At 44.1% G+C, this 255218-nt stretch overlaps 1 protein-coding gene across 1 annotated transcript; it reads left to right on the forward strand.

Annotated features, from left to right (window-relative positions):
- Window positions 1–51740: 51740 nt before the first annotated feature.
- Window positions 51741–185112, forward strand: LRRC1 (leucine rich repeat containing 1). The gene is given in 17 exon segments (XM_030555619.1): window positions 51741–52083; window positions 75421–75538; window positions 101947–101958; window positions 120982–121048; window positions 127076–127092; window positions 127095–127130; window positions 127133–127166; window positions 150917–150973; window positions 152716–152779; window positions 155250–155324; window positions 157135–157279; window positions 160953–161071; window positions 164969–165052; window positions 176154–176269; window positions 177141–177313; window positions 180059–180195; window positions 183897–185112. Coding segments are annotated over 17 exon segments (1572 nt in total). The 5' UTR covers window positions 51741–51924; the 3' UTR covers window positions 184056–185112.
- The last annotated feature ends 70106 nt before the right edge of the window (window positions 185113–255218 follow it).

A 255218-nucleotide genomic window follows, 5' to 3' on the forward strand; every position in this document is an offset into this window, starting at 1 on the left:
CAGCAGCATAGGCGGAACATATTCGTGCCGAGTACATACCCACACTAGCTCTCACAGAGAGCACTGGCTTAGCTATGCTGAATACAAACCTGCCTGAAAGTGGTGGGTATGTGCATGCAAGCAGGGGAAATCATACACCTAGCTTATAGTGCAGACAACCTATTTCTAAACCTGTTTCTAATCCATTACAGAACTCTACATGTCAATGTATAGCCATTCAATTTCCATATTTCTTCCCCGGAGGCTAATCACTCAAAAGCTTTCTGAAACTGAGTGAATTACATCAACCAATTCTCCTTTTAATGACACTTTGATATGGTCAGGCATAAATAATTAATGAGGAATGGTTTGTGGTGTGTGGTTTTTTGTTTTTAAGCAGAAACTATGCTGATAAAATTCTGTTAGTTATCTGGATGTCTTAGAATTCTAATTATAAATAACATTTAAATCAGGGTCGCTCATGACTTAAATTTTTTTATTCATTTACATTTTTTTTTTCAATTTGATTTTTATTTTATATGTTGCCAGCTCTTCACTTGTCCTGTTTTGCACTTTGTTAAAATGAATGTTTTGGACTTGTTTCTTTACTGTCCTAATTGTTAGTAAATTTCAGATTTTACACAGATTTTTTTATCTTAAGAAGCTTCACACTTAAAATGCCCATGTATGGTGAAAGGTCCAGGGCCTCATTAACATCCTTACTGTGAGACAACATAAATTCAAGCACAAAATTGATAAGCAAATAGGCCTATAATAGTTGCAACCAACTGCACCTTCCAATATGTTGAACTACCAGAAATAAAGAAAAGCTGAAATTCTTTGGCCAGGCAAAACGAGATTTGACCAAACCTCCCTTATGGTTTTGCAGTTTGAAGTCAATGAGACTTGTGTTCCTAACTCTCACAGGAGCTTTGGAAAATGTGACCTCTGTGCCTTATCTCCTAGCCAGTGGCAGTAGTAGACTTAGGCCTTGTCTACACTACAGAGTTTTGTCAACAAAAGGTTACTTTTCCCAACAAAACAGTGGAGGAGTACACTACAATGCTGCTTTTGAAAGCAAAACTCTCCTGTTTTGGCAACAAAATAATTCCTTTTCCCCTTGACAAGAGGCATTGAGCTTTCTATTTGTGGAAAAGTTATATCGACAGTGACAATGTAGACACCACACTTGGTTTTGTCACTATAAATGGATTGTGGGAACCTCCCATGTCACCATGCTGACTACTCTGATCAGCAGTTCGAACTTGGCTGCCCTGCAGCCAGGTAAACAAGCATCCACTTCGCCTCCTTCAAAGGCCCTGGAATTTTTGAAATTCCACTTCTTGTTTGCTCATGGTGAAGAGCTCACATCACATCTTCCCAGGTGGCTGTGATGATGCCACGTGGCAAACACTTTTCTGCTTCTGCGAAGCTGTTGGGTCTGTTGAATATATGCGGGGAGGAGGCTATCCAGGCCCAGTTTCACTCCGGCCTTAGGAACTTCGATACCTACAGGCAGACTTCTCGTGTCTCATGTGATAAGGGCTACTAATGGGACACTGTGCAGTGCCAAGCAAAGATAAAGGGGCTGATGCAGGCATACCAGATGGCAGGGAAGGCAAACTGTCACTCTGGTGCTGCTCTCAACCCCACCTCCACCACCAAGAGCCCCATGGATCCTTCAGCAGGGCTGGAGGCAGCAGACAGAGGACCTGACCTCCAGGACAAAGTCATGTATGAGGAGATAGTTCTCCAACTCTATGTGGAGCCTGTGGCAGGGTCATCCGGTGGTGTGGCAAGTCAGCAACTTTTCCCCACTCCAGAGGTGTCTAGCCAGTCCCACAATCCCGCTCCAGCTAGCAAGAAGCAGGAGAGGAGACTCATGGTAAGTAATCCATTTGGAGTTACTGCAGCTCAGTTAAATGACATTCAGCTTTACATTTGCTTTGTAAACTGTACAAGCGGGTTAAGGGATAGAAATGTGCAAGACTATCTGTTTGAGTGTGCTCCAAATTCCCCATTGCAGCTAAACTGTGCGGCAGGACACTGTTGCACATCAAAATTTCATGGGAATTCTCTTGAGCTCTCTAGCAAACTTTCCTGGAGGTACTTGCCAATCCTCTGTTGAAAGTTCCTTGACTAAGCTGCTTTGTTCCTTCCACCATTGTAGGAAACTATCCTGTGCCACTAGGCAATCACTTGTTCAGGGACTAAAGCAGTGCACAGGCAAGCAGCATGGGGACCAGGTCTGAACCTGCATGTCTGCAGTAAATACTCTCTTGCATCCTTGCTAACCCTCAGGAGTGAGATCTGCTTCAGTGACCCCCTTACCCATGGAAACTGGTGGTAGAGTTTACGATGTTGTCCCTAGTAGCCTGCACCAATCGCCTTGAAACATCAGCAACACTCTTTGCCCCAGCTTGACTTAACTAGGTGTCTCAGGGAGGTAGATTTTTCTAACCCCTGAGGGTAGGTCTTCACTACTGGCTGGCTCAGTGGGGATCGATTATCATGTCTGGTCTAGATGCGATAAATCGATCCCTGAGCACTCCTGTCAACTCATATACTCCAGCTCATCGAGAGGTGCAGACAGAGTCAACAAGGGCTGTAAATCTTTTGTTTGTACTTTTTGACTGAAGAATAAATCTAGGGAAAGATGTTACCTCTTGAAAATAGTAGTGGGCTAGATTGAAGAGAGTATGTAGGATCTCACTTGGAAAATTTTTTTTACCAATGGTAGGATTATCTGTTGAAAATCTTTTTTCTTCTTCGAGTGCTTGCTCATATCCATTCCAACTAGGTGTGCGCGCGCCGCGTGCATGTTCGTCGGAGACTTTTTACCCTAGCAACACTTGGTGGGCCCCCTGGAGTGGTCCCAGGTCGCCCCCTGGAGTGGCGCCAGTATGGCTCCTGATATATACCCCTGCTGACCCACCTGCTCCTCAGTTCCTTCTTACCGCCCGTGTCGGTCGTTGGAACTGTGGAGCACGGCTAGCCGTTCTCCACCTCCCTAGCGTTTCACTCTTCTGCAGTTTAGTGTATATAGTTCAGTTATCATAGCAATAGTTGTAGTTATAAAGTTAATTTTAGTGTAGTTGTAAATAGTTATACTGAGGATCGGGGGTTCGCCCCTTTTTCCTCCCCGCGGTGCCGGGGCCCATGCCCGGTTCACCTGGCTTTAAGCCTTGTGCGGCCTGTCATAGGCCAATGCCAACAGGAGATCCGCACGACTCCTGCCTGAGATGCCTAGGCGAGTCCCACCTTGTGGACAAGTGTCAGATCTGCAAGGCGTTCAAGCCCCGAACGAAGAAGGAGCAGGAGAGTCGCCTGAAGCAGATCCTGATGGAGGCAGCGCTGACTCCCCCACCGTCGGCACCGACTCCGGCACCGGGACCAAGTGTCGCCTCCGCTCCGGACCGCCCGGTGCCGGCGAAGGCTCCAACTTCCCGCTCGGCACTGGCCCGGCACCCTAGCTGGCACCGCTCCCTCTCCCTGAGGAGCAAAAAGCACAGGGCTCCTGCGGTGCCTGCAACTGCACCACAGTCAGAGCGTGCCTCAAAACCTGACCGCCCGGCACCGTCATCCGCCGCGGCACCGAGCGTCGTCGCACCGTCGACTCCGGCCCCTCAGAGACCGTTGAGTCCGGTGCCTTTCAGCTCCCCAGTGAGGACAGGGGTCGAGCTTGTCGCGCCCTCCACGCCGGAGGCCTTCTCAGCGGCACGCGACCTCATCGCACTGACAGAGCCCGAGCTGCCCCAACTCCCAGCACTGCCGGTGCGGGTTATCCAATCGATGGGCAAGCCCACCATGGTACGGCCGCATTCGCTGGGTACTACCGGGCATCGGTCCCGTTCCAAATTGAGGGACCACTCACAGCGTCGCCACTCGAGATCTAGACACCGCTCGCAGTCCCGGGACCGCTACCTGCGGCACCGGTCGTACTCGCGACACCGTTCAAGATCCCGGTCGCCGTCGTACTACTCTCAGCACTGGTCTAGATCACGGCACCGACGTTCCTACCACAGCCGGTCCCGGCACGGCAGTGGACGGCACCGGTCGACCTCCCGGCACCGAGCTGGTAGCAGGTCCCGGTCTAGATTGTGGTACCGCCATGAGTCCCGGTACTGTTCACCGGCACCGCACAGCGACGTCGGGATGCGCAGGGGCCTGCCACAGTCATCAACGGCTCCTCCATGGCCTTCGAGCACTCGTCTGCTTCTTCCCATATGGACAGCGCCTCTTACGGGGGTTTGGATGTTCACGCCCGCACGGACCAGGGTCCACCTCAATGGTCCTTTTGGACGCCCTGGGCGTACCACCAAGCCCAGGGCGAACCTTCGGGACAAGCTTGCTTCAATCCATCGGAGCGTCGTGCACCAGAAGCCACAGTCAGTCTCCCCCCCCCCCTCAGGTATGGAGGAAGACCCCACGGATCCCCTGGTGCAGCAGGATGCCCGGGAAATGGGGGCCCCTCTGGACGAGGCTTCCGTGCAAGAACCACTCCTCCCTGAGGTGTCTTTGTCCTCGTCCCCGGATGAGGCGGTAGTGGGCACATCTTCATCAGGGCCCCCGCTGATTGATCTCCGAGCGCATCAGGACCTGCTGAGGCGAGTTGTCCAGAACATAAACCTTCCTGTAGAGGAAGTCCCGGAAGTAGAGGACCCGGTAGTAAGCATCCTCTCGGCGGAGGCACCGACCAGGGTCGCCCTCCCCTTCATTAAGTCGATCCAGGCGAAGGCAGACACCATCTGGCAGTCTCCGGCCTCCATTCCACCCACTGCCCACGGCGTGGAAAGGAAGTATATGGTACTATCCAAGGGGTATGAGAACCTCTACGTACCTGCTCCCTGCTCCTTGGTGGTACAATCAGTCAACGAGCGGGAACGCCACGGCCAACAGGTTCCTGCACCAAAATCCAGGGAAGCCAGACGCATGGACTTGCTGGGCCGTAAAATTTATTCTGCTGGAGACCTTCAGCTCCGTGTGGTGAACCAGCAGGCCCTCCTGAGCCGTTACAGCCACAACACCTGGGAGGCTGTCGGCAAATTTACAGAGCTGCTCCCCCAGGACTCACGCCAGGAATTTTCATCTCTCCTGGAAGAGGGCAGGAGGGTCGCCAGGACCTCGCTACAGGCGTCCTTAGATGCCGCAGATTCAGCGGCGAGGACTCTGGCGTCGGGCGTAGCCATGCGCTGTATATCATGGCTGCAGTCTTCCGGACTACCGCCGGAGCTACAATACACGATCCAGGACCTGCCATTCGACGGGCAGGGCCTCTTCTCTGAAAAGACGAATCCCAGGCTACAGAGCCTGAAGGATAACCGGGTCATCATGCGTTCCCTGGGAATGCACACGCCCCAGACTCAGAGAAGGCCATTCCGCCCCTACCATCAGCGCACTTACCCCCCGCCTCGCTCCAGACAAGATTTCAACTGGAGGCGAGGCCAGCCAAACCATAGACGGCAGTCAGGTCCTCAAAGGGGTAACACGTCCGGGTCCGAAAAGCCACCGCAGGGACCCAAGACGAACTTTTGAAGATGCGCCCGAGAGCAGCTTACCAATCCCCCCTCTGGATCCACTTCATTTCCTCAACCGCCTCCGCCACTTCCTACCGTCATGGTCCCAGCTGATTTCGGATCGTTGGGTCCTGAGCACGGTGCAGTTTGGTTACCATCTTCAGTTTGTTTCTCCACCCCCCCTCCCATCCTCCTTCCTCGTCCCTCTTCAGGGACCCCTCTCACGAGCAACTTATTGTCCAGGAGGTTCGCAAGCTCCTGTCCGTTGGGGCTATAGAAAAGGTGCCAAGGGAGCTAAGGGGCAAGGGGTTTTATTACCGGTACTTCTTAATCCCCAAGTCAAAAGGGGGCCTACGACCCATCCTGAACCTGCGAGGCCTGAACAAATTCATCAAAAAGTTCAAGTTCCGCATGGTAACCTTAGGAACCATCATCCCTTCTCTGGATCCTGGAGATTGGTACGCCGCTCTCGACATGAAGGATGCGTACTTCCACATTGCGATCTTCCCCCCGCACAGACGGTATCTCCGCTTTGTGGTGAATCAGGACCACTACCAGTTCACGGTCCTCCCCTTTGGGCTCTCCTTGGCCCCCCGGGTATTCACCAAGTGTATGGCGGTCGTCGCGGCTGCCCTGCGACGGCGTCGTATCCATGTCTTCCCTTACCTCGATGACTGGCTCGTTCGAGGCACGTCGGAAGCGCAGGTGACCGGGCACATCACCATCATCACGGAGCTGTTTACGAGCCTAGGTCTGACCATCAATCCGGAGAAGTCCACTCTGATGCCTACGCGGAGCATAGAATTCATAGGGGCAGTGCTGAACTCCAACCTCGTGATGGCCAGCCTCCCCTGGCACCGATTCCAAGCCATAGTGTCCATGGTCACAAGCCTGTGGGCCTTCCCGACCACATCTGCTCGAACGTGCCTCGCTCTCCTGGGGCACATGGCCGCATGCACCTTCGTCACCAGACATGCAAGACTCCGCATGCGCCCGTTGCAGACCTGGCTCGCGTTGGTCTATCGACCAGGCAGGGATGCCACAGACACAATCGTAACGATTCCACCGAATGTTCTAGGCTCCCTAGGCTGGTGGACAACGCCCTCCCAAGTGTGTGCGGGCCTACCGTTTCATGCCCCACAGCCGTCAGTGTCCCTGACAACAGACGCATCATCGCTGGGCTGGGGTGCGCACCTCGGGACCCTGCGTACACAGGGTCTGTGGTCGCAGAGAGAGTTGACTCTTCACATCAATGTGCGGGAGCTACGGGCCGTTCGCCTAGCATGCCAGACATTCCAACGCCATTTGCACGGCCATTGTGTTGCGGTATTCACGGACAACACAACGGCCATGTATTAGATCAACAAGCAGGGCGGGACCCGGTCCTCCCCGCTGTGTCAGGAAGCAATACGTCTGTGGGACTTTTGCATAGCCCACTCTATTCATCTAGTGGCCTCCTTTCTCCCGGGAGTGTGGAACACCCTTGCGGATCACCTGAGCAGATCCTTTCTGTCCCACGAATGGTCCATCCGTCTGGACATCCTCTGTCATTTTCCAGAGGTGGGGGTTTCCCCAGATAGACCTGTTTGCCTCCAGATCGAACAGGAAATGCCAGGTGTTCTGCTCCCTACAAGGTCGCTCCCCGGGCTCCCTGTTGGACGCGTTCCTCATACCGTGGAAGGGTCGTCTTTGCTACGCCTTTCCACCCTTCCCTCTCGTCCATCGAGTCCTGATCAAGGTCCGGAGAGACAAGGCCCGCCTCCTCCTGAATTGCTCTGGCGTGGCCGTGGCAGCCTTGGTACACCATGCTGCTCGATCTGTCCCTGGCGAATCAGATTGCCCTACCTCTTTGGCCAGACCTGATCACGCAGGACTTCGGCAGGATGCGCCATCCAGATCTACAGTCCCTCTATCTGTCTGCATGGCTCCTGGCTGGTTAAGCCAGTCAGAGTTGCGCTGTTCTGATGCAGTACAACAAGTGTTGTTGGGCAGCAGGAAGCCTTCCACGCGTTCAGCCTACCTAGCGAAATGGAAACGCTTCTGCTGCTGGTGCAGTCAGCACGGCCACGACCCACTCGCCGTGCTAGTCCCCACCATCTTGGACTACGTGTGTTCTCTCAAACAGCAGGGCTTGGCGATCTCCTCTCTACGCCTCCACCTCGCGGCTATATCCACCTTCCACCCAGGTGAGGCTGGCAAGTCGGTATTTTCTCACCCAATGGTGTCAAGATTTATCAAGGGTCTGGAGCGACTCTACCCTCAGGTCAAACGGCCTACCCCTACTTGGGACCTGAACCTGGTTCTAATCAGGCTCATGGTGCCCCCCTTCGAACCCTTAGCCACATGCTCGCTGCTGTACCTATCCTGGAAGGTGGCCTTCCTAGTCGCTATTATGTCGGCCCGGCGAGTCTCGGAGCTTCGGGCTCTGACCGTGGACCCTCCGTATACGATGTTCCGTAAGGACAAGGTACAGCTGCGACCGCACCCGGCGTTCCTCCCTAAGGTCGTCTCCGCCTTTCATATTAACCAAGACGTCTTCCTGCCAGTCTTTTACCCAAAGCCGCATTCATCCCGAAGAGAGCAACAGCTCCACTCCTTGGATGTCCGAAGGGCTCTCGCATTCTACATTGAGAGAACTAAACCCTTCCGGCATTCACCACAATTGTTCGTGGCAGTAGCGGAACGCATGAGAGGCATGGCAATCTCCTCCCAGCGTATCGCATCCTGGGTCACGTCCTGCATCAGGACATGTTACGACTTGGCCAGTGTGCCAACGGGACCCCTTACCGCCTATTCTACCAGGGCTCAGGCTTCCTCGGCCGCGTTTTTGGCTCATGTCCCCATACAAGAAATCTGCCGTGTGGCCACATGGTCTTCTGTACACACCTTCGCATCACACAATGCGCTGGTACAGCAAGCTAGAGACAATGCCGCTTTTGGCGCAGCGGTTTTACAGTCCGCAACGTCTCACTCCGACCCCACTGCCTAGGTAAGGCTTGGGAATCACCTAATTGGAATGGATATGAGCAAGCACTCGAAGAAGAAAAGACGGTTACTCACCTTTGTAACTGTTGTTCTTCGAGATGTTGCTCATATCCATTCCATACCCGCCCTCCTCTCCACTGTCGGAGTAGCCGGCAAGAAGGAACTGAGGAGCGGGCGGGCCAGCAGGGGTATATATCAGGCGCCATACCGGCGCCACTCCAGGGGGCGACCTGCTGGCCCACCGAGTGTTGCTAGGGTAAAAAGTCTCCGACGAAGGTGCAAGCGGCGCGCGCACACCTAATTGGAATGGATATGAGCAACACATCTCGAAGAACAACAGTTACAAAGGTGAGTAACCGTCTTTTCTGAACAGTGTGCCAAGGATACCCTTTCTGTATTAACATCTGCTGTACTTGTTGTCTGAATGGGATGTATATTATCAGTGCTTGTATTCCTGACAGTGTCATAACATTTTTTCCCAGATCTGGACCTTAGTGTCCAAAATATGGGTGTTAGCATGAAAACCTCCAAGCTTAGTTACCAGCTTGGACCTGATAACGCTGCTACCAGCCAGGGATTTATACAGTGCCTAGCTCACTGTGGTCTCCCCAAAACCTTCCCTGGGGAACCCCCAGACTCAGATGCCTTGAGTCTTACAACAAAGGGAAATAACCCCCTCCCCTTGTTTCCTTGTTACTTCCTCCCAGGCTCCCCTCCCTGGACGACCCTAGGAGATTCCCTGCTTCCACTCCTGGAAACACAAGTACCGAGAGGTCTAATCTCTCCCCCCCTCCCTTCACCCAGAGGGTATGCAAAGTCAGGCTAGTAAATCTAACACAAAGAGATTTCCCTCTCCCTTCGTCCCTTAGCCTTAACCAGTGAAAAAACTCAAACAGGTCTTAAAAAGAAAGCTTTATATAAAAAGAAAGAAAAGGACATAAAAATGGTCTCTCTGTATTAAGGTGACAAATACAGGGTCATTTGCTTAAAAGAAAAAAAATGAATAAACAGCCTTATCCAAAAAGAATAGAATTGAAACATTCCAGCAACTACACACATGTAAATACAAAAAACAATATAAACCTATTGTCTTACTATTCTTGTACTTAGAACTTGGAAACAGAAGATTAGAAAGCTGGAGATAGAGAGATCACTCAGAGCCGAAAGGGTCAGACCCAAGACAAAGAACTCACACCCAAAACTTCCCTCCACCCTGATTTGAAAAAAGTCTTGTTTCCTGATTGGTCCTCTGGTCCAGTGTTTCAGGTTACTGGTGTTACTCCTTTACAGGTAAAAGAACATTAACCCTTAGCTATCTGTTTATGACAGGGGAGAGATTAGACCTCTCGGTACTTGTGTTTCCAGGAGTGGAAGCAGGGAATCTCCTAGGGTCATCCAGGGAGGGGAGCCTGGGAGGAAGTAACAAGGAAACAAGAGGAGGGGGTTATTTCCCTTTGTTGTAAGACTCAAAGCATCTGAGTCTGGGGGTCCCCCAGGGAAGGTGTTGGGGAGACCACAGTGAGCTAGGTACTGTATAAATCCCTGGCTGGTGGCAGTGGTTCCAGGTCCAAGCTGGTAACTAAGCTTAGAGGTTTTCATGCTAACACCCATATTTTGGACACTAAGGTCCAGATCTGGGAAAAAATGTTATGACATGGTGTGCAGCGTTGTGGGATAGATAGAATCCAGAAGCCAGTAGGAATATTATATTTTTCCTTTCTCTGCTAGGGGCTTTTAAGCAAAGAGGGCTTGGTTTTAAAAGGAACCAGAGAGAATTTTTTTTCTGTTCTTTCCTGGCAGTAGCTTGCATATTAAGCAAGGAAACATTAAGGAACTATTAAGGGTCTTTTGTTATACTATAGCACTCCCATTGTGAGTCAATTACCCAGCACAATACACATGCAAATAAAGTGGTTTTTCTGGTTTACTTTACATTTAAAAGATTAGCTAGAGGGAAAAAAAGGCACTGTTGCTAGGCAGACCTCAGGAGGCAACAGAACCTGCAGTTCAGACAATAAACACCAGAGGGCACCCCAACACAAGAAAACAGGAACCATGACTTCTAAGGCAAAAATGGAGTTGAGGAACAAATCAAAGACACCGAGCACAGGCAAGATATGGAAAAAAAACTACAAGAGATGGAGCTGAGAGAAAGGGAGGCAGCCTACAAAAGAGAGCAAGCAGCCAAAGATGCAGACCACCAAAAACAGCTGGAACTCCAGAGGGAAGCCCATCGGCAGGCCCTGGAATTAGAAAAGGCTAAGCAACAGAACCCAGCCAATCCTAACAACCCTTCGCCAATTATGGTTCCACAGCACAAGAAATTTCCCACCTACAAGGCAGGTGATGACCCTGAGGCCTTCTTAGAGAATTTTGAAAGAGCCTGTCTTGGGTACAGCATCTCTGAAGACCAGTACATGGTAGAATTGAGGCCACACCTCAGTGGACCTTTAGCAGAGGTGGCAACTTAAATGCCTAAGGAGAAAATGAATGACTATAAACTTTTTCAAACCAAGGCCAGATACAGAATGGGGATAACCCCAGATCATGCTCGTCGGCGTTTCAGAACCCAAAAGTGGAAACCAGATGTGTCATTTCCCAAACACGCCTACTACGTTGGGAAAAATTATGAGGCCTGGATATCAGGACACAATGTTAAGTCCTTGGACGAACTGCACCTCCTCATACAAATGGAGCAGTTCTTGGATGGTGTTCCTGAGGACATAACACGGTACATACAAGATGGAAAACCCAAAAATCTCACCGAGGCGGGGGAGATTGGAGCCAGATGGATGGAAGTGGCAGAAAGCAAGAAAGCTACTGTCAAGGGGAACGAATACCCCAGAGGACACACCGACAATAAACCCTACAACCGAGGGCAGCCAAAGACCCCACCTACAACCCAAGTAAAGCCACAGACGCCCTATTCTTCCACCTCACCAGTCTCCAGGAACCCACCTCGACCCAGTGACCAGTCAGCTGGAAGATGCTTTAAGTGTAATGAACTGGGACATATAAAGGTCAACTGCCCAAAGAACGCCAACCGAGTGCAGTTCATTACACTACCATCACACCAAAGATCCCCAGGCCCAGATGCCTCTCAAATACCCTTGGAGTGAAGGGAAGATTTGAGAGTGGGCGGAAATAAGGTTACTGTGTGGAGAGACACGGGGGCACAAGTGTTAGCTATCCACCAATCCTTTGTAGACTCCAAATTCATCAACCCAAAGGCCCAAGTGACAATTTACCCCTTCATGTCACAAGCTGTAGACTTGCCTACAGCTGAACTGCCTGTCCAGTACAAAGGCTGGTCAGGAATGTGGACTTATGCAGTCTATGACAATTATTCCATCCCCATGCTACTGGGGGAAGACTTGGCCAACCAGGTGAAGCGGGCCAAGAGTGGGAATGGTTACACACAGCCAAACCAGGCAAGCTTCCAGACCCATTCCTGTTCCTGAGCCGTCCACAGACACCCCGTCTGTGTTACCAGAGACCCAGACAGAGGTAGTGGCCCGAATTCCATGCCAACCACTGAAACAGCCACAGCATCTCCAGTCCCAGGCCTGGAACTGGAACAGCAACCAGCACCAGCAATTGCAACCACATCTTCAAACTCAATGCCAGAGGGCGCCAGTGAGCCAGAACTGGCAGAAGCAACACAGCCATACCCAAAAGGCTCAGCCAGAGCCTGAAATACTCTCAGGTGCACCAGCAGAGAGCAGTTCACCAGCAACGGAAACAACCCCATCACCTACATCGCTTCCAGAGGGACCAAGCCAAGTCCAAAGTCTGAGGAAGAACTGGTGACCCCAGCCTCAAGGGAACAGTTCCAGACTGAGCAGGAAGCAGATGACAGCCTTCAGAAAGCTTGGGCGGCGGCACGGAGCACCCCACCGCCTCTCAGCTCTTCTCACCAATCCCGGTTTGTCATAGACCAAGGACTTTTATACAAGGAGATTCTTTCTGGTGGACACCGGGAAGAATGGCAGCCGCAAAAACAGTTGGTGGTTCCAACTAAGTACCGGGGGAAGCTGTTGAGCTTAGCCCATGATCACCCCAGTGGCCATGCTGGGGTGAACAGAACCAAGGACCGGTTGGGGAAGTCCTTCCACTGGGAGGGGATGGGCAAGGACGTTGCCAAGTATGTCCGGTCTTGTGAGGTATGCCAAAGAGTGGGAAAGCCCCAAGACCAGGTCAAGGCCCCTCTCCAGCCACTCCCCATAATTGAGGTCCAATTTCAGCGAGTAGCTGTGGATATTCTGGGTCCTTTCCCAAAAAAGATGCCCAGAGGAAAGCAGTACGTACTGACTTTCGTGGACTTTGCTACCCGATGGCCGGAAGCAGTAGCTCTAGGCAACACCAGGGCTAACGCTGTGTGCCAGGCCCTAACAGACATTTTTGCCAGGGTAGGTTGGCCCTCTGACATCCTTATAGATTCAGGATCTAATTTCCTGGCAGGGACCATGCAAAAACTGTGGGAAACTCATGGGGTGAACCACTTGGTTGCCACCCCGTACCACCATCAAACCAGTGGCCTGGTGGAAAGGTTTAATGGAACTTTGGGGGCCATGATACGTCAATTCGTCAATGAACACTCCAATAATTGGGACCTAGTGTTGCAGCAGTTGCTGTTTGCCTACAGGGCTGTACCATGTCCCAGTTTAGAGTTTTTACCATTTGAACTTGTGTATGGCCTCGAGGTTAAGGGGCCATTACAGTTGGTGAAGCAGCAATGGGAGAGGTTTACACCTTCTCCAGGAACTAACATTCTGGACTTTGTAAGCAAACCTGCAAAGCATCCTCCGACACTCTTTAGCCCTTGCTAAAGAAAAACTAAAGGATGCTCAGGAAGAGCAAAAGGCCTGGTATGACAAACATACCAGAGAACATTCCTTCAAGGTAGGAGACCAGGTTATGGTCTTGAAGGTGCAACAGGCCATAAAAAGGAAGCATCATGGGAAGGGCCATTCACGGTCCAAGAGCGCCTGGGAACTGTGAACTACCTCATAGCATTTCCCAATTCCTCACTAAAGCCCAGAGTGTACCATGTTAATTCTCTCAAGCCTTTCTATTCCAGAGACTTACAGGTTTGCCAGTTTACAGTCCAGGGAGATGACGCTGAGTGGCCTGAAGGTGTCTACTACGAAGGGAAAAGACAGTGGCGTGGAAGAAGTGAACCTCTCAACCACCTTGGAACGTCTGCAGCGGCGACAAATCAAGGAGCTGTGCACTAGCTTCGCCCCATTGTTCTCAGCCACCCCAGGACGGACTGACCGGGCATACCACTCCATTGACACAGGTAATGCTCACTCCATTAGAACCCCACCCTACCGGGTGTCTCCTCACGCCCAAGCTGCTATAGAACGGGAGATCCAGAGCATGCTACAGATGGGTATAATCCACTCATCTACCAGTGCATGGGCATCTCCAGTGGTTCTGGTACCCAAACCAGATGGGGAAATACGCTTTTGCATGGACTACCGTAAGCTAAATGCGGTAACTCGTCCGGACAACTATCCAATGCCACGCACCGATGAGCTATTGGAGAAGTTGGGATGTGCCCAGTTCATTTCTGCAATAGACTTAACCAAGGGGTACTGGCAAGTACTGCTAGACGAACCTGCCAAGGAAAGGTCAGCATTCGTCACCCATGCGAGAATGTATGAATTCAGTGTCCTTCCTTTCGGGCTTCGAAATGCACCCACCACCTTCCAGAGGCTGGTAGATGGTCTACTAGCAGGACTGAGTGAATATGCAGTTGCCTACCTCGATGATGTGGCCATTTTTTCCAGACTCCTGGCCCGAACACCTGCTACACCTGGAAAAGGTCTTTGAGCGCATCAGGCAGGCCAGACTAACTGTTAAGGCCAAGAAGTGTCAAATAGGCCAAAACAGAGTAACTTACCTGGGACACCAGGTGTGTCGAGGAACCATAAACCTCCTACAGGCCAAGGTGGATGCTATCCAAAAGTGGCCTGTCCCAAAGTCAAAGAAATAGGTTCAATCCTTCTTAGGCTTGGCCGGGTACTACAGGCGATTTGTACCACACTACAGCAAAATTGCTGCCCCACTGACCAACCTGACCAAAAAGACCCAGCTGAATGCAGTTAAGTGGACTGATGAGTGTCAAAAGGCCTGTACCCAACTTAAGGCGACGCTCATGTCTGACCTTGTGCTCAGGGCCCCGGACTTTGACAAGCCATTCCTAGTAACCACAGATGCATCTGAGCGTGGTATAGGAGCAGTTCTCATGCAGGAAGCAATAGATCACAACTTCCATCCTGTCGTGTTTCTCAGCAAGAAACTGTCTGAGAGGGAAAGTCACTGGTCAGTCAGTGAAAAGGAATGCTACGCCATTATGTACGCCCTGGAAAAGCTACGCCTATATGTTTGGGGATGGCTACAAACTTACCATGCTGCACTAAAGTGGCTTTATACTGCCAAGGGGAACAACAAGAAACTTCTTCGTTGGAGTTTAGCTCTCCAAGATTTTGATTTTGAAATTCAGCACATTTCAGGAGCTTCTAACAAAGTAGCTGATGCTCTCTCCTGTGAGTTTCCCAGAATCCAGTAGTTAAAAAGTGTTCTTAAAATGTACAAGTCTGTTAGTTATATACTTAGTGGTATATGTAAAGGTGCATGTGTTGTATTAATCTGTTTATTTTAAAGTTCTAGGAAGAAATCGCCACCAGTGAGGTTCCCCACTGTCTGCAATTTGGGGGGGGCGTGTCATAAACAGATAGCTAAGGGTTAATATTCTTTTACCTGTAAAGGGGTAACACCAGTAACCTGAAACACCTGACCAGAGGACCAATCAGGAAACAAGACTCTTTCAAATCTGGGTGGAGGGAAGTTTTGGGTGTGAGTTCTTTGTTCTTTGTCTTGGGTCTGACCCTCTCGGCTCTGAGAGTGATCTCTCTCTATCTCCAGCTTTCTAATCTTCTGTTTCCAAGTTCTAAGTACAAGAATAGTAAGACAATAGGTTTATATTGTTTTTTTGTATTTACATGTGTGTAGTTGCTGGAATGTTTCAATTCTATTCTTTTTGGATAAGGCTGTTTATTCATTTTTTTCTTTTAAGCAAATGACCCTGTATTTGTCACCTTAATACAGAGAGACTATTTTTATGTCCTTTTCTTTCTTTTTATATAAAGCCTTCTTTTTAAGACCTGTTTGAGCTTTTTCACTGGTTAAGGCTAAGGGACGAAGGGAGAGGGAAATCTCTTTGTGTTAGATTTACTAGCCTGACTTTGCATACCCTCTAGATGAAGGCGGGGGGAGAGATTAGACCTCTCGGTACTTGTGTTTCCAGGAGTGGAAGCAGGGAATCTCCTAGGGTCGTCCAGGGAGGGGAGCCTGGGAGGAATTAACAAGGAAACAAGCGGAGGGTGTTATTTCCCTTTGTTGTAAGACTCAAGGCATCTGAGTCTGGGAGTCCCCCAGGGAAGGTTTTGGGGAGACCACAGTGAGCTAGGCACTGTATAAATCCATGGCTGGTAGCAGTGTTATCAGGTCCAAGCTGGTAACTAAGCTTGGAGGTTTTCATGCTAACACCCATATTTTGGACGCTAAGGTCCGGATCTGGGAAAAAATGTTATGACAGACACATGACAGAAGTCTTGATGTAATGGAAAGTAAACTACAGATTGTCTTAATATTCATGCAGCCACTTGGTTTTGGTAATTGTGAGCTAGGAGAGTTAGACCTGTTACCTTTCAGCATTTAGGATTTATCCGTTTAAATTATTTAAACAGCCTATGGTCTGACAATGGCCAATGCTTCACAGGAAAGTTCAAGAAATCTCCTAGTGAACAATTCTGGAACAGTAATCATTCCTGATTTGTTTTCCATTCTTTAATAATATTACATAACAGATCAAATGGCAAAATCCAAATTGGCTACTCTAGAGCTGTGGTCTACAAGCAAAGCTATTTTAACACTATTTTTGTTAAAATATTGATTAATGAATGGCCTTGATGCAGTAGGCAAAACCAGCACAGCTGCAAACAAGCAAAAGTGAAGTGTTAACTATCAACGTTTATCAAAGAAAATATATTAGCACCCGGATCACACTGAAAATCAGGAAAAAGCTTATAGTAAATGTAGATTTCAAGGGGAAGAGGGTCTATTCTAATCTGTGAGGGAAAAAGTCTACTCACTTTCCCTAGAACACTACAGATGAGTATCTGGAGAAAGAGAAGGCAGGTGCCAAAGCTTTGCACAGCTCTAATTATTTACTAGAGCTGAATGATAAAGAATAATTTTTTTTACAAACTGCCATCATATTGAAAATTATAAAGTAGCTGTCATGGTATAATTCCCAAGTCTGAACCTTAGTGTCCAAAAGATGGGGTACCAGCATGAATTCCTCTAAGCTCGATTACCAGCTTAGTACGTGTAGCGCTGCCACCAACCAGGAATTCCAGTGCGTGGTACACTCTGGTCCCCCCAAAACCTTGCCCAGGGACCCCCAAGACCCAGACCCTCTGGATCTTAACACAAGGATAGTAAACCCTTTCCCTTACCGTTGCCTCTCCCAGGCTTCCTCTCCCTGGGTTACCCTGGAAGATTACTGTGATTCAAACTCCTTGAATCTTAAAACAGAGGAAAATTCACCTTCCCCCCCCTCCTTCTCTCTCTCTCTCTCCCTCCCAGACTCTCCCTGAGAGAGAAGGTTAATTTCTCTCTGTTAGGATTACTTTTCTCCCCACTAATTCCCTGGTGAATCCGGACCCAGTCCACTGGGGTCTCACCAGAATAAAAAAGACAATTAGGTTCTTAAACAAGAAAAGCTTCTAACTAAAGAAAGAAAAAACAGTAAAAATTATCTTTGTAAATTTAAGATGGAATATGTTACAGGGTCTTTCAGCTATAGCGGCTGGGAGGGTATTCCCAGTGTCTAAGTATACAAGTACAAATTAAAATCCTTTCAGCCAAATACACATTTGCAAATAAAGAAAACAACCATAAGCCTGACTCACCTTATCTACCTAGTACTCACTATTCTGGACATGTGAGAGCCTGTATCAAAGAGATTGGAGAGAAACCTGGTTGCACATCTGGTCCCTCTGGGCCCTTAGGGTGAACAACACCCAAAATCTAACAGCACATACAAACATCCCTCCCTCAAGATCTGAAAGTATCCCTGTCCTCTGATTGGTCCTCTGGTCAGGTGACAGCCAGGCTTACTGATCTTGTTAACCCTTTACAGGCAAAAGAGATATGAAGTACTTCTGTTCTATTAACTCTGCTACTGTCATAAACATAAGTAAAACTAAACCTTCTTCCTAAACCTCGATCCAATGTAAAATACTTTACAGAGGATGAAATTCACATGTGTACAGAGGACCGCTGCAAGGCCCCTGCACAACCTGAATCCCATTTAAACTCTTGTTTCTAGTCTTCAGTAGGACTTATGCTGACTCTGTGCCTATGTGTGAATTTCACTCATAATGCTATCTTGGAAGGGTGCCCCAAATCCTCTATCCCTATTGTAAGACACAGTCTTCAGTCACTGAACTGAATAAACACACCTTAGATTAGATTTAGAAAAGTGCCAACCTGTACCTTCTGCAGACTATCACTAGGGACAGTGTTTCACCAATGAGGGGTTTCTTTAAAAAAAAAACAAACCAACCACTTTACTGCCAGTCTTGGAAAGTTCAATTTGAAGCTCTGACAGCTCTCACTGAATCTGACCTGTTGTGATAAGAGAAACATCCAGAAGGGAGGCCATCGAGATGGTAGCTTCTGAGTGATCTTATTGGTATTCCTAAACAGAGCACATTGCAGTAGTTTAGGCTGGATAAAAGTATGAATGACTGCAATTGGGTTCTTATGACTGTTCCTCCTTATAAATCCATGGCCAGCCAATGAAAGTTAAAAATGGCATTACAGACCAACACATCTGTCTGGAAATTGGGGGTGATTTAAAAAAAAAAATTGGATCCAAACATCTAGGTGAAAATTAGGCAAACCTCCTCACTACATACAGTGGAGTGAGGCAGTGTACACTTTCTAATGCTTCCATCAACTGTCAACATTACTTTGGTCTTATTGTAGCCAGCTGGCTTTGAGCCAGGTACCTAGCTTAGTCAGGCACTGAGAAATAATGAGATTGTAGTATTTAATGTAAAAGGACACATGGGTCTGATATCTTATGAAGATACAGCTCTGCATGCTATACAGATTTTTATTGTGAACCTGCCAGAGCACATTTAAATGTCTTGCAGAAGGATTGCTTGATCACCTGCTATACAGTGGTGGCAATGATGCCTACGTAAATTCCAGATTATTCAGAAATAAGCATTTGCTATTGTTCGCTCTTACTTTTTGCTTACATTGTTTAATGATATAACATTTTTTGTTCTTGGTGAACAGTAGGAGGATTTCTTCCTCCCTCTCTTCTCCGCCCCTGCCCCCGCATTTGCATCTCGGAGCTGAGGATAGCCATTTAACAATGAATATTGCATACACAATTAAATCTCCCACTAGCAGGAACTAATGATGATTGTCTTGCTGTTTCCATGGTGGGGTGGGCAAGTCCTGCAACCTTTTATTCCCTTTGACGTGAAAAGGATGGTAGGGAGAATTACCTGGCTGTCATACCATCTGAGACAATCTCTTCAAGAATGAGTACAAGTTTCTTAGCTGTGTTTATAGTCAGTTCAACCAATTTAGATCCTCCAGTGCCACACTGCTAGTGTAATCTGTCCATAATGCTATTTTAAGAGTTAACATCTGCTCTCAGAATGATCCCCTGGTGGCATAGAGTCTATGTCAGGACTCTTATACCGATCACCCATCTTCTTGCTGGTGGAGCAAGGGAAAAGGGATGAGGATGGGAGAGGGGTCATGTCCATGACATTCCTCTGCATTGTCAGTCCTCAATGGCTTTGTCATTACCCTGTGGCTTTTGCGGCACAGCAAAGGTTAGAGAGGCTGCTCTAATATGGTACCAGAGAATCAGCAATAGGGCTTTGTCCTGCAAAAGGCTGAGTACCCTCAACTCCCCATGATATCTGGCCACATGCACCCACATTCCAAACTATCAAATCAAATGTGCTCCAGTTGATTTTTTGTCAGTTGCACATTGTTGTGAGTGATTTTACCCAAGCTCCCAGGGGAGCTAAGTAAGGGCACTGTAAAATTGTGTTCTTTAACATGAACATGTTGGATATTGTTTACATGCCTGATGGATACAGTTCCAGAATGCAGTATGGCAACAGCAGTTATGAGAACCAGCACTGGAGGCTCTTGCAGATGAGGAGAAGGAAGAGCAAGAACAGCAACAACAGTTGGAAAAAAATTCTCATCCTTGTTACTTGCCTCTAAATCGCAATATAGAGACACAGGAGTATAAATTCAATGGGCAAGCAGAGATTACCATTCCAAATACCCACAGTACAACTCCAGAAATAGTTTCCATAGGAGACTGGAGATTCCACTTATAGTGGGAACCTCGGGCTTAGTAGACCTGGGTTCAGTTCTCTGCTCTGTCACAGACTTGTGTGACCTTGAGCGAGTCATTTAGCCTTAATTGTGCCTCAGTTCCCCATCTGTAAAATGGGGATAATAATAGTTCCCTGCCTCATGGTTGAGGAGAAACACATTAAAGACTGAAGCACTTTGAAATACTGATGCAAAATGCTATATAAGAGTGTGTCCCTAAGTGCACATCAGTGCCAGCTGGCACACTGTGGTCATGATATATACATCACTGAAAAACTAATAACTGTGATACAGCATGGCCAGAGGACAGCAGGAGAGGATTAGAAGGGAGCTTTTTCCCTGTAAGGGGAAGAAAGTTTGCTATAGATTAACTAGAGCACCTGATGCCAATTAGAGCACCTGGAGTCAGTCACATGATAAAAACCCCCTGCTTCAATCAGACAGTGTGGGAGTTGGTGCAGAAAGGATTGGTATTGGAGCAGAGAACAGTTTGAAGGAAAGCAGAGGAAAGTTTGGAGAAGTGCTGCGGTGGGCTAAGAAGTCCAAGACCCTAGGCAAAGGAGCACCTGGCTTGTGCAGAGGGAGGGCAGGAAGCCCCCCACAAGCTGAAGGGCAGGAGAGGGAAGTAGCCCAGGGGAAGGAACCATCAGTTCAAGTGGTTCACCACTATCCTCAGGGCCCCTGGGCTGGGACCTGGAGTAGAGGGCGGGTCCCTCCCTCTCCACTGCCCTCCTCCAAGACACTAGTGGGCAATTATTATTCCAATTCAGGGGCAAGAAATGGTGCCCTGAAAATCCCCCCCCCCCAAAAGAAGAGAGAGCGTGAGACCCATCATAATAGTGCCAGCAATTTGCCACACATGGTGTCGGGTAGGATTTGCGCACTGGGGACTTAAACCAGGGTTAGCCAAAACCTCCTGTCCTTAAGAGGGACAACGTGGTCAAGGCCCTAATACGTGCCACCGTGACCCAGCAAGAGGCTACCCAGGTCCAAGCAACCGCCCAACAGGAGGCAACTCGGATGCAGCAGGAGACTAATCATCTGTTGATGAGTCAGGCTGCCTGGGAATGAGCCCTGCTGAAAGACCTGGTGTACCCGATGAAGGCCCTTATGGAACGGAATCGCAACTGTGAAGGGACCCGGACCATACGGCTCAGCCATTACCTACAGAAAATGACATGGGAGGATGATGTGGAGGCCTACCTCCTGGCTTTTGAAAGAGCAGCCCTGTGGAGACCTGGCCCCGAGATCAGTGGTCTGGTATCCTTGCCCCATTCCTGTGTGGGGAGGCTCAGAAGGTCTACTACGATATGGCCGCAGAGACTGCAGCAGATTACCACCAGCTGAAGGCAGAGATCCTGGCCAGATCCAGAGTAACGATGGCATTGCGAGCTCAGAGGTTCCAAAAGTGGCAGTATACGGAGGACAAGATACCCCGATCACAGTTGTTTGACCTGACCTGGAAATGGCTGCGCCCTGAGGCCCTCAGCTCTGAGAAGATGATGGAGGTCCTGGCACTGGACTGGTATATGAGGGGGCTACCACCAGGCCTCTGGGCTTGGGTTGGCCAGAATGACCCCTCCACCTATGATGAGGTGGTCTCCCTTGTGCATAGACAGCTGGCAGCCCACGAACTGTTCCAGAGCCCAGATGAGGAGACACAGCAATCCAGGAAGCCAGTCCCAAACCCAAGGCAGGAAGCCCCCGACAAGCTGAAGGGCAGGAGAGGGAAGTAGCTCAGGAGAAGGAACAGTCAGTTCAAGTGGTTCACCGCTATCCTCAGGGCCCCTGGGCTGGGATCTGGAGTAGAAGGCAGGCCCAGGCCCCTCCCTCTCCACTCCCCTCCTCTAGGACGCTAGTGGGGCAATTAATAATCCAATTCAGGGGCAAAAAATGGCACCCTGAACCCCCCGCCACTCCAAAGAAGAGAGTACGAGACCCATCATAATAGTGCCAGCAATTTGCCACAAACGTACTGATAACTAATATTCTTGTGTGATAAACCCACAAAGGACTTTATAAATATATCTGGAAAGATGTTCTTTAAATGTATCGGGCAAGCAGTGCCTAAGCCATGCCTGTTCCGGACAAAGGACTGTCTCTTTAATGTAAATTAAGCCAGGTATGACCAAAGATTGAGAAAAGCACATACTTATTTGGTTGGTTTGGCTTTTTTCATTTTAGAGCTTTTTGTTTTAGGGTATGGTGCTCTTGGATCTGCTAGTATCCTTTTGTCAAGTCCAAAGTGGTCAAGTATCAGGCCTTGCCTAACTGATCCACCAGCTCATCAATATGTGGTATCGGGTAGGCATCGAACTGGGATACCTCGTTTAACTTCCAGAAGTCATTACAAAGCCTCAAGGTGCCATCAAGCTTGGGGAACAAGACAAAAGGGCTGGACCAGTGGCTGTGTGATTCTTCAATCACCCCAAGTTCCAGCATCTTCCTTACTTCTACTCTAATTTCTTCTCTTTTTGCCTCTGGTACATCCTATGGTTTTATCATCACCTTTGCTCCAGGACAGGTGGTGATGTGGTGTTGGATGAGTGTCATATGGCCTGGTTGTGGGGAGAACATATCTTGGTTCTTCTTTGAGTGATTGCTCATATGCATTCCAGGTAGGTGTGTGCGCGCCGCATGCACGTTCGTTGGAGAAACTTTTACCCTAGCAACCCAGGCGGGTCGGCTGGGCGCCCCCTGGAGTGGCGCCGCTATGGCGCCCAATATATATCCCAGCCGACCCGGCCACCCTTCAGTTCCTTCTTACCGCCCGTGTCGGTCGTTGGAACTGTGGAGCGCGGCTTCGCTGACCTCCACACTCCCTAGCAGCTCTTTTCGCTACCGTTGTATATAGTAGTTGTAGTTGTTATTGTACATATATAGTTGTTAGTTAGTTAGTAAGTTATCTAGTGTTGTTAGTATAGTTATTAGTAGTAGCGAGGGGATCGGGGTACCCCCCCGTCCCCCGCACCGGGAGCCGGACCCCATGCCCGGCTCATCGGGCTTCAAGCAGTGCTCGGCTTGTCACAAGCCCATGCCCGTGGGAGACCCCCACGACTCCTGCTTGAAGTGCCTAGGGGAGTCGCACTTATCGGCCAAGTGCGCTATCTGTAAGTCCTTCAAGCCCAGGACCAAGAAGGAGCGGGACATTAGATTGCGACAGCTCCTCATGGAAGCGGCCCTGACACCTTTGCCCTCGGCACCGACCGCAAGTCAGCCGCTGAGCAAGGGCACCGCGGCACCGAGTGTCACCAAGAAGCCAGCACCGGAACCAGCCCACAGCTGCTCCATCTCCCCGAAGCCAAAGGCAGCGAAGGCGCAGACCATCTCGCCATCAACCGCCCCGCAGTCAGATCCTGCGCAGAAGGTGGATCGCCCGGCACCGATACCTGCCGTGGCACCACCCAAGCCGGTACCGTTGACTCCGACCCCGCGAGGGCTGTCGAGTCCGGCACCTGGCAGCTCCCCGGTACACACCGTGGTAGAGCTCGCCTGTCCCTCGACCCCGGAAACGTTCGCCGCGGCGAGAGAGCTAATTGCCATCACCGAGGCGCCAATGCCCTTACCCCCGGCACCGCCGGTGCGGGTTCTCTGTTCTATGGGCAAACCGACCCTGACCAGACCAGCTTCGGTCAGTGTAGCAGGCCGGCACCGCTCCAGCTCGCGGTCCCACGGTCGCTCGACATCAAGGCGCCACTCAGGCTCACGACGTCAATCACGATCCCGGCACCGATCGCCTCGGCACCGGTTGAGCTCCAGGCACCGATCAGACTCCCGGCACCGGTCGAGCTCCCGGCACCGATCACCCCGGTACCGCTCACGCTCTCGGCACCAGTCGAGCTCCCGGCACCGGTCACCCCGGTACCGCTCACGCTTTAGGCACCGGTCGGGCTCCCGGCGCCGGTCTACGTCCCGAGCATCTACTCGAGACTCCCGGCATCGCTCCAGCTCTCAGCACCGAGGTGGACGCCGCACCTCCAGGAGCAGATCCAGGCAACGGTGCTCGCAATCCCGGTCGACCTCCCGGCACCGAGCCGGTCGCAGGTCCCGGTCTCGATCTCAGCACCGATACCAGCACCAGTCACCATCCTCCAGAGGTGTGAGGTCGGTCGGTACCTCGGCACCGACTTTTGCAGCGCCACCATCGCCATCAAGGGGCACGTCGGCATCCTCCCAGGCAGGCAGCTACTGTGGGGACCAGGACCCCGAAGTACCACTGGGGGTGTTCCAAGACCCCCGCCCACAGGACTCGGGTGCCCAACAGTGGGGTTTTTGGACACCCTGGGCTTACCATCAGGCCCAGGGTGCCCCCGTGCCTCAGACACATCCCACCGCCTCAGAGCATCGGGTACCAGAGGCCACTGTTTCCCGCCCCCCGGTGGTTGAGTCGGACAAACAGTCACCCACGCACTCCCTGGGACACCAAGAGCAGGAACCAGGTCATGAGCAAGAGACCGTACTGGATACCCTCATCCCTGGGGTATCCTCCTCTTCCTCCTCGCCAGATGAGGCAGTGGCTGGGTCATCGGCATCGGGACCTCCACCGATAGACCTCAGGGCCCACCAGGACCTCCTCCGTAGAGTGGCCCTTAATATCAACCTCCTGGTGGAGGAGGTCGCAGAGGTGGAGGACCCGGTAGTGAGCATCCTCTCGGCTGATGTGCCTACCCGGGTAGCCCTCCCGTTCATAAAGACCATTCAGTCCACCACCGAGAACCTCTGGCAATCACCAGCCTCCATCCCGCCGACAGCTAAGGGAGTGGAGAGGAAGTACATGGTACCCTCTCGGGGGTACGAGTACCTGTATGTCCACCCTCCTCCCTGGTGGCTCGGTCGGTTAACAACAGGGAACGGCATGGCCAACAGGCACCGGCCCCCAAGTCCAAGGAGGCAAAATGGATGGATCTCATGGGGCGTAAGGTATACTCAGCGGGGGCTTTGCAGCTCCGGGTGGCCAACCAGCAGGCCCTGCTGGGACGCTATAACCACAACATCTGGACGGAGGTGGGTAAGTTCGCCGAACTGCTTCCCCAGGACTCACGCCCGGAATTCAACGCGTTCCTGGAGGAGGGTAAGAAGGTGGCCAGGACCTCCCTCCAGGCCTCCCTTGATGCGGCTGACTCGGCAGCCAGAACCCTGGCATCCGGAATAACCATGAGACGCATCTCATGGCTTCAAGCCTCCACACTACCCCCGGAACTGCAATATACAATCCAAGACCTACCCTTTGACGGGAAAGGGTTGTTCTCGGAGAAGACGGACTCCAAACTACAAAATTTAAAAGACAATCGAGTCATTATTCGCTCGCTGGGGATGCATACCCCTTCCACCCAGCGTAGACCCTTCAGGCCCCAAGCACGGCGCCCATACTTCCCACCCCGTCAGAGGCAGGACCGCAATAGACGGTGTGGTCGGGGAGGACGCAGACGCCAACCCAGTGCCCAGGGAGGCCAGAACCAAGGGCCTTCCAAGGCACAGCCGGGCCCCAAGTCCGGTTTTTGAAGGTGCGCCCGGGGACGGCTTACCAGTCTCAACGCAGGATCCTTCCCCTACCTTCTCCAACCGCCTCTCCCACTTCCTCCCGGCGTGGTCCCAATTAACGTCAGACCGTTTGGGTGTTTACGCACAGTGAAGCATGGATACCATCTGCAATTGGCTTCTTTACCCCCTTCCCGCCCCCCTTCCCGGTCCCTCTTCAGGGACCCCTCTCACGAGCAAACCCTCCTACAGGAGGTTCGCTCCCTCCTGACGGCGGGGGCTATAGAGGAAGTACCGATAGCCGAGAGAGGCAAGGGATTCTATTCCCGTTATTTTCTGATTCCCAAATCCAAGGGAGGTCTCAGGCCCATCCTAGACCTACAGGGCCTCAACAAGTGGATGCTCAAGTTGAAGTTCCGCATGATCTCCCTGGGAACCATTATCCCATCCCTGGATCCTGGAGACTGGTACGCCGCCCTCGACATGAAGGACGCGTACTTCCATATCGCCATCTTTCCACCGCACAGGAAGTACCTCCGCTTCACAGTCAGACATCAGCACTTCCAGTTCGCAGTTCTATCCTTCGGCCTCTCTACAGCCCCCAGGGTGTTCACCAAGTGCATGGCCGTCGTAGCTGCCCACCTCCGTCGGCGGAAAATCCACGTCTTCCCATACCTCGACGACTGGCTCCTGAAAGGGTCCTCTCAGTCGCAGGTGCAACGGCATGTCGAGGCCGTTACGGACCTTTTTTCCCAGCTGGGCCTGCTTATCAATGCCGAGAAGTCCAGCCTGGTACCCACACAACTCGACTCGACTCAAGCCAGGGCCTTCTTACCTCAACTTCGCTTCCAAGCGATCGGTGTGATCATCCAGAGCTTGCAAGCCTTCCCACTCACCTTGGCTCGAACCTGCCTCACACTGCTCGGCCATATGGCCTCTTGCACTTATGTGACAAAGCATGCCAGGCTCAGAATGAGGCCCCTCCAAACGTGGCTTCATTCAGTATTCCGACCGAGCAGGGACCACCCGGATGTATTGCTGACGGTCCCCCCCGATCCTCTCCGCTCCCTCGACTGGTGGCTAACCCCATCTCTAATATGTGTGGGCATGCCGTTCCATCCACAGCAGCCATCGGTAACTCTAACAACCGATGCGTCATCCCTGGGATGGGGAGCCCACTTAGGGGACCTGCGCACCCAGGGCCTCTGGTCGTCCCACGAGCTGTCACTCCACATAAATGTCTGGGAGCTGAGGGCAGTCCGCCTCGCCTGCCAGGCGTTTCAACGACACCTACAAGGCCGTTGCGTTTCCATGCTTACTGACAACACAACGGCCATGTATTATATCAACAAACGGGGGGAACCCGTTCGTCTCCCCTATGTCAGGAGGCCATTCGACTCTGGGACTTCTGTATAGCCCAGTCGATAGACCTGGTGGCATCCTTCCTCCCTGGGGTCGAGAACACGCTGGCGGACAACCTTAGCCGATCCTTCCTCTGCCACAAATGGCCGATCAGACCGGATGTCATCCATTCCATCTTCTGGAGGTGGGGATTTCCCCGCATAGACCTCTTCGCAACCAAGTCCAACAGGAAGTGCCAGGAGTTTTGCTCCTTTCAAGGTCTCGCTCCGGTGTCGATCACGGACGCGTTTCTCCTGCCGTGGACCCACCACCTCCTGTATGCCTTCCCTCCGTTCCCTCTGGTGCACAAGGTCCTGTTGAAGCTGCGCAGGGACAAAGCGCATCTGATCCTGATCGCACCTGCGTGGCCCAGACAGCACTGGTTCACCGCCTTACTGGACCTATCTGTGGACCCCCCGATTCCCCTTCCTCTCTACCCAGACCTGATTACCCAGGACCACGGCGCGCTTTGCCACCCGGATCTATGAGCTCTACACCTCACGGCGTGGCTCCTGCATGGCGGAGCACAGCGGAGCTTAGCTGCTCCGCACCGGTCCAGCATATACTCCTTAACAGCAGGAAGCCCTCCACTCGCTCAACGTACAGGGCCAAGTGGAAGCGTTTCTCTTGCTGGTGCGCTTCTCAAGGGGTGAACCCTACGCAGGCCCCAATGTCCACGGTCCTGGACTACCTCTGGTACCTTAAGCAGCAGGGCCTGGCAATTTCCTCCTTAAAGGTACACTTAGCGGCCATCTCCGCCTTCCGGCCAGGGGAAGGTGGCCGCTCTGTATTCTCCCATCCCTTAGTCGCCAGATTTCTTAAGGGCCTGGAGCATCTATACCCCCCTGTACGCCGCCCTGCGGTCCTGAACAGGCTCACGCTCCCACCATTCGAGCCACTGGCGACTTGCTCGCTCACGTACCTGTCATGGAAGACGGCCTTTCTGGTGGCTATTACATCGGCCAGACGGGTTTCAGAGCTGAGAGCTCTCACAGTGGACCCACCCTACACCGTCTTCCATAAGGACAAGGTGCACTTGCGACCCCACCCGGCGTTCCTCCCTAAGGTTGTTTCCACCTTCCGTATGGACCAGGACATCTTCCTCCCTGTCTTCTTCCCGAAACCACACTCTTCTCGGCGGGAGCAACAGCTGCACTCCTTAGATGTACGTAGAGCACTTGCTTTCTACATCGAGAGAACAAAGCCATTTCGGAAGTCCCCTCAGCTGTTTGTGGCGATCGCGGAACGAATGAGAGGGCAGCCTATATCCTCACAGAGGATTTCCTCCTGGGTAACTGCATGCATTCACGCATGCTACGACTTAGCTCGCGCCCCCTCTGGCCATCTCACGGCTCATTCCACGAGAGCTCAGGCGACGTCGGCGGCCTTCCTTGCGCACATGCCTATGCAGGAGATATGCCGTGCTGCAACTTGGTCATCGGTCCACACATTCGCTGCACACTATGCGCTGATCAGACAATCAAGAGAGGATGCAGCCTTCGGCGTAGCAGTCTTAAATACCGCCACATCTCGCTCCGACCCCACCGCCTAGGTAAGGCTTGGGAATCACCTACCTGGAATGCATATGAGCAATCACTCGAAGAAGAAAAGACGGTTACTTACCTTTGTAACTGTTGTTCTTCGAGATGTGTTGCTCATATCCATTCCAAACCCACCCTCCTTCCCCACTGTCGGAGTAGCCGGCAAGAAGGAACTGAAGGGTGGTCGGGTCGGCTGGGATATATATTGGGCGCCATAGCGGCGCCACTCCAGGGGGCGCCCAGCTGACCCGCCTGGGTTGCTAGGGTAAAAATTTCTCCGACGAATGTGCATGCGGCGCGCACACACCTACCTGGAATGGATATGAGCAACACATCTCGAAGAACAACAGTTACAAAGGTAAGTAACCGTCTTTTCCGCTGGATCATTTTGACTATCTCTGTTCGTTGTTCTGGGGCTAATTCGAGGGATATCTTTACCTGCCCTTCTGCGTCATCTGCCTTGGATGGAGCCAGCAGGATAGCCAGGCAAGTCTCCCAATCAAACCAGAGTTTCAGTAAGTTGACATGTGTATATCTGCTCTGGCCTACAGTGGTCTGGCTGCTTTACCTTATAATTCACCTCTGCAATGGCTTCCACAATCTCATAGGGTCCACGCCAACTGGCTAGGAGCTTGCTTTCTGTTATTGGTACCAGCACTCGTTCTCCTGATTGAAATTTCAGTGTTTTTGCCTGACAATTGCAGTAGGGTTGCTGGGCGTCTTGTGCTTTCTCCAAATGCTCTTGTACCATGGGAGTCACTGGGGCTATTCGTTCTCTCAGCTGGGCCACGTGTGCAATGATGTTCTTCCCCGGGTTGGGTTGTTCCTCTCATTCCTCCTTTGTGATGTCTAATATGCCACATGGGTGGCATCCATACAGTAGCTCAAAGGGGGAGAATCCAGTAGGTGCTTGAGGAACTTCTCGTATTGCAAACATCAGGTATGGTAGGAGGGTATCCCAGCCTTTTCTGTCCTGGGCCACTACCTTTCGGATCATGCTCTTGAGAGTGCAGTTAAATTGCTCAACCAGACCATCAGTTTGGGGATGATAGACCGAAGTCTGGAAGGCTTGAATGCGGAGCAGGGTCCACAAGTCTTTCATTACTCTTGACATGAAGGCAGTGCCTTGGTCTGTCAGGATCTCCTTAAGGATGCCTACCCTAGCAAAAACCTGCACCAGTTCTTTTGCAATTGCCTTGGACATGGGGTTTCTTAAAGGAATGGCTTTGGGGTACCATGTAGTGTAGTCCAAATTCTATTAGCTTCTATAAATAGCACTTAAATGCTATAATAATAAGGGCTTTATAAATAATAAGTGAAAATATTTGAACCTGGATACCTACAATTAAACACCTAAGTCCGTACTGGAACACCGAAATACAAGCAGCCTGAGTTTCAAAGGTGTGGAACACTTGCAGATCTCATTCACTTCAGTAGGATTTGTTAGGTACCCCTCATTTCTGCAAATCACACTTGTATTTTACTATGGGTGCTTAAAAATGTGTGTAGAGCCAAATGTTAGATTCCTGGCTTTGAAAATGTTGACCTACGTTTGTTCACCTGCAGCATCTGAAAGTTAAAAAGCACAGAAAGAGAAGAAAAGACAAAAACAATATGAGTGTAAATAAACTGCAGTGCACATGGGCTCAAAGGAAATGTAGTACTTTGGAAGATTTTACCAGTGATATTTAATCAGGACACCAGGTCACATCTGGTAAAGCAGCTAAGTCTTCACTGATAATTCACTCTGGGTGAAATTCACCCCAGTGCACAGGGCCTGTACAAAGCCTCTGCTGTCACTCATGCCTAATTTAAGCCCAATGTTAAGTATTTCAGGGTGGTGTAAATGGTACACTGGCTTTTTGGAGAGTCCTTGGCACTGGGGTGTATTTAATCCACTGTGAACTCCTTCACAGAGTCTGCTGCTACGACTTTCAGCCACTGGATGTCCTCCTTCTCAAAGGCTGCTAGCGAAGGAGCCTCCACACAGCAATGCCTCTTTGCCCAGAGTTACACAGAGCATGCATAAAATATCACTCAGACTGTATACCACCAAGCCCCAGGGTTAATATACATACGACAATGGAAAGCAGTTTCATTTCCTAATATTATTAAATTCCCTATTGTATGTGGAACACATTTATACTGTGCTTCTCTTCACTTTCTCTCCCTAATCTCTCTGATGATTGAACTGTTATTTCCGCAAGTCTGTTCTTTATGAATTCTCACTGCCTTTTCCTTTCAAGTTCCTGTTCCTTCCCAAGGGCAGATCCTTTTGGTCTCAGAATTTAAACACACCACAGAAGTTACCTGTTGCTGACAATAGGTGTCAGCAACAGGTGCTGCTGAGCAAGTGCTGAACACAGGTTAGCAACAATGTAGACAAAGGCAAGCCATGCTAAGCACTGCTTCAGTTGCATCCATGGAGTCAGAGACAGGTAATCCTGATAGTGCAGTCAAGTCATGGGGCTCCTGTCATACTTTCCTAGAGAGCTGTCTTGCTCCTGCTCTAAAAACCTCGTTTCTTCTGCTGTTTCTGGGACATCATCACCTGCTTTTGTTTGCCACAAGTTTACATGATGCCCACACCATCCTATAGGGTATTTCCCATCCAAAGCTGCCTCTGGGGCACAGGCCGCTCGCCAAACCTGCTGTTTCTCCTTCTCAGCAACTGTTTTCCCAGCTGTGGATTATTAAAGGGACATCACCAATCAAATCTTTTATTTCAATATAACTTGAGAAAAGACTTAGCCAGAGAAATGGGGGAAAGTGTATTTGATGTGGAAATCTTAGGCCTCTTTAATTAGGCATGCAAGAACATTTGAGTTCAGACCTTCTCTTAAAAAAAAAAAAGGTTTTGGGTTTCATGAAACATGTGTTTCTCTTAATTCTCTTTCTTTTAATTTAAACCACTATTTTCCAAGGGAAATTTAATTTCAGATCTTGTTTTTCCAATTATGGGGAAGCTTGTGCTATGTAAATACTAAAAATTCTTGTTTGTCAGCAAGGGGCATTTTGCCTGAAGAACTCAATGAAAACTGAAAATAAAATTTTCTCTCTACACAGGAAAATCCTCATTATGAGGAGTGGAGTCCAGAAAAATATTACAGATTAAACTGTACTACCTTTCTGTAGGGCTCCACAGGACTGTGGGGTGGGGGATTGGGGAGAGGGGATAAGGAACAGCTCACCTCACACTGATATACACATGCACCCTGTGCAGGAGGAGCAGATGTGTATATGAGTGTTCCCTCTGAACACAGATCAAGGGCACATGCCTGGACCTTGGGTATGGACCTCAGGAGTTAGACCAAGTCAAATAATGTTTCTGAGTTTGAAAACTCACAACCCAGGTACAAAACATTTCATCAGAGAGTCACCCCAGTCTTAGGTGTTTCACATGCAGCAAATAATATCAGATTTACTGTAAATCCAAAACCCTTTCTTCCTTGGCAAAGGACTTCACTGCAGCTAGAGGGAAAAATCAGTCGGTAACTTACAGTGTTTGTAAAGCTGAAATCAAAATCAACTCTGCTTTTTGGCGACGGGTATAATAGGTCAGGGAAGCTAAGCCTCCCCTGTAGCGCAGCCACCAACCCACTGCCTTTGAGATCACAGATGCCTGGGCCATGGTGGCCCCTCCCTCTTATCTCCTGTGGCCCTGCCCATGCTCCACCTCTTCCTGTCCCTGCTCCGTACCTCCCCAGAGGCACTCACCACTTGCCAAGTCCCTCCTCTCTTCCATCCCCTCCAAGCTGCCCACCACTCACTGAGTTCCTCCCTTCCTCCACGGGATTGAGCAGAGGAGGGACATGGTGAGTGGTAGGGGAGTAGGGGGAGGGAGGTGGAGGAGAGGAGGGATGCAGCAACTGGCAGGTGGTGGGTAGGGCCGCCCCAAGCCCGGTGGCACGCCGCGGGGGGCGCTCTGCCGCGTGCCGGTCCTGTGGCTCTGGTGGACCTCCCGCAGGTGTGCCTGTGGATGCTCCACTGGAGCTGTGGGACCAGTGGACCCTCTGCAGGCACGCCTGCGGGAGGTCCACTGGAGCTGCCTGCCACCCTCCCGGCAACCGGCAGAGCACCCCCCGCGGCATGCTGCCCCAAGCACGCGCTTGGCGCGCCGTGGCCTGGAGCTGGCCCTGGTGGTGGGAGTCTCGGGGGAGATGGGTGGAGCGACTCAGCAACGAACAGGCGGACAGGGAGGCCTTTAGGGGAGAAGAGGGTGGAGGAGAGGAGGGATGCAGCAGGCGACAGGCATGTCAGGGATGGGACTCAGCAACGAACAGGTGGACAGGGAAGCCTGTAGGGAGAAGAGGGTGGAGGAGAGGAGGGATGCAGCAGACGGCAGGCATGTCAGGGATGGGACTCAGCAACGAACAGGTGGACAGGGAGGCCTTTAGGGGAGAAGAGGGTGGAGGAGAGGAGGGATGCAGCAGGCGGCAGGCATGTCAGGGATGGGGGTTGGAGGAGAGGAACTCAGCAGGCACCTCGGGGGAGAGGGAGTGGAGGAAGGGAGAGGCGGTGGGTAGCGAGGGTCTTGGGGGAGGGGAGGTGGAATAACTCAGCGAGAGGCAGACAAGGATGCTGAGTGTTAGTGGGGCCTGGGACAGAGCGGAAGTGAAGTATGGGTGGGGCCTCATGGGGAGGAGGCCAGATGAGGGGGGCCAGGGACCAAGGGAATTTCCAGTGCTCAGGCCAGCCTCCTCAAATGCTGGAGCCACACGCTGCCCATGGCTATGGCCACTTGTAGCAGGATAGTTATCCCACTTCTGTCCTGAGGGTTTAAAACAGCCCTGGGAGAGGGCTGTGGCAGGGAAAACAGCTAATAGGCTGATGTGTGGCCCAGCTGCAGCTGCTTCTCCACCCAATCAGGCCTCAGCTGGCCCTATATAAAAGGCTAGGAGCCAGGCACTTAACAGTCTCTCTCTCTCTCTCTCTCGCTGTAGAGAGAAATGGGCTTGGTTGTAGGGAGCTAGAGACTGGGTACCTGAGTGGAGCAGGGCTGGGGAAAGGCAGAGGAGCTGGGGTGGGGTGCTCCAGCCTGGAAAGCCCCAGGCTACAGCCTAGCAGAAGGACAGCAAGTATTGGGGGTTGCAGAGGGCAGCCCTGGGGTAGGCAAAGGCAGTAGGTTCAAATCCAACCTTGCTGGTGATGAGTAGGCTGATACTGCAATCTGCCCCAGGGCGCGGGGGCTAGAGGATAACTGGCAGTAGCCTTATACTGATGCAAGGTGGTAATAGTGGGTGGAGGTTCCCTGGGGAGGGGAGACCCTGAGACTGAGGGGTGTATTGGCAGGGGGCAGCACCCCAGAAAATGGGGCACCAAGTCTGGGCAGGACACGGGGGGGGGGCAAGCAGCAGTGGGACACCAGCCTGTGAGGGAGCTCCGGAGGCTGGACAAGCTAATTCCTGGAAGACACCAGCAGGAGGCGCCACAGGGGTGAGTCCCGCATGCTTGTACTACTGTAGTATGTAATGAGATTGAGCTTTTTCTGATACTCATCTATGCTGCACACTTTGTTAGTCTATCTTTGTGCTACCTTATCAGGCTGCAGTTTGCAGGCCCTTACTCTCAGTATAAGTTGAATATTTTTTACATTACAACAGATTTAAGAGTAATTTCATTTTGCTCCTGCTGACCAACGAATAAGAATTTTCTTTTGACCTGGTCACAGGGAAATAATTGAGGGTAGTATTTGCATTGAATACATTCCAAGGGCATGCTTCACTTTAGGATCTGAATTGGTCAAAAGTGAAGTGCTCCAGCAGCAGAAACTCCTCAGTGGGTGGGGGAGATCACAGCTACACAAACCTGCTGAAACTCCTGGCTTATATGGGAACCCCCCCCCCCCCGGGTAGTGTTGATGCCTGCAAGCTGTGCTGACCTAACACATGCTCCGGGCAGTCTAACTTTAAAGCCTTGCTGCACCTCACCCCAAGGATTTTGCTGTGTGATGCAGTAGGCCCATTGTCACAGAAGCCTGCAAGTTACATCCATTATATTAACAGTGATAGAGCAAGCCTTACCATAAATGCATTAGATTTCATGTTGTATTTCTTATAGTTGAAAAATTTGCTCCAAAATTTCAAAAGGCAATTTCTCCCTTTGTTACAAATAACATGCAAAATTAGAACTTTAAATTCTGAGAATGGCCAAGAATAGCGAAGTCCCTGCAATGCAGATGATTTGCAAGGTGCTAACTGATGCAATTATTTTGCAAACATTGGGCCTGAGCCAGAACATAATGTCCACCATCTATTTTAGTGCAAACAATGAGCAAAGCATCTACTGTTTTGCAGTCAGCACATGGAGACACTGATTGTCTTTGTTCCAACCTTGCATCTCAGTAGTTTGAACTGGCTTCTGCAGAACTCAGTATAGCCCTGGAGAGGTTGGCTTTTATGTTTAAACATCAGGTTAGAAATATCAGCATGGACTTGAAAAAACCATATTTGAATCCTAGTAGGGTAAATTCAACCCTTCATCTCTTTCTAAGTAGATTGACTTTTAAAAACTGAGGTCCTCCTTTTTTTTTTTTTTTTTTGTATAGTCGTTAAAGATCTCTTGGCACTTCTTGTTACTCATGGGTTAGCTAATATTTCCAGACCAGATAGTGTTTTCCAGTGTGCTTCTTATTGCTATCTCACTGGCTGCAATTCTCCACCCCAGAGATGGCTGCATGTCAGTAGCACAGTTTGTAAGTACTTTGCAGTCTTGCTAGATTAAAGGTTGTATATACATATGAAATATCGAAAGAATGTGAAGGTTGCAAAATTAAACACTAAAAGGTTAGGAATGTCAGAATTTGGCACAAGGGGGAGGAATTAAGATTGCACAGTCAGCCTTGATTCTGGCATTTCCAGACTTTTGAGTGCTTGACTTTGCAACTTGTTGTGCTTTTAACAGTCTTTTTAATGTAATGTCCCAATTAAAAAAAAAATGGAGAAGCATATTGACCGCCAGCTTGGGTCATCAGCCATGTTCAGACCTTTAGATCCACTGGACAGATGTCTACTACTGGAGCTAGGAGAGTAATTGGTAGCAGTAGTAAACTGTTGTCTAGTGATGGATCCACTTAGAAGCTAGGAGATGCACACTTTGCCAGTGAGTTTCACAGCAGTTTACTAACAACAGAGTAATGTAGAGACTGTGGTCTCCTGGATTCAGTTTGAGGTTCTGTAGGGGGTGTTCTCTAGTAGTTATAGTCTCTTCTGTCCCTAGCCTGTCTCTGTCCTCCTCTCCTCCTACCAATCCCCACCCTCCCCACAATCCTTTCTTCTGCCCCTTGGTATCTATCCACTCTCATATTCCTTGGTTCCTGCTTACTTTCTGCTCTCTTCCTATCCATTCCTACCACCGTCCAGCTCTGGCTCTCCTGCCTCCCTCCCCTTGAGCTCATGGACAATCCTTCTGCCCTTCCGATGCGCGGCCCCCTCCCCCCACCGACTTCCTCTTCATTCAGATCAGATAACTTTTTCCTTCTCTTCTTCTTTGTCTTGGCTCAGGAGGGGCTCACTAAAATCAGAGAAGAGATAGACAGTCTTCATGCTCTCACTTCTGGTGCTGATGCTGCAGCTGCCCCCAGATGCTGGGAAGAGCGATTACTGAGAAAATCCTTCTCAGCCCCTGTAGCCCTGGAATGGAGTATGTTCAATTGCTCTATGGGGATGATGCATGCACTATTCGATTGCCATGTAGGACCTATGTTGTGGAGATGAAGCATGCTAAATGCATGTAGAATCTTTGGAAGTTTAGGTTCAAGACAACAAACTTCTACTGAGCATGTACAAATGGAGAGCTTTTTCAGAGGCTTGTAACTTGGCCAAATTTGCCTTTTTCCCCCCCTCCCCCACCAGAACAAAGGACGCATCCCTGACAGTGGGGAGACTACCCCACTAAATTTCAAGTCCCTGCCTCAAAGTAGGGAGCACTAGATTTTCTCAGTAAAACAACTGTAAGAATGTTTTCAACATGGGCAACACAACATAATTTTCTCTGACCTTGTTCTCAGAAATAGCTGGACTGTTTTAGCTAAAACTTAAATAAATGAAATAAATAAATCAGTGGGAAGCATGGAAAAAGTTCAGTCCAAATGATTTAGTTTGGCAAAATTATAAGCAACTGGAATCAGGATCTTGTAATGGGAAGTGTTTAACATTATTAACTAGAGGCATCATTACCACCTTTGCTTATAATTATTGGCGGTGAAAGGAGGAAAGCTGCCTCTCTTTTTCACCGTGTCACTTCAAAATGTTAAGGGGGGTTGTTTTTAGTAAGGAAATTTGAAGCTCTGGAAGGGTTGGAAGGAAAAATTCAAAGAAAGAAAAATGACAAGATTTAAGAGATTGTACGAGTATAGATTTTACCCAGTGTGTCTCCCTGCAGTTATAAAGTGCATAGGATTGGCTTGATCTGTAGTTGTCTCATCCTCTCCCTTTCTTTTCTCTTTGGTCTTGAGGATTAATTGAGATTATAAAAGAGCGTCTCATCTTTCACAGAAATTGTTTTATAATAAACGTTATTTTGCTCTTAGAGAAATGGGGGAGGGGAGCAAAGGAAATGACACAAGGGAAGAGTGAAAAAAGTGTGGGGGCTGGGTGAAGAGGACTGTTGAATCTCAGCAACATGCTAAACATGCACTTACCTTTCCTATGAAGTTATAACTGTTCATGCTTATGGGCTGTATCCTGAGATCATTACTGAGATCTCACTGGGACAAATCCAGCCCCCTTATCTATAGCTGTGGAGGGGCCTTTGTGGCAGGATTGGTGTGGTTCTGGTGTGACAAGTCAGAGAAGTCAAGAAGATGGTGGGAGGAGAAGACCACATAGGGCGTGCCCAATAGCTGCAGGAGGTGGAGTCTCACTCTGCAGGATCTCTCTTCATAGCAGTACAGAAAGAACTTGCCATATTTGCAGGTCTATGGACCTGATGCTGCATATGCATACAGCTAAGCCTAAATCATGCAAGTAAATCCACTAGTGAATAGGACTACTCAAGGTAAGTCCTACTGCCGGACTGGAACTAATGAATTTGAATTCTGTTCCTCAGTTGGACACTGACCTTCCCTTTGGCCCTAGGCAAGTCACTGTATCTAACTTTTCCCCTTCCACCCTTTGTCTGTTGTATCAATTTGGACTCTAAAATCTTTAGAGATGGGAATGTCTCTCTCACCGGACCTCTTCCAAAGACCATTGAAGTTAATGGAAAGACTTCGAATAAGATGCTGTGTCTGTACAGTGCCTAGCTAAGACAGCTAAGTATTGTTGGAATAAAAATATATAATTTTAACATGAATGAGGGTTTGCTTGATCACATCCCCTGTTTGCACAATAGCTGTATAACTACAGAGCATTTGAAAAGATTACTGACCCAAATAACCGGGCTATAGTTAATGGCAATTCCATGTGAAAAGCATATGTATGCAAGTCCTTTGGTTATATATTTTACCACATCTGGTATATGGAAAAGATCCACATTGTATTCTCCAGATGTATGTAGAGTATAATTATGCAATTACCTTTTCAGATTTTTTTCGCAAATATTTGCTCTCATTTCAAAGCTCTATAGAGAAGCAAATGAATTTCAGCACATTTACAGAGGAAAAAGAGCATTTTTAACAGAACAGGTTTATATCGGGGAAAATCTGTTTCCCAACTGAAGGGGCTAAAGTCTGGTTGGTAAAAGTATCTGCCCTTTTGGAGCTCATTAAACATGTCATAATATTTGCCTATGTGCCAGTACCAAGCTTGAAAATATCCATCTGTCAGTTCTGCTTCCCATTTACTCTTTCCACTGGTCTGGAGCACTTTGTGGTGCCTATGAAAAATTTTTGATCTCTCTCAGTAAGCCTGGTTAGGAAATGTTTACTTTATTTGACCTACATACTTTTAAAAACAATTGCTTATGACAGTTGTGACACAGGTTTTATAGAAATGGACAGCTGTTTGATTGATGTTGTGACCAAACAGATTAGCTCTGACATTTTATTGTGAATTTAATAATTTTATTTTTGCCAAGACTTTCTTTTTAATTTGCTTATAATGGTTAATATTTTCTTTTCTCTTGCCATATTTTTTACGTGACTTCTTGAAATTGGAGCAGTCCTGCATATGCCTTAAAACTATACGTTTTTGCTTTTGGTGTTCTGAGTAATCTCTCCCTTGAAGAATCATGTCTAATTCCACAGAAATTCCCCTTGCTAAACTGTCATGTACAGTAAGCCACTCAACAAATTCACGTCTCTGCTTTCATCTTGAATAGTCACTATGAATAGGCAATTTCAAGGCAGATAAAAAAAAATCTTTTACCTACTGCAGCCGCTTCCAGTAATTTCTTTGATTCATTTTCCATTGAGTGTTGCAAATAAATTTCAGATAAGATTCCTTTTTGTCCTGGCTCTCAGATTTTATCAGCTCAACAAATTTCACAACATGTCAATTCCTCTTTTCAAATCGGGAAATATCTTTTTTTTTTTTTTGTAATGCTACTCTTCTACCAGGATATTTTGATATTTGAAAGACAAACAGCAAAATAATTTTTTCTTACTATAAAAGCCATTAAAATGTAATAATCTAATTACCATGCATTATATCAGAAAAGTACCACAACAGGAAACTGGTGTGAAAAATGCAAGTTTTAATATTGATTCTATCAGTAACAAAATGTAAAAGTGTGTGTATGTAAGATCCTATTTCATTATACTAAGGGCAGTAAACTTCCCTTCCAGTTAAGATGAAAGAGGGAACTAAGAAGTTAGGAACCACAATAAAAATTAGATTTGGGGAGGGGGGGAAAATGAGTCAGTTAAAACATTTCTCACCATCACCTAGCCTGCTGGAGCCTCAATGCTGATTTACTTTTATTTGATTTTAGATGGACTGACAAAATATTCTCCAGCCTTACGAAAAATGGTGCACTGGATGAACTTGTATTTTGGTGCCCTTGGCCCCCTGTGGGTGCCCCCTATTGCCTCTGGCCCCTGTGGGCTCCTGACAACCCCCCTTTGCCCCTAATCCCTGCACTGTTTCCCCTTCAACCCTAACCCTGCACTTCCCTTCTGCATCCCTAATCCCTGTACTCCCTCCTTTGTCCCAACCCTTGCACCCTTCCTCCTGCACCCCAACCCCTGCACTGTGCCCCTTTCACCGTTAATCCATGCACCCCCTCCTGCAACCCAACCTCTGCATTGTCCCTTTTGCCCCAATCCCTGTACTTCCCTCCTGCCTCCCAACCCCTGAACCCCTCATGCTGCACCCCTAATCCCCACACTGTGCCCCCCTTTGCTCCTAACCCCTGCCCACTCCTGCACCTCCAACCCCTGCACTGTGCCTCCTTCACCGCTACTCCTGCACCTCCCTCCTGTGCCCATACAGGGAAACTGACTTGGATGGATGGAGCAGCTGGCAATTGCTGCTCTCCCCTCCTTGAATGCTGCTCCTCTGTGCACCCCTAGGGGGCTGTGGGGGGGGGGGGCGCAGGGCAAGGAGCAATATCGGTGTCCCCTGCATCCAGGTCACTTTTCCCACCTGGGCTATGCATGGGGAGGGTAGGCGACTAGCAGCTCCTGATACTCAGCTCACAGCACAGCATGGGTGGGGAAAGTGGATAAGAGTGCTTAGTTTTGCTCCTTGCTTCCCTCCCCCCAGTCACAGCCACCTAGGGGGCCATGGAGGAATGTGAAGAGGTGAGGGGAGGGACAAGCAGTATCTGTGTGTTACCGCTTGCCAACCCCACAGGAGGAAGCAGGAAGAAATTGGGGCACCCTTCCACATGGCATTCCCCTGCCAAGCAGGAGCAGTTTCTGACAATACACCGGCCGCGCACACCTCTGCACTGCTGCACAGCACACCCTTGGCTATAGTGCCCTGGGCGGTCATCCAGGTGGCCCACCCCTAAGACCATCCCTGTCTCCAGATATACCACCCAGCATTGGAAACAATGTGGCAGAGGACTGCCTCTGATGTCTACCTACTTGTTAGTCCTCATCTCACTCCAAGTCAGCAAAGCATTAGATTGTGAGGTCTTCAGAGCAGGGACTGTCTTCCTGTGTTTTTGTACAGGACCTAGAACAATGGGCCTCTGATCCTGATTGGGGCCTGTGGGTTCTAATTCAGTACAGATGATGATGATGATGATAATGAATAATGTTCAACAGCATGAGCTGAAGTGTTGGTCATTGTCTACAGAGTCCCGGAGTCCTGAGCAAAGGCTGCAGGTGGAGTTTAATAGATTATACTGTGTGTCCAGATCGGGAATGTGTGTGGGCAGCTTGGCTGAGGCTGTTCAAGTCTAGCCAAATCCAGGACAGGACCAGACCACAAGCGATTAAGGGACTGCAGAGCCAAAACTGCTGTGGTTTGTTACACTACGCTGACGCCTATAAAAGGAAAAAAAGGATGCTGGACTCAACCTGCTAAGAGACATTGGTGCCTGCCTATACCCTGGCAAGGGGAGGACTTTTGTTTGGGACAAACCCCTGGACAGAGAAGAATGCTTTGCTTTGTGGGCTGGTAAGGGAGAGCCCGCCTTGTGACACTGGCCCTTAGTAGGGGCCTTCTTTTAAAGGTGTCAAGTCAGCATCTGATTTTGCTTCTGCAGTTAATTGTGGGTGCAATATTTGAGGCTGTTTTTAAAAACAGACCTGAATGCTTGTCTCTGCCTGCTTGCCCTCATGATGGTCATGACAGCAAAGGGGAAAGCATAGAATCCCTCTCCAGAAATAACTCTCATATCCTCACTTGCCAGAATCCCAGCTGTATTTGCTCTACTTTCTGGCTTCACGAATGCAGTAATCAGAGGGGTTTAGCCCTTGAAGATGGGTGCAGTGTAACAAACCAGGGTTTTGTAAAGCAACAGGCTTATTGCTAGCCCTTCCTGCAAATCAAATTTAAGTAAATCAGATTAAATCAGAGGACTGCTGCCTGATGTGATTTACAGCTAATTATTTTTAAGCAAAGGCAGAGGTTAGTGTACAATCAACCCCTTTTTTAGAGGTAGGAGAGGAGAAGAGATGCTGTACAATGGCTCAAAAGTATTACTATTTATACCAGCCTATAAATACACTGAGTGCATTAAATGCATTGTAATCAGCACACGCCACCAGAGCTTTGCTCAAGAGGTTTATTATGTCACCAGAATTCCTAGAATTTTTTTTTTTTTTTTTTTTTTTTTTTTTTTTTAAGACTGAGGCCTTGTCTACACTGGCAAGTTTCTGCGCAGTAAAGCAGCTTTCTGCAGTGTAACTTCCGAGGTGTACACACTGCCAAGCCACTTAGTGCACAGACACTGCACAGTTGCAGCACTGTTTAAAAAACAAAACAAAAAAACCCACCTGGATGAGAGGCGTACAGCTTTCTGCACCGGGGCTACAGTGCCAGTGTAGACACCCTGGTCAATTACAGCACTGCAATTGGCTTCCAGCAGATGTCCCACCCCACAATGCCTATTCTCACCTTTCTGATCATCAGTTCGAACTCTACTCCCTCAGGTGACCAACCGTCATCCCCGCCTGTTAAATTCCTTGGGAATTTTGAAAGGCCCCGTCCTGTTTGCTCAGTGACACGTGCAGTGGTCTCAGCTTATCTTTCCAGGTAATCACCTAATGCATGGACGCGGCATGATCCCCTGCTTGGAGCAATGCTGAGCTGCTGGACCTCATCAGCATTTGGGGAGAGGAGGCTGTCCAGTCCCAGCTGCGCTCCAGCTGTAGGAATTATGATACCTACGGACAGATTTCACGATGCATGACAGGAAGGGGCCATGACCGGGACACACTGCAATGCAGGGTCAAAGTGAAGGAGCTGCGGAATGCCTACCACAAGGCACAGGAGGCAAATCGCCGCTCTGGTGCTTCACCCACAAGTTGCTGGCTCTACAAAGAGCTGGATGCAATACTCAGCGGCAACCTCACCTCCACTGTGAAGACCACTGTGGATACTTTAGTGACTCACGTGCCAGTCGAGAGTGGACCAAGCCAGCTGGAGGAAATCTAGGATGAGGATGTGGAGGAGAAGGAGGGACCCAGAGGCAGAGGATGACTCGAAGGTCCGAGATGCATGCAGGCAGGAACTCTTCTCTGCCCCGGAGGAGGCTAGCCAGTCACAGCTGTTGGAGCTTGGTGAAGTGCAAACAGAAGAGGAGGCCCTGGTAAGTAGCTTTGATTTTTGGGAATCTCTGAAGTGAGTTCTTGGGGGCAGGAGGGTTGCAGAAAGGAGGCTCATGTCTGTATGTGTACCACCACATGTCTAATCTGAGCGGTGGAACAGGGTGTTTGACTCCCTCACTTCATGGGAATCTGCCTCAATCTCCACAAAACTCTCATGGAGATACTAGGCAATCCGCTGCTGCAGGTTTTTTGGCAGAGCTGCTTTATTTCTTGCCCCGTTAAGGGTAACTTTCCCGCACCACTGTGCTGTCAGTGGGAGTGTTTGGGGGGGCGGGGGGAGTGGCATAAGGGCCAGGGAAGAAGCCATAGTCATGGAGAAGACCCTCCCTTGAGTCCCTGCTCACACTCAGCAGCAAGATATCTTCCATAATGAACAGAGCCTGTGGAAAATGTGGGGACAATAATGATTATAAGGACATCCCTGCAGTGCTGGCTCTCCCCAAGAGCCGTGTGCCCAGTGTACAGTATGGTCCTCAAACACTGATTTCCCCTGTGGTTACTCACCATTTTGAGGGTCTTGTGGCTTGTGTGCTTGCCTGAGGTCAGCCAGTTAGTTACATGTATGTGAATAGTGGCTGTGTTTTTAAATCACTGAATCAGTGGTCCATGTGTTTCAAACAATATTGCTTCTGTAAAATGTTCCATTTTGGCTTCACAGATATGACCTTGGGAGCCTAGCCTCCCTATTTATCAAGGGCTGCGCAGAATTAGAAAGTGGCCATGAAGAACTAAAGAGGACTTTCTGTGTGATGTCATGATGCACTCCATGGCCGAAAAACAATAATTGAAGGAGTGACGGGACAGGGAGAAGAGGGACCGAAAGTAGAACGCGGCGTGCCAGAATGAAGCCATGGAGTGGCTCTTAAACGTTATGGAGCGCCAAGTGGACACGGTCCAGGCACTACTAGCACTGCAAACTGAGCAGCTTTGTGCCTGTCCTCCCCTGCAGCCACTGTCACAAACCTCTTTTTCCATACATCCCCCAGACACCGTCAACAAACTCTTATCTACCTCCTTGCTCCAGTCTGTACCCGCTGCATTCTACTCCCTACCCCGTCACAGTCCAGTCCTGTGGACTCCCAGTACCCACTGCACTTAACACCTGTCCCTCTGCAAGTTAGCTCTGCTGAAGTACAGTACCCACTGCACTGTACTCCAAAGGACAAGGTTGCACATGATACCTGAACATAAACAAATCTTTAACTTTCCTGAGACCTCACCTCCTCCTCAGACCCTCCCTCACTCCCCCTCCCCCTGGTGCTGATGTGTTGTTGTTTTTTTTTCCTCTCTCCTCTGGTTGTTGTTTATTTGTTCAATAAAAGAATTGTTTTGCTTTGAAAGCAATCTTTATTCCAGTAATTGAAAGCAAACTGAGCCCTTCAAAGCAACCGGCAATTTTCTTAAACCTTCATGGTGCATCATCTGCACTAATCACAGTCACCTCCTAGCATTACAAGCACTGCAAGGCAGAGCATAGCAACACATATAGTGGCTTTCAGCTTCAAATTGCTGCCTCAAGGCGTCCCTGATCCTTATGGTCCCATGCTGCGGCCTTCTAATATCCCTGGTCTCTGTCTGGCTGTTAAAATTCAGCCTCCAGGTCCTGAGTCTCAGCAGTCCAGCCCTCAGTGAATCTTTCACCCTTCCCTTCACAAATATTATGGAGCAAACAGCATACAACTACAAGCATAGGAATATTGTCATTGGTCTGGTCCAGTCTGCCATATAGGCAGTGCCAGCGGGTCTTTAAATGGCCAAAAGCACACTCAGTAGTCACTCTGCACTTGCTCAGCATGTTGAACTGCTCCTTGCTGCTGTCAGGGTTCCCCGTGTCTGGCTTCATAAGCCATGGCATTAAGGGGTAGGCAGCGTCTCCCAGGATCACAATGGGCATTTCAACTTCCTCTACAATGAGCTTCTGGTCTGGGAAGAAAGTCCCTGCTTGCAGCTTCCTGAACAGGCCGGTGTTCTGAAAGATGTGTGCATCATGCACCTTTCTGGACCAGCCTGTGTTAATGTCCGTGGAATGCCCACAGTGATCCACAAGCTCTTGGAGAACCATAGAGACATACTCCTGGTGATTAATGTACTCAGTGGCTAGGTGGTCTGGTGCCAGAATTGGAATATGTGTGTCATCTAACGCCCCTCCACAGTTAGGGAAACCCATTTGTGCAAAGCCATCCATAATGTTATGCACATTGCCTAGTGTCATGGTTTTTTGGAGCATGATGCAATTAACAACCCTGCACACTTCTGTCAACATGAGTCCAACGGTCGACTTTCCCACTCCAGACAAGCAACCGATCGGTAGCAGTCTGGCATAGCTTGCTTCCACAGTGCAATCATCACATGCTTCTCCAAAGACAGGGCAGCTCTCATTCTTGTTTCCTTATGCTGTAGGGCTGGGGCGAGCTCATCAGCCAGGGCCATGAATGTGGCTTTCCTCATCCAAAAGTTCTGCAGCCCCTGCTCATCATCCCAGACATGCATGATGATGTGATCCTGGCACTCAGTGCTTGTTTCCCAAACCGAAAAGCAGCGTTCCACTGTGGTCAGCACCTCCGTGAATGCCACAAGCAATCTCATGTCATAGCTACTATGCGTGGCAAGATCAATGTTGCACTCCTCTTGCCTTTGTAGTTTAAGGAATAACTCCACTGCCACTCGTGACATATTCATGGGAGGCAAGTTTGTAGAAATTTTGGTAGTGCCCAGAACCCACCCCCCCAACTCCGCCCCCTCAAACTCTGCCTCCACCTGCCTAAGGCTCTGGGCAGGGTTTCAGGGGGGAGGTCTGGGGTGCAGGTCCTGGGCTGGGGATTAGGGTGCAGGAGGGGTGCAGGCTTTGGGAAGGAGTTTGGGTGCTGGGTGCAGGCTCCGGGCTGGGGCACGGAGTGGGTGTGCAGGAGGGGGTGAGGGCTGCAGGCTTTGGGTTGGAGTTTGGGTACAGGCTCTGGGCTGGTGGTGGGGTGTAGGAAGGGGTGAGGGGTGCAGGCTATGGGAGGGAGTTAGGAGTTTGGGTGCTGGGTGCAGGCTCCGGGCTGGGGCATGGAGTGGGTGTGCAGGAGGGGGTGAGGGGTGCAGGCTTTGGGACGGAGTTTGGGTGCAGGCTTGGCTGGGGGGGTGTAGGAAGGGGGAGGTGGTGCATGCTGGGACAGAGGATCAGGCTGCAGGGGAAAGGGTTGGGGCTGAGGATGAGGGGTTCATGATGCAGGGGGGGCTCAAAGCTGGGACAGAGGATTAGGGAGCAGGGAGATGAGGGCTCTGGCTGGGAATGAGGATTCAGGTGCAGGGGGATGAGGGTTGGGGCTGAGGATGACGGTTTGGGGCATTGGAGTGGCTCAGGGCTAGGGCAGAAGAGCAGGTTAAGAGTAGCCTGCCTTGCCATTAGTGTGTGGCAGGCGCTAGGACCCTGGGGCAGCAGACAGCAGTTCTGCTGGGAGCCGATCTGCGAGCAGGCAGGGACGCGGTGGAGGGGGGATACAGGGGGAGGGGTGGAAGGCGGAGACCGGGACCCGCTCTAGGCAGGGATGTGGTGGGGTGGGGTGGTGGGAGGAGACCTGCCGGGGTCGGGGCCTGATCCAGGCAGGGCCAGGGGGGAGAGACACAGCTCCAAATATTGCTGGAGCAGGGCACCCAGCCCTGAATATTCCTGGAGCCCAGGCACCTCGAGCCTATATAACTCGCCTCCTATGGACATGTTAGTGAGAACGAGCAGCATATTGGACAACAGTGAGGGATCCATTCCTGCAGCCTGAAGAGGCAGAGCGCGCAGTACAGAAACAGTTGAAAGATGGCACCAAATGCGGACAGAAACGCAGGGATTTCTGGGGTGTGAAGCAATACATCATGGGGCATAGGGACAGGAGTCAGGATGCCCAGCGACCCCCTCCGCCTTCCCACAACTCTTAGCAGCAGAAGAGGAAGAGAGACGCTATGGAATAGCTGCCCAGAATACACTGCTCTGAACACCACTGCAAGTGTGAACATGCTATTGCACAGGCAGCTGACAGTATGAACACACACCAGTGGTTTCCCGTCAGCGCTCTGTAAGTGGCAATGTAACTGTCGGCAATGAGTGTTATTTCACACGTCTGTTTATTAAGTGACATCTGAATTGTGCACATGAAGGTAGGGTGACCAGACAGCAAATGTGAAAAATCGGGACAGAGGCTGGGGGGCAATAGGAGCCTATATAAGAAAAAAAAACCCAAAATGGAGACTGTCCCTATAAAATCGGGACATCTGGTCACCCTACATGAAGGTGTGACACTTTAAGAGTCTGGCATGATTACACAATAGTGAATTATAACAGTTTATGGTGTTCTGTGATAAAAAGGAGATAATTTACAATTGCACCTGCCTGCTGTTTTAAAAACTCCTTATTTAATGATTTCAATAAAAAATAAGGGTTAGAAGCGGTTGCAGTGATCATCAGACTGACTTGAGAAAGGAGAAGCATTGTCTCTCATTGTGAATTTACTCTAGTAGTCTGCCCAGTTTGATTTTCAGCAACTCTGAAGACTTTACTGTTTGTTTGGTAGTATGTTGATGTAATTTGTTTAAATGGGGTTGGTAATTCCTCTCGCAGGCAGAATCAAAAATTTAAGATTGAGAGTTTTACTCAGATTATTTTTTAAAGTAGCTAAATCCAATATACCTTGTAGCACTTTGGCCTCTAGTTCCTTTTATTTTTTTTCTGTTTTGCCCTGCCTTCTCTGTTTTTCTGCCTTGTGCTCTGTTTGTGTCTCTCTTTCTCTTTCCTTTTCCTTGTATATATAAGGGGAATTCAGAGGGGGGCGGGGAACAGTCTCTTAGGGCAGGTCTACATTATGTGGTTAAGTTGACCTAAGTTACGCAACTCCAGCTACGTGAATAACGTAGCTGGAATCGATGTACCTTAGATCCACTTACTGTAGTAATTACTCTGTGCTGGGTCGACGAGAACATAAAAACATAAGAACGGCCATACTGGGTCAGACCAAGGTCCATCTAGCCCAGTATCCTGTCTTCCGACAGTGGCCAATGCCAGGTTCCCCAGAGGGAAAACTCTCCCATTGACTTACCTTATGCTTCTTGTTCCGGTGGAGTACCAGAATTGATGGGAGAGTGATCGGCGGTTGATTTAGTGAAGACCCGCTAAATTGACCCCCGGTGGATCGATTGCCGCAGCGTCAATCCACCAGTAAGAGGAAACATGCCCCTAGTGTGGTTAAAGTGCTGGAGCCCTGTCCTATTTTTACTGCATTAATTAAACCTGTCTTCCAGCAGTTTAATACAGTGCTAAAAATGCCAGGAGCCACCAGAGTATCCATCACCATTGAATCTTTGTTTCCTTCTCCCCTCTTCTTTCTCACCAAAGCACCAACAACAAATGGGAAAATGAAAGCATATTACTCTTCTGGATCTGCCCCGGCTGTACACTAGTGTTTTCCCTATGGCAGTGCCAAAAATAACTCCAAAATTCACAATTAATTGGTGAATAACACAAAACATTTTGAAATAGTTGGACTTAATTATTTACCTGGGAGGAGCAGGTTCAATGCATTTGCACACATAACTATGGGTTTCCTTGATGTATTGCCTTTTATGCCATTCTTCATTTTCTTTACATTGTTTGTTCTACAGAGCAAACAAATGAGGCATTCCTCACATTCCTTTTGAAAGAGTAGAAAGCTGTTCTGTCAAATCTCTGGCACTGAGCAAGTGACACCCACAATTTGAACTCTCACACACTAATTTCAAATAATAACCCTGTGGACTGGTAGTGAGATCAGTCTAATAATCTACCTAGGTATTTACATGAGGTATCTGACTGCTTTGAAAAAAATCAGAAAAAAACAAGATGATTTTTCATTTCTTTTGTGCAAAAGCATGTAATATGGAAACTATTTAGAAAGGGAGATGGAGACTTTTAGATTTGATGGTCCTGGTATGAATCCAACCCAATTTGGTAGCGATACCAGTCTGTGACTCTTTCGTGGTTTATGTGAAATGAGTTTGACTGCCTCAGTCCATTCCCAGAGGACAGCGGTCCATATCAGAAAAACTGACACTAATTGAGACCCTTGTTGGTCTTTCCCAGCAGAGATGCTAAGGAGGTCAAGATGGAACTACCATTTAACACTTTTAAAGCTGATCCCTGCATTACAGATAGAAGCACATCGGTGGGACTATTTGGGGAAATCTTGCACTATCGTTGCCATGCTGTATATATTTTCTGAATAAATGTAGATGCCAATTTCCTGGGTTGTCAGTCTGGCACTGAATATTAAATGTGCATACAAAATGGAAAAAGATCATCCAGATCATGGGTTTGGTTTTTTTTACTATATAATGTAAATAAATGGTCTGCATGCTCAAGATGGACTAAGATTAGCTTGTAAACCTGATTATGGTTTTCTGGAGTGAAATACTGATCCAGTTGTGTGAATAGGAATTTTGCAAATTACTTCAGCAGGGCCAAGATTTCAACCTTGATGTATTAGTATTTGTATTACTCATGACTTGTTTGAAAGCCAACCTAGCTGCTATATTTTATTGTTTTCTAAACGTTTCTTGTGTGCTAAATTTAATCTAGTCGGTGTTAGATCAGCAATCATTACAATTATTTGATCTACTCAGTCTATCAGCCGTTTCCATATGCAGTTTCTTCAGATATATTCAGGGCCTGCATTTTTTTTTTAAACACTGGATACATGTAAAAACAAATTACATTTCTGGTTCCAGACCGATGTGTCTTGAGGTGTTTGTAACAAAGCAGGAAACATTTCAGGTATTTACTTAATATTTTGTAGGCTAGTTAACTGTTAGTAACGTACAAAATCCTAAAATGTCAGGGCCCATTTAAAAAAAAATCATCAGATAATTGCAAACTTAGAAATCAGACAAATTGAACTTGTGAGATTTAGCAGTTGATCTAACCTGAGAAATAATACATTAGATTTTAAAAAGACTTTCAATATTCTTACTATCAAATAGGAATTATTCAAGATTTTAGAAAGGGGGAAAGAAAAAAAGACAATATTGGATTCAGCCCCCTCCCAAAAATATATTTTTCATTTTCCAACTTTAATAATAATTATTAACAACATATTAGCAAGTTCTAATGTTAAATAGTTATTTTCCTAATCAAGTTATACACAGTTATGTAGAGTCCAAGAATGGGATAAGGAAACCCAAGAAACAAGATCTTTGAGACTGAGTTATCTCAGTAAAGCTCTGTAGCCATCCCACTCTCAAAGGCATGAAGGAATGAAGTTTGTAGTAACAGATGGAGTATTGTTTGTATGTTTGCCTCCGCTAACCCTCTTGACCTTAGAATTAGCACGCTTGGCTTGCTGGGGCCTGGAGCCGCCCTTGTTTGCCAGAAGCTGGGAATGGGTGACAGGGTATGGATCACTTGATGATTACCTGTTCTGTTCATTCCCTCTAGGGCACCTGGCATTGGCCAGTTGGAAGAGAGGATACTGGGCTAGATGGACCTTTGGTCTGACCCAGAATAGCCGTCCTTATGTTCTTATGAGTAATAAAGTTAAGCATGTTGCAAAAGTGTTAGCAAGGTTGAGGCCTAAGTGAGCCTTATTATGGACTGTGTGCAACATGGAGCTACTATTTATTTATTATTTTGTTATATGTATAAGGCATTGGCTAGTGTAGTATGACAAGATTTGTTATAAAGCAGTGTTGCATGTGCTGAGGTACACAGGAAGACAAGGTTTTGCCTAACTGAGGCATGATCCTGCAAAAAGCTATGAACGTAACTTTCCTCACATGGCAATATACAAAAACCTGTAGGAGAACACTTCAACCTCCCTGGCCACACTATAGCAGACCTTAAGGTGGCCATCCTGCAGCAAAAAAAACTTCAGGACCAGACTTCAAAGAGAAACTGCTGAGCTTCCGTTCATCTGCAAATTTGACACCATCAGTTCAGGATTAAACAAAGACTGTGAATGGTTAACCAACTACAGAACCAGTTTCTCCTCCCTTGGTTTTCACATCTCAACTGCTAGAATAGGGCCTCATCCTCCCTGATTGAACTAACCTCATTATCTCTAACTTGCTTGCATATATATACCTGCCCGTTGAAATTTCCACTACATGCGTCTGATGAAGTGGGTATTCACCCAGGAACGCTCATGCACCAAAACGTCTGTTAGTCTATAAGGTGCCACAGGATTCTTTGCTGCTTTTACAGATCCAGGTTAACACGGCTACCCCTCTGATACTTTCCTCACATGAATAGTTCCATGTGTGTAAGTGTTTGAAAGACTAGCCCTTTGTGACAAGAGCTGTGATTACACTCTTTCCACTTTCTGACAATATCAAATGGTGTAGTGACCATGCTCCTTTTTATGGACAAGGTTTCAGACACTGAAGAGCACAGACTCCATCACCTATTAAAAGTAAGAGAGAGTGTGGAAAAAATACAGTTTCAAAGCAATATTAGTGTTTGTACAAACTTCTGTTTATGGGATTTTACTGTCTATATTTACAGAACCCTTCATTTTAATCATCCAATCAATAATTGAATCAATAATACACACCGGGGGTGTGTAATCCCACCTTCAAATTGTTGTGTTTTGCTGGTAGGGTGGGAAAGTTTATCCCGTTTCTTAATGGATAGGAAACTTTGAAGGGTACAGTACTCCCGTGGCCTCTTGCCTCATGTTGTTGCTGCAGCAAGGAGCAGCAGAAGAGGTGCACTGGATTGGTGTCCCAGAGCCTCGAGGTCAGATACTAGACTCAGGAAGGGAGAGGGGGAGGGATCAGGGAGTGATGATGTCAGCCTGGAACGAGAGGGAGGGGGAGAGCGAGTGTTCCGGGTCAGGAAGAGGAATGAAAGGAGGGAGAGAAGAGCAGAGCAGAGCGCCCAGGGACCCGTGCTAACGAGATACAAGTGATTGGAGAGCAGGGTTCCCACAGGAGGCCATAAGAAGGGCTTCCCCCGCTGCTCCTGCTCCTTGGGCTCTCTGGGACTGGTCTGGGGGAAGAGTTGCCTCCTTCTCCAGCAGCGTGTTGGATGCTGGTTCCTGTTGCGGTCTTGCTGCCTCTGCTGGGACTTGCAGTGGGAAGAGGAGCAGCAGGAGGGAGGAAGCTTTGGAACCCGTAGTGGGTTGCTGGCGACGGGGGCGCTTTGGAACCCGGCGGAGGTTGCTAGGAGGGAGGGGGGCGGACGCTTTGGAACCAGGCGCCGGCGGGCGGTGCTAGGGGGGGCTCGCAGCCCGGCGCGGGCTGCTGAGGAAGGAGCGTCGAACCCGGCCGGGCTGCTGGGTGCGCTCCCAGACCCGCTCTTGGCGCGGCCGGTAGTAGCCGGGGAAGGCGGCGGCGGCGGCGGCAGGGAGAGGCGATCCTGCCAGCCCTGCAGCGGCCGGACCCCTCGTGGGCGGCGCTGGCTGCTGCTATGTTTCATTGCATCCCCCTGTGGCGGTGCAACCGTCATGTGGAGTCCATCGATAAGCGGCACTGCTCGCTGCTCTCGGTGCCCGAGGAGATCTACCGCTACAGCCGCAGCCTGGAAGAGCTCCTGCTGGACGCCAATCAGCTCCGCGAGCTGCCTAAGGTGAGCGGGGGAGCAAGGCAAGGTCCAGGGATTAAATTGCCCAGCCGGGTTTATCTGCCTGGGCTGGGGCTCCTCCCCCTCCTCCGCTATTGTTACAGCCTGCTCCAGTCTAGGGTTACAGGTGTCGGCTTCGTGGCGTGGGGCCGCACCAGGTGAGCAGCCCCGGCAGGAGCCCGGGGGCCGGATAACCTCCCTCGGCACCTGTTGAGGCTGAGCGGGGAGAAGTGCTAGTGCTTTGGCTGCTCTCCATGAGCTGTCACAAGCCAGGCTCCCAGGAGGTGTTTGGAAAGGGGCGTGCGTGGGGGCGGCAGCTCAAGAAAGGCCAGTTAAGTCCCCCTTGCCCCCAAGGCTGTGCCCAGGGCCAGCTCTTCTGAAAACCTGCTGCTGCATCCATTCGAGAGCCAGCTGCCTGCTGAAGCAGGCAAGCCGTAAGGCAGAAGCGGATGTACTGGACTCTACCTTGAATCTAAAGCCACTCGCACAGCTGGTGTTTCAAGTACAGCGTGTCCCCCTCCAGGCTTGCAGCAGCGTGCGAGCCATGCGGCTCGGTGGTGGTGGTGGTGGTTGGGTTCCCCTCCCTCCTCACATTAGCGAGATCCACCTGAAACAGTGCAGCGCCTCCCCTATCAGTCCCCCAAGGAGAAACCGCTCGGGGTGGGGAAAGAAGGGTAGCTGCTGCTGCCTTAGCTTGGTGTTCACCCTCCTAGAGTATTTGCTGAGGCTCTTAGTACTAATGACCTAATAAACGTGTTTAACCTCTGGTGTGACTTGGTGCAGTTCACCAATTAAACAAGAACAAACTTGTGATAGCAATGTTTGCCTAGCGAGGGTGTCATCTAAAAAACAAACAACTCCCTTTCCCCTCCATTAAAAATAAAACTGCAATAGAGCATAAGATCCGCTCAACTTTCTTTGGCCTAGAAGAGGAAAGCTTGTAGGAATTAATATAGTCTTAAATCAACAGCACTGCCTGCAATCAACTATTATCTGTCTAATTAAAGGGACATAATAAAGTTTTATTTTTTAAAAGTTAATTACTATTATTGATAGCACCCTAGATAATTGCAAGTGTAGGGGAAATTAAAAAAATGGATTAGTTTACATCACCAGTGTGTGTTTACTTCTGGTACTTTTCTCAGGTCTGCTGTAAATAAACCAAGCAGTTTGGATCTTTCATTCACATTCTGTAACAAATGTCTAAAGTGGCACTCCATTTCGGATCTTGTTAGTGTCAGAACGTGAGTTAAGTGATTTTCAGATACTACATGCTAATATTATGGGTTTAAGTAACACTCTACTCTATCTGAAAAGAAGTGACCAATCCAGATAAACCAAAGGAGTAACTTGATTTATACTTGAATTACTCAAAGCAGCAAAGAGTCTTGTGGCACCTTATAGACTAACAGACGTTTTGGAGCCTGAGCTTTCGTGGGTGAATACCCACTTCGTCGGATGCATGTCTGTGTACACTACAAAGTAAACAGACTGCATTTTACAGCTATGAGGCGGTTAGGTGTTACATAAAAAACTCTTAAATGAGTTGTTGCTGTCCATTTATGTTTAAGCCAACTATCTTCGTTTAAGCTTTTTAAACCAATAGCAATATTTTGATTGATGTTGGTTCTAAATTCTGGGCCTAGGCTTGCTTGATAATGCCCTTTTAGTGTATTATAATGCAACTGGATTATCAAACTATATACTGATTTTGGTAACACTAGTAGCAGAAGAAAATCATAATGTTGGATTAGTTTTTAGTGTTTCACCATGGCTCAGAGTGGTGTGGCCTTTAAGAAAGAATATTTCAAACTCGTAGTGGTGTGGCAGTAGTACAGTACTTGCTGTGGGAGAACTGGGGGGATTAAAGGCCTGAAGCTTGCTGATGTGAATGTCAATGACAACATCTATTCACATCTGTCTTTGTGCTGCGGAGTTATAAGTACACTTTAGCATATTAAAAAAACCTGGCTGGATACAATCTGTAGGGCTGACAAATTCTCTTTTTTTCCCATGATGATGATCTTTCCTTTCTTTTATTCTGCTCCTGGAAACTGAATATGCTTGATTCTTATTTTGTTACACTATGGATTTGCTCCTCCTGTTGGTATGAACTCTGCTAGGTCATCAGTGTTCTGCTTCATTTACAGAAAGTATTCACCAGAACTTTCTGCGTAGTACTTTGCTGGCATAGTTTGTCATGTTTGACAACATTTCTTGTACAACTTCTAACACATTAAAACTTGCTACTAATCTGTTGTGAAACATTAGGTGTTGCTACCATGAGTGTCACAGGAGCATTTTATGATTTTGAAAAAGCTACAGTCCAGAGTAATTTAAATGAGTAACTGTGAAAAAACTTTTTGTGAAAGGTTTAAGGATGGGAAGAGGATTAGCCAGTTGGTAAATTGTGGGTGTGTTTAGTTGTTTGTGGGTGATTGTGTGCTACTTTTTAAGCATTTCAGATGCAAACTTTGGATCCTAGTGAATTGCAGTGGTGAAAATCTAACACTGGAAATGAAATATGCTTAACTGGAAACTGAATTTAATACAGGACAGGATTCTTTGCTGCTTTTACAGATCCAGACTAACACGGTTACCCTTCCGATACTTGAATTTAAGAGGTGGCTGAACTTCGGTTAACTCAGAATTCAGTTAAAACAGCCTATGTAGCTGAACAGAAGCAGATAAACCAGAAAGGTGGAACTTTCAGAGGTGTCCAATATTATTTTTCTGGGATCAGGGGAGTATAATTCATTCTCTGAAAAACAAATGATGATTTTTTAAAAACAAGTTTTGTTACAGGAGCTATGATTGTTTTTTGACTCTTTAGTAATAAGAGTAATTATGAAATGGTAAGGCGTGACTTTGCATAGTGAAACTAGAAGAAGTGTTTCTAACTGAAGGGAATGCCTTATTGGTCCAAGTATCATCTTTTGAAATAATTAGACTCCCTGGAACAACAGGTTTGAATCTTGGCATGCCTGACTCAACTCTCCATCTTTATGAGGTAGATTAATCTAGTTCCACATAACTCAAGCTTGTGTGAGGCCTTTCAGGTATGCAGTGTTTGTTGTAGCTGTGTCGATCCCAGGATATTAGAAAGACAAGATGGATGAGGTAATATCTTTTATTGGACCAACTTCTGATGGTGAGAGAGGCAAGCTTTTGAGCTCAGAAGAGCTCTGTTTAGCACTAAAACTTGTCCCTCTCACCCAGAAGTTGGTCCAACAAAACATTACCTCACTCACCTTGCCTTTTGGATAGGACCTCTCTTAAAGTGTCATCTGCTCTGTGTGGACTGAACACCCTATGACTCTTTGTCAGAGTATGGCTATCTGACCAAAATTTTCTCCCTCTCGACTCCTTCCTTATGCAGTGTACTGTGCTCTCACTGCTTACTGTAACTGCTGTTACTGTGCCTCAGACAGGGCCTTATTTCAGGGATGCAGTGAGAGTGCATGATGGAGTAGTAGATCCTGTTGAGACCTAAGGCTCTGTATAAATGTAAAATCTCTTGGTGCTATAAATGATAGAGGCGGAATGGTCTATGCACTTCTTCTTTCCTGAACAGTGTTGTTGATGTCTGTCAGGTGATTCATACAATATTTTTTCTGTCTGTTCCCTATGAGATCTTCTGCATTCAGCCTGCTTAATGATGGCGTATAAATCCTTCTCTACTCAGTTTATTGGGAGTCCCCCAGGTATAGAAAATAGCTGATGAATAAGAACAGGTATGCTGGGGTTGCAATACAGCAAGAATCGGAGTTAAAAATAAATCTTGGTAGGTAAAAAGATGAATGTGAGAGATTGCATTCTTGTCTGAAGTTTGTGTATGGGTTTTTAGAGGTACTGTATGTGTGTCCAATTCATACAGTTTATGGAAACTGTCATGATATCTATCCTTATGCTGCTTGGCTTTTCAGAAGCATATAAACACATTTTATTAGACTGCCTTTTGTAGTGTCCTATAGACTTTTTTCTCCATTGTTCTACTGTGTGTCATTAACAACTTCTGATAAATGGACTCAGCTAGGGGTAGTGTCTGAATAGATATAAGAAATAACAACGAAGTGTGTGTTATTGTGCTCTTCTAATCTGTTGAGATCAGAGACCAAGTCTCTAAAATTTTCATTACAGCAAATGTTTTTACGGTTGTGCTGTTTGGAATAAAACTGCCTTGGAAGGGTAATGTAAGAACTTAAGTGTGTGTGTGTGTGTATGTATGTATATATATAATAATAGTGGAACTTTACATCGCACACAAGATGCTGTAGTCATCGCTTTATATTAAGAGAAGAGCAAGGCACAAATTTTGCAAAGAATTGGTAAAGGAGCATGTTGTAACTGTCTCTGGCCACGTCCAGACTAGGAATTAAAATCGATTTTAGATACGCAACTTCAGCTACGAGAATAACGTAGCTGAAGTCGAATTTCTAAAATCGAGGTACTCACCAGTCTGGACGGCGCTGCATCGATGTCCGCGGCTCTCCGTGTCGATTCCGGAACTCCGTTCGGATTGATGGAGTTCCGGAATCGATGTAAGCGCGCTCGGGGATCGATACACCGCGTCCAGACTAGATCCCCGATGCCACGGGTTAGTCTGGACGAGGGCTCTGTGCAGTAGATATCATTGAAATTATTGGTGAGGTCTGTTTATGAACTGATGGGACAATATGGACCTAATAGTCACAAATCTTATTTTTATATTGTGCCCTAAACAGATTACAATACTTTTATAAACAAATTCTCATTTTAACACACAAAGCAAAAACTCTTAAACAAGGCTCCCAAAGACCTCCTGAATTCAGCAAAACCCTCCTTAGTCCACTTGAAACTCCTCTTGCTCAGTTCTTGCATTCACTATGACTGCCCAGGAAAAGCTGTTGGAAGTAAGGGGGTCTTGCGACATGCGTTAAAAGTTCATTATGTGAAATGTGCAAGTGAAATCATTGCAGACCACAGAGTGAACTGATGCTGTGACTTACTCTGCAACAACAACACACAAACATTTATGTCCTGGTTAAAATGTCTGTATTTCGGATTGGTTAAAGGGATTTCTTAGGGCAGTTCTCAAGGAACTAAGTAAATGACATACTTGACAGAAATGATTTTGATTGTGCTGCTCAGAGTTGTAGAGGTTGTCAGTAGAGTAAGAAGTTACACTTCTGTAGACAGAATCGTCATGCCACCTGCTACTTCCTTATTAGAGGGCAAAGTCTGCAACTTAGCTTTTGAGGCCTTTTGCTGCCATGCATTAGAGCTGATGTAATTCTGTTGTGCTGAAGGACTGACTGTGGAGAGGCTAGGAAGAGAGCCTTAAGAAGCAGTTTAGTCCGGTGGCTATAACACTGGACTGGACGTCCAGCAGTTTTGAGTGAGTGCTATTCCTAGCTCTGCCACGGACCTGTTGTGTGGTTCTGGGCAAGTAATTTCCTGTCTATTTTCCATCCCGTTCATTGCCAGTCCTGTCTGTTTAAATATTCAGTTCTGTGGGACACATTTTGCACATTACTGTGTTTGTCCAGTGCCTGGAACGATGAGGTCCTGATCTTGGAGCCTGTAGGTGTTTCTGTAACATTGCTATTGATAATACAGGCGGGAAGGAAGCAGTGTTTAGGGAGTGAGATGTAGCCATAGGCTCTCATAAATACGTGGACACACTGGCCAAAATCTCAGTGTCATGCACTGCTATGGTCTAGAGGCTGTGCTGAAAGGCTGGTCCATGCTTTGGCTGAAGGTTGGTGGAATAATTCACACTCACCGTATACAAACTTTTTGTCATTTTGCTTCAGGCAAGGCTGAGAATTTGGCCTCTGTAAGCTTTGCTCTAAGGTGACAGTCACTTTCATAATCTGCCTAAGTGAAATCACAGTAGGACATTCTTAAGTTGAAATGTGTCCACACAGAGACTTACATAGAAATAACAAAAAGATGTGAATTAAACTAGATTTTAGTTAGTTCAGCTCCAGTTTGTGCGTAGGCAAGCTCTGAATGTGTTGCAAGGATTTCTATAGAAAATCATAGATTACGGGGCGCGCGCTCTCTCTCTCTGTCCTACAGCCCATCATGCTGCATTTCCCCGGCAAAACACCTACCCATTCCTGAGTCAGAGCAGTGTCAGGTGGTGAATGCTAGGAATATAAATCAGTGGTGGCAACTTGATGGTTGGTCGTGGTAGCCTTCCATTACTCCACTGAAATTATTTAAAACACAAAAATAGTCATGGAATTTATTTCCCAATGGTCACTGGCTTATTTATAGGTTCTTTGTTTCTAACATGCACTCTACTGTATCTTCTGGTAACTGGTTGCCTAAGAAATCCTTGTAGTGTTGTATAGCATCTTATCTTGATTGGAGAAGACTTTCTTGAGAACCAGCTGAACAGCATAACTTCCCTGTGTGTAAACGAAGATATCTGCTCTTTGTTCACCCAGTCCTTATGTAGTTCAGTCTCGCATAACTCATAGGCTTAAGATTAAAAAGTAAAAGTTGATTTGGTTGATCAAAATCTAAGAGTTAAGAAAAAGAATTTAAAGTCCTCACTGAGTTCCTCTTTTTAACATACAGTATTTGACTGACTATATTTAGTTTTGACTGGAAAAGGACAATGCATGGCCACAACAGTGTTCTTAGTCACTTACAACCTTTTCTTTATAAACCAGGTTTCATTAAACGTATTCCTTCTTTCCTCACCTGCTGGAGGGAGTGGAAATAGTTCTTTATTCTTTCAACTTAATTTATAGTTAGCTATCACTTGCTGTGGTAAAGAAACTAACCCTCACTGAAGAGGAGGGACTTTTTAGAATTATTTTCATTTTTTTTCTTAAATTCTTCTTTCACTCCACATCTGAAGATGCTAGTGGGGTAAGAGACAAATTGAGTAAGCCCACAAAGCTTTTCTGAAAGGAAGCAAATACACATGCTGTGTGATTCACTTCATAAATATATCTATGTTCCTCAAACATGAAAAGGCACACACCAAAAGTTAAAAGCTTTCAAGTCTGAACAGAAGTCTCCAGTCAACTAATGAGTTGCATTTCCCAATCTTGTGTATTGGCCCTTAACTACCGATACACACTTTTATGAACTTGTTTACTTTCCAGCACTTGACCTATTTCAAAGTTTCATTCAAACCAGTCTGAATGTTTAAAAACACATCCTATCAGTGCTGAACTGGTTGGACAGAAGTGCAGGTCCTTCAGAATTTTAGCAAATTTTCAGTTCAGCAGTCATGCCTTGTCATTTTACTTCCAACATTTAATGCAATGAACTGTGACACAAATGCTTCTGTATAGATTTGGGGTAGAAAACTGGGTCGTCTTTTCTAGCTTTTAAAACTGAAGGAGTGAATAGAGGATTACATTTCAGCTTTTCTTCCTGTTTTGCAGACAACCTGTGACCTTTGTATTTGGGATCAGTTATGTTGGCAAGTAACGGAAAGATTCCATAACTTCTCTGAATGGCTTTTCAGTTTTTGTGCTTGTGATGTTCCAGTTTTTCATTAGATCAAGAGAGTTTTCCACAGAGACTGGAACAGGCCTTGTTTACACAGAAAATTAGAATGGCTTAAACCAATGCAAACCTGTGTGTGGATACACTTCATTCATTTTAGAGTGGCTTATTTCAGTTTATCCTGTTGAGAGCAGGTTTAAGCTAAATCGAAATAGCCACTCCTAAAATGAAATGTGTATCCGCATAGGTGTGTGCATTACATTAAATTCACACTTTTAAACTGGTGCAATTCTCTGTGTAGACAAACTCACAGTGGTGTGTGTTCTCCCTTTGTAATCTGTAAAGTCCCACTGAAATGTTTTGTAATTTCTATAGTATATTTAGTACCTCTTTGTAGAGTCCCTGTAAACTGAATGAGTAACTTTTTTTCTTTCCTCCCCTGAAACTGGTGGGTGAACTAAAAACCCCAAATATTCAAATTTCTTGGATCAAATTGGACATTTGCCACAAAATGAGTTTTTGTTTTTGTTTTTTTTTAGTTTTGACTTGGTTTTAGACATTTTTACCTTCTTTCTTTTTTAAATTTGAGCTAAATTAAAAATAAATTATGGTTTCTAAATGAAATTCCAAAGTATTACATTTTGAAAGTATCATAACACATTTCGAAACGTTTTTTGAAAAAATGTTTTCTCTTTTGTTTGTGTTGAATTTGGTGAATGGTTTTTGCCAAATATATGAATAGATTTTTGCCAACCCAAAATTGTATTTTCTGGTGAATAAACTATTTGTTTGAAAAATTTCACCTCGCTCTAGTCCCTGTATTTATAAAGTGTGTGGCATGTCTCGATCAAAATCCTCCTCATTCAGGCTAAAGTGCTATGAAAACTCTTTAAACATAGGTCTTTCCTTCTCTTTAGAATATGAGACACTTGTATACTATTTAGTTATGTGGAAGATGAAGCTTAGCTTCTCCCCTTATGTTATGCACTATAATTATCCTCAGTTATTATGACATATTTCTAAATAATTTTTTTTTAAATTTGTAGAAAAAATGTGCAGCATTTTGAAGTTGTCATGTGGGGAGGAGAGGAGAGAGATCCAGTGGAACATAGTCCAACATGCTACTGGTGGGATTATAAAAACAATTGTGACTAGCATTTCTCTCGGTAGTGTTTAATGATTCTTGCTGTAAATACTATTCTAGAACTAGCACCTGGAAACATTCATGTCAAATGCAATTTTAAATTTACTTGTATTTCAGGCTAGAAATATAGATTATACAACAAATTTCAATACATTCTGTGCATTCTCTTACACAAAATTCAAGTAGCATGCATATGCTCTGTGAAGATAATTGAACTGAAAAAATGTTTTTGTTGTGACCTAACTCAAGTTATATATGATACTAAATTTATATTTTATAAATGTCTCCACTCACTCTCGCTCCCTTTTTAAAGTCTGTAATACACACTTGCACTGACAGTTTAAAATAAATGATGCCTTGCAGAGAAATTGTACTGTGTTATTATGTTAACATAATAGTGTAAGTATACAAGAACACTGTGTGCTGATTGCTCCAAATTGCAGTAGATTACTAGTGCACAATGTTAATTTAAAATGTTGTTTTGTCCTTTTGCTGGTTGAGGCATTAAGAAAATAATTTTGTATTTTTAGTGGATTTATAAACTAACAAATCCCGAAACTGCCAACAAAAGAAGAAAACAAGTTCAGCATAAGTGAATGTTTAGACAGCTTCTGCAGAGCCTGTAAATTCCCTGTTGGTGTGAATCTGGCAAAATACAAATGCTTTCAAAAATCTGGATTTCCTTTGATGTCTTCTGGATTTAATATTTCTTTCCCTTTTATTTTAATTTGGGAGCCCCCTGCCTGCGGTCCTGTAGAGAGAGGCAGTTGCAGTGGCATTTATCTCAGATGGAGGAAGAAAGAGGGCACGTCTCAAAACACAGTGTTCATTATGTTTTACTGTAAAACATGGATTGCTTTAGCAGATTAGTGCATGCCACAAATTCATTAGTGAGAAGAGCGGCTGTCTTGTCCTGCTTAAGGTGGGCTAGGACAGTTTAATTGCAGTCTCAGCAGCACCAGTTGTAATGCTTGATCACTGGCCTCCCCTGCAGCAGCTAAAATAAAATTGTTGTCCCCCCCCCGCCACACACGCGCTGTGATCCAATGTCTGTGGCACCAGATGCTCTTTAATCTTTATTGCTGCTGCTTTGTCTGCATAAAGGAAAAAGTAAATCCTTGCCTACAGGAAAACAAAACGAAGCAACCTTTTCAATGTGTTGTGTTATGGAGAGGGCATGTGAGCAGAGATGCAGCCGCATGTGAACTTTTAAGCCTGGATAAACCCTTGTGCTTTTTTCCTCTGCTTTTGTAAAAGTGAGCTGTAGCAGCATAGTCCTGGACTCAAAACTGGCCAGTTACTGATTCTAGGTCAGGGATGGCATGCCTTTTGAGCACAGCTGCCAAAAACTAAATTGGTGGTGGTGGAGTGCCAAACTTAGTGAGGCTTCAGTTATCCCATTCATTCTCTTTCTTCATTGGCCTCTTTTTTTTTTTTTTTCCCCTCCCTCTCTGCCTTGCTGATTTTGTATCTCAGACTTCAGCGCAGCCGTTGGAGGGAAGAGGGGGGGATGCTGCATTTCTTATGTGTCTCATCAAGCACATCATTTAGTGTGCGTACCAGTAGAATTTGAATCATGAATCTGTGCTTTCTCTTGCCCTGAAATTTGGCTCTTCTCCTTCCCTTCCTTTTAGTGTGAGTTGCACATGTATGTGAAGCTTGAGGAAAAGATAGAATGCACTACATGCTGTCAAGAAGCATGACATTCTTTCATGCATTATTCAACGTCTTAAAATTATGCAATGACTCCCAAAAGATGAAAGCACTATTCTAACTCAGCCATAAAATTTTTGGGGTGGATGTTTGGAAACAGTCCTGACCCATGCTCACCCCTATCCCTCTGCCTTTACCGATGCCCTCTCCAAAAGAAACCACTAGCATGATCCTTTTCACTGTGATAAATATTGTCAGGTGACTCTCTTTTTTTTGTGGGGCATCCACAGACTTGATTCATTGTACAAAAAGGCTACTGGTTCTTTTGGCCATCCGCTGATTTCTGCTGCAGAAATGAGGTCAGCTGGTTATGATGAGGTCCAGTGGTTGTTGGGGTTTTGTATCTCATAGCAGAAGTAGGTAGAGGCCTCAGCTAGATCAAGGCCTTGTTTTGCTAGGCAAACAGTTAAATGACAGTCCATGCCCCCAAAAAGTTATCATACAGTTTTTTTTGTTTGTTTTTTTGTTTGTTTTTTGTTTTGGTCCAGAATAATTGAGAGGAGCAGTGTTTGTCAGATCCTGTTCTGTTCCGTTCTGCACACTTGCTATCCCAGTAAGTAGTGAGAATGCAGTGATTTGCTCACTCGCAGATGGTGAGGCCACTGGGTAGCTGAAAGATCCTGACTTCAGTTATGTAATAGTAACTGGCTTTCTATTATACACACAGCTGCTGCTGACTGTCCTACAGTTCATGAGACTCCAACTGAATTTTTTTCATATTTATACCTGTCTGTTAAGCTTCATAGTTATTTCAAATGCTTAACTTCCTCCAGATGTTTATACCATGGTTAAAGAGACAGTTGCCTGCCTTCTGGTAATCTCTTGAGCTGTCATTTCTCACTCTTCCCACATAGTCCTGCTCAGAGGTCATTGTCTGGGATCAGTGGAGACTATAAACTATCCCAGCATCACCGAGGAAGCCTCTGGTAATCAAACTGGTCTCCTTCCCCAGCTTGCTCTCGCGTTCCCCGAACCCCGAGCAAGCAGGTCTCCTTCCCTGAGGTTTGCTGGGTGGTTCCGGGAACGCGAGAGCAAACCGCGGCGAAGCTGGTCTCCTTTCCCGGTTTGCTCTCGCATTCCCCGAACCCCCGAGCAAGCAGGTCTCCTTCCCTGCGGTTTGCAGGGTGGTTCGGGGAACGCGAGAGCAAACCGCGGCGAAGCTGTTCTCCTTTCCCGGTTTGCTCTCGCGTTCCCGAACCCCCGAGCAAGCAGGTCTCCTTCCCTGCGGTTTGCAGGGTGGTTCCGGGAACGCGAGAGCAAACCGCGGCGAAGCTGGTCTCCTTTCCCGGTTTGCTCTCTCGTTCCCGAACCCCCGAGCAAGCAGGTCTCCTTCCCTGCGGTTTGCAGGGTAGTTCGGGGAACGCGAGAGCAAACCGCGGCGAAGCTGTTCTCCTTTCCCGGTTTGCTCTCTTGTTCTCCGAACCCCGAGCAAGCAGGTCTCCTTCCCTGCGGTTTGCAGGGTAGTTCGGGGAACGCGAGAGCGAACCGCGGCGAAGCTGTTCTCCTTTCCCGGTTTGCTCTCTCGTTCCCCGAACCCCGAGCAAGCAGGTCTCCTTCCCTGCGGTTTGCAAGTAGTTCGGGGAACGCGAGAGCAAACCGCGGCGAAGCTGTTCTCCTTTCCCGGTTTGCTCTCTCGTTCCCGAAACCCCGAGCAAGCAGGTCTTCTTCCCTGCGGTTTGCTGGGTGGTTCCGGGAACGCGAGAGCAAACCGCGGCGAAGCTGGTCTCCTTTCCCAGTTTGCTCTCGCGTTCCCGGAACCCCCGAGCAAGCAGGTCTCCTTCCCTGCGGTTTGCAGGGTGGTTCGGGGAACGCGAGAGCAAACCGCGGCGAAGCTGGTCTCCTTCCCCGGTTTGCTCTCTCGTTCCCGAACCCCCGAGCAAGCACTTAGAGGCTTCTTTGCAACAGTTAACTTGAGGTAGTACACTCAAGTTTCTCCACTTGAGCAAGCCTAGTTTTATTGAAAGCTGCCATACTGCAAAACAGCATGCATAATACACACTGATTGGATTAGCAGTGCAGTGACTGGGTTAACTGGTGGTGACTTATAACAGTGAACTCCTGCATCTCCACTGCATACAAGCTCCAACCAGCCCTCTGCCTCAACTCCCCACCCGCCCAGCAGACCAGCTAGTTTGAGTTCTAAGTACCACTTGAGCTGGAGACTCTTGTGTGTCTGGATGGGAGTCAGGTTATGGGGGCAAAACTTTAGATGTGACTCAGATAGCAAAATGATGCTGTGAAGACAAACCCAGAACAAAAAAGCAGTTGGATATATACAGTATCTGTGCAGCAAAGACAGTAACTAAGGCATGGGCTAATACATTAATGATGTTCTAAAACAGACTATTAATATACTAATATAATATCACTTCTGTGAAACAGTTAGTGATAGGTACTGCCATAGCCATACAATGATTTGATTTCCACATGGGAGGCATCTGTTAACCAAGCAGGTGTTCACAGATGAAACAATTGCTGTTCAATATTAGCAGTATCACTTACATGTTAATTTAGGTTCTTCCGAAGTTTGTCTTTCCAGTGTAAAAAAAAAAAAAAGTTATTTAAACTAAATGTAAGCCATCTAGCTATACTTACTCAAATTTACCACCAGATGGTCTACAAAGTTGATTGAAAAGTCTTCAAGACAGAAATAATCTTGGAGCTTGTTTCTTGGGAAACAGTGAAGTCCCATGGTAGTTTGAGATGAGGCCTTATCCTTTTCATAGAGGATGCTGGTAATCGATCAGTGGGTGATTACTTTACTTTACTGCTTTAGGCCCAACTGCCCTCTATGTAGGGGAAGGTCAGCCTCTTATCTTTGGTTGTGACGCATCCTACATCCATGAATGCTGGCTTGAGGCTTTCTTGCCTTCCTTTTATTTTGCTCCTGAGATATATATTGACTGGCAGGAGACTTTCTCCTCCTGGACATATCTTGGGAAAGTGGAGAATTGCCAGGTGTCATTCAGTTGTTCTTTCAGCCATGCAGATACACAGGTAGTCTGTAAACTGACTTTTAAGAAGAACGAGTCTAACTTTCAGACTGTTGATTCATTTTTATCTGAACTTGAAGAGACTTTTTTCAACAGAATTTAAATTACTCATTAAGCTTTTTACTGGCCTTTACGGGTTTGGCAGTCTTTTGCTGTAAAAGTTCGTTTAATGTTTTTCAGTTTAGTTTCTGCTCTTGGAATAAGCTCCAAAACTAGTTTCAAATCTGAGGTTAGGTTGGACATGGTAAGTGCAGTTGGCACAGCTCCCCACACTTTTAGAACTTAAAATTCAAGAATAACTACTCTATCGAGGATTACTAGTTAATATTTATTTTCTTACTAGGACAAATAAGCACTTGAAATGACATTATCCTTGTATATTCTACAGATAAAATTATGCTTTTAGCAAAGCTAATCAATGGCATAGATTGCTTAGTATATGAATATCTACACAAAGAACCAGTCTCACTGTCTGTCATATTTTTAAATGTATGTAATCCTCTTTGACTTAAAATTGAAGGTTAGTAATCTTGAAAAACATATACCATTTATTAAAATTATATTTAGGTGGACTCTTCAGCCCATAATGTATGTAGGCTTATAAAGTTAGTCTGAATTTCTGCATGCAGTGTAATTTGTAACTGTATGTGCAGTGTTCTGAAACAGTCCATGCTGATTGTTTTCTTCTGTGAAAATTGTGTCTTAAGGTAAAGATTTATTTAATTAAACTTTACATTTGAGCTGACTGCTGGCATGACATCACTTGTGATGCCAGCAATAGAGGACTCCAATGTCCAATAAAAAACGTCTAAAGTAAACCCACTGTAACAGTTACTTCCCTCTTCTGATTATTTTAACATTCTTACTCCTAAGGGAGTTCTTTGCCTCTACGCATGCGCAGAATGTATGTCCCCCACAGATTTCTTTGCTTCACCACAGAAAAATGACTTTCTGATGGGGAAGCAAAGGGAAGCCGTAAGAGCAGTCATATGACCCTCCTCAGCAGTATGTTTCGGGTGCCCAGGGCAGCTGGCAGAGAGGTAAATCACTGTGGAGCAGGGGGCAGGACTGGAGAAGACCTGGCTGGTGGCTCCTATCCTGCACCGCGCTCACCTGCTAGTCCCAGCTGGGCTAAGAAGGACGGGACTTCCTTTTCCCCTGCATGGCATCTGGGGCCATGTCAGACCCACCACCAGATTTCACCCCAGGCTGTAGGAAGCTCTGCAAATTCTCTTCTCTCCCCCTGCCCCCCACCAAATCTCCTTGTGCTTCTGCACCCATCGCTCCTCAGCTGCAGGGGGAGGGATCACTGTTCAGGGAGTTGCTCCCGCATCCACCAAACCCCTGTATATCCAGACCCCTTCGTACCCAGACCCTCCCGCCGAGCCTGATCCTCTCTCACGCAGAACTCCCCGAATGAGCCCCACTTCCCTTGCATCTGGACCACCTTGACAAGCCACCCGCACCCAGATTCCCACCCTATCGAATCCCAACTGTCTCTGCCCCCACACCCAGACACTCTCCCACCCACTGAGCCTCAACCTCCTTCACCTGGACCACCCTGCAGAGTCCCATTATCATTGCACCCAGAACCCCCCAATAAGCGCCTGTGCATCCAGATCCTGTACTGAGTTGCCCTCACCCAGATTGCCCCACACAGAGTCCTCTCAACCCACACCTGGACCCCGGCCCCCCAAGCTCCTCGACATTTGGATCCTGCATTATTGAGCCTATCTGCCCATATCGGGTGCACCTGGCACAGAGAGGCAGGGCCCTGGGGTATTTCTGAGGCAGGCTCGGCTCTTGTTCTGTGTCCGGGTTGGGTGCAGCCTCTCCGCTGAGTCCATGTCCGGGAGGAGCCGCACAGTGATCTCCCATCTCTGTGCAGCCAGTGGCCTGTGCTCCCAAATGCCGTGCTGGAGCCTCAATATTTATTTGATAAATACAATTTGCAGTATTTTGCAGACGTTTTTAAAATATTGTGCGCAGAATTTTTAATTTTTTGGTGAAGAATGCCCTCAGGAGTAAATCATTCTGCAGTCTGATTTCCATCATCTGCATTCAAAGTGATGCTCTCTCTTTCACACTTTATCCCTTCAATGATATGTTAAAACTGTGCTGCATATCACTGTTTGTTTGGAAGAGGATTTATATCTCCCCCCCCCCCCCCGCCCAGCTTCAGCCCCATAGCAAGCTGATGCAATGTTCTTAGTTACAACTGCAAAAAATGTAAGCTATGCCAGATGTTTTACCATCCTAGTACAAAGGTGCTCATACGGGTTATACAAAATGTTCACAGCATAGATATGGTATGACAAACATGCATTTAAAGGTATCTGTAATCTCAAAGATTGTGAGATAATTTGGAACAAATGCCTTTCCTTTTAGCTGTCTCTTCAGAGAGTTCACCAAGACTTCCTTTGGCTTCTGCCTGTTTGCCCAGAGAAAAATTTGTGGTGTGACAATGAGTTTCAAATCTTCCTTTTTCTGGGGCAGCCCAAGAGAAGAATAAAATAGTTTGAAAGAAAATGATTTTAATCAGTGTCCTTATAATTACAGAAACATGAACTGCAAATAGAAGTTTACTCAGAACCTGAAGGCTTTTCTCGTTTTGGTGGCTTTCATACTTTGGTGTTAAAAATTGTTGCCTAAAATTAAGCTTCTAAGTAAGTGGCCTGAAAATAAGTGTGCATTTATTAGCATAAATAAAGGCCTTCATTTAAAAAAATTCTTGTTCAGATTGTTTCTCAATTTACTGTACATGAGGCTTTTTATTCTCAAAATTTTCTTCCTAAATCTGTAACTCCTAAATGCCTATTTTTCCTTTTTAAAGCTGTAGCTGCCTTAAGACAGGGAAAGTTATGACCTCTGTTAAGTTATTCTGTGCTTTGGTACTTTAATTATAGGCACTATATGAAATAGTAAGTAAAATAAAAGTTCTAGTGACTTTCAGATATCCCCAGCAATATGTTTATTTCTTGGATTTGAAATTCCAGGCTTTATTATCTGAAAAAAAGTTGACACCAGAGCTATGTTGTGTATAAAATGCTTAAGGGACTGTTTGAAAATAAACTTTTAACTGCTTTCCTCCCACCCCACCTCCCTTCAAATAAGGCTTCAGTTTTCATCAGATACAACACTGAGCTTGCAACTTGTTTATAGTCTCTTCATGACAACTTACTGGGGATATAACCGTTGACATTTCTTGAAAATCAGGCTCTAAGGACCTTTCTGAGCATGCTGCTAGTGGTGGCCTTCCTGAAGGAAGATGTTGCTTGTGATGTTAAGCATTTTGGTCAATCTGCTGAGTCAAAGGGAGATTATAAACTGACTTTCCCATGGCTTCAGTGTGGTTGTATCCTTGAAAAGAACACTTAAAGCAGCTTAGCTTCAAGAGTGTTCTTTAGCCTTCCATTATCTATGGCCTTGGCTACACTTGCAGGTGTGCAGCGCTGGGAGTTACAGCTGTCTTCATACAGCTATGTAGGGAAAGCGCTGCAGTGTGTCCACACTGACAGCTACCAGCGCTGCAGTGTGGCCACGTTTGCAGCATTTGCAGTGGTGTTGGGAGTGGTGCATTATGGGCAGCTATCCCACAGAGCACCTCGTCCAATTTTGGCGCAGTGGGTTGTGGGAAGGGGGCTGAGGGTGCAGGTCATTCTGCTTCCTGTCCCAACGCCCCTGATGCATCGCTTCACATCCCAGCAATCCCTGTTTTTCCGTCCACGTTTGGCGCCATCTTGACTCTCTCAACGGTTTCTGTGCAGCCCAATTTCAGTGGGAAATGGAGCCCGAACTGCTGATGAGTATGCTGATGAGTCTCGCCAGCACATCACGTTTGGCAGTTGAGCTATTCCTTATGATCCAAAGTGATGAGGAGGCAGACGATGATAGCGAGTCGCCTGACGCGTATGACACTAAATTGCTGCTGGCATTCACGGAAATGCTCAGCACCGTGGAACGCCGCTTTTGGGCTCAGGGAAACAAGCACTGAGTGGTGGAATCACATCGTCATGGAAGTCTGGGATGACGAGCAGTGGCTGCAGAACTTTCGGATGAGAAGCCACTTTCCTGGGAGTGTGTTCTGAGCTCGCCCCCACCCTGCGACACAAGGACACGAGATTGAGAGCTGCCTTGCCGGTGGAGAAGCGGGTGGCTATTGCAATCTGGATGCTGGCAACTCCAGACAGCTACCGATTGGTCAGGAACCAGTTTTTGGAGTGGGAAAGTCGACCATTGGGATTGTTTTGATGCAAGTTTGCAGGGCCCTTAATCGCATCCTGCTAAGAAGAACCGTGACTCTGGGGAACATGCAAGACGTTGTGGATGGTTTTGCAAAAATGGGTTTCCCTAACTGTGGAGGGGCAATAGATGGGATGCATATTCCTATTTTGGCACCACCCCACCTAGCATCCGAGTGCGTTAATTGGAAGGGGTATTTCTCTATGGTTCTCCAGGTGCTTGTGGATCACCGTAGGCGTTTCATTGACATTAACACAGGCTGGCCTGGAAAGGTGCATGATGCACGCATCTTTCGGAACACTGGCCTGTTCCGGAAGCTGCAGGCAGGGACTTTTTTCCCAGACCGGAAGATCGCAGTAGCGGACGTTGAAATGCCCATTGTGATCCTTGGAGACCCCACTTACCTGTTAATGCTTTGGCTCATGAAACCGTATACAGGGAAGCTTGACAGGAGCAAGGACCGGTTCAACTACAGGCTGAGCTGGTGCCGAATGATTGTGGAGTGTGCTTTTGGCCGTTTAAAGGGGCGCTGGAGATCTCTGTATGGGAAGCTAGACTTGGGGGGGAAAGCAGCATCCCTGCGGTTATATCCGCGTGCTGTACCCTCCATAATATTTGTGAAGGGAAGGGTGAAACATTCAGTCAGGCATGGACCTCTGAGGTTCAACGCCTGGAGGCTGAATGTGCACAGCCAAAGAGCAGGGCTATTAGAGAGGCCCAGCACAGGGCTACAAGGATTAGGGATGCCTTGAGGGAGGAATTTGAGGCTGAAAACCAACAGAAATGTTTGGTGCCTTGTATGAGAGTGAAGTGCAGTGGTTACAATGTTAGTAGGAATCTGTTTTTCCTAAGCTGATTTGCAGTGCCTGGTTCTTTCCTGGGCTAGGGTATCTTTTTACTTTCTGCAATAATAAAGTGTGTTTTCAAAGCCAAGAATTCATTTATTGAAAAGAAAATAACTTTCTTGACAGACACACAACATTTTGGGAACCTAAAAGGGCAGGGGGGTATGGTGGGGAACTGTACAGTCACAGGTTTGAATATGTCCTGTCTGGAGTGCTGTGCAATGACTGCTGCACTTCAGGATGCCTATACTGCATGGTGATGGGGGTTGAGTGCAGAAGGTAAGGGTCATAGTTCTCAGGGCTGGTTGGTGAACGTACAGGTGTTGGAGGCAGCTGGTGGTGGTGGTAAGAACCTGGATGCTGGGGAAGGGGGTTTTGAGCTGACATTGGGGCACAAGTGAAAGAGCTTTGGCACGGTGGGGGGGCCGGCATGGTAGTGCTCTGCCTGAATGTCTACGAGCGCCTGGATAGAGTCCGCTTGGCGCGCCAGGATGCTTATCAGCTGCTTTGTGCTTTTCTTCCTGGCTGCTGTGTTTCTCTGGCGGATCCTGCTTTCCCTCCAGTCCTGCAGTTTTTGATTCTCTGTGGCAGAGTGATCCATAACTGCTTGCAGCAGGTTGTCTTTGCTTTTTCGCAGCTTCGTCTGGAGATTTTGAAGTCTTTCAGCTGTTGATAACATGGGCATCTGAGAAATCAAGGTTGCCTGTAGAAAGGCAAAAAAGGCAACAGTTAACAGAGGCAGCATTGTTTATATCTCAGACAGTTATTCCCACACAGTGAAGGAGTTTACAGTCTTCACAATAGCATAATTTTCCCATGCCAAAGAGAGCGCACATAACCCACAGGAGCCCTGAAATGGTGAGTAAGGGAGAATGATTGCTTCTGGGCTGTACTGGGGTTTCTGTGCATTGGGGAAAGCAAACAGCTGCAGGGGGCACCTACATTGAACAGTCTTCCAACATTTTCCACAGGAGTTGATCCTGCAAGATGTCTCGCTGCTGTGGGTCACCTGGGAAGAGCGAGAGGGTCTTCTACAGCAATGTGGATTCTGCCCTGGCCCCTATGCAGCTTGCTTGTGGGCAGCAATGGTCCCCCCACCCCTCGCGGCACAGTGGCGTGGATGCGTTAGCCTGACTGGGACAAGGACCACAGTGGCTCTCCCAATAAACTTACACAAGCGAATTGCCCATGGTCTGGCTGAAACTTTTGAAGAGATTACCGAGGCCAATTACCGCTACGTGATAGACCACATCAATGGGCTATTCCACATCTATGCATGCATGCATGCAGCCCCAACCCTCCCTCCTCTCCCGAAACAGTTCCATCCTGAAAATACAAGCCGCTTACCGGGAACCCACTCCTCTGCTTGTCCTTCACCAAGTACCGGCTGCTGCGACTGGCTGCCTTCCTCCTGGCTTGAGAAGAGCTCCTGGCTGCATGCTTCCTGGGACTCTGGGGTGTCTCCCTCAATCCTAGTACCCTCACTCTCGGTTTCCTCCTCCCCTGCCCTTCCTCTTCCACCCCACCCCCCCTGCTCTGAAGTGTCCATCGTGGTCCTCGGATTGGTGGTGGGGTCACCCCCAAGTATTGCGTCCAGCTCTTTGTAAAAATGGCAGGTCGTGGGGGCAGCACCAGAGCGGCGGTTTCCCTCATGGGCTTTGCAATAGGCACTCTGCAGCTCCTTCACTTTAACCCTGCACTGCAGCATGTCCCAGTCATGGCCCCTTTCGAGCATGGCCCTTGATATCTGCCCCTAGGTATCGTAATTCCTACAGCTAGAGTGCAGCTGGGACTGCACAGCTTCCTCCTCCCAAACACTGATGAGGTCCAGCAACTCACCATTGCTCCAAGCTGGGGCTCGTTTGGCGCGTGGAGGCATGGTCACCTGGAAAGATTCACTGATTGCACTCCACATCTGGCTGAGCAAACAGGAAGGGGATTTTTAAAATTCCTGGGGCATTTAAAGGGTGGGTCACCTGAGGCCAGGGCAGTAGAGTTCGAACTGATGAGCAGAGTGGCTGAACAGACATTCTGGGATACTTTGGAATACTTCTGGAGGCCAATAACAGCGCTTTTGTGGCCACACTGATAGAGCAGCGCTGCATCACCAGCGCTGCAGTTGTTATTCCTCAGGCAGAGGTAGAGTACAGCCAGTGCTGTATCCAGGGAAATACATTGCTGGATGTGCCTTGCAAGTGTGGACGGTGTGTTAGTTGCAGCGCTGTAAAGCCACCACCAGCACTGCAACTCTCCAGTGTAGCCAAGCCCTATGTTTTGTTACTATCTCTTGCTTTCACCTGCTCCTTATTGTTGTTCAGGTAAGGGATTGAAATATTAAAGCAGGATTCTAGTGCGTTAATGCTCTGTTTTCTTGCAGGAAGGTAGTAGTCATAAAAATCCAGCTGTGTGTGTGGGGGGAAGGGGGGACGGGGGGCAAGTTGCCCAGCAGAGAAGTTGAAGTTTCATCAATCCTTGTTAGAGACTGACTTTATTTATGTTTTGGTTTGCTTGTTTCCAGATTCAGGAGGACCAATTATAATGTTTGCCATAAAAGATGTCATTAAGGAGTGAATGTCTGGTGTATAATTTTTTTTGTCACGAACATTATAAGGATAAAAATTGATTTACAAGGTCTTAACGTATGGACTGTAGCTAGTCAGTGTCACAAGTGATCCTCCCCACTTCCTTTGCAGCAAAATGAATAGTATTAGCATTGAGCTTTGAAGTGTTCCTCCTAATATATGTCACTACAACACAATGCTGAGCAAAATGGATAATGTTCCCTTTCTTTTTTTTTTAAACTGAGAATTCTTTCACTAAGGAAGCTGTATTTAAAAACTGTTGCCAAAACACATGCAAAGAAATTGGATCTACAGTCAAAACCATGCTGTTGCAGCATATTGTGAATGCTGGGTAGACACTGTGGTCTGGCCCCGATTCAAATATCAAGAAATTATTATGTTGCACTTAGGTTCCTACCAGAGAGCTTTGTGAATAGAGTCAGACCATTATGGTAATTTAGTAATGAGCCAGGTCTATCACATTACATGTAGCAAATATTTAAAGCAATATGCTCTCTTGATGAGTGTTACGTGCACGTGTGTATAGGTATATAGATATTTTAACTAGTAAATACTGCTGTTTTGGCCACTAACAAACAATTGGCAGAAGTAGGGGTATCTCATAGACTACCTTAAGGCTTCAGTGAGCATTGACAGTGTAGCTCTTGCTTAACTATAAATAGACATTATCTGAAATTGGAGTAGAATCCACTAAAATTGGAACTGAAAAATGATTTAGGCCTGTATAAAAATGGTTACAACTTTAAAACTGTGTTTTCACATTTGTATAGTTTATCATGTATCTGAATATTGGTGTTGCATCTTCAACTGGTGCGTAAAATGGAAATATAGTTCTTAGAGAATTTTAAATGTATTGAATTTAGTTCACTTTGGGAATAGTAACCTGGCTAAATATCTTGTTACGTGTTCCAGTTTATCTGGTCATATTTGGTCCTTATTCGTTTTTATGTGGTGTTTGCAATATATATTGCAGATGTGTACATGCAATAAACACTGTGTGGATGAGGAGTTCTCAGATGTTCCTAGTGTACACTATATATTAATAGCATCTTGTGAACCATCTCCTCTTCCATATGTAATTGTGTGCACCATATCCCTTCCCATTTTCTGTAAAATCCCCCCATAACATGTAACTTGGCACCTTGGAGTCAAGTGATATCAATATAGTTTTTGTTTTAGTCCTTCATTGTTGCACAGTTGTATTTCAAGGAAGTTCCGGATGTTTCTTGGTTTCCCAGTGAGTAATAAAAGGTCAGTTTTATTAGTAATGAGTCTAGTATTGTCAACCTTGAGGGTTAAAAAATATATGTCAACCCCCCCTAAAAATTAGATTTAAAAAAATAAAAATTGGGGCTTTTTTATTTGCCATCTGTGGGTGTGTTTTTTATTTTTTATTTTTATTTTTTTGATCTTTTAGAAAACACTTGGTCCATGTTTTCACTGCAGCCATTAGGGCTAGAAAATCTTCTAAATGAAAGCTGAGATTCTTGCGTAATCACTTGAGTCCAGGAGCTGAGTCTTAAACAAAAACAAACCCGTCCAAATCTAAATATCATAAGACTTGCAATAAAATTTTGAGTTGGCAACACTGTTCTTTCTTTTGTAACACCTTCTTCTGAAAAGCAGTTTTCAAAGTAGAAAATTGTGATATCCAAGTCCATAGCTATCACAAGATAGTCGTAGAGATGATGTTTTATTGACTTGTGTGAGTACAATATTTCTCTACAGTATTAAAACTATGGGAATGGAACTTGCAGGCTTTCTGGAGTAGTGAGTTCTCTTTGTGCTCGAACCATCATAATTGGAACATGTATATCTGTGTATGCAAATAGCTTTTATAATTAATATTATACTTTGTGAGATCAGAATAATGCTGACTCTGAGATGTTCTCTGAGAGAGTTGCTGAATAAAATAATACCAAAATAGTATTATCTAGAAGTGTAGTCAGCAAACTATTGCTTAAAAGCAAGCCTCTGAGTAACAATTAGGTAACTGTCTAGCCATTATGAATCTGTTGTGATTCATAATAGCTAGAATTTTATATATGTTGTCAAAGCTACACTAAACTTTATTTTTCAAGAAAGAGTTCTGCAAAGTCTACTCACCTTTCATAGCAGGGTCAGTACAAATACCTAGATGGAAAGTGTTTTCTGTGGTTCTGAAAAGAATCTGACTTCTTTTTAAGTTGCTTCTGTACTTGCTTTTTATCAGACTTAGTTGAATAAGAAGATTTATGAGGCAGTCCCTGGGATTTTAGATGTTTGTCAACCAGTGCTGCTGTCCCTCCAAGAAACTTGACTTATGTGAACTTAAACAAGTTGCAAATGCATTATGTGAATAATAATTAATATGGGATTTTCTTTTTCAGCCCTTTTTCCAGCTTGTAAAATTACGGAAACTTGGACTCAGTGATAATGAAATTCAGCGGCTCCCTCCAGAAATAGCAAACTTTATGCAGCTGGTGGAACTTGATTTGTCTCGAAATGGTAAGCTAGAGTATTCATAGACTTGTTTGGTTCTGCCCTATTTACTGTACACAGGAGAACCTCAGAGTTACAAATACCTCAGGAATAGAGGTTGTTCAGAACTCTGAAATGTTCATAACTCTGAACAAAACGTTAGTTCTTTCAAAAGTTTACAACTGAACTTTGATTTAATACAGCTTTGAAACTTTACTATGCAGACCATTTTACTGCTTTTAACCATTTTAATGTAAATGAAACAAGTACAGAAACAGTTTCCTTACCTTGTCAAATCTTTTTTAAAACTTGCCATTTGTTTTGGTTTTTTAAGTAGTTTACCTTTAACACAGTACTGTACTTGACTTTTTGTTGTTTCTTTTTTCCCCTCGTTTCTGCTGCTGCCTGATTGAGTACTTCCAGGTCGAAATGAAGTGTGTGATCGACCAGTCAGTTTGTAACTCTGATGTTTGTAACTCGGCGGTTCTACACTGTACTGTGATTCTCAATATGCTACTGGGGTCTTTGTATGGCTCCAAAGCCTCTAAATACACTGCAGAATGTGCTCCTAGATAATGCACAGTTTTCTGGAGTGCTGGACTGAGTGTGCTATGCTTCATTGCTAAGGGGAGCCAGCAGTAGAACTATACCATGGGAGTACTGTTCTTTTTTCTACCCACTCCTTTCTGAAAGGTTAAATCCTGTTTTGCTCTGTGTGTGTCTGTTTGGTAAGATTTTCAAGCACAGTTTATAAATATACACCTAGAAGGCAGAGACCAAAATGAAAGATGTGGGAGAAAGCCCATCAATATACAAAGACTATGCCCTGGTTAGATGTCCATTCCATTCCTCATCCTCTTCCATCTCTCTCCCCCTAATCTTTTGTTGTTGTTCCTCGCTGCAAGTAAAAAGCATACCGTGTGTTGTTGAGTTCTTCCGCTTGCTTCAACTGCTGTTCCTGCTTTTCCAAGCAGTGACAGTGAAATTGGTGTGACTTGTCAGCTTTGTAGCCTGGTGATCCCTTGGTAACCATGGGAGATGTTCAGGGCCCCCTCTCAGCAGCTTGCTGCCCTGATGGATTAGGAGCAGCAAATCAGTGTTTGAGACTGGAGCATGGTCTCTTGTTGCCTGGGCCAGCCAATATCAGGAACACTGCAGAAGCAATCCACGAGTCCCCTGGGCAAAGGGGTAGCTCTCAGTGATATGCTTCTGGTTTAGTGAAGGAACAAGAGCCAGTTAAGTGCAGAGGCAGTCATGTCTATCCTTTTTATGTCTGGAGTGTTGCTTCAGTGTATACTCATGAAAATTGCCATGTGGTGGGGGACAGGGACAAAAATGTGCCTGAATAAAAGGAGCTAGAGAAGTGAAGTTAAACTGTACGGGAAATGTATATTTTGTTTCCATTTGTAGAGTCACCCAACCTTTCCTCTTCTTCTCCCCCTCTCCCCCCCCCCCATATCTGCCTAAACTTTGAATCCTCATGTGAAGGTGTCAGGTGATTGCAGTCTCACCTAACCCCTCCTCTGGACATTCAGTAATGAAATGCAGCCACTTCTGACCCCCATTCCCAAAAGAATTACTGCAAGACTTCCACAGTACTGCATCATTTCATGCATATTCACAAAGCTTTGTAGGAAAGAGGCTGTGTGATTGAACAGGAATTATCTGGGATCCAGAAAGAATGCATTCAGTTGGTTAAGAAATTGCATTGTAAAAATGGTGTATATGTCTCTGTGTTAATGCCATTGGCTTTATGTACAGCGTTTGGCTATGTAGGTCTGCCAAGAGATGGCAGCTCTTTAATTCCAAAGGAAACAGTACTTTGGCTCAACTCTGTTTTTTTCCCTGCAAATGAATAACTGACTGCAGAAAAACTGATGAAGCAGAGCCACTGAACATTAAGCAGCCTGATTTCACTTGGAAGTTGGCATGAGAGTTCAGCTCTAACAAGAATGGATAGTGTGAATGAATGTTTGTGTGTGGAGGGGGGTGGTGGTTATAAAATACTTCCTTGTGCAACAACTTGTGAAGTGATGACTTGGACTAAAGTAGGTTGCAGGAAGCAATTTCTCTTGTACATCCAAGGTCCAGTCTTAATCACCCATTTTATTGTGCTATTTTCTTGTCTTCCAAGTTCATTACCTGAAATGACTGGCTTAACTTTCTTTAGTTTAATACAGTTGCATGTAACAGCTTACAACTTAGTTGCTTTTGTCAATCTAAAAAACCCTTGTTTTAGGATTCTCACAATATTCCAGATATCAATGTGTTCTGTGGGGTTCCTAGTTCTGTTCTTCAGAATAGCTTTACTTAGGAGAGAATCTCAACATGCCTAAGGTTCCTCCTACTCGGTGACTCTCTGTGAATCAGTCTTTGCTATTTGTGTACTCAGCAAAAACTACAATCGTGTGTTTCTTTCAGATGTAGAAAAACAGCTCTCCTTGTGAAAACATGACCTGCTGCATGCATAGGGAAGTGTGATGATGGCATCTTAACTCTGGGCACAAGAGATCATTGTTCTGTTCTTGTCCTAGATATTTACTTAGTGCACTAATGACTTTCATTTCTGGCCATCCTACTTCCTTCAGAGATGGAATATTAATACCAGTTTGTTAAATTACAGTTACCACCGCTGGCCGTTGTACCGGACTATTCCCCACAGATAAAATGGGATACTCTGAATGTTCTATCACAGGATGAGGTGGAGGAGAAGTTACTGAATGAACAGAATGCTTCCATCCTTCTCCTATCATAGAGCTAATGTTTCTTCCTTTCTCCCCACCCTTCAAATGATAAGCTGAGAATAACTTTACATATCAGATATGTAGACTACAGAACTGTATTGCAAATCGAAAAAGGTGTGTAAAGAGCCAGTGGCATCTCCAGCAGCAACAAATATAACTTGCAAAATATTTTAAATTCCAAGATATAAGTGAATTGCTACATGCAGGCAACACTTCATCATGCTGTCAGCAGAGTGAGTCTGTCTCTTATGTTGGCACGAAGGGAGGAATGCTACTCAGTGGAAGCTTTGTCAGGGATGGTGAAGATCCATTCCCTGCTGCCTTTGCTCCTTACTCTTTATTACTCCCCAGAAGTCCCAGCCCTCCTGTGCTTGCCACCCAAGTACCCAATCTCCTAACTCAATATACATTTTACTAGGATTTCTGGGACTGAGGGACATCTTATGTTCCCCATTGAGGTAGCAGCAGGTGAGAAGGAGGAATAATAATAAACTCCAACAAAGGACACATTTAGTACTTCAGAAAAGATGTTTGTGCAACATAATCATTGTACATGTGGGTTATCCCTGCATATGGGACTGGAAATTTACACGAGGAATTAAGCTAATGTACAGTGGACTGAGTTTACTTCTGAATGAGAGCATCCACACAGAAGTCTAAGGATATGCCTATACTTAAACAGCTACAGCTGCGTTGCTGTAGCACTTCAGTGGGAACAATCTCATCTCCAACAGGAAGGCTTCGCCTGTTAGCGTAGGTAATCCACCTCCCCGAGAGGCAGTAGCTAAGTTGATGGAAGAATTCTTCCATTGACCAAGTGCTGACTACATTGGAGGTTGGGTGATCTTAGTTACATCTCTCAGGAGTGTGGATTTTTCACACCCTTGAGAGATGTCGCTATGCCAATATAAGTTCCCATTGTAGACTGTCCCTAATGTGCTTTAAGTAATACACTTTAAATTCACACCTTTAATTCATTTGGTTTAATTTCTTTGTGGACACACCTTTAGGATTCTTGAGTTTGACTGACAAAAAGTTGCTCTTCCTGGTGTGGGCAGGGGTTCCAGCTTGGGTAGCTCGCACAGGCCATCTGCTTGGAGGAGAGTATGCCTACACCAGAAAAGTTATGCTGGCATACCTATGCTGGTATAGCTAGGACAGCAAAGTGTCCTACATAGATACAGCTTATATCAGCATAAAAGTGCTTTTGCTGGCATAGTTTACACCAGTTTCCCTGAGAGCCATAAACTATGCATGCAAAAGCTCTCTTACGCTGGTGTGTGTAGACTAGGGGCTGGTCTACACTAGAAAATTAGTTCAATCCAGCTATGTGTCTCAGTAGTGTGAAAAATCCACACAGCTGAGTGACGTAGTTAAGTCGACCTAAGTTCCTGTGTAGACAGCATTCAGTTTACAGAAGAATTTTTCCATTATCCTAGCTACCGCCACAGGGGTTCTCCTGTCACTGGATTAATTACAGTGCTGCAGCTGTGTCACTGTAGCGTTTTTCAAGTGTAGACCAGCCCTAAGGCTTATAACTAGGGTGACCATAGCTTCCCAAAGAGAAAATGGACACTCTCAGACGCTTGCCTGAGGCCCCTCCCCCACGAGGCTGCTACCTGTCGCTGGAACCCTGCTGGCCCCCCTCCCCATGCTGCCCTGCTAAACCTATGGTTGTGAGTTCAATCCTTGAGGGGGCCAGTTAGGGATCTGGGGTAAAATCAGTACTTGATCCTGCTAATGAAGGCAGGGGGCTGGACTCGATGACCTTTCAGGGTCCCTTCCAGCTCTGTGAGATAGGTACATCTCCAATGTTGCCTCCCCCATCGCAGCTCTGTCTTCCTCCTGGGGGAGGGGGAGGGGAATGGCATCTCCACTTGCCCCCACCAAACATTCCTCCCCACTGCACCCCACTTTTTGACACAAGTGGGCATTTGTTCCATTTACTCTTGCCGACTTGATCAGTCGCCAAGAGCAAATGGGACAAATGCCTATTTTTGGGCGGGGGGAGGTGGGGGGGAGAGTCTGGATGGCTGGGGCCAGGCTTAAAAAAGGGACTGTCCTGGTCAAAATGGGACATATGGTCACGCTACTTATACCAGCATAGCTATGTATGTTTAAACAAAACAAACAAAAAAAACCCACACGCCTAACCAATATAGCTATGTCTGTGTAAGTTTTAAATGTAGACCAGGCCTCAGCACTACTTCTTTCCTCAAAAGCAGCATGGCTTCTGCAGATGCTAGCCCTCCGATGACTAATGTGAACTGTTTTAGCATTAACTTAACACTGGCAATGTCTGGGGCTTATAGCAGTGAGGATGATGGCAACTATCCCATTTTTTACCCTAGCTGTTCACTGTTCCTTGTCAAACAGTAGTTCCTCCACAAAACACTTCAATCAAACTGAGGGGATGAGAATTTACCCACTTCGCTACACTTGCACATATAGAGTGCTTTGGGTTAAACCAGCCTTCGGAGAGCGCAGTAGGAAAAGCGCTGCAGTCTGTCCACACTGACAGCTGCAAGCACACTGGTGTGGCCACATTTGCGGCATTTGCAGCGGTATTGGGAGCAGTGGATTTTGGGCAATTATCCCAGCGTTCAAGTGGCTGCAACATGCTTTTCAAATGAGGGGGGTGGGGTAGAGTGTGTTGTTTGTATGTGGGGGGAGAGAGAGAGTGGGTTTTTGGAGTGCTGAGAGTGTGTCAGCACGCTATCTTGTAAGTTCAGTTCCCCCTAGCCCCCGTCTCTCTCTCTCTCTCTCTCTCACTTAGTAAACATTTGCTTTGCCCCATTGCAGATAAGCAGCCACAGTCTGAAATGGAGCTCTGAAAAGGCACTTCCACATTCCTCAGCTGATTTCACAACAAAGAGAAGAGAGGCCACTTGACTTAAGGGGATTATAGGACTTTCCGGAGGTCAGTTAGAGCGCCGTAACATAACTCCTCGTTCACACTGGCTCTGGGGCATCTCAGCCAATACATAACAGCTGTTATCCCTCTCGTGGAGGTGGAGTACCTGGAGCGCTCTAGCCAAAGAGTCAGAGCGCTCTATGTGCCTTGCCAATGTGGACGGGAAGTAAGGTAGAACACTCTGGGAGGCTTTATTGCGGTATAAAGTGCCAGTGTAGCAAAGCCCCTAATTTCTAGAGTGCTCATGTGGTCGCATGATTGAGGTGCAAAAAGCTGATGGCCAGAGGGATGTTTCGTTTCTTTTGTGGGAAATGTACGCTGTCACTTCTGTGTGTGAAGTATTCTTATGCAACTGAAGTTCCTTCCCATTACATGTGAAATAAGAAAGCTACGTTCACCTCAGGATCGATTCTAGGGTCCCATTATTAGGGGAGTTTTTTGTAAAGTAGAACTTGGCTAAAAAGCCAGCATTTTGTTGTGCTTTATAGTTTATATAAAGGATGAAGACTTCAATTTGCTGCTGTTCCATTGCTTAACATTGGTAGCTTTGTTTGGCCTTTCAGACAATAATTTGGAGCCTCATAAAGATCATTGCTAGGGGGTAAATGTTCTCTTTGCCCCTCTCCTCTTCAATAGCACCAGGCCTGCTTCAACCTGAAATGAAAACAAGACTTGCCATGCACTTGTAGTTGTGGTATATAAATATTATCTTTCTTCCTAATGAAATAAAATTTTGCTTTTAGAATTCCTTAGGGGCTGTCCTGCAACCACTGTCTTGCTGCTTTTTCATTCTGGCCTTGTTTCTTCTCTCCTACTCCCCTTGTATTTCTGTACCATTATATTTCTGTCTGCTGTTGTAGATTACTTTTCTTTGCTGGGATGGTCCCTGTATCTGTGTGCAGACTGCTGTGTGGAGTGACCCTCTAACTTAGGCTTCTTTTTCGAGGCGTGTTCCTGTGGGTATTGCGCTTCAGGGGATTGTGCATCCCTGCGCCTTTGATTGGAGAATTTCAGCAGCAGTGCTCGTCTGGGTTGCAAATGTGCTTTCTCCATCTTGTACCATTGTCAGCACGTATCTAGTGCTGCGCAGCTTGACCCCCCTCAGTTCCTTCTCTGCTGTCCTCTGCCTGAGACGGATCTCCCAGCAGTGTTAAAACCGATAACTATACTTAGTGTTCAGAACAGTCTTTTAGAGTGGTTTTAAGTACCCTAGTTAGGCTTACTTATCCTTTTCTCCCTGCTTATTTTCTTAAAAAAACAAAACAAAAACCTATTTTTCCTCTTCCCTTTCTTCCAAGTTTGTATATCCCTTAGCATAGTTTGTGTTCACCGTTAGGATCAAACCACTATAATTCGAACCATGCCTGGTTTGCTGGGCATCAAATGCTGCCTTTCCTGGTGGGAGGTGATCCCAGTCTCCTATGGGCACTCAGTACCTCTGGCACCTAGGTGAGTGACACATCCCACAGAAGCGCTCTCGCTCCACCAGCTTAAAACCTTGTGTCAGGAAGGACAGAGACTTCTTAAACTTCTATTAATGGAGAAGTCTCTGTTCCTGGCGTCCGATCCTGGTCCACAGAATGCCTCTGGACTACAGTCTCCAACAGCTTCACCCTTCTCACAGTGGAAAGCTTTCTCCTCCAAAAAGATAGTGAGGAAAAGAGCATTGACTTCCTCCCCTAAAGAGCTACTGAAAAAGAAGTGGTCTCTGACCCGCTCCATACCCTTGGTACCAGTTGCACTGCTGCTGAGTACTTACAAGGCACAGCGTACCATGAATCGGACAGGCTTGGCTTTGAGGGGCAAACAGACATCTACCTCCTTTGCTACGGCATAGAGACAGCTGCCTAAAGATATGGCACCACCTCCTGTCCGAGTAGTGCAGAGTGCTCAGATGTTAGCACTGACAGCCGCAAGTGCAACAACATTGTTGGCGCCGACCATCTCAGTACTGAAATAATTGGCACTACACCATTTTCTACACCACAAGGACCTGCTTGTTTAATTGACGCAGGAATCACCTCTCTTTGGTACCAATGTTTCTCCAGCATGTTGGGCACCATGTCAGCCCATTTCATCTTTGGCCCCTTCATTTTCCAGCGAGGAGGAAGATGAGGAGGAGGGTGCCTTCTGTTGTAAGGAGGATGGCACCTCCTATGCCATTCCCCACTCAGTAGGCCTACTGGGACCCCTAGGGACCATATAGGAGACAGTACCCTAGGCCCCCGAGACCCTACAAGGAGAGAATTAGATTTCCCTCCACCATCTTCAATGACTGCCCCATCAGAGCCCTTTGAAGAAGGCTTTGAAGAACGGGAGGTGATCCTGGAACAGGACAAGACACCGGCAATTAACATTTCTTCTTCTTCCCAGACAAGGCCATAATGACACCGCCACCCACATTTCCAAGAGCTCTTTAAAAGAATCACTGATTCCCTAGAGATCCCTCTAGAGGAGGTCCCAGAGTTCCAACACAAATTACTGGACAGTTTCCAAGCATTCTCTTCATCGAAAATTGCGCTTCTGATAAACAACACACTCATGGAGTCGGCTAAAAACATGGCAGACCCCAGCCATGATACTTCCCACTTCCAAGAGAGTGGATAAAAAGTACTGTCCCCTCAAAGGAACTGGACTTTTTATTTTCTCACCCCATATCAGATTCCTTAGTGGTTGATGCCATCAACCATGGAGGCAGGCAGCACCAATCCAGATCCACTTTGAATGACGATGAGTAAAAACAGTTAGACCTCTTTGGCCGCAAGACATATTTATCAGCCACTCTTCGATTTCGGATTGCCAGTTACGCTGCTGTAATGGCAAAATATGACCACACAAACTATTCCAGACTCTCAGATTTTATTGACATAATTCCATAAGACTAAAGAGATCAATTTAAAACCATCATTTTCAGAGGGCCAACTCCCAGCTAAACCACCTAACAGGCATCTTTAGATGCAGCTCACCCGGCGGCAGACTCCACAGCCACTGTCCTAGTTATGCATCAAGTTTCATGGCTTCACTTGTCTGGCTTCCCAAAAGAAATACTATCTATAACAGGTACCATCACAACACAGAGGGAAAAGCTTTTTCTGGATTAAGAAGTAGTGGGAGTAAAAGAACAGTGGATGGAGGTCTATTCTATACCTCAGAAAACTCAACAAATTCATCTACTGGTTCACAATGGTCACATCAGCAACAATAATATCAGCATTGGAACAAGGGGGCTGGTTTTTAGCCCTTGCCCTACAAGATGCTTATTTTCACGTAACCATACATCTTGCACACAGGAGGTTCCTCAGGTTTACTCTGGGGACAGAATATTATCAATACAAAGTTCTGCCTTTTGGCCTTTTGACAACAGTGTGAGGTTTTCCCACCCACCCCACAAATTCTTGTGGTAGCGGCAGAGCACCTCCATAAGCAGGGAATGACAATATTTCTCTATATGGACAATTGCCTTCTAAAAGCACCTATAGAGGCGACAGATGCTATAGACATTCTGCACAGGATAATCACCCTCTTGTCGCAGCTGGGATTCTAAGTAAACATTGACATCCATGCAGAAACTGGACTTCAACGGGGCCCATCTTGAAGCTCTAGAGGCCAAAGCGTCCCTACCACCAACCAGATTAGTTACCGTAGTCAGTCTGATCTTCATGGTACTGAATAGCCCACAGATATCAGTGCAGACCTATCTCCAACTATTAGGTCATATGGCAGCAACCTACATGACTTCACATGCTCTGCATTGAGGGTTGGCTAAGAACTGTCTACATTCCATACAAACACGGCCTGAACAGGCACCTCACTGTGCTGCTCAAAGTCAAAGACTCTCTGCACTTTTGGACCCAACCCCACAACGTGTGTGTGGGTGTCCCTTTCATGCAGACTCCACCCTCGGTGCTTCTCACAACAAATGCCTCCTTGATGCGGGGCCCACCTACAACATCACACAATTCAGGGAAGATGGTCTCCCTCTGAGACACCATTACACACAAACCTCTTGGAATAGCGCAGTCCGCAACATGTGCTTGCACTTCCTTGATCAGGAACAAACCCAGCAATGCTTGCATGTTTTATATAAACTGACAGGGGAGCAAGATCACGCTTCCTGTGCAGTGAAGCAGAAAACTATGGAACTGATGTATCCGCTACAGTGTTAACGTCTGCCTTGTATCTCTCCGGATGTCAAAACACCACAGCAGATACAAAGAGGAGGGAATTCTCTCAGGACCATGAGTGGGAGCTAAACAACACGGTTCTGCAGAGCATGTTCAAACACTGGGGTCACTCATTCATAGATCTCTTCATGACATCCCAGAATTACAAATGCCTGCAGTTCTGCTCAAGAGCAGAGTTGGAGTTCTGATCCCTGGGCGATGCCATTCTTCTCAAATGGGATGTGCCTCTGCTATACATGTTTTCCCCCATCCCCCTGCTATCAAGGATAATACACAAAATAAGAGGAGACAAAGCCAAAGTCATATTGATAGTGCCCCCAGACAAATATGGTACTCGTACCTTTTCAGGATGGCGGTATGTGCACCATGCACTCTTCCACTTCTGCTGAATCATCTATCGCAAGATGCTGGACAGGTTTATCACCCAAACCTAGAGAGGCTTTGCCTGAGAGCATGGCTCTTACCTGGTTCCATCATGACGAACTGACCTGCTCGGAATAGCTGAAAGACATATTATTGAACAGTAGAAGGACAACCCATATGCAGTACTTCATAAATGGAGGAGATTCTACATCTGGTGCAAAAACAAACTATCCTGAGCCATTACTGCACCCCTTACCAATGATTTTAGAATACAGGCCAGAGTTCTTCAGTTGCAGCATATCCCTTAGTTTGCTCACAGTCCATCTTGCAGCTATTACAGCCTTTCATCACAAGGTAGACCCTCACCAGGAAAAGCGGCCTAAAGAAAAAGAAGAGGAAAGAAGACTGTAAGGTATATGAGAGATTTGTATTTTCCCTTCCTATCACCAGATGCTTTCTTAGGGATATCAGAAACGTCTAGCCTGAAATATGAGTACCTGCCCCACCTTGGGACTTGAACTTGGTTATACACTGCCTTACTGGGGTCCCATTTGAACCATTAGCAACATGCTAACACATCTGTCAATGAAGGTGGTATTCTTAGTCACTATCACATCTGCCTGACAAGTGGGAGAATTAGGGGTCCTCTTGGCACACCCACCATATGCCATCTTTTTCAAGGATAAGGTCACCCTAAAACCTCATCCTAAATTTTTACCCAACCAATCCATCTTTACTCATTTTCTCCTAAACCTCATGGAAGCAAATGGGACTCAATATTTCATACCCTGAACATCAGATGTGCACTCACGTGCTACTTTGAGAGAATCAAGACCTGCTGAAAGTCACTGAAACTTTTTATTTCAACTTTGGAATGATCTGAAGGTTTTTCCTTTTCCAAGCAGACTGTCTAAATGGATTTATGGATGCAGTCACCTTTGCTACCAACAAGAGGATATACAACCCTCAACAGGGATCCGAACCCATTTCACCAGGTCCTTATCAATCTCAGTAGCCTCTCTCAACAATGTACCAATCATGGACATCCGTAAAGTGGCCACCTGGGCATCCACATACATAGTCAGAAAACACTATGCAATAGATCTGAGTTCAGGTTTGGATGAATTGGTAGGACTTGGTGTATTATCATCCGTTACCCATGCAACTCCAAAGCCTCTTCCATCGATGGAGGGGCACTGCTTGACAGTCCTCTGAAGTGGAGCACCCACAGGGACACTTTCTTCAAAGAGAAGATTTCTCACCCTGTATAGTAACTGAGGTTCTTCGCAATGATGTTCCTGTAGATGCTACACTCCCTGCCCTCTTCCTCTCTACTTCAGAGTTGAGTTTCTGGACTGTATGCTAGAGAAGGAACTGAGAGGGGTCGGGTTATGTGGTGCTAGATCAATGGCTCTCAAACTTTTTTACTGGTGACCCATTTCACATAGCAGGCCTCTGAGTGCAACCCCCGCCCCGTATAAATTAAAAACACCTTTTTATTGATATTTAACCTATTATAAATTCTGGAGGCAAAGCGGGGTTTGGGGTGGAGCTTGACAGCTCATGACCCCCTGAGGGGTCCCGACCCCCAGTTTGAGAACCCCTGTGCTAGATAGATGCTGACAATGGCACGAGATGGGGAGAGCACATGCATGACCCAGATGAGCACTGCTACTGAAATTCTCCGATCAAAGGTGCAGGGACGTACAATCACCTGAAGTGGAGTACCCATAGTGACACCAATTTGAAGAATCTCAGTTACTTCACAGGGTGAGTAACCTTCTCTTATTATTCTCTCCCCTCACTGTTTTATTACTGCCAAGTATTAGAATGACCTGTTAATTGTGTGTATTTTTAAATGGCTTTTTGTCTAAAAATGGAATCTGAAGTCTTTATTTGCAGATGGCCTCACTAAAAGGTGAACAGGAAAGCATTTGTGTGGTAGTGCTTTCTTAAATATTTAGGTATATTTTTAAGGGAAACCCATTGCTACATATTTAGTTTCTCTCAAACACTCTTGTGTTAATATTGAATATAAGACAATGAATTTCCCTATTAGAAAAAGTCTGTATGACATGCTCTGCAAGTGCAGGCCCTATAACCTTTTAATGTCACTGTTTGCCAGTATAGAAGCATGAGATTGATTGTTTGTTTGTTTGTTTCCTTTTCTGCATTGCTTTACTTTTCCCCTAATCCTCCTGGTGCCAGGGATAGGGGAGAAGACTTGAGTAAACTATTTAAGCAGCATTAACTTAAATTATTTCTGAGGTAGCGTAAATATGCAAGTAATAATTATCCCATTGTAAGGCTGTGTGTGAATGGGGATTTTACAAAAATCATTCCCACCAGTGCCATCCCCAGTCATCTGTAAAATTTCTTAGTGTAAACAAGGCTGTAAGAAGGTACCAAGGAGGAATGAGTGACTCAGGGATGTGACTCTCAAAGAACAGATAAGATGTGGTAGGCTGATTTCCTAGCAGATCTATGAATATTTTAAAGGTTATTAGGAAACACTTACACCCTTGTTCCCCTTCCCTCCATCCCTGCTCACTTGAAAGTTGACTTGCTTTGTCAGAAAGGGCCACAGAACAAACATCTTGTTGATAGTTTGTATTTCAATTAGTTTCCCATCTGATGTTTCTCAGATGTTATTTCTCAGTCTACAATGCGGACTAAATAGTGCTTTTTAATGGTTTTTAAGACCTTGTCTACACTACAAGTTTTGTTGACAAAAGTCAGCTTTCATGCACAAAACAGTGGAAGTCTACATACTGCAGTGCTCCTCTGCCAACAGAACTCTCTCCTGTTTTGCTGACAAAATAAAACCACCTCAATGAGAGGCATAGAGCTTTATGTGGCAAAGTTATATTGACAAAGTGTCAGTGTTGTCATTGTACTTGGTTATGTTGCTATACTTGGCCTCCAGGAGGTGTCCCACAATGCCCATCCTGACCGCTCTGGTCAGCAGTTTGAGCTCCACTGCCCTGCACCCAGATACACAGGCATCCACCCCTCTCCTTTTAAAGGCCAGGGAATTTTTGAAATTCCACTTCCTGTTTCCTCGGTGGGAGCAGCTCACATCGCGTTTTCCCAGCTCATCATGGTGGCTCCATGCAGCAAACACTCTCCCACTTGGAGCACACCTGAGTTGTTGGATCTGTTGGTGCTGTGGGGAGAGGAGGCTGTGCAGTTCCAGCTCCACTCTAGCTGTAGGAACTTATATACCTATGGTCAGATTTCTCATGGCATGTTGGATAAGGGCTATAAACGGGACATGCGTCAGTGCCATGTGAAGATAAAGGAGCTGAGGCAGGCCTACCACAAGGCAAGGGAGGTAAAAGTTGCTCTGATGCTGCGCCAAAGACCTGCCACTTCTGTAAGGAACTGGATGCTATCCTTGGTGGCAACCCCACGTCCACTGCTGAGAAACCAGTGGATACTCTGGTGGGAGTGGACAGTGGACTTAACTGAGTGGACAAAGTTGTGGATGAGGCGGTTGGTTGAGTTGGAGGGCAATGTGGAACGCACAACTGGGTCGTCTGGTTTGGTGAGTTAGGACTTCTTTTCTACTCTGGAGGGGTCTAGTCAGTTCCAGCAGTCTGTCTCTTGTGCTTGTGATGCAGGAGAGGAGAGCCCTCTTAAATGAAATTTTTGAGTTGATGCTGATCGGAGCAAGGAGGACATGTTCAGAGAGGTGCTCCAATCCTCAGAGGCTGGAGAAAAGAGAATGCAGGGAGTGAAGGAAAAATTTAAAATAGAAAGGCAGGACAGAAAGGAGAGTGAGGAGCACATTGTAAAGGGCCAGCAGTGGATGAGAAACGTGATGGAGGAGCAAACAGAGATGTTGAAGTGCCTACTCATGCTCCAGGCAGAATATGTGTGCCCCCTCCCCTGGCTGATACAGAACTGCTTTCCCCAAACTCCTCCCACACATACCTTGCAACTTCCCGGAACGTCTCGGTACCCCATTCACTCCACTCCTTTGGACAGTTTCCAAAATGAGAGCTGGACTTACACACAGCTATAAGAGTCTGTGTGCCCTGCATTCTTATCTCTCATCCCACCAAGTCTTTTGTTTGTGTTGTTAATTGGTATTTAATAAAAACAAACTCTCAAAAAGATAAGCAATCTTATTATCTCGTACACGTGGTGGTCGCTCATGGTAGTAATACATAGTGTCAGTTTGATTATTTGCTGACTGTAAATCCCAGTCAGGAATCATCACAATTTTCATGCAAGGTGGCAAGTTAACAAAAGCATGGCAGAATGCTATGCAGAAAAACACATTACTGGTGCTCATTGTCAAAATGTTGCCTCAAAGCCTCCCTGACTTGAATAGCCCCCTATTATGTCCCCCATAATAGCCATGGTATCTGGCTGGTCAAATTCGGCAGTCAGGCTGTCATAAACAGATAGCTAAGGGTTAATGTCTCTTTCACCTGAAACACCTGACCAGAGAACCAATCAGGAAACCGGATTTTTTCAACTTTGGGTGGAGGGAAGTGTGTGTCTGAGTCTTTTCTCTGTCTGCCTGTTTCCTCTGAGCTTTGGAGAAGTAGTTCTATTTTCTAGTCTTCTGTTTCTAAGTGTAAGGACAAAGAGATCAGATAGTAAGTTCTATGGTTTCTTTTCTTTGGTATTTGCATGAATATAAGTGCTGGAGTGCTTTGATTTGTATTCTTTTTGAATAAGGCTGTTTATTCAATATTCTTTTAAGCAATTGACCCTGTGTTGTATCATCTTAATACAGAGAGAACATTTGTATTTTTTCTTTCTTTTTTATATAAAGCTTTCTTTTAAGACCTGTTGGAGTTTTTCTTTACTTCAGGGAAATTGAGTCTGTACTCACCAGGGAATTGGTGGGAGGAAGAAATCAGGGGAGATCTGTGTGTGTGTTGAATTGGCTAGCCTGATTTTGCATTCCCTCTGGGGAATAGAAAAGTCCTTTTTGTTCCCAGGATTGGGGAACGGAGAGGGGGAATCACTTTGTGTAGTTTCACAGAGCTTGTGTCTGTGCATCTCTCCAGGAGCACCTGGAGGGGGGAAGGGAAATAGGATTATTTCCCTTTGTTGTGAGACTCAAGGGATTTGGGTCTTGGGGTCCCCAGGGAAGGTTTTTCAGGGGGACCAGAGTGCCCCAAAACACTCTAATTTTTTGGGTGGTGGCAGCAGGTACCAGGTCCAAGCTGGTAACTAAGCTTGGAGGTTTTCATGCTAACCCCCATATTTTGGACGCTAAGGTCCAAATCTGGGACTAAGGTTATAACACAGGCGATCCACCTGTGTGCTCCACCCTGGGGGAAACTTTTCACCCTTAGCCTCACAAATATGGAGCATGCAGCAGGCCTCTATGATCACAGGAATATTTTCTTGATTTAGGCCTAATCCATCATTAAGGTAGCACCAGTGCACTTTTAATCTGCCAAAGGCATATTCGGTGGTCATTCTGCACCTGCTCAACCTCTTGCTGAAGCACTTCTTGCTGCTGTCAAGGTTTCCCATGTAAGGCTTCATGAGCCATGAGAGTAACGGATACACCGGGCCTTCTAGGATCACTATGGGCATTTCAACATTCCACACCATAAGATTCCAGTAGGGGAACAAAGTTCCTGGTTGGAGCATTGTGTGAACATGCACAAGCGAAGTAACTATACTGGTTTTTGCTAGTCAATGCCAGTGTTCCTGAAGATGTGTGTCATGCACCTTCCCAGACCATCCCATGTTTATGTCAATGAAATGCCCACCGTGATCCACAACCGCCTGCAATACTATAGGGAAGTACCCCTTTTTATTGATGTACTCTGTCACAAGATGGTCCAGGGCCAAAATTGGAATATGCATGCCATCTGTCACCTGCCGTGGTTTGGGAATCCCATTGCCGCAAAGCCATCCACTTCTTCACACTTATTGCCAAGAGTCACAGTCCTTTGTAGCAGGATGCAATTAATGGCCCTGCACACTTGTTTTACTGCAGCCCCAACGGTTGATTTCCTGACTCCAAACTGATTCATGTCTGACCAGTAGTAATCTGGAGTTGCCAGCTTCCATGCAGCGATAGCCACGTGCTTCTCCAGTGAGAGGGCAGCTCTCATTTTGGTGCCCTTGTGCTGCAGTTCTGGGGTGAGCTCTGCACACAGTTCCAGGCAGGTGCTTGTCATCCCAGGCCTGCATAACAATGAAGTCTGACCACTCAGTGCTTGTTTCCCAAACCCCAAAGCAATGGTCCACTGTGCTCAGCTGCTCCGTGAATGCCAAAAGTAATCTGGTGGTGTTTGTTTCTATGGCACACAGCAGGTCAGGCAACTCTGATTCCTGTTCAGATTGGGAGCTCGTGATATCCTGCATGGCCATCCGCAATATGTTCATAACAGTGACCACAACAGTAGATAGCAGTGTGGTATCCATTCTTTCAGACAGAGATGGTGGGCGCACAGTAAAGATGGAGCTGTTGTAAAATGCTACGAAATGCAGTTGGAAGCCCATAGAATGCTGGGACAGAAAAAAACTGCATCATGGGACATAGAGTCCACACTTGTGATGCACTGCAATCCATTCTGGCTTCCCACAAGTCCTAGCTGCAAAAGATGTTGAGTAGCACAGTGGGATAGCTACCCACAGTGCACTGCTCTCTCTGTTGGTGCTAGAGCAGCAACTGGATGTGCTCTGCTGACTGAAGGAGCATTATGTGAACACGCACAAGCGATGTAATTATACAGGTTTTTGATAGTCAATGCAAGTTAAACTGACAAGCTCTGTCGTGTAGACAAGGCCTAACTCTGTCAAGTGTGACAATTTTTTAAGGGGAACAGCAAAGATATATCCAGGCCAAACTCAAGTCTTGCTGCAGATCTTGAGAACTCTTCACAGAATTCCTGACACTGCCAATATTTTTTTTTGACTAATCTTCCTAGGGAAAGTAATATCACTCTCTGTGCTAATATGCTTTTTTGGTGTGTAAATACACTAAACTCAAGTGTGGTTTTAGTGGCTTTAAGTATGTGACTATCAGTCTTTAAATTAGATATTTACTTGGTACTCAAGATTGGATATCTTCTTTGAGCCAACATTTAGATGAAGGAATTATGGAAGAAGAAATGCATATTATGTCTAGTTTTAGCTCTGACTTCTGGTAGCGTTCTGTTCTTCCCAGGACTCTGCAGAATTTGCTGCCCAAAAGAGGAAAAAAACAGCTGTACAAATGATTAGTGGGTCAGAGGGTATGTCCACTGGAGACTAAATGAATTGGATATGCACAGCTTACTTGTATTCTACAAATACCCATAGAAATGAAAGACAAGAATGAATTGCAGTACTTTGCCTAGTCAGTATGCAAGACTAATGAAGATGGAAATGTAAGTTTTTGTTAGTGATTGGAAGCGAAAAGATCATCTTCAAGACAGTGAGGTCTTGAAGTGGAATTATATAATTAGAGAAGTTTAACAAGGGAGTGGATTTCCAACACAGAATTTGGCTAAAGGATTTTTTATATCTGTGTTGGACAAGATGGCCCAAAAATTAGCTTCTAATCTTATTCAAGGGTGAAGCCTATAGCTGTATTTCATCTGTGTACTACCGCAAAATCATCTTAGTCTTCCTAAATCCTTCAGTTTTGGATACAGATGAATAGGGCCATACTACTTTGTCATTTCAGAAACTGAGACCATTTCACTCCTACCCATCTCAGGATCCAAGACAAAAAATATTCCTATCAAAAAGCTCTCCATGGACTTGTTCAACTCCTACTTTTGTCATCACGTCTGTTCATTCATTCCATTTGCCTTTCCCTCCTGCCTCTTTAGTATGACTCAATACACTTGGACTTCTCAGTGTAATTTACCTGGAACTCCTCAAGGACACGCTTTCTTTTCCATCTCACCTTTGAACCCTTCCATCTGTTTCATGTTAGCCTATAATTGATCACCTCCACTTACCCATTCTTCCCTGACATTACTGATTGCTTAAATTCATCACAAATTAGTCTGCATGACGAGTTTTTTGCTTTTCAATTTCACTCCTTCTTCCTTGTCTGTAGCGTCCCTTGTTCTGCCTGTGTAACCCACGTGCTTTATAAAGTAGTATCTTTCTGACTTTTTTTGAAGCCCAAAAAAGGAAGAAAAGCAATAGGGAGGGGGAATGGATTTGCATCAGCCATTTGCATCTTTGGTTCACCTGTGTGCGCAGCAGAGTAGGGAAAATGATTATAAGTTCCAGAAGAAAGGAAGGCAATAATTGTAAGCTCTTTGGAGCAGGGACTGTCTTTGTTCTGTATTAGTACAACACCTAGCACAATAGATTCCTGGTCTTTGACTAGGGATCCTAGGCAGGGGTACCAATTGAGGAGGAAGTGGTGAATGCCCTTCCACCCCCAGGTTTTTGCATTTTTTAAGTATTGGCCCCATGCTAAATCAGTACAGCTGCTGCCAGAGCCAACCGGAGCATCACTTTGGCTGCTTGGCTGCAACACCACTGAAATTTGAACCAGCTGCCCCTTTTTACAGTTGGAGGAGCATATGAGCCAAATATTAGTGAATGGCATTGAAACCTGGCACATGAGGTTGCAGCATCACTCAAATTTGGCCCTGCTGCCCTATCATCCAGGTGGAGGGGTGGCTGGGCCTAAAAGTGTTGGGAGTCAGTTCCTGTACAGCAGAGCACAGGGGAGTCTGCTGAGAACTCTACTCCTGGCAGCACTGGCTCAATGAAGCAGATGGGTAAGAGAGATGGGAGACTCAGGCTCCCTAGCTGAGGGAGACCTGCTGCCCCAGTGTGGGGGAGGAGGTTGGGACAAGTAGGACCAGAGCGGAGTCCTTTCTGCATAGTTGGCGGGGACTGGAATTGCCCCCCCCCAAATATCTGAACTGATGCCTCTGCTTGTAGGCACTTACCTTAGAGTTTAGTCCATCCCGTGCTTTGCTGCAGGTTGGGATATCTGCATTTGCCATCCTTGCCTATCAACTACTTTACTCTCCAGATCTTCCCATTTCATGTTGGGGTACTTGATGTCATTCAGAACTGTTTGTTTCCATGTTATTTGCGCTCTTCCTCTTTCTTCTTGCATTTTTTGGCTTCCATTCAAGGGCAGTATTTGGTAAGTGTTCTCTTTCCATTCTCAGCAGATGTCCCAGCCACTGATGTCGTCTTTTGTAGATAATTTGTGAGAGTGCCTTGTCCAGTAATTTTTCTGACTTCTTCATTTGTCTTCCTATCTCTGTATGTTATTTCCAATGTTCTTCTCAAACACTTGTGAGTAAATGAATCCAGCTTTTGCGTATCTTTCTTGGTAAGTTGCCATGTCTCAGTGCTATATGTTGTGATGGCAATAACAGTTGCTTTCTACACATTCAGTTTTGTCTTGAGGCAGATGTCTTTTTGAGTTGCCAGATGTTTTTGAGTCTTCCAAATGCAGCATTTTCCTTCCCAATTCTTCTTTCCTCCGAACTGGTACCATCTTGGCTGATGGTACTTCCAAGATACTGTGACAAAGTTCCTCCTATATCTTGGTGGGTCCTGTGCTTATTGACAGATTTTCTCACCTCACAGATTCACTCTGTGGGTCGGGAAACAGCCCAGAGACCTTCCCCTCTGGTAGAAGCCACAGTCGAGGTCAGTTCCTCCTGTATTTGATCAGGAGGTGGGAGGTTTGGGGGGGGGGGGGGAATGCAGGCCCTCCCTCTACTCCGGGTTCCAGCCCAGGGCCCCGTGGACTGCAGCTGTCTAGAGTGTTTCCTGGTAAAGTTGTTGTGACAGCTACAACTCCCTGGGCTACTTCCCCATGGCCTCCTCCCAACACCACCTTTGTCCTCACCACCAGACCTTCCTCCTGATGTCTGATAACGCTTGTACTTCTCAGTCCTCCAGCAGTATGCCTACTCACTCTCAGCTTCTTGCACACCTCTTGTTCCTAGTTCCTCACACACACTTCCTCTCCACTGGCTGTCTCTAGCCTGACTGGAGTGAGCCCTTTTATAGCATCAGAGGGGCCTTAATTAGAGTCAGGTGCTTAACAGCCTTACCTGATTCTTAGCAGGTTAATTGGAGTCAGGCGTTCTCATTAGCCTGGAGCAGCCCTTGCTCTGGTCACTCGGGAACAGAAAACTGCTTATCCAGTGGCCAATATATCTCCCTTCTACTACTCTGCTGTTCCTAACTAACCTGGGTCTATCACAATACGTAAAATTGTTCACCTTCTCCAGTTTCTCATCTTCAATTTTGGTTTCTGTCCCGTAGTCCCCATTAACATGATTTCACACTTCTTTGCATTGTATGTCAAACCTATCTTCTCCATTACTTCTACTTGATTTGTGCATTTTTGTAGTCTGTTGGCATTTTCGTTGATAAGAGCGATGTTGTCAACAGAGTCTAGATCAAATAGCCTTGAATTGTTCCATTTAGGCCATATGTATCACTATCACATTGTTTTAATCCATAGTTGATGACTAGCATAAACAAAAAAGGAGATAGGAAGTAACCCTCCCTTACACCTGTCTTGATGCTGAATGGCTTACTCAATCCATTTTTTCATTTTAAAGCAGCATCTTGAGTTGGCATAGAATGCCTTCATAATGTTGATTAATTTTGTTGGAATTTCCCCCATTGTTTCTGTTTACACTATCAAATTCCTTTGAAAGTCCACCAAACTGATGGCAGGACTGCATTGGAATTCAATTGTGTTCTCAGTAATTCGTCTCAGGGTGAAAGTAGTGTCTGTGTACGATCTCCCTTGTCTAAATCCAGATTGTTGTTCACATAGGATGGTATCCATTTTTCCTTTCATTCTGTTCAGGAGGGCTACTGCTAATAGTTTTCCTGTGACAGATAGAAGTTATTCCCCTCCAATCTGAGCAATTGTATAGATCAGCTTTCTTTGGTGAGCCTAAGTCTCATTTTCTTTGGTAACTTGATTATGATACTGAGGGTCCATTCTTCCGACACTTTCTCCTCCATCTGTATTTTGTTGCATAACAAACAGATGACTGATTCCATGTCTTCACCTCCATATTTAAGCATCTCGGGATGCATGCTGTCCAAACCAGGTGTATGACAAGTCCTCTGCCTGCCTGTCTTCCTGGGGCCCACTGGTTTCCCCAACAAAGCTCAGTGTCTTCTAGTTATGCAGCACCCATGGCTTTTATTTACACAATGTTCTCCCAGCACCAGTGTTCTGCTATATACAGAGTTTGCAGGCCTGATAATCTCCTCTTCTAAACAGCATCTGCCCACTGCCCGGAGACTGACCTTCCCCTGGCCATTCCCCCCTTTCTGGCTGCCAGCCAGCCTTTACAGCCCTTGAATCCTCAGGCCCGCAGGTGCAGCCAGTTCTAAAGGCCAGGCACCAGGCTTCTCCCCAGCCCCAATCTATTTCCCCTGATTGGGGCTGGCTGAGCAGGGGCTAATTAGGTGCCTTGCACCAGCACTCTTCTACAAGGTACCTTGTTGTTTTTCAGCTTCTGCAATCCTGTTTTTACTACTTTGATTTTTACCTCAGATACATCTATATCTAGGTCTAATGGTTTGTCACTGTTTAAATTTCAGTCTTGTAATTGGTTCTGGTTGGTTTAGCTCTTCTTTGAAATGTTCCACCCATCTATTTTCTTGTTCCTCCTGTGTGTTCAAAAGTTCTCCTTGTTTCCCTTCCACTGAGACATGTCTGAATTTTGATCCATATCCTGTTAACTGTTTCAGGATCGTGTAGACTATTCGTGTATCACTTCTTTCTCCTGCTTCTTCAGCTTCACTAGCCTTACTTTCTATTCAGTTTCGTTTCTTATTTGCATTGTTTCTTTACTGCTTTGTCAAGGTTCCCATAGGTCTGTTTTGTTTCTTCAGTCACATGTTGTAGTATTGGAGCCTTTTATTTTCTTCTTTTGTCTATAATTTTCCATGTTTCTTCTGACATCCACTGTTGTTTATTGCTTCCTCTCTTTCTACCAATTATCTTTTCAGCTGCTTCTAACATAACTGTTTTGAAAAGATCCCAGTATTTTTCCACTTTGTTTTCTTTAAGATCCTCAAACCTGTTCTTGACCTCTATCTTGTACTCTCTTCATAGTCTGCAATCTTGTAGTTTCTGTGCATTGAATAATCTAAATGTGTCATTTCTTTTTGAGTGCTTTAAACTTCAATTTGATGTTGCTTTCAGCAAGTAGTGATCGCTCCCCATATCTGCTCCTCTAAATATTCTTGTGTCTAACACTGATGTTTTCCACCTCTGACTAACACTACATCTGTGTTAGTCAATCTCATTTTGCGTACGGCCATCTGGAGAAATCCATGTTTTTTGTGTATGTTGGAAGAAAGAATTGCAGATGCTAAGCTTGAATTTTGCGCCAAAAACAATGTCTTGTGCCATTGTCTGTCGTTGTCCAGTTGTCTGTGGCCGATGACTATTTGTTTCCCAATCTTTTCTTTCATTTCCGATCCGGGCATTTAAATCTCCCGTAACCCGGACAAGATCGTGGTTTGGTACCTCTTTCATTACATTGTTCAATTCTGTACAGAATCTCTCTTTATCCTCTTCATCTGCATCGTTTTTTGGAGCGTATTCCTGAACTATGGTGCACTTAATGTGCTGAGAGAGGAATTTATCTGCCAGTAGCTTATCTGATATTGGCAGCCAATTCATAAATGATTTTTTTTTTTTGCAGCGCTAGTCATGATGATCCCTACACCTCTCTCATGTTTGGTTCCACCTGAATATAACCTTGTTTTTTCTCCAGATGTTATCATACCTTGATCTTTCTACCTAACTCATGGAGGGAAATATTAACAGATAGGAGCTATAGGGAGCCCTACCAAATTCACGGTCCATTTTGGTCAATTTCACACTCAAAGGATTTTTAAAATTGTCAGTTTCATGATTTCAGATATTTCCATCTGAAATTCCCTGAGGATAACCAGGGGGTCCCGACCCAAAAGAGGGTTGTGGGGACAGTGGTCGCAAGGCTATTGTAGCGAAGTCACAGTATTGCCATCTATACTTCTGTGCTGCTGCTGCTGACAGAGGCACTACCTTTAGAGCTGGGCAGTGCAGATGTGGAGGTGTGTATCAATTGGGGAGGGCAGGACCAGCCTTACGGGTGGGCAACTGTGCAGGGCCCTGTAGTTGGGGAGCGCTGTGCTACCCTCCCAGCCAGCTCATGGCCCCTTTAACCCCTAAGCACTGGGCCCGGAGCAGGGAGAGGCAGGGCTGGGTGCAAGGGTGCTGGAACCTTTTTGGAAGTGAGGGGGCCACCAATGCTGGAACCAAGGGTGGCAAGGACCATGCCCTTCACTTTTTAACATGGGCATAGTTTGCGGGAGCAGAGGGAGGCATTGCTGCCCCAAATTGTAAGCCTTTGGGCAGACACAAAGTGGTGCTGACAGGGGCTGTACTTTGTGGTAGCGTTGGCCCTGGAACCGCAAACCTCAGGCAGGTGCAGAGTGGCGTCCAGCTTCTCTGCCGCCAAGAGAGCAAGAGGGGACCTGGCATGAGTAAGAGAAGGAAGGGGGCCTCACACTAGGTATAGCCAATCCCCAGATGCAGCCACAAAGGGGTGCCCCAGCAGTGACTAAACCCTGTTACAAAGTCATGTTTGGCTAACAGTTATCCGCTTTAAATAGGGACTCTGTGTAAAGAGCTCAGAGTCTGAACTTAGTAAGAAGAAGGTGTGTAACTGCCTGTTTAACTTGCTTCTCTTCTGTGGAAAAGAGTGCCTTATACAAATCTAGGGAATGAGTATCTTACATGCAGATATGTCAAAATCTGCAATACTTAGCTGCAGGCAAAGTTCTCTGTCTGACTATGCAAGTTGAGCAGACCAAGTCAACTATTCAGAGACCTGAATGCTTCTCTCTACAAAGATAGACTGACCAGATTGAAGTGTTTGGCTATGGACTGCAGTTTTCATTCTCGTTTGGAAGAATCCAGGCGATGTGGTGTTTTGCTGTCTGTGCTTGGTGTTTACTAAAATCTGATAGTATTCCACATGCGCAAAGTATGTCTTTGAACATTTTACTGCAGCATGCCACACAGAACTGAACTAAGCAGCGTACAAACAAAATAGATACACTACCCCCTATCAGTGTTGCCAACAGCTGGTAATCCAGGGAGAAAGTTATGAAAACTGAAGCGTTCTCTCCTCTCCCGTTCTCCCCCACCCCATCACTGTCTAAATTTAAAACTCGCAGTTAGACCTTCCCAAAGGGATACAATATTGTTCCATAGATATATCTCAGAGGAGCCAAGGCAGAGTTTTAGAACCACTTTAGAAATGTTGAGTAAAATTGCTGAATATTAGCAAATACCAGCTGACAAGATTAACCAGGTGATCACAGTACTCCATTTCTGATTTGGGCTAGAAAATTGATCCAGAGACTGACTACACCTTCAGAAGTTTAAAAAAATCCAACAACCCACACTCACCTTTACAGGGGAGCATGGAGCATTTCCAGTATCTTGGTAAGTGAACAGGGAAAGGAAATCCAGCTGTGGGAAACTTCAATGTGATTGTAGGCACTAAGGCATCACACCACTGAATGGAATTACTCCTGAATACCTTTTAAAAAAATCTGAGCCTAAGTCTCATTTTCAAAAATGATTTAGGGCATGTCTACAATACAAACTTTTGCTGACACTAGTTACGTTGACATAAAGCAGCCGCAGTTAGTATATTGCCTGTGCCTATTCATGCATGGCTCCTTGCGTCAGTGCTGCTTGGTTGATGCACAATGCACAGTGTGCATTGTGGCTAGATATCCCATTTTATTCTATGTAGAAGTGAGTGGCTTAGTTTTAAGTAGTTTCCAGAACAAAGTTGTTTCACCATATGGTGAAAACCTACTGGGGGAAAAACAAGTAAAATAGTGCTGAACTGATCATGAGATACATAGAGGGTTTTGGTTAAAAATGCAGGGAATTCTGTATTCAGACGTTTTTTTCTCCCAAGGTCATTTGTACATGAAATATAGCAAGCTTGCTAAATTGTCAGCGATAAGCATAACTTTTTCTTAAACAAGGGTAATAAATTACCAGAGAGCAACCCTGCCTGGAAAAAGGTATATCCTCTTACTTACATGAGTGCTGCGCTTGATTTTATCTACTTGTGTGCTGGCACAATTTTCGCTTGCTGTCAGCGTGGCTGTATTGTCATACGTCATAGAGCTTATGAGTGCTTTATAGCCTTACTATTTAGCAGTGCTTGCACATAGTCTGTGTATGCCAGAACATCTGGGGCAGCACGTGTAAATGCAGAGCATTCATCAATGTGCAGCGTTAGAAAAAATCCTGGATATTTAAGCAGGATTTGAGTCCGTTATCCAGCAACAGTGAAAAGTATCTTACCTGGTTAGCTTTAGTATTGGCATGGATGTACTGTTTAAATATCAGCTATGAAACCTAATAGTGAACAGAAATGGAAGACACTGCATAGCCCACTGAAATTTAACACCATCTCAGGGACCTCAGTATTTTATACTGGTCATTGTCATTTCTTCCATTATAGTTATTTCTTCTATTATAATTATCAATCCAGGATGATTCTTGATAGATACTGTGTTTCATCCTGGACCTTATTTCATATTTTTTCCTTGCTCAGCTATACCCTGTAATTTTCTTTTACTGTTAAATGAAAGGAGCTCAGAAATGTTGTTTAAATCCTCTGCTTTAAATTGACCTTCAGTGTTCAGATATTGCAGCTCGCTTGATAATCCTTTCCTGATGTCATCATGTAATGAAGAAAAATGAAGTTGTGTCAGCCTTAATTGATTTTTTATCTACTTTTATGATAGCGTGACTCAAGTGAATATCGAATTCATGTTTTTGTAGGGGTGTGTGTGGAAGAAGGTGTAGATGAAAGGAGAGAAGAGACACTTTATGGGCAAGCCTCCTTTTCCCTCACTTTCCCAAACATCCTCAGTATTTGTTTTCACTTATTAAAGGCATTTCTGCTTCTGTAGTGAAATCATAATCCTTGGGTTTTACATGGGTCTGAAATGGGAGAAAATGGGCCAGGAGAGCATGTTCTTTCAATCTGTGAATTATATGTGATCTAAACAGGCTGTCTACACTTCTTTATAATAGGAAATTTTGCATACTAAGAAAACTGAGGGGTTTTGTGTCAATTTAAAAATCAATCTTTGGCCTTAATTCTACTTACTTGTGTTACAAATGACACTTAATATAGCTGATAGATTCGATGAAAAGTATTTTCAGTATACTTGTTTGTTCCATTTTTGTGTGAGTCTTTTATACAGAAGTAGAAGAGAATTTCTTTAAAATATGGTTATAAAACCACAAAGTGGCATGGTAATTCAGGGGCATGATTAATTCCTGAAATTATTTCTTAGGTTTTTTGAGTGGATTTCAAGATTGTTTCTGTTATATGTTGTGACAAAGTCAGGCAGGACGGCTGCAGGAGGGTCTGGGAAAACAGGTATATTAGCCCTAGAATGCTAAAGGCCCTTTTTCCTACAAGCGGGGAAGGGGTTACTTCTGGTCAATTAGGGACACCTGAGTCCAATTAAGGGCTGCCAGAAACCTGTTAAAACTGCTCCCTGCGGGCAGGACAAACTGCTGAAAAGCTGGCAGCAGCAGGAAGATACACTTCTCCAGTGTGAGACTGTGCTCCTCCCCATAGGGGAGATGCCCAAACCCAGTGCCTGTTTAGGGGAAGGACTGACACCTGTCCCGGTGAGGTGGGGGGGGGCAAGGAAAGGTATTCCCCTTTTTGTTTTAGTGTGTGTTAGACTTGTTTCCCTTTGTTTAGCAGAGGAGGACTCTTCAGGCCTGCCCCGAGGCCTACCAGGAAGGCTCTGAGAAACAACCACGAAGTGGGAAGATACACACTCCAGAGTGGGGCTGATTTACCCCAGGCCCTGTCCCTGCCAGAGGAGGGAGTGCTAAGTCTGGCAAGGCAGAAGGCACCAATGTCCTGTTTCTATATGCCTCCTCCAAAGCTATCCAAACCAGATTGAAAATAGTTCCTCCTTTGATTTTGGAGAAGAGGGAAATATAGGTACTAACTGTGTTTGAGCTGCACCGAGACAGGATTCTAGGTGCTCATTAGTTTTTAAACTGTTGTTCCTATCACTGTAGCATTTGTCTTGAGATAGATATTATATAGTGTCGACCACGTGCTTTGGTGTTATACAAAGAGAAGATGAGGTCCCTGCTTTGAGGAGCTAAAATCTAATGCTAACTGAAGCATAGGTCAGACATGTCAAAATAAAGCCCAAACACTCAATGAAGTGCAGGGGCAAATACGGTTGTGTTCTCCCCATCGATTGGACAACTGTCTCGTAAGGGGGCAGTGTGACGAAGTGGGAATGTTCTTAATGTTTTCTCTGAATGCTGTGTGGCTGCCTCACTTTCCTCTATGCACTCCTTAAGTATCTAGGTGGTGGGATAAGGAGGTGTGATTGTTGCAGAGCCTGAGATGGCTGGGGAGCAATGCTGTCTGCACAGAGAATGGCCGACACCCTGTCTCCTGGCAACTGATGGCCTGGGCCTCTCCCCTGCAAGGTGCCAATTGAAGGTGTTGGAGAACAAAGAGATCAGGTGACCTCCTGGCCTGGGAAAGAGACAAAGCCCAGCGGAGATGGGGCTGGAGAGTTTCAGTTTGGAGTTGGCTGGGGACGTGGAGTGAGTGCAGACCTGAGTGTCTGTCTCACTGCCCCCCAAAATGGACCTGGCTGAGGAGTCCTGTTCTCTATACCTACAAGCTCTATTTTAGACAGTGTTCCTGTTTGTCTAATAAACCTCTGTTTTACTGGCTGGCTAAGAGTCACGTCTGACTGTGAAGTTAGGGTGCAGGACCCTCTGGTTTCCCCAGGACCCCACCTGGGTGGACTCACTGTGAGAAGCGCATGAAGGGGCAGAGGATGCTGAACGCTCCAAAGTGTGACCCAGGAAGGTGAAGGTATATGAGCTTCTTGCACTGAAGACAATCCGTTCACAGAGAGGAGACTTCACCAGAGTCCTGAGTGGCTTTGTAGGGAGCAGTTCCAGAGCATTGCCCGTGACAGGCAGAAAGGAGTGAACTGTGAGCAGACCCATGGGTCAACCATCCTGTATGCTGGCCAGCAAAAAGGACTATGCTATAGCAAAGGGCTATGGCAAATTACGTGGGAACCAGAACACGCACTGTGTTGCTAACTCTGAGTGCCAGCTGATGCCTTCTTTCTACCCCTGTACTGTGCCCAGTTTAGTCCTTTATGAACAATATTCAAATGGGGGAATGAGATGAAAGCTGTCTAATTCAAAAGTCAAACTTGGCACCTGTATTTCTGTGCAGCGATGGGTAGAGTCTTGCATTTCCCTTTGTACAGGGCATCTTAACATGGCTAATTGTAAACTTGTGGGCTACAAATCTTGCCATTCCTGTGATAGGTGAATTTAACTGAAGGTGGACACAGCAGATACCTCCTCTGTCTAGGAGAGATCCATAGACTGCAGTGGTCTCCAAACTGGTAGGGGACGACATGGGGGAACGTTCTGGGGAGGGGGAAGTGTGGCGGGGCCCTGGACAGCCCTCATGGGGCACGAGGAGGAAGTGCCAGCCTGCTCCTGGCCCTGGCTCCGCTCTCAGCCACTGGCCCCTAGCCCGGCTGTGGCTCCGGCCCCAGCCTCAGTCCCCTTACCCCTGTCTGTGCATCCCCCATCTTCTGGGAGCCACAGCCCTGCTACTGGCCCCAGCTCCTGACTGCCGCTCCCAGGAGTGGGAGGGCAGACCGGGAGACACCATGTGAAAAGTTGGGGGACCACTGATATACTGGATAAATTCTCAATGTGCTGGTCTTTCTCTTTGAGGATGCACAAGGGGTCCATGTGTCCTGCAAATCTATGAAGATCTTTTCATACCCTGAGGAAAGAGGTATCAGAACCCAGCTGTCAGGCAAACAGACTTCTTTATGTGCCTACTCTAACAGATACAACACCTAAAACCAGCACAGAGAAAAGATCCAGTGCTGACAGCAGCACTGGCACAAAAAACATTGTACCAGGTGTCAGTACCAGAGCTGTCACTGTTTTTGCTTCAGGCCCAGAGCGAGACTTCCCCAAACACAGAAGCAGATATTCTAGATTGAGCTAAGGGCCTACCCACCCATGACAGACTGCATAAGGCCTCAGGAGAGAACCACTGACCTCATGTGTGACATTGAGGGCTTGTGGCATAGAGAAAAAAATTATCCAGTGCCAACCCTGGTATTGGTGGCACAACCTTTGGCATTGATGCCTGCAGCTGAACAAAGGCCACCTGATGTGCCCCCAGAAGAACCAAGCATGTCCTCAGTCCTTGTATAGAGAGCTCTGTAAGCCCCGGCACTGCTATTATTGATTTACTCCTTCACTAGAGTGCATCACTGGAATCCTCTCCTCTGAGATCTATGGGTGACACCACTGAAAGACCACTTGGCAGACCCTATAGGGTTCAGCTACCGTCACATCAGGATTGACATTGAACTGGCCAATATCAGATGAGCCAGCCACATCCATAGGACATGCCACTGTGGCCCTATTGAACATATTGGGGTCCAACCTCCATGTGCTTCTAAGAGCCAATGTCTACCACACTCCAGAAGGAGAAAGAGATCACTGTTCCCAGTGGCATCCATGGTTAGCTCACTGAAACCAAGGCAGGGGGAGAGGAGGGAACCAGGAAGGAGGAGACCTCGGACCAGAGCAACGCCTCCACTCTACTTTCCCACTTAAGGACTTTTCATCCTTGTCAGCTGATGAAGTGGTAGCCTCCGTGCTGGCTTACTTCAGGAATTCCTTATGAGAGTTGTAGAGATTCTAGTAATAGATACATCTGTCATACAAGAAAAAAAAATCAACAGTTCAACATATTGACAACTTCTGTCCTGGTTAGGATTGCCATCCATATAAATGAAGCATAGACCCTGCTATGGGTGGCAAAATATCAGCCCATTGGCCAACTATGATTCTTTGACCTGGGTAGAGCAATGTCCTCTTTATCAAAATTTCCACCATAGGACAGGGAAAAGCTCAAAGAAATAATCATAGATGGGCCTACAGGTGGGCATTGGCTGTATTTGTGGCCACAGCGGTGACTGTGTGCGGAGTGTCATGGCTTCAAGGACTGGGCATTAGCAGGGACGCATATAAGCCACGATTGAGGACCTGTCATTTGAAGCCATGGAACCATTTAGTGAGCAGACAGACAATGCCGTGCACTCCTTTAAAAAGACTCTAATTCCACTTGGAGATCCACATCTCAGCCCTGTTTTGCAAGCAATACAGTCATCAACCCCAGATGAGAGTGTGCCATTTTAACACACCAGACAACCTGATTACCGTGGCCCCGTTGAACCCAGGTTTCTTCTTGATGCCAGCCTTCCTTTTCCCCTGCATCTGTGGGGCATCAGCAAATGTTGACAGGATTTTTGGGAGCCACAACAGAGCCAGCCCAGAGGGCATAATCTTTTCCCTGGGCATAATCTGTGGTTACATCAGATGGGTGCTAGAGATGATTGGCCATGGTTAGTCCATCCAGCTCCACTTTTAACCCTCTAGTCCCCCCCTTCCTTGGCCCTCTTAAGGGACATTTCTTACAAGAGATTGTTTTGAGCAGAAGTGGTCTCATTGCTTTGTCTAGGACCCATAGAGGAGATTCCACAAGAGTTCAGGGAAAGAAGCTTCTATTCCCAGTATTTCCTTCTTATGAAGAAGAAAGGAGGTCTTCGTCCTGTGCTATAGCTGAAGAAACTCAACAAATACAAATGCTGCCTCAGGATCAGGATGGTAAATCTTGCTTCCATCCTTTCATTTCTTCACGCTCGTGACTGGTTCATGGCTCTCAACTGCAAGATGCATATTTCCCTATAGTGAAGTCCACAGGAAGTACCTCACAGTTAGTGTGTCCTAACCATTGCCAATAAAGGATATTGTCCTTCAAACTCTCAGCAACAGTTTTTCACAAGATGCCTGGCAGTGGTCACAGCACATTTAAGGAAAAAGGGAATCCACATTTACTCTTATCTACATGAATGGCTGATCAGAGGCAGATCCCGGGAGGAAACTGCAGCAGCTCAGCAGTATGTTCCTCTCCCTGTTCTCCCAACTAGTACTCTGGGTAAACTATAAGAAATCATGCCATCATAGTCCTATGATGGCATAGGAGCCATGATTGATTCTGGTGACCAGAGTCTTTCTCTCAGAGGTCAAGTTCCATTTTCTCCAGTGGATGACAGACCACCTTCAGTCAAATCTGTTTGCTGTGCATACGTGTCTGGAGCTTCTAGGCCACATGTTGGCTTATCTGATTTCATTTGCAGCCCTTGCAGCTGAAGTCTATGTACGCCCTATCCAGACATCACATGAGCAAGAGTCATGCTCCTGTCCCAAATTCAATGAGAACTCGCTTGGTGGTTGGATTCAGAGGAGATGAAAAGGGTTCTCTTGTGCCCCCTTCCTGACAACACTAGTGAGAGACTCCTCTAAGGTAGGATGGGATACCCACCTAAATCATCCACAGATGCAAATAACTTGATCTCAGGACAACTTGAAACTGCATACAGAAGTCCTGGAGCTCAGTGCCATCTGTTTGGCTTGTGTAGTGGTCCTGCCTGTTTTGCAGAAATCCACTATGCAGATCTTGACAAACAAGATATAATGAACTGGGAAATATCTGTTTTTTTTTTTTTAATTAATCTGGTGCATGCATCTGTTTCTCCATGATGGGTTACTTGCTATAGACTGAGAGTAAAAGGGGTTGTTATTGCAACCAAGCAGGAAAGGTAAAACAGGTCTATATAAGGAGCGTCCTAACAATCAAGCATAATAGCCAGGTTTAAAACTGTGAAGAGACGACTCCTTGGCCCCAACTTGTTGACATAACTGGTTTGCCAAGGCAGAGAGAGAGAGAGAGAGAGAGAGAGAGAGAGAGATCAAAGGGAACACTAAGGGCACGGCTGCGCTAGGGAGATTACAGCGGCATCAATGCAGACTCTCTGTGTAGCCACCTTAAGCTAGGGTGACCAAACAGCAAGTGTGAAAAATCCAGATGGGGGTGAGGGATAATAGGAGCCTAAATAAGAAAAAGACCCGAAAAAGGGGACTGTCCCTATAAAATCAGGACATCTGGTCACTGTACTCTTAGCCGATGGAAGAAAGCTCTTCCGCCAGCTTAACTACTCCAGCCCCTGCGAACAGCAGAAGCTGTATCGTTGGGAGAAGCTCTCCCACCGACATAGCACTGTCCCTACTGGTGCTTATGTTGGAGTAACTTTTGTTACTGACCTCTGAGCGAAACAAGTTATGCTGACACAAGCTGTGCTCTCAATACAGGGTAAATTGATTAGGACCCTGGGCCTAGGGGAAAAAAAAAAAAAAAAGAGTGGGTTTGGATGAGCCAAGGACGGTTACCCAGGGAGTGTTAGTTAAAGTTGACATGCTACAGAGCGAACACACAGACAGTGTCTGCTGCAAGCAGGATGGTCTGTTTCTCTCAGAATGCCTGGGGAGAATGCTAGCTGCAGAGGAACTTAGAAAAGCTGCAAGGAAAAATTAAGGTGACGGTAAGATCCAAACACATAGAACACTTAATGTTTATATCCTTTGCCCTGTATGCTCTGCATCTTTGGGGGAATGAATATAATGCATTGTTTTTGTCCTGTAGAGATGCTGTTTTTCGAGTCACTGAAATGTTTAATCATTTTGCTGTTCACAGGTCCCCATAGGGAAAGGGCTCACAGGTACCAAATGCAGTTGGGCCTTGTCATAAACAGATAGCTAAGGGTTAATGTCTCTTTCACCTGAAACCCCTGACCAGAAAACCAATCAGGAAACCGGATTTTTTCAACTTTGGGTGGAGGGAAGTGGCTGTCTGAGTCTTTTGTCTGTCTGCCTGTTTCCTCTGAGCTTTGGAGAAGTAGTTCTATTTTCTAGTCTTCTGTTTCTAAGTGTAAGGACAAAGAGATCAGATAGTAAGTTCTATGGTTTCTTTTCTTTGGTATTTGCATGAATATAAGTGCTGAAGTGCTTTGATTTGTGTTCTTTTTGAATAAGGCTGTTTATTCAATATTCTTTTAAGCAATTGACCCTGTGTTGTATCATCTTAATACAGAGAGAACATTTGTATTTTTCTTTCTTTTTATATAAAGTTTTCTTTTAAGACCTGTTGGAGTTTTTCTTTACTTCAGGGAAATTAAGTCTGTACTCACCAGGGAATTGGTGGGAGGAAGAAATCAAGGGGAGAGCTGTGTGTTGGATTGCTAGCCTGATTTGGCATTTCCTCGGGGTGAAGAGGAAAGTGCTTTTGTTCCAGGATTGGGAACGGAGAGGGGGAATCACTCTGCGTAGTTTCACAGAGCTTGTGTCTGGGTATCTCTCCAGGAGCATCTGGAGGGGGGAAGGGAAACAGGATTATTTCCCTTTGTTGTGAGACTCAAGGGATTTGGGTCTTGGGGGTCCCCAGGGAAGGTTTTTCAGTGGGACCAGAGTGCCCCAAAACACTCTAATTTTTTGGGTGGTGGCAGCAGTACCAGGTCCAAGCTGGTAACTAAGCTTGGAGGTTTTCATGCTAACCCCCAAATTTTGGACGCTAAGGTCCAGAATCTGGGAATAAGGTTAAAACATGGTGGCAGCGGTGGGATATAGACAGAATCCAGAAGCCAGTAGGAATATTATATTTTTCTTTTCTCTGCTAAGGGCTTTTTAGCAGAGAGAAACAGTTTGGTTTTAAAAGGGAACCAGAGAGAATTTTTTTTTCTGCTCTCTCTAGCAGTTTGTGGTTGCATGTTAAGCGAGAAGACTGTTGAGGGTCTTTTGTCATGCAATAGCCCTCCCATTAGCAGGCAAGTACCAGCACTTATATGCATGCAAATAAAGTGGTTTTTCTGGTTTCCCTTCATTGAACATTAGCTAGAGAGAAAAAGGGAAAAAAGCACTGTTGCTAGGCAGACTTCAGGAGGCAACAGAGAACCTGCAGTTCAAAGGATAAACACCGGAGGGCACCCCAACACAAGAAAACAGGAACCATGACTTCTAAGGCAAAAATGGAGGCCGAAGACCAATTCAGAGAGGCTGAACACAGGCGACAACTGGAAATAAAACAAGCAGAGATGGAAATAAGAGAGAGAGAAAGAGAGGCGGCCCACCGCCGAGAAATGGAAAAACAACAAAAAGAGAATGAAGAGAAGGAAAAAACAGAGAAAACATGAACTGGAGTTGGCAAAAGCTGGGCTGCATGTGCCAGCCAACCCTAACAACCCGGCGCCAATTATTGCTCCACAGCACAGGAAATTTCCCACCTACAAGGCAGGTGATGACACCGAGGCCTTCTTGGAAATTTTGAAAGAGCCTGTCTTGGGTACAGCATCCCCGAAGACCAGTACATGGTAGAATTAAGGCCACACCTCAGTGGACCTTTAGCAGAGGTGGCAGCTGAAATGCCCAAGCCGCAAATGAATGACTATAAACTTTTTCAAACCAAGGCCAGATACAGGATGGGGATAACCCCAGATCATGCCCGTCGGCGCTTCAGAACCCAAAAATGGAAACCAGAGGTGTCATTTCCCAAACACGCCTACTACATTGCAAAAAACTATGAGGCCTGGTTAACAGGAACCACATTCAAACCTTGGAAGAAGTGAACCTCCTCATACAAATGGAGCAGTTCTTGGATGGTGTTCCTGAAGACATCACACGGTACATACAAGATAGAAATCCCAAAACTATCGCTGAGGCGGGGGAGATTGGAGCCAAATGGATGGAACTGGCAGAAAGCAAAAAAGCTACTGTCAAGGGGAACGATTACCCCAGGGGGCACACAGACCATAAACCCTACAACCGAGGACAGCCAAAGACCCTACATACCACCCAAGTAAAGCCACAGATACCCTACTCTTCAACCTCACCAGTCTCCAGTAACTCACCTCGGCCCAGTGACCCATCAGATGGAAGATGCTTTAAGTGTAATGAACTGGGACATATCAAGGCCAACTGTCCCAAGAACACCATGCGAGTGCAATTCATTACACCACCATCACCCCAAAGATCCCCAGGCCCAGATGCCTCTCAAATACCCTTGGAGCGAAGGGAAAATTTGAGAGTGGGCGGAAAGAAGGTTACTGCGTGGAGAGACACGGGGGCACAAGTGTCAGCTATCCACCAATCCTTCGTTGACCCCAAATTCATCAACCCAAAGGCCAAGTTACAATTTACCCCTTCATGTCACAAGCTGTAGACTTGCCTACAGCTCAACTGCCTGTCCAGTACAAAGGCTGGTCAGGAATGTGGACTTTTGCAGTCTATGACAATTATCCTATCCCCATGCTACTGGGGGAAGACTTGGCCAACCAGGTGAGGCGGGCCAAGAGAGTGGGAATGGTTACCCGTAGCCAAACCAGGCAAGCTTCCAGACCCATTCCTGTTCCTGAGCCGTCCACAGAGGCCCCGTCTGTGTTACCAGAGACCCAGACAGAGGTAGTGGACCCGGATTCCATGCCTACCACTGAAACAGCCACAGCATCTCCAGTCCCAGGCCCGGAACTGGAACAGCAACCAGCACCAGCAAGTGCAACCACATCGTCAACCTCAACGCCAGAGGGCGCCAGCAAGCCAGAACTGGCAGAAGCAAAAGACAGCCATACCCAAAAGGCTCAGCCAGAGCCTGAAATACCCTCAGGTGCACCAGCGGAGAGCGGTTCACCAGCAACGGAAACAACCCCATCACCTACATCGCTTACAGAGGGACCAAGCCCAAGTCCACAGCCTGAGGAAGAACTGGTGACCCCAGCCTCAAGGGAACAGTTCCAGGCCGAGCAGGAAGCAGATGACAGCCTTCAGAAAGCTTGGGCGGCGGCACGGAGCACCCCACCGCCTCTCAGCTCTTCTAATCGATCCCGGTTTGTTATAGACCAAGGACTTTTATACAAGGAAATTCTTTCTGGTGGACACCGGGAAGAATGGCAGCCGCAAAAACAGTTGGTGGTTCCAACTAAGTACCGGGGGAAGCTCTTAAGCTTAGCCCATGATCATCCCAGTGGCCATGCTGGGGTGAACAGAACCAAGGACCGGTTGGGGAAGTCCTTCCACTGGGAGGGGATGGGCAAGGAAGTTGCCAAGTATGTCCGGTCTTGTGAGGTATGCCAAAGAGTGGGTAAGCCTCAAGACCAGGTCAAGGCCCCTCTCCAGCCACTCCCCATAATTGAGGTCCCATTTCAGCGAGTAGCTGTGGATATTCTGGGCCCTTTCCCAAAAAAGACGCCCAGAGGAAAGCAGTACGTACTGACTTTAGTGGACTTTGCTACCCGATGGCCAGAAGCAGTAGCTCTAGGCAACACCAGGGCTAACACTGTGTGCCTGGCCCTAACAGACGTCTTTGCCAGGGTAGGTTGGCCCTCTGACATCCTTACAGATTCAGGGTCTACTTTCCTGGCAGGGACCATGGAAAAACTGTGGGAAACTCATGGGGTGAATCACTTGGTTGCCACCCCGTACCACCATCAAACCAATGGCCTGGTGGAAAGGTTCAATGGAACTTTGGGGGCCATGATAAGAAAATTCATCAACGAATTCTCCAATAATTGGGACCTAGTGTTGCAGCAGTTGCTGTTTGCCTACAGGGCTGTACCACATCCCAGTTTAGGGTTTTCACCATTTGAACTTGTGTATGGTCACGAGGTTAAGGGGCCATTACAGTTGGTGAAGCAGCAATGGGAGGGGTTTACGCCTTCTCCAGGAACTAACATTCTGGACTTTGTAAGCAACCTACAAAGCACCCTCCGACACTCTTTAGCCCTTGCTAGAGAGAACCTAAAGGATGCTCAAGAAGAGCAAAAGGCCTGGTATGACAGACATGCCAGAGAACGTTCCTTCAAGGTAGGAGACCAGGTTATGGTCTTGAAGGCGCAACAGGCCCATAAGATGGAAGCATCATGGGAAGGGCCATTCACGGTCCAAGAGCGCCTGGGAGCTGTAAACTACCTCATAGCATTTCCCAATTCCTCACTAAAGCCTAAAGTGTACCATGTTAATTCTCTCAAGCCTTTCTATTCCAGAAACTTACAGGTTTGTCAGTTTACAGTCCAGGGAGATGATGCTGAGTGGCCTGACGGTGTCTACTACGACGGGAAAAAAGACGGTGGCGTGGAAGAGGTGAACCTCTCAACCACCCTGGAACGTCTGCAGCGGCAACAAATCAAGGAGCTGTGCACTAGCTTCGCCCCATTGTTCTCAGCCACCCCAGGACGGACTGAACGGGCATCCACTCCATTGATACAGGTAATGCTCACCCAATCAGAACCCCACCCTACCGGGTGTCTCCTCATGCCCAAGCTGCTATAGAACGGGAGATCCAGAACATGCTACAGATGGGTATAATCCGCCCATCTACCAGTGCATGGGCATCTCCAGTGGTTCTGGTACCAAACCAGATGGGGAAATACGCTTTTGCGTGGACTACCGTAAGCTAAATGCTGTAACTCGTCCGGACAACTATCCAATGCCACGTACTGATGAGCTATTGGAAAAGTTGGGACGTGCCCAGTTCATCTCTACCATAGACTTAACCAAGGGGTACTGGCAAGTACCGCTAGATGAACCTGCCAAGGAGAGGTCAGCATTCGTCACCCATACGGGGGTGTATGAATTCAATGTCCTTCCTTTCGGCCTTCGAAATGCACCCGCCACCTTCCAGAGGCTGGTAGACGGTCTACTAGCTGGACTGGGAGAATTTGCAGTTGCCTACCTCGATGATGTGGCCATTTTTTCAGACTCCTGGCCCGAACACCTACTCCACCTGGAAAAGGTCTTTGAGCGCATCAGGCAGGCAGGACTAACTGTTAAGGCCAAAAAGTGTCAAATAGGCCAAAACAGAGTGACTTACCTGGGGCACCAGGTGGGTCGAGGAACCATAAACCCCCTACAGGCCAAGGTGGATGCTATCCAAAAGTGGCCTGTCCCCAAGGTCAAAGAAACAGGTCCAATCCTTCTTAGGCTTGGCCGGATACTACAGGTGATTTGTACCACACTACAGCCAATCGCTGCCCCATTGACCGACCTAACCAAAAAGACCCAGCCAAATGCCGGTTAAGTGGACTAATGAGTGTCAAAAGCCTTTACCCAGCTTAAGGCAACGCTCATGTCTGACCCTGTACTCAGGGCCCCGGATTTTGACAAACCATTCCTAGTAACCACAGATGCATCTGAGCGTGGTATAGGAGCAGTGCTCATGCAGGAAGCAACAGATCACAATTTCCCATCCTGTCGTGTTTCTCAGCAAGAAACTGTCTGAGAGGGAAAGTCACTGGTCAGGTCAGTGAAAAGGAATGCTATGCCATTGTGTACGCCCTGGAGAAGCTACGCCCATATGTTTGGGGACGGCGGTTCCAACTACAAACTGACCATGCTGCACTAAAGTGGCTTCATACTGCCAAGGGGGAACAACAAGAAACTTCTTCGTTGGAGTTTAGCTCTCCAAGATTTTGATTTTCAAATTCAACACATCACAGGAGCTTCTAACAAAGTTGCTGATGCAATCTCCCGTGAGAGTTTCCCAGAATCCAGTATTTAAAAAGTGTTCTTAAAATGTAAAAGTCTGTTAGTTATATACTTAGTAGTATATGTAAAGGTGCATGTGTTGTATTAATCTGTTTATTTTCAAGTTCTAGAAGGAAATTGCCGCCAGTGAGCTTCCCCACTGTCTGCAATTTGGGGGGCGTGTCATAAACAGATAGCTAAGGGTTAATGTCTCTTTCACCTGAAACCCCTGACCAGAAAACCAATCAGGAAACCGGATTTTTTCAACTTTGGGTGGAGGGAAGTGGCTGTCTGAGTCTTTTGTCTGTCTGCCTGTTTCCTCTGAGCTTTGGAGAAGTAGTTCTATTTTCTAGTCTTCTGTTTCTAAGTGTAAGGACAAAGAGATCAGATAGTAAGTTCTATGGTTTCTTTTCTTTGGTATTTGCATGAATAATAAGTGCTGAAGTGCTTTGATTTGTGTTCTTTTGAATAAGGCTGTTTATTCAATATTCTTTTAAGCAATTGACCCTGTGTTGTATCATCTTAATACAGAGAGAACATTTGTATTTTTTCTTTCTTTTTTATATAAAGTTTCTTTAAGACCTGTTGGAGTTTTTCTTTACTTCAGGGAAATTAAGTCTGTACTCACCAGGGAATTGGTGGGAGGAAGAAGAATCAAGGGGAGAGCTGTGTGTTGGATTGCTAGCCTGATTTGGCATTTCCTCGGGGTGAAGAGGAAAGTGCTTTTGTTCCAGGATTGGGAACGGAGAGGGGGAATCACTCTGCGTAGTTTCACAGAGCTTGTGTCTGGGTATCTCTCCAGGAGCATCTGGAGGGGGGAAGGGAAACAGGATTATTTCCCTTTGTTGTGAGACTCAAGGGATTTGGGTCCTTGGGGTCCCCAGGGAAGGTTTTTCAGTGGGACCAGAGTGCCCCAAAACACTCTAATTTTTGGGTGGTGGCAGCAGTACCAGGTCCAAGCTGGTAACTAAGCTTGGAGGTTTTCATGCTAACCCCCAAATTTTGGACGCTAAGGTCCAGAATCTGGATAAGGTTAAAAACAGGCCTGTAGGATTCCCACTTTTGGAAAATGGGTACTGCAGGCCAGAGATCAAATGTATGTCACTGCTGCAAACAAAGGTGTGATTTTTTTAAAATCTAGCTAGCGCAGCTGAAAACAGCAATGAAGATGCAGCGGTGTGGGCTTTAAGCGCTCACCCAAAACCCTGAGTATGTACTTGTGATGCTAGCTCGCACTGGGGTCTGTGCTGCCACATCTGGATTGCTATTTTTAGCCATGTTAGCTAGCTTAAAGCTAGTGTGGCTATGTCTACATGAGCTGCAATCACACCTTCGATTGCAGTGTATACATCCCTCCAGTCTGAGTGATTGGCCAATGGCCCAGAGTAAGATGCAGGAAGTTAGGCCTGTCTCTTAAGTGGGAGGGGTGCACTTAAGGGGGAGACCATTTGCCCTGTAATTGTGACACAGCACTTCCCTGATGCACTACTAAACAAGGAAGGAGGCTTTCGGTCATCCCACCTCTACAGGAAATGTCATAAACAGATAGTTAAGGGTTAATGTCTCTTTTACCTGTAAAGGGTTAAGAAGCTCAGTAAACCTGGCTGACACCTGAGCAGAGGACCAATAGGGGGACAAGATACTTTCAAATCTTGGTGGAGGGAATTCTTTTGTTTGTGCTCTTTGTTTTGGGAGTTGTTCGCCCTTGGGACTAAGAGGGACCAGACATCAATCCAGGCTCCTCCAAATCTTTCTAAACCAGTCTCTCATGTTTCAAAATTGTAAGTAACAGCCAGGCAAGGCGGATTAGTTTTATTTTTGTTTTCTCAACTTGTAAATGTCCTTTTTTGCTGAGAGGATTTTACCTCTGTTTGCTGTAACTTTGAGCCTAAGGCTGGAGGGGGTTCCTCTGGGCTATACGAATTTGATTATCCTGTAAAGATTTTCCATCCTGATTTTACAAAGATGATTTTACTTTCTTCTTTGGTTAAAAGCTTTCTTTTAAGAACCGGATTGATTTCTCCTTGTTTTAAGATCCAAGGGGTTTGGATCTGTGTTCACCAGGGAATTGGTGAAGTCCCTCAAGGCCACCCAGGGAGGGGAGAGTTTTGGAGGGACAGGAAATGCTCCAGACACTGACTTCTGGATGGTGGCAGTGTACCAGATCTAAGCTAGTAATTAAGCTTAGAAGTGTCCATGCAGGTCCCCACATTTGTACCCTAAAGTTCAGAGTGGGGAAGGAACCTTGACAGGAAACGATCAGGATGTGGACATGGTGCCATTATTGCAGAGTAATCCCACTTGCTGTGTACCTTCTAGAAGCCAGCAGTGACTTGGAAGACTTCTTAAATGGACATGTAGTAACCAGTCTTGAGTGGTTGCTGCAGAATCCATCATGGACCTGATATTTCACCAATACTGCACTTGAAATACGCTGGACTGGCATTTGATTTGTTGAAGTCCATCTTGCAGCAGTATCGGTGTTGCTCTCTGATACAGTCATTCTCTTTTCTCATCTGATATCAGAAGTCTCAAGGGCCTCCTACCTACGTACCTGCCTGCTAGAAATACTACTCCGGTGGTGGCATCTCAACATTGTCCTCCTAAAGCCACAGAGACTATTTCAAACTGCCCTTGAATTGTTCAATTCATCATCTTACACTCAAGACAGTTTTTTCTAGTTGCTATTGCTTCCAGCATGGAGGGTCAGCAAGCTACAAGCCCTTACGACTGGATCTCTTCAGGGGCAAGAAGATACAAAGGTAACACCTACAGCTCCACCCTAAAGCGGTCTTGAAATTTCACCTTAATCAGTCTATTAACTTACTGCTTGGTCTTTCCAAAACCACACGTGATGCCAGGGGAGAAGCTGCTTACTTTGGAAGTTTCAAGAGCCTTGCTTTATTATCTTGACAGGGCTGAGCATTTTAGATTATCGCCCCACTTCTGTGGCTATATCTGGCCTGTCAAAGGGCCAAGCTATGCTTTGTAAAAGAATATGCTCTAGGACTTCTTTCGGTGAGTTCTATGGCCTGAGTTGTACAGGAGGTCAGAGTAGTTGATCACAATGGTGCCGTCTGGCCTTGGAATCTGTGAACCACAGGGAGTCTCTAAGATCGTATGTCCTTTCCATCTGTTGTCCAATTAGCTTTGAGCCTCTCTCTGAATGTCAAGTCGCCCTCCACCAGGGCTCAGGCATTAACAGAAATACCAGTATAGCTTCTATCAAGGTAAGTAAATAGATGTAGCTACATGACCAGTGTCCACACTGCTGCACACACTGCTTTAAAGCTTCTTTGCCTTGAAGCTGTGTCCACACTGTACAGTGCTATGTTGATCAAAGCAGGTTGCACTGTGAATAGGCATCTCAGGACACTAAGTGCTACTTCTAGGGTAACTTTCGCAGCGGGATATTTCCTGGATATGCAAATGAATCATGATTAGTGCTCAGATTCCTGTGATCTCAGTAATCTTTAGTGCTCATTGCCTCTCACTGACAGCAGTTTAAAAATGAAAGAAATGCAGATGAACACTTTGATCCTTTTATATATATTATTTATATCAGTAGGATGATCTTCTCTTGTAGGTGTACTTGGTGTAAGGTATAAGTTGGTGTGCTTTTTGTAGTTTGTGAGTGAAACAAAGGAGGTTACCAGGGAACACTTCTACATAATCTCCTCATTGAGCATCTAAACTTAGTTGAGCACTGCTTCTGCAGATGGTCTTGCTTGCACTTGCTTCAGTTCTGCACTTGGAGGTAATTCAAAATAAACGTTTTTTTCCCACAGGCTTCACAATATAGTTGTTGGAAAGCTTATTTGTAGGGGAGGAGGAAGCCCTGTTATACCTAAATCAGGTTCTAGAGTTGAAACCTCTAAGTTAATGGATCAGATTGGAACACACTTTCCAAATTCATTTTTTAAACTAAATATACGTCCCACCACACACACACAATAGGCTCTACAGTCCTGCTGGCCAGTGAAGTCCAGGGGACTATTTGTGTGAGTAATTGTATCAGATCACTGCCTGACTACATTTCCATGTGCTTAGAATTGGAGGAATATATTTAACAAACTTAAACAGGGGATATATGGTCTGGGAAAAATGTGAGGAGGATGGAAGGGAACTGAAAAGAAAATCTATAACTGGGAAATTGCTATTACTTTTTTGAGATTTACCTTGGTTTCTTCTGACTGGAGAGAATTTATATATATATAGTTCTAGTATACTTTATGCTTGTTTTAAATGCGTAATATTCCTGTGAAGGTTCTGGAGGAATTGAGAAAGTAGATAACTACCTTTTTGTTGTCGTCGTCGTCGTCGTCGTCGTCATCGTTATTGATTTGACCAATATGAGACCAAAACACAAAATAAATCAAAACCTGGTAGATTTAAAACACTAGATCAAACTAATTACATTATTGTCCCTGGCACACTCCTCTAACCAGAGCTTCTCATTTCATTGTCCTTGGTATGAGTGTTTTGCCTCTTGTTAAAATGGTTGAACTAAGTGGTTCCAAGGATGAACTGTGGCATCTACATTTTAAGATAAGTTGAATAGAAGTAGCAAAGAATTAGGGTTGCTCTAGAGATACCACTTCTGAAAGTGGTTTCTACTACCTAGTGTATCTAAACAATTTATAGATGAAAGGAGGGCTCTTCTTCAAAAGAGGATGCTTGAAAGAAGTGACGTATGTACAAAGGTTTAATTGCCGTTAATATTTAAACATGCTGTTTTCCACTATGCTTATCTGTATCCAAGTATAGTATAAGTTTTATTCCTTTCAAATAAATGATGGGATCACATCTGAAACCTTTTAAAGCAAATACATCCTATTAGTGTAGGCGATATTCTTCTTGGAATTTGATGCAAGAACTTAAGAGTCCTTAACACAGGTTGCTCATGAAAATAGCATTGAGGCATGAAACCTGGCAAAGCAACTTTTTAAAGCTCTGCTCATGTACTGTACGGTATTTGAAACTTCATGTTATGTACAAATATCTGATTGTCTTCACTTTATCAAACCAGACCTCGGACTTGTCTACTCTTACCACCATTTTCACATCTGCTTAGTAAGGTGCTACCTATGCTGAAAGGGAGAGCTTCTCCCGTCAGTGTAGATACTCCACCTCCTCACTGGCAGTAGAGCTATCTACACTGGGGTTAGGTCAGTATAACTGTGTCGCTCACGGATGTGGATTTTCCACACCCTTGAGTGATGTAGTTATGCTGACATAAATTCCTAATGTAGACCAACCCTGAAGTAACTGTATTTTACATTATTTGAGACCTAGAGTCAAGAGAGTACTACTTGAAGGAAGTGGTTTCCAAATTTTTTTTTTCTGGTGACCTAGTTTGAAGAAAATTGTTGATGCCTGCGACACAACGGAGCTGAGGATGAAGTGTTTTGGGGTGTGGAGGGGACCAGGGCTGGGACAGAGGGTTGGGGTGAGGGCTTCAGGGTGGGGCCGGGAATGAGGGGTTCATGGTGTGGGAGGGGGCTCTGGCCTGGGGCAGGGGGTTGGGGTGCGGCAGGGGGTCAGGGATCAGGGCTAGGGGTGCAGGTTTTGGGGTGAGGCTGTGGATGAGGGATTTGGAGTGCAGAAAGGGGCTCTGGGTTTGGGGACACTCAGGGCTGGGCAGGGGGTTGGGGTGCGGGAGGGGGTCAAGGCTCTGGGCTGGGGGTGCAGCTTCTGGGGTGCGGCTGGAGATGAGGGTTTTGGGGTGCAGGATGGGGGCTCTGGGTTTGGGGAGGCTCAGGGCTGTGGCAAGGGATTGGGGACGGGCTTACCTTTGGCAGCTCCTGGTCAGCAGTGCAGCCGGTGTGCAGAGGCAGGCTTCTTGCCTCTCCTGGCACCGCAGACCACACTGTGGCCCAGAAGCAGCTAGCAGCAGGTCTGGCTCCTAGATGGAGGCATGCAAGCAGTTCTGTGCAGCTCTTGTCTGCAGGCACACCCTCTTATTCCCCCCCGCCCCCCCCCCAGCTGCTATTGGCTGGTTCCTGGCCAGTGGGAGTGCGGAGCCAGTGCTCGGGGTGGGGGCAGCACGCAAAGCTCCGTGACTACCCTCCCGCCTAGGAGACAGATCTGCTGCTGGCCTTTTCTGGGTTGCAGCGTGGGGTTGAAACAGGTAGGGATTAGAGTGCTGACCTGAACAGCTGCTGACCACAGCCGCCACCAGCGACCCCAGTCCCTTCCATTCCATGACCCATGTCTGGGTCGCGACCCACAGTTTGAAAACCACTGCGGTAAGGTGTGAGGTTTTAGTGTAGTAGGAGGGGATGGTACTGTGTATATTTGGGCAGATATATTTACTGTTTTCTATTCCACCCTCACACCCTACCAACACACCCCTCTAAAAAAGTGCCTGGCTTTATATGATCCAAATGTGTCAGAGGCTGGATTAGATGGATTAATGTAGAACTATGTTCTTAAAGTGGCTGAATTTGGCTTTTGCTAAACTGAGGGATTGAATTCCAGAGAATCTTCTGCCAACTGACAGTCCTCATTAGGACAGTGAGCGTTCCAGTGGTTGAGCGGAGCATGTGAGATAACAGTCTCTAAAATGGTCTGGGTCCCAATTAATTTTGGCTCTCTAAATGTTAACTAACACCTTGAATTGTATAGTCTTGCATTTAAAAAGTCACAACACACACCAAGATAATTTCCTTGATTTGAAATGACCAGATACATTATGTAATGTGGTGACCATTTCCAATAAAAGGTCTTCTACAGCACAATTGTTAACAGTGCATTTGTTTGTGTCTGCAGAAATTTCCTGAAACTTCCAGAAAGCATCTCCTTTTGCAAAACACTACAAGTAGCAGACTTCAGTGGGAACCCTCTGACCAGGTAACACTCCCCCTTATGCTAAGTGCTTCCCAGGCCAGCACTACAACCTTGTTAACTTTCTCATTCTTAAAGCAAATATAGTATGTGTCACGCAGGGTCGTAGTTTTCCACAGGGTGGTAGCCAGAGATCAGAGTTTACAGGAACAAGTGCACCCTTGCCTCCCAGGGGGTGATGATTACAGGCTACTCAGAACAAATGTGAATTTAGTCAGTACGTAAGAACGCAAGTCCAAATGATAAAAAGCCCCGAATTTTGCAAGCAGGGCCAGCAGTAATAAACCCAGCAAAGCTATGGTGCTGGATTTCCACTGTCATCCTGTTGCTCTGTTTTCTTTCTTCCAGCTCTAGCCTTGTTCTATATGTGGGATGTTATGCAGTCAGTGACCAGCAAACCAGTGTAGGTGCACTGGGCATAGTTTGACTGTTTAAAATTGCGGTTACTCAACAGGTGCAAGTAATGGCTCTCCTTGAAATGCCTGAGGCTTATACCCGTGCTGTGGCCCTATCCACTTAATTAGGTCTAATCCAACATACTTACACAGTGCCATGTGGCCAAACTGTATTCCAGCTGGTGGTGGCTGCTGCTTCTCTAATATTCATATTTCCCATCTCTGTGCAATTGCATGGTTGCAGTGAAAGCAGTTCATAGTGGGTAATGGTCATCTCAAGCTGCTCCTTCCTGTCTTGGCCTAGGAAAGAGTAATAGTTGATGGTAGGTCTTCCTCTCATGTTCTGTACAGCACCAAATAAATCGTAATGATCATTGTAAGAAAGTGTCCTTTAGATGTTGTTTGATTGGCTCAGTTTGGCAGGATTCACTTGATTGCTGTGACTCTAAGTAGTGTTGTTGTTCCCCCCCCCCACCACTCCACATAGCAAAGGAGAAGAACAGGCTCTTGGGAAATCAAGGTGGTTGATAGAGAAATCAACTAGGGGCAAATGAATGATAGGGACTCTGTGCAGGAGCAGCTAGGAGAAGCGGGGCTCAGCTCAGCCCTCGAGTTCTGAGTTTCTACCAGGTGCTGCAGCGGCTGCTATGTCTTCCTTTAGAATCATAGAAGATTAGGCTTGGAACCTCAGGAGGTCATCCAGTCCAATCCCCTGCTCAAAGCAGGACCAACACCAGCTAAATCATCCTTTGCCCTGGCTGGTTACATCTAGCAAGAAGTGGGTAAAAGGAAAGCCTCTAATGCATTGTGACTGATTCTAGAGGTTTAGAAATAGGGAGGGGATCTGCATAAGTGATCCTTCCCTGATGGAACAGAGTAGCATATTTGTCATGTAGAAAGGTCACCAATCCAATATTGCGTAGACATAGGGCCTTTTGTCAGTAGCTGTCCCTCTTCCTAGCCTAGGAATATTTAGGCTAGTGTTGTCTAACATGACGGGACTATAACATAGCCTAGGCCATAGCATTCTCTAACTAAGTAATAGTTGTCGAGTCCACGCTAACAGTAAAAGTGTTGTTAAAATGTGGATGCCACAACTATGTTATGGCTTGTTACACTTGTGCTGTTAGGCCCTGTGCTGCTCATTCTAGCAAATAATTAGTTTTCTGATTCTTCTATATTTGATGTAACAATGTTTAAAAGGGTTGGATTACTCATAGTCTGAATCCTTCCCTATTCCCTAAACTGTAGAGAAAGTCACAAGGTGTTAGAAAATAGCAATAAGCTTCTCATTGCTGGGGTTTAAAATGAGGAGCAACATACAGCACACTTCTCGATGAAGGAAAACAGTTGTACTGGGGTCAGGGAGCCACTTGAAATGATTTACTGAAAATAAATATGTACTGGTCTTTGTCTAATATACATTATATTGCATTCAAAACAACTACATGAAAAGAACTGTAAGGTTTCAAAATCCAGGGTTCAAAAGCTGGAAAATGTCACAATTAAGGTTGCTTGGTACAATTTTGATTCTGTCTCCTTGTGCGCACACATTATGTGATATAACTGAAGGTTATCATGCTACTTTTCCACAGAACCCCTACCTCTTTCAGTGCACCAGACGGATGGTGGTCACGGAATGAGCAGCTGTTCAATATTTTGCTTTTTTCTCATTGTTCAACATTGTGCAGTAAATAAGACTAGAGGCCACATGTTGAAGTCCTGCTGTGAAGACAAAATTACTAACTTCCTTGTGGGCTTTAGTATGATGATCATCACTATAGAATCTGAGTGCTTTAGAATTTACCTTCACAAAACCCTGGTGAGGTGATGATATTTTCCATAGATTACAGAAGGCAAATGCGACACCGAGAGACTAAAGTAAAAACTGTCTTATCTTAGTTGCCCAAATTGAGATGCCTTGGAATTGGTCACAGCTCTTATTGATGTCAGTTACAGCTATGAGTGCTCAGCACTTCTGCATATTAGATTCCAAGGTATCAAATTGGGTATCCAGAAGCTGAAGAACACACAACCAAAATGTTCATGTTTGGCCACTGAGTTCCTTGCTGAGCATCACATAGGAACTCTGCCCAGGAGAACTGGATTCTATCCCTGCCTCTGCCAGTGTTCAGTTGTCTTAACCACGAGACCACCCTCTGTCTTCTTGCAATTCCCTGCCTCATTAACTACTCACCTTTCAACTTCTGCAACAAATGAGAGAGAGGTCCTACAGACAACAGCCTCTTTCACTATACAGTCCTGATTAATCCCTAGAGCACAGTTCATCCTGTGCACTGAATGAGGAAGGGAATGTGGAAAATATAGTATGTGATTATGTAATTAAAGACGGTATCCTAATGTGTACACAAAAGGGGTCGAGTTAAGGTTGCATAGGCAATCTTCTAACTTTTGAATGCTTGACTGTTTGTAGCTTTCTACGTGTAAAAAAACAAACAAGATATTCAATCACATGGAACCATGTTGACACTCACATGGGTCATTAGCAAGGTAAAAACATTTTAGAACCATTGCAAAGACTTGGGAATCTTGGGTTTCAATCTGGATTTTTGCGGAGAGTGTGTTCTGATGGTCTTTCTGCCCTGTCTCCTTCCATCTAGCCAGTCTCTGGTCTACTCCTTTCATCCCCTCGAGGTCCGATTTTTGTCCGTTCTGCATTCAGGTCAAGGGCTTCTTCCATAGTACTGCTTGGGGTCCAGCAAGCAGGAGCATTGAGAGAACAGGAAAAAGTTTCCTTGCATTTCTGGTCTGATGCCATAACAGCGTAGGAGGCTGGAGCAGCTATTACAGGGACAGTGCTGCTCAGCCCCCACAGCCAGGAGCTGAGCCTACTCAGCACTAGGGAATCTTTGGAGGATCGTAGAAGATTAGAGTTGCAGAGCCTCAGAGGTCATCTAGTTCCAGTCCCCCTGCTCAAAGCAGGCCCACCCCCAACTAAATCAGGATTTAACTGCCAAACTTAAAAATTCTCTACTGAATGTGTGTGAAGTGAGATTTTGCAAATTTGGGTGTGTTTTCAAGAGAACAAAAAAAGATATATATGTCCCTGACATAAAGGCAACTCCTGTACTGCATTTGAAGTCCCTGCTCCTAAGCATCAGTGCTGATTCTTCTCAAAAGTGTTGAATAACTTGTTTAACATGGCAAAAATGTGTGTTTTCCCTAATCTTGTTTTTGGAAATGGCTGAACCATTTTTGCTGAAACTTTTCAAAAATATTCAGCTTGAGCAATATGCCTGGCATGAAAAATTTCAGTCCAAAGGGTTAGTTTGGCAAAGTTAGAAGCAACTGAAAACAATGTCTTATAATGGAAGTGTTGAGTAACCTTATGCAGTGTTACCAGCTCCATCTGTCTAATATAGTAGCATGAACATTTGTGCAATCTGGTCATGCAGATTCGTGTATTCCAGTAATCTCCTCCTTCCGTGTAGTAAATGTCAGTCAAAGATATTTCCAACTGATGACCTTCTATTGTTCCAATTAGTTGCCTCATTGTTGAGGCTCCTGATGAACCTCATTAAATACTCAAGCAAGAAACAATACCTTGCAGAATAGTCATTCTTGGTTCCTGTGGTTACTCTGCAGTTGTCCTAGGGTCAGAGGCATGCACAATGCAAGACAAGCAGAGGCATGCTGCTTCCCCCGCCCCCAAATAATCTGCGGGGGCACAGAATTCCTCTGACCATAGGGCTGAGGCGGGGACACAGAATTTGTCTGGCCCCGGGGGCCAGAAGCCCCTCCAAAAACAGTCAAATTTAAATTCCTACACATGCCTCTCTCCAGTGTATTACTTAACCACTCAAACTCCATCATAGTATTATCTAATGCTTTTTCTGGGTCAATTTTTTCTTGTGTTCTATTTGTATTTCCAGTATTTATAACACTAGCCAATGTAGTAATCTTCAGTTTTAAAAGTTGCTGTCAACCCATTTTTTTCCTATCAGATTTTTATTTATTTAGATTTATACAGAAAAAAGGGCCTATCTCAGGCTAGGCATTTTGACTAGCTTTTAAAAAAGGTAAATTCTACTAGATAAATAAGCCTGCAGTTTAATTGCAGCTTTCCAACAATTAGAAACCAAAAAAATCAATTGACATTTGAAAATGCATCGATGTCCCCAGTCTTCTGAATCTGTGGAAAGAACTGGTTCTTGCTGCATGTCCTAAAGATAGCTCATGTTATCAAATCTTATCTGATCACTAGGCCAAAAGGTCTCTCCCTGTTCCACATTAGGTCACCTTTTCCTTAGCATGATCCATCTCTCACATAGCTGGGATCAAGCCCCCTGGTATTTAGCAATATAAGATGGCTAGGATGGCTGCACAATGTGTTCCAGGCTCTAGATGTCTTTAACAAATAGTTAAAAATACAAAAATGGCTGCTCCATAACCTAATATTGAAACAGATGGCATGAAAAAATAAGCCAAATTTCTCATGCTTCCCAAACAATAACTCTTCCCTCACAGCATATGCTGCTTCGACAGCTTTTGAATATATCTTTTGCGGTGTTCTTCTTATATGCGGTGTTCTTGCCTTTATACATACAAACAAGTAGAAAATTAAACCCAATAGGTTTATTTTTAACTTTTTTCTTTTTCTAGTGCCTTTCCTCCCTTCTTAGTACTATTTTCATTTTTATAGAAGAGCCACTAATAGCCTTTCCCACCAAATATATGAGGGATTGCAACTGCTTTGGAGGGACAGGGTCAAAATTCAAATGATCTGGACAAATTGGAGAAATGGTCTGAGGTAAACAGGTGAAGTTCAATAAAGATAAATGCAAAGTGCTCCACCTAGGAAGGAACACTCAGTTTCACACATACAGAATGGGAAGAGACTGTCTAGGAAGGAGTATGGCAGAAAGAGATCAGGGGTCATAGTGGACCACAAGCTTAATGATGAGTCAACAGTGTGATACTGTTGCAAAAAAAGCAAACATGATTCTGGGATGCATTAACAGTGTGTTGTAAACAAGACACGAGAATCATTCTCCGCTTTACTGTGCGCTGGTTAGGCCTCAACTGGAGTATTGTGTCCAGTCTGGGCACCACATGTTCAAGAAAGATGTGGAGAAATTGGAGAGGGTCCAAGAGAAGAGCAACAAGAATGATTAAAGGTCTTGAGAACATGACCTATGAAAGAAGGCTGAAGGAATTGGGTTTGTTTAGTTTGGAAGAGAGAAGACTGAGAGGGACATGATAGCAGTTTTCAGGTATCTAAAAGGGTGTCATCAGGAGGAGGGAGAAACTTGTTCACCTTAGCCTCAATGATAGAACAAGAAGCAATGGGCTTAAACTGCAGCAAGGGAGATTTAGGTTGGACATTAGGAAAAAGTTCCTAACTGTCAGGGTAGTTAAACAACTGGAATAAATTGCCTAGGGAAGTTGTGGAATCTCCTCTCTGGAGATATTTAAGAGTAGGTTAGATAAATGTCTATTAGGGATGGTCTAGCACAGTATTTGGTCCTGCATGAGGGCAGGGGACTGGACCTCGCTGACCTCTCGAGGTCCCTTCCAGTCCTAGAGTCTATGAGTATATGATATATGATCTGACTATGCCAATATGATAGTTATTGTAGTACAAGTGCTTGATTTATCTGAATTAATATTTCCATAGGTTGCCTGAAAGCTTTCCTGAATACAGAATCTGACGTGTCTTTCTGTAAATGACATCTCCTGCAGGCACTACCTGAAAAATTGGGAAGTAAGTTTTTGTTGTTGTTGTTGTTTTTTTTCCTTCAATCAAGATATATTTATTTGTTTTCACTGACTTAAAGGTATATGCAAAAATGCAAGATTAAATTTACAAGTATATTACACAAATTAGTAATTGTCAGGGTATTGCATTTCTTAGTCTGTTTAAAAACCTTCTTTTGTGTCCTGTTGTCACTCACTGAGGTAACTGCACTGGAACTTGGGCTGTATGTGCATATGTCTAGTCTTGGGAGGTATAAATCTAGGGAGTTGGGAGAAAGCTGGGATAAACTAAAGGATGAAAGACTAAAAGGATGTTACCAGTTGAGAATTGCCACCTCTTTCAAACTCGTTACCTACGATATTCATCATGCTGAGAGCCACAGATCTATTAGAATGGAGACTTCAGCCTTGTTGCAGCTCACCAGAGAACCCCAGACCTGACAGCAGGAGAATGCCTCACCCGCTGGAGTTCTATGTGCTTCCGCCGTGGCTGGTGGCTCTGACAGAGCTTTTCTGAGGGGGAAACTTCAAACTTCTGTTTCAAATTTCTGACCACTAATCTGGCTTAGTCTTTGTCCAGTTCCCAGCAGTGTCACAATGCTGCATTTGCCTTTTGGGGAGACTTCCCCTCTGCTTTTCCTCCCTCCCTGAGGTACTTGAGCAGCTGGTGCCTTGCAGGCTTCAGGGAGAGTGCTGTGCCAAGAAGAAAGAGGCAGAAGGAAAGGTCTGTTTTTCCTGTGTCTCTCCTTATTGACCGTGTCTCATTGGGGAGCGTAGCTGGCTCTGAGGGTAGAGTGCAGTTCATCTCTTCAGTCTAGTCCAGGTGGGGTTGATTCTGCCACTACCCCCCTGGGCTGGAAATGATCCAGACAGTATTGGAATGGCAGGCTTCAGGGGCACATGCTCTTCCCACATGATACGAAGAGGTAGAGCTTGTGCGGAGTCCATTCTTCAACCAAGCTACCTTCCCTGAGAGATGCAGAAAGGGCCCCTGTTGAGGAGACCAAACAATAAGCCCAGCCTCTTTAAGGGCGGGGAGATTGTAGCCACTTGAAGTATTTTTGGAACCCTGAGCACAATTTTAGCTCCTCGCTCTTAACACAAGAATGCAGGATCACACGGACAAACTTCCCAAGGAGATAAAAATACAAATGAATAAATGTTATGGTTTTGTTTCTTTCCTCACCCTCATGGCGAGGCGAGTAGACCAACACAGAAAAGGCCAAACCGGAGAGCAGTGCTGATTACTCTGGGTGTGTGCACTCACAACAAAGTAATTCTCTGTATGGAAGAAGGCCAGCTTCTGAACGGGAGTTAGGGATCAAGTACTTTTGAAAGATGATGGGCTTCTTCAGTGGGAGTACAAAGTACTGTGAAACTATGTTTAGGAAATCTGTGACCGACCTAGACACGCTATTGCTATTTGTGTCTCCTTCCCTATGAGGATACCATATTACAGACATAGGGATTTCCTGTCACAGCTTCCTCATCTTTTAGGTATCAGGTTGTCATCCTCTGCTGCTACTATGGGTCTCCAGGCCCTAAAGTTCAGATTGTTGCCACCTGCTGCTGCAAGTTGCCATGCTTCGCCGCCACCTCCTTCCTTAACAGCTATCTGTGGAATGACAAGAGGGAGAGCAGCTAGATATGGAAGAACAAGTTGGCAGTAGAGGGTCATTTAGCGTGTCTGTGATGGATTGCCCCCCTTTGGATGGCACCTGATGTGCTGAGATACCACTGAGCCTGCCTGTTATGCTGACCTGGGCACCCTTTTCACCTGTCTTGCTGAGCCAAGCTATTAAGCTTCCTCCAGCACACACACAGGCAGGGCCACACCCAACTGCAAGATGAAATGGACACTGAGATCAGCTCTGGGAAGGCTCAGCTTAAGAGACTTGCCCAGCACTTGGTGTCCACCTCCCTTGGGGTGCAGCCCAAAGGTATATTACGAAATCCGCCTCCTCTCTGTGTGGAGAAAGGTATGCACAGCCTCTTAACCCCATGGCTACAATTCATAATTGAGGGGGGGTATGTTATAAACAAGAAATAAGTTTATTAACTACAAAAGGTGAATATAAGGGATGACAGAACAAAACAGATTATGAGAAAATTAACCAAAGTATGCAAGCTAAGCTCAATATACTTAAGAAACCAGTTACAAAATGTAATTTCTTTTTCGAGTGATTGCTCATGTGTATTCCACAATAGATGTGCGTGCTCGCTGCATGCACCAGTGTCAGCAGCTTTCCCCCAGCAGTACCCATAGGGGAGTGCCCCTAGCAATCCTTGGAGTGGTGACTCCTTGGTGCGGTAGAAGAGGTGCTGCGCGCTCCCCCCACCCTCAGTTCCTCGGTGAGGAGCTCCACCTCCCCATACAGGATGTGAGATGGGCTCTGGCCTTTTACCTGTTCATCGCCTCGGCCGAGCGCATGAAAGGTCAGCCGATCTCTACTCGGAGCTCTCCAACCGGATCACATTGTGCATCCATACCTGTTATGACCTGGCGGGAATCCCCCCCGGCTTCAATTGTGAGGGCACACTTGATTAGGGTGCATGACTCATCAGCTGTCTTTTTGACCCATGTCCCCATCCAGGGCATTTGCAGGGCTCCCACGTGGTCTTCAGTTCACACTTTCACCTCACATTATGCGATCGTCTCCCAAACAAGGGAGGATGCCAGGTTCAGCAGGGCTGTGTTCCGTCCTGAGAATCTGTGAACTCCTATCCACCTCCAACAGATATAGCCTGGAATCACCTACTGTGGAATACACATGAGCAATCACTCGAAGAAGAAAAGACAGTTACCTTTTCTGTAACTGATGTTCTTTGAGATTTGATGCTCATGTCTATTCCACATCCTGCCTTCCTTCCCCTCTGTCAGTTGTCTGGCAAGAAGGAACTGGGGGGGGGGGGAGCGCCCCTTATACCGCACCATAGAGGTGCCACTCCAGGGCTTGCTAGGGTACTGCTAGGGGAAAAACTTTAGACACCAGTGCATATTGTGGAATAAACATGAGTAACACATCTCAAACACCAGTTACGGAAAAGGTAACTGTCCTTTCTTACCCTAAATGTTGTTTTAGGATTTTAGGTAGGTTGCAAAGTTTCTGTGGTTCAGAGTTCCAGTTATATTTCTTTTCAGACTGGACTCCTGTCTCAGTCTGGACTCCCCCCTTGCCTTCCCTTCAGCTGGCTTTAGCAGTCTTTCTTCTTGGGCAGACAGACCATGGGGAGGAGGAGTCCCGTTTGCCTCCTTCCCCACCCTTAAGTAGGACATAAGGCGAGAATCTTTTGTTTCCCAAACTTGACCCCCTCCCTTTGCTTCTAGTGGAAAGTTACAAGAAGTCCCAGATAATGTTTAGTATCAGGTGACAAGACCACCTGACCTAGTAGTGTCACAGTTCTGTCCCTGGATGCTTCCCAAGAGGGAGAGCGATTCAAATTCAGTTCTTTCTCTACTTCCACACCACTAATCGCACTCCCTCCTGGGAAGCATCCAGGGACATAACTGTGACACTACTAGGTCACAGTTCAATACGAGAGGTATCTTCATGGTTTTGTTATTCCTTCCTGATGATGCTTCAGATTTGATGGCCTGTTGTCTGATGGGTGTCTTCCCAATACACACCCTGTTGTAATGATTGCATAGTCCATATTTCTAACTTTAGGTACAGAAATGATACATGCATACAAGTTGGATAATCACATTCAGTAAATTATAACCTTTCCAATGATACCTTACAAGACCCATCTTGCATAAAGTACATCTCAGTTATGTCATATCCATAACATAAGCATATTTCCATAAAGAATATGGAGTGCAATGTCACACCACCATTTATTACTTTCTGGTCTCCTGGCCTCCATTTTATAAGAGCATGATATTCTTTTAGTGTGCACCAGACTAATTCAACCTGCTGTCACTTCTGAAGTTAAACATAATTGTCTTTCATGGTGGTCAGGGACTCAGCATTTCAAACTGGGGAAGATTTTTTTTTACCTAATCGAGTGGTCTCTTCACTATAGAAGCCTTTTGTAGGCAGCCAAGTCTAAGCAGCTGTCACCTCAGCCTCTGCTTGTGGGCATAAAAGCTCTCAGTTGGCATCAGTCAAAAAAAGAACTTCATACTTTATATATATTTTTAAATTTAGACACCTTCCTTATGCTTTTGCAAGCAATGCTAACTTGGATCATACCTCTCATACTGACCACTCCTCTTGACCTGAAATATTCCATACTGTAAGGTCTTCTTCCTGAATAGACAGTGGGGAAACAAATCTGTTTAATGTAGGCCTTTGTCATTGAGATCAGACACTTGGACAAGTCAGTTCTCTGCTCTGATCATGTAGTGGGAAAACTTGATGGAAAGCTGAGAGAGCACCAGAGTTGTTGGAAAAATAGACTTACAGTCCTGGCTCCTGCCAGACACTGCAAGGAATACAAATAACATGGCAAGCAGTCCCTGAAGTACAACAAGGGAGAGTTCTGTTTTGCAAAGAGTACCTGGAACAAATCTAGGCTGCTCTGGCGAGGTCAGTAGTTCCCGTCAGTTGCCTCAGAACAATCGGTTAGACTCCTGACTGGTACTGGGCTCTTTCATTTTGAGAATAAATGGCTGCCTATAACTTTCCTCAAAACAAGGTCACTGGATGTTGTCAAGAGGGGCTACTCCATGGAGCTGTGCTAGAATTGTAAACACAAGTTTGTCCCATTTCCAGTCTCTAGAAGTCTATAGGAATGCCAGAGCAGGAATGAAGTCCTACCTAATCTACTTCAGATTAGAGCAATATCACCATTCTTCATCAAGGGCTGTTCCTCGTCCTGTTTCTAGCTTTAGAGAATTGGGCAGAAACAGACTGACCCCAGTTGGAACACCTGAAATTCCGAAAGAAGGCTCACATTCTCATGTTACCATTCCTCAGACAGCTCTCCAGCTTGGCATATGGATCGTGAACTATTTTCTTCAAAACTGATTTGTTACCCTTTGATGTGACAGATGCTTCCGAGGTCTCTTCCAAGATCATAAGAGTATTAATATTGGCTTTAAGGAAAAAGAGAGTTCACTCCTGTCTGTTCCTGGAAAACGCTGCTCGTCTGGGCTCTGTTCAGAGAGTTGAGATAAACTGTAGTGATACGGCATCTGGAGTATTGTGGATTCATGATAAACTTAGATGTATGGTGCCAGGGACTCAATCATAGGCATGGACTGAGGATGAATTCTATAAGTAAAAGATCTCATGGCAAAGAATGTTAACCTCAGATGCAGATGGTCATAAGGGAAAAGTAGTGTGTCAGAAACAATAATCTAGTTCTTAGTGAAGCCTGTTGGGAATGCTGTGCACAGAGACTTAATGAATCAGAGTTCACATGAGCCTTATTCAGTAATTCCTGTTCTCTTCTGCATCTCACTTGATATCACGTTTGTTGACAGAGGTCAAGGTCCCATTGTCTCTTTTCCACTCCCTGAATTGGTGAATACAGATAATCAGAAATTTTTTTCCCCAAAAGGGTCCACCCTTAGTGAGCTAGGCAAAGAAATCCTTATGTCAGATCAGCAAGGACTCCTGTGGCACCTTATAGACTAACAGACGTATTGGCGCATGAGCTTTTGTGAGTGAATACCCACTTCGTTGGATGCATGTAGTGGAAATTTCCAGAGGCAGGTATAAATATGCAAGCAAGAGTGAGTCAGGCTAGAGATAACGAGGTTAGTTCAATCAGGGAGGATGAGGCCCTCTTCTAGCAGTTGAGGTGTGAACACCAAGGGAGGAGAAACTGCTTTTGTAGTTGGCTAGCCATTCACAGTCTTTGTTTAATCCTGAAACCCATTACATGCATCCGACGAAGTGTGTATTTACCCACGAAAGCTTATGCTCCAATACGTCTTAGTCTATAAGGTGCCACAGGACTCTTTGCTGCTTTTACAGATCCAGACTAACACAGCTACCCTTCTGATACTTATGACAGATGTTAGCTGGAATTAGTGGAGAGGGCTCTTCCCAATTCTATCCAGAAAAATAGGCCCTAGGATGAAAGTATAGCATCCACTGGCTGGAACACAGTGATTTGAGGTCTCAGTGTACTCTTCTTCCCATTGATACCAGATTTGTTCTGGTCGTGACAATCTCTATCTGATGGATTTCCATAAGTAGAGTAGAACAGTATGGTAAAGTAAAATATAAAGTTCTCAGCGTGGTCGAGAAAAAAGGAGTTTTGTACAAGCCTTGACACTGAATGCTTCCGTAGAGCAGCTTCCCTGGTTCCACCCCAAGACTATAGAGCAACAACCTAGAAAGCTCATTCAGGTCCTTCCAGCACTTTACACTATTGAAGCCCTGTACGAGGTTTTATTATATTCACTATTCCCATTAAAGTAGATTTCCTCATAACTATAATCTCCAATCAGGTAAGTTTAGGAAAACAGAATGGAATGATCAAGTTTGTGAAAGTTGTTTTGAGTGGAGAGGATGTCATGGGTGGGGCATTCACCTGCTGCTGGTGACTGAGAAGTCTGATTCTGCCCCAAAGCTGCAAGCAGGCTGATTTTGATTAGGTGAGGCTGTGTGTATTGCAGACTTCTCTCCATTAAATAGCAAAACTGAATGTTCATGAATTTGAAAGTGTTTACACCGTATTTCATAATCACTATTATAGCAATTTAAAACTTTTAATGAATACAGTGACCTCTGATTTTAGATCTATCAACTTATGTGTAAGTCAAATGTTTTTCTTATGTTAACTTAGTATTAAAAGTTCCATATTTAAATAAAATACTTAATTTTGTTGAGCTATTCTGTTAATGGAGGAGGCAGTGGAAAAGCAAACTGGAAAATAAACTGAATGAAATAGCTTTTGAAAATAGATGAAACTCTTACCTCATCTTATAAATTGTCTTAGCATTTACCCCTATTTCAGTAATATTCCTGAGTAAACAGTAGGAAATCAAAAATATATGGATCAACATATGAGATTTTGAAGCACCCTAATTATTCTTCCCAACAATGCTTTTGAAGATTCCACAGTGGAGTCCAGTATCTCTGAGTATCTTTGTTGGGTCCCATCCACTGCTGAGGTTGGTCATGCTCTCTCTTAAAATGTGTTTGTGTATAAAATTAGATTTCAACAGTAGGTTAGACTCAGCAGCTCTTTTCTTCAGGGTCCAGTAATCTTTGGAATGGGGGGAAATTCATGGGAGGGGAAGATTACTGGAGGGTTGTACCTAAAGATTGGGAGAGCCAAGGCCAAGCTGAGAAGGGTGGAATCTGATCCTTATCTAAATCTGAATAGTCAAGAGTGACTGAGGGCTTGGTTACACTGGAGAGTTGCAGCGTTGGTGGTGAGTTTACAGTGCTGCAACTTACTCACCGTCCACACTTGCAAGGCACATACAGCGCTGCATCTCCCTGGCTGAAGCGCTGGCTGTACTCCTGCTCTGTCTGAGATATAACGATTGCAGCGCTGGTGATGCAGCGCTGCTCCTCCAGTATGGCCACCAAAAGCGCTGTAATTGGCCTCCAGAGTTATTCGGAGGTATCTCAGAATGCCTGTTCAGCCATTCTGCTCATCAATTCACACTCTACTGCCCTGGCCTCAGGTGACCCGCCCTTTACATGCCCCAGGAATTTTAAAAATCCCCTTCCTGTTTGCTCAGCCAGATGTGGAGTGCAATCAGTGAATCTTTCCAGGTGACCATGCCTCCACGCGCCAAACGAGCCCCAGTATGGAGCAATGGTGAGTTGCTGGACCTCATCAGTGTTTGGGATGAGGAAGCTGTGCAGTCACAGCCGCGCTCTAGCTGTAGGAATTACGATACCTATAGGCAGATATCAAGGGCCATGCTGGAAAGGGGCCATTACCGGGATGCGGTGCAGTGCAGGGTTAAAGGGAAGGAGCTGCGGAGTGCCTATTGCAAAGCCCACGAGGGAAACCGCCATTCCGGCGCTGCCTTCACGACCTGCCGTTTTTACAAGGAGCTGGACACGATACTTGGGGGTGACCCCACTGCCAATCCGACGACCACGACGGACACTTCAGAGTAGGGGGTGGCAGGAAACTGAGACTGAGGGTACTGAGGTGGGGGGAGACACCCCGGAGTCCCAGGAAGCATGCAGCCAGGAGCTCTTCTCAAGCCAGGAGGAGGTAGCCAGTCGCAGCAGCTGGTACTTGGTGAAGGACAAGCAGAGGAGTGGGTTCCCGGTAAGCGGCTTTTATTTTCAGGATGGAAATGTTTCGGGAGAGGAGAGGGGGTTAGGGCTGCATGCATGCATGCATAGATGTGGAATAGCCCATTGATGTAGTCTATCACGTCGCGGTAATCGGCCTCGGTAATCTCTCCAAAAGTTTCAGCCAGAGTGTGGGCAATGCGCTTGCGCAAGTTTATAGGGAGAGCCACTGTGGTCCTTGTCCCAGTCACGCTAACACGTCCTCACCACTGTGCCGCAAGGGGTGGGGGGACCATTGCTGCGCACAGGCAAGCTGCATAGGGGCCAGGGCGGAATCCACATTGCTGTAGAAGACCCTCCCGCTCTTCCCAGGTGACCCGCAGCAGCGAGCTATCTTCCAGGATTACCTCCTGTGGAAAATGTTGGAAGACTGTTCAGTGTAGATGCCCCCTGCAGCAGTTTGCTTTCCCCAATGCACAGAAACCCCTGCATAGCCCTGAAGCAATCAGTCCCCCTTACTCACCATTTCGTGGCTCCTGTGGGTTACGTGTGCTCTGTTTGGTATGGGAAAAGTATGCTAAAGTGAAGACTGTAAACTCCTTCACTGTGTGGGAATAACTGTCTGGGTGAGATTATAAACAATGCTGCCTCTGTTGCCTCTGTTAACTGTTGCTATTTTTGCCTTTCGAAAAGTGTCCTTGACTACTCGACTGCCCGTATCATCGACTGCTCAGAGGCTACAAAACCTCCGGAAGAAGCCGCGAAAAAGCAAAGAAGACATGATGAAAGCAGTTATGGATCACTCTGCCAGAGAGAGGAAAAAAACTGCAGGACTGGAGGGAAAGGGAAAGCAGGATCCGCCAGAGAAATGCAGCAGCTAAGAAGAAAAGCACAAAGCAGCTGATAAGCATCCTGGCACGCCAAACGGACTCTATCCAGTCACTCGTAGCCATGCAGGCACAGCACTACCGTGCCGGCCCTGCCCCCATCCCAAAGCTCTTTCCCTTGTGCCCCAATGTCAGCTCAAAACCCCCTTCCCCAGCATCCGAGTTCTTACCACCACCAGCTGCCCCCAACACCTGTACGTTCACCAACTAGCCCTGAGAACTACTACCCTTACCATCTGCACTCAACCCCCATCACCATGCAGTATAGGCATCCTGAAGTGCAGCAGTCATTGCACAGCACTCCAGACAGGACATATTCAAACCTGTGACTGTACAGTTCCCCACCCCACTCCCCTGCCCTTTTAGGTTCCCAAAATGTTGTGTGTCTGTCAAGAAAGTTATTTTCTTTTCAATAAATGAATTCTTGGTTTTGAAAACACTCTTTATTATTGCAGAAGGTGAAAAATACGCTAGTCCAGGAAAGAAACAGCCACTGCAAATCATTTTAGGAAAAACAGATTCCTACTAACATTGTAACCACTGCACTTCACTCCCGTGCAAGGCACCAAACATCACTGTTGGTTTTCAGCCTCAAATTCCTCCCTCAAGGCATCCCTAATCCTTGTAGCCCTGTGCTGGTCCTCTCTAGTAGCCCTGCTCTCTGGCTGTGCAAATTCAGCCTCCAGGCGTTGAACCTCGGAGGTCCATTCCTGACTGAATGTTTCACCCTTCCCTTCACAAATATTATGGAAGGTACAGCACACGGATATAACCGCAGGGATGCTGCTTTCCCTCAAGTCTAGCTTCCCATACTGAGATCTCCAGCGCCCTTTTAAACTGCCAAAAGCACACTCCACAGTCATTCTGCACTGGCTCAGCCTGTAGTTGAACCAGTCCTTGCTCCTGTCAAGCATCCCTGTATACGGTTTCATGAGCCAAGGCATTAACATGTAAGCAGGGTCTTCAAGGATCACAATGGGCATTTCAACGTCCCCTACTGTGATCTTCCAGTCTGGGAAAAAAGTACTGGCCTGCAGCTTCCTGAACAGGCCAGTGTTCCGAAAGATGTGTGCATCATGCACCTTTCCAGGCCAGCCTGTGTTAATGTCAATGAAACACCCACGGTGATCCACAAGCGCCTGGAGAACCAATGAGAAATACCCCTTCCGATTAACGTACTTGGATGCTAGGTGGGGTGGTCCTAGAATAGGAATATGCGTCCCATCTATTGCCCCTCCACCGTTAGGGAAACCCATTTGTGCAAAGCCATCCACAATGTCCTGCACGTTCCCCAGAGTCACGGTTCCTCTTAGCAGGATGCAATTAACGGCCCTGCAAACTTGCATCAACACGATTCCAATGGTCGACTTTCCCACTTCAAACTGGTTCGCGACCGATCGGTAGCTGTCTGGAGTTACCAGCTTCCAGACTGCAATAGCCACCCGCTTCTCCACTGGCAGGGCAGCTCTCAATCTCGTGTCCCTGCGCCGCAGGGTGGGGCCGAGCTCAGCACACAGTCCCATGAAAGTGGCTTTTCTCATCCGAAAGTTCTGCAGCCACTGCTCGTCATCCCAGACTTCCATGACGATGTGATCCCACCACTCAGTGCTTGTTTCCCAAGCCCAAAAGCAGCGTTCCATGGTGCTGAGCATTTCAGTGAATGCCACAAGCAATTTAGTGTCATACACGTCTGGCGACTTGATATCATCGTCGGACTCCTCACTGTCACTTTGGAGCTGAAGGAATAGCTCCACTGCCATGCGTGATATGCTGATGAGTCTCACCAGCACATTCCTCAGCAGCTCGGGCTCCATTTCCCACAGAAATCGCGCTGCACAGAAACCTTTGGAAGAGTCACAATGGCGCCAAACGTGGATGGAAAAACAGTGACTGCTGGGATGTGAAGCGATGCATCATGGGGCGTTGGGACAGGAAGCGGAATGACCCGCACCCTTCCATCCCCTTCCCACAACCCACGGCGCCAAAATGGGGCCAGGTGCCCTGTGGGATAGCTGCCCATAATGCATCACTCCCAACATTGCTGCAAATGTGGCCCCACTGCAGTGCTAGTAGCTGTCAGTGTGGCCACACTGCAGCGCTTTCCCTGCACAGTTGTACGAAGACAGCTGTAACTCCCAGCCCTGTACAGCTGCAAGTGTAGCCATACCCTCAACCTTCAGACCCGTTTGTGTACTGCTAATTAAAATATTTTGGCTAAATTAGTCTTCTAAAGAATCTGCATTAAATGGCCAAGCTTCACTGACTGATGCGATATCTGAGCCATTACCGGGGAATTACAGACCAGTCATCTTAACTTCTGTACCTGGAAAGATAATGGAGCAAATAATCAATTTGCAAACATCTAGATAAGATAATAAGGTGATAAGTAACAGCATGGACTTGTCAAGAACAAATCATGTCAAACTACCTGTTTAGTGTTCTTTTGACGGGATAACAAGCCTTGTGGATAGAGGGGAAGTGGTAGACATGGTATATCTTTAGTAAAGTTTTTGATACTGTCTCCCGTGACCTTCTCATAAACTAACTAGGGAAATGCAACCTAGACAGAGCTACTATACAGTGGGTGCAAAACTGGTAAGAAAACTATTCCCAGAGAGTTATCAGTGCTTCACAGCCCTGGTCTACGCTATGGAGTTAGGTCGAATTTAGCCGTGTTAGGTCGATTTTAATATGAATGCGTCCTCACAACCAACCCCATTCCTTCGACTTAAAGGGCTCTTAAAATCGACTTCTGTACTCCCTGGCAAGGGGAGTAGTGCTAAAATCGACCTTGCTGGGTTGAATTTGGGGTAGTGTGGATGCAAATTGACGGTATTGGTCTCCGGGAGCTATCCCAGAGTGCTCTGTTGTTACTGCTATGGACAGCACTTTGAACTCTGATGCACTAACCAGGTACACAGGAAAAGCCCCAGAAACTTTTGCATTTCATTTCCTGTTTGGTCAGCGTGACCAACTCAGGGTATGGCTACACTTGAAACTTCAAAGTGCTGCTGCGGCAGCGCTTTGAAGTGCGAGTGTGGTCGTAGCGCCAGCTGTCTCCCAGAGCTCTCTCCCAGCGCTACATGTACTCCACATCCTGATGGGGTTTAGCTTGCAGCGCTGGGAGCAATGCTCCCAGCGCTGCGGCACTGTTTACACTGGCACTTTACAGCACTGTATCTTGCAGCGCTCGGGGGTGTTTTTTTTCACACCCCTGAGCGAGAAAGTTGCAGCGCTGTAAAGCGCCAGTGTAGCCAAGGCCTCAATAGCACTTAGCAACACAGGTAACCACGCAGTCCCCCCAGAATTGTAGAGCGTAGAACGTTTCTACGCTCCCCCCATCATCTCTGCCTCTGAGGTTATCACAGATTAGAAGGTGAGAAAAATGCACTTGTGATGACATGTTTTCCAAGCTCATGCAGTCCACCCGCACTGATAGGGCACAGCTTAATTCAGTGGCAAAGACCAGGAAAGAATTGAGTGAGTGCGAAGAGCGGAGGCAGGACACAATGTTGAGGCTAATGGGGGAGCAAACGGACATGATGAAGTGTCTATTGGAGCTGCAGGGAATCCAGCAAGAGCACAGACCCCTGCTGCATCCACTGTATAACCATCTACCCTCCTCCCCATGTTCCATAGCCTCCTCAGCCAGATGCCCAACAACACGGGGGGGAGGGGAAGCTCTGAGCACCCAGCCACTCTGCTCCAGAGGATGGCCAAAGCAACAGAAGGCTGTCATGTACATTGGCCAAACCAGACAGTCTCTATGCAAAAGAATAAATGGACACACATCTGACAACAGGAATCTTAGCATTAAAAAACCACTAGGAGAACACTTCAACCTCTCTGGTCACTCAGTAACAGACTTAAAGGTGGCAATTTTGCAACAGAAAAGCTTCAAAAACAGACTCCAATGAGAAACTGCTGAACTTGAATTAATATGCAAACTAGATACCATCAATTTAGGCTTGAATAGAGACTGGGAATGGCTGAGCCATTACACACATTAAATCTATTTCCCCATGTTAAGTATCCTTACACCTGAAATGGGCCATTTTGATTATCACTACAATTTTTTTTCTCCTGCTGATAGTAGCTCATCTTAATTAGCCTCTTAGGTTTGGTAGGGCAACTCCCACCTTTTCATGTTCTGTGGGTGTGTGTGTATCCTTACTATATGTTTCATTCTATGCATCCGGTGAAGTGGGCTGTAGCCCACAAAAGCTTGTGCTGAAATAAATTTCTCTCTAAAGTGCCACAAGTACTCCTGTTCTTTTTACGGATACAGACTAACACGGCTGCTACTCTGAAACCTTTTAAAGTATGTAGCTCATGCATCAGAAAGTAACAAGTGTGATTGAGAAGTGAGATCAAGTTACCTGACAAAAATTAAAAAAAAAAACCACAAAAATGGTGACTCTCATTCTTAATTTGTGCTTCCTGCTTTCACATTCTCTTACTACACCTCTACCCCGATATAATGCGACCTGATATAACATGGTAAAGCAGCGCTCTGTGGGGCGGGGCTGCGCACTCCAGTGGATCAAAGCAAATTCCGTATAACGCAGTTTCACCTATAACATTAAGATTCTTTTGGCTCCCGAGGACAGTATTATATTGGGGTAGAGGTGTAATGTCATTATTGGCACACTGTCTTATTTGACAGTTGTCAGAAATTAACCTGTAACAAAGGATATTTTCCAGACATCAGTTAGGAAAGTGATATGGCAGAACACAAATTTTCCAATACGTTCCAAGAATGTATTGAGGACAAACTTTTTGTTCCAGCAAGTGAGGGAAGTATCCAGGGGGACAGCAATTTTAACCTGATTCTGACCAACAGGGAGGAGTTGTTAGCAAATGTGAAGGTGGAAGACCGTTTGGGTGAAAGTAATCATGAAACGATAGATTTCGTGATTATAAGGAAATGAAAGAATGAAAGCAGCAGAATAAGGACAGTGGATTCAAAAAGGCAGACTTTGACAAACTCAGAAAACTCATAGGTAAGGTCCCGGGAAGAAAAACTAAGAGGGGGAAAAAAGAGTTCAAGAGAGCTGGCTGTTTATAAAAGAGACAGTTTACAATTGTGCCTTTAATACTATCTTGAGGTGAAGGAAAGATAGGAAAAACAGTTAAGAGGCCAATATGACTCCATCAGGAGCTCTTTAATTACCTGAAAATCAAAAAGGAATCCTACAAAAAGGTGGAAAAATGATGAATGGCTACAGAATAGAACAAAAATATAATGCATGTAGGGACAAAATCAGAAAAAACTAAGGCACAAAATTGAGTTCCATCTAGCAAAGGACATGAAAGAGAATAAATAAAATCAGGAGCAAGAAAAAGATGTGGCAAGAAGAAGATGAGGCAAAGTGTAGGTCCTCTACTTAGCAATAACTGATGCCATAAAGAAGGCTCTTTATAAAGAAGGCTCAGATGTTTAATATCTATTTTGCTTCTGTCTTCACTAAAAAAGTTAATGGTGACCATATATTTAACACAATTAATATTAACAACAGGGGGAAAGGAACACAAGCCAAAACAGGGAAAGAACAGGTTAAAGAATATTTAAATAAGTTAAATAATTTAAGTCTGCAGTGCCTGCCTGATGTAATTCATCCTAGAGAATTTAAGGAAGTAGCTGAAACAGTCTTAAAGTATTAGCAATTATTTTTGTGGACTCATGGAGGACTGGAGAAGGGTGAACATAGTACCTGTCTTTAAAAAGTGAAACAAAGAGGATCTGTGGAGCTATAGACCAATCAGCATAACTTCGTTACCTGGAAAGGTACTGGAACAAATTATTAATTATTTTGTAAACATCTAGAGGTTAATAGATTTATATAGAATAGCCAGCATGGATTTGTCTAGAACAAAACATGCCAACCCAACACAGTTTCCTTCTTTGAGAGGGTTATTGGCCTAGTGGATTGCGGGGAAGAGTAGACATGATATAGCCTGATTTTAGTAAGGCTTTTGGTACAGTCCCACATGACATTCTCATAAGCAAAGTAGGGAAATGTGGTTTAGATGAAATTTCTATAAGGTAGATGCACAACTGGTTAAAAGAGCATATTCAAAATAATAATCAATGGTTCACTCTCAAACTAGGAACATGTATCTAGTAGGGTCCCACATGGGTCAGTTCTGGGTCTGGTATTAATGGATATTTTCATTAATGACTTGGGTAATGGAGTGAAGATTGTACTTATAAAATCTATGGATGACACCAAGCTGGGAGGGGTTGCAAGCACTTTGAAGAACAGGATTAGAATTCAAAACGACTGTGACAAATTGGAGAACTGGTCTGAATTCAACAGGATGAAATTCAATAAAGGTAAGTGCAAAGTACTATGTCTAGGAAGGACAAATCAAATGCACAACTACAAAATGGGGAATAACTGGCTAGGTGGTAGTATTGCTGAAAGGGATCTGAGGATTATGTTGGATCACAAGTTTGAATATGGGTTAACAATGTAATGCAGTTGCAAAAAAGGCTACTATTCTGGAATGTATTAACAGGAGTATTGTAGATAAGATGAGGGAGATAATTATCCCACTCTATTTAGCAGTGTTGATTGAGACTTCCCCTATTCTGGGCACCACACTTTAGGATTTTGTCCAAAAAAGTGGGAAAATTGGAGAAAGTCCAGCCGAGAGTAACAAAAATGATAAAAGGTGGAAAACCTGAACTCTGAGGGAAGTTTAAAAAAACAAACATGGAAATGTAGTCTTGAGAAAAGATTGGGGGTAGGGAGGACTTGATAAGCCTTCATATATGTTATGGGGTGTTAAAATAGGACAGTGATCACTTGTTCTCCATGTCCACTGAAGGTAGTACAAGAAGTAGTGGGCTTAATGTGCAGCAAGGAGATTTAGATTAGATATTAGGAAGAAATGGTAGTTAAGCACAAATAGGCTTCCAAGGAAAGCTGTGGAATCCCCACTGTGACTGGTTTTCCCCAGGGTACCACCTGGAATTAGGGTACCACTGAGACCCCTTGACCCACTAGCCTGGGCTCCCTTTTACGCTGTACTGCTGCGACAAGCAAATCCTTCTCTCTAGCCTGCACTTTCACCAGCATACATAAAGATAGGGACATACCCAGCTGCAGTTACATGCAGGCAGGCTTTTAACCGGCCCCTGCCTGGGAAGGCTTCAGATAGGGAATATCCCAGCTCCTTAAGCATGCACTCCCTCTGGAGTGTAAACCCAAAATTATACCGTCTTGCGCTGCACAGGGAACTGTACAGCCTAAGTGCCTAAAATTCACCCCCTCCCTCAATGTGGAGAGGAATAGGCAACAGCTTTCTGCCCCTCATTTATGATTTCCACTCACTGTTTTAGATCAAGCAAAAACAAACTTACTAACTAAAAAGATAGTTTTTAAGTGATTATAAGGGATAGCAAATGCAAACTCAGCTTAATATACTAAATAGATTGGCTATGTATAGCAGATTCTCACCCTAAGTGATGATACTAACAGACTGCAGATTCTTAAGGGGCAAGCTGCACTTTGTTTACAGCTTGGAATCCCCAGATGTTCAATTCACAGGCTAAAAATCCCTTTACCCTGGGTCCAGTACCTCCCCCAGTTCAGTCTTTGTTCCTCAGATGTTTCCAGGAGTCTTCTTGGGTGGGGAGTCACTCCCCTGCCTTATGTAACTTTTGCATATTGCAGGAACCCTTTGTTTGTTTTAAGCTTAGATTCCCATGCTAGTTAGTGGAAAAATACTGGCATCCCAAGTTGGAGTCCAGCACCAGGTGACCTGGTTACGTGTCCCTGTAGAGTCACAGCAGTCATCCCCCACTGACTGGAGCCTTCACAGGTAGGCTCACCAGGTGGGAGATAAGCTTCTCCGAAGGCCTATTGCTTCTTCCTAATGGCTCATTAACCTGAATGGGCCCTTCCCAGCCAGCCATATAGACTGAGAGCATTTTGCCTAGTGAGTGTTGCCCAGTAATAGCTACATGTGAAAGATACATAGTCAATAATCATAACTTTAGATACAAAAATGATACTTGCATTCAAATAGGATAATTATATTCAGCAAATCATAACCTTTCCAGTGACACCACAGATGTCTTATTGCATAAAATACATCATAATTGTGGTATAATTATATCATACTAATATCACTATGAAGAATATGGGGTGCAGTGTCACATCCATCATTGGAGGTTTTTAAGAACAGGTCAGAATCACTTGTAAGGGATGTTCTAGGTGTGCTTGGTCCTGCCACAGCAGAGGGGGCCAGACTTGATGACCTCTCAAGGTGCCTTCCATCCCTACATTTCAATGATTAATATTTACCAATCCTGGGATAATTTAGTTGGGATTGGTCCTGCTTTGAGCAGAGGTTTGGACTAGATGACTTCCTGAGGTCTCTTCCAACTCTAACCTTCTGTGATTCTAGGGCCTAGAATCTAGGCCATTTCCTGTCTTGTTCCCTCCCTTTCCCTCAAAAATTATACATTGAACACTAAGAAAAGAAAATAGTGTTTAAATTAGACATATAAAGACAATCCCTACCCTCAGCTTATTTGGCCTCCAAAAAAAAAAAAAATCCCCACAGATTATTAAAGTGATCTTTGAACATATTGGTTAGTAGATACACCAACTTCTTTAAAACTAATACCTCATCAAAACTGACCAGTGTAATTCTAGCTGCCTCACTTTGCAGTTTTTGTTTTGTTTTGTGTTTTAATAGCCACATGTATGTTTGGAAAGGTGGCAGAGCCTTTATTTTTCTTAACTTACAATGTTTATATTCATAATGGGGAAATCCTATTGTCTTCATTAGTAATCTTTGTAGATTTTGACCATCTTAAAGAATTATGTCCCTGCTACTATTGAATCCTATAGGATGCTTCCAAAAACCTATAGAATAGTGTTAAATTCTGTCGGCTTTACAACCTAGTTAAATTTTATAGGACTCTTCATTAAGAAGAGTAAAAAAAAGTAACTAATTTAGTCGTAGAATGAGTTTTACTTACACTTATGTTCATTGTTACGCATGTTGTAATACATATTTGCCCAACTGAAGGCCCTCAAAATGGGCACCTAATCAAAACCCCACTAAAAAAAAAAATCTCTGCTTAAACATGGCTTTACGAAAGTCTCCATGGAAAATGAAATTAATTTAAATTCTATATCATTTGCAGTATACCACATAATAGATATGAATCATCAATTCATTTTATGACCTTTTAAAGTTCAATCTGAAATGCAGCTTTCCATAATTACATATGATGACATTAAGCACTAGTTGCAACTGTAAATAAACATATAGTATTTGACCTTTTGAAGGAAAACCATGGTAGGAAAGTACATCAGTGGATATAACAGTATAATTTATGAGCTGTGTGGTCATAGAACTTCTATGAAATGCCTGGAATGTAATCCTTTTAGAATGCTACTTTTAATTGATTTGTAAAGGAAATCTGATTGCACCAAAAAGCAAAACTGCTAGGAGCCCAGTTCTTCAAACACTTCAGTAAATGCTGAGTGAGTGGCATTTACAAAATAAGGCTTTTAAGTAGTAACTGATCAGTACATGCAGGTGAATGAAGACAGACATAGGGATAGATTTAAGTGACAGGTTGTGGTTTTAATTTTAACACTGGGTTGAAGCACTATAGGCTTATCCACCCCAGACTCTCCTGTGCTAGGCATTTAACGGAGTCAAGTGCAGAGTTACAAAGTTCCTATCCTGTCACCAGTAGCTCATGTATACAATAGCATAATCATATTCAGCAAATCATAATCTTTCCATAGACACCTTACTTGACATACTTTTTACAAGTTTTGTTGCAGTTATAACAGTGGTAGCAACACTGTTCTACATGGTCATATTTTAATCAGATAATGTGGCACCCTCCTCAGCCTGCTTCTAGAACTCCAATCACTTCTGATTCTTTTGACCTCCTTTACCTCAAGGGCCTAAGGTACCAAAGAGGGAGCTTAGTCTGTGAAGGCTTCAGAACTCCCCTTCTCCCAGAGGCCCAAGGTCTAACAGCAAAATCCTGGGTCTCTGTTACTTCTGGGAGCTGGCCCTTTTAGCCTTTATCCACAAAGGCCACTGGGGGCTCCACCTATGAGCTCCATCCCTAGTCCCACTACCTGGTACCTGTTTCCTGCCTAATCCAATCTAATGTCTTGAAGCCAGATGTCAGCTCTGGTGTCCAAAAAGTGCACTCCATCCATAAAAATCTCAAGCTGCTTGTTCCAAATGTCCCAGTGGGTGATCTGAGTCACCTGCAACTGGAAAGATTCTGGCAATCTCAAGTTCACATTCTTTGGGGCCCTACCTACCAGGTTAGATCGACTGCTCCCTGCCAAACTCGTGTCATGAACCTTTCCGACTAAACCAATCTTACGTTTGACCATGATGCTTAATTCATCCCACGTCCCCCTGAATCCTATCTCTCAAATTTATTCCCCTGCAAGATCCATGATTTTCACCAAGGTCAATATCCAGGACACTAGGTGATTGTAATTGGCCCATCAGTGAGTACCAGAAGAGGCATGAGCTGATCTCACATGTCCCTCCTGCTGAACCAATGAATGCAGCAACACAGCTGCCGTTTTGCAGGCCCAGTGCATAATGGAGTGCCTGCAAATTTTGAGGTCAGCCTTGTCTTTGCATGCCCCAGTATACTATCCATAGGGTGAACGTAGGTCCAGTTTCCAGCAGTCTATTGCCTGGACTCCCAGGAGTCAAACCGTTTAATGTTGCAGATGTCACTTCCCAAACTTGAAGGAATGTGTGCCAAAGTTTGCTGAGTTGAGATGTAAGTAAGCTCTAATGCCTTCGTTACCTCAGCAAACTTGTATCTGGTCAGGTAGCCACCATCCTTGTGCACAAAAAGTGGGTCTGGCTCCGGGTTTCATGTGTCTAGAAAGGCTTTGACAGCTTTTACAGACATACTAGTTCAGCCAAGCATTCTCTTAGCTGTGTTGTGGCCCCTTTTCTTTTTTCATCAGTTTTGGAATGCCTCCGTTTCAAGGGCATCCATCATTCCTTGATTAAACAGCACATTTGCTCGCTGTAATGCAAGCCTGGACCTGCTGACTGTGACCTGGTCCACATTCTCTAACCATCGCTTGCCACTGTTTTATGTGGTATGTATTTATTTGGTATTAAGGAATACCAAACTGAACACAATTGAGGGTCTACATTGTGATACATGGAGGAGCCTTGAGAGTAGAATAAATGGTAGATAATCCTGCACTCTCCTTCAAGTGTTTTACGCACCGCATCCAGGATGTGAATCTGTCAGTCGGGCACTAGTAAATCAAAAAAGGGCCAGCTATCTACTTAGCTACTACATCCACCTGAATTTTTTTCCTGAACTATTTGCTCAAATCCTTTAACAGACTTCAAGTTTTCTACCCACACATGAAATCTTGCTACCTCATATGGGATTGTAAAACCTGGCCAAAATTCATTCCATATATAAGCCTCAACTATCTTGTTAGGATAACATAAGAAGGTAGTATCACCTCTAAATAATTGGGGCTGGGGCTTTTACCAGAACTTCCCCTCCCTCCCACTGATCCTGTTGGAGTACTGTCCCCCTGCTAACAGCCTCTCTTTCTGACATATTGGGCATTTTCTTTGCCCCATAGCAAATGAGGGCACCATGTTGACTTCCACATTTCTTATATCAATGTTTGTATTTGCAGCAGGAACAAAAATGCACAACAGAACTTAGACCTGACATCTGTTTTTGAAGCTTGTGGTTTCGATACTGGTAATCCACTATCTGTATAAACATGCTGGCCTGCATGGCATGGTTGTTCTTACCCCATGGGAGATTTGGCTCTTCTGCTGCCTAAGTCTGAACTTCATTGTAACTTAACCATGCCTCACCACCATTCGTGGCATGTGTTCTGGATATGACATCCAAATATTATGAAAATTGGGATGCTTGGCTCAGTTTGTTTTGCAGATTAAACACGTGTGTGTGTGTGTATGTATGTATGTATAGGCTGCAATCCAATTCTCTACTGTTCTAGCCATTTTGAGCTTGCCCGGTTTGTCGTCGTCTTTCCCTCCCTCCCTCCCCACCTGTTTCCTCAATCTGGCTTTCACTGAAGAGAAGGGTGAACATGCTCACATGCTCTCCTTTCCAGTTTTTTTCTATAATATCCTTTGACAAATGGGCCCCCAGGGGTTGATCAGTTTCTACATATGATCACTTGGCATCAATGCCTATGTCCCCTATGAGTCCCCCTGTAGAAAGGGGGGCGGGAGGGAGTGAAGCCTTGTTAGATGTATTGTCCCCTAGTGTTGGAGTGTTTCAGTTCACTATACCCTTTTGTAGGTGCCTGGCTCTGCCATGCAGGGATGTGCTGGGACAAGTTGTGCCCCTAGCCTTTTGGCAATGAGGTGCCAATGATTTTGCCAACTTGTTCGGCACTGCATGGGGCTGGTTTCCTGCTGCCCTGACCCTGAAGGGGGGACAGGTATGCAGCTATCTCTGAGGTGTTGGAGGAAGGCTTGCTGCCAACCTCCCCCCAACCTCTGTGAAGGGATTCTGCAAGTCCAACCCCTGCAGCACGAGGGTCTTAGCTGGACTAACTACAAGCTACTGCAGAGAGGGACTAACACTTATGCTTTGACAATCGTCTTCTCCCAACTTTAGCTTCTATGTCTGAGCCCTGTGTTCCTAGAAGAAGGGACCCTGGGTCACACCCTCCAGCCACGAGCCATGCTTGTGGGAATCTACTTCTGCTGCAGGGTATAGGACCCCAGCAGGTATCTCGGCTTCAGTCCCCCTGCTCATTCTTTCCTCTTTTCCCACAAGCCAAGGTGTGGGTTCTGCCTTAGAGTTCCTTGCTTCTTGCAGCTGTGTACTGCCCAGTACTCCTCATCCAGGAAGAAGGGCCCCCAGCCCTGGTCCACTTCCCTATTAGAAATTGAGAGGCTGTTCCTTCCTGGGGGCTGGGTGTGACCTTGGGTCTCTATTCCCTCACAGCTCTGCACAAAGGAGTTGCTTCCCACCTTGTCTGACACTGCTCTTAAAGGCTTCAGGATGCCTGGGCTACCCTGTCTCCTCAGGCTTGGCGGGACTTACTCCTGCCACGGGCTGCTGCTGCAACTTTTCTCCCCTCCCTCTCTTCCCATACTATAGAGTGGGCTTCCCAAGGGAGGCGCGATAACATGTCAAGGAAGGCATGAGCTGTATGTGGCTTTTTGAGCTCCGGCTGTCAGCCCCAGGCAGCTGGGGCTCATGTACAAGCGCCGTGCACACCAAGGAGGTGGGGGATGGGATAAGGGGGACAGCTGCAGTCCCATTGCCTGGCCTCGGGCTCTCCTTTCCCACCCTCCCTCAATACCTCACTGGGAGGTGGCAAAAGGACTCCAGCTGTCTGCCTTGGGGTGGCAGCAACAGCGCAGAAGTGTGGGTGGCAATGGGCTGCTAAATTTGCTGTGAAAAGTGATATTTTCACATTGCCGCCCTTACTTCTGTGCTGCTGGTGTCGCGACGCTGCCTTCAGAGCTGGGCAGGAGTATATGTACTTGTGGGGCAGAAAGGCGTGTAAGTGGCTACAGACACACATGGCTGGGGGTGGGACGGCAAATAAGCTTGAGAACCACTGCAGTAGTTAAAATACTCTGTTTAAAAAGTTACTTTAGATTCTAAACTCGTACACAGTTAATCCTAGTCAAGGTACTAGCATCTCATCATTGTGGATACGTGATCCACCAGTTTCTTGTATTGATTCAGAAGAAAAACTTTTATTTGCAAATATTCTCACTGGTGGGTTTTTATACCAAGGTGCCCATTCACTTCATGTATCCTCATTCTAGTAATAAATTCTCCAATGTTGGATATAATCAATGTTAGAAATGTTTTAAATTTAATTTTTGTTTGAATTCAGATTTGACTGAAGAATAGGATAGTGATTGCATTTCTCTTTGCAGTAGTACCTACAAATACTTTATTTTTTTACCTCACTTTGTCCAAAAACAAAATTAAACCTTTAGCACTCAAGTAAGGCAGGGCATATTATGTTGTAGAGAACTGCTTTTTATTTGTAGATACAATATCTGGTTTTTATTTTTTCCTGGGACGCTAGAAGATTAAAACTGATTATAGCATTGGGATAATGTCTGACTCCTTGTGTTCCGTTTAGTCATAAATAAAACTCTGGAAAATCTGAATGTTACTATGGTGATATTAGTAAAAGCCTGGGTTATGGAGTAAGCAAACGGCTTAGAAACGTGCTGTCACTTATGATAATGAGCATGCCATAGTTGCCAAGTTGTATATAGCCAGAGATTAGTTTAGTTGCCTCTGCTGTAACTTGTTACAGCCCACATGTCAAAATCTAAAAGCCAATAAGTAAAATTACTTTCATATAATGACTGAAAAAACCTACATTTACTTTTTGGTAGCTTAATACCACTTTCACTTTGATAGAAAGGGTCGATGTGGGGTGTTACTTCCTGCATTGCTTGCTTCCTTTCTTGTTTTCTAACAAAAAAAAAAGTCTGATTTTTAAAATTGCTCTCTTTAGTCTATCAGGCAATCATGTGAAATGGAGTGTGGGGAAATTTAAAAAAAAGAAATTATTGGGGGATGACTTCCATTGGAGATCACTGGAATACACTGTATAAAAACTTCCTTTTTCCTTAGTTACTGAAATTATTAAAGAAAATATCTTAAGATGGATTCAAAAATTACTATTTATCTTTTAGCCTTTTTAACCTGGCTTCCTTGGAACTAAGAGAGAATCTGCTGACATACTTACCTGAGTAAGTTCCATTGCATGTGTGTCTGTGGTCGTGTGTGCTTTAATATATGCCATCCCCCCAAAAAAAGAAAGGAAAAAAAGGCTGAAGTTAATATTTTCTCTGGCCCTCATTTAATTTGTGGATGAATAAAAGGTGTTTTCAGTCTCCTGCATAATGAATGAAGAGTTACGGGCTGTACCTCTCCCTTAATAAATAGCAAGTTGCTCAGGAACTTTGTTCATCACTGGTTAGTAACAGGAGTCCCAAGGTTGTGTGCAAATCAGTTTTACCTGTGGAATACTTCAGTGTAATAGAAATGTGCAGAATATACTGAATAGCTAAATACTCTAAACTAATGCCAAATTATTAAAGAGGTGGAAGATGGAATCATTTCATGACCAATATTAATTATTACGCAAATGAAGGTTGATCTCATGTTCAAAACTTTTAACATTCACCATGTGAGCTGTATTAAATCTGTGTGGAGCTTTATATTCTTTTAGAAAAAGTGTAAATAAGCACTTACATGAGAGGCTGAGTAATTTAGAGAAACTTTGCAAACCTGGAAATGAAAGCCTCTGACATCCCCTGACAACATCTAATTAGAAACTCAACCTCACTCCCTACTCCTTTTGTGAAAGAAAGAAGGTCCTAGGATTTCTTTTGGGGTGCTGTTCTGCACCAGGTACAGGGAGTCGTCTTTTTTTTTGTGTCTGCCCCTGCTTGGACATGTGACTGTTTTTGAACTCCTTACTCCCTTTTGGCTACTGGAAGAGGAAGATTTTTCCATTCTTTCTTCCCAGTACCCCAAAGTCTCCTCACTGCTGAGGAACTAAGGAAGTAAAGAGTCTCTTCTCTTGGCTTCCTGGCTGCTACTATCAGAGGATAGGTGTCTCTGATACTCTGCTCCTGTCTCATCCTCTTTAGTCTTTTTCTCTTGTAGATATATCCAGTAGTTCCCCAGTTGCTGCTGTTCGTAACTTTCATGAGCCTCAAAGGTGCTTCAGACGCCACAATGAACTGTAGAGTATGAATAAATAGTTTTTCCATGCAGCATCAGAGTAAAACTGTTTATAAATGAACAGTTTTACTGCTGCTCAGAGTTCTGAATAGCAGTAGTGAAACTGACCAGTCTTGTCTTCATGCTGCTGCAGCTTGGGGATAGGTAAGCAGAAGCTCCAGAGGAGGGGTCTGTTCTGAAGCGTGTCAGGAAAGCTCTGTTGTTTGTTCACATTCAGAAGTCTTCTTTTAAAGCCATAAATGCTCAAATTCTTTTTTAATTCAAGCTGAAATTCTGCACAAGCTGATGAGTTAAGACATTTATTAATCAGGGAAAAAATCTTTATTTGCTCTTGGTGAGTAGGCAGATGAGGGACTTGTCAAATCTTGACCTGCATGCTTTATAAACCATTTAATATGATCAATGTAAGGTCGTGTAAGTAATTTTCATCCAGCTGTAAATTGGTTTGGATCCATTTTGTGGAGGCTTTCAACTTTTATTCTAAATTATGTGGTATTGACCATGGTTAAGACTGGTGATTAGCAGAATGGACAATGATCTGATAAATTATAGTGCATTTTATGCTTCCGAGGCACATTATACTGACAAACCCAATACTCTTCAGTATCATGTTAACATACGTGATCTATGCCCAATAAAATCATTTTCTAGAAGAACATATGGTTATACAGTGGAAAGAGCTCATTCAAGTACCTAGGGGTTCTGATGGTCTAGTCTAATGGGGTTCTCTCTTTGCTTACAGATCACTCACCCACCTACAGAGACTAGAAGAACTTGATTTAGGAAACAATGAACTTTATAACTTGGTAAGAAATTATCAGTGGAATATGGCATTGTTATTGGTGTTTCATGTGGAAATAAAATATCCAGAACAGAAATTTCCCAAACTGGTACAGGGCATGAGGATGTGAAAGCCCAAAGGGGAACTGCTACCAAAAGTCTCCAATCAAAGGCAGAGCAGCTCATGTGCACCTGAAGTGGAGTGCCCACTCAGAGAAGAGCTGTTGCAATCCTGGAACACATAAGCAGGGGAATCTCGAGTAAGAGAAGAGGGGTTAATTCACCTGTCTACTTGGCACTGGTGCAACCATTGCTGGAATCCTGGGTCTAGTTCTGGTGGCCACAATTTAAAAAGAATGTTGATAAATTGTAGAGGTTGAGAGAAGAGCATCAAGAATATTAAAGGATTGGAAAATATGCCTTATGGTGATAGATTCCAAGATCTCAATATATTGAGATTAACAAAAGAGAAAGTTAATGGGGAATTGATTACAGTCTAAGTGTCTACAGAGTATAGCTGTGGGCCTGTGGGCATATGATGGCGTATATTACATTGGTGGACGTGCAGGTGAATGAACCGGTGATGATGTGGCAGATCAACAGAGCCAGACGTGTACCCAGAAGCCTCCTACTGCAAGACAAACCCAAGAAAGAAACCAGCAGGACTCCACTGTCCATCACATACAGTCCCCAGCTAAAACCCCTCCAACGCATCATCAGGGATCTACAACCCATCCTGGATAATGATCCCACACTTTCACAGGCCTTGGGTGGCAGGCCAGTCCTCGCCCATAGACAGCCTGCCAACCTGAAGCATATTTTCACCAGTAACTGCACACCGCACCCTAGTAACTCTAGCTCCGGAACCAATCCATGCAAAAAACCTCGATGCCAACTCTGCCCACATATCTACACCAGCGTCGCCATCACAGGACCTAACCAGATCAGCCACACCATCACCGGTTCATTCATCTGCACGTCCACCAATGTAATATACGCCATCATATGCCAGCAATGCCCCTCTGCTATGTATATCGGCCAAACAGGACAGTCTCTACGGAAAAGGATAAATGGACACAAATCAGATATTAGGAATGGCAATATACAAAAACCTGTAGGAGAACACTTCAGTCTCCCTGGCCACACAATAGCAGATCTTAAGGTGGCCATCCTGCAGCAAAAAACTTCAGGACCAGACTTCAAAGAGAAACTGCTGAGCTTCAGTTCATCTGCAAATTCAACACCATCAGCTCAGGATTGAACAAAGACTGTGAATGGCTTGCCAACTACAAAACCAGTTTCTCCTCCCTTGGTTTTCATACCTCAACTGCTAGAACAGGGCCCCATCTTCCCTGATTGAACTAACCTCGTTATCTCTAGCTTGCTTCTTGCTTGCATATATATACACCTGCCCCTGGAAATTTCCACTACATGCATCCGATGAAGTGGGTATTCACCCACGAAAGCCCATGCTCCAAAACGTCTGTTAGTCTATAAGGTGCCACAGGATTCTTTGCTGCTTTTACAGATTCAGACTGACACGGCTACGCCTCTGATACTTGATACTTTTATGTCTCTATCCTAACTATTACTGTAGTTATTAAAATGATGTGATATGCAATCTGGTATTTCACCATACGTTATTAATTTGTGGTAGAATTATTCTTCTGCAAAAAAGGAAAGATCCCCACAGATCTTTCTCTGCAGAAACAAAGCAGGGGAACACAGATTGTTTTCTCTGTTCCTCAGTTGTGCCCCAGTACTTACCTTTTGTCATTTCAAGATTGAACTGAGGTTTCATTTGTGTGTTAAAATATGAAATACGGCTCTTGTGCAGAAACAAAAATGCTTATACTTGACTCTTTTTAAAGCATATTTTAGTGATTACACTAAAAACTTAAATTATATTAATGTTACAATTATGGTTCCACGAACAACTCTAATTACACAGCTGTGGTATACTGTGTTCTCCCATATATTCTTATGGCATTCAAATATGACAGTAATACACAATATTATGTGTGTATATATGGGAGTGGGAAAGGGACGGGCTAGAGTTGTTTTTGGAGCTATAACTTGGAGTTTAATTTTTTAGGTAAGTAAAACAAGAAAGAGGACCCCGTATGGGGTCACTTGAATATACATTTTTTTTTCTGTCTAATAGGTTGTAATTGCTAGACTATTATCTGTCTCTCCTCTGCACGTAAGGGTGTTAAAAACTGTCAGAGAATGTGGAGTCCCCTTGTTAGTCTAACATAGTCTTAGTCAAATACATAAATCACCTGTTGGATACTTACCAAAGTATGTAATGAATACAGACAACTTATGGTCATACTTTTAGTTACGTTTTCTAAATCAAATCAAGCATTACAACATAGTATTCAAATCAATGTGTCAGGTCGCCTGGGCAACAAGTTTTTCTTCTGTTGTATGCATTGCTTGTTTCTGAATTACCCTAACTACCTTTTGCTCTTTTGTTTTGTTTACATTTTGCAGCCAGAAACGATTGGTGCACTTTTCAGTCTTAAAGATCTCTGGCTGGATGGAAACCAGTTAGCTGAAATACCTCAGGTAAAGTAGAGTTCTCATGAAAAAAGTATGTGTGAAGAAAAAATTCTTTGTGGCTAAGCTACAAATATCAAACTTGCTTTTTGTGTGTGTGTGGGGGGGGGGGGAATATGTTTTTAAACTTTGAAGTTTATAAGCTTTTTTGAAAAGTTCAGCGACTATCTTTAGGATTTCTGCCTCTCAGCTTTAGAAGGTTGGGCATGATGCCTTTGTCATATGCACCAGAAACGGCTGATAGGCTTCAAAGGGTTTATCTGATGAATGACAGGATATTTTCCCTCTTCCAGAAATTGGTTATTCTCAGTCTGTAGTGTTTACGGCTTAGGGATCGGGAGACCAGTATTCAGTTCAACTGACTTTCTCACTCTTCACACTTGTCAAAATGCAATTAATCAAAGTTGTATGTGAACTGTCCTCTTCTGTAGCTTTCTTCTGCTGTTTAAAATGCCTTATTTCCTCTGTACACTGTAATAAAATTCCCACCATAAATAGAATTTTGAGACCCCAGCCCTGCAACTGGATCCATGCAAGCAAATACCCCATTGACTTCAGTTGCAAGATGAGGGGCCTTAACAGCTAATCTGTAATCTGTTAAACTTCCCTGTCCTTAGCGCATTGAGAACAGCTTTTTTTTAAGATTCAAGCCAAAAAATCCAGCCATTTCACTGTTATTCTATATGCTGAGTCCACTGTGGGTGGTGTGGAAATCTTGCATGCTGAAAATCAATGCAAAAACAATGGTGAGTGCAAGTGAGCTTAGTGTCTGCCTTTTTCCGTCATTTAGACTGGCTACAGTAAGTACTTGTAAGAGGCTCCAATTAGACTCTGCCATATCAGTTTTTCTGTGGACATCTGAAGTTCAACAGCCATTTTTAGCAATAATTGGTGGGTTTTGTTAATGTCCAATAGAAAAATCCTAAGAAAAAGCTTTATGAGCAACTTACTTTATGTAATTCGTTGTTCAAATATTAGAAAATAGAAAAATCTTTGCTATCTAACATGATCGGTCTTGAGATTTTCAGTGATCTTGTTGCTACTCTGTAGACATTTATATATGAAGTATTATGGTTGCTGTTGTATTTTTTATCTTTATTTTCAGCTGTGTTGGTACAGCAGTGCTGAATGTTTTGATGATTAAAGTCAGCTATGACAGAATGTGTGTAGGAGCATATTCACAGTGAGGGTGTACTGAAAAATATAAAAATAGGAGGTGTCAATTTTTTCCAGTCAAATCTTTAGATAAACTATATCATTGTCAAAACTAAGTAATTGGTATAATTTTATAGCTTTATAAGCTTGCTAGTGCAGCACTTCTGATTTGTATTTCTCCATTTGTTGCAAAGGAAGGAAAAAGATATGAAATATCTAGATGTTGATAGTTACTGTATGTTGAAATATCAGCCAAGAGGGGCCGATCATAATTTGCCTTGAGTTACTTGGGAGAGACAGACTTTGTATGTGGGATTTGAGTTCTGTAACTCTGAGAAACAACTACATGGAGAAAGACTATTTTGGCTTACGTTTCACTTATACTGCTTGCTTGTGGTTCCTATTATGTACGCAAAGTTTGAGATGGAAATATTTTTGTCTAAATTATCTAGCCTGTGCTAGTCAATATTTTTATCATAAGAAGCTGCTGTTATTTTGTAATATTTCCCAAAATGAAAATGGTTATCTTCCAGCATTTAGAAAAGAGGTCTTCCTCCTTAGTACCTCGTGGAATTTAAGTGTGGTAGGAAACTTTGACTTGGTGTTGCAAGTTTGGACCTGACTTGGGATTGTTTTTGTTTTTGTTTTGTTAAATGTGATGTAGGAAATAGGAAATATGAAAAACCTGCTATGTCTGGATGTGTCTGAAAATAAATTGGAAAGACTTCCTGAAGAGATCAGTGGTCTGACTTCCTTAACAGATTTGCTCGTTTCTCAGAATTTACTTGAGGTGCTACCTGATGGTATTGGTAAGTAATATAAAGTAAACATAATAATAGACAATTACTGGAACTGGTTTTAATAGCAAGCGCATGTGTCCTGAATTTCTTTTGCAATTTCTGCTTATGTAAGAGATGAGCCTATTCCAGTGGGTTTTTTAAGTCTAATTATACACACAGTCCTGCTAATTTTGCACTTTGAATATTTTTATTTCTGCTAAGGAATTGATGCCTCACCATTTAGGCTGCCTAAATTTATTATTAACTTGCTGAGCAGCGTATGAGACAGTACATCATATGTGATCCATTACCATCAGAACTAGAGGGTTCAGTGTCGTAGTTAGGGCAACTGCCCCATGCTCCCTCTGCATGGGGTTCACCAATGGCACCCACTCTAGGCTCCCGGCTCCTCAGTTGTCATTTTCTCTTGGTTAGAGACCCGGATCTATCTGACTCTTGACTGAGTGTTTTGAGGCTGCACAGTTCCCTACCAACAGTGTGATATCCCCAGAAAGCCAGACTACCTAAACAGGCCGGGATCTTTCTCTGCAAGTGCTATAAACAGCTGTAATTGCCAGCAGTCACAAGTTACCATGCAGCCCTTTCTAAGCAAGCACATTTATTCATAACATGAAAACTTTACAGAGAACACATCTAAAAAACAAAAGTTTGTTATACACTTGTCAACAGCTTTCCAGAGTCACCCATCAGTAATATGGGACCTCAGTAGGCCCAAATCCTTCCACTCATCCAAGGAAGGATTGGGCTCCCCTTGGACCTATCTGTTGGCTGGAATGGATCAGTCAGAGTGACACACACACACACACACACACACACACACACACACACACACACACACACACACACACACACACACACACACACACACACACACACACACACACACACACACACACACACACACACACACACACACACACACACTTCCTTTCTTTCTTTTTTTTTCTTTTTTCAGGAGCTTTGGTCACCCTCCCCACCATGAATTGAAGGGTACAAAGATACTGCAGGAACTTGCTCTAACTGTCCCAGTCCAGTACAAGTTGATTCATTGGAGGTTTTATAATCTGTAAATTCTATTTTGTAGCACATCATGTAAAATTATTTAGTAAATTTAGTAAAATTCATTGATCATTGTTCTTTAAATACAATATTATGTGTGGTTTTTAAACCACAGCAGCTCCACCACTGGCTGCCTTTTGCATCTGAGGGGAGAGAGGAGAGTAACTCTGGCAGTTCCATTATCTGCTTCCCTGTTGGGTTGTTAGAGCCCTATGAAGAACAGGAACGGAACTTGACCGGTGCTGCCGAGCCTAATACAGCCACTCAGGGCAGCTCAGGAGAGGGTAGAAGGAAGAAAACTTAACTTGGCACCCAGTGATGACTCACAGGTTCTCTGTCTCCAGAACAGGTTAGAGCAGCCTGGGGAATGCTCAAACTTTCATCAGCTGGCAGAAGTCTCCATCATACACAACACAAAGGGAACAGAACAGGACAGAGTCTGTCCTGTAGTATCAGTTGTGGCTCACTGATCTTTTTAAAAGTAATGTTTGGCTCTTCAGCTGAAAAGGTTGGACACCCCTGACCTGGAGGAAGACGTGGTCCTTTCCCCAAGAAGCAGAGTTGCACTTAATGCTTACACTAGCTATCTGTGTTCTTAGCTATAGTGATTCTGGTATAGGGCTTGAACTCATCTCCCAGAATGACTTTATTTGAATTCTGACATCAGTTACTGCATCTATCTTTGTTGACCAGGCCAGTATGAGAATAACTGGTATTTGTACAGCACCTAATGGATTTGACCATGGTCTGATTTGGGGCTTTGGAGTATGCTACCTCAAACTACTACTGTTTACTGTTAGTATCACTACTTCTAGTTTGTATTGCTAGTACAGACTAACAGTAGTAATAGTTTGGAGTTTGTGTTGTCATTTTTGTCAGCTTTTTTTTTTTTTTTTTTTTTTTTAAATTATAATGCAAAAAATAGTTTCTATTTGGTGCCACTTGTAGACATTGAGGCTGATGTGCAGAGTTTAGGCTACAAGTCATGTACTGATAACGGCAGATGGAGTTGTTGGAACTAACCCTCTCTGCCTTTGGTTTTAGCCCTCTTCAGTAAATATGCAGACAGGATATTAAACTGCAGTGTTTACTAATGTAACCTGCTTGGGATCCTTTATAGTATGATTTCAGTTATCTGCTAAAATCACTAAGAATATTTCAGGTGAGGCAAATGCTTGAAAATTTTATGGTAGCTGTCATAAGAGCACACGGTTGAAGGACACAAAGCAAAAACGGAAATCACGCAAAGTCTTATGTAATCATAGGGAATTCATTATATAATGAAGGATCTGGTAACCTAATGTTTGTGATTATAATTGTATTTTGTGCAAAACGAGCATATTTGTATAGTAGTCCAGCACAATGATAAGGATAGATAAGGGCATCCTACATCACATCATGGACCTGCCTATTCTAACTAAATGCAGTATGTTTTGATCACAAAAAATTAAATGAGGTTCCATTTTCATAAGTACTACATTTGTTTTTAGTATCTGTGTCTATCTAATGAATACAGGTTACTAGAGGCTTAGAATTTCAAACACTTTTGTATGCTTATCAGGAAATATTGTGTGGCTTGATTTCCCCCCTCCCCAATCATATTTGGATGGTGAAACGTTTAGCTCCTGATTATCCTACACTCTCCCTGTGTAAAAGGATTTCCCATTTCTTAACGCATGGATGTGGTATACTATTATCCCTCTGTCAAACTTCAGACTCACGAAATAGAATTGAAAACACTTTTTGTCCCAAGCAAACCTTTCAGTTATTGGAATTTAAAGGCATTTATTATTGGGAGCATTTGCTCTCAAGTTTACCCCTCAACTAACTTTTTTTTTTCTTTTCACATAGATTTATGGAATCAGTATTTGAGGAGGATGGTATATGGTTTTGAGCTCCTCTTCCACCTATAACAATCCTACATTTAAATTTATTTATGGATATTTTATTATCATTGTCTAGAAGAACTATAGTGTGTTGGCAATTCAGCACCTAAAATAAACTGGAAAAGTCCCTTATCTGGCTTACATTTGTGATGTCTAATTCCAAGTGAGCTTTCATAGGCCATATCTAATACTTATCCTATTTTTGCAATTGAACTTTGCTGTAGAAAACTCTTGTCAAATACACCAACATTTTCCAACAGAAGAAAAGTTGCACTGTATATTGTATGATTTTAAATTTTCAAACTGTAGGTTATGTGCAGTTTAATGCTCCCCATTGTCTTCTGTTGAACATGCTTAGAGTTCCTTACTTTATTTTTTTTGCTCTTACTATTTGTGTTCAATCCCCATTAACAATGCAATCCAAAGCATTAAATATTTTCTAAATTATAGAATATTTAGTATTGATGTAGCTTTACAAAACTAGTTAAGGTTGTCTGAGGAAACAATACATTGTAGCATTTGGTTTTACAAAAAATTGTAATGCATTGACAAAATCTAACATTTTAAAAATGTTCTTTTTAATTATTTTTTTTTAATATTTAGATATTCACATGTATTGTAGATGTGCTGGAATAATAAAAGTTCAGCAACATGAATGTGTTAATCTTAAAGGGAACATCTGATGCAGATATAGTTGAAGCCAACCACCAAACTTAAGGATTCTCCTCTATTTATAGGAAATTTGAAGAAGCTGTCTATCTTGAAGGTTGATCAGAACAAACTTGTTCACTTAACAGAAGCAATAGGAGACTGTGAAAACCTTACTGAACTAGTTCTAACAGAAAACCAGCTGCTGGTGAGTATGGTCTTCACTGCTCAAATAGCTGGCAGTAATTAGGTCTGCTGCTATGCATTGATTCACTTTGATTCTAATGCCTTTATTTTATTTCTCCTCCTATTATAGTTACTGCTAAGTACAATACAGTGGAGTTTGCATTAAGTAAATGCATGGTTGTTACAACAGTCGTGGTATTGTTTCCATGTAGAATATATTCTGTATATTTAAATGACAATACATTCAAGAGGAACTTGCCATAATATAAAAGTGGTAAATCAAAGTTCTCATTTTTAAATAACCGTTTTTCTGCGAGTGATTATATGAGAGAATGGCATTGTGGAGTTACAGGTTTGTCTTATTGACTCTTATGGAAGGTATGCTCTGTTTACAAGTATGAAGATTTTCTTCCCCTAATGGCAAGACCTGTAGACTCAACTTTTGAGCAAAAAATCAATTTAGATTGTTCTGAATATGTGAATCAGTATCAACAACAAAAACCCCCAGACAATTGTTCATGTTGCACAGGTGTAACTAAAGGCAGAACTTCGTTCTGCAGTTAGATTTTAGTTCACAGTTCTATTGATGCAAAAAGCAGAGTGAAACCCTGTTCAGTTTTAGCTATTTTGGCTCTGCAATACTAATGAGTAAAAACTTATTTATCAAAGTCAACAGATGTGACTATCCTCAGTTTTTTTACTCTGTTCTTGACCATGCTATGAACTGTAAGCACCGATGACTGAGTAACAATGCTGAGTAACAAGGTGCCATTTTTACGTGGCCCATATTTTGAAGTAGAGCTTCACTTTAACTTGTGCTTTGCGAACTTAATCTAAAATTATATACTAGGGCTGTCAATCACAGTTAATCCTCTCACAGTTAACTTAAAAAATTAATTGTGATTAATTGCAGTTTTAATCCTGCTGTTAAACAATAGAATACTAATTGAAATTTATTAAATATTTTGGATGTTTTTCTACATTTTAATATATATTGTATTCTGTGTTGTAACTGAAATCAAAGTGTATATTATTTTTATTACAAATATTTGCACTGTAAAAATGATATACAAAAGAAATAGTAGTTTTCAGTTCACCTCCTGCAAGTACTGCAGTGCAATCTCTTTATTGTGAAACTGCAATTTACAAATGTAGATTTTTTTTTTTTTGGTTACATAACTGAACTCAAAAACAAAACACTCACTCTTACTTCTCGTTCAACCAATTGCTCGGGCAAACAAATTTTTTTACATTTACAGGAGATAATGCTGCCCTCTTCTAATTTACAGTGTCACCAGAGATTGAGACTAGGCAGTTGAATGACACTTTAGTAGCTGGCATTACAGGGTCTTTACATGCCAAATATGCTAAACATTCGTGTGCCCTTCATGCTTCGGCCACCAGTCCAGAGGACATACTTCCATGCTGATGCTGCTCGTTAAAAAAAAAAAATGCATTAATTAAATTTGTGACTGAACTCCTTGGGGGAGAATTGTATGTCTCCTGCTCTGTTTTACCTGCATTCTGCCATATATTTCATGTTACAGCAGTCTCGGATGATGACACAGCACTCGTTGTTGTTCATTTTAAGAACACTTTCACTGCAGATTTCACAGTACGCAGAGAAGGTACCAATGTGAGATTTCTAAAGATAGCAACAGCACTTGACCCAGTTTAAGAATCTGAAGTGCCTTCCAAAATCTGAGAGAGACAAGGTCTGGAGCATGCTTTCAGAAGTCTTAAAAGAGAAGCAGTCCAATACTATAGAATCCGAACCACCAAAAAAAAAATCAACCTTCTGGCAGTGGCATCTGACTCAGATGATGAAAATGAATATGCTTTGGATTGTTATCGAGCAGAATCCGTCATCAGCATGGACACGTGTCCTCTGGAATGGTGGTTGCAGCGTGAAGGACATACGAATCTTTAGCGCATCTGGCATGTAAATATCTTGTGACGCTGGCTACAACAGTGCCATGTGAAGGCCTGTTTTCACTTTCAGGTGACATAGTAAACAAGATGCAGGCAGCATTATCTCCTGCAAATGTAAACAAACTTGTTTGTCTTTGCGATTGGCTGACCAAGAAATAGGACTGAGTAAACTTGCAGGGTCTAAAATTTTACATTGTTTTATTTTTAATGCAGTTTTTTTGTACATAATTCTACATTTGTAAGTTCAACTTTCATGATACAGAGATTGCATTACAGTACTTGTATGAGGTGAATTGAAAAATACTATTTCTTTTGTTTTTTTACAGTGCAAATACATGTAATCAAAAATAAATATAAAGTGAGCACCATACACTTTGTATTCTGTGTTGTAATTGAAATAAATACATTTGAAAACATAGAAAACATCCAAAAATATTTAAATAAAGGGTATTCTATTGTTGGTTAACAGTGTGATTAATCGAGCTTAATATTTGTAATCTCTTGACAACCCTATAATAGACATTTTTTACTTGTGTTAGCAGAGTTTATTGAACTGCAAGGAATAACCCGACTAGTTTAGTAATAAGGGCTTCCCTGCCTGCAACTTTTTGGATAGGTGAAATGATAGGTATTCTTTTAGATAATAACAAGAACTATTTATCTGCTGTGTGTAGGATAGGAGGAGGAAATTTGGTTTTTCCCCCACCAAGCTCAACTGAGCACTTGTTATCCAGAAGGAGATGGCACGGGAGCCTGTATACAAGAAATAACCTAATGTCTTTGTCTGTGTCAGTGTCCCAAATGAGAATTCATACTAAGTCTCAGATTGGGGAAGTAGATGATATTTGAAAGTGGCAGCCAGAACTTATACTGTATCTAGCTAAACAGATTCCCCAGTCTTTTACCTCTAACCACTTAAGGTTCTGACTTGACATGAAGGGAAGATTTATTCACATACATATTCATTTTAAAGTCTTTCATGATTAATAAAAAAATTGAAGAGCCTGCTGTGTAGGAAGCTTTTACTTTGGGTTTGTCTACACATGAACATTCCACTGGAATAAGATAGAGTATGATTTTAAACTGAATTAACTATTCCTGATTTAATTTGGTGTACTGATGCTCTTATTTTGGAATAGAGCATCCACACATGAATTTAAATTGGGAATAGCTCCCCGTGTAGACAGAGCTCCCCTTTGATGCCAACTACTGCTGTGCATATCTTGATAAATAATAGTAGAATCAAATTGCAGGCCCCACTGCTATGTGGTTGTTCTTTGTGTTACTCCCTGCTGTGTTAATCAGTTGTTTCAGCCAGTCATTTAATGCTACACGTATTGAATGAAAATAAAATCTGAGGTTTAGGGTATGTATACACTGTGAAGTTGTCGACTAAACTTTTGTTTTTCATGGATACTTTAAAAAGTCCCCCCACCAAAGACAGAAGTTTTGCCAATGCAAGTTGCAATGTGAACACGGCTTTGTCAGCAGGAGTGCTCTCCTTCCAACAAAGTTAAAGCTGCTCATGGGGCTGGAAGTATTTTGTTGGCAAAAGTGCCGACAGAGAGTGTGTACATCTGCTGACTTTTAGCAACAAGGCTGCCTCGACACAGCCTCGTTGCTAAAAGCTGCGTGGTGTAAATAAGCCCTTAGTTAAAGTAGGAACTTGTTTTTCAGCTTCTTCAAAACTGCCTTCAAAAGGACACTTAAATAATGTATCTTCTACCTTGTGTATATGGTCATTTTAGTACAAAGCTAACATAAGGAGTGCAGTTTGCTTAGAAGCTGAAACAAACAGGCCAGTTCTGCCCTCAGTTACAATCCTGGAACTCCACTGAAATCAGTGGAGTTGCACAGTTGTGACTATGAATAGAATTTGTCCCTTATACGTAAACGCTCCTAGATCCTATTCAAAGTGAGGTAAAGTTTTTGTTTTGACGCTGTGACCATAGAAAGCTTGTTCATGTGTCACTTTCTATTGAAACAGAAATTGCCGAAGAGCATTGGAAAACTAAAGAAGCTGAACAATTTGAATGCCGACAGAAACAAATTAATGTCTCTGCCCAAAGAGGTATGTCATGTGCAGTTAACCATTATGATTATAGATAAAAATTGTGAATATAGCTGCTTGTAGGAAGTAGTAAGCAGCTTTTGTTCCATGTGAATTACTAGAAAATATTACTATCTATTGGATTGCAGAGGCCTTGACAAAAGTAGAAGTGGTTTGGTTGCTAGTGAGTGGCCGATATAATGGAACAAGAGGTCCAAGACCTAAATAGTTTCTTATAAACTGATTTCTGATTGTGCATGTCAGACCCAGCACTACCTGAAGACAGGTTTTTAAGGTCTGGTTATAACTCAGTGCACTTGAACCAATGTGTAATTTTTTCTGCAGGCAGAATGACGATACCACAAGAAATCCTGATCTTTAAAGTTGTAGCTGGAACACATGAGTGGTGGGGTGTGTGTTTTGGATATGAGAGAGAAGAAATTATTTGGGGTGCTGCAATTTTGGGATCTTTGTTTTATGAAAGTCTCTACAGGCTAATTGTCATTAAACAGCCAGTGATCTGTGTAATACTCAGCTTAGCAATACCCTAGTTTTATAGCTGTGATCACTGGGGCTCCTTGCTCATCTTAAGCAGTATGTGAAGCAACACAAAGGTAGACTAGGATTAAATGTAATGATGGTCTGAGAAGTTGGTCTAGTTCATCAGTAAAACCTGGAAAGGTTGCTATTTCTGGGTTAGGCAAGGGAGTACAATAAGGAGAGCCAGTGTGATGTTACCAAAGCATGGGACAGAGAGTTAAGAGGCCTGGATTCTAATGCCATCTGTGCTACTGAATCAGTGTGTTAATTCCCCCCTACACCTTCACTGCTATGTAATTTAACTCTGCCTTCTGCCTCAGTTTCCCTATCTGTAGATAATTGGCCAAGCAAACCAAGACACTACACTCAACTTGGAATGCATGTCTGTTTGTAACATAACTTTGGAACGCTGCATCTGATCAGTTCCAAAAATGTCAGGGAATGTTCTAGCTATCAATAGGCAGAACCCTTTTGTTTTTTGTTTGTTTGTTTTTTTTTTGTTTTCTGTTTGGTGCAAATTAGACTATTAGAAAAACCTGATTCAGAGGAAAATCAGAGTGCTCAGATTATCTGGTGCTGCAGGCGGAGAAATCTCTTTGCTGCCCCCTGCTGCTGCCTACCCATATCAGAGGTGACAGCTAAGCTTGCTGCAGGGGGTTATACTCTGAACTACCAGAAATAAGAGCCTTACAGGCAGGGCCGGTGCAAGGAAGTTTTGCGCCCTAGGCAAAACTTCCACCTTGCACGCCCTGCAGCTCACCCCCCCACCCACGGCAGCTAACAGCCTCCCACCCGGGGAGCCCCCCCGCAGCAGCTACCCCCCCCCACTGCGACAGCTAACCCCTCTTCCCCCCCCATCCCCCCATGGCAACTAACCCTGCCTGGGGAGACTTCCCCCCTTCCCCCCACCTCCCCCGGCAGCTACCCTGCCTGGGGAGACTTCCCTTCTTCCCCCCCCCTGCCGGCAGCTAACCCTGCCTGGGGAGACTTACCCCCCCCACGCCCCCCAGCAGCTAACCCTGCCTGGGGAGACTTCCCCGCTTCCCCGGCAGCTAACCCTGCCTGGGGAGACCTCCTGCGGAAACTAAGCCTGCCAGAGTAGCCCGCCCCAGCTCACCTCGGCTCCACCTCCTCCTCTGAGCACGTCGGCTCTGCTCTAATTCTCCTCCCCGCCCAGGCTTGCAACGCTGATTGGAGGAGACTTAGAGCGGGGCTGTGTGCTCAGCGGAGGAGGCAGAGCGGAGGTGAGCTGGGGCAGGGAGCAGTTCCCCTGTGCACCCCCCCACCCTTGTTATTGCGGGCAACCCTCTCCACGCGCCCCCCCCCAGCTCACCTCCACCTCTTCGCCTGAGGGGGCTTTTAGGCGCCCCCAACCACTAGGCACCCTAGGCGGCCGCCTAGTTTGCCTAAATGATTGCACCGGCCCTGCTTACAGGAAGAGTTTATTGGGGGAAGAAGGGAGGGGAGGAGTAGGGACCGGGCGAGGGGAAGAACAGTCTGGATTGTGGGCATGGGAAGCAGCCAGGGTGGGACTGTGGTGGTGATGGAAGCAGAGACCTGGAGTGGATGAGGAAGTTGGAGCAGGGGGAGACGTTGCGGGGGGAGGGCAGGTAGGGATCCTGAAGTAAGTGGGCGAGGGGAAGCGAATTTGATGATCAGGGGGCAAATCAGGGACCCACAAGATGGGAGTAGTGGTGATGAGGGAAGCCAGGGACCTGAGGTGAGAGGGAAACTGAGCCACATGGATGTGGAATCAAGAGAAGCAGAGATGGTATGTGGAAGAGAGGGGACCACAGACCCTGGATTGGGGTGAGACAATGCTAGACCTGGCTAGGGGGAATGAGGGAGCCACACATAGACCTGGGCATAGTGGGAAATGCCGTCAGGGAGGTCAAGGAGGGAAGGGGGAATGTCATGGGTAGGCCATACTGTGTCCCTGCCTGGGAGGAGAATGAGGCATACACAGCCGCCTGGCAGTGGCAGATGGGATGGGAGTGGAAGGAGTTGCAGGGAGTCCTTGAAATATACCGGGATGGGAGGGTGGCATGCGGGGAACAAGGGTGGGGATGGAGGAAGGAAATGAGATTTGGGGTGCACAGTGCATTCAGTTTAGAGGGGTTACACATTTTGTAGCCTTAAAAGTCACCTTTACAAAGCAGTGTGCATTTGATTAGCATTTTTTCTAAAGATTTCAGAGATTTTTGTGTGTGTTTGTTTTAGTGCTCACTACAATCAGAATGATAAGCTTTAATCTATATCCGTGTCTTCACCACTAACAAAATGCTCTGGAACATTAATGTAAGTAAGTGCATTTGCTTCGTGAATGTTTTGTTAGCCCTTGAAATGTCAGGAAATGCAGTCTGTTACTTTCTGTTACAGATTGCTATTATAGCCTTTCACCTCAAAGTCAGTGGTCTGAATTCAGAGTTGGTAATGGTAGCAAATGGAAAATAAGTTATACTTTTGGATCCATGTGGTAGCCTCTGCGTTTGCGTCACTTGCTTTCATAAATAACATGTCACAGAAACCACCACTTAACTGCTGTGAATTAGCATCTGTGGCTGTCTCAGTTCTTTGTGCTTAGACAGACCAACATGAAAACCTTTTTGGATTCTGCTCCCCCACAGAAAGACTTATGGAACGCTAGTGTGGTCATGTGGAGAAGCTTGCTGTGCTGCTCATGCTGTATGTGCTTGGGTAACAAACAGTTCTGTTCCCTTAGTGTAGTACCCATCTTAACCACAAACACTAGCTTTATGCAAAACTTAAGAGTTTTTTCTTATTTGTGTCACAAATTCATGATGAAAAAGTGTGTTGCAGGGGGAGAAAGTGAGGAGGGAATGAATGGAAGTTCCTATGTTCCACAATTCTAAAAGAAAAAAGGAGTCTGAACAGCCTAGTAGGTGGTATGGCATATGCAGTATGCGGCCATGCAAACAACCCAGGCTCAGGAGTGGCTTTGGGGATACTGATAAAGTTGATTGTGATTCCAATGATGAATCTCATCATGGAGGAGATTTACTTGGTCTTTTGCTGGAAGATTCAGCATCCACTTCCCTTCTGAACAAAACAATGTTACAAATATTGAAGACTTTTTCGTTCACTCATGTTGGTAAGAAGAGGGAAGTATCTTGCTTGTGACTTAGTAGTGAGATTGTACATTTCCACTTTCCCATTCTCATCTCAAGCTGATTTTGATACAGAGGAGGTCTGAATGTTCACTTCAAAAACTGCCATTGGTGACTTGTTCCCTCTGTGTATTGAACTCAAGATGGCTGTTGGGATGGCATCGGGAAGATGGTGGTCTCTGACCTCTAAATGTCAATAGTCAAGTGTGAGCTGCTAAGCACACGTGTTCTTCCCCATCCCTTCCTGGCCCCTTAGAATTTCCTCCTGAAGCAGAGAGATAACTTACACCTATGATGTCAGAAATTGTATGTCTGTTCTAATGAAATATGTTGCTTTGACAGAACTATGAATTGTAGTTTTTTTAAACTTTTTTATTTTAGCATGGGGTTTGGGTAAACCTGTCAAACAAGTATTTATGTACTTACACACTTGTAAAACCAGTCTTTCCTATTATAGTAATGTGACATTGACACCTTATTACATAATTCAATACATGGTTCAAGATTATTTTGAACCTTTAGCATAATAATTCCGTAGATGTTTTCTGGTTCAAAGGTTCTTCTGAACCTGATGGCAGTTCAGAATGTGAAAATGTTAACGGTTGAATGGCTGCCAGATACTCAAGTCACTTGACAAGTCATGTATTCAATATCTGTATTTTGAAGATGATTCTGCTCTCATTGAAGCTAGTGGCAAAACTCTGACTTGAGGGAGAGCTGAATGTGTTTAAACTTGTTCATTATCACAAATGGTTTATTCCTTTAAACTTGAAAGACCTGCTTGGTGACTTCCTCTAATCCTAAATCCTATCCTGAGGTTAGAACACGAGTGAAACTAGTATGCTGAACCACTTGTTTAGGATACTTTAAAGTATCCTAAATTGTGTAATTATGTGCTCATTAATGAGCCTGCATCATGTGCAGAAATCTGACACTGAGAACTACCTTGCATAATAAATTCAAATTTTTTTTGTTGGAATGATTGTCGGTCTGACTGAAAATACCCATTTTGCAAAATTAATATTTTTCCTGGGAAAACTTCAGTTTTCCCTTGAGGGGAGAAATCAAAGTGATAGTTTAATTGTTGCCCACTTTGGAGGCTCTCTTGTCAGTTTCTCTTTCTGCCTTCCCCCAGCCATCCAGCTGCTGTAGAAGCTGAGCACTGAGCTCCTACAGCTGTGAGGGGAAGTGGGAGGCTGAGTGTGCTGGAATCTGAGGAAGCCAGGCTGGAAGGCTCATGTCAGTTTCACTGGGAAGCTGGAAAATACTGTTCAGTCTCCCAAAATAGCGTGTGTTTTGAAATCCCTTCCCTGGAAATATTTATCAGTTTTGACTTTTCCACTCCAGTTTGGGATAAACATGTGTTCTAAGAACATGAATTTTTTTGTGGGAAGAGACTCCTATAATCCAGACAACTATAATAATAACTAAACAGGTAAAACCTCTGGTGTGAATCTGTGGTTTTGTTTGGGTAGCAGTTGTGTGTTTACTTTAAGGCCTTTAGTTTTACATCATTCAATTTCAATAGTTTCTTTATTTCGTAAACTGTAATTGTAGAGTTTAACCCTTCAGCCACAGCCACCCGGAATTCATGAGACTGGCAAGAGGTAACTGAATTTGGGGGAAGCTGAGGCCAGGGCAGCACCATGTCAGAATCTGCATTTGGAGTCAAGTCACGTAGAGGAAGCCCACCTTTTCCTCTTGCACTGTTCTTCAGCCCACTATCCTTTCCCAGCCATGGCAGCACTAGAGGCCATGTTGCCCTTAGATGTCTGCCCCTGGTGTACTGTCTCTCAGGAGGAGAGTCTCAACATGCAGCAGGTGATGATACCATTGAGTCAGTATTAACAGAATTCCTGCATTGTATCTTCAGTCTTGGGGCAGGGAAACCAACTGCTTCGTTCTCCCACCCTTGCCCTGTCCATTTCTTCCCACATTGATACCTTGAGGGGAGAGGGGGAAATAAAGTGTCAGAATGGAAGGAAGCGGGGAAAGCTGCTTTGAAACGCTTCTCTGCCATAGTTTTCTCCACCAATTTTCTCCTCATCGGACTGTGCAGCAGGAGTGTAGAGCTACTGAAACAGATGAGCCTCTTCCACGTATTGAGGTTTTTCGTAATCCACTGAGACCTTCAGTTACAGTTCTATTAATGTTAATCAGGCAACTTCTTGAACCGTAAATGTGTTTTCTTCTTGTTATCAGAGGGACTCTTGTGCTTGGGCTAGGGTTCAAGACAAACCCTGACTGACTTCTGTGTGTTTCAGTCAAATTTCTGGTTGTGTCACTCTAAATAGATGTGTGTAAAAGTTTGAAATGTTCTGAATATCTAAATATAGCTCTGATCTTTCCTACTAAAATAATAATTTTGTGATGTTCAAAATGATTTTTTTAAATGAGAAAAAACAGTTTTTGAGAAATACTTGGAACACATTAGGGGAAAAACATAACAGACAAGTAACTAATTCTCTATACTTAATGTAATGAGTAATCAATAAAAGATGTGATAACATTAACAGTTAAATTATAGTTTTCTTACACTGATGAACAGTTTTAAATCTTGAAGTGCAAGACTTAGTCTCCATTTGGTTAGTGGTTCAAGCAGCTACCAGATTTCCTTGGTTCCTTTAAAAGATTCAGTAGATACTGCAGCACCACCTCAAAGGAGTTTACAGTCACTTAGGGTATGGCTACATTTGGAATTTCAAAGCGCTGCCCCAGCAGTGCTGCGGGAGCGCTGCCGGGGCAGCGCTTTGAAGTGTGAGTGTAGTCGGAACGGCAGCACTGGGAGACAGCTCTCCCAGCGCTGCATATAAACCACATCCTTTACGGGTGTAGCGTGCAGCGCTGGGAGCCGCGCTCCCAGTGCTGCTGCCCTGATTACACTGACGCTTTACAGCACTGTATCTTGCAGCGCTCAGGGGGGTGTTTTTTCACATCCCGAGCGCGAAAGTTGCAGCGCTGTAAAGTGTGAGTGTAGCCATGGCCTTAGAGGCAATACACTTCAACCAAAGTGACAAAGGTACTAAGAGTTACGTCATGTTAGTTCCATCTCTTTTTAAATTGTCCCAACTGATACGACTATAATTTACTCCTGCTGTATTGTTCATAAGAAAAAAAGTGAGCATCCAGGACTAATTTAAATGAGGAGAGGGTAATGGCTTTGCAGACCAGTTCAAGAAGGGCATTCCAAGTTGCCGGGAAGCAGTGGGGAGAAGAAGAAGCAGACAAATGGAGGCTTGAGGTTTGCAAAATTTGCAGAGGAGTAGCACAAAAAAGATTAAGTAAATGAACAAGGAAGAGTGAGTGATGCAGGGCCTTAAAGGATAAAATCAGAGTCTATGATGCAATAGGGAAGCCACTGGAGACATGAAAAGTCAAAAGAGGAAGTGGTGTGGCTGTACATGGGATGGATTGTTAGTGGGTGAAATGGTTGTCAACTAAGTGAGAGGCTGCAAGAATCAAGACTGGAAATGATCAGGGTATGGGTGAGAGAACGTTCTTGTGGAGGAAGACACGGCAAAACATGGACATATGTTGAGAACGAGATAAAAGTTGTAGATAATCCCCAAGTTGTGAGATGAAGGATGGTGGTATTGACTGACTGGGAAAGGAGGAAGATTGGGAGAATTTTGTGGGAAAAGATAGAGCTCTGCTTTAATCATGTTAAGCTTTTAATAAATGGTGAAATATCTGGTAGAAGATGTTGGGCAGACGTGGAAAGATCAGTGGTGGGCCGAGATGAATTATCAGCATAGAGATGAGAGCTGAAACCATGGAAATAGAAAGAATCACCCATGGCTGAGGTTTAAAGGTCATCCACAGTGGGATAAAGGAAGAACAGTTACTACTGGAAGAGCAATCAGATTTCGGAAAACCAAAAAAGCCAAGTGAAGAGTTTCCATGTTATCCAATGCAGTGTATTTTCTGGAACACTTGCATTTTAATGTACATAACAAGCGTGTGCATTATTTGTATGTCACTTTTTTTCTAAATCCTAAACACTTAATTTTCTTACAATTATCAGATGTAGGCTGCAGAACTATCTATCTTAAGGCTCTGGTATGTTATTTTAAACATATGTAATTCAACCTTATAAATTGCTATCTTTCCAGCTGGGTTGATTTTATTTTGTTTTTTGTTTTTAATTTTTTGTTTTTAATTTTTAAAGGGAAACAGACAAGCAATATAACATGGCTGTTATGCAAGTCTGTTGACCTAGAAACTTATTTTTATAGTACTAATATATATTTTCTTATGTTATGTTTAGTTGTGTGTATGATATACACAACCAGTTTTAAAGTACCAGCATTTTCCATGGTGTATAGTTTAGTAAAGACAGTTTTTAACAAAAAATGTCCTCGCTTTAAGTGGCCCCAATTCAACAGAGCACTGAAGTGTGCACTTTCCTCAGATGAGTAGTCCCATTAAAATCAGTTAAGTCCATGTTTAAAGTTAAGTATGTGCTTAAACACTTTGTGGAATGAGGGCCGAACAGTTGTATATTTAGCATATATGTAATGGTTTAAATATGTGTTTGAAATTGTACGTAATAGATGTTGCCAAACCAACAAAAGCCTGGCCCGAGTCCCTGGCTCTTCGTCAATTAATGACGGGCAGCCAAGTAAAGTACAGTGTTCTGGTATTGCATTACTTCATAGTGGGCACAGTGGCATATTTTTCTTTCAATATGCTATTTAGTACATGCAGTCTGCCTCAACGGCTTTATGTTTTGATCCTGGAGTCTTCCTATAATGCTGGGTGGATGCATTGTTTTCTTGACACAGTAGCAAATACTTAACTTCCAAATGACTCATTCATCCTGTCATACAGTCTTCCCCTAATGTTAATTGCTCAATATACATTGTCTCCCCCATGGAAGAACATAGTTTCATAAACAGCTTCCAGTATTTTGTCTGTGTAATTTTTTCTTATGAAATACAAATGGTCTGGATATGTGAGTTAAATCATAACTCTTATTAGACCATGTTCTGATGAATAGTTCATGATAAAGTAATTGAAGGCAGCAGCAACCACGCGAATTTTGGCAGTCTTTAGGGGAGATGGGATTTATGTTTTGTCTCCATTTTTAGCATAGTGCGGTCCATCCAGTACAGATGATGAAGAATAAATTAAATGAATGTCTCTTGTGTTTTCTTAATTGTTAGCTGCTTGGAAAATTAAGTCAGGTAAACTTGTAACTTTTTAAATATTATTCAGTCCACAGTTGCTCTATTGCCTCTCATTTAACTGCTTTAAATGCATGATGACTCAAACCAGCTGGCTCCACTGCACATTTTTCATTGTCAAAGTATAGAAATTTCCAGCTTACTGGGGTATCCCAACAGGGCTGCATGGCTTTTTCTGTTTGTCTGGCAAAATTGTTTAGATCCTCATGCTCCCAGGATTGAATTACTTAAACTTCATTCATAGAAAAACAACCACTTTGTGTATGGTGAGTCATCACTTGCCAGCTCATCTAACATTCACTAACTGTAGCTGTTGTCCTCACAGCTCCTCATATTAGACGCACCAATTAGACACTGAATAGATTTGTTTTTTTTCTAAATGGCACCTCATATGCTGTGAATTTGTCAAGACAACTTAATTAAGAATTTGAGTGAGTGGTCACTTGATGCTGCAAAGAGGTGGTGAAATAAAGTACTTAGCAGAAGAGTTGTAATTTTAAAACTTTTGCTTATGCTTTCAATGCCAATTTCTAGCATAGTTAAATACTCCATTCTTCCATGAACATAGATGTAAACGTAGATGAAGGCAGAGGATGTTTGTTTTGTTTGTTTTTGAATAGGTTTTTTTAATCCAATATGTTAAACCCTTTTGTTTACCAAGAGGAAAGGGACTAGTGCGTTAAATGCATATGATCAAAACATTATTTTGGATGGGAAGACTTAACACACAATGAAATTTTAGATGGCTCTTTTATTATTGTCTAGCTTTGGCCAAGGTAGAACTTGCTCTGGTAGCTAGTTAGTACTGACACAAAATCTTTGATTGTGAATCCTCAAATTACTTAAGAGCTTTGAATGTTGTTTGTAATGCAAGAACCATATTGCTTACAAAGGAGCCTACTCTTTTAGCAAGAGAGTGGGGTTGTTGGTGATGCTGACTACAGAAAACACTTCATATTGAAGAGAAAGGGGAGGCATCCTGGATAATATAAATTATATATTGTTAGCGTGAGAGAGAAAAAATTAATTAAATATTATTAAATGACTTAGTGTGTGTGTGTGTGTGTGTGTGTGGAAGGAGTCTTGCTATTTAGACAAGATCCACATCAATTGCTTTTACTAATGCAGTCAGGTTTTAAATCTACTTGAGCTGGAAGTTTCAAAAGGCTTCTGATATTTTGGTCGAATACATGGATTAAGGGGAAAGAAATCTACTTTAAAGTAAGAGGGATTTTTGTTCATTTTTTAAAAGGATGCGAAATTAGCAATACTGGTTTGTGAACATATAGAAGATTAGCAACCCCGAGGTAAGTAAGGTTCTCATCTGAAGGAAAACAAGCAGTCAGTTGCATGAAGAAGCTTTCTGCTGGGTGAATTCAGTAACCTCAGTATTCTTGTTATCAGTAGTTGCCATCCAGAGTAAAGGTCGCTGAAGCTGGATTTTACCAATTTAATGCTATTTTTAACTACGCGTTTTATGTGAAAATGTATTTTACATCAAAGTCAGGGTGTAGAAACTTGTATCTGTGATGAACAGAGAATACATTACCCATGTGGAATGCTGTGGATAAGGTTAGCTTAGTTGGCAGGGTGGAGGGAGGTAGATGATCACATCTGGAAAAAGGCTGGAGGCAGAGGATATTAGAGTAGATTGGGCAGCTTGTATGGGAAAGGGGTTGAGTTTTGGAAACGTCTAATAAAACAATGGTGTCACTGTTTGAGCTATACCAAAGACATTTGTAAGACGTTTATTACTTTGTCTCACACTGTTGCTAGTTGCTGATTCTAGTGACCGCAATCTCAACAAATGTTAAGAGCTGACTGGTTTATTTAACATTCTATGTTGCCCAGAGCTCTGTAGTTCTTGATGAGGTACAAAAACAATCCAAGAATGTTAACATTGAAATATAAGGTTAGAAAAAGTTGAGGGATAAAAACTAATACTTGCTGGGAGAAGCATACAGGTGACCTGTGCAGCTGAGATAATTGGTCGTGAGGCTGAAGGCAGGAACAGGGGAGGCTGAATCTTGACCTCTTTGATTCTGAATAATGAAATTTATAGTTTTACAAGCTTGTTCATGAAAGTACTAAAAGAGACTGGCTAGAGATCTCTTCTTATCTCATTAATATTGTCTCATTAATTTGCAGTCCGTGACTTGAAGCCATTATAATTTAAGTGTGCTGTAACATCTTGTGCGATCTATGCGACATGCCTTTCTTACAATACGGTTCTGCAACAAAAATAGTTTTCCTCTCTTTTTAATATAGATTGGGGGGTGCTGCAGTCTTAATGTCTTTTCTGTGCGTGACAACAGATTATCTCGAATTCCCTCTGAGATTTCTCAAGCCACTGAACTGCATGTCCTTGATGTAGCTGGAAACAGGTGAGAGATTTTTATAGTGTCCTGTTGCTGTACTGGTTTTGCTCCATACTCCGTCAAGACATGTAGATTAGATGTCTTAGAATGAAGCAGCAAAAAAAAGCTTACACTCCAATTTCACTAGTCCCAATACTTTGAAATTGGCAATATATTTCTGCCCTCTGGCCAAATGTAGTTCCAAACCCTGCCAATACTGAACAAACGTATGTGTATCAAAGCTACCTTTGTGACAAATACACACAAAAATATAGGATTTCAATCATGACTTTCAGGTTTTCTTCAGCCAGAAACAGAAAAATCTCCTAATTTTTTCATTTCATGTACTTCTGACTTTAAATTAGAACAAAGAGATCTTGGCTTCAGGTGGAGTCTGGTGAATTGATGCATTAATGCCAGCTGATCCTTCTGAATGGGGAGTTTGACAATCAAGTTAATCATATAAATGTTAAGACAACAGAAGTTACATTTTTATCTGCATAAAAACTTGGCTTACTGATCTCCATGTTATACAGTGGTGTTTTGGGTTCATTTATTTGTTGTTTGTATTGTTGCACAAATAAAGGCCCCACTGCGGTCAGCACTGTACGTATGCGCGCACACACACACACGGAGAGAGAGAGGGAGAGAGAGAGAAAAGACATTCCCTGCTCCAGATTACATCTAAGCATAATGAGAAACAGCTAAGTAGAACAGTCTGGGATACAAGGTATAAAATGAGATGGTTAGCCAGTTCATTGAGTCATCACCATTTTTACTTGAAATCAAACCATATGCACGTGTACAACTGGTTCACTGCCTAGTTGGGCAGGCTGATTTATTAAGTCTCTTAGAAACTGGCCTGAAATTTCAGACTTTCCATTTCTTTTTAAATTAGGCTGATACATCTTCCTCTGTCACTGACTTCCTTAAAGCTGAAGGCTTTGTGGTTGTCTGATAACCAGTCCCAACCTTTGCTGATGTTCCAGACTGACACAGATCCTGAAACAGGAGAGAAAATTTTAACATGTGTGTTACTTCCTCAAATGCCTTCTGAGCCCAGTTGCCAAGGTATGGTATACTTTGAAAATAATGTCCACATACAGCAGAACTGTCATCTTAAAAATCTACTGTTTTGTGTCTTCCTCCCACAGCATTGTGCAAAAAGCTTTAGTTTATCATTTTTTGTTAATGTAAAAATAAAAATCAGTTAATCATTGTTAACAGATAACATTTTAGTTGTTCACCATTAAAGAGCTTCTCTTCTACCTTTCACTACTCACTGTCTCAAAAGCTATTAACTCCAGTGGGTAAGTTGGTAAGTAACTTGACTTACCTCCCCTCTACATCAGTTATATAAGCATGAATTTATTTAATTAAAATACAAAGTAAGCAAGTATAATAATCTTGTTACCCCTAAAATCCATGAGAGCTCAGTAGTGGAGCCCATGTGTTCAAAGTGGATATCTGTTTTTCAAACTTGTGTATGTGGCTATGGAACAGAGTTGGAAGGCTGAAGGTTGAAAAGCTTTGAGTCTTGACTCGAAAGATCAAGGTGAGTTAATAGCAGATGTAAAAAAATAGGCATTATCATCCCTAGAATGTCACCTTCCTGTCAAAAAGGGGGCAACAGGCTTTCTCTCAAATGTAAATACTGTGCAGTAACTTAGTATTACAGTTTTAAAAGAATAGGTGAGGGATTGGTGGGGTCAGTTAAATTACGAACTCTCTTTTGCTTTGTTCCCTCATGTGTAGCTAGTCCCGTAAGGGCTCAGATATGATTGTTCTTTATAAATATCTCAGAGGGATAAATATCAGGGAGGGAGAGGAATTATTTAAGCTTGGTACCAATGTGAACACAAGAACAAATGTATATACACTGGACACTAGGAAGTTTAGACTTGAAATTAGATGAAGGTTTCTAACCCTTAGAGAAGTGAAGTTCTGGAATGGCCTTCCAAGGGGGAGTAGTGAGGGCAAAAGACATATCTGGCTTCAAGATTAAGCTTGTTAAGTTTATGGAGGGGATGGTATGATGGAATAGCCTAATTTTGGCAAGTAATTGATCTTTGATTATTAGCAGGTAAATATGCCCAATGGTCTGTGATGGGATGTTAGATGGGATGGGATCTGAGTTACTGCAGAGAATTCTTTCCTGGGTGCTGGCTGGTGAGTCTTGCCCACATGCTCAGCGTTTAACTGATCGCCATATTTGGAGTCAAGAAAGAATTTTCCTCCAGGGCAGATTGGCAGAAGCCCTGAAGGTTTTTCGCCTTCCTCTGCAGCATGGGGCATGGGTCACTTGCTGGAGGATTCTCTGCACCTTGAGGTATTTAAACCATGATTTGAGGACTTCAATAACTCAGACATAGGTTAGGGGTTTGTTACAGGAGTGGGTGGGTGAGATTCTGTGGCCTGCATTGTGCAGGAGGTCAGACTGGATAATCATAATGGTCCCTTCTGACCTTAAGTCTATGAATCTTTAGAGTCCTTTGCATCGGTTGTTGGGTTGCCGCTTTTGTGATAACTCAATATCTGAAGGTTCAGATATACCCACAAAGGTACCAGCTGTTTATTGGTACTCAGATACTGTGTTGATTGGGGACACAGGAGAAGCTCGGTGTTGTCAGTTCTCACCATTTTATGGTGATTCTCTGTATTTGGTGTCTGTCTTAAAGGCCAGCACCAAGAGGCACATGGATTTCATGAGAATCTATTTAATTTAAAAACAAAAACAAAAAACCTCAACCCTTTAGTGCCCATAGCTGCAGAGACAAAGATTGAAAATGCGAATTCTAAAATGTCAAAAACCAGAAGACAAATAAAGCATCAAGATCTTATTTGTCTGGCTTAAAAATCATGATTTAAAAAAAAATCTCGTTATGATTTTTGAGAGCCTGGCTGATTTTTGAAAACTTGGGGGTGGCAAGAGTGGAACCTAGATAGGCTGATCAGAGAAGGGGGGTCACTGATAGGTGGCAGCCAAGACCACAGTCCTTACATAAACAAAATAAGTGTAGTGGATCCAACTTCTTGGATTACCAGCCACTGTCTCATCCACTTGTTTAACACGACATCATGCCAGCCAATGACAGACTGTTGATAAATACTGTGCTGTTGCCTATTGATTAGGTACAAACCTTCTGGCACATTTCGTAGTCAGACAGATTGTTAATCCAAAGCTGTAGAGTGTACGTGTTTGGTTAGAACTATATATTCCTTCGTGATGAAAGCAGTTCTTCCATTATCAAGCAATCTTTCTCTTCTGTCAGAAATAAAATTGCTTACCTAAGTGAGTGGTCAGTAGAATTTTTGCATGGGATAACACCCTCAGTACAAAAAAATGAAATTGTTGTTTATTCAGTAAATACTGGAAAAATGCCAGAAGTACTTACTTATATTTAAGGGCTTGTCTACATAGAATCCTAATGCAGACAAGGATATTATGTCTAAAATTCACTAACATGTTGCACATTAATTGACCTGTACAGAGGTAGTTGTGTGCACTAAAGGTTCCCTAGTGCATTTTAATGTTGTGCTGTTTGAAACAGTGCGAAGTTAAAGTGCACTAGGTAACATTACCAAGAGATTACTCTTTACAGTAGGATACATTGTAACATGTAATGTAATTAGTAATGTATATTATGTACAAAGAAACCCAAAACCCACCCAATTTTTGGATCTCTATATAAAAGTTAAAAATTACTAAAAACAAACCCTGCAAAATGAAATGAATTAAACCCCAAAGTCTTCGTATTGTATGTTAACATGTTCTTTCTTGAGAAGGTTCAGCTTTGTTTGTTTCCATTATAACAGATAACCTGCCCCGATGTGGTGCGTTTGAGAGCTTGGTAAATGAAATGTCAGATGAAACCTGGAATGAGCGTGCAGTAAACAGAATCAGTTCAATCCGCTTTTTAGAAGATGAAAAAGATGAAGAGGATAATGAAATGGTACGTTTCTCAAACATACGCTATTACACATGTAGTAACTAAAATGCAGAAGAGTAAAAAGTGTTTGAACTGTCTATATCTTGCCTTAAATATTCCAAGTTTTTAACAGTAGTAGCAGATTTTCTATGTTTATAGCAAAGCTGTTAAATATTGGTGTTTATAGTGGTTTTAGAAGGTGTTTTAAATTTGGTATTGTTTATCTGCTTAAATCAAATACAACTTTCAGTTCTGCTAAAACAAGACTCTCTTACTGTGAAAATGTTAGTCTGTTTTTTCTTTTTCTTTAGGATGGTTCCCTCCAGTTTTGCAAAAACAGGATAGGAGTAGGGTCGTCTTCTGCTCTGTGGAAGGTGTAAGCCTTGGACCCTATGTCCTTCAGGCAGTAACTTGGAGTTATTACACTCTGACATGGGTCCACATTGAGTTTTCTTTCCCTCCCGCCCCCATCATGTTTGTCTTTCCCCCACTTTCATTACCCCTCCTTCATCTCATGACCATAGGTATTGATACCAACCTAGTGTCCATAATCAGATGGCATGTGGCACATTGGTGCATGCTGTTTCCCACCCAAATGAAGAAGGGCTATTGGGAGCATCTGTCACTGTACTTATGAGACCTCCATAAAATGGTCATTTCATACTCCCTGGAAATCAAAAATTTGAGGCAGTCTTTGAAATAAAGCCTTCTTCTGTGATGGCTTTGCTTCACTAACAGCAGCTACATGTAAATATTGAGACTTTTAGAGCCAAATTTTCTGCAGACCTCTCAATGTCCCCCCAAACTTGCTGATTGTACCAATTTTGCATGCAGATTTTCAGAGGCATGCTGAAATCTTAGCCTTCAGCCTAATTTGAAGTGAGCCTCAAACACACACATCTAAAAAAATCTCCAAACATGGGGATTTTCAGATCTGTACTTTAACTCAAGAGCATCTTAGTTATAACACTCCAGATGTGCTAGCAGTATGGCTTTATTCTGAAGAGTGACTTTGAAACAGTATTTTTTAACAACCACTTGCATATCAGATATGCTCATTTTACAAGTATACAGATGTGTTTTTCCTTACACCAGCCCAGTAAACTGAACTAGGGATCTGTCAAGGTAGGGTTTGTTCTTCTCAGTACCAAGAGTAAAGGGTTTAGCAGATTAGATTAGTCCCTCTGACATCTGTTCCAACTGTGATTGCCTCTTATTGGTTTCCACAGGTGTAGTTGATGGAAATTTAGTAAGCAACTTTTGGGACTGCACAAGGGGGAATATAATCTAATTTACTTTCCTTCAGTTGTGTCATTTGTGCAGGGCTAACTGGAGTAAAAAGTAGTAAAACTAAATTTGGTCACTGAAGGCAACAGGTGACTGGGGCAGCACACAGCAGAACTGAATTTTGAATCAGGTGTCACTTTTCATAATTGAACCACATAAAGTTGTGAAAAAAGAACCTTTAAACTCTTAAAACTTCCACCTCTTGATCCACTTGTAATGAACTGGGAACAACAGGCACTTTGAAACACTATTAAAAATTTAAGTGCAGGACATTACTTGGGGATTTACAGACTGCCCTGAAGCAATCCACTTTTGATATTGGGGGAAAAAAATCATTTTGTGATCTAGTCAAAAGTGTTTTATTCAGCTAGTCATTAATTTCCAATGTATGCCCCTTATAGTTCACTAGTGCTACTGTAATAATGTAAATAGTACACACAACACTTCTTTTAAAAATTACATACATCTGCACCTGCACACACACTCATGCTGTTATACTTAGTGCGGTATAGATTTCTTAAAAAGAAAATTAAAACCTAATTCACTGGTTGTCCAAATTATGCAAGCAGATTATCTTTTCATTTAGCTTTTGTCGACTTTCCATGCACATATGCCAACATAAGGACATATCCTTCTCTAATAGATGGTACAGAATTACCGAAAATAAACTATTGGAATGTTCCCTCTCTTTCCCTCCAAGTTCCCAGTGTCTGTTTGGCAAAATGTAATCTCATCCATGTCTTGATGATGGAAGGAGAGTAGAACATCACACAAACATTTACTTGGCAATATAGAGACACCCCAGAGAGGTGCTGTGGGATTTTTCAAAAGTATCTGTTCTTCTTCGAGTGATTGCTCATATCCATTCCAGTTAGGTGTGTGCGCCGCGCGTGCACATTCGTCGGAAAACTTTTACCCTAGCAACTCAGTGGGCCGGCAGGTCGCCCCCTAGAGTGGCGCCATCATGGCGCTTGATATATACCCCTGCCGGCCCACCCGCTCCTCAGTTCCTTCTTACCGCCCGTGTCGGTCGTTGGAACAGTGGAGCACAGCTTAGCTGACCTCCACTTCCCTAGCTCTGGCCCTCTGCTATACCTGTCTTGGACGACAACTTTCCTCGTAGCTGTTACATCGGCCAGACGGGTCTCCGAGCTCAGAGCTCTTACGGTGGTTCCGCCGTACACTAGGTTTCGCAAAAGCAAGGTGCAGTTATGACCGCACCCGGCTTTCCTCCCTAAGGTGGTTTCGGCCTTTCATGTTACCCACAGCTCAACGCAATGGGCACAACCATTGCACTCCTTGGACATCTGCGGAGTGCTCGCATTTATATTGTGCTGACAGAACCATTTCGTAAGGTGCCTCAGCTCTGTCACGGTAGCGGGCCAAAGGGAGGGCTTGCTTGTTTTCCTCTCAGAAGATCTCATCTTGGGTGATGGCGGACATCCACACTTGTTATGATTTGGCTCATATTTCCTCAAGCCACATCACCGTGCATTCTACCAGGGCTCAGGCTTCATCTGCCGCTTTGCTGGCTCGTGTTCCTACCCACGAGATCTGTCGCGCAGCTCCATTGGTCCTCGGTCCATACCTTTGCTTCGCAGTATGCCCTGGTTCAATAGTCAAGAGATGCTGTAGCCCCTGGCTCAGCAGTTTTCATTCTGCCACATTTCACTCCGACCCCACCGCCTATGTAAGACTTGGGATTCACCTAACTGGAATGGATATGAGCAATCACTCGAAGAAGAAAAGACGGTTACTCACCTTTGTAACTGTTGTTCTTCGAGATGTGTTGCTCATATCCATTCCACACCCGCCCTCCTTCCCCACTGTCGGAGTAGCCGGCAAGAAGGAACTGAGGAGCGGGTGGGCCGGCAGGGGTATATATCAAGCACCATGATGGCGCCACTCTAGGGGGCGACCTGCCGGCCCACTGAGTTGCTAGGGTAAAAGTTTTCCGACGAATGTGCACGCGCGGCGCGCACACCTAACTGGAATGGATATGAGCAACACATCTCGAAGAACAACAGTTACAAAGGTGAGTAACCGTCTTTTTTGTTTGGTTAATGGAATTAACTCCCAAATCACTTAGGCAGTTTTGAAAATCCCATATAGTTCTTTTCATGGACACCCCCCCCACCACCACCACCCACACAATTGGAAACCGTTTTTCAACTTCTGTTGATATAGATTTTCAAATTAACAGGTCAAATTAGGAAAATTCTGTGCCCAGAGTCTGTTCTCCGCCCCGCCCCCTCAAAAAAGAACTTTCACCGACTACATCAACAAGCAGCTATGAAATTAACATATTTTGAAATTAATATTATGATTTTTTAAAATCATGTTATAGCTAATATTTAGTATTAAATGCTAAAATCTTGAAAGTGTGTGTGTTTCAAAAATACAAAAGCAAAACCGTTTACTCCACTGTTTGTTTTTAGAGAACACTTCTAAGGCGAGCCACTCCACATCCTGGAGAGTTAAAGAACATGAAAAAGACAGTGGAGAATTTACGGAATGATATGAATGCTGCTAAAGGACTGGATTCAAACAAAAACGAGGTCAATAATGCCATTGACAGAGTGACCACTTCTGTGTAGAGTTTCATCTCCAGGTTTTACCTCCTGTGTCTTCCCCTGCTGTTGAAATGTTCCTGTCGTCTCCTGGGATGTCATTCAGCCCCTTTGTTTTTAACCAGAACCTGATTCATCATCTCCTTGTATGTGGAAGGTGCTGATCACTGGAAGAAAGTGCCTTATCTCAGCCAGGCATTGAACCAATAATCTCCAAATCAATATTGTACTTTTAATAGTTTAGTTTGTTTTTAATAAATAGAGTACACTACTGTATAGGTAGTGCCATATTTTTGTCTTACATGTGGGGAAATATGATTTTTCCTAAGTGCTGGGGTATCTTCTTCCCAGTTGCTAGATATGCTGGTGAGAAATATAGTTTTATGTGGAAAATGGATAAATTTTTACTCTTTGGCAGCTCAGATGGTGTAAATTTTAAAATTTTGTATAGGAGTCTCATAACAAAATGGTGTATTTCATTTTTTAAAAGAAATTTATCTTAATCGGTACATATTTTAGTATTTGTGGAAGAGAACGTGAGTTTCATGGACAGTTGTATTCATTTGTTGTTTGTACTGCCCACTTGTGCCTTAAAATGTTTTGTATGTCAGACTAGTCTTAAAAGAAAACAGAATCCTTGGGCAGAGCAAGGTTAAAACAATGGTGCCTGTTTGGAAGTGTTCATTTCAAGCAGTAATTAATTTTTGGGGTATTTTACAAAAAAAGGAAAACTGATGTTTATATCGCAGGATTCAGATTTGTGAAGCACAACTGTTTATTTTATTGTATTCTGAGTTGAGATTAAATGACCAGACTGCTACTGTTTATTACACAATGCACTCACACTTTAACTTAATCATAAGGGAACCTCTTGTTTTGGATGCAGTGATGGATTGCAGTCAATAGAAACTCATGCTCCCACTTTTAAAGTTGAATGTGCCATTTGTAAAATAAACAACAAAATGCACACTAGACTTTCAGAAGCACAGTATGAAACTAGTTTTATGTATGACACAAGAAGAGTGATATTCTTTTAAAGTGCTTTGCAGGTTTTATATCTATATATAAAACCACAATAAAATAAAAATCTGAAAGCTTCAGTAGCTTTCTATTGTATCATTAAAATTGATATGATAAATATTAGAATTGATTTTATCTGTACATTTTATTGTGCTACATCTTAAATTTAGTGAACACTGGCTTTATTAAGTTAAGTAAACTCTGTTAAACTGAATGTAATACTGTGGAAAGTACCAGATTTAACATACTTTGGAAAAAGTAGTCTCTCAAACGCAGTGCAAGTACAACATAAACAGTTACACTGTAAGGTTTCTCACATTGCCACTGTCAGTATTCCTGGACTGTGGCATACAGATGAGACCAATTGTCTCCATATATATGAAATTCTTGGAACCTCTGCTGAGACTTGAAACAATGTTGGGTATGTCTACACTACGGGATTATACCGATTTTAGAGAAACCATTTTTTAAAACAGATTGTATAAAGTCGAGTGCACGCGGTCACACTAAGCACATTAATTCGGCGGCATGCGTCCATGTACCGAGGCTGGTGTTGATTTCCGGAGCGTTGCACTGTGAGTAGCTATCCTATAGCTATCCCATAGTTCCCGCAGTCTCCCTCACCCCTTGGAATTCTGGGTTGAGATTCCAGTGCCTGATGGGGAAAAAAACATTGTTGCGGGTGGTTCTGGGTACAGCCTCACCCCTTCCTCCGTGAAAGCAGCAGACAACTGTTTCACACCTTTTTTTCCTGGGTGAACTGTGCAAATGCCATAGCACAGCTAGCATGGATCCTGCTGAGCTCAAGACAGCAATCGTGGACATTGTAAACACCTCGTGCATTATCGTGCAGTCTGTGCTGAACGAGGACCTGCAAAACCAGGCGAGGAGGTGGCGGCTAAGGTAGCACGGTGACGAGAGTGATGAGGACATGGACACAGAATTCTCTCAAACTGCGGGCCCCTGTGCTTTGGAGAACCTGCTGGTAACGGGGCAGGTTCTAGCCATTGAATGCTGATTTTGGGCCCGGGAAACAAGCACAGACTGGTGGGACTGCATAGTTTTGCAGGTTTGGGATGATTCCCAGTGGCTGCGAAACTTTCGCACGTGTAAGGCCACTTTCATGGAACTTTGTGACTTGCTTTCCCCTGCCCTGAAATGCCAGAATACCAAGATGAGAGCAGCCCTCACAGTTGAGAAGCGAGTGGCGATAGCCCTCTGGAAGCTTGCAATGCCAGACAGCTACTGGTCAGTCGGGAATCAATTTGGAGTGGGAAAATCTACTGTGGGGGCTGCTGTGATGCAAGTAGCCAAAGCAATCATTAAACTGCTGCTACGAAAGGTTGTGACTCTGGGAAATGCACAGGTCATAGCGGATGGCTTTGCTGCAATGGGATTCCCTAACTGTGCTGGGGCAATAGATATGGAGCACCAGGGTACCCAGGACATAAACCACAAGGGGTACTTTTCAATGATGCTGCAAGCACTGGTGGATCACAAGGGACGTTTCACCAACATCCACGTGGGATGTCTGGGAAGGGTTCATGATGCTCACATCTTCAGGAACACTACTCTGTTTAAACGGCTGCAGCCAGGGAATTACTTCCCAGACCAGAAAATAACAGTCGGGGATGTTGAAATGCCTGTAGTTATCCTGGGGACCCAGCCTACCCCTTGATGCCATGGCTCATGAAGCCATACACAGGCAGCCTGGACAATAGTCAGGAGTTGCTTAACTACAGGCTGAGCAAGTGCAGAATGGTGGTAGAATGTGCATTTGGCTGTTTAAAGGCGCGCTGGCGCACATTACTGACTCGCTCACATCTTAGCCAAACCAATGTCCCCTTTGTTATTGCTGCTTGCTGTGTGCTCCACAATCTCTGTAAGAGTAAGGGGGAGACCTTTATGGCAGAGTGGGAGGCTGAGGCAAATCACCTGGCCGCTGATTACGCGCAGCCAGACACCAGGGTGATTAGAAGAGCACACCAGGAAGTGGTGCGCATGAGAGAAGCTTTGAAAACGAGTTTCATCATGGGCCAGGGTACGGTGTGACTGCTGTGTTTGTTTCCCCTTGATGAACACCCCCTTCTCCGATTGACTCATTCCCTGTAAGCAACCCACCCTCCCCCTTCGATTACAGCTTGTTTAAGGAAATAAAGCCACTATCGTTTAAAAATCATGTATTCTTTATTAAATCATTATAAAAAGAGGGAGAGAACTGACAAGGTAGCCAGGGTGTGGTTTGGGAGGAAGATAGGAGGGAAGGAAAAGGCCACTAAAAAAATTTCAAATTAATGACAGCCTTTTGGTTGGGCTGTCCACGGGGATGGAGTGGGCGGGTGCATGGAGCCTCCGTCCATGCGTTCTTATACATCTGGGTGAGGAGGATGTGGAACATGGTGAGGGGTGAGGGTGGTTATACAGGGGCTGCAGCGGTACTCTGTGATCCTGCTGCTGTTCCTGAAGCTCCACCAGATGTCAGAGGATGTCAGTTTGATCACACAGCAGCCCCAGAGTTGCATCCCGCCACCGCTGATCTTCCTGCCACCACCTCTCATCTCGAGCGTCCCTCCTGTCCTCACGTTCACTGATATCTTTCCTGTAATTTGATACCACGTCCTTCCACTCATTCAGATGAGCTCTTTCATTGCAGGTCACTTCCATGATTTCCAAGAACATTTCGTCTCACGTCTTTTTTTTTTTCAGCCACCTTTTCTGAGAGAGCCTTCGGGATGGAGTAGGGAGGCTTGAGAAATTGGCAGTTGCATGAGGGAGAAAAAAAGGGAGAGAAGTATTTAAAAAGATGCATTTTACAGAACAATGCTTATACTCTTTCACGGTAAACAGTGCTATTCACCTTACACAGCACATGTGATTTCACTACAAGATCACATTTTGCATCTTAATATTGAGTGCCTGCAGCACTGGTGTTTGGAGATCTCACAGATGCAGGTCCAGGCAGCAGAATTTGGCTTGCATGCAGCCATGGTAAGCCATTGTCTTTCGGCTTCTGCAGCCTAGATATATACAGCGCCCTCCTTTACCAAATAGCAAGCAAAGCCCGTTCAGTGCTGCTTCTTTCCTGTTACCATGCAGCAGCAGAAACCACCCCCCATCCAATTCTCTGGGATGATCGCTTTACTTCTCCCCCCACTGCGTGGCTGGTGGTATGGAAAATCACTGCTAAACACTCCCCTCCCCTCCCACCACGTGGCTGGTAGCAGGGAAGATCCCTGCTAGCCAAATGTGAAAAAGCTCAGCGCCAATCACCCCCCTCCCTTCCCCCAGCTTGGCTACCTGCAAGGAAGGATTTCTTTTAAGCAACAGACAAATAGCCCAGTAGGAATGGCCATCTCTGTCTCCTTAATTAAATTCCTGAATTTCAACCAGGTTACCATGAACATTATCAATCTCCTGAGGATAACACAGCGAGATAAAGAATGGATGTTGCTTGAATGCCAGCAAACACCGGGACCATACGTGCTAGGCTTTGTCATGCAGTGATACCAGATTACTTGCTACATGCATAGCGTGGTCAAGTGTCCTACCATGGATGACGGAATAAGGCTGCCCTGCCCAGAAACCTTCTGCAAAGGCTTTTGAAGTACCTCCAGGAGAGCTTCATGGAGATGTCCCTGGAGGATTTCCGCTCCATCCCTAGACATGTTAACAGACTTTTCCAGTAACTGTACTGGCTGTGAATGCATCCCAAGTCCTCAGGGATAATTAATAATTAAATGCTTGCTTTTAAACCGTTTTATATTTACAAAGGTACACTCACCACAGGTCCCTTCCATGGCTTCATTGTGTGGGATAGTGGCTTGGGAGGGTAATTCCGTCTGGGTGAGAAAAAGCTCCTGGCTGCTGGGGAGAACGGAGTGCTGTGTGCTCTCTGCAAGCTCGTTGTCCTCTTCTTCCTCATCATCTTCCCCGTCCGCAGAATCCTCAGCCATGGTTGAGATTACCACCCACACCTCGGAATCCATGGACAGGGTGGGGTAGTGGTGGTGGACCCCCCTAGAATTGCATGCAGCTCAGCATAGAAGCAGCATGTTTTCGGCCCTGCCTCGGACCTTCCGTTTGGTTTTCTGGTAGGCTTGTCTGAGCTCCTTAACTTTCACATGGCATTGTACTGAGTCCCTGGTGTGGCCTCTCTGCATCATGGCCTTGGAAATTTTTTCAAATGTTTTTTCATTCCGTCTTTTGGAATGGAGTTCTCTTAGCACGGAATCCTCTCCCCATACAGCGATCAGATCTAGTACCTCCCGTGAGGTCCATGTTGGAGCTCTTTTACGAGTCTCAGGAGACTGCATTGTTACCTGTGCTGAGGAGCTCTGCGTGGTCACCTGTGCTGGTGAGCTCTCCATGCTGGCCAAACAGGAAATGAAATTCAAAAGTTCGTGGGGCTTTTCCTGTCTACCTGGCCAGTGCATCCGAGTTCAGATGGCTTTCCAGAGCGGTCACAATGGTGCACTGTGGGATACCGCCTGGAGGCCAATACCGTCGAATTGCGGCCACACTAACCCTAATTTAACATGGCAATACCGATTTCAGCACTACTCCCCTCATTGGGGAGGAGTACAGAAATTGGTTTTAAGAGCCCTTTATATCGGTATAAAGGGCTTCGTTGTGTGGACGGGTGCAGGGTTAAATCGGTTTAACTCTGCTAAATTCAGTATAAACGCATACTGTAGACCAGGCCGTTGTCCGTTGTGATTGTATCTACATTGTGTGTCTGTGTCCACTAGGAACTGGGCCAAGACTGCTAACTTATCCCATGTAGACAACTGAATAGCCTTTAGGTTCAGAACAAAGGTTTAATATACCTGATGGGTTCAGATGCAAGTCGATAACTGAAATGAACAGACTCAAATTGGATCAAAATAAATGTGTTACTACTTTAAATAAGTCCCTCAGCACATAATCATTTGGAACTAAACCTTCTTGTAAACATTTGAATGTTTGAAGGAAGACTTGAGAAACTTACAGCTAGGAAAAATTCTTCGTCCAGTTTATATGGTTAGGAGGAATATTTTGAAGGCCAAAGAAACAGGCAGTTTTCCTCTAGCAGGCATAGAAAGGGGAGCGGGGGTGGTAGGCAGAAACAATAATAGATTTTTTCAAGTAGATGCAGCTGTGTATTCTACTTAGGTGTGTGCACATCCAGTGGACTGGTGCCAGAGAACTTTGCCCAGCAGCACCTGTAGGGGAGGTGCTCACAGCCCTATCTCTTCCCCTAGCCATACAAGGGCAGCACTGCCCTGACCCTCTCAGTCCCTGCTTTCAGTGGCTACAGTCGGAACTCTGTGTAGTGTTTTTCGCTTTGTACTTTTGGTCTCAGTTTCTGAGAATTTTTTTTCTTGTGTATAGTAGTTAATAGTACCTTAGGTTAAGTTTAGTATGGTGTTAGAGTAGTTGGCTTTCCTGTGTGATGCCCTCACCAGGGTTCCAGCATTGTACAACAGTGATTCTCACACAGAAGGCTTGTGTCTCAGTGAAAGACACGTTTGCAGATGGAGCACAACTCTTTAGTCATTCAGAGTGGACTTAGGTGGTAAGACACTTGCAGCTGAAGCAGCACCTGCTGCAGCAGGCCATGAGGATGGAGGCCCTCGTGTGATTAGCAGTTGCTTTCAAGTGATGTCACTCTGTGCTTTGGCTTGGCTATTTCCCCAAAGAGGGGAAGGGGTCATTCTTCCTCTTCTGGTACAATGAGGAAAAGGTGACACAAAACAAATAAGGACCACTCAGGCAGACTCCAACTCATTTTCTAAGAGGAGTGCTGACTGGCACCATACTTTGTCCAGCACACGGGATGGAGCAGTCCATCCAACTGCTCCCCAATACCACTCCAAGATAGGGCAAGAGCCTGTACCATCAACTCTGGTTCTGGCCATGAGGTGTCTGAATCCAATACCAATGACATTGTCACCAGCGCTGACTGTCTCCACTCTGATCACATACCAGGCAGCATCAGACCTGTTTTGCCTCTCAGTCCTGGACACTCCACTGGTTGAGGAGTTCTCTGGTGTCATGGCTTCTACCGTCTCATCCTATGTTGTTCCATTGTTACCTTCTGGTTGCATCACAGGGCTGCTGTGTTCATCAGCGCTACAGCTTGCACTGCCCAGGCCTCGGACAGGAGAGTAGAGGCTGATGCAAGGCTCAGCACTGAAAGTCCTATTGATGCTGGTGCATCCTTTGGCACCATTGTTGTCTTGGCAGCAGATCCTTTTGAGTCCAGTACTGCCCTTAGCCTTGGTACTGGCGCCTCTCCCAGAATCAGATGGGAGCGTGTTTCATTTGGTTCCACTGGTGCCAATCCCCCCATTCCTCTTTAGCACCAATGCTGCCCCATATTGGGCATCAGAAGAGTCTGACCATTTGTTTGCTCCATTGGGGTGGACTCTCTCATTGTCCCCAGAGAATCTCCAAGACTTTTCCGGGTCAACAGATAGGCACCAGAGATAAACTTTGGCTCACCATTGCTACTGAGATTTGGCATCTGTCCCACTGTCAGGGCATGGGCTTTTGGCCTGGTGCCTATTGGCCACCAATGGCTTATCTGTACGCCCAGTGGCCTTCTTGGCGTCTTTAGGACACTGCTTGATCTATGACATTGACTTGCTCCAGAATGAGATCACTTACTCCCAAACCATGTCAGCTGCAAGTGACTGCTGAGCCCTTTCACCTTGGACTTGTGGGGCTCTTCCCACTGGATCCTGTGGTGCAAGAATAGGATCCATCATTTGTGCACCAAACCACCTCCTCATCCTATCTGGACAACTCTACTGTGCCAGAATTTTCCTCTTCCTTTGTGCCAGAGGACTTCAAGCCATACTGGGTCCTCCAGAGGTGTATGGCCAATACCTTGGGTATCCAGGAAGATTCCTACAGGAGAATTACTCATAAGCTGCTGAATAGTCTCTAATCATCAGCTCCAGGGAGAGTAACCCTCTCAATAAATGAGGCTCCTTTTGGAGTCTGCAAAGGCCTTCTGGAATTATCCAGCTTCATTGCCTCCTGCACTGAAGCATTTGGAGAAGTGTTACTTTTTTTCCCCATGAAGTATTTTGAGGGTTTCTACTCCCACCTAGTCCCTAACTCTCTGGTGGTAACTGCAGCAAATGGCAGTGCACAACAGGGAAGGTATAAGTCCACGCCTAAGGATGAAGAACCCAAAAGGATGGACTTGATGGAGAGGAAGATTTATCCCTCCTGTTCTCTTCAAATGCACATCACAGACTAGCAGGCATTGCTCTCTAAATATGATTTTGTCAATTGGGTGGCCATGTTTAAGATCACAGACAAGTTGCCAGAACCTTCTGCAGAAGAGTTTAATGTCTTATGGCTATGATGGGTTGGATCACAGAAACCCTGTGAGCTGCCACCTGATGTGCCAAGACTACCTCTGCTCCTGTTTTCTCTGCCAGCTCAGGACTCCAGCACCCTGTCTTGCTGAGCCATACGCTCCCGTCTGCTCCAACAAAGATCCAGAATCTGAATTACTTGCCCCAAAGCTTCAGGTTTACCTGAAAACAGCTCACAGAAGTGTGCTTGTCTTTGGCACCCAAATAAATCCTTTTTACCCTGTATAAAGCTTATGCAGGGTAAACTCATAAATTGTTCACCCTCTGTAACACTGATAGAGAGAGATGCACAGTTGTTTGCTCCCCCAGGTATTAATACATACTCTGAATTAATAAGTAAAAAGTGATTTTATTAAATACACAAAGTAGGATTTAAGTGGTTCCAAGTAGTAACAGAACAAAGTATGTCACCAAGCAAAATAAAATAAAATGTGCAAATCTATGTCTAATCAAACTGAATACTGATGACATCCTCACCAGTTCCAGAATGCTCCCTTTTACAGACTAATCTCCTGTTAGCCTGGGTCCAGCAATCACTCTCACCCCCTGTAGTTACTGTCCTTTGTTCCAGTTTCCTTCAAGTATCCTAGGGGTGGAGAGGCTCCTTCTTTAGCCAGCTGAAGACAAAATGGAGGGATCTCTCTTGGGTTTAAATTGACTCTCTCTTCTGGGTGGAGACCCCCTTCCTCACTCCTGTGCAAATCCAGCTCCAAGATGGAATTCTGGAGTCACCTGGGCAAGTCACATGTCCATACATGACTCAGTCTTTACAGGCAGAAGCCATTGTCCACATGGTATCTTGTATGTCTCCAGGAAAACTTCTTATGTGGATTGGAGCATTCCAAGATGCATTGTTCCCCAAGTGCTTCCTGATCAGATACTTAACCTTGCAAATTCCTTCCTAAAGAAGCTGACCAAATGCCTCACAAAGCTTACTTAGAAATCATGCAAGTATACAGCCAATATTCTGAACCTCAAGTACAAAGTGATAGGATGAATAGATATAGTAGACCATAACCTTTACAGGGATATGTTACATTGCACAGGCAGCACAAAACCTATTCCAGTTATATCATACTCCCATATGGAAGGTACCATCACAATGGCATTGGCTGTGACCATAAGGAGGACCTAATGTCTGCAGAATTTGGTCATCACACCCAGAGTTCAGCAGACCATGGGGGGGATTTACCGTTTGATGCCTGGGTTTTGTTTTTAGAGAAAGATGACAAAATCTTGCACTCTGGACAAGCTACTTTGTTCTTTAGAAGCATATACTCCAGCTTTGGAGAGACACCACTATAGCAGTCAGGAACAGCAGCAATACCACCTGCAGATTTTTTATTTATTTATTTATTTATGGACAGTCCTACCTTCCTGTAAGGCAGCAGGACTATTCCTGGAAGGGCCCCAGATTGCAGAGGAGGAGGAGGTCTTCTGGTTCTGAGCTAACCAGCCAGCTCTCCCTGTCCCTCCATCCCTCGGCATCCAGCAACTGCCCATTTTGACTTGTGTATCCAGGACTGAGCCATTGAACTGAGCCATTCTTTTCCATCCCCTCTGTTCAGAGGCGTGTTGCCTTGTTTTTATGGTGTTTGGGAATTGATTACCACGGACAAGTGGGTCCTAAGCACTGTCACAGCTGGTTGTGCCAGATAGTTCCTCTCCATCTCTCCTGCCCACCCCATCCATCTTCAGGGATCTGTCTCACACGAAACTGCTCCTTTAGCAGGTTCAGTCTCTAGTGGCTCTGAGGTCTGTCAAGGAGGTTCCTCCTGCAGCACTAGGAGCAGGTTCTAAGCATTGGTATTTTCTGGTCCGCAAGACCAATGAGAGGATGAGACCTGTCCTGGACCTCCATAATTTCAATATGTATAGCTAATTTAACAACTATCCTCCCTAGCTTAACTCACAACTAGTTAGCAGCCTTGAACCCGCAGGACACTTATTTTCTTGTTAGTAATCCTTCCAAGCCATAGGCGGTTCCTCAGGTTTATCATAGGTGGCTGGCATTACCAGTATACCATGATGACTTTCAGCCTGTCTTTTGGTCCCTGGGTTTTTACCAAATGTCATGACTGTGGTAACATCGTACCTCAGGAAAAGGGGAATTCATATCTTCCTGTATCGGGACTATTGGTTACTGAGCGGCAAGTCCAGAGAGGAAGTCCTCCGGCATGTGCATTTCACATTACTACTCAGTCATTCAGGTTTCATCCTAAACAGCAGGAAGTCAGCATTGGTTCCAACTCCGAGAATCAAGTCCATTGGGGCCCTGAGAGCATTTGAGGGCTGTAGTGAGGTGCACTCACCAGCACAGTGCCTCCGCTGGTTGCCCGGGGAATTAGCTTGATTCCAGCTCGGAGCACCCTCTGCTGGCTCGTAGCTCACCTGTCTCAGGCCCCCATGTCCCTTCTGGATCCCAGTACCCCTTACCCTGGGGTTCTGCCCCAGCAGTACCCCCATTCTCTGGATCTTCCCTCCCAGGGGAACCACCAACCCTCTAAGCCCACCTCGCCTCAGTAGCTGCTGCCAGTCTTCATCTAGCCCCTGTTCACTGGGGCAGACTGCAGTGTAATGGCCACTCATCATTGGCAAAGGGGGGTTTGGACCTGGTGCCTTTACCTATTCCCCGGCTGAATCTCTACAGCCCCAATACCTCTTCGTAGGCCTTCACTAAGGCCTGTGGCCTGGGGGTTTGCCAGGCTGGAGCTCCCCAGCTCCCTTTCCCTTCCAAGCACCGCTCCGCTTCAGGTACTTTGCTCCCAAGCAGCTAGCCCTTCCCACTCCAGGGCTAGAGTGAGACTCCTCCAGTTCCTGGCCCCCAGCCTTCTTATCAGGGCCATCTGGGCCCTGATTGAGCTGGCCACAGCTGTGGCTGCTTCCCCAATCAGCCTAGCTTGGCTCCTTTTAACCTCTGTTCTCCAGAAGTGGGGCAGCTGCTCCACTACAAGGGCATTTCTGTTGACTAAGTAATTCCATAAAATTTGCCACCTATGTCTGCAGTGGCACTCTCAATTCTCTGCAGTGGCACTCTCGATATGCTAGGGCATATAGCTGCATTCACAGAGCTAGACCAATATGCCAGGCTGCACCTGCATCCTCTTCAGATGTGGCTGAAGTTGGTCTATCACAGGGATTGGCAACCTTTGGCACATGGCCCACCAGGGTAAGCACCCTGGCAGACTAGGCAGGTTTGTTTTACCTGCCGCGTCCGCAAGTTTGGCCGATTGCGGCTCCCACTGGCCGCGGTTTGCCGTTCCAGGCCAATGGGGACTGTGGGAAGCAGCAGCCAGTACATCCCTCGGCTCGCGCCACTTCACGCAGCGAACCGCAGCCAGTGGGAGCCGCAATCGGCCAAACATGTGGACGCAGCAGGTAAACAAACTGGCCCACCAGGGTACTTAACCTGGCGGGCCGCAGGCCAAAGGTTGCCAATCCCTGGTCTATCATCTGAATTCTCATCCTTTTGGACAAAGTGGTCCAACTTCCTCAACCAATCCTGGGCTGGACAGGTTGGGGAGTGCATTTGAGGTCACTGAAAGTTCAATGCCTATGGTCTGAACAGGAAGCTTCTCTGCATATCAATGTCCTGGAGCCTCCTGCCATCTACACTGCCTGTCAGGTCCTTTGAAATCATATCAGAGACTTGGCAGTGCACATCCTTATGGCGTATATTTATGTGAACAGACAGGAGAGCATGCTCCAGCATGTTGTGTTAGGAGGTGATCAGACTCTGGCAGTTTTGCAGTTTTGCATTGGGGAAGATGGTACTCTCATGGCTGATCACTTACCTTGGATCCAGAATCACCTGGCAGATTGCCTGAACATAAATTTCTCCCTGAATCACAAAAGGTTGCTAAAGCCCAGTCTCCTGCAGTCCATTTTTGCAATTTGGGGCATCCCAACAATCAACCTGTTCCTCACAAGAGACAACAAGACATGTCAGCAGTTTTGCACCTGAAGGGCTCCATGAACAGTGCTTTTCACTTGAGCTGGGAATCGGCACTCCTATATATGTTTGCTCCAATTCCAATCATCCTGCAGTTCATTCTAAACCTGAAATTAGACCATGTCAAGCTCATTATCATTACTCCAGCATGACTGGGACAATATTGGTTCTCCAACCTCCTCACATTATTGGTTCAGCCTCTCATATCCTTCCCTCCTCATCCTGATCTCCTGACTCTCTATCTTCGTGTGTTCAGTTCCCTGCATCTCACACCATAGATGCTGCATAGTTAGATGAGGAGGAGGAGGAGCAATTTTGGAGGTGGTCCGGCAATACAAGAGAGCCCTCCACCAGAGCAACCTATTTGGCCAAGTGGAAGCAGTTCTCGATATGGTCATTAGCCTAGCAAGTTCATTCATGACATCTTGGGTATGTGTGACATCCTGAAGTATGCGTTACACCTTCAGTCTTCTGGTCTTGCGCTTAGTTCATTGAGAGCCCACCGGTGGCAGTTTCAGCCTTTCATCTGCCCATCCACGGGAAGTTGGTATTTTCAAACTCCATGGCAGTGAGGCTCTTGAAAAAAGTCACTTGTTTTCACTTCCCAGTTAAAAAAACAATTCCTTTGCGTGACCTTTATGCTGTCCTAGAGGCTCCTATAGCACCTCTGAGCCTCTGCAACTTCTTCTTTCTCCCTTCTGTATTTAGAAAACTGCCTTCCTTGTGGCAATAACATGTGCAAGGAGGGTGGGTGAGTTGCAGGCTTTGATAGTGGAACCCCCTGTATGCAGTTTTCTAAAGACAAAGCAATCCTGTGTTTACACCATGTTTTTATCCAAAGTGGTTTCCCATTTGCACTTGGTTCAAGTGCCACATTCAACCCCAAAGGAACAATGTTGGATGTCTGACAATGTTTAACTTTTTATCTAGATATGACCAAACTTTTCCACTCCTCATCTTGTTTGTTTATATGAAAACCAAATGAAGGGTCAGGGGATCTCTTCACAGATTTCCTCCAGGCATATAACTTCCTGTATCAGATTCAGCGTGTGAAGTAGCCCAGGCTGTATCTCCTCAAAGGATGTGAGCTCATTCCAACAGATCCCAGGCAATGTTGACTAAGTTTGAGTGACATTCCTATATTGGATGCGTGGAGGGCTGCCACTTGGTCCTCAGTTCATAGTTTTACAAACCACTATGCTGCATCAAGATTAGATGCAACCTTTGGGAGTGAGTCCTGCTGTCCTTGTTGAAATAGACTGAGCACCACCTCCTGCCAGTACTGCTTGTGAGTCACCTGAGTAGACTACACACCTGCATCTACCTGAAGAAGAGAGAACTGTTACCCAACTGTTCAAGATGTGATGCAGACATGTATTCTATAACCCACCCTCCATCCCCGCTGCATCAGTGTTTAGACTTCTGATGTTTGGTGTGAAAGAACTGAGGGGGTCAGGGTGATGCTGCCCTTATAGATCAAGGGAGGAATTAATGAGCACTGCTGCTATGCATGCTGCTAGGCAAAGTTCTCCGGCTCCAGTGCACTGGGTGCAAACACACTGAAATAGAATCATATCTTCTTCATATCTTGGAAAGCAACACTTACAGGTAGGTAACCATTTCTTTTAATGAACATTATTAAATGTTTGTAATAATTATAATTACTTTGCACACATTTTAAATCACTAAAACATCAGTAAAAGTTTTGAGTAGGGTGTGCTCTCTTGCATTTGCCACTTAGTGGTGAGTTGCAATGCTGGCTTGTTCAAATGCTCTAAGTCAGGCTTATACAAAATCAATATTACACACTCAAAATGTATCAGGTTGACGCTTACTGTAACTTTCCCTTTCCTTCAGAATTTAGCATGTACTCTGTATAATTTGTCCAGTTCTCATGTAAAGTACATAGGTAATGCATTTCATGATCTGATCTGATCCCAAGTAGCCCAGGTTTGACCTCAAAGCATGTTTATTTGCATGGTCTGCTACAGAGAATGGGGTTTGATAGGGATTAGGTTTACATGGAGTAAGGGAGTTCTGTTCTGCTGGAGGCAGAGTTTTGCTTGACATGGGGGTGTTGCTATTTAATTGTTAGTTTGTGGCAGGGTTGGCTTGGAATAGGGTGCCTTTTTATTGTTTTGATGATCCAAGTATTACAAAAGATCTGAAATTATGGTAGACTGTATAGCTAGAGTCCATATAAACCTCAGCAAATCTGTTCTAGGATAAATCTTTTGCACTGGAGGAAAGCAAAAATGGTAACTAGTGACAACATAGTCTCCTGTGATGGCTGTACCATCCTCCATTGGCAACTGATTAAAAAAAATGTCTTTTCTAGACTCTGGATGAGTAATCATAAAAGTTTAGCGTTGGAAGAGACCTCAGGAGGTCATCTAGTCAAATCTCCTGCTCGAAGCAGGACCAACACCGATCAAATCATCCCAGCCAGGGCTTTGTCAAGCTGGGCCTTAAAAACCTCCAAGGACGGAGATTCCACCACCTCCCTAGGTAATCCATTCTAGTGCTTCACCACCCTCCTAGTGAAATAGTGAATTAGGATTTCCTAATATCCAACCTAAACCTCCCCCACTGCAACTTGAGACCATCTGCCACCACTGAGAACAGGCTAGCTCCATCCTCTTTGGAACCCCGCTTCAGTTAGTTGAAGGCTTCTATCAAATCCCCCAACACTCTCTTCTCTTCTGCAGAATCAATAAGCCCAGTTCCCTCAGCCTCTCCTCGTAAATCATGTGCCTCAGCCCCCTAATCATTTTCGTTGCCCTCTGCTGGTCTCTCTCCATTTTGACCACCTCCTTTCTGGGGGGGGGGCCCACAAAACTAGACATAATACCCCAGATGTCACCTCACCAGTGGCACACAGGCTCATATTCAGCTTCTCGTCCACTGTAATCCCCAGGTCATTTTCTGCAGAACTGCTGCTTAGCCAGTCAGTCCCCAGCCTGTAGCGGTGCATGGGATTCTTTTGACCTAAGTGCAAGACTCTGCATTTGTCCTTGTTAAACCTCATCTGATTTCTTCTGGCCCAATCCTCCAATTTGTCTATGACACTCTGGACCCTATCACTATCCTCCAGCATATCTACCTCTCCCCACAACTTAGTGACATCCGCACACTTGCAGAGGGTGCAGTCCATCACCTCATCCAGATCATTAATGAAGCGGAACAAAACTGGCCCCAGGACCAACCTCAGGGGCACTCCCTTTGATACCAGCTGCCAACTAGACACTAAGCCATTGATCAATACCCATTGAGCCCAACGATCTATCCACTTTATAATCCATTCATCCAATCCATACCTTTTTAATTTGCTGGCAAGAATACTGTGGGAGACCGTATCAAAAGCTTTGCTAAAGTCAAGATATATCACGTCCACTGCTTTACATATATCCACAGAGCCAGTTATCTCATTGTAGAAAGCAATCAGGTTGGTCAGGCATGACTTGCTCTTGGTGAATCCATGTTGACCATTCCTGATAACCTTCCTCTCCTCCAAGTGCTTCAAAATGGCTGCAGTTCCCTGGATTCTCCTTCTCTTTTTTAAAGATGGACATTACATAGTTTCTACTATTTACCTTTTTCCAGTTGGCCAGGAACTCCCCTGATTGCCATGAGTTTTCAAAGGTAATGGCCAATGGCTCTGCAATCACATCAGCCAACTCCCTCAGCACCCTCAGATGCACTGTATCCAGCCCTATGGACTTGGGCATGTCCAGCTTTTCTAAATAGTCCTTAACCTGTTTTTTCACCACTGAGGGCTGCTCATCTCCTCCCCATATTGTGCTGCCTCGGTCTTGTCTGTGAAGACTGAGGCAAAAGAGGCATTGAGAACTTAAGCTTTTTCCACATCATCTGTCACTAGGTTGCCTCCCCCATTTAGTAAGGGTCCCACACTTTCCCTGATCACCTTCTTGTTGTTAACATATCTGTAGAAACCCTTCTTGTTACCCTTCACATCCCTTGCTGTCTGCAACTCCAATTGTACTTTGGCCTTCCTGATTGCAACCCTGCGTGCTCGCGCAACATTTTTATACTCCTCCCTAGTCATCTGTTCAAATTTCCACTTCTTGTGAACTTCCTTTTTGTGTTTAAGCTCACCGAAGATTTCTCTGTTAAACCAAGCTGGTCGCCTATCATATTTGCTATTCTTTCTGCACATCGGGATGGTTTGTTCCTGTGCCCTCAATAAGACTTCTTGAAAATACAGTCAGCTTTCCTGGACTCCTTTCCCCCTTTTATTAGCCTCCCAGGGGATCCAGCCCATCAGCTCCCTTAGGGAGTCAAAGTCTGCTTTTCTGAAGTCCAGGGTCTGTATTCTGCTGCTCTCCTTTCTTCCTTTTGTGAGGATCCTGAACTCGACCATCTCATGCCCAGGTTGCCACCCACTTCTACTTCCCCAACCGATTTGCCCCTGTTCGTGAGCAGCAAGTCCAGAGGATCACGGACCCTTGTTGATTCCTGCAGCACTTGCACCAGGAAGTTGTCCCCAACACTCTCCAAAACCTTCCTGGATTGTCTGTGCACTGCTGTATTGATCTCCAAGCAGATGTCACTAGAATAAAAGAAAATGGTCTGGAAGTTGGGTCTTGACCAACACTCCTTCAAAGATTCAGGCTCAATCAACTCCTAGGAAACAGAAGCAACCTCAGTGATCAAGTACTGCTGCTTGGTGCTTAACCCTTCCATTTTATTCTGACTACTGAACTACAAACAGAATGAAGCATCTCCTGCATTAGCTATCGCCACAAACAAGAAGTCCTTTGCCAAGCATGCTGCTACCTGGGCATGGGACCACAGTCGGGTTCTGATAAATCTCTGGTATGAGGCAAGCAAGATGTTCAATGTCAGTAAGCATACCAAAAATTACCATGTGTACCGAGAAATAGTGGATAAACTGGCAGCATTAGGGACCAGAGTAAGTGGCTCAAGAGCTGCTATTAAAAAGCCAGAGATGAGAACTGCACCTCTAGCATTATCCATTATTTTAATAAAGATACATAAGGTTTTACTTTGCCCTCCATGTAAGTCTCTTTGTCATCCACCCCAAAACTCCCCACAAAATACTGAACTCCATAGTGTGTGTTCTGTGTAGCCCAATTCTGGAGGAAGAACCTTATCACAGTCAGATCAATTGGCCATCAAGTCAAACATTATTAACCTTAAAAAGGGTTGGGCAACATGTTCTGTAAGTGGAATACTGTGGATGTACATGTTCAGTTAAGGCTACTCTTGCCTACAACATGAGAATACAACAGCTGTTGTTTTGGATCTGTCCTTCAAATACTCACCACAGTATTTGAACAGTCATGGGAAGTGTTCTCTACTAGTAAAGCAGAAGAGTAGGAATCTGCACTCTCCTGTTCTGTTCCCATCTCTACCATTAATTTGTTTTGTCCCTAAGGGCAAAGCATTGAACTTCTGTGCCTCCGTTCTTCCATCTCAAGAAGTGGGGTATTAATGCTTACCAGAGTTCGGTGAATCATTTTTAACTATTTATTCAACCAATTTCACCTCTTGCTGCTCACAGATTCTGTGTGTGTGTGGGGGGAAATTGCTGAATTTTTGAATGAAAAATTCAAGGTCATATACAGATTTCTTCAGTGAATAAATAGTTCTTAGACTGCAGCTTGTTCAGACATTTGATTATAAATATTTGAAATGTGTTTCTGGTATTGCTTAGTTAATTTCTATGTTATGGTTTCTATTCCCTATTGTGTGATGAGTAACCAACAACAGTGAAAATTTCAAACAGCATATTTTAGTGGAAAATTAATTTTCAGTGAACGTTTGGGTAATTAAGCTTAAAAATTTACTTAACCTTTGTTAATGGCAAATACAGATGTTTCCTATATTCTTTGAAAAAACACCAAAAAGGCATGTGTGCACGCTGTTGAAGCAAGCTTATTTTTTAAAATGTGAAGGATTACTTTGGGAAATTTTTTCTTTTTGCAATATTTGCCCAGCTTTAGTACTTACGGTACTTGCTTCACAGAAATAATGCGAGAGGTCTGATTGGTTAAGATCACACCACTTTCAGAACTTTAGATGTAAGATATGTAAGTGCTGGTTATCAAAGTATTATTGATTCATTCGCTGGTAAGAACTACTCTGTGCAAAGACAGCATACGTTAATGTCAATGGTAGAATGCCTATTTTGTTTGGTTCTGTTTGGAAGTTTGAAAAGATTGAATCCCTCCTCACCATGAGTATATAGTGAAATGTATTTGCAAATAAACACTAAGATTTTTGGGTGCCTCACCTTCAGGTGTTTTGAATTGAGCACCCATAAAGGCTCCTAATATTCAGAAAGCTCTGAGCACCCATCCTTTATAAATCAGATTTGTTAATGGTGTCAAGTTAGAGAGCCAGAAAACACTTTACACACTTAAAAATCTTGGCCAAAGCTCTTAGGATCAAGCACTTCAGTTGTAATTAACAGTCAGAGTGTCAACTGGCCACATGAAGGGAAGCCCCTACATTGGTTTATTTTTTAAAAAATTCAGAATTCCAAAATTTATGAGAGAATCAACCTTTACTGGTAGTTTTAGAATGGTATTAAAGTATCTGTTTGTGGTTACATATATGTTTTTTGATATGCCTCCCTGAATATGACAATGTTTCAAAACAGAATTGCTTCAGACATTAGCATAGTGGTGAGGTACCAAAGTTTATCTTGCTGGTTCAGATTACTTGTCACTAAAATGCAAGTATTCAATATTTTATAAACATTGTGCTAAATGTCTAAACAATTAGGGAGATTGTTACTAATTTCCATTCTTGTGATTGTTAAAATGCTACCATGTCTTACAAGATATTTAAACACTTGACATGTCTACAGCATCAGAGCAGACTGTCTAGCTTTTATGATAGCTTTAATCCTATATTATTCTGTCTCTTGAGTCATCTGGTCCATCCCTCTACATAGAGGCAAGATTTATGTAACTATTTCTAAATCAATCCTGGTCTGTTGTTAAGATATTCTTCACTCAGTCAATTTTTTTGTTCCATTGTCTAACCATTTTCATACATATAAAGTTTTCTTCATATTTAACAAATTTTTTCTGCTGCAGCTTACGCTTTGTACTGCTCGTTCTGTCTTTGACTAGAATTGCTAATTGATCTAGGTCCCTTCTGTAACATTTCTTCATGTTTTACAGAGAGTCTATACTAAATCTTGTATTGTGCAGTTTGAGCCAAGTTTTCTAAATCTTTCCTCAAAGTTCTTACTTTCTAAAAGCCCTTTGGCTTTGAGGACTCTCAGCATCTTCATGGATTGAAGTCCGTATCATTTCATCATTTTTCAATTGGAGCCTCTAATCTCTTGCTAGTGTTTTGTATTATTTTTAAAAAATGTGTTGGGCCTCAGTGTAGCATTCTGCATTCAGTTTAACATGTACAATGTAGAGTGGAATAATTGCCTCTTGTTTTAGCCATAAAATATTGTATTATTAGATGTAACATTTGCTGGGTTTTTTTTTCCCAACTGCCATTGTTGATTCATTTCAGTTTCTTACTAACTGTAACCTTTAGTCTCTTCTCTGTGATACTGTCTAAAAAACAGACACCTCTTCTTGGGCCAAATTCTCAGAGAGACTCCATGCTTGCCCTTTGCGTTGACTCAAATGGGAGAGTCCAGTGCTCACTACTTTTCCGGATTTGGTCCGATTTGTGCATTGGATCATTCCTTCTTGTGTGGACCACTTTACATTTGTCTCTTACTCATTTTCTGGATTTCAGACCATTGCCTCCAGTCTGTCAAACCTGCACTGCATTTTATTCCCATTTCTTGTCAGTTTCAGAGTAATTGCACCTGTATCCTCACCCTGTGTGGTCCACTTTGAGTTCCAGTCAGGTCGCCAGTTTTCACCTGTCTCTGGGTAGGAACCCTTGTTCCACTCCTTTCTGACAGGGGGTTTTAAGGGTGCACAGCTCCCTGCATTACACTGTGTTAACCCCAGCAAGCCAGTCTGCCTAAAACAGCCAGCAGCTGCACTTCATTTTCTTTCGAAGGGCTATGAACAATGTATTGCCAGCAGCTATAAATTACCAAACAGCTCTTTCTTAATAAGCACCTTTATTTGTAAGGTAAGAGGATAACAGAGAAAACATATTAAAACCCAGAAGTTCCTGTACGCGTGTTAACACATTGCCACAGGTCACCCACCAGTCTTACGGGGCCTTAGTAGGCCAAAGCCTTTCCAACCCTTCTGCAAATGCTGGGTCCCCTGTTGGGCAGAAGATCCTGTCTTTGTGCTGGATCACAAAGAAGGCCCTGAATCACTTTAAACTCAGGGTATTTAACCAAAAGTCCTTTCTTTGTGTATTAGTCTCTGGAGAATCCAGTTTGAATTAGTACATGGGAGCCTGTCAGGGGCTATCTAGAGGTGTTACAACCTGAGTGAATTTGCCTAATCACCCCTCGCAGTTCTTAATTCTTGGAGGAGCTGTGGTCACCCTTCCGCATGGAATTATATACAATCCTTGGCCCATAAATGATGCACAAACTTAATACAGTAATGATATTGCAGGAAATTGCCATATCTGTCACGTATGATGCATGTGTATTGATGGAGATTGCAACTTAAAAACTATTTTATGAGTTTTATTTTTGTTATGGACAGTGCTATTGTGGCAGGTATTCTTTTATTTAATTAATTAATTAATTCATTCATTCATTTCAGTGTGTTTGGGATCAGCACACTTCCTGCAGTTCTTAGTGTGACTGGTTGATGTGAACCAGTCCAATAACCATACCATCTTGTGCTATGATTCTTTCACATCTCACAACCTAGGTCTGATTAGGCTGCATTGCCACTTGGTTAGGAGGCCACTGAGAGAACCCTATGGGCTTGAGTAATCACAGAACTCAAAATTACTAAAAATCAAGGACAGGTCATGGACAATAAATAAAAATTCAGAAAAGCCAATGATCTGTCTGTGACTTTTACTAAAACTGCGGTTGTGGGGGGCGGGGCTGATGGGGGATGACAGAAGCCCAAGTGGGGAGAGATGAAAGCCATGGGGGAGGACAGCACCCACTACCCACAGTGGCTTAGAACTCTCGGGCTGCTAGCTGGCAGTGCCAGGTCCCAACCGCCGATGCCCACGGCAGCTCTGTGCTCTGGGACCCTCCCACCGCCTGCAGTGACAGAGGCAAAAAAGTCATGGAAATCTCTGGAAGTTACGGAATCTGTGACTTCCATGACCCCAGTGACATCCTATCCCTAGGTATTGCGTATGAAGACAGCACAGGGTAGGAGGCAGAGATTAGAAGCCTCTGCGGGGGAAAGGAGGATCACCAACCTGTTTCTTGTTCATTAAGTAGAACAGCAGTTTTGTAAGTCAATGTGGTGTGCACATGCTGATGAAGGGCATGCAATAGAGACTGTATTTATGTGCATCATAATGAAATAAACTATGATGGATATGAGAAAAATGTTTGTTTCAAGAATTTATTCTAAATTTCCTGAACGGAACTATATTCCGTAAGCAAAATATCTTTGCTATTTTTTAAAAAAGATTTCATTGGCTATGTTTTTCTTTGTGGCTTGGTAGATGTGCTCTTTGCAAAGCATTCGGGTTATATATAGTGGAGGAACATTGCACACTCCTAATAGCAGAGGTGTAGCGAGTGCCCTCAGTACCCTGTGACCGGAGGGGGCCCCGCAAGGAAGGGGGCCCCTAAAAGTGGCAAAAAAATGTAAGGTATAACTAGGTAAGTGACATTTATCGATGCTATTGCACAATCCATGTCAGTTTTACTGACAAAACCGTGAAGTCATTATGATACATCATAATGCTATTGGCTACATCAGTTGTCTGTCGGTCAGTTTCAAATTTTAGTTGGACCCATTCAAAGAATGTGTATTTGCGTTCATAATGGCGGTCGGCGGATAAATGTTATTAATTTAGTTGTTTAGTTTTTTATCGTTTCCAATGCAGAAGCATGCTTTGTGATGTCTAAGAGAATGTATAAGAGTGGAGCTAGTAAACGAAAGGCAGCAAAAGATGCCGAGAAGGAACTTGAGAAAATTCCAAAGTTGTCAATGTATTTTGCGCTGCAATCCAACGTACAGGTACAGGCACATGAAATGGACAGCACTAGCAGCAACGAATCATATCCAGAAGTGCTTCAAGTGAGGTCGAAGGTGAAGCCAGTTGTTCTACCAAACAAACTGTGACAGATATTCCAGCTGCTGCCGGGAAAGAAGTATCTGAATCTGAACCACTGACTGATGATCCAGGAGATTGGCCATCTATAATATCGGACAGGCAAGCGTGTGACACTGTTGCATGTGGCCCATCGCAGCAGAATGAAAGTTATGAATTTCCATTTAACGAAAGAAGGAGGTTCACAAGTACTCATTTCTATCGAACCATGGCAAATGGCGAGAAAACAAGACGTTCATGGTTAATGTACTCAGTTCAGAAAGATGCCATTTTTTGTTTTTGTTGTAAATTATTTGGCACTGGTGACATACCGTTACGTCGTGGAACATCTGCTTGGAAAGCACTGTCAAAAAGACTTCAGCAGCATGAAACAGGCAAAGGTCATCAAAACTGTATGGTGAAATAGTATGACCTTCGGCATAGTAAACCATACATCTATTGACCAACTCGAATTGCAGGCTTTTCTGAAAGAAAGAGATTTCTGGAGAAATGTTGTCAAATGCATGGTTGATGTCGTTATTTTCTTGTCCGAAAGAAACTTGGCATTTGGAGGAAGTAATGAAAAGCTCGGCGATCCTTTGAATGGCAACTTTTTGGGACTGTTTGAATTGCTTGCAAAGTATGATACTGTCCTCAGCGAACTTTTACAGAGGATTAAGAAGGCAGAGACACATGTTCAGTATCTCAGTCCACAGATCCAAAACGAGCTGATTCAACTTGTTGCCAGTAACATTCAAGAGGCCAACATAGCGCAGCTTAAAAAAGCAAAATATTATTCAGTTATTTTGGACTGTACTCCTGATGTGTCACATGAAGAACAGACGTCTGTGGTGTTACGCTTTGTTGAATGCAACGGTGAAGATGGTGTCAATATTCGTGAAGCGTTTGTTGGTTTTCTTAATGTTCATGATACAACTGGCGAGGGCTTATTGGAAGCGTTTCTTGAAAAGGCAAACAACTTAGGAATAGACATTGCTGACATGAGAGGCCAAGCTTATGATAACGGCACAAATATGAGAGGAAAGAATAAAGGAGTTCAAGCCCGCATGCTAGAAATAAATGACCGTGCCTTGTATGTACCATGTGGAGCTCACACTTGGAATCTTGTGATCTCAGACACGGCAAAGTCATCAAAATATGCCGTTGACTTTTTCGGTCTGATTAAGAGAATATACATTATCTTTTCTTCTTCACCTTCACGTTGGGATATACTTCAAGAACATATGCCAATATCTGTTAAAGGGTTATCGGACACTCGTTGGGAGTCGAGAATTGATGCTGTGAAGCCATTGCGTTATCACCTTGAAGAATTGTGCAATGCTTTGTCATCTTTGTGAGAATATGCGCTCGAAAAGAAAGATGGCAATACAGCAACAGAAGCCGGTGCGCTTTTAGACCATGTTACTACGTGGCCTTTTGTTCTGACTGTGTACACGTGGTACGATATACTATTTCACGTCAATAAAGCCAGCAAATTAATTCAGTCACCAGATGTGTCAATTGACGTACTGCAGGCAGAAGTCGGTGCTACAATGAAGTTTTTGGAAGACTATCGAAATACAGGATATAACTCTGTGGTCACAAATGCACGTGAAATAGCAGAGCATATGGGTATTGAGCAGGGTTTTCAGAAACCAGGGTGCGACATAAGAAGAGAATGTTTGATTACGAATATGCTGATGATTCGAGTCATCTTTCTGCCGAAGAAAAATTCAAATCGCAATTCTTTCTTGTTCTCACTGATCAGGCCATATCGTCTGTTTCGTCGCGATTTGACCAACTCGTGGAGCGGTATAAGTTGTTTGGATTTCTGTACAACGCTAACAGCCTGAAGCAGTGTCACAGAGAAAATGAACTGGAGAATCACAGCAAAAATTTTGACAGAAAAATGGGAGACATTGATGCCAACGAACTCATAATGGAATTGAATCTTTTTATTTATGTCATCGAGAAAGAGAGAGGACTTGTCACGGCAAACAAATTTTTAACGTACATATACAAGAACAGCCTTCAGGAGATATATTCGAATCTTTGCATTTGCATCAGAATTCTTCTGACCACACCAGTTACTGTCGCTGGTGCTGAAAGGAGCTTCAGCAGGATGAAACTGATCAAGAATATCCTGCGCTCAACGATGACAGATGACAGGCTTTCTGCGCTTGCAGTTATCTCAATCGAAAACAAGATTGTCAGATCTCTGGACTATGATGCATTGATTAACCAATTTGCGGAGAACAAGGCTCGAAAGAAACGCTTTGCGTAAATACAGAATACATATACACTGTAGGCCTATGTATACATAATATGAACCCTGTATATTGTATAAAATAAATACCGCATTCCAGTTTCTGCATTGTAAGGGGCCCCGGACATATGTTCGGAGGGGGCCACGTTCTTTGTTGCTACGGCCCTGCCTAATAGAATGGTGAGCTCTTCTTGTCTGGAATTACCTTTGTATCTCTACCTCATCGATCCTAAATGTGAGTCGATAGATAACTGCTTAAGGTGGAATTAAATTATTTATGCATATTTTGCATATGCAGAAGATCCCCAGTGATGAAAAAGCTTATGGATGTGAAAGAGATCCTGGATTGCTAATGTGCTCTTGCCCCCAATTCCCTTATTTATCACCTATTTAAGGCCTGAGCGTAAAGTCCAACCTAAAAAACTGATGCTATGAAACTTATTCTACCAAAGAAGAAAATAGCAATAGGGAATGCAGACTACGCTGCAGTTGGATCTTCCAGGCTTATCTTCCCTTCCAAGTTAAAGATTGAAATTTAAACTGTATCGAGGACAAACCTACTCACTCTCCGTGTGTGTGACATGAGCACCACCGGCAGTGAGGGATACTATGAAATGAAGCTCTCTTTTTGTAACTGACTGAGACCTAGCCACGTTCAGTCATAATATTCTCCGTTTACATCTTTCAACTTGCACTCATTTGGGAAAGTGAACTTTTTCTGGTCCTACTGGAAAAGTGTTTGCAACTTTGTCTGTGTGTTTAAGGAGCTGTCATTCAGCTTTTAAATGGGGTCAGAGACACTACACCTGTGTTTATTTTTACTATCAACACTGTCTGCTTGCTTTCTAAGGGTCTCAGATGCAAAGCAGACAGAGGTCCAGTACCTATGTCCTAACACCCTAAATGTTGGGGAAGTTCAAATCTGTAATTAAACTGTGGCTGAGTCCCATCTCTAATGTTTTTAAAAAATAATCTTTTTCTAATCTCCTGTAGTAGTGGTACCCTACCTGCAGCTCTAGAATCTCATGGTGGCTCTGCCATGTAGTTCATTTGTCTAATCAGAGTTCTGATCTTCCTACCCAATCTCAAAAAGAATGAGCAGAGTGGTGATCACAGGAGCACTCTCCATGCTTTCTGGCATCCAAGGAGAGTGATGGATAAATGCAACAGAGAATCCTTTCTCCTACCTACCAAGCTGTCAGGAATGGGAGCCACTAATGCAAACATGATTGATTGTGGCTCTTTCAAATGCCATTCATTGGTGAACTGACTCAACAGCTCTGCAAAGCAGAATACTCTGACCTTACATGATTTAGAATATCCAGAAATCCTCACTCTTTTACTAGTAAAGGGTCGGGGTGGGTTAGTTTCTAAGCATAAAATTATTTTGAGTACACCCTATAACAGCTAATTTCTTTTAGAGGCAAAGTGACCATACTGGAGTATAGTAACGGAAAATGTATGTTTAAGTTTTATTGTACTCTGATCTATTAGAAAAGTCTGTGAATGAGTTCTGTAACTTTGTCATACACCTTGCACTTCACAACTGTTGTTGCATGGTACCTAATCTCTTCTATTATAATAAAAACAACAAGCAGACAAAATCCCAAGAGGACTACAAACATATTGCATGATCTTCCAGCATGGTAATCCTTGTCGTCTTATGTTCCCTCCCTAGGCCTTTTATTGTCATCAGTTGCTTTATGATGTATAATACAGATTGTAATATCTGTTGTACTGACACCAGTAATTTGTGTATGTGCAAAGCCTCATGTACTAACGATGCTGCATTAAAAAACAAAAAAGCAATATGAATAAAGCCATTTATTAAACCGACATCCAGTTAAACAATGTGAGTGAAAACATGTGTAGATGGAATGTTCTTGAGATAGCCTTTCCTGAAGTTTCTCATGTCTAGAACTGTCCTCCATCTCTTTGCCTCATTGGCGCGTATATATGTGTGAGTGTCTTCAAGTTGGCAGGACCTGACAAAATTCATATGAGGATACTTTCAGAGCTTGTGGAGGATGAGAGAGATCCCAAAGGCCTGGAAAAAGGCAAATATATTACTTATCTATAAAAAAGGGAATAAGGATATGTCATAAACAGATAGCTAAGGGTTAACGTCTCTTTCACCTGGAAAGAAGTAATCGGAACCACCTGACCAGAGGACCAATCAGGAAACAGGATTTTTTCAACTCTGGGTGGAGGGTTTGTTGTGTGGGTGTACTTTGTTCTTGGTTCTTCTGTCTGCCTGCCTCTCTCTCAGCTTTGAGAAGTGATTTCTGTTTCCGGCTTTCTAATCTTCTGTTTCCATGTTGTGAGTACAGAGATCATAAAAACAATAAGGGTTATTGTTTTTCTTTTGTATTTACATGTCTATAGTTGCTGGAGTGCTTTGATTTGTATTCTTTTTGAATAAGGCTGTTTATTCATATTTCTTTTAAGCAATTGACCCTGTATTTGTCACCTTGATACAGAGAGACCATTTTTATGTATTTTTCTTTCTTTTTATATAAAGCTTTCTTTTTAAGACCTTTTGGAGTTTTCTTTAGTGGGGAATTCCAGGGAAATTGAGTCTGTACTCAAATTGGTGGGAGGAAGAAGTCAGGGGAACATCTGTGTGTGTTAGATTTACTAGCCTGACTTTGCATACCCTCTGGGTGAAGAGGGAAGTAATTCTGTTTTCCAGGACTGGGAACGGGGAGGGTGGAGTCCCTCTGTTTAGACTCACGGAGTTTGCTTCTGTGTATCTCTCCAGGAACACCTGGAGGGGGGGAGAAGGGAAAAGGTTTATTTCCCTTTGTTGTGAGACTCAAGGGATTTGGGTCTTGGGGTCCCCAGGGAAGGTTTTCGGGGGGACCAGAGTGCCCCAAAACACTCTAATTTTTTGGGTGGTGGCAGCAGTACCAGGTCCAAGCTGGTAACTAAGCTTGGAGGTTTTCATGCTAACCCCCATATTTTGGACGCTAAGGTCCAAATCTGGGACTAGGTTATTGACAGGATAACATAGGGAATTATCGACCAGTCAGCTTAATTTCAGTACCCAGAAAGATAATGGTGCAAATAATCAAACAATCAGTTGTAGATAACAAGATAAGTAACAGTCAACATGGATTTGTCAAGAATAAATCACGTCAAACCAACCTAATATCCTTTTTTGACAGGTTAACAAGCTTTGTGGATGGGGGAAGAAATAGATGTGCTATATCTCGACTTTAGTAAGGCTTTTGATACTGTCTCTCATGATCTTCTCCCAAGCAAATTAGGAAAATATAGCCTAGAGGAACCTAGTGTATGGTGGGTACTCAACTGGTTGAAAAACCGTACTCAGAGAGCAGTTATCAATGGTTCACAGTCAAGCTTGAAGGCCATGTCAAGTGAGGTTCTGCATTTATCTGTCCTGGGTCCAGTTTTATTGAGTATCTTCATAAATGATTTAGATAATGGCACAGAGAGTACACTTATAAAGTTTGTGGACAATACCAAGCTGGGAGCGGTTGCAAGCACTTTGGAAGATGTGATTAGAATTCCAGTTCTGGGCACCACTCTTTGGGAAAGATGTGGACAAATTGAAGAAGGTTCAAAGGAGAACAGCAAAAATGATATAAAGTCTAGAAAACATGACCTATGAGGAAAAATTGAAAAAAAAAATTTTTTTTTCAGTCTGGAGAAGAGAAGACGGGTGGGAAGGTCGGAGAGGGGATGGGGACATAAGTTTTCAAGTATGTAAAAGGTTGTTATAAAGAGGACAGTGATAAATTGTTCTCCTTAACCACTGAGGACAAGACAAAAAAGTAACAGGAGATTTAGGTTAGCCATTAGAAAAAACTTCCTAACTGTAAGGATAGTTAAGTTCTGGAACAACTTACCTAAGGAGGTTGTGGAATCTCTGTCACTGGAGATTTTTTAGAACAGGTTAGACGTACAGCTGTCAAGGATGGTCTAGATAATACTTAGTTCTGTCTCAGTACAGGGGACTGGTTTAGATGACCTATCAAGGTCCTTTCCAACCCTACATTTCTATGATTCTATGTGAGGCATCTACCCTGTATGTCTCAGTTTCTCCATCTGTAAAATAGGAATAATACCTACCAATTATAGAAATATTTTTATCCTTTAAAATGCTTTTGAGATCCTCAGATGGAAGCTGTTGTAGGAATGCATTGTAAAACAACTGATGCCTTCCAAACACCAACCTCCCAAGCTGCTGCCTCATTTCCAGGGTCAATACTGTAACTTTAAGGAATTTGTTCAAAGAGAACTTATGCACATTTTATGATGTGTGACCGCTACTGGTCTTTACATGCAGCTTTTCTAGGTCCACACATTGTGTAACTGCAAAGCTCTCTGAAATGTGTACCTTTGCATGGGGAAAGAGATGACTATTTTTGTATAGCTTTAATGAGAGGCCCCGACATTGTGAAAACTGGACTAAATTACCACAAAGTAAATTATAATAGCATGCTATGTGGCTCTCAAAGTTCCCCCTTTCCTTTGCTCCTTGGTTTTTTCACAGTGCTTTAGATATCTGAACTTTAAAAAAAAAAAAACTAATGTAATGTCTTCTTATCTTTTGTTGGCAATGCTTTTAAAATAAAACACTTTATTCCCAGGGCAGTGAAAGCAACACTTAACTATCACTGGGATTCTAAGTCAAGAGATGGGGAGAAACAGTGGGTGAAGGTCTAGCTGCTCTATCATACCATTTGTTTTAACAGAGCAGTATAGAAGCCACTACATGGTGCTATCACAGACAATATTGCAAATTGTGTTTATCTGTGACCTGGTCTACGCTAGCCAGAGGGGATCGATCTAAGTTACACAACTTCAGCTGTGTGAATAACGTAGCTAAAGTCAACGTACTTAGATCTACTTACCGTGGATTCTTCACTGCGGTAAGTCGATGACTGACGCTCTCCCATCGAATCTGCCTGCATCTCTCGCCCTGGTGGAGTACCGGAGTCTATGGGAGAGTGCTCAGCAGTCGATTTATAGTATCTAAACTAGATGTGATAAATCGACCCCTGCTGGACTGTTCACTGCTCATCGATCCAGCAGGTAATGTAGACAAGCCCTGGGTACGTGAGCTGAATGTGGGCTCGATTCAATTCTGGCTGATTTCGATAGACTTCAGATCATGCCACATGCCACCATTAAAGCCTCTTTACTCGTTAAGGGTACATCTATGCTGCAATTGGAGGTATGAGTTGTAGGTATGTGTGTTTATGCTAGCTCTAATCTAGCTAGGACAGATAAAAACAGTGTGTAGATGGGCTTCATCTTTTAGTGTATTAGTGAGATTAAAGGAAGTGTGTTAGCTAGATTAAAGCTAATGGAAATCGTACCTTCAGTTGCAGCTTAGGCAAACCTTAAGCGTTTCTGTTGGACTAAAGGCACTTTCCTAGGTGCAGTGCTCACCTCCATGTAAGCCAACGAAGGGTTATGTGATGTTGAAACACGCGACCATACTTGCCAGGCCATCTCCGTGCTAGGTAGATACTGACTGTTACACAGTCACATTTTTAAAATCTATTCATTGCCTTTTGTCTTGTTTTATTCTTCTTCACCAGGACTCTGTTAAGTGGCTTCCCAAGTCTCCTAAACTCTACAGTGGCCGTAACTGGAGCTCGCAGAGCTCTTGCTGGTCCTCATTAAAGGGAAGAGAAAGTTTTCATGATGGCAATGTGTATAAATTCAGCTCAGGCAATGACAAATGGAAGGAAGGGAGAGTCAGTCCTGAGCAAGAAGCAGAGGAATTTGAGGATCCTGATGAGGATGTGAGTAGCTTCCTTTACAATCTCAAAGAGACAATCTAGTAGATTTAAAAATATATTCAACCCATTCAATTTTTGATTCAATGAACATCTGATACTCGTGGTTAGAAAGGAGCTATAGCTTCCTGAACTGGCCTGGTTGCTGTTCTAATCTATAGTTTCAATGTTCCTTTTTGTGTTTTGTGGCAGAGGAGATGGAATCACCTTCAGTCCTTTATTTCTTTTGACATACATTTAAGCAGATGCCTCTCCCAGATTCTAGGAGATGTAACAGTTGTCTAAAACAAAACCATTTGGGGCAGAGCCCCAAACCCACACTTAATAAATAAATAAATAAATAAATAAATCTGTCCAGCAATAGAAAATAGAACTATCCTGTTTCCCTAGAAATCCCTAACCTTCCTTCTCGACATCCCTCCCCCAGCTCTAGTTAAGTGGGCTATTCAGCATATCTTGATGATCAGTGGGTTCGGACTATTGGGGAATAAGGAGGGGAATGGAGAGTGAATTCCAGAGACACAGGGGCTGGTGTTAGTTAATTATATCTATACAAATGCTAGTGTGGAGAAGTTATAGAAGTTTGAATGTTTTGAATTGAGTAAATGCAAGTTATTTGGATAACACTGGCTTCAGTACAGTCTTTACAGAGATCAGTAGATAAACCCTTGATCAGTGCTGTCTAAAAGCTAGGTTGAGGCTTGGTGTACTCACTCATGTAAGCTCCTCTTATGTCCCACATGGTGCCCAAGCTACTCCTACCCTTGAAGTGTGTAGACAGAGCCTTGGTTCTTCCTCCCCTTAAATCACTGACCAGCACAGCTGAGCTGGCCTAAGGTGGTTGTAAATTGCTTGTGGTACAAGCCAGCAGCAAATTTATACCCCTTGGATCACGGAGGGAGGAAGTATTGAGGAAATTGTTTCTCAGAGCCAGTGTCCATTACCTGTTCTGCCCCAACCTGGTGCAGCTACTCAGTACTCCATGCATAGAGTTTGTAGCAAAGCCACAATCTAACCTTAAAAATCAATGGCCTGATAAGGACCAGGAGTTTTACTTTAGGAAGGTTGGCAGGATTAGGCCTATTGTCTTGCTTTGTATTAAGCACTGCAACTTTAGAAGAAGAGGCTGAAATCCTGGCCCAGTCATTCATGCACATGTGTATGTTAAATAATTTTATTTCCAACTAGGGCTGTCAATTTAAATGCAGTTAACTCAAGTGATTAACAAAAAACATATTATCTAGGTTAAAAAAATAGTTGCAATTAATCACCGTTTTAAACACACAGTTAATGATAGAATACCAATTTAAATTTATTATGTTTTTTTGATGTTTTTCTACATTTTAAAATATATTGATTTCAATTACAACACAGTATGCAAAGTATACAGTGCTCACTTTATATAATATTTTACTGCAAATATTTGCACTGTAAAAAAGATGAATAAAGAAATAGAATTTTTCAATTCACCTCATACAAGTACTGTGGTGCAATCTTATTTTTTTATGTAACAGTGCTCTAAAACAAAACAACATAAAACAAAACATCAGTTCTACTTATTGTTCAGCCAATCGCTAAGGCACATACATTTATTTACATTTATGGAGATAATTCTGTCCGCTTCTTATTTTCAATGTCACCTGAAAGCGAGAACAGGCATTCTCATGGCACTGCTGTAGCTGGTGTTGCAAGGTATTTACGTGCCAGGTATGCTAAACATTCATATGCCCCTTTGTGCTTCGACTTGTAGCTTCCACTTGTTTTATCTTTTAATCGTTTGACAGCCCTACTTCCAACTAAAGGAGTAAAGGATACAGTAGTCAAAAGATTTGGTCCAAACTTTTAGCTGCCAAGTTAGAAAGAAAAAAACAGCCATATACAAATATGGAAACCCTGTACCCAAGAATCCAATTTAGAAGAGAGGGGCTGAGACGTGTTTAGCCATCTTGCTAACTCCTCTCTTATAAAAATAGCATCAAGAAAAACAAAATTGCATATGGAAAACCTACTGTGTTTTTTGAAATCTGAGCTGTCTGAAGGAACTGCCCAGCCTGAATTAATTATTGGGAATGTTTTATGTGGATGGTTTATACATACGTTCTGCTTCACTACCTCTTGGAGCCTGAGCTAAAAGCAGTGGGTTGGATCACCACCTTCTCATGGATCGTGGGGTTACTGCACGGATCTCTGGGGATCCACAGGAGACATAAGATCATCTGCAAGGAGGACCTATGCCTCTGCACCATGTATGTGCCTCCATTGCCCCATTCACACTTCCTGGCAGCATGGCTCCAATGTAGCTGTCATACCAGAGATTCCAGCTGGCCCCCGACTCCTTTAATGGAGGATTTCCACTGCAGAGGAGCTTCCGCATATTAGGTAATCCAGTCTCAGGCTGCATTACCTTATCTCCGTGGGTTCGGAGGCGGTGGCGGCCTCAACCCTGCTAAGGAGAGGCCACCCACTGTCCACCTTACCCAGTCCCCTACCCTTGCTTGTGAATCCCAAACCTGCATCACATGCTCCACAGGGCACTGAGAAATGGGAGGTGGTGCCACAGAGGCAGCTGCATGGAGGATCCACTCTGCACATGAATTTTGGGGCACAGTTAGGTCATGTGTCTTCAGTGGAGTTACTCCGATCTACACTCATGAGAGAAAAAAACACTAATTTACTGAATATAATGTCCAGACTCCTAAACAGTAATTAGGCATTTACATTTCTGTTGATCTGTCTTTCTCTTTCTCTAACAAACAGGAGCTGAGATCCAAGTTTTCTGGCAGTCTTTTTGATACTGATGGCAACATTAAAGATCAAAGAAACCCTAAAGCAGTTCTTCAGGAAAAGCACAAGCCAGCGGTGAAAGTGAAGTCTTTTCCAGAGGCTAACAACAAGCCGCAGGCTCCTTCCTCCACAGCAGGCAGCTTTCCACCAGAGAGCAACAGGTTTCCAGAGGAAATGAAAGAGAAAGTTCCAAGAGCTGCAGAGGTGACACAGCCACCATTAAAGGTAATGCAACATCTCCCTGAAGAGCCTTTCACTCCCAGCCAGTTCTGTCTCTTTTGGTTCATCTGAGAAACTTTGAATTTAAAGGAGACAGTTTTTAAGTGTAATTGCATAAAGACAAGAAGTATCCTCATCTGACTTATAATATAGTCATATAATGCTCTCCGGGATCCATTCCTGTTCCCATTGGCTTTAGTAGGAACAGGATTTGGCCCATATTTCTTAGCTATTTGCAGCCAAACTTTTGAAAAGAAGCCTCTGTTTTTCAGTGCCTAAATTTTTGAATGCCCAGCTTCAGACGCTTTGGGATGATTTCTCAGAAGGGCTGAACAGTCACAAGTCCAAGTGAAGTTCATGGGAGTTGTGGATGCACTACATCTATGGAGATCCATCCCAAGGTGTCTCTAGTTGGGCACTCAAAACCAGTGCTTACTTGTGGATATTTGGGCCTTAGTGACTCACAATTAAAGACACAGCCTTACAGCCTTCCCTGTTTTGTAGAGACCTTGCTTACTTGAATATCTCTTTGCAGTTGGTGGGAATGCTCAGATGAGCATGGACTACTGTTATGAGTGGGAATTGCAAAACTGTGCCTTGGATTTATGGAAAAAATTACTGTGAGTGAGTGAGTGAGAGAGGTGGGGGGGAAGGGGAGACTAGATCATGATTTGACCATAGCCCTGGGCATGGCATGGCCTAGGTGCACCTGCCCTGGAGCAGCACAGAGAAGGAACTGCATGCCTCAGGGGCTTGCTCTAGAACAGTGGTTCCCAAACTTTTCGGCATCACTCCCCCATCTTAATTTTTGAGAAACCCTCACACCCCCCACCTCTCCTCCTTTACCATCATCCAACCCCCCCGATCCTAGTCTCCTGATCGCCTCCTCCTAGGACCCCCCCATCCCTAACTGCCCCCCAAAGACCCCGCCCCCTATCCAACCCCCCCTTGCTCCTTGTCTCTTGACCATCCCCTCCTGTGATCCCATCCCCTATCCAACTGTCCCTGCTCCCTGACTGCCCTGACCGCCATCCACACTCTCAACCCCCGACAGGCCTCCTGGGACTCTCATTCCTATCCAACCCCTCTCCCCCTGCTCCCTGACCACCTCCCCCGAACCTCCGCCCCGTCCAACCACTCTCTGTTCCCTGACTGTCCCTGGGGACCTCCTGCCCCTTATCCAACCCACCCTCCCCCTGCCCCCTGGTCAATTTAGGGCCAATAGTAGCTACACAGTGCACGCTTACTGCACTGGGGTCTGGAGAGGCTGCACGGGAATGTAAGGGACAGCCTTACTCCCCTACATGGATGCACAGGCCAGGCTATAGTCTAGCCTGACGAGATCAATGAAGCATTGTGGGAAATTATGGTCTTGTGAACTTTGGTGCATGTGACTAACTTTACTGTCATGAATGATCCTACTGAATTCAGTAGGACTACTCAGGATGAGCATAAACAGTGGTTGGACTTCATGGTAAATGGAGCATAATCTAAGTGTTGTAGGTTTTTTAATCAGTATAATAAGGCATTTTGCACACATTTTAAAAATAATTAGTTACAAGTCAACACACCATGTTATAATTGTAATATTAATTAAACACAGTCTGCGTGGTTTAAAACCCCAGCTATATTGAAAAGCCCTGAATGTAAAATTTTAAAAAATCCATGTTCTGCTCGCTTTAGAGGCATGAGCTAAAGCAGCAAAAGTGAGAGCATCTCAGCTACACACAAGACTGATGGATGAAACCCTATTTATCTTCCAGCTCAATTTCAATTTTAAATGGTTTCCTTAGCTCTAATACAATGAATATTAGGTATGTTTGCAAGCGATTCTGCTTTTCAGTATCAATGAAATTATTTGTTAAAAAGAGCATGCATCCGATGAAGTGGGCTGTAGCCATGAAAGCTTATGCTCAAATAAATTTGTTAGTCTCTAACGTGCCACAGGTTCCTGTTCTTTTTGTGGATACAGACTAACACGGCTGCTACTCTGAAACCTATTTATTAAAACCATCAAATAGAACTTGCAAAAGTAATTGTTAATTTAAGTTGCCACTGTGACCTAAACTAATTCCATTGGGCCTGTGTTGTAGGGTCTGGAGATGCAGAATATAGTACAAAAGTGTCGCCCAGAAGTCCTAAAATTTCTAGGCATGTGAGTGCAATAAGAATACAGTGCTAGCTTTAACTCTGGATTCCCTTGCTTTTTTAAAACCAAAAGGCCTTTACCATTTAATGAGCTAGTAGTCTGAAAAATGTTGATTTAAAAAAAAATACAGTGAATATTACATTACAGTAGCACTAAAAAGAGCAGTCTAAATCTAATTTAATGCTGATCAACTGTAATTACCTGGTCCAGAAAAAAAAATATGTATGGGATGGGAACTTGTGTGAAATTTCAACCTGAGGTGAGTATAAAAACTTTTCCAGAAAAGAGGTTTACAATTAACTGTGACACATCCATAGAAATAGTGTTTTTGCCAAGGCAAATGCTCCATAAATCATTGCTTTATGTGAAAGAAATAATTTTATCACCCCACCTGTTCTCTGAAATGGATACCTGATGATCAGAATACAATAGCAGTAGCTATTTCACATGGGGTGAAATCCTCTCCTCATTGAAGTTAATGGGAGTTTTGCCCTAGCTTTCAATAGGGCTAGGATTTCATCCATTCAGCAGTACACCTCTACCTCGATATAAAGCGACCTGATATAACATAAATTCGGATATAATGCGGTAAAACAGTGCTCTGGGGTGGGGGCTGTGCACTCTGGTGGATCAAAGCAAGTTCGACATAACGCGGTTTCACCTATAACACAGTAAGATTTTTTGGCTCCCGAGGACAGCATTATATCGAAGTAGAGGTGTACCTGATTCCATAATTAATCCTTTTAAAAGTAATGGGACTAACCAGTAATATACTGCTCAGTATATAAGGGTGACTAAATCAAGCCCATGATGAGAAAATGTAAGCTTCCAAAATTGTCTCTTTAAAACCTAGATCTGGAAATACTGTTTCTTCGTGATTCTGGGAAAGATAAAGGTTATACTTCTACATGATAGTATGTGCGAAGAGGATATTACTACAGCATAAAAACCGTTTTTCTTTGTGTTGAATTAGATAGATTGTTTACAGAATGGGAACTACAGTATTGTTGCCTGTGTAATGTACGGGGTGCTGTTTCATTCATCAGGCCACTTGTTATTAACTATAATTCTCTTGCAGATAACCATTACTGTGTGCAGTCAAATGGGGAGTCTTGGTATTAGCATTGCTGGTGGAAAGGGCTCATCTCCATATAAAGAAAATGATGAGGTGCATTTCATTACTCCAACATTTACCAAGTACTCATTCAGAAAGAGATGGAAAACAGCAGTTTTTGGAAGCTAGCCTATTTAGCTATTTTCTTTTTGAAGTCATCTTCAGTGTAATGCTGTAATCTTAGTAATACAGTTGACAAGGGGAACAAAAAGGTATTCTTAGATTTGTCCCCAAGATAGATGTTGAAGTTAGTGGTAGCTTTTTAACTGTGACACCTCCTTGAGGAATGATCCTTGCAAGGAAGCATCATCCGAACGATTAGTTCCTGAAGGCCTCACAGCTGAAATCCCATTGGTTATTTTCCACCTGAATTCAAGATAACTCCATTTGCAGTCCACACACTAAAGCAGCTTCCATCCCACTTGTTTGTTCACACTAACCCCTTTTTGAACTAGTACTTGTCTTTTCTCAGTTTATCATTCAAATTCTTATTCTCAAATATGTCCCTCACGGCACTGGGTAAACTGTTAATGACTTTTGCTTATTGCTGTTTGTATCAGTCAGCGATGGGTGGCTTTATTTTTCTGTCAATGTGTTAATTAAGACATTTATCTCATATTTATTTAGAGGCAGCTGAGCAATAGGCTTTGAAAATCAATTTGCTGCACATGTACTTTTAAACATCCGACAGCAATGGGATAAACTCGGTTGGATCTGAAATTTTGTGTTTGATGTTACCAGGCAATCTTAATTGCATGGGTGGCCAAAAAAGGCCCAGCGAACTTGACCGGAGTACAAGGAGGAGACAAAGTGCTGGAGGTAGAAAGCTTTATTCATTAACGGAGCACTGTATTTTCTTATGTGAGCGATAGAATTCCCTCCTCCTCCCCCACTGGGTCATATAAACATATGCTTAATCTGATTTTCTATGCACCTGAATCAAAATCCTTAATCTGAATATCCCAGATTTTGGAATTTTGGATCCAGATTTGGACTTTGCAGCTTTGGAACCATTTTTAGTTTCAATATGCAAATTATTCACGAAATGACATCCTTGCCTTCTGATCTTATTCCCATTATTTACCATATATTTTTCAGATCTTATACTTTCTAAGCATTTAACAAAATATCTTGATCTTTAAAGGCTAATTCATAAAAAAAAATGCTGTTATTATGAACCTGAAAATTCAGTGTCTTTATTAGTTCAATTACTAATTCTGCCAGGTTTCTTATTTACTTCAGTTAGATTTATTCATCCAGATTCACCAAAGCTTGGTGCAGGAAGTACAAACTACGCTTCTTTATGCCCTCAAGAGGATGCTCACACTGGGGAGGTCAGCCCATAATTACTCCACTGATACAGGCTTCAAATGAGAGGTGCTAAATAATAAGTGTGTACATATGGTTGCTCTATCTTTGGGACCTTTTCTTCACTAGAGCTCCCTGTTCTTTTGAATCTTGTAGGCCCCTCAAGTGTCCCCCAGTGAGGAGATTGCAGATGTTTGTGCCAGGATTTTCCTCTGTACAGCCTTTGCCAGGGCTGTCCTCGGATGAATCAGACCCAGTGGTGCTACTATTCCCAGCTATAGTTTTCAAACTAGCAACCTTTTGTTATTGTTGCTAGCACTCTATTATTATTATTTTTCCTAGAGTTAATACTATTTATTCTGACATGTTTCTTATTGAATCAAGATAGATACATAATATATTGTTGGCTGCTTTGGGGATATAATGCATGATCTACAAAGTCTACTTTTATAGCAAAGTCCTAGAGAATTTATAGGGATAAAAAATAAGCATGTATAGAAATTAAACAGGATTCTACAGAAATTACTACAAGAAATCATAGAATTTAACAGAATGATATCCTTTCTCTTGAATGTTTAAAACTACCCTACAGAATCTAAAAGAAGATTATATTCCTGTGGTAGAATTCTACAGGTTGGCTGAAAGATTATTTGGAAAGGTTATAATTCTCTGTTAAATGTTAAAGGACTTTTCCATGGGGGTGAATACAAACTTTTTCTTTGAATAAAGAACTATTATTAGCTGAAAACAGTTGGATTTTGGCAAACTGAACATTTGAAAGAAATAGCGTTATCTGTATGTCTTTCATATCAGAAGATTGTCTGTCTGCAAAAAAAATCCACTTTTCTACTTATTTTTGGCCCTACTGTGCCCTCAATTTTGAAGTAGAATTCCTGATTGAAATAAGTAGACAGTTCTGCTTAAAAATCAATAGTGCAGTATGGCCTCATGCAGTAACAATCTCTTAGAACCCACAGAGTTACTCAACATGTGTTAGGTATTCAACATTGTTCGGTTGGTGAGCATGTAAAATCAAGAACCAAAAAGGGAAGACATTCCTTCTCAAATATGCAGCTAATTCAACAAGTATCTGCATTTTCTGTGCATGCCACAAGATGGCACTATTAGCAGAACAATTCAGATATCTTAAAATGTGGGGAAAAAAATCACTTTTTTGGGAGATGAAAAGAAATGAATGCATTCAAATATGTTTAAAAAGGGAGTTTTAATGTTTTGACAATAAGACCAATCTCAGTTCAAGAAACTAAAATTGTCACTTGGCTTTACGTTTTACAAGTTTTTAGTGTTCTGACCTTTTCAACAACTCAGTGAATTCAAGAACAGTGAAAGAGGAATTAGCGCACACTGTTTGAATTCACCCTGGTGAAATCCTACCTGACAATGGGTCTAGTCACTGTTTAAGCTGATCTGAGTGCGGGGGAGTTCGTTATCCTTTATTTTAGCAATACCCAGAAAATAAAGATGGTCATTTATGCTTTTTTTCCCCCTTAAGGGATCCATCCTTTTAGAACCAAACACACCTGACTCAGGTCCTGTTGAAGCACCAGCTAAAAGCAGCCCATTCCAGACAGTAAACCACATCATAGCAGTAAGTAAAGATGGTGAATTCAGTGAACAAAGTAATGCTTACACACAGACTTTTTGAGCTGTGTTACCAATGCTGCCCCAGCATTCAGACAGCATTATCAACAATTTTGAATTAATAAACAGTTGGATAATAAAAGAAACACTGCATTGTGGGCCAGATTATCAAGTACTCAGCCGCCACAATCAGGACCAAATTTCCAAAAGAGCTCAACTCCCATTGAGAAATCAAACTAAGAAATCAGATTTTCAAGAGACGAAAATCTGTCCTTAAGCGTCACACTGGGAGACGCTGGGTGCTGAATATTGTTGTAAATCTGACCCTTCCTTAGGTGCTTAAATGGAAACTGAGCTCTTTTGAAAATCTGGGCCCAGCTGGGGATGTTGCTGAGCACTTGAAAGTCTGTCCCATTATCTATTAGGAACATACTACATAATCCAGGGATACTCAAAGGAAAGAGGCAAGACCATATTGTCTAAAATAGTCTCACAAATTTTAACTCATTCCAGTCTGAGCCTTCATACTAGAATGCCTGCCTGCCTCCCCTAGACCTGGTACCAGGTGGCTCCACCTATCAATAGAATACTTCCTTTCAGTTCCTTTTCCTCCAGCCTCTCTCTCAAACCACACCTGCCTGTGACACAGCTAATGGAGGGGAAGCTTTTTACACTAATTTATATGTAGGAACATATGATTCCGTTTTGATTAAACCTCTGGAATTTTTTAAGCAATTTGATTGCAAGTTGGTCACATGAACAAAAATAGAGGAGAGCTAGACCAAGCTGGAGGACAGGAAATGATTTTGAATTTGGCTTTGCTTTGAATTGGAAACTTTGAAATTTGCCACAAAGGAAAATTCTCTAAATTGTTTGGTTTTGGAGCAATTGAAATGTTTCATTTCAACAAAATCAAAATATTATGTTAGAATAGAAATGGAATGTCAGTTCAAAACAAAACATCAAAACAGAACAGGTCAGTGTTGTAGGAACTTTGTTTTTTCATTTTTTTTTGGTCCAAAACAAAATTTTGGCAAAGTCAACACGATTTCCTGAAGCATTTTGATTTAGAATGAACTGGCTTAAGTTTTTCCGACCATCTCTAGGCAGAGCTAATAGACTCTTTAGCAGATATTGGAGGCTAATAGTCGGTTGAACATCATCACTGCGATTCAATGGGAAGATGCTTGAAAAGTCTGGTTAATATGGTGGTTGGCTGATCAAATCTTTTGTAGAAGGAGCTGGCTGGCTTCTGCCTTTGATTTCTGCTGAGGAGAGAAACTGACCACTTCCCATGCTATCTCCTGATGGTAACATAACCCAGCTAGGTTATATAATATTTCCCTACAGATATGGCCAGCTAGCCAAGAGGAGGGGACAGGTCAGACAATGCTGGCCCCTTTAGAATAGGAGGTCCTGAAGGAGCCAGCTAGCTAGAGCTGTTTCAGGTGCTGAGGTGTTTCAGCACGTATTTTCTGCAGAAAATTTTTGCATTGAAATCTTTGCAAATGTGTCTCTGCAAGAGACTTACTTACAGAAGTCTTTATGCTGACTTGTGCATACTACTGTGCCTTTGACTGAGGGGAATATAAAACACTCGCTGGGACTGTCATCTCTTTGGGAATATTATCCTATTGACGCTGGATTTAGTCAATGCCTCATCTTATATTCTTACTCCATCTTTACTCAGGCACAGCTCCTGTTGACCCTCAGTGGGAGTTTTTCCTGAGAAAGGATTGCAACATTGGGTCCAGACATCTGGAGAAAAGACCTATAATATTCAGAGGGATGGACCAGATGGTGCAGAAGGTTCTTACTAAAGCTTTGGTGGGATAGAATCTTCCTCTTATTAAAGATCTAGGACATAACATTATAATGCTCTCTCTGTCCTTGGCAGAGTGTTCTTCTCTCCTGTATCTCTGATCATGCCTCAAAACCCTACAGGAACATCTTTCTCTATATTTATTAAGTTATATATTCAGAAATAAAACACTTCTTTGTGTGTTTTAATCAGGAAAAACTCTCCCTTTTATTATTAATTATACCTCTGATCTTTCAACAACCTGCCTGGCCTCTTTTATCTCTTATCCTTAATGATGTCTCCATAGCTGGTATCACTCTATGACAAAAGATGTTGTCTCCACCAGATTCAATTTCTCCTCTCTGGTCTTCCATTCTTCAAAGAGCTGGTTGCTCCAGATTATTTTGAAAGGCTCATTTGAATTTTAACTAGTCCAAAATCCAAATGCTTAAATGCCAGACTTCAGCTTTAATGCCACTTTGAATTATTAGTAATCAGTTGGACAAACAAGAAAAGCTCTTTCATGCAGCATCACTGTTTTTTTTCAAAGTAAAAATTAGGCCAGGTCTACACTACCACTTACTTCAGTATAACTTGCGTTGCTCAGGGATGTGACTATGCTATTCCCCTGAGTGACATAAGTTACACTGACCTAAGCACCAGTGTGGACAGCGCTATGTTGGTGGGAGAGCTTCTCCGACCAACATAGCTACTGCCTCTCCCAGAGGTGGATTTATTATGCCGATGGAAGAGTTTTCTCCTGTCGGCATAGAGCATCTTCACCAGATGCACTACAATGGCACAGCTGCACCAATGCAGCTGCGCAAATGTAGCACTTCTAGTGTAGATTAGCCCTTAGAAACAAACTAGCTTTTTTAAAATTTGTGATTGATCAGTTTCACTTTTGAAATTTACAATCTCAAAAACTAAAATTACAATGAAATACAGTTTTCATTGACAAACTTTACAAACTTGCTATAGCTATGCAAAAATATTACTGACACACACAGAGAGTAAAATAACTGCATCAGTGTTAATTCACATCTTTTGTTATTTTGGGGCAACTCTGCATGGTTACCTGGGCTGATCAGCTCTCCACACTGGGCAAACAGGAAATGAAATGCAGGAGTTCGCGGGGCTTTTCTTGTCTACTTGGCCAGTACATCCGAGTTCAGATTGCTGTCCAGAGCAGTCACAATGGTGCACTGTGGGATAGCTCCCAGAGGCCAATGTCATCTAATTGCGTCCACACTAACCCTAATTCGAACTAGCAATGTCAATTTCAGCGCTACTCCCCTCGTCAGGGAGGAGTACAGAAATCGATTTTAAGAGCCCTTTATGTCGAAGTAAATGGCTTCATTGTGTGCGGGTGCAGGGTTAATTCGATTTAATGCTGCTAAATTTGATCTAAACTTGTAGTGTAGACCAGGCCTAAGACATTTTGAATTCACAAAAGAGTGTCCACACAGACTTGCAAAAAAGCTTGAATTAAAACTGATGTAGGTGTGTGTACAAAAGTCCTGAGAAGCCAAAATATCAAATGCTGAAAAAATAACCTAATGCCATGGGACTCTCATCATGGCCTGTGGAGCTCTGTGCTTTCAGAGCAAGTCCTGACTTTAACTATTTCCAGAAGGACCACATAACTCAGGCTTACCCCCATACTATGATGTCTTGGAATCTGCCTGCTTTTTATCCGATTCTGTTTCTTTATCTTCCCCGTCTTCCTCTTTTTCCTCCTGGAGTAATAGTTGCTGCTTTGGCATTGATCCTGACCCACCTGCACTGCCTGATTTTCTCCAAGAACATGATTTTCTATTGTTCTATTCCTCTGTCTTCAGTATCTGCTGCTGTTTCTGGAGACTAGATATTTGATCCTCTGTTTAAAGGAAATCAAACCTTATTCTCCAATTCTGAGTTTGCACTGCCAATGGACTCTCGCCAATACAAATATTATCAGCATCATCTATCCTTCTCTTCTCTTAGTGGGTCAGCATGTCATGCTTCTTTTCTGGTCCATCTTTGTTGCAGCTTATGATCTAATGATTCCTTAATATTACAGACTGTTTTGGACTTATCAGGATTTGGAAATGATACTATTTCACTAGTGTCCATTAAAATTCATTTTCCTTATCTTTCTGCCTTAAATCTGCAAATTTCCCGTGTTTCCTCTGTTGTGGTGTTGTATGTCATTTATCAATACAGTCAGCCCTCATTACTAATTATTGCTGATTTTTCAAAGAAGCCTACAAGCATCTCAAGGTGAGTTGGGCATCCATTCTCATAGGTGGCCTTCAGTTTAAAGGAAATCTCTCCCCTCCAATCACTGAAATCATCAGTCACACCTTATTGTTTATGCAAAGCTGGATGAGAATCATTTTTCCCATCTTGTGAAACTTTTGGAAATTAATTTTTTTCCCCATTCCTCATCCAGATAAAACAGAGACCTGATTCAGACCAGGGACTTGAACCTAGGTCACCTGCATCCCAGGTGAGTGCCCTACCTATTGGACTAGAGAATCAGTCTCTCACTCAATGAATATTTAATTATTTATTCAAAGTGGAACAGCTCCAACAGGGGAAACTGTGTAAGACCCACCCTAGAGAACCACATAGTCTGGTGATCAGGACACACCTGAGGTGTAGAAGATGCAGGTTTAAGTCCATGGTCTGAATCAAGCATAGCAGGGGCTTGAGCTTGAGTCTCCCACAGGCCAGAGAAATGCCCTACCTACCAGGCTATTCTAGAGGCTGGCTCATTCTCTCTCAACCTGAAGAAGAATTGTGGTGATAAAGAATGTTCATAACCACTGCTACACTGGAGGTCCTCGAGTTGGTCAGCACAGTCCTCAAAGTGGGTGGCACTGGCCAATGAGTGTGCAGAGTAAAGCTCTCCTTCTGGAGAGCCAATGCAAAAATAACCTCTGCTGTGAAAAGCCTTGGCTGTGGTAATCTCAGTTAGTGTGTCTGCCCCTCAGTTTGCAAGCCCTCCGCTACTTGGGCTGAACCATCTGGGCACTCATCACTTTGCCTTTCATTCACATTGCTCAGATATGATCCAAGAAAATCTTTACATCAGTCAGAATCAAAATGGACAGATCTTTTTCATCTACAGTCAATCCAGGCCTTGCAAGAAAATGTCCTCCTGACGAGGACTGATTAAATACTCAGATGTAAGCATCAATAATTTTTATTTCTAGTAATTTTTGCTATCTCAGGAAAATGTAAACTTTTCACTGAAATGTGATAAACTTTCCTTCTCCATACTTCAGACATCACCTCATCTTTGTCATTTTATTGAAGCAAAAGTAATTGAATGTTCAACTCAAAGAAGCAGAAATCAGAAGAGACAATTTAGATGGAATACAGAACGCTTTAATCATCTTTACTGATAGTCAGACTTTTGTTCCAAAATTGTTTCAAACAACAAACGAAGCTTCTCAGAGTGATTATCTTGACATTAAGTGATTTGATATTATTTTCAGACCCCCTAAAGTTTTCCATGAAGAATTACATTATCATTGATCAAAAACACCTACATGGGCCTTAGTGTTGTCAGATCAGTTTTTTAACATTTCCTTCTAATTAGGTAGTTTTAGCGATTATAAGATCTGCTTGGCAACAGGCTTGCCTCTTGTCTAGGCATTTACTCCTCTGCAAGTTGCAAGCATTTTGATTAAGTTGCATTTTACATCCACTTTGTGTGGACCCAATAGCACTTAGGCACAAACATAGTTTGCTCATGTGAGTAGTCCTCACGAAGTCAGTTGGACAATTCAAGTGAGAAAGCCATGCATGTTCTTAATTGTTTTGAAGGATCATGCCGTAAATGAAAGAGGAGAATCAAGTCCTTCTGTATCTAATTTAGGGCGCAATTACTCAGTATGATTTTTGTCTGATATTTCAACACTGGATCTTGGGGACTTCGATTCTAAGGCTTGTCTATGTGGGAAGTTAGTGAGCAGCAAGTTAGAGTGCCTTAAATTCACACTCTAACTACTATGCACTAATTCCCTGTGTGGACAAACATACTGCACGCTAAAAGTACACTTTAAGGCATATTGAGCTTGAGCCACTCAAGGACATTTCTAGTGTGGACTAAGAATGTCCACATGGGGAATCAGTAGGGCATAGCTAGTGCACTGTAATTTCACACCCTGTCTTACTGTGCACTAACCTTTGATTCTCAGTGATAAAGTGGGCTTGTCTCCACTTACCGGGGGATTGACACATGGTGATCGAACCACTGGGGGTCGATTTAGCAGGTGTAGTAAAGACCTGTTAATCGACCGCCGGTCACTCTCCCGTCAACTCCAGTACTCCACTGGAATGAGAAGCATAAGGTAAGTCGATGAGAGAGTTTCTCTCATTGACCTAGCACGGTATAGACACTGCAATAAGTCGACCTAATGTACAGTAACTACTCACTTAACATTGTAGTTATGGTCCTGAAAAATGTGACTTTAAGCGAAACAATGTTAAGCAAATCCAATTTCCCCATAAGAATTAATATAAATATGGGGGTTAGATTCCAGGGATTTTTTTTTCACCAGACAAAAAACTATATATATCTATACACACACACACACACACACACACACACACACACACACACACACACACACACACACACACACACACACAGTATATATTTTAAACAATTCAATACTGTACCCAGCAATGATGATTGTGAAGCTTCATTGAGGTGGTGATGTTAGAGGGTGGGATATTTCCCAGGGAACGCCTTGCTGCTAAATGATGAACTAGCACTCAGCTGAGCCCTCAAGGGTTAACACATTGTTGTTAATGTAGACTCATTCTACAAGGCAGCACAAATGGAGGGAGGGGAGACAGCATGGCAGACAAAGACACACACCCTGTGTGTGTGTGAGAGAGAGAGAGATGTGCATTGCTCCTTCAAGTACGCTGATTCCACTCTAAGTACATTGCCTTTAAAAAGATCAGGAAGTTGAGGTAGCAGGTGCGGCCAGTAAGCTCTCTCCATCCGGAGCCCTGTCCTGTCCCCACCCTGTTCTACATGGAGAAGTGGTAAGTGGGGGGCAGGCATAGGGGGAAGGGAGACACCTTGATTTTAGTCTCCCTCTTCCCCCCTTCCCTGCACAGCAAGCAGGAAGCTTCTGGGAGCAGCTCCAAGGCAGAGGGCAGGAACCACACATGGCAATGGGGAGAGGGACAGCTGAACTGCTGGCAATTGATAGCCTTCTGGGCAGCTACTGCACAGGGAACTTAGGGGAGTGGGGAGCTGATAAGGGAACTGAGAGAGGGGCTGCCAGTCCACCCTGGTTCCAAGCCCCCACCAGCTAGCTGCAATGGGCTGCTCTTCCTGCAAGCAGTGGACAAAGCAGGCGGCTGCCAAACAACGTTATTCAGGAGCATTGGGCAACTTTAAACGAGCATATTCCCTAATTGATCAGCAATGAAACAACGTTAACCAGGATGACTTTAAGTGAGGAGTTACTGTACATCAACTCCAGCTACAGTATTCATGTAGCTGGAGTTGCGTAACTTAGGTTGACTTAGCCCTGTAGTGTAGATCTGCCCTCAGACCAAACCATATTGAATGATGCATTAGAAGATGAGGGAAATGGAGTGAAGTGTGCTCATCAGCTACTTAAACAACATCTAAACCTGCTGTGACTGAAGGGGGTTGTGAATGAGGGAACACATTTGTCTTTCTCCATCCTTTTTGCCTTTTGCTAAATCTGAGCCTGTGCATTTTTCTCTGATTTCAGCTTCCTTGTTTTTTCCTTGTTTCTTGGGGGAGCATTATACTAGTACCAACTAAGGAGAAGAATGGGGAGAAAACACAATCCTCTCTTAAGTTTGACTCCTCTGCCCCAACAACACAGGAAATACACAATTTAAAAAAAAGTACAACACAATTGGGAAATATTTAAATGAGATCCATCTCCTCTTACATACCTCATGATTTATTTAAAAAATAACCAAGAGAAGCACCAGATCCTTAACTTTGTCTCCAAAAACTCAACACTAGAAGACTCACAGCACAATAGAGAACGAGTCTGCAAGGTTGTTCCCAAGGGCATTGGAAGGGTTTATGCCTCGATCTCCCGGACAACTGTGTTTGGAGCTGGGCTATGGACAGACAGCAGCAGATTCCAAAGGACAGAGGAAGGATTTTATAAACTTGCTGTCACTGATGTCTGCATTTTGGGGTTGGGTGGCCCCAGCAGCCATGTTAGTGTTTTTGCTTCTCTTTCATATCTCTTTGGCAGTAATGAAGTCACACTTTTATTTGCATGTCTTGTGGGCTGTCTATTGAAGTTTGATATAATGCCTCAACACACAATCAGTTCATTAAGGCTAAGGCTCTTTCTTTTAATGGAAAAACCAACTGTTACACATGGTGATAAAGTTAAGGCATTTAGGGCTTGTCTGTTTCATGTCAACTGGAACATTTTAACTAACATGTTTTAAAACACTAATATAAAGAAAGAAGTCATGTTGCATGCATAATTTTAGCTAGGCAGTTTAATATGCATGTTTGTATGCAGTTGTTTGCCTTAAATGTTTAAAGATCGGGAACAGATCATAATGTCTCCCTATTTTATCTGTCTAATCTACTCTGCCAGCCCCTTAGGTGCTCAGGTAACTGTCCCTGCCTGCAGGTATATGGGATCTTGGGGAGCAATTACCACACAGGTGGGGTGCCAATTAATTTCTTTATTAAAGGAAAAGGGAAGTGGTGGGAATTTAACAGTGAAATATGATGGGATGGGGGTGTATAGGGTGTTTACAATAGACAATGAAGGGGGGGCTCTTCTTATTGAACAGTGTAGGGAGTTCTAACGGTGGGGTGCAGTAAGTGGGGTTCAGCACAATGGGATACAGTACAGTCAATAAGCAACTCAACTTTGTATAAGAACAACTCTAGATACAGTGTGGAATGCAAAATGTACCAAAAAGAAATGCAAAGTAAAATGGTAGCTTCTATATGAAATGGTCAACAATCTCAGATAGAATGCATTAAGTGGTTAATAGCTATATATATAATGTAACACAGTGGCATCAATGCAAATACAAAGTATATCAGAAAAGTGGAGGCGACCAATGGGGTGTTATAACCACAAGTAAGATGTGAATCACAGTGCAACGATACAATATATGTGATAAGTGAAATTATACAATGTAACAGCATAGAAGAAAATTAATGACTTAATTTGTGAGGTTGTAATAGCAGATAATCTGCAAGAGTGTACCTAAAGGCTGAGTCAAGAAACAGGAGTGGGGAGAGGAGTGAATGATCAGTGGCAACTGATGAGAGGAGAGTGCAGCTGCAAGCAGCGAGAGACTCTGAAGCCCTGCGGGGTGAAGCCCAGAGCAGTCTTCAGGAGCCTGCGGGCTGGACGTATGGGAGACAAGAGCAGCTGGAGCGCACTTAAGGGGAGTCTGGGAGCAGCAAGAGGGGAGGGCGCTGAACGTGTAAGCGATGGGAAGGCACGTGGAGAATGGGGGAGACGGCTGAGGGAAGAAACAGGTTGCAGCAGCGGAGAGCACTTCAGGAAAGTTGTGGAGCAGCGGGGTGAAGACAAACGGAGCAGTGTGATGGCGATCTTCGGTAGGGGAGGGGCAGCGAAGAAGCGGGAGCATGAACACAGGGGATACAGGGAGAGGCAGCAGGGAGGTGTAAGGAAGGGCTGGAGAGACACCCAAAAAAAAAAGGGAGAGAAGCAGCAAAGGATTTGGGAGGTTACACCCGGGGAGAAGCAGCAAGGGGTTACAACAGGGAGACACGGGGAAGTACACAGAGGGGGAGATTGGAGCGGGGGAAAAACAGACACGGGAAAGTTCAGGGAGAGATTGGGATAGCGGGAAGATGAATTCAAACAGCAAAAACCTTATCTAGCGTCTAACTTAATCAAATTTATATAAAATGACAAGCAGCTTATACAAAGTAACAAAACAGGTACAGAATATGACCAGGCAATGGCTTTTTTAAATCTATCTTAACCAACGGCTAGGCAAAACAACAAATATCACAATTCTAAGCAAACTATAACAAGCAACTATACGGAGCAACAAAACAGCAACTACAGCAAGCTCTACAATCTTAGCAAACTATGACATTAAATTAAAAAGCAAAACCTATGGTGCATCTTATGCTATGGGGAAGACATAGAGGGCAGAGTAGTATGTGCCCAGGATACAGCTCCCAAAGTAGCCCCCCAAGGAAGCCAAGGGATGGTGGCTGCAGCAGTGGATATGGCTGAAAGCACTGAGCCCCGAAGCAAAGCCCACAGTAGCAGAGCTTAGTGGTGGCACAAACTTATTTTAGCGGCAAAGCGCCGTGGAGTTTGAGAGGTTTTAAGACACAGACCAAGGTTTAGCTTGAGTCTGTGTGCTGGGAAAACAGAGCCAGCAGCTAAAATAATAAAATAAAAGTACAGAAAGTTTCACAGAGGGATTCTTACCAGTCCCCAAGGTAGCAGCAAACGCAGAAGCAGCAATAACATCAGAAGAAGCAAGGAGGGCTCGGTACAGTCTCGATAATCAGGAGATCTCTGAGGCAGCAATTCATTCTTCGTGGGAGGGTTGTTTTTTTTTCAAAAATGGGGGTGCGCTCAAAAATAAAACTAGAGCAGAGAAAGGACCCCCCAGAACCCCTGGCTGATCAGACCAAGCAGCAATGCAGGAACCTTTCCGATGTTTGTTTTAAAAATGCCTGTTTTTAAAGGCAGACTCAGGCAGTTTCCTGCCAGTAATGCTGATAGGCTCCCTCTGTCACAGGGGAGGAGACACAGGGAAAAACTGCAGGTGAGCACACAGACGTACCTGGGCAGAGTCTTGAACAATAGGTGTGAGTTCACACCTCAGGACTCAAAAGCACATGAGGCCTATGACTCATGCCCAGGATCTTAAAAACACATTAGGTCTTGCAGCTCTGGACATTGCCTACCCTACACAAAGCCCAGGTTTAACAAGGTAATAACAGGACCAACCCTTAGAACAGGGCAGTGGTCCCACTTAGCACGCAGCACAAGTGGCCATCCCTTTGAGAAGGGCAATGGCTCTTGGTAAACAACTTAAGGGGCCCTTCCTTTGAGAAGGGCAGTGGCCCTGGTAAACAACGTAACAGCCAGGGAGGGGTGGCCACAGGAGGAGAACAAAAACAAAATGGAGTATGGGGACAGCTGTAAGAAACAAAATGGAGTAGGGGGATAGCTGTAACAGACAGTAACATAGTTATTAACTTTATCCTGATAGGCAAAGCTCCTTTTGAATTATGCAGGTCATGGCAAATGATGCCTCTGCAATTTATCACATGGACATTATGTGTATGTGTGAATAATGCATGTCATGTAAGTTTGTGAAACTTGTTTAGATCATTCTTGTATCCTTAACTTTCTTTAAGTTCTCTTTCTGAGAAGGTTGTGCCATCTGTCTTGTCTTTATTTAACCATCACTTTATTGCATTAATTTAAAAGCCAGCAGATGTCAGTATTATCTAAGTCTTGGGAAAGTTGATAAGTACATTCACTACTGCAATTCTCAGGCACATTTTTAGACTCTTCTGATAAAAATTATTATTTTAAAAAAGCTATATATAATTAATTTTATCAGGAATGAGTAGAAATGACTTCCTTCACTCAGAGTAAAGAAATTTAACTTAGACAAGATCTGTTTTATATAGATAGATAGATAGATTATCAAATCCAAACTTTTGCTGGTATTAACACAGTAAAAAACCTGCTTTCAATCTCTGATGAAGAGTCAGGTGTGTAACTCTTTTACTTTTGTTAAAGTCTAACTATTATTGCCTTTATCAGTGCAAATAAAAAAACATTAATTTAGATTTGAACTTATAAAGTGGTGGTTACATTTCATATGCAACCCGAAAGTTCTCATCTAGGGAGGTGTGTCCTATTTAAAACAAATTTCTCTGAAATATATTCCTGTCCAAGGGCAATAGATGATAGCACCACCATTCCACCAGTAGAAAGAAAAGTGGGAAACTGTCCCTCTTTGAACAAAACTTTCTTTAAGAACGTTTTTTTCAAGTAAATTCATCTGAACTAGTTCACATTTTCCTAAGCATATTAAAAATTAGTTTGTCTGAAGAGGGGATTAACAATTCCCACCTTTCCAACTTCATCTACAACAGGCCAGTCCAAATGCCCCTTTCCCATCCTGTTTACCTGCCATAGCTCTTCCCATTTTCTTCTGGTTACTGATTGCCAGCCTGGCTTTCCTATCACCCACTCAGCCAGTCATGGCTGGCCTGCTTCTCTACCTTCCTTCTTTGACCTTTTGCTTCTGTCTGAATGTGTCATGGTGCTGGTAGTACTCTCCCAATGCTTCTAGCATGATAATATCAGGAGGTGTGCTCAACACTGTCATGCAACCTAAATCAGCTATGTTAAGAGACAGGGGAAGGTACTTAAGACCTGATCCAAAGCCCATTGAAATCAGTGCAAGTCTTTCCATTGGCTTTAATGGACTTTGGATCAGGTCTCTAAGAAAGTGATGCAGGGACTGGGGTTAGGTTCAGTCTCATTTAACATCTTCTATGACTAATCAAACAGTCTATTAATTAAATCTATGGAAGATACTAAATTGGAAAGAGTTTTAATTATGAAAAAGGACAGAGGTCTATTACAAAGGCTGGGGTGAAGGGTGGTTAAGATGAACTATGAGCAGGAAATAAAATGAGATTAAAATGAGAAAACTGTGGTACAAAAAGGTCAGTGGAATTTTGGGTTATATACACAACGACATCATCAGTCATGATGCCAGGCGAACTGATAACTATTTGTTTTCTGTACAGTTCAGATGAAAACAGTACTGTATTTAGCTCTGGGTAGCACATCCAAAGGTGATACTAATAAAGAGGAGGCTATTTCCTTTAGGCTCTGTCTGAATCAAATGTATGGACATAGATTTTAGATAGCCTTCATCTCCATATACAAACCAAGAAGCAACATATAAATAGTAGTAAAATGGAACCAGCTGAATATAAGATCTACCTCCTGTGACAGACCCAGGCCAGTGGGGTACAGGAGTCTGGTAGAGGGCAAATATACTGGTCACTGGGTGAGTAGTTTTCTGTTCCCTGAGTGACCAGAGCAGGGGCTGCACTAGAGTAATCAGGAACCTGCTAGAACCAATTCAGGCAGACAAGCTGATTAGATCACCTGCAGCCAATCAAGGCAGGCTAATCAGGGCACTTGGGTTTAAAAAGGAGCTCACTCCAGTCAGGCAAGGGGGAGCCAGAGGAGAGGAAGTGCGTGTGAGGAGCTGGGAGCAAGAGGCACAAGGAGCTGAGAGTGAGAGGGTTTGCTGCTGGAGGACTAAGGAGTACAAGTGTTATCAGATACCATGAGGAAAGTCCTGTGGTGAGGATAAAGAAGGTGTTCGGAGGAGGCCATGGGGAAATAGCCCAGGGAGTTGTGGCTGTCACACAGCTGTTACAAGAGGCACTATAGACAGCTGCAATCCACAGGGCCCTGGGCTGGAACCCGGAGTAGAAGGCGGGCCCGGGTTCCCCCCAAACTTCCTAACTCCTGATCAGACACAGGAGGAGCTGACCCAGACTGTGGGGAAGATCACTGAGGTGAGCAAATCTGCCAATAAGCACAAGACTCACCAAGGTAGAGGAGGAACTTTGTCACACTCCCCACAATGTCAAAACTATTTCCAGATTCTTAGCAAAGTTTTGTCCCTCAAATTCAGATCCTCATAGTGAAAAGTATTTGAATATTGTGTCTTGCTTGTGAAATGGATGAACCTCAGAACATACCAATTTTTCTTTAAAAAAAATAAAATAAAATAAAATAATGTTCCAAACAGAGAGAAATTTAATTTGGTATATGTGGGATCAATGAGTGGATTCTGTTCTCACTTACACCAGAGACGATCAGGAGTAACCAGCACATTGTCAATAGAGATACGCTTCTGTAAAACGCCTGGTGAGATCAGAATCAGACTTGTGTGGCTTTTCTGGGCTCAGGCCTGGTCTACACTGGGGGGGATCGACTTCAGCTACACAATTCTTGTAGCTGAAGTTGCGTATCTTAGATCAAATTTAAATTACTTGCTTTGCATCCTCGCGGTGCTGGATCAATGGCCGCGGCTCCTCCTTCGACTTTGCTTCTGCCTCTCGCACTGCTGGAGTTCAGCAGTCAACGGGAGAGCGATCAGGGATCAATTTACCATGTCTACACTAAAAGTGATAAATCGATCCCCGATAGATCGATTGCTACCCGCTGATCTGGTGGGTAGTGTAGATGTACCCTCACTTCCATTATCACGCTAAGTCTCTTGTCTATTTTGAGTGCCTGAGGGTACGTCTGCCCTATTTAGTGTTCAGCAGCTTTCACTATAATCTGAGTTCCTTCTGAGTTCTCTGGTTTTGATAAAAGCAGCAGTGCAAGTAGGGTGGTACTCTCCAGTATGCAGTACTGATGAGATTTTTAGGGGCTATGGTGTACTGGAAAGACTTGGGGCTAGCCCCCCACCTCTGGGGGGTGGGGTAGAGGGGGCTGCACTCTGCTCCTTAAAGGAGCAGAACAGGGCTAGGGAGGGCATTCATTCTTTATATGGCTTCACAACACAATGCATATGTCAACAAACTTAAACAAAAGCTTTGCTTAAGTTTGTTAGCATATGTATTGTGCTGTTAAATTGGTCAGAAGCCCTCAAAAGGGTGATGGGGGGGGGACAGAAGGTGTTTAAACAGTGTTTTTTATTCTGTTTCTGCCCATTGGTCTGAATTATCCATGACATACTACTGCATCACATCAAGTCCAAATCATTAGAGAAATGCCTCTGCTTGCACTGACCAGAGGATGTTTGGATTCTTATGTCAGCCCAGTTCTGCAGCCTGACTAGTATCAGGTGTTGTCCCCAGTGTACATAGAATTCTTCTTTGCCTCCACACTAGTCTAACAGACTCCTGGAACTCTTACTATTTGCAGTCCGTGGACCACTTTTGTGGTAAGAGTTTCTGGAATCTGTTCTGTTCCTATAAAGGAAGTTGAATCTCCCATTGAAATGCAAAGTTTAGGATACAATTCTACTTAAAATTTGTCTTTTAATAAGTCATATGACTCCTCACCCAACTCCCATATTCCATATAAATAGAGAGATAAATACCACATATTCTGGGTGGAAATGAGTAGTTAAGCATGTTGATGTTTGTATATAAAAACACCCATTTCATCACTGTATTGGAAAACATAGCTGAACTTAATTTTCTATGAAATTTGAAGAAAGTTTAACAGCCCCAATTGTTTTCTGTGTTAATGATAGGCGCCAACTTCTCCTGGCGCTGGTGGGTGCTCGCACCCCACCCGCCCCACCCTGACCCCACCCCTGCCCTTCCCCACGCTACCCATGCCCCGTCCCCATTCCAGCCCCTTCCCCAAAGTTCCCATCCCAACTCTGCCTGCTCTCTGCCCCTGTTGGACTCCTTCCCTAAACCCGCCCCGGTCCTGCCTCTTCCCCGCCTCCTCCCCTGAGCACACCGTGTTCCCACTCCTCCCCCCTCCCTTCTACAGCTTATGCCAAGAAACAGCTGGTTCGCAGTGGCAAGCACTGGGAGGAGAAGAGGGGATGGCATGCTCAGGGGAGGAGGTGGAGGTGAGCTGGGGCTGGGGGGGGCAGGGAGCTTGGCTGCTGGTGAGTGTAGAGCACCCCCAAATTTTTCCCTGTGGGTTCTCCAGCCCTGGAGCACCCACGGAGTCGGCGCCTATGATGTTAATCAGTGTGAACCTGAAAAAATTACATTCCTTCTAAGAGAAAAGAATCAGTGCACACTCACTGAAAATTTTTTTTCCTTTCAACTGGTGTTTAGATGAGGGCTACGAGATACATACATAACCTTGTGAGCAGCTGGTAGAGAGGATACCCTCCCACATTATGACCAGCAGAAAAATAATAATAAATATTAAAATCTCAAAGAAGCAGAGATTCACAGATTTGCAAACCTAAAAACCTATGTTATGCTTTATACCACCTCAGCACACACCAGGTTTATGAACATTAAAAAGTTAACTGTAAAGGAACACTGAAGCCCATTAACCTGAATGTGTGCCAGCCAGTATGCCCTCAATGACTAAAGATGCAGTCACACATGAACAGCTAAAAATTAACCTTGCCCTTTTAATCTAAACGGAGTCATGTCACAGGCTCCACCTCTGTTGTTACATAACAGATGACAAAACTACAGTGGGGCATGGTGCTCGCACATAAGGTCTCAGGTACGTGGTGTGATTTTTCAGAATCTCTTGGGAATAGTCATGTAAGTGAAACAGCTTGTACATATGATTATGCTATTTCCATGCATGTGTATTCATCTTGGAATCTGAAGTTATTAATATTAGCTATGTTTACTACATGGTTTGCTCCTGTGGTAATGCCCACAAGGTATTTAGCCAGCACATGAAGGGACTAGTCAAGTTGAATGGCCCCTGAAGGAGCACTTAGCTCACAATGGACCCTGGAAAAGGCCTGTCTACACTTTAATGGACTTTTTGTGAATGTTCTAACTAGAATATGGGTGGGGGTGATGGACATGTAACTTGCCCATGTGACTCCAAACACCATCTTTCACAGTAAGAGCAGATTTCCCTTTACTTGGCACTTGGTAGAAGCTAAAAGGCCCTGGCCTGGAAACATCTCCATTTTGCCCCTTTCCTGCTCTGGCCTCTTTCCTGCTCCAGCCTCTGGACTATGAACAGAGATGAAAGTAAGCCGGTATGGTCTGGTATGGCACACTGGGAAGAGCCAGTATGCCGTGTCAGACCGCACTGGCTTTCGTGGCTGGGATTAAAAGGGTTCTGGGCTCCCTGCAGTGGCGGGCCCTTTAATTTGCCCATGAGTCCAAGGGGCTCCCAGCCACCTCTGCAGCTGGGAGCCCTGGGTTGATTTAAAGGCCCTGGGGCTCCCAGCCATAGCCGGTGCCCCAGGGCCTTTAAATCTTGAGGCCTCGCCTCTTTAGGGTGAAGCCACGTCTTTTCCAGATGAGGCCACACACCCATCAGGACTCCAGCAGTACTGATAAGTCCTTTAAGTTACTTTCACCCCTGACTATGAACATATACTAATGGGAGCATTCTAACAAGGGACTGAGGACTTCAGGATAATCTGGAGTCTTCAAATTTCTTTGATACTTTGCAGATGGACTTATGAGTTGGATATGGTAGATTGTTCTAACCCCATGGATTGTTGATTTCTCCTTTGCAATGGACAAAAATCGATGTCTGCTGACTTTCTGAGTCAGCAGCTTTTGAAACCTGTGGTATAAGCAACATAGCCCTTGTTTGAGTGGTTTTGTTCTTTCCTTTCCAAATGTCAAAGCCTGTTCCCATTGAACCCAATAGCATTCCCTTTTGATCTCAAGGGGAACAGGATTTGGCCCCAAGAGATCAGAGAATGTGATTTTGATCAATTGCTTATCAGTCCAGAGACAGTTCTCATGCACGTTCTGCCAGGCTGATTTTGATTGCCCTTCCTGTATGTTATGCTGAGGAAAATAATAAAACAATTTGGGCTGTAGTTCTATCAAGCTGTACTTGGCACACACAGTTCTATGCCTCTTTTGCATCAAACCCAGATGACGCAGCATCTTTGCTTTCCTAGTGCCTGGCGGAGAGCAATACTTAAATAAGTAGGTCCACTGCTCAGTGAGGAGGGAGAAACAGTAACGAGAAACTTGGAAATGGCAGAGATGCTTAATGACTTCTTTGTTTCGGTCTTCACTGAGAAGTCTGAAGGAATGTCTAACACAGTGAATGCTTATGGGAAGGGGGTAGGTTTAGAAGATAAAATAAAAAAAGAGCAAGTTAAAAATCACTTAGAAAAGTTAGATGCCTGCAAGTCACCAGGGCCTGATGAAATGCATCCTAGAATACTCAAGGAGTTAATAGAGGAGGTATCTGAGCCTCTAGCTATTATCTTTGGAAAGTCATAGGAGACGGGAGAGATTCCAGAAGACTGGAAAAGGGCAAATATAGTGCCCATCTATAAAAGGGAAATAAAAACAACCCAGGAAACTACATACCCGTTAGTTTAACTTCTGTGCCAGGGAAGATAATGGAGCAAGTAATTAAAGAAATCATCTGCAAACACTTGGAAGGTGGTAAGGTGATAGGGAATAGCCAGCATGGATTTGTAAAGAACAAATCGTGTCAAACCAATCTGATAGCTTTCTTTGATAGGATAATGAGCCTTGTGGATAAGGGAGAAGCGATGGATGTAGTATACCTAGACTTTAGTAAGGCATTTGATACGGTCTCGCATGATATCCTTATCTATAAACTAGGCAAATACAATTTAGATGGGGCTACTATAAGGTGGGTGCATAACTGGCTGGATAACCGTACTCAGAGAATAGTTATTAATGGCTCCCAATCCTGCTGGAAAGGTATAACAAGTGGGGTTCTGCAGGGGTCTGTTTTGGGACTGGCTCTGTTCAATATCTTCATCAACGACTTAGATGTTGGCATAGAAAGTACGCTTATTAAGTTTGAAGACGATACTAAACTGGGAGGGATTGCAACTGCTTTGGAGGACAGGGTCAAAATTCAAAATGATCTGGACAAATTGGAGAAATGGTCTGAGGTAAACTGGATGAAGTTCAATAAAGACAAATGCAAAGTGCTCCACTTAGGAAGGAACAATCAGTTTCACACATACAGAATGGGAAGAGACTGTCTAGGAAGGAGTATGGCAGAAAGAGATCTAGGGGTCATAGTGGACCACAAGCTAAATATGAGTCAACAGTGTGATATTGTTGCAAAAAAAGCAAACGTGATTCTGGGATGCATTAACAGGTGTGTTGTAAACAAGACACGAGAAGTCATTCTTCCACTCTACTCTGCTCTGGTTAGGCCTCAGCTGGAGTATTGTGTCCAGTTCTGGGCACTGCATTTCAAGAAAGATGTGGAGAAATTGGAGAGGGCCCAGAGAAGAGCAACAAGAATGATTAAAGGTCTTGAGAACATGACCTATGAAGGAAGGCTGAAAGAATTGGGTTTGTTTAGTTTGGAAAAGAGAAGACTGAGAGGGGACATGATAGCAGTTTTCAGGTATCTAAAAGGGTGTCATCAGAAGGAGGGAGAAAACTTGTTCACCTTAGCCTCTAAGGATAGAACAAGAAGCAATGGGCTTAAACTGCAGCAAGGGAGATTTAGGTTGGACATTAGGAAAAAGTTCCTAACTGTCAGGGTAGTTAAACACTGGAATAAATTGCCTAGGGAGGTTGTGGAATCTCCATCTCTGGAGATATTTAAGAGTAGGTTAGATAAATGTCTATCAGGGATGGTCTAGACAGTATTTGGTCCTGCCATGAGGGCAGAGGACTTGACTCGATGACCTCTCGAGGTCCCTTCCAGTCCTAGAGTCTATGAATCTATAAAGGCAAGCTGGCAGCAGCTGATTTTTGGATAAAGGGAGGCACTGACAGTGTGTTAAGGAAAAGTGAGATGATTGTCCTTCCTATCCTCCTTTCATTTAAGAAGTTTTCAATTTGGGGTGCTGCTGGATCCTCAATGACACCTGGAAGTACAGGTGGCACCAGGGGCCCAAAGCATCATTTTACAACTGCACTGGTTTCACAGATGCAGCTGTAAAATTTTAGACAGGTAAGGGGGGTGTTGTACCCTCCCTTGGATCTCTCCCATGAGTGCAGTACTGAAAAGAAATTATTTCTACTTGCACCACTGGATAAAAGGGATTAATTTCATGTTCTAGACCAGTGTTTCTCAAACTGGGGTTTGACATCTGTGCACTTACCTGCCACACTGTTTACAAAAACGAAACCAGTAAGAGCAAGGAAATGAATAGTTAAAGATATGATGACTTGTATGGTGACAATGCTCTCTCTTCCTGTAGCTCACAAGTTCCCAAACTCTAGTCTTTAGACTCTTGTTGGTCTGCAAAGTGATTTCATATAGTCTGCAGAAAGCTGGCTGATCACATGGTGTTGGCTCCTACTCCTTGTTTCCAGCTGCAAAACTTCATGAAAAGACAGCTAAAAACCACATGAAATAACTTCCTAATACTACTTTTTTATGGAAGTAATTGTTGTAGTTGCCATAGTGATGAAGTGGAGTCAAGAATGTGAGGCAAGGTGGCCAGTGTAGCAATGAATGTGATGGAAGGGATCTGAGAAATATCTTTCTATTAATAAGTGTGGTACTTGCTTTTTCTCAAAACTGTAGAGGGCTGTGTTTTTCGAACTAAAAGCTCAGTGATCCAACCTCAGCACTGCAGGTGGTTTGTGTTGTTTTATTATGGAGAGGCCATAGTCCTTCCAGAGTTAGAATTGCAACCACTGTCCAGGTCCTTACCTCTCAGCTTGCCAAATCCCAAATGTGTAATGCACTGTGTGACATAGGGTATGCCTAGTTCAAGCTTTGAGCTGGAGGTATAGCTTCCAGCTGGAGGAGTCGGAGACATACCTGTCGTATTTCTGATCAAGCTAGTGCACTAAAAATAATGTACAGCTGCAGCAGCTCAAGCTGTGGGAAGGGTTAGCAGTCCTGAGTACATACCAATCTAAGATGCTAGGTATGTACTCAGGATGGCTAGTCCCTCCCACTACTTGCACCAACACATCTACAGTCTATTTTCACTGCACTAGCTCAATCAAAACTAGGGTGGGTATGTCTCCTTGAGCTGCAGTTTACATCTTCCTTCTTGAAGTGTAGTCATACCTATAGATCTACAATGAGGGACACAAAAACCTGTTTATGCCAGAAACTTAAAATGCTGTGGCATTCATTCCTCTAGTGCAAATAACTCTTTCTATAACCTCAGTTCCATGATTCTTTCAGATGTAAATAATTTTAAAAACAAAAATGAGGGGAAATCAAATTTGTATGGATTGTAGGTAAGTTTAAGACTCTTGAATTGAGGGATGTTTAAGAGTAACTTTTAATTTTTTCATTACATCTCAATGACAACTAGAATGTTTTGACATTTTTGATTAAATTAAGTAAGTACTTTTTGTGATTGAAAGACCTAAAAATGGCTCCTTCTAGAATTTTTTTCAAAATATTTAATTATTTGTTTCTCAACCTGTCCAATGAAATCAAATAACATTGTAATATTTGAAACATAGTTATATTTGACATTGACTTATGCAAAATACATATTTCAAAAGCAGAGCTACTTAAATGTTTAAGAAATTGCTTTATTTGAAAGTTAGAGATGATTCTGACATCTCCTCCTAGATGTCTAGCCATCAGCTCAAAATCAACGTGACTAAACAGTTCTTAATCCTCACTCACCCCCACCCATAAGCCTGCCCAGTATTTCTTTTCTTAGTCCCTGGAGACAACACCACCTTCCTGCCTGTCTCTCAGGCATGTAACTTGGGTGTCAGACTTCTCTCGAGATCCTCACATCTAGGCTATGTTTGTCGTACAGAGTCTTTGCATAACATCTTTAAGATATGGCCTTTCCTATACATCTACGCAACTAAAACTCAGTCAGACTCTTATCAACTTCATGTCAGTTACTCCAACATCTTTCTTTCTGGCCTTGCTAAATGCAGTCTTGTCCTACTCATATTCATTCAGAATGCTGCTGCAAAGATAATTTTTCTAGCCTGTCACTTTGACCATGTCACCCCTCTCCTTGCACCCCTCCACTCACTCTGTCTTCTCTATCATTATCAACCCTAAGCTACTTGTCTCCACTTTCCAGGCCCTTCAAATCCTGGTCCCCTCTCTACTTATCCCCTGTCACTCACTATCGAGCTTGCAACTCCTGAATCTGATCAGCCTGTGGTGCCTGCCTCCATTGCTCCTTATTCAAAATTCAGACAAGCACCTTTGTGCTTTCTCTCAGTGCCGCCCCTCATGCCTGACAAGAGTTTCCTCTAAACATCTGCAAACCTAACTCATTATCCTCCTTCAAACTTTCCTTTGCTTTGATGAGTACAAAAATCTTGCAACAGTTAGGCATGGCCTATATGCTTACCAATGTTGTCTCATTGCTTCTTTATACTCCCCCATCAATCTGTCTGTATCCATCTGTTGTCTCTTGTATACTTAGTTTGTAAGCTTTTGAGGCAGGAACTGTTTGAATTTATTTTGTTCTGTGTTTGTACAGTGCCTAGCACAATAGGGTCCTGGGTCATGAGTTGGGCTCTTCGGAGCCACAGTAATTATATATTTATATATATTTTGCCAATGAGACACTGGAGGAGAAACCATGGTGATGGAGAATATTTTAATGATTATCCTACAAAATGGCTCAGGGCTACTTTCTAAAAGAGAATGGAAACTCAGACTCTGGTAAAATTACTCCTTCTCCAGCATTCCCAATTAAATACCCCCAGGGCCTTGGGGAAATGTGCACATGTCTGTTTTCAAGACCAAACAATCACAGAACAGAGAACTTAAGTGAGTTACCAAAAGTACCATTAGAAGTTTGTAGCAGAGTTTGAAACAGTCTGCTGGGTGAAATCTGGATCCTGTTCCTGGGAATTTTGCCACTGACTTCAGTTGGGCCAGGATTTCAGCCCTTATCTCTGAGCTAATAAGCCTATATCTTACCAACTACACCACAGTGCCTCCTATTCATATTCTACAAATCTCCATACATAATTAGGCCACCTGAGGCCTACTAGATTAGGCGTTAGGTGTGTAGAACAAAGCAACCTGGGTTCTAGTATTGGTTATGATTTGTAGCAGCTTATACCAATATTCAATGTTAGGGGAGGTGGTTCTATGATGGATGCACAACTAACTCAGCCACGTAGTGAGCATACATGTCTTCTTGGGGCGCACTGAATGAGGCAAATCTCCTCAAGAGCTATTACCAGGTTGGCCAGCATCTTACTCGCTATTAATTAAAATATGGTGATCTCTCTATCCCACTTTTTAAAAATTTAAACACTGTGTTTTTGATATTTTTCTTTTGCTTAAGTTAATTAAGATGAAGTTAGAGAGGGGGAAAAAACAATGAACCAAAAATTACTTGGGAAATTCCTGAAACCAAAATTTCATTTCAAAAACTAGTTGGAGTTGCTGAGTGACATCTGTGCACTTACCTACCACACTGTTTACAAAAACTAAACCATTAAGAGCAAGGAAATGAATAGTTAAGGATAGGATGAATGGCATGCTGCCAACCTAATAAACAAGCATGTCATTCTTATCAAGCATAAAGAAATGCACATTTCAACACAATAGAGCAACCTTAAATCTTATCTGCAATAACGCCTACTTTTACCAGTAGTCTCAACATTTAAACATAATGCACACCTTTCTCAAAAAGAAATACAATCCATATATATGCATTAATACATTCATCAGCCTCAAATTAAAGCCCATATACCTTCATAATTTTGCCATCAATCAGTGTCATGTACTTTCCTATCATCAAAAATTGCTAAATTACTAAATAGAATTAAATCACTCACAATTCTCAAAGCATGTCAGTTTTAAGTACTTTACCAAAAAATCTACAGTCATGTGACTAATATATTAATTGTTATATTGATTAGGTTGCCAATTGTTTCCCTTTTAATGTATTCCTTTAAAGAAAATACAAAGACTTTGAAAATCAAAATAATACATTTTTCAAACCCCAATAATTAATGTATCAGAGTTAAGTGTTTGTGTTATGATGAAGTATGCAGTTCTTGATACTGAAATAAGAATATTGCTTTGTTTGGTATGTGGGGAGTGAAAGATTTGAGGTCCTTAGTAACTCATTTCCTTACTTCCAGTGTATGGATTTTGTAAAAGGTATGATAGGTAAGTACATTGTTCATACTCTTTCATCTGTCACAGATTTCTGCTGTGTTGCTCGCATCTGTTGCACATTTTAATTGCACTACTTATTTAATTCATCAGCTCTGTTCTCTGTTTTCATTCAATATAATTTTGTTTTCTTGTGCTTTCTTGTTTTTGAACTCTCTCATCCCTTTTCTCTGAAATCCTTTCTATTTTACTCAAGATACCTCGAATCATCCTAACTCGCCCTTCCACTTCAGATGAGGACACCGACCAATTAACCCAAGATCCAGATGACTTTGAGCTTGAGGAGATGGATAGTGCAGAAAGCCAGGGCTATTCAGAGTGTTTGAATAATGCTTTTTACACTCCCTGATAAGGTACTTTGATAGAAGAACTTCTTGGTATTCTTTTTTCGCTGTTGTTCTGTTTCTGTTAAGGTAGTACTTGAACCACTATGCCTTACTCATAGTTGAAACCAGTACACGGGCTGAATTTGAATTGAAAAAAAACCCAGCAACCTTACATTTATATTTATTTGCCTTGAACTTTACTTCAGTTGGAATTAATACACTTGAAACGGAATGTTTTGTATAAAGTTATATGAATGTCACCAGTCAAGCATTTCAAATTTCCACTTTAAGTGCATTCTGCAAAAACTCAATGTGATGATAAAGATTTTTATTCATTGGGGGTACTACACCACAACCCATTTGGAAACATGGTACAAGCAAATGAATATATTTATTTATTTTTTAAACTAAGATGCATATTCCATCTGTGTGGCCAACCCCCTGTTTTATCTACAAGTTCCTTTGGATTGTCCTCTTTTATGTTGTTTTCTATTTGAATAAAATATTACTCTACAATCTAATGAATGGTTTTCTTTTTTCTAGATGAATGTAATTCACCCTGGAAATGTGCAAGTCATGTCAAAGAATTAAAGAAGAGGCTTCTCTGAGTGCGTATTTTATGTGATCCACATGTGAGATTTTTATAAGGGCTTGGAAGTATGGATCCCATCAGATAAAAACTTAGAGAGGCCTCTTCTTCAGCCAGGAGCCAGGGAATGGGTTGAGAAAGAGCTTCTTAACAGAGAGTGGTTTCCATAGTTCGTCTCTTCCTCCCCTTGATTTGCATGTAAACAGAACCCCTCCAAAAGTTGCCTTGAAATTTTGGCATCTGTTTTTCAGAGTAAACAGAAGTATGTATGATAAACAACAGAGACCAAATGTTCTTGTGCCTGAGCATTCAACCCTCTTTCTCTTCATCAGAATCTAATGCCTTCCATACTGTTCAGGCCCCTAGCACAGTTTTATGTACTCAAAAAAATATAAATAACCTACTGTTGAAACTGAGTAGAACACATGGTATTGGCTAGTGTGCATATGTACGTTGTCCTGTACTTTGTTGGAATCAGATGGCTCAGGTGTCTGATTGTCACCTTCTAGTGGCTGGCCTACAAAGAGGATGGTGTAGTAAGAGGAGGCCCTGAGATATAAACCTTGGTATCAGTGGCCTGGTATGAGGTCTAAGGCCTGAACTAAAGTAATGGTCAAGACTTTGCTAACATAAAGCAAAGTTAAGCTGTGAGCCAGAGGCAGGCACTGCTCACAGAAGCTGGCAAGGAAAGGGCTGATGCTGCAGAAAGAGACATAGCTAAAAGGTACTGGACACCAGGTATCAGAACATTCCCATACTCCACACAGATAACAAGGAACAGGCTGACCCATCCCAATGATGGGGGCAAAAGGGTAATATGATGGATAGAGTTGTTTTGTTCGAACCAACATGTACAAGGTGAGAGGTGGCAACTTAATACGTAGAGGGGTTGTACCTTGCTGCTTAGAGGGGTTGCACCTCAATACGTCAGGAGTGATGTGTAACTTGTTTGTACCTGTGTATAAGAATGTATCCCTGGGGCAGTGTCTTCGTCCAGCCGAGGGGGCAGTGGAAAGTCCCACCACTGACTGAGCTGAGTCCATTGACCGGGGGTACATATTCGTAGTATGTCCTGTAGAGTAAAAATCTACAGGGAACTATTATTGTGCTCCGTACGGCAATAAATCTGGCCAAAGTGCCTTCGTACCTTACTAGACTCTGTGGTCATTGGGGGCTCTCTTCGGGTCTGCTGTGTCAGCTATCTTCGAAGAGCTGGGACAGCACACAGAGGGAACACATGCACACAGCCGAGTGATATCAACATTGAACAGAGCAGAGCACCTATCATAAACCTAGTCCCAGATTTGGACCTTAGCGTCCAAAATATGGGGGTTAGCATGAAAACCTCCAAGCTTAGTTACCAGCTTGGACCTGGTAAAGCTGCCACCACCCAAAAAATTAGAGTGTTTTGGGGCACTCTGGTCCCCCCAAAAACCTTCCTTGGGGACCCCAAGACCCAAATCCCTTGAGTCTCACAACAAAGGGAAATAAACCTTTTCCCTTCCCCCTCCAGGTATTCCTGGAGAGATACACAGAAGCAAACTCCGTGACTCTAAACAAAGGGAGTCCACCCGCTCTATTTCCAGTCCTGGAAACACAAGCACTTCCCTCTTCACCCAGAGGGAATGCAAAGTCAGGCTAGTAAATCTAACACACACAGATTTCCCTCTGACTTCCTCCTCCCACCAATTCCCTGGTGAGCACAGACTCAATTCCCTGGAGTCCCCCACTAAAGAAAAACTCCAACAGGTCTTAAAAAGAAAGCTTTATATAAAAAGAAAGAAAAAGTTCATAAAAATGGTCTCTCTGTATTAAGGTGACAAATACAGGATCATTTGCTTAAAAGAATATTGAATAAACAGCCTTATTCAAAAAGAATACAATTCAAAGCACTCCAGCAACTATAGACATATAAATACAAAAGAAAAAAAACAATAACCCCTATTGTTTTTATGATCTCTGTACTCACAACTTGGAAACAGAAGATTAGAAAGCAGGAAACAGAAATCCCCTCATAGCCGAGAGAGAGTCAGGCAGAAGACCCAGAACAAAGGACTCACACACCAAAAAACCCTCCACCTCGATTTGAAAAAGTCTGGTTTCCTGATTGGTCCTCTGGTCAGGTGTTTCAGATTACTTCTTTCCAGGTGTAAGAGCCATTAACCCTTAGCTATCTGTTTATGACAGCACCACACCAGTAGGCATCTGACAACAGATGGTAAGTACCAACCAGCAAGGAAGGTCTCCCTTAGTTAAAGTGGTAAAGACTTCCCCTACTGGAGAAAGATGCACTGATTCTATTCTGCATTTGCATTAGCCTGTTTTGCTGGGAACCACCATATCTGTGTAGATGTAAATATGGATTCTTTAAAATATGTCAATGCAATACAGCCCTATGACCTGGTGAAGACTCATTCTCTATTCAAATACATGGACAATCAGCTGATAAATCTCTCAGAATGACATCATAGTAATTAGCAGGACTTACAACAGGATTGATATCATATTGTTAGCAAATCACCCCTAATAAGTGTGAAGGAAATTTTAATTTGAAATTTAGGATCATAACACTAATAATTTATGATATGGGGATTTCTCTTGCATCGCTAGCTGTTTCCACCATCATTTTCTTGTTATTTTGCACCTAGTTGAAATGAAGATAAATTATCAGTGATATGAGTATTAAACTAATTTTCATTAATTCTAGGATACGAGCATTACTACACAATCTGCTAGTGCTGTAAAAATGCCTATATCAGTTCCATAATCTTTCTAGTTTGACTCAGAATAGACAGACGTCAGTGGATGAAATTAAATTTTAAAAAGTAACATTTGTTGTCTTCCCCTCCTGTGCCACACAGCTTCTTTTGCCACAAAAACAATCATTGTTTCTCCACAGTGACACAGTCATTACTGAATGCACAAAGGAGAAATATTATTAAAGCTGGCTCTCTGAACTAATAAATGGCTTTGCAATCCAGTGTGTGATATGCAATTTGTATTAGTCTTGAATTATGTCTTCCTGGGCTGGAGGAATAGGAAAATAAAGATATTACACTATTATAAACCAATAACTGGTGGCAGTGAGTGAACCTCAGCTAATCAAGTGAATCAAGTGCAATGAAGTGGGATGACATTGAGAACTATATATTTTCACTATCTTGCTCTACTCCAGCCAGTCATACATTTTAGGTTCTTCATTAGATGCAAAACTTTATTACTGCTTTCCAAAATATTCAAAAAAGGCAGGATAATTGTATGCTAGTGTATATTGTGCACTTCCGCCTATGTTTTCAAAAGTGGCTTCTAATTTTGTATGCCAGATTTTTAGAGTGTCCCTGTTGTGATCTCTTGAGCCTACACTATCTTCAGCTGGTGTTCTGGGTCTCTGAGAATAAGACTCTTGGTGTTCAAGTTGTTCCCCACAAAACAGAAGCATCTACATTAGTAGGCGTTTTTGAAAATGTAGGCCTTTTATGTTTCTTTTTAATTGAACTTGCAAAATTCAGATTGCAGTGTGGAGACTTTTGCTCCAGATATGAACACAGACATAATTCTCATTCCAACGGATGTACCGATCACAAGTTAACAGGTGGTGTTTTTATGGACTTTGTTGAATGACACCACTATAAAGTTACACAACTCTAATGTATTGAGTTAGACAGCACCATAAATGTGCATACCCCTTTACTAAACATGAAAGGCCAAACCTTGAAGCCCTTACTCAGTTTTTGCTCAGGCTTTACTTATGCAAAATTTCCAGTCACTTTAATGAGAGGTTTGCTTGTATAGGGACTAAATAAAAATTTAAGAGTCAAATTCTGCCACTCTGGCTCATGCTGTGTTGTGCTCACTCACTTGAACCACTATGGAGAAAGAGTGGGGAGAAATAGGCCCTGAATAAAGCCTTCAGTCAGTACTGATACAACCATTGCCCAGTTCTTATATTTATTAGTTAATGACTGCATAGACCCATTATTCACAAACTGGCTCTCTGTGGAGCACTTGCTAGTTGCCTGTGGACAGCTGACTCCTTGTTTCCAGCTGCAATATTGCATTAAAAGATAATTAAGAAATACTTCTTTAATGTTATTTTTTCCTTCTAAGCAATTGTTATAGTTGCCACAAGGACGTGATGGTGAGTGAGAGGAGTGGTTGCTCAGTACTATTGATGCATAGAAGTGATTTGGGGCAAGGGGACAATCTCCATTTAAATGTGGTTCATACTGTTCAGTAGCTTGAGAACACCTGTTTATGAGAACAGTTACTTCATTAAAGCAACAGATGTCAAATGAGAAAGGGCTTGTTTCTTTCTTAGATGTTCTTTCCCTTTGTCATAGCATATAATGTACACTATGCTGTCATTGACACCACTGTTTGTAGTCGATAAGTAAATAAGCTAACAGTAATCAGAGTGGAGTGCTCTGAATTTCTAATGTCTTCAATGGAGCAAGAGCAATCTCTAAAGAGGCTCTTTAATGTAGTGCAATAAAAAACTTTTGCAATATTCTTCCTAGAATCAAGGCATTCAAAAAGGTTCTCTTCTGAGGAAACTTATAGAAGAGACTCGTATACATTGCATGGTATGTAATGCTTTTTATGTCTATGGTGATGTGCAAAGGGTGAAGATCTTATTTAATAAGAAGGAGAATGCCTTGGTTCCCCTGTACATAAGGTGGGGGTTTATACTGCATGTAATAATTTCCCTCTTTCGTCATGCCTGTTCTCTCTCCCTCCCTAAGTATTTACAGAATAAGCACTTTGCCCGAAGAGTGACAGCAGCAGTTGTTGGTGCTGCTGCAGATATGTGGACTGTGATCTCTTGCAAGGATTAACTTCCCACCCTCAGATTCCATGGCAATTGAAAGGTAAGCCTTCTCAGTACATAACTGCAGGCAACTTCAGCATGTACTTCATTTCTGCTGATACAATGTAAAATACATACCAGAAAAGCATCAGGAATCCTGATGTTTCATACCGGTGCACATGTCCTAGTATATGCATACAGATACTTGCTGACTTGTCATAATGCAGGGGAAGAATTGCTGGAGTCAAAAAGAAATTAGAAATCTTAACTTGTAACTTCTTCATGAATTGCAACCAGATGGGAGTGGATGGATCTATCTGAGAATTTTGGGGTTTTTAACCTTTTGAGTTATTTTTAAAAATAAATGGTCAAAATGTTCCTTTCAAACCTCAAGAAATCTTAAAATGTCAGCCTTAATTTCAGACTACTTAATTGACATACATGATTTATCATCTGAGTAAGATATATGTCAGGACTTCATATTGGACCTAATATTCATTAACTTCTAGTAGTGTGTTTCAACACAATCATAAAGACATTGTCTCTGAAGTTAAGATAAAGACAATATGTGTCGGACACACATTTCACACAACTTGGGGATCCAGTGTTGCAGCAGCATGGCTGGGTGCATGACAAATGTGAATAATAAAAGAAATATGGGTGTTGTGTGAATAAAAATGTGATCCAATGTGATGTGGAAATTGTTACTAAACTATTTTCTTTTCCGAGCATCGCCGACGAACTGAGCACAGAAAATATACCTCATTAAGTTGTCAACCTGTAAATTGCTGCTATTTGGGGACTACAACAATTTTTGCTTCCCATCCCCCCGGCCCCCGAATATGGATCTCTCTCTTGCCTCCTGCTGTGTTGCTCACATTTTGGTGCCATGTTCTGAAAAGAAAAGTGATTGTCAGAAGTTCAGTGTTTATAGTTTGTAGAAAGTACTGGAAATAACACAGTAATTTATGGAGAAAAAGCCCATAAAATATATATTACTCAACACCCCAGGAGGAGTATTGTTCTTTGTAAAGAAAAAATTGGAAATATGAGAGTCGCTGACACAATATATTAGAAAACTCTTAGAATAATGGCTTTACATCATAAGGACCAAGTGCTCCCTCCACCCCAGGATAACCCAGGGAAGACAAAAAAGTGCTTCTAGACCAACTCATAGGACCACTGCCACAGTCATAAAATTACAGAGCCATAGGGTTAGAAGGGACCACAAAAGTAATCTAGTGAAAGTCTAACCTCCTGTCAAAATGCAGGATTTGTTGTGTCTAAACCATCCAGCCTCCTTTTGAAAGCCTCCAGTGAAGAAGTTTCCACGACTTCCCTAAACAGTCTGTTCCATTGTCCTATTGTTCTTACAGCTAAGAAGTTTTTACTGAGATTTAATCTAAATCCACTATGACGTAGTTTGAGCCCATTGCCTCTAGTCCTGCCCTCTATGGCAAGAGAGAACAACTTTTCTCCATCTTTTTTATGGCAGCCTTTCAAGTATTTGAAGACCGCTGTCATGTCCTCCCCTTAATCTCCTTTTTCCAAACTAAACATACCCAGTTCCTTCAGCATTTGCTTACTTGATCATCTTTGTCACTCGCCTCTGGATCCTTTCTAGTTTCTCTACATCCTTTCTATATATTGGTGACCAAAATTGGACAGAACTCCAGCTGATACCTAACCAATGCTGAGTGGAGCAGTACTATCGCCTCCTGTGACTTGCACACTATGCCTCTGTTAATGCAATCCAAAATTGCATTTGCTGTTTTCTTGCAACAGCATCATATCACTGACTTGTGTTGAAGTTGTGATCTACAATAACTCCCAGATCCTCTCACGCCAGCTTCCCCCCTTTCTGTATTTGTGCATTTGGTTTTCTTCCCTGACTGTAGCACCTTACATTTGTCTTTGCTGAATTTCATTTTGTTGTCTACAACCCAGTTCTATAATTTATCAAGATCCCTTTTGAATTTTAGCTTTATCCTCCAAAGTGTTTGCAACTCCTCCCCCGTCCCCATCTTTGTGTCATCTGCAAATTTGATATGTGCTCTCTTCCTACATTCAGGTCATTAATAAAGATCTTAGATAACACTGGACCCAGAACAGATCTCTGTGGAAACCCACTTGAGACCTCCTTCCAATCTGACATCATTCCATTAATAGTTACTCTTTGTTTGT

Source organism: Gopherus evgoodei, chromosome 3, assembly GCF_007399415.2.
Source record: "Gopherus evgoodei ecotype Sinaloan lineage chromosome 3, rGopEvg1_v1.p, whole genome shotgun sequence".
In the NCBI taxonomy this organism is placed as follows: Eukaryota; Metazoa; Chordata; order Testudines; family Testudinidae; genus Gopherus; species Gopherus evgoodei.